Source organism: Equus przewalskii, chromosome 16 (genome assembly GCF_037783145.1).
Source record: "Equus przewalskii isolate Varuska chromosome 16, EquPr2, whole genome shotgun sequence".
Classification (NCBI taxonomy): domain Eukaryota; kingdom Metazoa; phylum Chordata; class Mammalia; order Perissodactyla; family Equidae; genus Equus; species Equus przewalskii.
The window spans coordinates 79,544,275-79,784,904 of record NC_091846.1 but is presented as its reverse complement, the minus strand read 5'-3'; the positions used below and the strand labels follow the sequence as shown (position 1 = coordinate 79,784,904).

General features: G+C 50.6%; 2 protein-coding genes and 1 long non-coding RNA gene across 17 annotated transcripts; 1 reads left to right on the top strand and 2 right to left on the bottom strand.

The window, feature by feature from the left end:
* Positions 1 to 2,113: 2,113 nt before the first annotated feature.
* ATP11A (ATPase phospholipid transporting 11A) lies at positions 2,114 to 156,904 on the bottom strand. 15 transcript variants are annotated; one of them, XR_011528278.1, is made up of 31 exons: positions 92,768 to 92,988; positions 85,975 to 86,097; positions 70,193 to 70,282; positions 69,311 to 69,391; positions 63,741 to 63,848; positions 59,884 to 60,012; positions 57,459 to 57,562; positions 56,919 to 56,969; positions 53,617 to 53,681; positions 52,889 to 52,970; positions 51,517 to 51,667; positions 49,553 to 49,750; positions 46,835 to 47,008; positions 45,476 to 45,639; positions 43,734 to 43,802; positions 41,981 to 42,054; positions 37,538 to 37,641; positions 29,748 to 29,929; positions 27,249 to 27,500; positions 25,884 to 26,058; positions 24,063 to 24,165; positions 23,676 to 23,821; positions 23,059 to 23,118; positions 22,152 to 22,279; positions 19,948 to 20,083; positions 14,781 to 14,846; positions 13,883 to 13,986; positions 11,588 to 11,753; positions 9,780 to 9,865; positions 7,347 to 7,457; positions 2,114 to 6,261 (listed from the first exon to the last, which is right to left on the bottom strand). XR_011528278.1 is itself a non-coding variant. In XM_070579297.1 (30 exons), the coding sequence occupies exons 1-30, from the start codon at positions 156,775 to 156,777 to the stop codon at positions 6,013 to 6,015; spliced, it is 3,597 nt and encodes a 1,198-aa protein (XP_070435398.1). In that variant the 5' UTR covers positions 156,778 to 156,904; the 3' UTR covers positions 2,114 to 6,012. The 15 variants fall into 15 exon arrangements, 13 of the variants coding, with proteins under 13 accessions (XP_070435398.1, XP_070435403.1, XP_070435406.1 ...); XR_011528277.1 differs by having other exon boundaries at positions 7,354 to 7,457; XM_070579297.1 differs by lacking the exons at positions 7,347 to 7,457; positions 9,780 to 9,865; positions 92,768 to 92,988 and adding exons at positions 19,480 to 19,503; positions 156,739 to 156,904.
* A 14,072-nt stretch (positions 156,905 to 170,976) lies between these two features.
* On the bottom strand, positions 170,977 to 176,610 carry LOC139076545 (uncharacterized). Its single transcript, XR_011528276.1, has 2 exons — positions 175,547 to 176,610; positions 170,977 to 172,207 (listed from the first exon to the last, which is right to left on the bottom strand). It is a non-coding gene; the product is annotated as an uncharacterized lncRNA (long non-coding RNA).
* A 49,228-nt stretch (positions 176,611 to 225,838) lies between these two features.
* On the top strand, positions 225,839 to 228,110 carry LOC139076369 (uncharacterized). Its single transcript, XM_070578541.1, has 3 exons — positions 225,839 to 225,859; positions 226,254 to 226,359; positions 226,987 to 228,110. The coding sequence occupies exons 1-3, from the start codon at positions 225,839 to 225,841 to the stop codon at positions 228,108 to 228,110; spliced, it is 1,251 nt and encodes a 416-aa protein (XP_070434642.1).
* Positions 228,111 to 240,630: the final 12,520 nt, after the last annotated feature.

Below are 240,630 nucleotides of genomic sequence, written 5' to 3'. Positions count from 1 at the left end.
CTAAGTCTTTAAAAAATTCTAGAGGTATTAAAACTGAGATTCTTAAGAGGACATGTTTCTTCTTCATGATCTCAAAAGTCTTCCCTCTCTTTGAATCTTGTAAGAATCAAGCGAACAGGAGCATTGATGGGTGAATTTTTTCAAACTATGATTTTGTGTAACTATTTTAAAGGATAATATATACTCATAATAATACATCCAGGAACCCATATTTCTCATTAAATTAGGACAGCGCCCGTCAGCAGGCCCCTTGGGTGCAAGGCCTGGCTGTTCTGTGGCTTCCCCAGGGTGTCGGGACTTCTCCCGGCAGCGACGGAAGGCTGAGAGACGGGCCTGGATAATGGGCTGTGGCGCCAGCTGTGAATTTCTCTGGGCACCGAGCAGTAAGCGTACACTCAAGATCCGCTGGCTGTGACCACGACAGCTGTCCGCTAATCGTGGGATCGGTGTCTTCAGTGCTACGAGATCTGATGCCGGGTTTCTCAGATTGGGCCTGTCAGGTTGATTAGGACTAATAAAGGTAACTCAACGATGAATTAGAAATTAGCTATCTAATTAAATGTTCCTGAACTATTCCAATAACTCCCAAATAATAAAAACATACAAAGGTAAGCATTTTCCCCAGGGGAGTTAATAGGATTATAACACGTTCGTGGTATCCCCTTAGTGCAAGAAAGGAACCGAGAAATTACGCGTTTCCGAGATTTTTCCTTGAGAGGAGGCTCACCTGTGTGTGGGTGTGGAGGCAGCTGGGACATGATGAAGTGGAACAAACGGTGCGTTCACATGGACACAGGTGGGTGGTGCTGGGAGCTGACACCTGCTGAGCCTCAAGCCAGGGAGCGATCGCTCGCTTCACGGAGGGCAGCGTGCCCGTCCCAGCTGCTCAGCTATCGTGACCACATGTTCAGGTCACCTGGGGCAGGTGTGGACACTGGATACCACCACCACACCAGGAACACTGGGACCCTGGATTCACGGTCCATTTCCCTCCTGTGGCGGCTGCAGCATTGTGTGTTGGCTCCTGGGGTTCGGTCTGTGACAGTCACCCACTCAGCACCTGCTACTCAGTGCTGGCTGCGTGCTTGCTTTGTGGTGTTCCAGGACCAGGAAGAAAGTCCCAAATTTAACACTGCAGTGACACCTGAGGCCTGACCCCATCCCCACCAGAGGTGGAGAGGCCCCTGTGGTGTCGATGCCCGAGCTGAGCATGGTCAGTCCTAGAGGGGACAGTGCTGACCCCGAAAAGTGATCCAGGGATCTTCAACTTGCCTCCATCCTTGTCACCCCAATCGAGTCAGAATCCCAAGAACTGGGACCTGGCATCAGGTTTTGTGGGGTTTTTTTAGGTTAGAGTTTTCAGACAAGACCAGGAGCTGGAGAGGAGGCAGTGGCCGGCGGGTGGGGAGGCAGATGGCCACCAGAGGGGGAGGTGTGGGCTTGGGGGTGCGGAGCAGCAGGCCCCCAGGAGCCAGGCGGGGCGCACAGAACTCGCTCCCTCTCCATCTTACCGGGGTTGGGTGTGACCAGCAGAGCCCAGGAGGCCCATGCAGGGCTTGGGGGCCTGGATTTGGACAAGAGGCGGGAGAGAAGAAGCTGGAGGAATCGCAATGGACGGCGGATGCTGGGTCCCTGAAACGTGGCTGCAGGCTGGGGTCTCGGGCAGGACAGTCAGAGGAACTGGGGGTGGGATGGACAGACGGTGAGGGACCCAAGGCTGAGTCTCCTCTGTGTTGGCCCTCACCCCACACCTGCGGCCTCGGGGTGCAGGGGCCTGGAGCCAGCAGGGCGAGAGGGGGGCAGAGCCTCCCCACCCACGACTCTCAGGGAAGCTGTTCCCACTGCACGTTCTCCACTTTATCCCAAACAGAAACGCAGCGTGGGAGCGTTTTACTCTCTCCCTTCCGTGAGCACAAATGTCAGTCCAACTTCTATGATTTTTTTACTTATAAAGAAACTAAACCAGACATTTTTTCTTCTTTATTGCAAGCAGATTCAAATCCCCTGCTTAGATAATCTGCAGAAAAGTCCAATATAACTAATATTGAGTCATTTACCTACAGAAATAAAAGTTAAAAAACGCATACAAAATAAACTTTACAGAAACGTAAGATTTGGTTTAACTCACAATTTAATATTTCAAAGCAGGTTAATGAATTATTATCAATTAAACATTGTTTAGAGGCTGATTTATGATCTTAAATTCACCTATGATATTCAATAATTTAAAAAATAAACTCCAGTATTTATGATGACAATGACTATAGATACCGTCATGTTAAACACACTTTTGAAGATTCTGCTTCATCACATCACATAATGAATGGACATTTTAAACGGCAATGCAGACACGTTATACTTCTAGGTCAGAGATAATATACGTGTATTAAAATTCTGTATATTTCGATAAGGTAAAAAATAAAGCTATATAAACTGATCTTTAAATTTTTTTCTGCAAAAGTAGAATCACACTTTAATAATACTTCCAATGCATCTTCATTAAAGCTTTGTTTATATACAATATCAGAATGATTCTTATCCCCAATTCACCTACTCGCTAGCTTAAAATAAAAAAAAAGAATGCAATTGCCAACTCACATTTTTCCTGTTTTTAAAGTTACGGATGGGAACCTTCCAAAGAAATGTGGAACGCAAGAAACTGCATACCAAGCTGTTATATTGAGTTGTCAAATAAATCATATTAATTTTGAGATAAAGTAGAAGTGGTTACATGAGGTTATTTCTAGTCAGTGCAAAACAGATGAACCTAGGGGTTTTAAAGAAAAAGGCCGGAAAACTCCCTTTAGGCTGCACTGGACATTTGGCTGACGCCCAACAAGTTGAGAATAGTTATAACAGCATACATGACATGTTTCAGTAAAGCTGCAGAATCTCTCCAGGCCAGCCTGTGGGTCTCTGACCCGGTCCCTGCAGAAGCTGCTCCTCTGGGAACTCCCGAGCGCAGGCCTCCACCCCCAGGGGCTCGCAGGGATACGCCCTCCTGGGTGTCAGTCTGTGTTCACCCTGTCGAGTCAAATGCCCAGGAATGGGTTGTCTGAGTTCTAACAGGAGTTGCCAAGAGAAGGACGGCTTCTTCCAGCTGCCGGGCAGAGGGCCCGCCCGATCCTGGATGCATTCGGAGGCCAGCTGCTGCTTTCGGCCACCTGTCCTGAGGGTGGAGCTGCGGGAGGTGTCAGTCGGGGGCTGGGCCTCCTGAAAAGCAGGTGCTCAGGCCAGGGCACCGCAGCCTGGCTCACTCAGCAGCCCCAACGCAAACCTGGGGCTGCCTGCAAAGTCTCCCGAGTACCACCAGGGCGCGTGCCATGCAGGGCCAAGGGCCCCATCTTGCGGGACGTTCCTCCAAGTGTCCCCTGAGAGAGGAGGCAGGGTGCTTGGGGCCCAGGGAACGTGCATGTGCGCACGCTGTGCGTGGCTGTGCGTGTGAGCTGGCACACATGCCCGCATGTGGTTGTGAGTGGCCACGGGGCTGAAAGCAGGAGAACGGGACGTGGCTGGGACCCCTGGTGCTTCACGGATGCCCTGCGGCTGTGGGCACGGAGGAGGGGCAGGAACCAAATGTTCGGACCGGGGTGGGGAGTTACGAGTCAATTCGTCACCACCTGCGTCACAAATAAGATTCTCAAAGCTAAGAAAAACGCTTAAAGTTGACGTTCTTTGCTTTAAGTTTAGTTAAATAAATACTAACTACTGTGAGGTGAAAGGTCGCATTAGGTCACACCTGAAACGTCATTTCAGGGGGTTCTTTGTCCCTCGTTTTATTTTCTATCTCACGCCCCGTGTTTATTTCAAATTATCAAGCACAGTCACTTAATTTCCCGAACAGTTTTTTTAGAAGACATTCTGGAGCGTGGAAGGGTTTAGTGACTTTCACAATGGACTGAATTCTCAGAGGTAAATGGTAACCGTCTCTAAACAGGTGGGAAGAGGACACTGAACCACCAAGCAAGAAGCTTCTATTTTAAGGCCAAAGGATGGAAATCAAAAACAAAACAAAAAGCAGACGAAATAGCAACGATCGGTGAAGAATATGCATAGCAAATTACCATGCCGTAAATACGCCTTTTGACTAATCACTGCCCCAGAAACACCAAGCGAACAGGCGCAGAGAATAAAATCAAATCTGAAAGTTCACATTCATCAGATATTGAGACATTCAGCCAAAACTCTCACCAGAATTTAAATATAAAGTGGCCAAAATTTCATCAACGTAAAAAATAAAAGCTTTAAAAACATACTTTAAAAATCAGATATGGTATGTTAACAAATAAACGAATAAAAGAGATATAAACAGCTATGAAAATACTTCAGTGCAAAGGCAATTTTAAGATTTCTAAAAAAATACATTACAAAGAATTTGTTAACTAAAGACACAGAGAACCCGCCCCGATGGGGATCACGTTTATACCCAGAGTAGCTTCTTAAAAACGGCTGTAAAAACGCACGTGCTGCTGTTTGCAGGGATGGCCAAGGGCGGCCACCACACAGAACATGGGACGTGAGTGACAGGAGGACAGGCGGGGATGGGCGGGCGGGAGAGGAGGACCCTCGGGACGGACACGGCTCCCTCCGGGTCTCCGTCTGACTCAGCCAGGCCTTCCTTCCCCTGGTCTTTGGTTTGGTGTTTATGCTTCACCCTAATTTATCCCAGCTACTCCGTGCTCACGGTTCCTACTGTCAATTCATCCCCTAGTTCAAACCAACATTTTACAGGGGAAACATTATATGATCAAATTGTGGAACCTGAACTTCCCAAATACCAGCACGAAGACGTGTGAAGCAGCCACGGTGCGCGCTCACGGCGCCCCAGAGGAGCAGGCCTGTGCCTGCTTCTCCGCTAGCTTCCGGGCGACGCTCTTCCAGAAAGGCATCGGCTGTAACGTGAATCTCAAACTGAAATGTCTTCTTGAAGGACCGTTAAGGCTACGTCAGAGAGGTGGCTTCCACAGAAACACCGGCACAGAGAGGGGACAGGAGCTCAGGACACAGCAGCCGCACACTGGTGTACCCACGCCGGGAAGAGTGGCCAAGCGGAGACCAACAGGAACCTCAGCACGAGGCGGCCGGGGCCGCAAGCACGGCCGACGCTACTGCTCACGGAACCTCAGCCCAGCTCCTCCCAGACCCACGTGGGCCTGAGAGAGATTCTGGAAGATGAGCACCGCCGCTGGAGGCCGCCTCTCAAGGAGGACCCCGAAAGGGAGTGACCGTCACAGCAGACGTCTGCCCTGGCACCCTCAGCCCCTGCCCCAAACCCGTGCAGTCACCACTTGCTCACAGCAGGGAGCTCATCCTTGGAGGCGGGGTCAGAGCCCGTCCCGGGAAGGCTTCCATGGACAGACTGACCGCTCCACAGGTGGGAACCTGCCTCCCTCCACCGACACGGTGGGGACAGGAAGGGAGGCCTGGGAACACTCGGCAACACCCCAGCACACACAGGCGACACCTCGGCAGGGACAGGACTCCAGTCAGACCCCAGCGCGGGGCTCGGCCAGGCTCTGCGCAGGGCTCTGGACAGAAGAAGCGGTGCGGTCTGTGACACGAGCGGGATGTGGACACATGAGGGCCAGCGTCTGGTCCGGCCAGTGCCAGCAGCAGCGTCGGAGGAGAGAGGGACGCAGAGGCAGGGCCCGTTTGTCCCACGAAGGGCGGGTCGCATCTGTGCTTCAAACGACGGTGGGTGCTGTGACCGCCTGCAGACGTCCTTCTTGGGTGACGGCCGTAGCGGGAGACGATAGAGCGTGGACACAAGACCCCAACACGGGCACAGAGGACCGCTGTGCACTCAGACAGACGTCCCAGGCCTGCACCGTCCTTTCTCCCCGCCCAGCTAAATGCCCGCAGGAAAACGTGCGAGGCCACCAGCCCTGCCAGAACCACTACTTGGCGTGGTCCTACTGCCAGCCCATGCTGCCATAGGTCCCCTCACCCCTCCTCCCTCCCTGGGGGCAGGGGACAGCACTCATGTGCACAACGCACGCACGCGTGTGGTTCTTAAAGGCTTGAACTGGTGAGAGTCCATCGGCCAGCCCCCTCGGGCCACGGCAGCTGGGTCCCCGGCTGGGACGGCGATGGCATTGGAGAGAGCAGCCATGGGGGGGGAACTGAGCACTCCCTGCTCTCCCAGCACGTCAGTGTCACCAGATTGGAGTAGGAGCCCGGCCAGTGGCCGAGGGGCTGAGCTCTGCAGAGAGGCAAGGGGGTGAGTTCTGGGAGGTGGTCCTGACGCCACACGCACATGTTCTGTCAGAGAACAGAAAACACAGTCAGTCCCGGGATTCTCCCTGAGACTCCCCCTAGACTGACTGATGCCCCACGGCCACTGCTGCCCTGGGAACTCCAGACTCAGCGCCCAGGGCTTGGACTCCCGTTCTAGGACACCGCTCAGCTGGCACCCACCCCTTCTGAACCACGACACGGGCGTGTCGACCGTGTTCTGGCTGCGAACGTCTCCCATTCTGGGTATCGAGGGAGCAACGTTCCATTGTCGGGGTAAATATGCAAGCTTCCACCCCAGAGGCCCTAGGGACTGAGCTCACGTCCTTTAACCTAACAGTGCTAGACCACCCCCGAGACCAGGGACACATCGTCCTGACGGCCAGTGCATGGTTATCTCTATGCACAGACGAACGCCGTCTGTGCACTTCTCATTAACAGTCCACAGAGGCCGGGGATACGGGCTGCACAGAGCTCACGTGAACAGGTGCGGGGGACGGGAGGAAGCCGGACGGAGAAATCTCGCTAAAGGAACAGCCGTGCCTGAGCACGCCTGCTTCTCGAGAGGTCAGAGGGCCCTGGACAGCGGGTCCCGCTCAGGCTGCGCTGTGGATGCGGCCGCGTCTCCTCGCCATGTCCACATTTTGGCTGATGGACAGCAATGGATCCACACCAGGCACCTGCCCGGCCCAAGCTCGATGCCAATCAGGCAACATTCTACTTTCTATTTCCAAATACGGTCTTTCCTGACGGGCCTTTCAGGTGAAGCTGTTTCCACCACCAACGACGAGGAAGGAGCTTTTACTGCACAGCAAACGCCGCGCGAGCGAGAGCACGACTGTGTGTGCAACACTCGCCCCGGCACACGGAAATGTGGCAGGACATGCGCACACGGACGTGTGGGTGTGCATGTGTGCAATACATAACCATATGCAGTCCAGTCACGCTCAGGCAGGCCACTTACCTGGGGCAGAAATATCTGTGTAAAAACATTTCTTTTTTGTCACCATGAACCTTTGTTATCAAAATGGCACAGCACAGCAAAACTTTGGAGGAAAAACAGACAGCCCGATGGGCTCACAGCACACCGGGGGGCCGCCTGCGGCACGGACCCGTTACCTATCCTGGGGCTAATCCCGCCTCGGCCGCGGCAAGAAGTCCCTCAGGAGTGGCCTGGCGGCGCTCGGAGCGGCGTCCACCGATGCTGTGAGTTTCTCGCTCTTCTGCAAGGCGAGGAGAAACACTGAGAGGCTGCTGCCTGGACCCCTGAGCACGGCTCCTGGCCCCAGCAAAGCCAGCCGCACAGCTGACACGGGCCAGCGCCCACCCGCGAGTGCAACCGGCCTGGCCCTGGCCCTCAGAGTGGGGAGCCTGTGCACGACTTGGGAATGGGGCCGGCAGGCTCTCAGGGCGGCTCCCTCCCAGGCTCCCGGAAAGAGTTGGCCCCAGGGCAGGGGGAGGGCAAGACCGGCGGGCAGGAGAGCGGGGCCCAGTGCGGCACTGTGGAGCCTCAGCATGGGCTGCAGCTGGAAGGGCCGCCTGATGGGGCTGTTCCCATGAGCACAGGAAGCGCTTCCAGAACCCTGAGGCTAAAATCCTGCCCCCCCTCACCTGCAAGCTTCCTGAGAGGCAATGAGCAGACAGCTGTGCTCCCCCAGAGCACCAAGGCCCCCAGGAGCAACTGTGCACCTGCCATCCCTGTGCCTTTGACCCTGTCCCTATGCACCTGCCCGTCCCTGTCCTTCTGGCTCCGTCCCTCTCTGTGCACCTGCTATCCCCGTGCCTCTTTCCCTCTGTCCCTGTGTGCCTGCTCATCTTTGTCCTGTCCCTCTCTGTGCCTGCCCGTCCCTGTCCTTCTGTCTCTCTCTCTGTGTGCCTGCCCGTCCTTGTCCCTCGGCCCCGTCTCCAGTCAAGTAGAAGTGTCCTGGCCTGAGCCTGGAACCCTGAAGGTTCGGGTGTCAGTGCTGCAGGCAACATGGCCAGCGTCTGAGCACTAAGATTTTCTAGTCAAGCTGCACTAGTTTCTCAGTAACAAGGAGAAGGGAACTTTAAGAGTTGTGAATTGCAGAACGTCGTCTGGCGAGGAAGAGGATGAACTAACCTAGTGATGGGGTTGTTGCCTTTGCAGGACAGAATCACATATAATTAAGTTATATGTAAAAATAAACATAGATAGGTACAGATAAATCTATAAATACATATATATATAAGCTGTATATATGTGCACATATACACACACGTATATGTATGAAACCTGGTGTCTGTGATGTTTTTCTTTTTCATAGACCAGATTGAAAGAAAAAACCATCCATTTGAAGTACAATACATTCCACATAAGGACGAGTCAAATGTTTGTTCCTCCAAAGTTTTGCAAAGTCCGCGTGGTTTTACAGCAACAAGAGTGCCCCCCCGTGCGTGCCAGGAGCGTGCTGGCTGCAGGGACCTGTGTGAAGGTGTGGGTGTGGCAATACCTGTGGGGTCACACCCTGTGGCCACGGACACCACACGGCGCTCAGGGACGCCCTGCTCCCAGCAGCCTGAGTCTCGCTTCTGCAGAGGTTCAGAAGCAAGGCAACTCTTAATAACCCGCATCCATAGTTACGTCTTTATTTTTAGCCCAGAGTTGCAGGATTTAATCAATTTCATAAGCACCTCCTGTGACTTACTGAAGTGTTCCTGATAATTTCATCCGAAATATTTTCAAGTATGTAAACAGTGAGATGAAATTACGTACTTTATTCTAACAAACTCTGATGGCACCAGATTAGAAAAACCTTGATTGCCAATAATTACTTGAACTTAAAAAATGTACCATCCTGTCAGTTAAAAAACGGTGTTTAAAATGTATAGAAGACGAACTGTTAGTAAAAGAAAAAACGCCTTTTTCTTGCTTTCGGCATTTTCCTATTAAGCAAGCTGCGCTGGTAAAACAGAAATGGCCACTACAGCTATTTACAGCAAAGTAGGCTTTTCTGACAACAAGCAGCTTTAAAAAAAAGTTAAAAGGGAATTTGGTAAAACATCTGACCCTAAACACGCCCCTCCCTGCTCCGTCCAGTTTGAGGGGCAGCCCTGGTCTGGCCTTTTCTGCAAAGCTCTGTGGCCTCCCTGTCCTTGTCTGCAGAAGGGGCGTGAGAGGCCGGTGCAAGGCCTCCCGTCTACCCGCCGCGGGCTGTGGAGAGAAGGCGGCACGGAGGAGGCCGCGGGGCTGAGCAAGAGCCACACCCACGCCTTCGCGTGTGGGACCCCCTGCACACCAGCAGGAGCCTAGTGGCCACGGCTGCACATACTCTGCAGCATCTGATGAAGATGGGCCGTGCTGGGCCTGGGACCGGATACTTCCAATGGACGCCGGAAGACAAACCCGGTTCAGGGCACTGAGAGAAGACACACGTGCATCTCAGGATGCAAGCTACCAACGTTTCCCGGAGCAGCGGTCGTGAGAACCGACAGGAGATGTAAACACCGGAGCCCTCGGAAATAAGTCAGCCCTCGGCTGTCCTGAGCCTAAATCCCAAACATGCAAAAAGACAGAGACGCATCACCTTGTCCGTCAGAAATTCAGACTGCTGGAAGTCTGAGAGAGCATAAAGATGGTGGACTGCTCGACAGAAAGGCACTGGTTCCTAGTCTGCCAGTCCAGGGTGGAGGGGCCATGCACGTCAGAGAAGGTGGCAGTGTTATTAGCAAAGAGCCGAGGACAAGGCACGAGGAAGGGAAGAGAGAAAGAAAAGGCGGTGAGTCTGGTTAAATGCCAACAACGCCTAGACCTCAGCGCTGTCCCTGTCGCGCTCAGTCCCCGGCAGGGCGGGCAGGACCACGGGCTGGACCTAACGTCTCCTCCCTCCCAGCAGGCCCCGCCAGGGAGAGCTCCTTCTGCACTCTCACGCCCTGGGTGCCTGCACTTCACCTCGGCTGCATGTCTCCCCCCGTCACAGGTGGCGGGTTTAAAGGCGATGACTTCAGATGGTCGGCAGTGAAATCGTGTGTGTGCTCTTTCACTAACCCGTGTGAGTTTCTGTCAGCACTGACTTGGCAAATGTGGGGACACAAAGGAGGGAGTCATTAGGATCTGGGGGCGCTGGGTTTGATTTTCTTAATGAGCATGTGAGTTCTCGCCAACCCACATACTGTTCAATGGCTGGGGCCGGTGGAGGTAGGGTGAAGGCTGTCCCCACGCCCACCCCACTCCAGGGGAGGGCTGCCTGTTCCATCCCCAACTCGGCTAAGGGCACTTGGGGACCAGACCAGGGGGCCATCTGGGTCCTCCCGAGTGGCTCAGCTGGTCCCAGGACTTATAAGTGTTGTCTTCTGTCTGAATCGTCCTTCCACCGCTCCACCCCCCCAGGCACCACCCTCTGTGCTCTACAGGCTGGCTGCGGCTTCCGCCCTCTCACCAGGCTCCCCCCTGGCTCCTCACTGCGGCTCTGCACCTCCATGGGCAAGTCTCAGGGCAGAGGGGTGAGGGGACAGGCGTGCCCTCCCTGAGGTCATGGGGGCCAGGGGATGGGGGCGTGCCCTCCCTGAGGTCATGGGGGCCAGGGGATGGGGGCGTGCCCTCCCTGAGGTCAGGGGAGCAAGGGGACGGGGGTGTGCCCTCCCTGAGGTCATGGGGGCCAGAGGACGGGGGCGTGCCCTCCCTGAGGTCTCCGGGGCGTGGGGGACGGGGGCGTGCCCTCCCAGAGGTCATGGGGGCCAGGGGACGGGGCTGTGCCCTCCCGAGGTCTCCGGGGCTTGGGGACGAGGGCGTGCCCTCCCAGAGGTCATGGGGGCCAGGGAACGGGGGTGTGCCCTCCCTGAGTTCAGGGGAGTGAGGGGATGGGAGCGTGCCTCCCCGAGAACCCTGGGAGGGCCAGAGTGGTTTCAGGAAGCTCCGAGTGACATCTCCTGGTATCCTACGCCAGGGTGAGAGCTTTGCATGTGTCACTTCTTTCCTGAATCCAGAATTCAGCTTGTCGGTCTCAGTTTGGGAGTGTGGAATATAAGCAGCCTCCCAGTTACCAGCATTTCCTCATATAAATGCTAAAGTTTAGAGCCAAATTCATCATCCCTAAAAATAATGCAATTTTACCTTCAAAGTAAGGATTACTTTAAAAAGCTTTTTTACATTCACACAAAATAAAGTGTCTTTTGTACTGGCTTAATCTTTCTTAATCTTTGTCTTCTTTCAGCCGACCAGCTGTTTAGGTCTAACATCACTTGTCTTGACTTCACCTTCGTTACTGTTTAAAACCACGTATTGTCGTGGGATTTGCTAGAATGCCTGGACTGGTCATATTTCCACACCCAGGCCCTCCGGGCTACCCTTCGTAACGATGACGTCCCACTCGCAACCCTGGGAGCGGCCGGGTACCTGGACCCTCTCGGTGGCGCTGGGCCACAGCTGCCGGCAAAGGACCTTCTTGAGAACGTCGGGGAGGAGGCTGACGGTGATGAGCAGGACGATGGCCAGCCAGGCAGGGCCGCTGGACAGCATCTGTATGAACACGTAGTACATCCTTTGATAATTGAGGAACGGCCTGGAGCGTCGAGAGAGAGAAGAAAACCAAGACAACAGCAGGTCAGAAGCCCTCAGAGCGCTGACACCCTGGTCTCTGCTTTCTCAGCGTGCAGGACGCGCATGCTGGGTCTGGCAGTTTCTGCTTTTGTCACCGACAGTCACTGGGCAAGCCATTCAGCTCCCTACTTCGAATTAATCATATAAACACCAGCATGCAGTGCTTCCCCATAAGGCTGGGGTGCTGTGAACAGGAAAGAGGACATGATTCCATGCAGTCACCCCAAAGGAAAGAAGCCCTGACGTTCACTTTCAGAACAGTACGAAAGACGTAAAAAGATTAAAAGAGGTGACATTTTTGTATCTCAGAATCACGACCTGATGAATGGCTATTGACAGGGAGCAGAGGCACGTGGGTTCTGATCAGCCGATCTAGTGAACTGCCTAAAGCTTATGCCACAAAACATGTAAAACTGTTCTATAAAAATACAGAGCATGAAATGACTTCCCTGCCGGGTGAATCTATACATCAAAGAAAATATCTGTACTGTTCAACTTGAGTTACAGTTTCACGATTCCTAAACCCCACGGCCCAGGAGCTGGTCAGAGACATCTTCAGGACGAAACCTTCCTCTCACACGCCACAGCTTTGGGACATCCACCCCGACCTCAGGGCTCCTGAGGAGCAGGCTTGTGGCAAACACAGGGAAAGCCCGTCTTGTGCTGTGCGTCCAGGTCTCAGAGCACAAGCAATGCACAGCTTTGGCCACTAGAGGCCAGCAATGGACCGAGAGGCTGGCGGCCAGCAGCAACTGCCAGCACCGCGGGGCAGTGACTGACCAGAGAGCCCTCCTCCCCAGCCTCAGGGGTCACCTACGCGTCCCAGGAGCTGTGCTCAGTACTGGACATGCAGAGTGGTGACGGCACGGCTTCGGGCCTCATGTCCAGCCAGGCCTGGGCCCAGGCCAGCACACCCAGTGGAAGGGGGCACTCCCTCCCAGGTCAGGGCCCCTGGGCCCTGCTCAGGAAACGCTCCGTCTTATGGGGAGGCGGGAACGTCAATAGGAGAATTATAGGAAAATGCGGTCTGTGCTGTGACAGAAGCAGGAACAAATGCTTAGGGCCCGAGGCGGAACTGCCTCGCCCGTGAGGTGTCCAGGGAAGCACCAAAGATGACGAACCACCAGGTTTTGAAGGAAGAACAAGAGCTCATCAGGTAGGCTCGCTGGACAGGACATTCTGGGCAGAAGCAACGTGCTTGTGAGGGTACCAGAACAGAAGCCGGATGCGGCCACTTTCCGGCCCTCGCAGACCTGGCCTTCTTGACTCGTTACTGCAAATCTCCAAGCCAGCTGTCCTGCTCGCCCTCCCCACGAGTTCACTTTCAGCGTGGCAGCTACAGTAGTCTTCTGAAAGAGCAGCAGACTCGCTGCTCCTCCGCCAAACCCTTGATGGCCTCCTACCGGCGCTGGGGTCGAGGTCCTCCGTGGCCGACAGGCCCAGTGCGGCCTGCCCCTGCTTACTTCTCCAGCTGGACCCAGGCCGCTCTCTGGTCAGGGGGGGACTTCCTCCCGCCTGCCAGGCCCTGCCTCAGGGCTTCTGCTCTGTGGCTCCCCTCCTTAGGGGCGGGGCTTTATCTGGAGTCAGACTGCCTTGGCCCGAGGCTGGACCCCCGCGAACCCACTATGTCCATCCTATCACTCCTATGTAGAGAACGTGGTGGTGGGGAGACTGAATGAGACGCAAGCCGGCAAACACAGAGCTTGCACCTCCTTGTGGGAAGCATTTAAGAAGTGTGACCTGCTCTTATGATGACGGTGATTTTTTCCCCAGGTTTCAGTTTCAAAATAACTTTTTTGAGAAGCCTTCTCTGACCTTCAATCTGAAACAGGTCCCTGGCTAGCCTCTTGGGTCTGTCCCCACTTGTCACAGCCTAATTACTTATTACCCAGCGCATCTCCCCACTGAGAAGGTGGGAGCAAAGGAGCAGGGACCACAGGCGCCTGGATCCCCTGCGGGCCCCCGGGCCCTGGCACAATGCCTCGCACGCAGGACTGAGGTTGTACAGAAGACGCCTTCTGAGCCCTTGATGAAAGATACGGCGGGACTACGAAGGCGATAACGACGACGGGAGACTTCTGGAACGCATACCAGACAATCCCTCCCCAGAGGAGGGAGAAAACAACATAGAAGAGCAGGGACCCCCAGAGGACGAAGTGGTTTATCCACGTCCAGTAGTGCGTGTCCAGCGCCAGCTGAAAGGAAGAAGACAGCGAGTCAGTGCCGTCACCGAGCCGTGTCAGTGTGAGCCCTGACGACCGCGAAAGCCAGCCGGAAAACGAGAAAACAAACTGCCACGTCTTAATTTTAGCCCAAATGCCGACGTGAGACCGTTTAGGAAAACCAAAACCTTCGACGTCCAGTGGAGAAAAAGAACGTGCGACGTCACAGCCTCTTAATCACAACACTCCAAGTGACTCTCGCCCAGGTCCCTGGGAAACGCACCTGGGATGCGCTTCTCTGTTTGGAGGACTCGGGGCAACAGCTCAGCCGGTTGGCTGTGTTACCACTGAGGAAAGGACTTCTGCAGTTTCTTTGTGTCCCCTTTTAAGACTCAGGTTGATAGCTTTTGGGACTTTCATAATGATATCCCATACAGAATTTGACTCGACTTGAAAAAGAGCTGAATTTCCCACAACACATTAATTTGCTTCAATTAAAGTATACTTTGACTATACTGGGGGTGAGGCTGCTGGCTATTTAAGAGAATTCTCATCTGAATCCTTTTATAAAGAAGAGGCTCATTCTTGCATTTTCCTCCTGAGTAATTCTGGCAGTTCACACACCCGATTGCCTGGTGCTGAGTCTGCTCTTGGCCCATTTAAACAGCGGGAGGACGGCCCCCGACAGTCTGGGAGCTCGCCCCGGCTGCGTGCTGGGTGTGGATTTGTAAATCGGGATGGATTTATAATTCAGTTCACAGACAGGAGGCCTCTCACGGCCGGGGCACCTGGGGCCGAAGGAGAAGCATCACCGAGCGAGAACGTACCTTCAGTGTGACCGTAAACATCATCACTGTGAACACCAGCGTCCCGAAGGTCCAGTTCCCAAATACCTGGGGGGAAGACAGTCCAAGGAGACTCTGGTTAACACGTATTTTTCCCCTTTCACACTCAAAACAAGAGTGAGAGAGAACACAGCTCTCTGTTCCTTGTGCCCACACCACAACCCCGAAGACACAGGGACCACAATCTGTTGCACCTGGGGGCGCACGAGACCCTGAGGTTCCTGGCATCATCTCTGGGGCCAGGCCAGGGATTGAGCGGGGCTCAGCGCCACCCTGCATGGACTGTGCTGTCGCCCTGGCGGGCCCCCGCGGGGCTCTCAGCAAACGTCAGTCCCCATGACACAAAGCGAGAGCACAGACGACGCCTGAGGCAGCTGTGACTGACAACACGCACGAGGCTGACTCTTCTCTTCGGCTTCGCGCAGGAGAGCCGTTCACCGATGAGCAGCTCCACGCCCCACGCACGGCCAAGAATAAATGCAGCCGCGTTCGCGTCCACGCTCTTTCGAACTCCCCTCCACCCCCGCCTGCTCTGAAGCAAAGCCAGAACATTGCCCTAGTGGGCGAGAGAGAAAACACCCACGTCACGAACGGGCAGCCTGAGAACGACGACCTCACAGCAAGGCGGTCACGGGAGAGGAAGAAGTGAAGACGGGACAGCTGCGCAGAGGCCCCAGCGGCCGGTGTGATGGCCAGAACCACAGACATGCCACAGCCCCAGGGAAGAGGACGCGGCCAGGGGAGACGACCACGAGCTCCGGGGCTCCGTTCCCTCTGAGGATGCGGCAGGACGCAGGGGCCGGCGTGTGGAGGAAGCACGAGGGAGGTCAGGAAACGACACGCTTCTCAACCGCAGACAAGGACACAGCAAGGAAACCCCTGTACTTGACGCTCCTTCTCTTGGGGACAAATCAGTCCCCTGGAATTCTGTTCCACAGAGTTAGTTTCCGCGAGATGCTACACTACCTGAGAATTGACCCGTTCCTGGTCTGTCGGATTCTGTGAACTATGCCTCTCAGGAAACGTTCCTTGGCTTCTTTAAAAGAAAATAAAGTTTTATTTCAGAAAGAATGAAAAAGCCCCCGTCCAGTAACACACATGGGCCTCAGCTGTAACTTCTACGGGTGGGCAGCACCGGGCACAACCATCTGGAGTCTGGAACCGGCAATTCTGGTCAGAGCCCCGGGCGACGCTGCCACATCGCTCTGCCTTCACCCGTCCTTTCGGGGAGCTGCTCCCGGCTCTCTGGTCAAGGCAACGTCTCTGAAAATGTCCTCTTCATCTCCCAAATCACTTTAAGGGAGCCCTCCGGCGAGTCGCTAATAGTTTATTAAAACTTTCTACTATTTCCATGGATCGTGGAAGTGACACCAATCCCCTCTCTCAAAGGGCTGTCCAGAGGGACGGTTTCTGTCCAAGTGGCATCAGTTCCCCACCCACCACGGAGCCCTGGTCTGACGGCCTCTTGGGACTGTCCTCTCCACCGAGAACGTGACTGACTTTCAGCCTCATTCAGGCCACGATGAGAACTCCGCGAGGGCTCTGGGGCCTCAGCTCCACTGGACCTGCGTTCACGGCCTCCCCTCACACTTGGCCCTCTCCTCTGAGCATCGCCATCTTGCAGGAGATCTTCCTGCTCACAGATGCCCTGAAACCCAGGCCCACTTAACTTTTAAAGGTAAAGATGCTCCTCCACAAACATAACTTGTGTTTCCTCAGAATCGGTCATGGCCACACCGACTCCCTTCCCTCGGGCGCTGGCCCCTCGCAGCTCCTGAGCCCGCGGCATGCTGTTCTCGCCGGCAGGCTGTGGCTCGTGTCTCAGCCGTCTCGACGCTTCCTACCTCCGTCACAACATGCTCCAAACTCCCACGTGTTCACCTAGGAACATCTTGCTGTGCGACTGTAATAAAATAATTACTGCCTTAGTATTCTCATCTGTGGCATCGAAATGAGAAACAACCATGGCTCGTGACGTCTGGGCAGAAAATGCTCCATAAGCGAACTTCTCTTTTAGAAATGTTATCAACGGTTCTCTTACTCCCTCAACGCTAATTAACGTGACTGTAAACATTCCCGTAGGATGCCTGCGGTCTTTAAAGGGAGGGGTCCTCCTGTACTGACCATCAACAGAACGGATCTAAACGGCCCCACCAGGAGATGCGACCTCGTTTGGAAGGGATGCTCTCAGAAAGTGATGATAATGTAACCACCAAACTGCCCGCTGCTCAGGAACCCAGGGTGCCACCAGGCACCCGAGGCAGCCCCTTGCCTTACTCCAGTTCTGCAGGTTTATCCAATTACTGCAGAATCGGCCTACGATGCCATTTCTAGTTTTGTGAGTGACCTAACACTCTTTTCCCCCAACGCAACTGAGAATCTGAGAATTGACAATCCCGAATGAGAAGGCTCATCCGGAGACACCGAGGCATGGCGTCACTCCAGCCTCCCGGGCCCCTGTCCACCTAGCGATCTGGAACACAAACGTCTGCCCTGGGCCCTCACGGCGCTGGCTCCAGGAAGGTCCCTTCTCTAGCTCTCATGACTCCGAGGCTTTAGTTTCTCCAGCGTCTACAGAGCATTACTGACCTGCAGCAGCTGTCGCTCTCAAGTGTGTAACGGTGGACAAACCCACAGGAAACACCTTATTTGGTCCCGACTGCCCTGTGTGCTGGTTCCTAACACCACCACGTGTCTCAGAGGCTTTTCATGGACAAGATGGACACTGCGTTGAATTTCTGTCCTGACAGGCCAGCAAGCACAGGGCGGGCTCGAGGCTCTCAGCCCAACAGCGGCCAGGCTCCCGAGGCATTTCCGAGCTGCCCTGGTGCAGGCCAGATTCTGTTTTCTCTGTCTTGGGCTCTCTTTCTGGCACTGTTTCAAGTTGAAATGAAAAGTGCTGTCCAGCACGGCTGAGCAAAGGCACGCGGCGGGAGGGTGGGGCACAGACGTGCAGCGCGGAAACAGCGCCCTAGAAGTCAGCTTTCAGTTGTGGGGTGCTCAGGAACAAGGAAGCAGGAGATGAACGAGGAGTTGGCAGAAATCCTCGGATCACGTGGAGGGGGCCGCAAAAACACCGCTGCACCCCCTGACCCAGGAGCACGGGGAGCGTCAGGATGGAAGACTGGTGGAGTCACCCGAGGGCGGCAGGGGTCTGAGCAGGTGCAGGACAGCCGCCCGAGCATCATGCGGGAGGTCACCCTGCACTCCCATTCCTGGGCGCCCGGGCCACGTGAGCCTTTTACGGGTGCTTTCCTGCTGGCACCAGTCTCCTCAGGGCGCTCCTCGAGCAGCACCGACCAGTTTACTGTGCAACACTGGGGTTAACGTAATGAAGCAGCAGCAGGGAATAGAACAAATACAACGATTTGCACCAAATGTCCCGGGTTTGAGTTCTATTAGCCGATGTTGTAGGAGTTATTGCATCTATCTGCACTTCAGTTTCCTTGACTTTAACACCATGAAAATGTCCAGCTAAAGGGCGATATAGTGAGAGGGGTAATGCTTGCAGAAGGAAACTGTGAATACTGTGCCGGTGACAGCACTTGTGACGGTGCCGACACGCAGCCATGGTCCTGGGCTTCCGGCTCGGGACAGAATCTGAGTCTTAGAAGACACATGTAGGAGCTTCCTTAAAGCCTGGCCCAGAGGGAATCTTACAGAAGATGCATAAGAATAAGACAGCCCTACATAACTATATTCATGGCCTGGCGGCACCCAGGAATTATCCCATCACAATCAACTAACACAAAGAATGAATTCTAGAAAAATGTAAAGTCTTTAGATGAAATAAAAGTTTTTAAAATTCTCAAGATCAATTTAGTAAAAATTGGTTTAGGTTATCATGAGAGATAACAGCCTCTTTTAGTAACCAGAAAAAAGAAACAAAGGGGGCCAGCCCCGTGGCCAAGTGGTTAAGTTCGCATGCTCCGCTTTGGTGGCCCAGGGTTTCGCTGGTTCGGATCCTGGGCGCGGACATGGCACCACTCATCAGCCCATGCTGAGGCAGCGTCCCACGTGCCACAACTAGAACCCACAACTAAAATATATAACTATGTACTGGGGGGCTTTGGGGAGAAAAAGCAGAGGAAAAAAAAAAGAAACAAAGGAATCAACGGGTAAACAAATTCCAGGGGACATGGAGCAAGACTTTGTGCTTCAATCCAACAGTGTGAGGGACACACAGAATGGGGAAAAGAGAGCCGTCTAGTCAAACAGGAAATGAAATCGATGTCTGTCCATAGCTGCCCTTCCTCCATGTCAACATAGGGTTTGTACGGCTGGTTAAATGCTGTGAGTTCAGGCAGGAACAATTCCGCCCCACATTGTCCACAGGTCCCCGGGGCAGCATGGGTTTGCCAATTCAGAGCAACGTCCCCCACAGGCCTCGCATGCCTGAGCATGCTGCCTCTCTTTTAGGCAAAGGGAAGTTCGAATATATCAAATTGATTTTGAAAACATCACTAACTCAACTGGCAATCCTGACAGAAATTCAGAGAGAAGACACCAAGTAGAAACGATGGGACTGCACACACACGTCTCTGACACGACTCGGGCTCCACAGCTGACCGCATTTCTACTGACACAGCACACGGAAGAGGTCACGTGTAAAAATATTTCGGGAAATATTTTATCTATAACACACTCCAACACATAAAGGACAAACCCACAGCTGTCTTACCATATGTGTGCTCGTGGTCATGATCTGAGGGTGGGAAGGGAAGCAAGTGGCAAAAAGAAAAAAGCAAGATACAAATAAAGCAACCCCCAGAAACGGTGGAACCAACCCGAGGGCCACCCGTCTACCAGGAAACTATCAATCTACTCATCGCAGAGCAAACAGACCCTTAGGATAGGTGCATGGGAAAAAACACTAGAATGCGTTAAATATGAAGTCAGGCCCCATATTAAGCGGGGTGACCCAACGGAACCCCAGACGAATGGGCAATAGGGAAACTAAGGTAAAAAATCCACCAGTCAGCAGAGCTCCGGGGGGCACGGCATGGACATCAGGGCTGGTAGAGAGACAGAGGGGTCCCCAGTATCAGGAGTCCCCAGGCTGAGCTGAGGGTCTGCACTGACCCACGATCGTCCCAGATCTGAGGCTTATTCCCAAGTGGCCAGGCTGCGAGACCCAGTTTGCACTAACCTGTCCGTTGCTGGTCACTGTAGTATTTTCAAACATGAAGTAAGCACCAAAGAAAAATACCAGAGCGTCGAACACGCCCAGCAAGGTCCAGTAGATGAACACGCGCCAGCGGAGCAGCGCGTTCTTGGCGACGTCTCTGTGAGGAGAGAAGGCGAGGGTGTCAGGACCACATTCCACAGGAACAGCCTCGCCTGGGGCCCGCCAGCCCCACCGCGCTCTGTGGGACCGTCCTCCTCCAGGAGGGGCTCCAAGTCACCAGAGAGTCCCGAGGTTGCACAGCGCACGTGCGGGCGGACAGGAGGACGAAGGCTCTGACAGGTGGCCCCCCGGGTGGGGTCACGGTTGGGGCTTCCGCTGATATCAGCTTAGCCAAGCTCCCAAAAGTGGGTCATGGAGAAACCCGGCCACTGCATAGGATTTGTGGTCCCCTCGCTTGGGGTCACCCTGCTCACGCAGCCTATCCACGTCTCTGCCTGACCCTGTCTACACCTGTTGTGGGGCTGGGCACATGCTCTGATCCCACAGCGCCTTCTAGGCGGATCCCGGGTGGGCTTCCCCTCACAGTTTACACCACCGGACGTGTCCCCAAGTCACCCGCTTCATGCCCTCTGGTTGCCTGCTCCACACGTGGTCACTTCAGCCGAGACCACTCCTGGTTGCACAAAGGCCTCGTGACAGCTCGTGGCACAAGGCCGTTACAACAGAAGCAGAGTGTCCAGCCACAATCAAGGCAGCAAACACACTGGACAGTGCAGAATCGCAATGGCAACGTCCCTGTGCGACACACAGGAACGACCAACGAGTCAGTCTGAGCTGCTGGCAGCAGAACGTTTCACTACACGTGGATGTTCCCAAACGACGTTTGTTTGGATATTTTCTCTCTCAAATTGGACTGTGATACACTATAGGCAGAGGGACGCCAAGCTCACGCCTCTGCCCGTGAAAGTAAGTGACACAGGACACAAGGCACGGGCTGGCATTCACCACTGACAACAGACTGCAGAGCTCAACCCGGCTGCACACTTGTGACACGACTCCTCACACCTGAGTTCAACAGGACACAACCTGCAGGAGTCCCTGTGGATGCGTGTCCACAGCAGTGTGTGTGCATCTGTTTACTTAGACTTGCTCCTGCATCGTTCCTCGATGTGACAAACTCCGACTTTGCCTTTTTAGTGCCCACAGTGATGACAATTTGGGCTCCAATGCCTCAAGATCCCATATAGAGGCTGACTATTCTGAGGCAGGCCGCGAGGCTGGCAGGGAGTCTTTGCGTGGGCACAGGAACCACACACACACGTATGCACATGTGCACACACATGCACACCAGCAAGGACTAGTCAAACTGGGGAAACGAGGGGGATGAGTGGTGGTGTCAGTGTCAGAACCTGGTGGGGACACTGTGCTGTGGCCCTCCAGGGTCCTCTGTCAGATGTCACCACCGGGGGCCTGGACAAAGCCTCCTGGAACCTCTCCATTATTTCTTACAACGACTCATGGGTCTGAAATTTCCTGAAAATAAGTTTAATTTAAAAAGAAACAAACAGCAGTAACACACAGAATCTGCCAGAGATCCTAGAGTGCAGTTCTAAAACAGCAGAAAAACATCTTTTCCTTATTATTAAAAAATACTTCTTGGCCCGGGGTTCGCCAGTTTGGATCCCACAGGTGCAGACATGGCACCGCTTGTCAAGCCACACTATGGCGGCATCCCACATAAAAAGTAGAGGAAGATGGTCACACATGTTAGCTCAGGGCCAATCTTCCTCAAAAAACAACAACAACAAAAATACTTCTTAGCAGAGAAGAGCACACTGAGATCAGATATGTTAACTTTTCTTTTCCTTGCTGAATACAAAATATTTGGACCTGAAAGGATAATTTAGGTCATAAATTCACCAAGGTCACAAGAGGATAGAAACTCTTATCCTCAGGTCTTTCTAACTATGAAAAAGCTCGGGAAAATACAAACTGGCTTAATATGTATATTTCAAATGCACCCTAAATCTTCCGTCTAAATTTGAGTGCAGTCACTTCAATTAGATTGTTTCCTGCTCGAAGAACCTCCTGTAGCAGCCAGTGCAGCAGGCGATCCTGGAAGTTTCTGGTTTTTAAACAAGTTGCCTGGGTGTTTATCTGAAGGACTCACTGAGCAGCTGCCCAGGAGTCTCTGTGCCCCACAGCAGTGCTGCTGAGGCTGGTACCTGTAGAGGGAGGGCTCCCTCTTGAGGGCCTCTGCGCCGACGTGCTGCTCCATCAGGCTGTACAGCAGGATGGGGAGGGAAGTGAAGCTGATGTTGTACAGGGTCAGGTAGGCCGTGTCGTACAGAGTCTGCAAGAAGGACACAGCCACGTGAAGACCAGCCTGTGCATCCTGACACACCTTTTTAACGCTTTGTTTAAATATGTACATTTTCTAATCTGCGAAGACCCACAAACATGAGAGCATTCTAAAATGCACACTGAGCCATCTTTGTACAGATACAGAAGGACCAGGACATTTTCAAAGCTTCATGATGTCAACCAGTCAGGATTAAAGTAACGGCCGGCAGAAGGCCCACCTGTGACCCCGGCTGGGCCACCGCAAACACGCAACAACAAAAAAGTTGCATAAAAGTTTGCAATTTTGATGACTGTCTTTAAGCTTCAATTTTCCCCAGTTCCGGTTCTTCAGATGAGGCATGTAGCCCACAGCCCATCCGAGCAGGACGGGAAAGCAGACAAATGACGGGACGGGGGCGCCCTGAGGAGCCCGTCTCTCCTCTCCTGCCAGAAGGCTGCCCTCGGCACACAGAATGTGCCAGACGCCGGTGGAGAGACTCCAGGGGAGGGGCCCGGATTCAGACTCAGTCCACTCAGGTCAGAAAGCCAACAGCTCTCCCAGCAGAGGCAAGTCCAGCACATGCCCCAATGGGTCAGCAGACGCCGGCCCCTGCACACCTGCACCTTCACCCGCCTGTGGACGGGCTGCTGAGGGGCAGTGAGGCCAAGGCACTGCTCCCTCACCTCCCTCGCTCCTGGCCTGTGTGGCCCTGCAGCCCACCGCCCAGCACCCCCCCAGGAAGGGAGATGAGGCTGAGGCGAGCTCTGACTTCAGACATTAGGACTCACCTGTTGTGAAAACCCACAGAAGAACTGGTATAAAAACTGAGGGAAAATGAAGCAGACATTCTGGAAGACAAGGCACAGGCTGGTTAGTTGCAGGGCATCCATCACTTACCGCAGAGCCCCTCAGAGGCTGCCCACAGGACACCGCTTCACCTGGGCAGGGCGACCCAGAAGACCTGGCTCTCCGGAAGAGCCGGCGTGGGCTTCGAACTCTTGTCCTATCTCAACGGCCCCTACAGGCGTACGTGACTGTGCTCTGGCCACTCTGAGCACAGAGAACGTAAAGGGCAACTTGTTCAAGAGAATGAGGAGGCAACGTAGGTATCAGGACAAACCGGAGCATCAAACTGCGTAGGGAACAAGGACTCCTTCCGAGGAGTCAGAAAGAGTGCCCCTTCCTCGATCACTTTACAGCTGGTGTCTTCCTACCACAAGGTTCCACATGAAATTCTGCGAATGTGAGAAAAGTGCCACAGGCCTCCCCGTCATGGGAACAGGATTAACGCCCCCTTTCTGACAGTTACCCCTGTTTTGACAGCAATCGCCCCCGGGGCATCGAGGCATTCTGACAAAGGAGTCATTCCATCTCGGAAACTGTGAGGAGAAGGCAGCCTCCCTACCTTATAAAAGAAGTATTGCACCAGCTCAGAGATCCTGATGTAATAGAAATGCCCGTGAACAAGCAGCATCTTCTTTAAGTGCTTGAATTTCGGGATTGCATAGTCACTGTTCCTGGCAGCCTGACGACCTTCCTTTCCGATGACGCCTGCGAGAAAGGAGCAGACGTGCTCTGCGAACCCTCCATCACGTGAAAACTTGAGACGCAAAATACAGTCAGAGCAGACCATTCCTGTCCATGCCCCAGCACGAACGCACCGCACCACGGATGGCGTCCTAAACGGGCCGTCTCCGTCCCAGGACCTCGCTCTGGCTGCCTCCCCTCCCGCCTGACTGAAGAGACAGGTCTGCTACCCAGATGTGCCGGGAGCCTGGCCAAGGAGCCTCACCGATGCCCACGTGGGCCTCCAGGATCATGCTGACGTCGTTCGCGCCGTCACCAATCGCTAAGGTAATAGGGTGCTCTTTTGAAAGTTTGATTAATTTAACAATCTGGAAAAGAAACAAGAGCAGAATTTAACACCTCTGCTATATTTCTGCTCGGGTTATTCACTAACTAGGCAGAAATAACAGAGGTGAAGCTAGTCCAGGAAAATGAAAAAGGATTTGCTCAGTGAATTCACTACACTCCGTCTATTTATCTGTGTGGGTTAAAGTGTTCTCATATTGAAAGCAAAACCAAACACAGCAAAAGGAGCTGAGGGCTGATGACAAGGGATGAGCTGAGAAAGGCTGCAGGTGAACTCGGAAGACAGACACGAAATACACGAAGGAGTCCTCAGCTGCTGCCACGCTCACATATTTACGCATACGGGGTAATACATTTGAATATATAGGGGAAAACGTGCACTGCGTTCTGATAGAGACTTTGCTAGTCCAAGCTATTTCTTATCAAGTATCTGTTTTTAAAAATAAGCTGTTCTCAATGCTATTTTAATTTTCAAATTTGTCACACGTGTAGAATCAAATCTGACAATTCAATCCAATGAATACTTTCCAAATTTTTAGTCCATTTTTCCATTTATGTGCTTAAGAGTAATGATTCTCAAGCTATAAGACTGAAAAGAGGAGGAAAAAATGTGTGGACTGCCTTCTTGTTTCAAGATGAGAGACGGAAGCACAGATTAATGTGTATAAAAGTTTGCAAAAGTCAGTTAAGAAGCTAAAAAAAGTAGCATAGAACACATGAAGATCAAACACAACACCCCCAGTTGCCATTCTGGACGTAATGACACAGGTTTCCACAGAATCGAACACCTGGGGTGGCGGGGGGCATGAAACCGTCTTCACCCCAAGGGGAGTGTGCGTGAACTCCCCAGTCTCAGCTCGTCTCTGCTGAGAATCACCGGCAAGATCCTGGGGTTACGTTTCAGTGACACAGTCACTAGCTGGGTTAGCGTGGCGCTCGTGCAAGGACGCTGAGAAGACCTCTGTGCGCGTCGTTTTCAGGTTTTACCTTGACCGCTGGGTCGGTCCGAGAGGCTATGGAATTCCGTCGTGAACAACGCCAGAGAGGTCCGTCTAGTGTACCTAAAACGTGGCCTAACTAAGTGGAAACTGCTGCAGGTTTACTGACACCAGAAGGACACGCACGTGCAGAGGTATTCCATAATGCTTTAGAAACATTTAAAGACGTACTTCAGGAGTGTGTCCACGCGAACAACGCGCATGGGCAGAACATGAATTTGGAGTCCGACAGACTGGAAGGCAAATTCTGACTGCCCTCATCCTTGTACACGAGTTATCCCCATTTGCTGCATCTTAGATTCTTCATTTGTAAAACTAGCATAACCTCCCTCACCTAAAAGGGTTATTCGGAGGGTCAAATGGGTTCATACCTGTGTCTGTAACTAGCACACAGTAGGTACTCAATAACGCCAGTGGACTTCCATCCGTCTGTGGGACAGATCCCTATAAATGACCGCATCTCTGCAATACGGTTTTATGTTACATGAGAGGTCAGACAGAGATCCCTCTCCTGGCATTTGCACCAAAAGGGTCATCCATTTCATGTAGTCACCTCTTAGCAATCACGACAAGCAAACAGGACCCATGTTTCCAATTTCTAACATTCTTGCTTCTATTTTAAAAAGATGGTACCCTGCTAGATTTCAAAAAAAAAAATCAGACATTGCAGGAACTAACGAATGGTGTTCAACGTTCACATACCCCCGATCACTACCTGATGACAAGGGACAGGGAGCACGGACCTGAGCCTTCTGCAGAGGCGCCATCCGGCAGCAGAGAACCGCACTGCAGTTCCGGCAGATTTCAAGAAAGAGTTCTCGGTAGTTGCTGGAGCTTCCATCTTCCTGGGGTTTCATTATTAAAGACAGCGCAGCTCCATCAATAATTAAACCGTAGTCGTGCATATCTGTTGAAAGGCTGTTAGATCATACAAATCAGAGAGATTACTCAGTAACTCAGTCCATAGATTTCAGAAGACCACATAATTTTTTTGGGGTATCTACAGACGCTACAATTCCACGATCAAGGGATTAAGAAACCAGTGTTTCTTGTTTTACTAGTATGGTCTTTACAGTACTGGATGCAACACCTTCGACTACATTTTAAAGTTGGGTTTTCATTCAACATTCTCCTTTCACTAAGGCAAGGCAAACACAGTTCTAACTGTGGCTTCGGGTGCAGGTTCCGGCATTTCTGAACAGAGGACAGAATCCATCTGGCAGCCTAAAGAGGTCAGTCTTTATTCCCCAACTCCTTGGACACACTGGCCAACCTCAGTCTTTATCTTTACAGCTAAATATCTCCTTGATATTCTGCCTGGATGATCTGAACGGGGAAGAGCATGGTCATAATATTGCTCTTTGCTGGGTTTCTAAACTACAGGGAACATTCCTAATGCCCTAAAGGAATTCTGCGGATCAGAGGAAGGGAAATATCTTTGCACCACTTATGAATAATTGAAAACTTGCAAACAGAGAGCTGCTTTTTCTTTAGCTACATTAACGAAAATCTAAAATGATTCAAATGAAATCTAATCTTAGATCATGCATCCAACACCAGCAAGGACAGCACTGATACAGTGTACCAGAATAAATTCCTGAATATTCCTGGAAAAACCAACTCTTAGGCATATGCTGTTTTGTCTTAGCAGATAAACAGCCATGCATTATTAATATTTCCCTCCCTGCTCTGGCAGATGCTCCAAGGAATCCACAATACAGCCCCCTGTGTATCTTAGAAGCAGATGAGAAGGATCCCCATTCACAATATTTTGTGACTCAATCAAGTCTTTTTGCATCCTTGAGCTGGCAGTTTGAAAATGAACACATGTACACATGCACATGCACATGCACACACACACATACAGGCACACACGCACCCCCTTATGCATACACACTCTTATGCAAAAAAGACATGTCCCAGTTGCTAAAAAGAACCAGCTCTGGTCACGACCCCCCTGCTCACTGTGACCACGCCGGCTGAGGCTGTTAGGATGCGGGAGGAAGAACCATGTGCCCAGCAAGGGGCTGAGGCTACCACCCTGTGAGCCGAGGTCGTGCCGGGGCTCTGAGAGCATCTTTGGCGAGGGGATGGAGGGTGCCACCTACCCCGAGAAGTTGTCCCTGGTTAAGCTCCCGTGGCAGCGCAGTACTGTCTTACTCAGCTCGAACAGGACGTCGTGCAAGCTCTGCTCCTCGAGCTTCTTGGTCGTCAGCTCCAGCAGCTGCGTGTTTCTGCGGAAGAGCTTGCAGGCGTAGCAGGTGGCCGCTGCCGTCTCCATCTTGTCTCCTGTGAGCACCCAGACCTTGATGCCGGCCTTCTGCAGTGCTTCGATGGTGTCGGCAGCCTTCTCCTGGAGCCTGGGGAGAGCAGAACGAAACGCAGCAGACGTCGGCACCGGCGCAGCAAATCAAAATATGGAACTGCAGAAGCAGTGTGATTGAAATACCTTCACCTCTCAAAAGCAAAAGGCACCGGGCCGCTGGCTCATGATCTTAGTGTCAAGTGCCCGAACCTGCGTTTAAAGTTATGCACTAACTTTTTACAACAAAACACTTGCCAACACCAAATACACAAACGCGGATAACACAGTAAGGAGTAAAACGGCTCCTCGTAAAATCGACGTCTGCCAAGCACGCGGTTTTCCGTCTGGTTGGGACTCGCTCCCTGGAGAGGATTTTAGGCCATTATGAGAAGGACCATGGCAAAAACAACAGCAAAGTCTGAACCAGAGAGAAATGGGATCTGGGACAGAGGAGGCTGGTAACATCCACTACCTTTCCTTTGGTGTAAACTGCTCTAATTTTCCCACCGCTCTGACTGGCGCCCAGGTACCTTGAAGGGATGCACAAGGCCGGGAACGCCAGCCGTGATCCTAACCGGCTCACTCGCCTGGCAGGCTCCCCACGGGTCAGAGGCCACGTGAAGCATTTCATGACATTTCATTTTTACAACCACCTCACGGGGTGAGGACTTCACCATCACCGCATTCTGTGTGTGCAAAACCCACCCTTGCAGAGGTTCCCCAACGTGTCTGAAGATGGACGGCTCTCCTGACACTGGTCAGGCCGTGTTGCTGCCCCAGGAAGCTGGGCATCAAAACTTTGCTTGCCTTATTTTGGGGCCTGCTCTTTTTTTCTTGATTTTAGAGTCTTTGCTTTCGGTAGGCGTGTGAAGTAACGTATCATGTGTCTGTCAAGCACTAACAAATGGAAGGGGTTCAGTGGGATTCTGGGGTAGACTTCCAAGGCGAAGTCTCGAGATCATACACTATCCTCGAGATAGACAAAAACCGCCTTTAATTTCATCATCTTTTTCGAAAAAGGAAACTGAGGCCCAGAGCAGTTTGCAAAGATGCTGACTGGGGATTTTAAAGAAATAATTTGTAATCAAGTGTCATCACTTCGAAGCCACTGGCCGCACAGGCTCACCCCTAGGTGTCTGCTCTCACCTTTCCGAGGGCCCAGCTCCCCGCGGGTCTGCTCCCACAGCCCGTGACGGGCCCTGCACATCGGCTCCCTCCACCCCCAAGAGCCACCGCCCGCCCCTTCCTTCCAGGACCGTCCCCCCCTTTCCCAGGCAACACCACCCTACAGAGCACTCTTCTCCTTCCTAACGCCCGGGGTCCCTCGGAAACCCGGCCCACACCCTGAAACCTGCCCTGTGCACAAGGCACGTACTTACCTTTACAGTGCCGTCCTATTCTGCACTGAATGAGGGGGACAGACTTAGAAAAAAACAAACCAAAACTTCTTCTGTTGCCAAAACTCTACTGAGATTGAGGACTCAGTGGGAGCTTGGTAAAGACACTGGGAAAACGGAGGTTTCGAGATAAGGATGTAAGTTCTGGACCGATGCAGACCTTAAAGACTTTCAAACTTTCCTGGAAATAAACTCTCCGTAAATCTCCTGACGTTTCCGCTTCACTCTTTTCAATTGGGGTATTTTATTTCTTTTCCGTTCCTTCAAAATAAACTGCAGTCTGTTGCTCTCGCTCTGCTCCCAGGACAACACAGTGGACAGATGGCCCCGTCCCAGTGCTGGAGCCCTAAGGAACTCCGGTCCTTGCCGTTGAACTAGGACGGATCAGGAGCTCCTCCTTTGGAGGTATTTGAAAATCTGTAGTTGGTAATCTTACCAGTTGTTATTATTATTAGTTTTCGCAATTTTCTACTTCATTATTTACAATTTCTTCAGTGAGTAATAAGTACATTGAGTGTATTAAGATCTAAAATGTTACATGTGTATTTGGAAAGAACCAATAACAAATTTAGGAGCAGAATTAGTTATTCACGCCATTCTAAAGAATAATTAAAAAAATAACTCTCTATCTTGACTACTGACAACACGATGTGAAAATGCTGATGATTTCTGGTTTCTCCCGGGACAGTGGGAACGTCCGCCCTCTCAGGCACGCAAGGTCGAGTGAGCATCACCCCGCCACGAGCGCCCTGCGGTCACCCCACGGACGCAGCCAGACAGCCTGTCTCCTCCTGACGCGCAAACACGTCCACATCAGGCAGGGCTGACATCCCCCCGAGGCAGCCCCACCTGCCTGCGGTCCCATCGCACTGTCTGTTCTAAAGTCAGTGCGGCGTCGACCTTACCGATCCTCAACGGCGGTGGCACCAAGCAGAATGAGGTCTTTCTCGATCTGTTCGTAGGCTTCTGCTAGCTTCTTCTCTCGGTCCTGCAGCGCCAGTTTGGCGGCCTGCAGCAGCGTACAGATGGCTTCATACTCCTCCTGGACGAGCCTCTTGTAGGCAACACACAGAGTCCGAAGGCCCTCCTGTGGGACACAGCGCAGGTTTAACGTGAATTCCAGCATCACCTGGCTTTCCGAGAGCTTTCTCAGTGTCTCCTCTAACTAGAACGGCTAACCAGAGAATTACACACCAACCACTCCTCAAAGGAGCTGGTCACTGACGACTCAGTTATTCACGGTCGTGTTAAATACAGATAATCATCATGGATGGCAAAATTTTCAAACTAGTAAACGTGGGAGCAAATTACACAAATCAGGGCCATCAAAAGACGAGACTTTGTTCCTTAATTGAGACAAGTGAAGAGTTAGGCTTTTTTAAGGATAATAACATGCAATTTTATGGGAAATATCAAGCGATATTTCCAAGGTAACAAGTTTTCCGTGGGGAGTCTGATCTTAGCACTCACTGAAGGAAATGTGCCAGGTTATTTATCAAACCTACTGGGTCCATGAGAGAGACATGAGAACCTCAGAATGACAAGTTCTTTACTGTGATCACAGCTCTGATGCCGCCACATGTGGAGCATGCGCACCCCAGCCCGCGAGGCACAGGGAAGCTGGACTCTCAGAGCCCGAAGGGGACGCACGCGGGGTACTTTCATCCCGTCAGTCAAAGCACCTTCCCACCAAGACGAGTGGAGCCATCACAAAGGTCTAGGGGACACCCAGGGAGGCCTCCCTTCTGTTTCCCCTGTTCCTTCAGCCCCGACTGACCCTAGAAAAGAACCACAGTCCCCTAAATAATCAGTCCAAATTCTCTGAGAATACTGGTTTTAAAGACTTTTAAAAAGATTTTTCATCATGAGTTCACATTCCCCATAACTCTCTGGGAACACTCCCCATTTCACACCATTTCTCCACATTTAGTGGAAGGACACAACCATGCAGGGTTTCCCGCTTCTCCTGTCCCTGGAGCTCTTCAGAGCCTGAAGGGAGAAAGGGACGTGGGAAGGGGTGGGACCAAAGAAGTGTTCTTTTGGAGTCCTACTCTCCAGGAACGTTCTGGAACCTTTACGCCCATCCTCCAGACGCTGCCCTGGTAAAGAGGAGCAAGCGAGAAACTCACTTGTCTCTGTCCAGGAAGGCAGGACAGTCCCGCCTGGAGCTGTGGACGCTCACAGAGCTGTGGCCCCACCACGCGCTCCCCAGGGCCCCTCCCAGCGCTGACGCTATGCGGGTGCTGACATAGCATCTCAGGCGTCTTGCTTCACCGAACACCTGGCATTAACTTTTGCTGGATAAGTAAGCTGCTGACATTCGGTGAAAGCCTACACGGTGATCAAGCTACAGATTAGAGACACGGACATGAACCGCAGAACAAATTCTCGGACTCTCCCTAAGAAATCATAAAATACACAGGGTCCATGACTTCATTCCCACGCCAGGCAAACTGCATGGCAAGAAAAAGGCTTACAGGAAAGAGAATTCAGAGCGGCCCCAGCACCCAGAGTGGCTGTGACTGGTGAGTGGGAGCTTTCAGAGATAATCAGAACCTTGACTTTAAAGGGAGACACGGGAGCGTGGAGTAGACACACTTTCCCCCGCTCCTCATCTAAGTACTACCGAAATCCTGGAGAGAGATACAAAACAACACTGACACACAATCACAGCCAGACAAAGGCACTACAAGCAAAGGAAATCACAGAACAATATCCCTTACGAAAATAGATGCAAAAATTCCCAAGGAGATATCAGCAAAAGGAATCCAACAGCACATTAAAAGGGCTACTCACCATGACCAAGTGGGATTTATCCCAGGAACGCAAGGGTGATTCAAGACACAAAATCAATGTAATGCACGACGTTATAACAGAATGAGGAAAAAACCCTCATGATCATCTCCACTGATGCAGAAAAAGCATCTGACAAAATCCAGCAGCTTTTCATGATAAAATCACTCAATAAACTAGGAATAGGAGGGGGCTTCCTCAACATGACAAAGGCCACGTACGACAAGCCCCCACCTGGGACACTCCGTGGTGGAGACCAAAAGCTCCCCTACAATCAGGAACAAGACAAGGCACCTGCTTTTGCCACTTCTATTCAACACAGCGCTGGAATTCCTAACCAGAGCAATCAGGCGAGAAAAAAAAAGGCATCCAAATTGGAAAAGAAGACGAGTAACATTATCTCTGTTTACAGATGATGGGATCTTACATGTAGAAAACCCTGAAGAGTCCACAAAAAAATTGTTGGAACTCATAGACGGATTCAGCACATGTGCGGGATGCAAAATTAACACATAATATCAGCTGTGTTTCTATACACTAACTATGAACAATCCAAAGAGGAAATTAAAAAAATTCCATTGACAACAGCATCAAAAAGAATAAAATACCTAGGAATAAATTAAACCAAGGAGGTGAAAGAGCAGAAGACTGAAAACTATAAAATGTGGCTGAAAGGAATTACAGAAGATCTAAGTAAACGGAAAGACACCGTGTGTTCACGGACTGGAAGGGTTAACACTCCTAAGACAACAGCATCTAGCCATCTAGCATCTACAGAGTCAATGCAACCCCTATCAGAATCCCATGGCGGTTTTTGCAGGAATGGAAAAACTCGAGCTAAAATTCATGGGAATCTCGAGGGATTGAGAACAGCCGACAGTCTGGTAAAAGAGCCAAGTTGGGGGACTCACCACTTCCTGATTTCGAAACTTGCTGGAAAGGGACAGTGAGCAAAACGAGACGGTCCTGGTGCAAAGACAGACACACAGAACAACGGGACAGAACTGACAGCCCAGAAATGAACCTTGCGTACATATACGGTCAAACGATTTTTGACAAGGATGTCAAGACCACTCAATGGGGAAAGAATGGTCTATTCAACAATGGCGCTGGGAAAGCTGGAGATCCACACGCACAAGAACGAGGGCGGACCTTACCTCACATCTTGTACAAAAATTAATGCTACAACTAGAAGGACCCACAACTAAAATATACAACTATATACTGGGGGGATTCAGGGAGGAAAAAAGCAGGAAAAAAAATTAACTCAAAATGGACCAAAGGCCTAAATACAAGAGCTAACACTAAAAATTCCTAGAAAAAAACATAGGGGCAAATCTATGACCTTGACAATAGTTTCTTAAATATGACACTAAAAGCAAAGGCAACCAACGAAAAAATAGATAAATTAGACTTGATTAAAACTGAAAACTTTTGTGCATCAAAGGAAACTATCAAGAGAGTGAAAAGACAACCCACAGAATGGGAGAAAATATTTGCAAATTATACATCTGATAAAATGTTAGTGTTCAGAAAATACAATGAACTCTTACAATTCAACGAGGAAAAAAATCTGATTAAAAAACTGGGCAAAGGACTTGGATAAGCGTTTCTGCAAAGAAGATCTATAAATGGTCAATAAGCACATGAAAAGAGGTTCAACACCCTTAGTCGTTGAAATGCAAATCGAAACCATAATGAGATACCACTTCACACCACTAGGATGGCTATAATAAAAAAATGAGAAATAACAAGTGTTGGTGAGAAATTGAAAAACTCATGCACAGCTGGTGGGAATGTAAAACGGGGCAGCCACTGTAGAAAATAGTCTGGCATTTCCTTAAAAAGTTAAACAAATTAGAATTACCCAGCACTTCCACTCCTAGGCACATAACCAAAGGAACTGAAAACAGGGACTCGAACATACACATGTACACTCAAGGGCATAGCAGCCTTACTCACAACAGCCAGAAGGTGGAAACAACCCAAGTGTCCATCAACAGATGAACGGATAAACAAAACGTGGCATATACACTATATTCAGACAATGGAATATCATTCAGTCATAAAACAGTGAAGTTCGGACACATGCTACAACGTGGAGGAGCCTTGAGGACATTATGATAAGTGAAGTAAGCCCGTCACAAAAGGACAAACATTATATGATTCCACGTAAATGAAATAGTCAGAATAGGCAAATTCATAGGGACAGAAGGTAGATTAGAGGTCACCAGGGGCTGGGTGGAGGGTGGAATGGGCAGTTTTTGCTTAATGGGTACAATTTCTGTTTGGGGTGATGAAAAATTTTGGAATCAGATAGTGGTGATGGTTGCGCAGCATTATCAATGTAATTAATGTCACCGAATTATACACCTGCAAACAGTTAAACGGCAAATTTTATATGTATTTTACCACAATAAAAAATGGATCATAGATTCAAATGTAAAACATAAAACTACAAACCCTTTAGAAGCAAATGTGGGCGACAATACTTGGTCCCTGGGGTCAGGGAGAGTCCTCAGATGTGACACCAAAAGCAGGTGCAGAAAGAAAAATCGACACAACACATGCGATCCAAATTAAAAACTTCACTCTGTGAAATACCCTTTAAGGGGATGACAACAGAAGCCACAACTGGGAGAAAATATTTGTGAATCACAAATATGAAAAAGGATTCATAAGAACTCTCAAAATTCAACCTAAGAATAAAACAAAAAAATGCCCCAAATAATCCAATTAGAAAATGGGCAAAAGGGGCCGGCCCAGTGGCACAGTGGTTAAGTGTGCATGTTCCGCTTCGCCAGCCCGGGGTTCGCCGGTTTGGATCCCGGGTGCGGACATGGCACTACTTGGCAAACCATCCTGTCCGACATATAAAGTGGAGGAAGATGGGCACGGATGTTAGCTCAGGGCCGGTCTTCCTCAGCAAAAAGAGGAGGACTGGTAGCAGATGTTAGCTCAGGGCTAGTCTCCCTTGAAAAAAAAAAAAAAAAGAAAATGGGCAAAAGACATGAAGAGACACTTTGCCCAACAGGACGCTCAGGTCGCGGAAAAACCGGCGAATACTCGCTGGACGGCGGTAGCCGTCAGCGAGGAACAGAGTGAAGCCGCAGTGGGGAAGTGCTACTCGGCTCTGCCGAGAGCTACTTAGAGCAGGGACGGCTCCACGGCGGCTGCTGTGGAGACAAAATAACGGAATATACAGAAATTTAGACCCACGTCAATTCCCGGGTTTTGATACTACACTTCAGGCACGTAGACGTGAGACAGTGGAGGAAGAGGAGAAAGCGCCCCCCGCACATCTCTGCAACTTCCTGGGACTCTGTAATTACTTCAGGGTAAAACGTTACACATGAGGCGGGCCCCACAGTGCCCAGTGCAGACCTGGAGAGCTTCCAGGGAGAGGTGTGGAGTTCCCAGGATGAGCATGAGACAGGTTGCAGAGTCCGCGACAGCCCCTCGAGTGTCTGCAGAGGACAGAGGGGCGTGTGTCTGAGGAGACTCCCAGAGGCCAGGAACAGCCATTAGGAAGGAGAAGGGGACAGTGCTGTCCCCAGGAGCCAGGCTGGAGACGCCGTGGTTTACAGGCATTCACTCCCCGGGCCTCGCCTCCGGACGAGGGCGGAACTGGCTCTGGACCCACCTGACACAACATAAAGCCATCAGCTAACAGGACATACTGCATCCTAGAACAAACCCACGGTCCACAGAAACACACGGATGCCCCACCTCCACAAGGCAGCGCCACGGGCTGGGTCTGCTGGGAGGCACCAGCATGCGGAGAGTCAGCACCCAAGATGAGGTTAACCAGCCAACCGACGCCGACCCGGAACCAACACCAACGACACATGAGCAGAGAAGGACACGACGGTTACTACACTGTGTTACATGTGTTCCAAACGCCAAGCAGAGGCACGAAGATACTAAAAAGACAGAACTTCTGGAGATGAAAACTCCAGCGTCTGAGACGGCAAAACCTGGGTGGGACGCTGGGTAACAAAAGATCAAATAAGAAAAGCTTAGTGAACCTGAAGACAGGACAAGAGAAACTGTCTACAACGAAACGGGAAGAAGAACTTGGAAAAAGGAAAGGCTTCAGCAAGCTGTGGAACACATTCAAGCACCCTAATCGACAGGTAACTGGAGTTCCTGAAGGCGGGGACAGAAAGAATATTTGCAGAAATAACGGCCAGAAGATTTCCAAACTTGATTAAAAAATCTATAAACCCACAGATCCAAGAAGCTCATGTGACCTGAGCAGAAGGAACACAAGCTCTCCACAGCGAGGCAGACAGAATCAGAAATCTGAGAAGCAGCCAGAAAAGGGAGATGTGCACACAGAGGAACAAGGATACAGAGAAGATGGGTGTTCTCAAGGAGAAAGGAAGTGTGTCCTCACAGACACCACACCAGTGTTCACAAGCTTTCTCTGCAACAGCCCCAAACTGGAAACAGGCCCCATGCCCACCGACAGGTGGCTTAGTAACCGTGTCCATCCACACAGTGGAACACCGCCCAGCCCCGCGTCCCTGCAACAGCGTGGGCGCGTTTCCAAGCACCTGTGTGGGGTGAAAGAATCCAGATAAAACCGTACGTATTTCATGCTTCCATCCGTGTAAAACTCTAGAAGGTGTGAAGTCATCGACAGTGATAGCAGAGAAGCAGCTCGGTGTGGGTGTGGGTGGGAGGGAGAGAGTCTCGGGGGCACGAGGACACCACTGGGGAGGTGGACACGCTCACCGTCCTGCTGGCGGTAACGTCTGCACGTGTGGATAACACATGTTGAGACGGATCTACTTGTGTACTGCACATACGTACGGTTTAACGTGTGCCAATGCAGCTTTGTAAAACAAAAGGCAGACGGATTGTAAAGTCACCATAAATAACACCACCCATGCTTCTCACTCTCGAGGGAACCTTTTCTCCTCCAGATACGTAAGGGGAAGACCCTCCAGCACGTGGAGGTGGGAGGTGTCGCTCTGGGTTCCCAGCAGACCACGGAGGCTCGCACTGTGGGGCTGATGCTGGCCGGAGAAAGGATGCAGGGTCCACACACCCGGCGAGTGTCAGCGTTCACAGCAGGTCTTCAAGATTCTCCCACTGGCAACCTTAACAAAGCCCTTCACGCCCTGCACAATGCCATTCACTACGGTTTTTTTTTTTTCCTGAGGAAGATTCGCCCTGAGCTAACACCTGTGCCCATCTTCCTCTATTTTGTATGTGAGTCATTGCCACAGCCTGGCCACTGACGGGTGGTGCAGGTCCACACCCAGGAACTGAACCCAGGCCGCCAAAGCGGGGCGCTCTGAACTTAACCCCTAGGCCACAGGGCCGGCCCCTCTAACAATTCTGCAGTGCGCAGAGGCAGAGGACAGGTCTAAATGAGCCACACATCACTGGCTGTGGGTTGGGGCTGGACAGGAGGAGGTGGCCCCGTGTCAGGGACGCATGGCCCTCCCACACCCCAGTGGTCCTCGGAGGGGAAGCTGGAGCGACGGGGCGAGCGCCCCGACGTGCTGACCAACTGAACAGTGTGGTGACATCCTGGAAGGGATGAGGTGACACGCTCCAGACGGAGACGTGGGAGGAACCAGACGGTGCAGCCGCCACAGAAGGCGTAGCACTGACCCCTGAGGCAAATCACCAGAACTCCCTCGGGAGAAAGATGGATCTTCTGCTGTACCTACCACAATTCAGACCCCCAAACCCCAACCAGCCAGCGCGGCCCCCGCGGGGAACACACGCCATGTCTGCTGACTGAATGCGCGAGGGTGGCGCCCAGAGAGCTCCACCTGCGAGGTCCAAGGGGGATTCCCAAGCTGTGCACGTGCCGCCCCTGCCGACCCCCACGCCACACGTGAGACCCCTCGGGCAGGAGGCTGTTCCTCCGCCCGCCACTCACCACGGCGTTGTGCTCCACTCTGTCCCGGATCTGGTCCACTTTGCCCTCTATCACTCGGGGGAATACCGAAGAATCTGCTCCTTTGCAAAACAGGTAAATTTCTCCTATAAAATGAGAAAACGTGATATTTAATTTAATCACAGTATGGGGAAGATGAAAATATTTTTCAAATTATGCTTTTATTAAAAAACGGAAACAGGGAAACCAGCGCCGAGACTGTCGTAAAGGAGATGTCGATGGACCAGGGAATACATAAAGTCAGGAAGAAATCAGACCTACAGGTTACCCCAAAGCCTCATTTTATTCCAACAACCCTAGAAATCTCATAGCAAAGTCAGGACCCAGGAGAAAACCGGCCCCGGGTGTCCTTCCTCCTGTCGCTCCTGCCTTCTCTCTGGTTAGGACATGAGTGAGGAATAAAACGACCTCGGGGCAGGCGGTGGGGGTTGGGGACAGAGGGTGAGGCCAACCCAAGGGGTAACAATTTGCTGAAGTCCTGGGGGGTGGACGTCCGGGTCATCCTTCGCAGTCACAGAGGAGCAGGAACAGCTGTTGTGCAGTTTTCCTGTGCCCACACCTCGAGTAGTGTCCCAATCACTTCCACATGTTTGTGCCGTAGATGCATGCTTCTCCCTCACGATGGAAAGACTTTCTCTTCCAGATAAGTAGGGAGAACTCTCTAGTCTATGACAAAAAGGACATTAAAGACATTGAAGGCGCCAGCACCAATCGGCAGCCCCTGGCTCACAGAGCCTCGCTCCTCTCTCAGGAGGAACCCTCTGGGGCTTGAGAAGGGACACTGCCACAGTGATGGTGACGTGCCTCATTCTCAATTTGTCTTCAGACAGACGGCTCGAGCGCAGGCTCCCTGGCCAGAGCAGATCCCTGGAAACCCTAGAAGCCAACGGCCCTCAGGACGTTTATCGGGGAAACCAAATCCAGAGGCAGCAGGAGCAGCAGGCGACTGTCCCACCACAGCCAGCTCCTCAGGGTGCGGCCAGCTGGGCGGGGCTGTGGGGCAGGCACACCCCTGGGGTGATGGAAGGTGAGACCCACCAGCTGGCCCACACGGGGACCCACGAGCTCAGCTCCAGCATCCGGAGCCTACCTTGGCTTATTTCCTTGATCCCAGAAAGAACTCACTCCTGTGATACACACACACGAAAACATTTAAAACACAGCACGATTTATGCTTACGGAAGTCCTGAAATTAAACCAAGGGTGACGTCAACCTAAAGCCAGAAAGGATGGTGTTGAGTACGTCTGTGTCACAAGCACATGGAGAGAATGGGGCCATGCTGAGCAGGAACCTACGAGAGCGGGGGTCCTAGCCCCGGGAGACACCCACACAGCTGTGCAGGCTTGTGCCCCAGCATTCTTGATCATGGACCAACCAGCCTGACATCAGAATCCACTCCCAACTACCAGACATAATTTCTAGCCAATGCTCGTACATCATCAGATATATCTAGTTTAGACCAAGAATTGTAGTCTAGACGACGTAACGATGCATTCTCGAACAATGATACGTTTTTTTCTAGGAAACTCATGATGACTCATGGTAATGGCTTGTGAATGCTTAAACTTCCCACTGTCCCGACCGGTTGATTCCTCTACATCCACTCTGGACGTGGGAGATGTTCAGCCTTAAACTTGGTCCAGGAGAGCTTTTGATGTAAAAATATCCAGAGTGTAAATTAAAATTTAATCTGCAGAGGACGAGAGCAGACAGTATTTGGCAGCGGCTTTAGATCTTGCTTTTCCAGTTTTGAACACAAGCAAGAAGTGACTGACCCAGAGTGATGCACACACACAGCCGACGTGCTCAGGACCAGGACCTACAGCAGCTCCCGAGTGACACGACGGCACCTGCAGCGGAGCACGCTGGGGATCAGGCCCAGGGCCCAGGGCTCCGCGCACTCTTCAGAAAGAGCCTCAGAAAGAAACCAGGTTGTTAGCCGGCTTCGGTGGGCACAGGCCTCCAGGCTCCCTGCCCTCCAGGCTGTAACGCCAGTGCAATCAGCGTCATCAGGGGACGCACTGCTACCGGGAGAACCACCCGTTAAATTAAACATTCAGACTGCTCTTAAAATTAACCGATGCAGCATCTGGCTCAGATGCCTCGGCAGTCTCCCCCCGTGAGCCTCCTCTCACCCTCAGAGCCGCCCTCAGAAATCCACAGACGTCTCCTCGTGGAAGGGACGTTCTGTTGGTGTGAACGCCTTGCACACAAATTCATGTGACCCAGCTCCTTTTCAAGCTCTGTCACACCCTTTCTGAGCAAATTGCAGTTGTTTATGAAGAGTCCACAGGAGGCACCCTGGTGGGGTTCGGGGGAACTGGCGCAGGGCTCCCGAGACCACAGTGTTGCTGCAGGCTCTGGAACTGTCTCGAAGCATGATTCGATGCCTCGACTTCACACTTGTCCAGGGGAAGAAATCAAGACAAAAAGCTCCATCATGGAAATTTCCACAGTTCAACGCTTTTTTCTGCATAACTCGGAACGGCTTAAACTCTCTCACGAGGAGAGCATGTCCTTGGGGCACAGTTGAGAAACCTTCTGGGCTTGGGCAAGTGTCAGTGCACCTGAACTTGTTCTCAAACATCACCAGTCACATGTGTCCCGGGTCCTGCTGATCCTAGTGTTAAAACCTCCATTTGCGTGTGCTACGGCAGCATTTATATCATGAATTGTTTCATGTCCCATGACACTCAGTTCAAGTCTCCTTACTGGAGGCCGCTTCTGCCTGCCACGGCTGAGAACCTGCTTGAGAGGAGCGGGCACCACGTAGACAAGAGACCCACTGACACTGCCACACGGCTCCCAGAGCAGCCGCTCATCATCCAGCATGTGGACTCGGCTTCCTGGAGAGTGACTCCCAGGGTGCTGCTGGACACCACGCCTTCAGCCACCGCATGATGTCTTCTGCCGGCTCAGAGGGAAATCAGGGATTCAGAGGAACGTCAGAACCTCCGTCTACGGGAATCCACAGGAAGCTGAGATCCTGCTGAAATGAAATTCTGCTCGCACAAGTGTGAGGACTCCAGCCGACAAAGTCCCCAGCACACCCTCAGACCTCTGGAGTCTGTTCAGTTCCAGGGTAGCGGCTGGTGTGGGTGCTCCCCAGGCCAGTTTCCAAAGCGAGAAACATAGCTTGGCATTGCCTAGATCTAAAAAACAGAAAAGAATAAGCTCCATGTCTTGAGGAGACACCACTTTGAAACTGTGTGAGTGAAGTGGATTCAGCAGGAGCCATGAGCACTCTCTGCAGAGCTGGTCCGAGTGCACTGAGAGGAGGGAAGGGTCTGCACGCAGGATGCTCAGGGTCCAGTCAGGGCAGAGCCCAGCAAAAGCTCATCCACCTGGGACACCAGGAGAGGCTTCCTAACCAGGTGGAAAGCCTCCCTCAGGTAGAGGCCTCCAGGTGGAAAGGCCCCCCCAGGTAGAGCCCTCCACGTGGAAAGGTCCCCAGGTAGAGGCCTCTAGGTGGAAAGGCCCCCAGGTAGAGGCCTCCAGGTAGAAAGGCCCCCAGGTAGAGGCCTCCAGGTGGAAAGGCCCCCAGGTAGAGGCCTCTAGGTGGAAAGGCCCCCAGGTAGAGGCCTCCAGGTGGAAAGGCCCCCAGGTAGAGGCCTCTAGGTGGAAAGGCCCCCAGGTAGAGGCCTCCAGGTGGAAAGTCCCCCAGGTAGAGGCCTCCAGGTGTAAAGGCCCCCCCAGGTAGAGCCCTCCACGTGGAAAGGTCCCCAGGTAGAGGCCTCTAGGTGGAAAGGCCCCCAAGTAGAGGCCTCCAGGTGGAAAGTCCTAGAGGCCTCCAGGTGGAAAGGTCCCCCCCCGCCCCCCAGGTAGAGGCCTCCAGGTGGAAGAGGCCTCCAGGTGAACCCCCGCCTCAGGTAGAGGCCTCCAGGTGGAAAAGGCCTATAGTGCAGCACATTAGGGGGTGGCCCTGGAATGGAAGCTGGGAAGGCAGCTCAGGGCTCAATGAAAAGAGCTGGGAGGAGCTGCTGCCTGACCCAGAACTTGAGCCCCAGGCCCAGAAGGGACAGCGAGCCCCCGAGGGTCTTCAGACGACAGACACGGGAGCAGGAGGAGTGAAAGGCAGAGCGCAGACGGAGACCCCGGGCAGCAGGCTGCTGTGTGTGATCATTATCGATACCAGGAGGGGACAGAGAGGCAGCCTGAAGACAGACTGCAGGACCCCTAGAGAGGGCACGAGCAAAGCTGACCTGCCACCAGCCTGCAGAGCTGGGGGAGAGCACGCCTGGGGGGCTGCAGGCTGTGTGGCCTGCGGGGCTGTGAGCAGTTAGGTGACAGCAGTGGGTGCATCCATGTTTTAAAAGAAAAAGAATAAACAGTTAAAGCCACAAAGCTGCTACACAGAATATAAGCATCACAATAAAACACAATCACAAGTAATTTAAGAAATCAAAAGGAAAAGAAATTCCTACCTGTAGCAGATTTTACAATTACACTCATTCTCCTCCTTACTGAGTCAAAACTCAAAATCTCCAGCAATTCAAACCTGAAAAAGAAATTAAAAATTGTTTTTGACATCCCTCTGGCTCCGTATGTCATGAAATCTGGGTAATTTCCAAGCTCTCACAGCAGAACGTCTGGGGTGGTCCTCTCTCCCCCATACACGGTCCTTCAAAGAATCAGGCCCATCCACCCGTCTCCCCTGGGGGCCGCTGCTGCCAAGTGGCCTTTCAAGGAGGACAGATCTGGATATGGGGTTTCCTTCACAGACACGACGGAAAAGTCTGGATTCACGTGATGCAGCCATTCTGCTCCTCGAGACCGGCACCAGTGTCCTGCAGGGACAGACGCAGGCCGAGGCCAGGCTCCCACCTCCTCCCCACCAGGACCTGCACCCAGACGCCCACCCACACGGCCAGCCCAGGTCCAGGTGCTCGGGAGTCTGTTCACCACACAAACACGTTTCTTATGTGCTGATTCCCTTCCCTCAATTCTGCTACACACAGACTCACAGGACCTATCAGAGCTTTTGCTCTCTGAGAACGAACCAGCGTCCTTTAAGTTGATAAAGATCATTTAAAAAGCAAAGAAAACTAATATTTAATCAGCCAGTGCAGTCTCACTATCAGAAGACTGATCATTTCTGTCTGGCATTTGAAACGCTGAAAACAGTCCTGCACCCCTGACACGACCTCTGAAAGCTCCTAGCACTAGAGACCCCAGCAGCAAGCTCAGGGGGCACAGGAGCTTCTGTGACCTCAGTGCCGGCTCACGTTCTGTAACAGGGCTCCCTACGAGGTCCTCGGCCGCGCCGCAAGGTGTGTTACAGTCTCAGGAGTGATCCCCCCGCGTTTTCAGTTGGAAACCTGAAGCCCACAGCAAAGGTCACTCTGCCCTCCCAGGGTGACCTCATGGCTCCCGAGAGGCCCCCGCATGGCAGGGAGCCCAGAGGACATCAATCGAGGACTCCACAGCCAGTTCTGGAGTCAAGGGTTCACCACTCCCACTATCCAGGAGCGTATTTTTCTTAGGAGGGAAATATTAAAATCCAGTTTTTCGGAGGCCATCACCACCAAATCTTACGCTCTTTCCCACCTGTCTTCACCTGTACCATTGCTGCACATTCCTGTTTATTTATAAAGGAGAGATGGACTGTCCGATCTCCCAGGTCAAAACTCAAGACAGGCGATTGTCTCTGGACCGGCAACTTCAGACAGAGGTTGTTTCTAAAAATTGAAAGCGTGTGGCCTGTAAAGGCAGGAAAGTGAAACCACGCAGCGTCCAGCTGGTGATCCCAGAGCATGCCTGCCGAGTCAGCCCGCTACGGGACACTGTGCTCTGGGAGCTGGGAGCTGTGCTCTGCAAACACAGGACACTGTGGCCACTCCACGGGAAGGCGTTTATGCTTCCCCGTCATGGTGAGTCACAGAGTGGCCTGGGAGGATGTCAGAATGTACTGGAAGCTTTGAGAACTCTTGCAGTAAAACCTGATTTTTGATGGCTTAACCCAAAACCTATCTGATGATGCAACACCATCCAAGCAGCTTCTCCTCCAACCGTCCAACTCTCAAATTCTCCAGATGCTCCGGTGACATTCTTGGGTTGTCACTGAAAAGGGGGAGCGAGTTCTGGGAGGACCACCGAGAATTTGGGTTTTCCCAATGAAAACACCCCGTAAAGACGCTTCTTTTATGACCATCACAGTGTAACGTACCCTGTGCTTACCTTTCAACGGTGTCCCTGTTTAATATCTCCATGTAATTGTCCTTCAGCCTCAGGTATGTAAACCCCAGTCTGCAAACGAGAAGTGAGTCCAGGGGTTAACCTGAAATTCTGATATCCCTCTTCCATAAAAAGTTTTTGCTTTACATTTTGCTAAAAGCTTTCTTTTTGAAAAAGAAATACTTTGGTAAAGCAGAGGTTGTAAACTGCATAATAAAATTAGGAAATTATAATAATACTGAATTTATTCACCATCTCAAAAAATTCTCCAAGAGCCAACAGAATTCCCGACTCACCCGCCTCCTGTGTGCTGCACCGTGAGGCGCGTTCTTACTACTAAGGGGCGGCCAGTCTGTGGACTAGCCCCATCTCCACCGACCCATTTTTACTCACTGGTCAGCGGGCTGTTTGGTAGATGTTACCGTGTCAGAATTGGAAGGACCTGCGAGGGTGTCACTCTCCAGACCGACCCTCATTTTACTGATGAGAAAACTACAGCTCAGAGCAGGCAGCCAATCAACAAACATCTGCAGAGCACAATCTGTGACGCCCCCCACCACCAGCACACCTGAGAGCTGCACACACGTCAGTACTGTGTGGCCTGGGTGGGAGTGCAAAGAGGAAGGGCATGGCTTCTGGAATCAGGGGCTTACGAGCCGGGCAATGGGAACATCACGCTAACATGTAGCCATGACAGTGTGGAGGCGCCAGGAGAGTGTGCGGACAGGTGCACACCTGACCCGGCAGGAGCTGGAGGCCAAGGACGGGCTTCTTGGAAGGTGAGTCTAAAGTGACGGGCACAACAGCCTGCCTACCCTCTGATATCTGCGACTGAACGTGTCTAACTTCTGAGCACGCGCTCCACACGCAGACATGCATCTAGCTCTGAGCATCCCACCCGTGCACATGTGGATCGGCACTCTTAACAAAGGTCCACCGCAATACAACTTACAGACCGGACCCCACTGTTCAAACTGCACGGGAGAAACACACTGGTTTAGTCAACAACAGAAACACTGCTCTAATCAGAGGACGGCAGCGGAGAGGGAAGATCAGTACCCTTAGTATCACATCAGGGTCGTACGCTGGGGGAACTGGAAAAACATTTCCCTGACCTGAAATTATGCCAGGAATCTGGAATGAAGCACATTTCCAGTGCTTGCCTAAAACGCCATGTCATGAAGCAGCAGGAACTGCCAAAGAAAAGATTGTGAAGGAGGGGGCAAGGGGCACAGAGTTAACATGACAGGACACGAGAGAGAAAAGGCAACAGGAAGGAACCCCAGCACCCAGCTGAATCCCTCCCCACGTCGTGTGACTTTAGGAAGGTTGCCTGACGTCTCTGGGCGTCATTTCCTTAGGATGGACGAGGAAGGCTTGTCCTAAGGGTGTGTAGGATTGTCCGCCTCTTTAAAAGCCTGTGATCATCTGGAACAGCCTCTAACTAACGCGGCCGAGGTTAAGAGGGAAAACTGCCCAATGAGACGGCGAGAGAGACCGGGCAGCTGAGCAGCCACTTCTCACGCCAACGGCAGGTTGTCCAGGACCCGCCTCCCAACGCGGAGGTGGAGGAAACACCGAGCACCGAGGCGGTGGCTGCTTAGCCCCCCTCAGCGAGCATCCGAGGCCAGGGCCCGACACAGGACTCTTCCAGTGAGAGCCCACGGCTGGGCTGAAAGGACCCTGAAACCAGACGGGCACACCCCTCGCATCCGAGACCAGAGTCGTCGCAGCCAAAGACGTACCTCTGGACACCTTCGACCAGGGCCACCTCGTCGGGCGAGGACGATATGTACACACAGGACTTTGCCGAGTCCGGTGACTTCCTGGGGCCGTCCACGTCATCATCGTCCTTCACCTGGATGGTGTGGCACAGACAGATGGCCCGGAAAAACAGCTCTTCTCGCTCCTATAAAAACGGGTCCAAACCCACATGTCTATGGTGTGAATAAACAGGAGGCAGTGAGCAATGGGGCAGGATGGGTGGCTTCCAGGGGTAGGAAGGTCTAGTCTTGCTTGGTGGTTGGGAAGTGCAGTGTAACCGCGGCTGTTCTTCGTGCCCGAGCATTTCCACAGTAATTACGGTCAAGACCAACGAGGTGAAGACTGAGAGGAAAGGACCGTCACAGGAGGAGAGCACGCCGGCCTGAGCCTCAGGGCAGCTGAGGCAGCACAGGGGCCGGGGGCCCAGCTCCCTTGAGCCTGGAGTCCCCTGGGATTCCCGAAGCCTCCCCGAGGCTGAGAAGGGCCGACAAGGGCTGGGCTCGCATCCCGAGTGCCAGGAGGAGGAGCTACGGCAGGTGTCAGGAGGGACCCCCCCGCTGAGTTCCCGGAGCAACGGCAGTTTCTGTACGGCAATCACCTGAAGCACACACGGCAGGGGTACGGTGCACCGGGTCAGGAAGGCTGTCACGGCACAGCCCACTAGGGCAGGCCATCCTTGGTCCCCTCTGGGACCCTGCACAGGACTCCACACTCACCAAGCTTTCTGGAATAGTCTCCCGGCTGGCCACTGGCAAGGGTCATGGCCTGCCCCGCCCCGATCATGGTGGAGATGTGGAGCCACGGCACTCAGGTGTGCACGTGTGTGTGCACCTGCATGTGTGTGCACATCTGTGTGTAAGTGTGCGTGCAGTGTGCGTCTGTGTACACACGTGAGGGTTGTGTGTGTGTTGGGTTGTGTGTGCACATGTGTACATGTATGCACATGTGGGTGTGGGGGCATGTGTCTGTGTGTATGTGTGTCTGTGTGCACACATGAGCACGGATGCCCACACGTGTATACGTGTGTGCTCAAGCATGGGTGTGTACACGAGTGTGAGCACATGCACACAGGGTGTGCGGGTCACTCTGCTCTCAGCCCATGTTTTCCCTGCCCCTCCATGTCTTCAAAGCTGTTCCTAATGCGGATGTGACTGGCCAGATTCCCAGGCGGGAGGCAGTGGCAGCTCACGGCTCCCCTCACTCAAGTGGCCGGAGGACTGTGTCTTTCTGGGACCCCAGGACAAGAGGTGGCACGGGTCTGTCTGGTGAATGGGACCTTGGACAGCGTGGCAGTGATGGCCGCTAGAAGGAACACGCCCGCTGGGAGAGCGGCCACCTACCCTGCCGCTGACGCCCGGGGAAGAGTCGATCATGTCGATGCCGGAGGCCTCGGGGAGGACCTGCCCGTTGCAGATGGCGTGCGGCACGTAGACCTGGCCCTCGATGCAGCACTCCTTGAACTCCATGTTGTTCTCCGTGAGCGTGCCCGTCTTGTCCGTGAAGACGTACTCCACCTGCGGACACAAGGAGCGCTGGGCGGTGCCGGCCCGGAGCCCGAGGGCCGTGTGGGAGGGAGAGGGTGCGCTCGGGACTCAGACCCCAGGGCTCCCTGTCTGAGCACCGACGCTTCCCTACGAGACGGACTTGTCTGCTTTCACCCAAAACACACTGCTCCGCCAGCCTGAATGAACTGTGAGCCTTCGGACCACCTGCCCTCCCCCTCTTCTGATGTCCCACCAGCGCCTGACTCGAGGTGGAGGGTGGCCCTTCCCCGTCCCGCTTCTCTGGATGCAAAGCACAAAGAACGCCACGTTCTCGTGGGTGGAAACGAAACGCTGGGCGGAGCCAGCCTTCCATTTGTTGGAAAGACAGAGATGGGGGGACAGTCCTGAACCTTATTCAACAAAAAAGTCAAGGACATAGAGAGGATGAACGCCTTCTCTAAGGTCTGGGAGGTCAAAACTCACACAGTCGTTTAAGGTTTAGGAGATGGAATTCAAACAAATAGAAGGACAAAACAAATTTCAGACAGGAAACTGTGAAAAGTATTAAAACAACACCTGGTTTTAAACCCTAAATTTAGATAAACTCAGGCTACGTACTCATCACGAGTAAGGAAAGGAGGAGGGGATTCTGGGACTCAGGGCACATGGTGAGGTGGCTGTCGGGGGGGCAAGCCTCCCCAGGTCAGAGACCCGCTGGCCCGGCGGGGAGTCCACGCTCCACACACCTTGTCTCCTGATCAGAGCCCCCAGCACACGTCTCCAGGACCAGAAAGGCGAGGCAGGTCTCCAGGACAACAAAGTGCACAGGTGCAGGAAGCAACGACAACAGAATGCTACAGTGAAACAGACTGCGTTCCACAGTCTGCCCTTTTCACTGAAGTCTCTCAGCAAAACATCCTTTTCTGTCTCAAATCCCACCGCAGAAAACACCTTTTCCTTGTGGGCTTGCTTCTAAGAAGCAAGTTTTAAGTATGCAGTAGTGCCCTGTTGAACTTTTTTTCAAGCAACCTGCCATCCAGACACTTGCAAGAAACTCCACTGAGCCTGTCCCCACACCTGGAAAATCAGTCACGCGAATGAAGTCCGAATTTGTGACTGCTCCCTGGGCAGGCGGCTCTGGGGTTTCATGTGAATGACACCTGGCTTTTTTCAAAGTGAGGATCAACAAAAATAGTGGATATTTCAGAAGGTTGCCTCCTGTGAAACAAGCCTTTCCACCAAGCTCGGAGCTCCTGTGTCACCAGGTAATTCCTAGACTTACCCCGCGTCAGATAAAGTGGCTGCACTGAACACCACTCGACATTTTTCTTGTTACAGAAAAAATTCTCTCCTCTACGGGTTTCTCAGAAATACACCACGTATTATGTTTGCAAAACATATGAAATATGCAGAGGTAAAAATACTCTAGTACTGAGCAGCCAGATTATGACGTGTGTGTTGCTGACTGAGACAGTACTGCACCACGTGGACGTGGACCATGCTGGAGGAATGCGCCGGAAGTAAAAACCAGTGAAATGTTATCTGTCAGTAACAAACATCCCTGCCCCGGGGGAGGAAGGCAGTTGGTCTATCAGACTCTAGGCCTCTGGCTACACACTGCTGCTCTGGGGTGATGGGGGGGTGGGTTCCAGCTTCGTCTAAAATGGCCCTGTTTACAAAATACTCCCCCAATTTGTTCCCGTTTTATTTTAAAGACGGATGGATCACTGTTTACCAAATGCCCTTTACTGCCACAGAGGCTGGGAGGGGGCTGGAACCCGGGTGGCGGGAAGGGTCTGGCCAGAGGCCCTAGGCGATCAGAGCCGGGTCTTTCCTGACACAGGGGCTGACATTTGGGGTCCACAGGGCTCTGCCTCTCATCCAGGTGACCCTGGGCCATGACTCCCACCGTGGCGGTTCCGTCAGAAACCCGGTGGGCGCCTCCCCTCCATGATCTTGTTCAATCTGCCCCACGCTCTGGCGAGGCAGGCATCGGTCACGACGTCCGTTTCACAGATTAAGAAGCTGGAGGTGCAGTGAGCCCCAGCCCCAGCCCCGGCCCCGAGCTGTGGGCGCAGACCAGGACTTCCCTGTAGGTGTTCTCACTCTGCAGTACACCGCGAGACTGACACTGAGGTCTCGCTCTGCTGTCTTTACATGAGGATAACTGGCTGTGAGAGCCGTGGAAACCAGGCATCGAAGCGGCAACGCCCAGGAACTGGCGCTCAATGAGGTCAGCTCACTTTGCCCTTCACCCCCACTCCCACCCTTAAAGCCCAGAACGAGCACATCAGGAAGGCCACGAGCGGCTCCCATCACAGCTACTGCACTGACTGTGCATGAGGTGTAAAGAGAAAAGCGCTACCAGTCCTCGCGCAAAGTTAAAACCGCTCTGCCGCCGTCTCTCACCAGGAGTGGTGACATCTCTGCACGAACTGAAACGGGAATGTTCTCATCCATCCAGACGGATGATTCGCCTGCACAAGGTGAATCACTCAGAACCCAGGAGTCTGGGAACATGAAACGGAAGGACCCGAACGCCACAAACCAGGAAGACGACCGAGGGATACCGACCTGTCCGAGCTCCTCGTTTAAATCCGAGGTGTTAACCACAGGCCCCTCCCCCGACTCCTCGTCAAACATCTCCTCGTCCCAGGTGATGAAGTAGGAGCCCAGGAACTTCTGCAGCTCCACCGTGACGTACATGGACACCGGGATGATGTAGTTGAAGAGGACCATGAAGGCCAGGAAGTCCGTGAAGGCCCTGAGGAACTGAGAGCGCGCATCAGCGCCTGCGGCCGCCCGCCCGCCCACCACCACGAGGGGGCACGCGCAATCTTCAAACACAAGCACTTCAGACCCAAGTAGACTTTACCCTGTGAGCCCTCCCAGCTGCCTCTGCTGCTCTGACACAGCGCCTCTTACTTGGTAATAACCTACAGATGCTGCAAAACATGTCTGAGGAAAAGGATTTCTCTGCACGGTTTTGTTCTCATCTCTGAGTCATTTAGTTTTGTGGGAGGCCCGTCTGAAAACAGGAGTGATGCAGGGACCCTGGTCTGGATTTGCACACCACCCTGCTCTGAACTCAGTGGGCCCTGCTCTGGATTTGCACACTGCCCCACTCTGGACTCAGTGGGCCCTGCTCTGGATTTGCATACTGCCCTGCTCTGGACTCAGTGGGCCCTGCTCTGGATTTGCACACTGCCCGACTCTGGACTCAGTGGATCTTGGTCTGGATTTGCACACTGCCCTGCTCTGGACTCAGTGCACCCTGGTCTGGATTTGCACACTGCCCTGCTCTGGACTCAGTGGACCCTGGTCTGGATTTGCACACTGCCCTGCTCTGGACTCAGTGGATCCTGGTCTGGATTTGCACACTGCCCCGCTCAGGACTCAGTGGATCTTGGTCTGGATTTGCATACCACCCTGCTCTGAACTCAGTGGGCCCTGCTCTGGATTTGCACACCGCCCTGCTCTGGACTCAGTGGATCCTGGTCTGGATTTGCACACTGCCCCACTCTGGACTCAGTGGATCTTGGTCTGGATTTGCACACTGCCCTGCTCTGGACTCAGTGCACCCTGGTCTGGATTTGCACACTGCCCTGCTCTGGACTCAGTGGACCCTGGTCTGGATTTGCACACTGCCCTGCTCTGGACTCAGTGGATCCTGGTCTGGATTTGCACACTGCCCCGCTCAGGACTCAGTGGATCTTGGTCTGGATTTGCATACCACCCTGCTCTGAACTCAGTGGGCCCTGCTCTGGATTTGCACACCGCCCTGCTCTGGACTCAGTGGATCCTGGTCTGGATTTGCACACTGCCCCACTCTGGACTCAGTGGATCTTGGTCTGGATTTGCACACTGCCCTGCTCTGGACTCAGTGGACCCTGCTCTGGATTTGCACACTGCCCTGCTCTGGACTCAGTGGATCCTGGTCTGGATTTGCACACTGTCCTGCTCTGAACTCAGTGGACTCTGGTCTGGATTTGCACGCCACCCTACTCTGGACTTGGAGGCTCAGCCAGAAAACTGTACTGTCTTAAGTACAGGACGGTCAGTCAAATTACTTTAACACACTGGTTTGGGAAAAAAACACTTTTGATAAACCTGAGCAACTGAGCTGCAATCCCCCTGAGGAAAAATGAAACCACTTCCTACCGTAATTTCCTACCATTGAGATTCTCCTATTTCCATATTTTTGCCTAAGACGGTGCCATTTATCTCATGATCATCGGTGAGCATTTATTGAGCACCCTCTAAGTACAGGACACCGCACTGGGTTCTGGAAACACGAAAAGCCTTTAAGGTGCTGTCCTTGTGAGTTTACTATGGGAACCCACAACTTCCCAGACTTGTGTGTGCAAACGCCCAAAGAAAGCTGGGGCTGCCTGTGTCCACAGCTACGGAGGCAGCTGACACTTTCCCTATCAATCAGTGCATCTGTTACGGAGATTCACTCAGCGTTCTCGCACCACATTTTCACAAAAACGGCCTACATGACACCTTCCATCGTATGAAAGCAATCACTCTCGTACCAGGTTCCTCTGTCTTTCCGATTCGGTTTTCTGGTTATACCACGGCTCATCTCGGAACGGCTCACTCTGCCAGACGTACTTCAGGACGGTATTTATCAGCGCTTTGCTGATGAGAATGCAGAGGTACACGATGAGGAAGGCATTCATTGATCTGAAACACAGGATGGCAGTGGTTACTCAGTTACTGCTCCCCGAAGACACCAGGGCAGACATCGCCTTTCCTGCAAAGGTCAAGGTGACCACGTTGTGAAGAAGCAGGTTAGAGACAACCCAGCAACAGGTTTCAAAGGACCCCTCCCCTCCAGAAAAGGACAGTGAAAACGAAAATGCTCGTTCACATCTGAGTCCACTCGGGTCACAGGCGTGTGACTCTAGAGGCCACCAGGGAAACAGCTAAGAGAAGGGAAAGCTTCGTAAACAGGAGAGGGAGCCGCTCACAACCAGGTCCCTGATGACGGCGTCTGCAGTCTAGGATTCTAGAACTTAAAGAACACCCCGAAGTCAATTTCTTCTACCATTAAGCATTAACCAATGAGTTCCAAATTTAGAGACTATGACTACGAAGGGGGGCGGGGGGTGGGGCGTGAACACTCCTCAGGACGCCCTCTGTGTAGGAAACACGCGGAACCCTTGGCCAGCATCTTAGCAGATCTGGGGAAGAAGGCCTGGCTTCCAGTGTCTATTTCTGAAAGCTCTGTGAACGTCGACATCTGGCATCAGGGCCCTCTTGCTTACTAAGAGCCGGATCTCCGTGTTCATATTCGATGTGGCCTCAGGCAGACAGGGACCCAGGACCAGGTTCTGAGATCAACTGACGAAGAACAGGTGGAGGACACCCCACCAGGCTCCCTCCAAATTCGTATGTGGCACACAGCTCTTTACTGAGTAACTGGTTACGGCTCGGTTCCCCACTGCAGGACGAGGATACACTTTAACAGGAGGCGGAGACGACAAAACTCCAGGCCACATTTTCCTACAAATCCAACTCTCTCCTTGACTTATCGTCACAAGGATTCTACATGAAGACTGCTCTCTCTGCTAATTCTCTCCTCGGTACAAGATGTGGTTCCAACAACCCCAAAGTTAAAGGTGACCCTGTTTTGACTTTTTAATGAGATGGTGACAGGCGTGATGGACACCTGATTTGGTACCTGCACCCGGGGGCGTCCACCCGAGGGAGCCTGTGGAGGTGTGGGCATTTACGTCCCCACAAAACAAGACCGTCGACCGAAACAGTCAGCTCTCCGCCTCTCTGGGCCCCGGCAACGAGCTGCTGACAAGGCCGAGGGAAGCACGTTCCTCTCTACAGAGCTCTGTGACAGCTCCGAGTCACAGATTTCCACGTACTTCCAACAGCGGTGCTGAAACTTACTTCTCCACAGCAGATCGCTTCTGGGATGTTGACTGGTAATTTAACGCCATCTTAGTTTCCATGCCCGTGTAAATCGCGACACCTACACAGTGGAAGAGCGAATGTTAGAACAGTAACACGGCTGTGTCTGCCTTGACATCGTGAGTTACGCACAGCTATGTTGAAAATGGAATGTGGGGCAGAACGAGTCCTATTTTAAACTTCGCCAGGCAAGCTAGCTGCTCACAAAAGGAGCCACATGACAGGATTCTTCAGACCAAAGACATACTTTTTTTTTTCCTGCAGAGAGAGCAATCTCTACTTATTTTTTTAAATTTCGGATTTTAATATATTGCATTTTCCAATAATGGGACATACACGGATACTTTTACGTTGTCTCACTTAACTAAAACATTAAAAATGACCCACCAGAAATGGAAGACACGAGCAAAGAAATGCAGCCATTAAAAGCATTTCCTGCAGAACGAAATCGTGTCCAAGGATCTAACTGCGAGTTTCTGAGTCAAGAACTGCAGGGGCTTCAGGAGCAGCACTCTCTTCAGACGCCACGCCCTAGAGACCGCGGTTTTCCATTGACACGGACTGTCCTGGGAGGCACAGTGACCGCTGCCCGCAGTCCACCCACCTCCGAGCACAGAGATGCGTCGACGGCACCACTGTGCACTTTAACTGCTCAGGTAACTTACTCTTGAAAGCTCCTGTCAATAATTCACTAATCAAACACTTACCAAAGATCTTCTCGGTGTTCTTCAGCGTGGCCCCTCTAAGCAGCAGGTTTTCTGATCCTAATGGCCTACAGAGACAGGGATGACGAGAGCAGGGAAGGCAAGATCAGAGGAAGGCACACCACAAGTGGAAAGTCAGCTCATCTGCCTAACAGACTTCATTTTAAGAGGACATCATTAAAATGAGGGTTTGCTTATGTTTGGATTATGAACATCAGCCCGGGTCCGAGCGCAGCATGTGGCCCTTGCCTGTGGGAGGACAGGAATGTGGCTCTGCTGGGAGCACTCTGAGGGTGCTGCTCAGCTGGCGCCTGCCATCCCCACACAGCACTGACACCTGTGCGGGATCTTGTCAGGCACGGGGATCTCGTCAGGCACGTGGGCTCCCAGCCCCACCCCAGACCTACTAACTGGATCTGAAGGTTGAAGAATGTTCCGCTAGCTTTCTCAAGGGCTGTGGGCCAACAAGTGGGGTCCCCACCCCAGTGCCATCAGCAGCACCTGGGGATGTGTCCAAAGTGTCACCCCCACAGACTGAACCAGGAGCCCTAGCTCCTAATAGGCCTAAGTCTGAGGACCGCTGGGCTGGAAGACCCCTAAACACACTGGGAAAGTGCAGGGTGGTGCCCGGGTCTCACGTGGCTTCAGCCATCGCTGCCACATCCGCAGGGAGACTCAGCACGTCTCATGTGACACAGGGTTTTAAGGATGAAGGCTCGGATGCTGTGCCTGCATTTAAACACTGGCAGTCAATGCCACAAAGCCCCTCTGAATGCAGTGGCCCTGTAAGCAAACAACCCACGCATCGCGACTTTGGGGGGAAACAGGCAACAACCAAGGAATTCAGAACCCACTCCCGTAAGCAGGAGGCCTGCCCCAAGCCCTGAGGCTCCACAGGGAGCAGCGACCACAGCTCTGCCGTCGGGGTCACGCGCAGGGCTCCCTCTGCTGGGGGAGTAATGACTTTTTCTCGTTTCCGGAGTAAAAGAGAGAAGAGAGGCGGAATTCAGCTTTACAGGTTTTGCTATTGACAGTGATCTCGTGATTTTCTCTGGAGGGTAAAGGGAAAGAACTGAAAGTATTTGCTGAAGTTTGCTTTTTACTTTGTCGGTGTATTTAAATTTCCTTTACCATGGGATGTGGAGAACCCACTGAATGTTCTAAGCTTATAGTGCCGTCGGTGTATTTCGCTGACACAGCTCAGGACTGCACGCAGCTGGAGACGAGAAAGAGGGGAGAGCCTGGCACATGCCCGACCTGACACGTCGGTCCCGGGGCTGTCCGGGGCTCTCAACATTCATCCCTCAGCCTGTCAGCCACCAAAGACGGGTGCCCGGGGCTGTACCTTGCTGTCTGCTCGTGTTATGTGTACTGTCAGCCTCTATTAGCAAAAATTCACAATAACTCACGTCGAACGTGTTTACGAAAACAAACGGCTCTTTAAAAAGCATCTCTGGGAAATCTAAAAATAATTTACTTAAAAAAGTCCTTTGCTCCTAGTTTGGACGGGAGGAAGGGGAAATGTCACTCTGCCTGGGCAAGAACGTGGGCATATAATTCAGAACTCTCCATACTACCAATTTATAAACATCTTCACATATCCAAATATTAAAAGTCTGCTGAAGGGTATAAATACTTAAAAAGCTAAACTAGAATTGCTATCAAAATACGAAATATATTAGTAACTATCTTCCCAGATGCTCGGCATTAAACTTCTTATAAATATAAGGCATGGGAATCCCGTAGTGTTTACTGTTGCAGCTTCATCTACGAGCAACACGAATAAATCTAGACCTACTTACTCATTCAAACACACATTCACCCTCACAAGACACAGAAATACAGGTTATTTCTCCAAAACAATTAGGAATTCCGTGTAGACTGGTACGTACTTAGGAGAGACCAGGGCAAGGCCTCCACAAATTCTGAAAAGCACCCACTCACCTGCCGATGGATAATGATGATAAAAACATGCTCAGAAGTGCACAAGTGTTTCCTCAAAACAAATGATTTGGGGAGCGTGACTAGGAGATGAACCCAGCGACTCAGATTCACTGACTACTTATTTTGCAGTAATTTCCCACTCAGTTTATTTCTACTTCTGGGCGAATGTTTTCCACAATACACAAGGTAATGCCAGGATATCGGCAACCTGGAGACTTCTCAAATGGAAGAAAAGCAATTCCTCTAACAGCGGGGTTTCTGGAAAAGGAGCAACTTCAAAACCTACTCAAAGTTGATTTCCTACAGAGCAGACCTTGACTACCTAGGCAGCTGAAACTGAGAAGCACTAGGACCCTGAGACAATGTCCAGATAAAATGTCACGGGCCTGGGCAGTGGACACAGCACAGACCAAGAGCTGTGGCCGGGACAGTGGTATCACCCTGGTCCTGAGCCCTGGCTGTTCTGGACACCGCTACCTCATGGCCTCAGAGTCGGACATCTGATGGGGTGCTGATCCTTGTCAGCGTTCCGCGGTGTGACGTCCTGAGACCACTATGATGACACAGGCAAGCACACCCACCTGCCACCCACACCAGTCACAGCTGATCCGCCGGTCATAGGTTCCTCCATCCCCACGTGACGGAGGCCGTGAGCAGCCCTGGCGAGGCACATCCCCTTAAATATGGGTGCAGTCTAGAGCCAAAGATGTGCCCCAGCCGCGATTCTTTTTTTTTTTTTAAAGATTTTATTTTTTCCTTTTTCTCCCCAAAGCCCCCCTGTACATAGTTGTATATTCTTTGTTGTGGGTCCTTCTGGTTGTGGCATGTGGGACGCTGCTTCAGCATGGTTTGACGAGCAGTGCCATGTCCGCGCCCAAGATTCGAACCAACGAAACACTGGGCCGCCTGCAGCGGAGCATAAGAACCCAACCACTCGGCCACGGGGCCAGCCCCCAGCCGCGATTCTGAGCAGACACACACACACTCCAATAAAACGGCTCCAGGTCAGAAAGCTTTCAACTTCACAGCTGAAGACGTATGAGTCTATAAATTATGAAGGGGCCTTTCTAAGGGAGGAAAGAGCACGCTCTGCTTTGCTCTGGAACTGTCAGATGAGCTCCTGACGTTCCCCCGTGAGAAGATGCTCCACAGACTCGTGAGAGAACATTTTCCACGAGCATCCCTAGTTTGTTAACACGTACGGCCGCATCCACAAGAGAAACCGGGGAAGAGACTGGAACCGCCGGGGACTTTGGTAAAGCAGAATTCTACCTTCAACATCCAATAGAGCAGCACCAAGGAAAAACTCTTATCAGAAAAGAATTCACTTCAACAACAGAGATGAAAACCGCGGGTCTCACCTCACCACGGAGTCATTCTGTTCGTGGTAAACTTTTATGCGGCCCACAAACCTGCAACAGAGAAGTCAGGTTACAAACAGGCAGCAGTACAGCGGGAGGGGAGACAGCAAGTGACAGTCCCACACGCCCGCCTCCCTGACCCTGGGACAGAAGTGCGCTGTGAGCTGGGATCCCTCACTTGCCAGCACGCTGGTGCGCAGCCAAACCTACCTTCCCCCCTCTCCCTACTTGACTCTCTGTTCTTACGAGCCTGTGACTTAACTGGTTGTCCTTAACATCCCTTCCTCAGAATACAGACAAGATTCTTTCTTCATTAAATTTAGTTCCATTAAGACACTTCAGATATGTGTATTAACAGCTTTGGATTTGGACGTTGCTGGACTACGAAAACACCAAAGTATTGCATTTTTGACTCGCTCTTAATTTGCAAGAGGTGATTCACATTCTCTTTCCAAACCACCATCGGTGCACTCTAGGTGGAGAGCAAGAACCGTGTTTGGGGATCAGGGGACACCGGTGGGGACCCCAAACCCGGCTTACTTGTAGAGGTCGGGCTGGGGCTGCTCACACTCGATGGTCGCGTGGAGGCGGTCAATGTCTTCTTCAGTGTGGAACCCCTTTGTGTCTTGAACGGCATAATGAGTCTAGAAATGGAACGTGAAATGTGAATTCACAACCAAAATGACCAACAAACCGAGCCGCTGGGGCCTCCAACCCTCGGGCAGCAAGGTGTTTAACTTTTTGTGCATGTCAATAAGCCCAATTACAAAGTCTGGCCACGCTGTGAGAGGAGACATCTAATAAAGAGTTTGCAAATGTTTAAGTTACAGAACTACAGGGTCCCAGTGTTAGCCCTTAGCTCTCAGGTGCCAGAAAATTCTTCCATCTTACCCAGCGTCCTCGACTTAAAATGAGTAGGACAGACAGCAATGCTGGGAATGCTTCTCCAAAACTGGACACTTCGATTTATCTGTCATAGTGGTGGCTACCGACCAGGAAACAATCTCAGCAGCTAATATGCTCCTTTCTGTTTCCATAACGCTGTTGCTTACACGGAGCCAGCACAGCATCACAAACTGCGCCTCTCGCTGCCCTGGGACTGTAAGCGTCTGCATGATCTCATGGGCCTCAACCGGGGGGCCCCAAACTTGACTGTGCCTCGGCCCCCCTGGAGGGCTTGCAGGCCCTGACCCCCGACCCCAACTCTGAGAGTTTCTGACACTGTGGGTGTCGGGTGAGGCCCGAGAAGTTTGTTTCTAACGTGATCCCGGGTGACACCATGCTGCTGGCCTGCGACCCTGTTTTGAGAACGGGGGCCCAGACAGCGTCAGTGAGCACGAACAGGCGGACCGGCCTTGGGGGAGAGAGGAGAGAAAGACACGTGCGTGAGGGCCCGGACAAGAGAGAAGGCAGCACTCAGTCTCCCCTGTGTCTCCAGGAATCAAGTCCTGGACAACGAGGGTGATGACTCAAACCAACAGGAGACACGACCACAGCAGCATCTACACATCTGGGGGCACTCGTCACGTATCCAGCACTTCGGGAAACTTCCTAATTATATCCCCACAAGGGCCCCTGCAAGACAGCTTTGTCCCCATCTTACGGATGAAAAGACTCCAGAGAGGTCAAAAAGGCCACCCAGGGTCACAAGGGCAGCAGATGCAGCCAGCGTAGGATCCCATGCCCCATTCTGCTTTTAAGGAAAGGGCTCAGATGGCTCCAGCTCCCCAAGCTGCACCCAGTGCACAGAAGTGCACAGAGAGCCCTCTATTAAGATGCACAAACACACAAAAGGGGCATGTGGCACATGGGTTCTAGCATCTGCCAGCTCTGGACTAGGGCGACTGCTGCTAAATTCATCTCCAGAAAGTGACACACCTGGAGATGGCCTACAGCACCTGGTCACTAGTGACACTGGGACGTGCTGGAGAAGAGACATCCCCTCGGTGGAACGGGGCGCGGAGGGCAGCCCACTGCCAACAGCCAGGGCGTGCATGGCTCCTGGGTGCCAGGGGGATGGGAACACGACCTCCTCTGGTTCCAGAGCCAGCGGCAGTCATCGCTCGAATCACTCAGGGATTTCCAGTCCTAGGATTACTGCTGCTTGCAACTGATTGTGCCAGAACCTGGTTAACTCTCTGGGGATGTGCTACGTGGAAATGCGGAAGTAAATGCCGGAAAAAACCCATGATTTTATACAATGATATCATGAATTATCCATAAAAGATCAGCATATCCTTTAGGGTTTTGCAAAGAAAATATCTCTTTCTCCTTGTAGAAATTGCCTACATCCATAGCTACTGTTTAAGCACCATTTCAGAGCTGCACTGTGTGAGCTGATGCCTTAGAAATGGCTGGATCCAGTGAGCCAGGCTCAATTTCATAAACTCCTCAGAAGCTCCTAGATTTTTTAAATAATGAAAACCTTAAAATTAATAGTGCTATGTTCTATTCTTTTATGACTGTTAATTAAAAATTGATAGCACCAGCTGCCAGTACAGAATTCCACACTGAATGTACGAAATTACAATTTCAGAAAATCCCTATTAAGCTATTTTAACAAAAAACACTTATGGGAGTAACAGTGAGGCAAAATCTAGGCTCCTGTGTGACTTTTCACATAATTTCAGGCCAGTAAAGACACTGATTCTGACCAGTAAAATGAAAACTTTCAAAATTCCAGCAGCCCATTTGTTGCATCCTTAGCCTGGCTCCTCTGCTAGATGACAACTAAGTAAGTAACACGGAGCCACTTCTGTTAACCCGAGACGGCTGGTTGTTACAGACACCGAGGGTGGAAAGAAAAAGCGGAAAAGAGAGAGAAAGACGCAAAAGGGAGGAAACAATGGCAGCATGAGTCCCGGGGAACCACTGAGAACACGGGTGTCAGACACAACGTGGTTCTGGCCTCACGCCTGGGGACAGAAGGAGGCCCAGACGGGGTACCCAGCGAGAGGCACGTTACTTTGTGACTCGATTCTCCGTCCAGGCTGGCGGTTGTCACGTGGCAGGTCCCGTCTCCGCGGCTGCTGGAGAGGAAGATCAAGTCACAGGGGAAGGTGTCGTCCTCCTTGACCATGACGATGTCCCCGACCTGCAGGACAGACACAGACATTAAGGAACCTGCCTCTGTGGGTGGCTGCAGGGCGCGGGGGTTTCTTTTCCCCGACAGTATCTTCTCCCTGCCTGTAGACACCATTACGGTGTTTATTTGCAGGAAGATACACGGATGCTAATGCAACTAGAGAAAGATCATTTCCCAGGCATTCTGCCCAAATCAAGGAAAGACCAGATGAGGCTTCAATGCCAGTTTTAGATCCGGGAAGGTTCAAAGTCCATTGTGATAGAGTATTTCGCAATGGAAACATGGATGAACACCTGTAACAGGACTCTCCGTGATTCAGCCCAAGCAGGCAAGTTCAAGCGTTTGCTAGCGTGTCCGAGTGGGACCATTCCTGCAGGAAGGTGCTCACCTACAACTAGGTGTGCTACAAACCAGGCGTGAGCGTTCTAAGAGCCGGCTGAACTACAGGACCAAGACACTGTCCAGATCACGTGAGCAGGACCAAGAAGAAAGCAGAAGTGGTGATCACACCACAAAAACTGAAGTGAAAATGAGCCACAGAACGTTTCCACACGGATTTTTAAATAAGACATAATCATCAGTTTTGGTATCATCACCAAGGTAGGCATCTGAATGACCGCCCAGAGAGGCCCTTTGTCTCTGACTGTGACCTTGGACTGTGTAACTGGAAGGCACTGACCATCCAGACGCACAGATCGGGGTGTCCAGCTAGTGGGTTCCAAATCCTTCCAACTGCTCAGACGGTCTTGCTGCTGCACACGGGATGCTCCCAGAATCGGGTCATCATCAAGCTCCATCTAAACTACAAGTGGGGTTGCCTGTCATGCCACATGTGGTCCCGGCTCACAAGTGTCTGAGAACTTAAGACTGGAGGGCTACTCTCTCTCCCCAAGTAGAATACGGGTTTAGTGAAATTCCTACCGAATCCTAGAAAGGACTTTTGTAGACATAGATGAGCTTATTCCAAAATTTATGCGGACAGGCGCAGGCCTAGAGTGGCTACGACAACTGGAGTAGGAAGAATGAGGCGGAGGAGTCGCTGCCGGTGTGAAAGCTCGCTGTGCAGCTGCGCAATCAGGACAGCGGTGGCCTCGGCGCAGGACTGACACAGAGACCAGGGGACAGAGAACCCAGAAACAGACCCACAGACACGCTTAGCTGACTTCCGACAAAGGTGCAAAGCAACTCAGTGGAGGAGAGACAGCCTTCCCACCAACAATGCCCGAGCCACTGGGCAGTAAAGGCCAAAAAAGGAACTCTGACCTAAACCTCTCACTTTATACAAAAACTAACTCAAAATGGATCATGAGGTTAGACACAAAACGTGAAAGTATAAAACTTTTAGAAAAAATCAGGAGAAAACGTTTAGGCTCCAGGGTTAGGCAGAGAGGTCTTAATGTTGACACTAAAAGTGTGACCCGTGAAAGGAAAAATCAATAAATTGGACTTCATCAAAATTAACAAGTTTACTTTTAGAAATACCCCATTAAAGTATTTCTGATAAAGGATTAATATTTATTTATTATTTTTTCTTGTGAGGAAGATTGGCCCTGAGCTAACATCTGTGCCCATCTTCCTCTATTTTATGTGGGACGCCACTCCAGTGTGGCTTGACGAGCAGTACAAGGTCAATGCCTGGGATCCGAACCTGCAAACCCCGGGCTGCCAGAGCACAGCATGTGAACTTAACCATTACGCCACCAGGCTGGCCTCATGGGACTAATATTTAGAATATGTGAACTCTCAAAATTCAACAGTAAAAAGCCCTCAAATAATCCAACTAGAAAATGGGTAAAAACATGGTTTTTTTTCAGCAAAAAGGATGCACAGATGGTAAATGAGTACATGGAAAGATGTTCAATATAGCCACTGGGGAAATGCACATTAAACCAGACTGAGACACTGGAAAGACTGAAATAACAAACAGTGCCAACACTCAGTGCTGGCGAGGATGTGGAGCCACTGGACCACTCATACATCGCTGGAGGGACGCAAAATGGTACAGACGCTCTGGGAAACGGTCTGGCAGTTCTAACACTAAAAATGGATTCACTATATGATCCAGCAACTAACTCTTGAGTTTTTATGCCAGAGAAATGGAAATCACATTCACACAAAAACTTGTACACAAACATTCACAGCAGTTTTATCCAAAATAGTCCCCAAATGGAAAATATCTAAAGGTCCTTCAACTTGTGAATGTAAGTGCACCGTGGTCCAGCCCACATCACAGACTCAGCAATGAGAGAAAGGCGCCACTGAGGCTCACAGCTGGGGTGAATCTCACGGGAATTAGGCTGAGCAAAAAGAGTCAGTTCCCAAAGTTACACGCTGCATGACTCCATTTATATAATGACATTCTTGAAATGACAAAATCTTAGAGATGGACCAATTAAAGAGTTTCCTTTTCTGCTAGCCTTGAGCACCCTCTGAAGGTCTGGGTCCTTATGGCCCAGGAGAGCCGATGCCCAGTGTCGTAGGGACAGCCTGAGCTTTCTTCCTTGTCTCAGAGTCAACTGAGAATCATCTCAGTTAGAACAGATGGATACATGGCAGGCATTTCCCATAGGAGATCAATGCATTAACAATTCAATTTTCTGCTGGTAGACACTGTCTTGGTCTGTTTTTAAGGAAAGAGATCATTATTAAAAGTATGGAAGACTTTGCAAAGGAAATGTAGTCATTAAAGGAAACTGCATTTAGGGCCTGGGGTCTGAGGAGCCTGTTAGCACATGCTCGGGGTCCCCACCACCGCCCCCACGAAGGTGAGGCCCATCCTCCCAGGCCCTCACCTCTGACCCCATCACTGCTGGGAAAACACAGCCAATCGAGGCCGAGTGAGCGGAAGCTCAGAGATACTAAAACATCTGGACAGTAAAATGTATAAAACAAAGAAAACGTGGTTTAAAACTTGAAGATACATACAGTAGTGTGTTTAATACATGAACATATACCCCCGTCGGTAACGTCCTGACGGCCCCGCACGGTTTCTGGCCGGGAGAGCAGCCCAGAGGGACGGGGAGCTGCCAGGGAGCGGGTAGGCAGGGCGGCTGCGCAGGAGCAGGAGGATGCGGGGCTCCACCCCGAGGCTCCCAGCCGAACGTCGCTCCAGGACAAACCTCAAAAATCACACTCGTCGTTTGTGCACAGACAGGCCTTCCTAGAGAGCCGTGCAGGTTTTGAGACTACCCACTTAGAGAATTCAGACACATTTAAACGTGTTGTGATACATCTAACACTTTAATGGAAAAAAGAAATTAAAATGCAAACTTCAGTGAGGTTTCCGTCCCAATTTTTTCATAAATTTCCAACTAGTGGAGTTTACATTAATAGGATTTGCCTTGATCTAAGACAAATGTAGTGAAAACATTCCAGAGTGTTCTGTCTTGACCGGTTAGTATGACCTCACACCCTGGGACACCGGTGGAGGCGCCGATGTGGGGGGCGAGGAGGACTCCCCTGTACCTTCTGCTCGCTTCTGCTGTGAGCTTGACCCTGCTCTAAAAAATAAACTTTATTAAAACTTTAAAAATAAACAGATAAAAGCAAACAGTTTTTAAAAGACAGAGGGAGGAGCTTGCCTGAAGTGAGAAGTATGTGGGGAAGAGGATGGGCCTAAGCTCAACTAAAAAAAACAATTTCAGACTGAGGTTTTGCCAAAGAAAACAGACGCGCCCGGCCGCTCTGTGGCTCCTGAGCTGCTGCTGGCTGCAGGCGGCGAGCCCCCGGACACTCACCCGCAGCTTCCGGCTCTGCTTCCGCACCAGCTTGCCGTGCTGGATGAAGTGCACGGGGCACTGGTTCATGGCGTTGTCCGCTTTGTGGCGAAGCCAGTCTTCATAGCCCTAGAAGAAGGGAAGGCCGTGTCTCAGGTGCGGGAGCCGGCATGCCACTCAGGGGCCTTGCTCCCGGCCGCTCCTCCTGGATGTCACCACGACGGGTGCCAACTGCAGGTCCAGCGCAGCAGCTTCAACTACTGGACAAGCGTGGCCCCAGGACACCAGAGTCTCCTAGTGCTGGTCCTCCCACTGACACCCCACGGGCAAATCCTAGAGCTTCCTCCTCGTACGGACCCTAGATCTTCCACTTCTTCAGGTCCCAGCCCCCCTGTGGCCAAGGCCCCCCTTCCCGGGCCTCCAGGAGGCCGCCCTCCCTGTGTTCTCATCCCCGGAATGAACAGCCTGACCAGCCCTGCGCCCACAGGGAGCCCCGACTCCACTCCATCTCACGGGGCTTCCTAAACCCTCTCTCCTGTGGGGACACATGTGGAATGGCCACTCTTGAGTCCACCGTGGTGTCTAAGCCAGGCTGCTCACTGCCAGGGCCATGGCCTGGGGTCCCTGAGGGGCCAGGCCCTGCTCATGGCCCGAGGACTGGGGTGGAGGGGGTGGGGGGCTCCTGGCCCCCTTCCTCCAGGCTCAGGCCCTCGCTGACCCAGAGAGCATGTCAGAGAGGCCTCCACCACCAGCACCACGCTGCCCCCACAGTGCATGCATGCATACACATATGCGTGCATATATGTTTGCACGTGTCTTCTTAGTGTCTGCCTCCCTCACCAGAATGTCTCCTGTTCCATATTATCCTCTCCAGGGCCTAGAAAAAGGCTCAGTATGTGACAGACGCTCAATAATATTGCAGAATAAATGAATAAAGGAAATGTGCAATGCAGGAAATTAGAAAAGAAAATACTTTCTAACGACCAGCCTGGACGTGTTCCACCCAGTGTCCCTGGACCTGCTGCCTGGCTTTTTCCTCTTCTTCTGAAACCTGGCGCAGGAGGATGTTTCATTTTTGAAAACAAAATCAAGACATAAATAAAAAAGCAAAAAGAATTTTTCAAAATTAGTTATTTTTTATATTACAAAAAATTGTATGTTCTGTGGACAAAATGTAGAAAATCAATAAATCATCTCCTAAGAAACTAAAGAAATCCTAATCCTATTTCTCAGTAAAAATCACTGCTAATATATAAATACAATTATATATAACCATCGTTCTAGCCCGTGGAGGCATCTTTTTCCATAGAGGACCACACTGCACACACTATCCCACCTCGTACCCTCCATACACCTTGGACAGTTCTCCATGGCAGTTTGGGTTGCTTTAAATTTTTGTAGTTATCAATATACTTTGCTAAACATCTTTACAACTACATGTTTGTGCATGTCCACCACATATTCTTAGTATAGATTCCTAAAGATAAAATGTCTGAGCCAAACATGAGCAAGACTTTAACATGAACTGTCCGAAAGTCCTCAAGAAACTCGGCGCCAATGACCTTTCCACCAGCTGCCGTAAGCGTTCTACCTTGGAAGGCACAAGCCCGCCGGCAGACAGCTGCTGAGTGTCTCTCATTGTCCGGCAGCCGAGAGCCAGCACACCCAGCAAACCACCTGGTCCGCCCTGCGACACCACGGAAGCCTCACCGTCTCCACACACGTGTGCTTTCTAGTGATTGTAACAAACACAGGAAATTACTGCCAACAGCTGCTCCTATGTGGACGCAGACACGGGCTCGGGCGCTGGAAAAGCAGACCGACCTCATTCTCACAACTAAATCCTCTTGCTCTCAAATAGGCACAAATACAGACATTCAAATTCTTCCCCAGATACAAGAAACCACCCACTTCTGGCCCACGAGTTTGGTGCAGAATTCTGAAAGAAGTGACACTAGGAGGTGGGGCATAGAGGTTTTCTCCAGCAACCAACACGCCTTTTGAGCCATGTTTCACGGATGTGGAAGTGAGTTTGGGTTCAGGATGATGAATCTGTCTTCTCTGGGTTATTTCCCAGCACATGAAAGGGACAACCAGGTGCCCGACAGCCATCTGCATGTCCAGAGGTGGCCACACAGAACACACACCGCCACACAGAGGCAACACAGTGGGTCCCGTCACAAGGCCCCTGAGCCCACTGTGGGGAGGCCGGCTCTACACGATGCGGCAGCCGCAGGGGCAGCAGGCACAGTGCGCGTCTTCCCCTCAGCTGCCCCAATCTCTCTGCACTGGAGTCTCCTCGAATGGGAGACAGACCAGCAAACCCAAGTGACAGCACCTCCCACTTTCGGAAGCTAACTGGTGCCCAGGGAGGGAGGGCCGAGCAGGAGGGATTTTCTCCGGCTGTGATCATCACAGAGGGACCCCGGGTGTCCGATAGCTTTTCCAGACATTTCTCCCAAATTGTTAAAATACTCTCTTTCTAGGGAACTTAGGAAACTGGAAGGAAGCAGAGAGCAGATGGTCCCTGGGTTTGTCAAACCCGTATTTAACAGCAACTGTGTGCTTGAAATGAACAGCGTTGTCCCTATTGTTGTGGTTCTCAGGATTTGTGGGAAAGACAGTCGCGTCGCTGTGCGAGATTCGTGGCACCAGTGAGGTGCAGCACCCAGTCCTGGGGTGCGGGAGGACTCAGAGGAGCAGAGGCCTTGCAGCTGGTCTCAGGGGATGCTGAGTGTTTGCCCCGAAAGGCAGAGATGATAACGTGGAGAAATGCAAGAGGTGGCAGGAGCGACGGGGTTGGGGAGCTGGGAAGGGGCCAGCCTGGTGCTGGGGGTGTGGACGCAAGCGGAAAGCCAGGCAGGGTGGGGAGCGGGGCCACCCGAAGGCTCTGTGTCTGCCCAGGCTCGCTGCAGGACAGAGGCGGCCAGATGTCAGACGCCGCTTAGGGCCAGGCGAGGAGAGGAGCACCCAGGAGCCAGCCAGGCAACGGGCTCCACGGAAGGGGCCTCTCTGAGCTGAGAGAGGAAGGGAATGGATGCCCAGCACGAGCGCTGAGGTCACTGGGGAAGGCAGGACGGAGGGCAGTTAAGTCTTGAGGTGTATGAGATGGTGGGTGGAGACGTCCAGAAGCGGCTGGCGATGGGCAGGAGAGGGAAAGCGACGAGTGGACGGAACACGAGGCAGGTGGAGGGAGCAAGGAGCGAGGTCTCCCCCAAGAGCCAGGGCTTGGTCAGAGGACGGGGGGGTGGCCACGTGGAGGAGACAGAGGACCTGGCAAAGGTGGAGGCAGGAAAGCTGAAGGTCAGAGTGTGGAACAGCAGTCTCGGCAGGTCTCAGAGCTCTGGACACGGTGACCTCACTCGGTCCTCTCCACAAATGCTTTGTGGCCCTGAGGGGTCACAGCTGGGCCGAGGGCGAACCTGGGCTGGGAGGGGGCAGTGCTGGGCCCAGGCCGGCCTCAGGCTCACAACCCACTGCCCTGTTTTCCACCACACACACAGCGGGGTGCCCACAACCTCGATGAAGGACATTTGGGTTGTGCCTAGTTTTCTACTACAAAGACGGCTGCACGGAACATCCCAGGACACATGGCCTGATCTCTGCAGTCCACTCTAAGACGCACTCACAACATGCACCAAACGCACAGCCTGCGCACTGTCTATACCAAGGGCCCCTGGTGTTCACGCCCTCAACTTTATCAGATGTCCCCAGACCTTTCTCCAACAGGGTCCACCACGCTCCCGTTGCAGCGCGTGGATGCACGTGTCCCCACGTTCTCATGCCCACTGGGTCTTCAGACTTTTACATTTAAAAGCCAATTTAACAGGTATGAAGTAAAACCACATTGTTGTTCAAATCTGCATTTCCAGACTACTGGTGAGTGGAAAATAAAAGCCAAATTAACACGAAGCAATCCTTAAATGCTCCTCACAGTTCTGTGTTAAAAGAATACCAGTCCGGACGTTCTCGCAGGGAAGTCCAGACAGACCAGCAGGAGGAAGCCTGCAGGCACCCACACCCACTGGCGGAAAGGCAGACCTGTGGCCCTATTCCATGTCCCCATGTCAAGTAAATCCCTCTGCGAGATGTCACCATTACCACTGTCACCCAGTGGCTGCGTTTGCACCATGTTTCACATAAAATATATGTTTTAGTGTTTTTATTTTTTAGTTAAAGACTAACACCAGGAAAGCGTGGCTTTGTCAGCAAGAATTTGACCATCAAGATTTAACTAGAAGCTGTCACTCTGCACATTATCCAGATGTCTCAAACGAAAGACTGACGTATCAACATGGAGATGCAAACATCAACGGGTTCAGAAGTTTGCAGCAGAAAAGGGACTCGCATGGACAGCATCCTTACAACTCGCGGGTAAAAAGACAACCCAACTTCTAAACGGGCAAAGGACTTGAAGCCATCTCTCTCAGGAAGATACACAAATGGCCAATAAGCACAAGAAAGATGCTGAATATCATCAGTGACTGATGAAATGCAAATCAAAACCCAAAGAGACACTTCACAGCCACCTGGATGACTGCAAAAAAATGATAGGCACAAGTGTTAGCGAGGACGTGGCGAAACCGTGACCTCACACACCGCCAGCGGGAACGTGGAATGGTGCAGCCACTCTGGAAAACACTCTGGCAGCTCCTCAAAACATGAGAGCAATTCTACTCCCACAGCAGGACCCAGTAGAACTGAGAACCTCCATCCACACAGAACCCGTATGTGAACGTTCATAACAGCCTTATCCACAACAGCCGAAAAGGAGAAGTGTCCCAACGTCCGTCAGCTGATGAACGGATAAACATGTGGCCCGACCACATGACGGAATATTACTCACCCTTAAAAAGGAGAGAAGCACTGACACACGCTACCATGTGGACCAAGCTTGAAAACATTACACTACATGAAATAAGCTGGACATAAAAGGTCACGTCGTGTATGCTTCTATTAATGTGAAATGTCCGGAACAGGCAAATGTGCAGACAGAAAGTAGACAGGCGGTGGCCAGGGGCTGGGGACGGGGAAATGGGGAATGTCTCTCATGGGTGTGGGGTTTCTTTCTGAGGCGATGGAAATTTTCCGGACTAGATAGTGGTGCTGGCTGAAGCACTAAACTGGCTAAGTGGGTGGAGGAAGTAACTGAGACCATTCTTACATTAGTCACTGGCTTTAGTCATCAGTTCCAGAAAGAACACTGAGCGAGTCAGGAGTTGGCATGCTCTATTACAAAGCCACATCCCAGACCCTCTGTGGGTAGCAGGTCCTTGTGGTTAAGACAATCCAGAACACACACAACTGAAGCAATTCATCTACGATCAGATACCACCTCCTGCCGATTCAGGACGTGAAAACCGTGGTATCCTCCTCAAACTCAAAGGGCACCTATCTGGCCACTGCTTACACCAGCGCTCCATTTTAACTCAACCATCTAGCTAAAACACTTAGAAAAATGCTTAGTTAAATTTTGCTTAGTTAAATTTTCTATGAAAGAGCTAAAAGGAACCAGATTGCTCTGGCTAAAAGGCAACGTCATATAAGAAGGTCAGGTACGACTTTCCCCCTTTTGTCCCCAGGATTCTCACCTGTTTGACAGCTGTGACGGTAATGACAAAGAACAGTGGAAGTCCACTCGTCACGGGACTTGTGGGCGTGTCAATAATCAACTGCAATTAAAAGAGAATCATAGAACCATTTCCAAAAACACACATTAGTGGCTTTAGACTGACGGGCCGGCCCTGTGACACCATCACCCAAGGCCTGCTTCCACTTATTTTAAATCACTTTACTGTCACCCACTAGAGACAAATTAGATGAGAAGTAAATCATCCAATTTCCTATATAACCGAGGGCGGGTTCTTTAATTAAGGGATGTGTTTAAGGAAGCCACGTTAGCCACGGCAAAGGCACAGGTCTGATTCCAGGGAACATTGTCATTCAATTTAAATTATTCAGCTCCTGATGCCACCCTTTAGATTATTTGGATAATTTAACATTGGGGGAACTTTAAAAGTCCCTCAACTATATTTTGTATGATTGCGAAAAATGAGACTATTCTTAACACACCGACCTATTGTTCTCTAATTCACACCTCACCGTGGTTCTCTCTTTTTACTCTCTCTCTCAACGTTTTCTTTGGAGCATCCACGTGTGCTCAGGAAGCGGCTAAGTGTAACAATGCTCAGCGTGGCTGGTGAACTTCTCCTAAAGATCAGGAAGCTCCTGACCCCCTGCAGGACGGGAAGGTGACAGAGGTGGCCAGGACCAACGTGAGAGCAGAGTGCTCGTGTGTGGGCGAGCTCACGGCCTCTGAACCGACACGATGTCCTTGAGGAAGGTGAGCGAAGGGACAGCAGTCAGGGGCACCAAGTCCTCACTCCTCCTTCCTAGCAAACCCAGTCACCTGAGGACAGAAGCTCACACACCTAGATTCACATTTGAGGCGACAGAAAGACAACTGGTCTTACCTGGACCAGAAATATGATGAGAAAATAAAAGTTGGCTATTCTTCTGAATTGTTCAAATAGGTTCTTAGGTATGAAGTTCCAAAATGTGTACTGTAGAAAAGAGAAAAAACAAGGTGTCATTTTGATCACATTTCCCTTTTTTCAGGTTACCCCGCCTCGTGATAAATGGCACCAGATTGCAAAGTGCAAAATGTTTAGTTTTAGATACAAAATTCACAATTCAAAATTTAGAGTGTTTGTACACATTTTATCTATTTGCTGACCAAAAGAACAAAGTGTTAACACAGAATCTGTTCTCTGAAAGCAGCATATGGAAATGGCCTGTTTCCAGACAATTCAGGCAACACAAAGCAGCTTAACAATAGTTTTACTGCCGAAAGTCTTTCATAAAATATAAACTCTAATTGTTAACTCAAAACATACACGTTTAGCATTTTTCCTTGACTGCAGTTTTTGGTAAGCTCTCTCTGCCATTAGGGTGAGACTAGATGGTGACAGAGAGCTAAAATACCAGTCACCATTACCGGGTGGTCCTGCCGCAGCCTGGAGGCGGTGCCACGCAGCGGGTTCCGCCAGCACCACCGGGTGCCCTTCCCCCGCCTGGAGGGAACGGAGAGGCAGCAGGGCGGGGAGTCCTGGCCCCACTCATGCTCCGACCTCTCATTTTGCCTCAGGAGAAGAGCTTCCTTAAGTTTTGTGTTGACAACAACGTCATTAACCCACAGTGAACACGCAGCTTGGAAGCTGTTTTTAAAGTTCCACTGGACCAGTTTTTGCCTTTTGGTGACGACAGTCTACGGAAGAGCGAGAAGATGCTCAGCCCACTGCACGGCCCGCTCGAGCTCTGGGCATCTGAACGGGACCACGTCAGCTCCCGGCGGGGCGCTGGCCCCAAACGCCTAGACGTCAGTCATCAAACTCCACCAACAGCTCCTTTAACGCCAAGGTCTCAAACATGAGCTCTTGAAAATGTAATGTAACCACTAAGGCCGGCATGGCCCCAAACCATCCAGCGTGTCCCGAATGCGGTTTCCACACACACTTCACAGTACATCCAGGGTTTCAAAGAAAAGCGTCTTTGCCTTAAGTTTGGATTGCTTAGAGAGATATAGGGAACTCCCATTTTCTGTTCTAATTTACATTACAAGGCAATTCTACCTTTCGTGATGAAGTTCATTAATGAGGGTGAAAACAAAGGAGTGGTCCCCCGCCCCCTATTTTTAATTCCCTTCTCAGGGTGGCCCCAGTGAACAGGGCCCGAGCAACTCCAAGAGGGTGTCTGCAGGTTATGAAAAGAAATTAATTTTCCAGGTCCTCCCAAGCCCGCCCCACCCAGCCCCCGAACACCCTTATCTTCCATGTATCGTTTTGACACCAGTCCTTCACAGGATGGGGTGTTTCACAATTATTTTCCCTCAGTCAGTGGCTTGTCTTTCAATTCGCTTAACAGTGTCTTTTGCAGAGAAGAACTTTTTAATCTTAATTCAAGTCCAACTTATCAATTTTACCTTTCATGGTTAGTGTTTGTGGTACTGGATCCAAAAACTCACTGCAAACCCAAGGTCACCTAGATTTCTCCTATGCGATCCAGAGGGCTTTCATAGTCGTGTTTTTTACACTGATAAACCAATGGCAGCAACAGGATATTCTGGAGTGTATGAGGAAGCCCTGGGGTGTAAGCCTAATTCGGCTTGACCCTGTTTTTCCAAAGGGCCTGAGTGGCTGTTGAGCATGCATTGTGTATCTGCTTTAAACATTTCCTATGGCAAGAACAAATGGCCTTGAGATAAAGGTGCAACTTCGCCCCACACTGGCATTTCCTTAAGGATAAGCATCTCTCCCTAGGCTAGGAACTGATTGCTGTGCTCACCTATGACCACCCAGCTCACCTGTGACCACCCAGCTCGAGACAACAGACCTGCCACTCTGCTGTGTCCACCGAGACAGCAGACCTACCTGCTGTTTCATCAATCGCTGTGCCGACAGAGCAGTCTCGCGACTGTTGTAAAAGGGACATTTCAATCATATGTGAAACATCCTGTTTGGGGTATATAAGCACTCTGTACACCCCACTTCTTTGGTGCCCTTCCTGGGGAAGGGAGGCCCCGGGCTCTATGGTCCTCACATTCGGCTCAGAATAAACTCACCCCCATTTTGATTTATAGATTGGTTACGGATTATTTGTGTTGACAACATTTAGGTCTGTGATTGATCCATTCTGAATTAATTTTGAGAAAAGTGCAAATCCGTGTCTAGACTCCTTCTTTTGCACGTGGATGTCCAGCTGTCCAGCAGCATCTGTTGAAGGCTATCTTTGCTCCCTGGGATCGCCTGTGCTCCTCTGTCAAAGATCAGCTGACTATTCCTGCGGGGGTCTACTTCAGGGCCCTCTCTTCTGTTCCAGTGATCTCTCCGTCTCTTCTTCCACCAATACCACACTGTCTTGATTAGTGTAGGTTTAGAGCAAATCCTGAAGTCTGGTAGTGTTAGTCCTCCAACTTTCTCCTTCTCCTTCAATACTGAGTTGGCCATTCTGAGTCTTTCGTTTCTCCATATAAACTTTAGAATCAGTTTGTCGACATCCACAAAATAACTCGCTGGATTTTGATTGGGATTGTGTTCAATCTGGAGATTAAGTTGGGAAGAACCGACATCTTAACAACACTGAGTCTTCCTATCTAAGAACACGGAATATCTCTCCATTTCTTAAATCTTAGAGTTCTTTCATCAAAGTTTTGTAGTTTTCCTCATATAGATCCTGTACATATTCTGTTGGATTCATACTTAAGGATGTATGTATGCATCCTTTTCCTTTTTTTGTGCTAATATAAATAGTGCTTAATTTTGAATTCCAATTGTTCACTGCTGGCATATAGGAACACAGTTGACTTTTACACCCTGCAACCTTGCTATAATAGCTTTAAGTTCCACACGGTTTTTGTCGATTCTTTGGGATTTTCTATAGAGACCATCAGCCACTGTAAACAAAGACAGTTTTATTTCTTCCTTCGCAATCTGTGTATCTTTCATTCCCTTTCCTTCTCTTTTTGGATTAGCTAGGACTTCTAGTAAGATGCTGAACAGAAATGGTGAGAGGGGCCCTTTGCCTTGTTCTCAATCTTAGGGTGAAAGCACCTAGTTTTTCACCATTAAGAATGATATTAGCTGTGGGGTTTTTGTAGATACTCTTTATCAAGTTGAGGAATTCTTCTCTACTGCTAGTTAGCTGAAAGTTTTTATCATGAAATGGGTGTTGGACTTTGTTAAACGCACACTAGGTTTTCTCCATTTGAGTGCAACCAAACTAAGAACCAAAAAGCAGGTGTCCTGGACAGAAATGTAGCCAAAGAAACTGAGAGAGAGTAGAGAACACACAGCCAGATCTTCTGTACTCTGGTTTCTCAATCAGAAAAAAACAAAAAACCCCAACCCTGACTGCCAGTGAAAGTATAGGCACTTTCTTCCTTAAAAATAAAAAAAAGAAATCTGAATTCTTAATTTGCTACCCCTACCGCAGAACAATTTGGCTACTTTATGGGATTCTGGAAATATTTACTCTTTATTATACCACAGAAACATGGACTTTGGAGTCAAACCCCAACTAAACCCTGGTCCTGACATTCAAAAATCCAGTAAACTTCAGTAAATTATGTAGCGACTGAGTTCTAGTTTCCTTCTCTATAAAATGAGTATAAGAGATGTGCCTTGAAGGAAACGAGGTGAGGATCGAAGTTCTGGCTCAAATGGTGCTCAGAAAATATTCTACAAGTTGAACAAACAGAACAAACGCAATCAGTCTCTTTAAATTTTTAAGAAGATATATATTTTCTTTTAAATGGAACCTAACGGAAAAGTCACTTATTTTCCATTAACTTTTAAAAGGAAATACTAAAGAAAAATAAAAGTTATGATGTAATCACGGCATTTATGTCTCATTTTCGTGTTTCTGTGACTAACCTAGGACAACCTTTTCTTCTTCACACAATTCCTTTCTAAGAGATACTGACCCCAAAATGAAATCATCTTTAAGGTCCCCCATTATGAAACCAACCTTATTCCCCGGCACCCAGGCCAACACACTTACTACGTTAGAGAATGAAAGCACTTCGGCTAGCACCCGTGAGACATCACTCAGCAGCAAAGTCACGTTAATGGAAAAGGTCCGACTTGAACCTCCACCTTCCATCTGCTGAAATCATTACAGAAGGAAAGTACACGCTGTTTAGGATTTGCTTCAACATGACCTTGGGGAAGAAAACAGAGGCACAGACGAAACCAGTCTGGGCAAGTGTTGACAACTGCTGACAGCGGGTGACAAGTGCATCAAGATTTATGGTACTACTCTCTTTATTTTTGTATATTTTTGAAAGTTTCCATAAAATAAAATAAAACATGACCGTCTGCAATCCTTCCAAACCTGAAGTTTTAATAACCCCAGGGCGTGACGTGGATGTGTGGTCTGGTTCTATTTTAGAGTTATTATTTCAGGACTCTGTTTCAACCTCCCAAATTCTAGTCTACCAGGGAACCGGCACAGATTTGGAACTTAAAACCACTTAAATGATTACTTTATTGCAATCGCGCGCAGAGGGCTCATGCTGCAGTGTAGACCTAGTCATGCTCTGTAATTTCCATATTTTACAGAACACATTACTGTAATGAGCTATTACTGCTGACCATCAATGAGATCAAAAAGAGGGTTATTAATTCCTGATGGTGTATGATAAGAAAAATGAAAACTCAATGAGATAATTTAAACATTCGTGACGGTACTGATAAGTCAGTGCCATACAGATAACATAAAATTAAATGAACATTTTATTACACTTATAAGAGCTGGCAAACCAGCAATGGTGGGCCAGTTGTACATTTTTCATCTTTGTTAAATTGTAACAGTCTAAACATTTGCTTAGACACGTGGGCCACAGTATAATGTAAGCCTCTGACCTATATTCAGGAGTCATGTGCCCTCTTCTGATCAGCAGAACAGCACTTATTCCTGGAAATCCCTGGTATCGAGAGACAAGCAGGGCATGAACCAGGTTTTTCTGCTATAAGGAAGCTGTGAAACCTGAGTGGCTCAGAGCATCCCTCTTTACTGTAACAGACATTTGAAGAATGTTGAAATGTACAAGACGATTACTGTTCCTGCCATTCCTTCCACATCATAAAAAACTTCACACCCGAAGTCTCTGCCTACGCGCGGTATGTGGTCGGGAGACGAGACGAGAGCCTCTGAGCTCGGCTCTGCCCACACGCTTCTCCTCTGTGCAAGTCACCTCTGGTTCCGTGTCACTCGTGGGGAGTGCGGCCCATGACGAAGAAGCAGGTCCCACCTGGTCTACCTTTAGTCACGTGGTGAAAAGCAAACTCTAAGAGCTAAGCCCCGGGGCTGTCCTTCTTCACTAGCTGCCAGAAAGTAAAACCAGAGCGTCTGGACACCACCCGGGGCCTGGCTCTCACGTACCTGAAAACGGTCCAGCACCAAGCTGAGCAAGGCAGCCCTAAAGACACACTGCAGGGCGGCCACGGACTTCCGGGGAAGGCAATCAGCTCCACCGCGCTGGGCTTTCTCTTCCATTTATGAGTGGACGAAGGGGATGTAAAAATAGAAAATTACACCCCAATTCTGGATTACCGATGTTAGGAAATGGGTGAGAATCACGGGCTCGTAAGAGGTGGCGCTGGCAGTGCAGAGGGAGTGCTGGTCTCAGGCTCAGACATGTGGCTCTGGGCGGCTCATCGATCTTGTTCTGAGGCTCGGTGTCTTTGGGAATGAGCCGGGTGTAGCGAGTCCTGTCAGCCTCAGAGGGTTGTGAGAGAGCTCAGATGATGTGACCAACATAGACCACCGCCTGTACTACTACTGGTAGAGGTAATTTGACCTTCTCACTTATCAAAGGTAACTCAGCTTTCTCGAAGGTATGGAGTGACCACATCGGCTGAGTCTAATATTCACTTTTGTGGCGTCCTGAGCTCAGAGCTGGAAGCCACAGGAATTTTGTGCCCAAAAGTACAATCCTGTGAAATTGATGAAGGAGTGCTCCAGTGTTCTCAAGTCTAGGATCTGCCCACACGGGGAGCTCAAGCAGCCATACGGTCAGTGCTGCACGTGGTCAGTAGCCAAGGCCAGACACTGCCCAATGTGTCCTAAAAGGAGACGGAGCTCAGATCAATCACTCATCACCAACAGCGGTGATGAAGCGGACAGAAGTTCAACATAAGCGGATCGGCCTCTTCACCCCCAGAGTCACGCTCACGTGACAGATATCTCGAAACCCTCTGATTCAATAAAACCAAACTTACTGAGTAGGGGCTTCTGTGCACTTAAGAAGTCTTAGCTGACAGTCTTTTCTTTTAAGGCAGAAATAAAAGTTTTCTTCCCAAGAAAACAGGATACGTTACCACAAACATATTCTCCAAACTTGTTTACAAACTTATGTTTTACAAATTAAACTGTATTTTTCACACATCCTGAGCTGTTTCTAAAGGAAAACGACTACGTGCTCTAGAGTCCACATCACTGATCTAAATCAGGGCCACTGTCCCCCCGGCCTGGCTCAGAGGCTAAGTCCTCGTCTTTCTGAGGGCCCTCCTGTAACGAATGCCACCAGCAAGGCAGGTTGTGTAATGTTTCCTAAAATTAGACACCATCATCTACGTGGGACTGGCAGTGAGCCGCAGATCCTGCCTCTCTGAGGACCGAAGATCCCTGCACAAACACGGAATTCCAGGCTGGGCTGTGACGCAAGCTGCTCAACTCTGGCCTCTTCCGGGTGGACTCAGCCTGACCCACGTCCTGAAAAGATGCCGACTTTATTCTGTTACTGCTTCCTCCTGCACAGCCTCGTGTGATGACGGGGCTTTCGAAAAGACCCCCAGGAACCTGCAAGTCTGTCAAAACCCATCCTCGCAACCTCCCCTGCGCAGCGTTTCCTTTGTCAAGAGCCCAGCCGCTCCAGTTCATCCAGGGCAGCTGGGCACAGGAAGGTGCCACCGCGGGGAGAGGCCAGATGGAGGTCTGTGGAGCGAGGAGGTGGGACAAGGCATCTCAAACGCATCGCTGCTACTGGCTGTGGGACGCTTTGAAAATATAAAAATAAACTGGCTCTGAAACTTGAATCAGATAACAAAGGGTCAGGAATGGGATCTAGAAATCACTGCTTTCTGTTATCTCCCCCACAACATTGACAGGGGCTTTTATGATAAATAAAGCACTCTCAGCTTCCACCTATATTCTCCTATTCCATATTCCAATGCATCGAGAGGGCCCTTCACGGCTCCATCGACCAGGGGCTTGGGTTTCAGGTTTCCTCTCACAGCTCTTTAGAGAACTTCCCACGTCAACCAGAAGGAACTGGGGCTGGGACTTTCAAGGCCCAAGCTTTATCCCTGCAGGGAGATGCCAGCTGCCAGGGATTTGTATCAGAGGCCGAGGTGCCTCTGACAAACGTCCCACCAGACCAGACCGGGCAGTGTGGGGCGGTTTCATGTCCCATGGCCTGTATCCCGGACTCCTGACAGGCCCACACGTGGCACAACATCTTAATGTTGATCAGTGCCCTTCCTGTTTCTTGATGCATCTGGATGCACAAGAGCAGATTTTTAAGAAACATATTTGAGGTTATTTCTTTTTTGGGCACACTAGTGGATTAGCAGAGTGCGCATCTGCATAGAAATCATCTTTAGTGAGCTCTACATGAGACCGTGTGAAATGTATACATGTCACTACTGGGAAGACCTGTTTTTTTTAAAGATTGGCCCTGAGCTAACACCTGTTGCCAATCTTCTTTTTGTTTCTTCTTTTCCCCACAGCCCCCCAGTACATAGTTGTATAATCTAGCTGTGAGTGCCTCTTCCTGTGCTACGTGGGACATGGCCTGTGAGCAGTGCCATGTCCACACCCAGGATCCGAACCAGCAAAACCCTGGGCCACCCAAGCGGAATGCACAAACTTAACCACTCGGCCACGGGGCCAGAACCAATGGATCTGCTTTTGGATACGAAGTTCCTCCTGTTTATTTCTCCCTCCAGCAATCATCTCTGGGCAGCCACGGACTATGTCTATTTGGCTGGGATTTTGTTTACAAGCCATTTACTTACCATATTGTGTTTCTGAAGATTAAAGCTATTATTATTATTTTACACTGCATTTTCGAAATGAAAGAATTCCATTAAAAAATAACTGCCTTGAAGGAGAGAAGATCCAAGATGGCTGTGTGAGTAGTCTTCTTTGTCTGTCCCCCTTCGAATCTACAACTAATTGGACATTCACCGCTTAACTAAGGATATCCATATAGCATCTCAGGACGCCTGAGAGACCCACGCTGCTATACATCGGAAGGCGGACGGACTTCCCTCCGGGAGGAGGTGGAGATAGGTGAAAACTCTCCGACCCCGACCCCGAACAGCCTAGTACCTTCAAGCAGCTTTCTTTCAGTGGATGCCCCCAGAACATCGACACACACCTAGGGCAGGAGGGAGAGCACACCAGAGGAGCGACGGTGGAAACAGGTGACCAGAGCCCTACCTAAGCCCCCCGCAATTACACCTAAGCCCAGAGGGAAGCTCCAGAGTTACACACCTGAGTCCGCAGGGAGAGTCTCTGCCCGCCATTGGCTGGAAGGCCCCTCCTAGCATCCACGGCGCCAGGAGGGTCCCGGAGAGAATCCCAGATGGCGCGGCGGCCCACCAGCTGCCGCTGCCGGCCCCACTGACTGCCGGACGGGGCTCGGGACTACCGGAGATCTCCTGGGAGAGGACTGGGGCTGGGTGGAGCTCCAGCGGCCGTTTCCGCGGCCCAGGAGGGAAGCTCCAGAGTTCCGCCCGGGCAGCAGGCAAAGTCTCTGTCTGCCATTAGCGGAGAGGCCCCGCCCAGCATCAACAACGCCAGGAGGGTCCCGGAGAGAATCCCAAACGGCGTGGCGGACCACCAGCTGCCACTGCCGGACCCAGTGACTGCCGCTATTGCGGCTTGGGGCTCAGGGCTACCGGAGATCTCCTGGGAGAGGACTGGGGCTGGGTGGAATTCCAGCAACCCGGCTCCGTGGCCCAGGGGGAAATTCTACAGTCTCACAGCAGCCTCAGCGAAAGCCTCTGCACAGCACTAGTAGAGAACCCCCGCCCGGCAACCACAAGGCTGGAAGACCCTGGGACAAAAGTGGCATAGGTAGGTGAGCTAACCCCAGACTGTAGAAGATGCCCATGGCTCTGCTGTGACCCATAGTGGACAATGAGATTTTTGTGGATGCCGACAGTGACGGAGCTGCAAATATAAGTGATCCTGCCCCTGGCCGCTGGGAAAGCCCATAACACCGCTGTCATACCTAAGGAGGGAGCACGTCTAGGTGGGCTGCAACAGTAGGCACCAGCAGCCTGAAGCCCCCTTGTGACTGCCCCCACAGCTGAAGAGGGAACCCACAGGACTACTGTGACTACGAGGAGGGGCCCAGGCCCAGTTAGCAACAGCTGATAGGGTTCCTGGTTGGAGCAGTATAAACAGCTGTTCCCCCACCACACCAGTAGAAAGAAGTCGAAGCAGTAACTAAGCTCTATCTCTATGTGGAGGCACAAATCTACACCATCAAGCAATATGAAAAAATATATTAAATCTCCAGTACAGAAGGAAAATGACAAATACACAGAAAACAGTCCCAAAGACAATGAAATATATAACCTAAATGACGATGACTTCAAAACAGCCATCATTAAAAAACTCAATGAGTTAAAAGAGAATTCAGATAGACACCTACGAGTTCGGAGCTATGTCACAAAAGAGTTTGATACTATAAAGAAGAACCAAACAGAAATACTGGAAATGAAGAACACAATAGAGGAGATTAAGAAAAACCTAGACGCAATGAACAGTAGGGCCGATAATATGGAGGACAGAATTAGCAATTTGGAAGATAGGAATATAGAAATGCTGCAGGCAGAGGAGGAGAGAGAACTAAGACTAAAAAGAAATGAAGAAACTCTCCGAGAATTATCAGACACAATTAGGAGATGCAGAGTAAGGATTATAGGTATACCAGAGGGAGAAGAGAAGGAGAAAGGGGCAGAAAGCCTGTTCAAAGAAATAATGGCTGAGAACTTCCCAAACCTGGTGAGAGAGATGGATCTTCAGGTGACAGAAGCCAATAGATCTCTAAACTTTATCAATGCAAGAAGACCAACCCCACGGCATATAGTAGTGAAGCTAGCAAAAGTCAACGACAAGGAGAAAATACTAAGGACAGCCAGGCAGAAGAAATTAACCTACAAAGGAAGCCCCCTCAGGCTATCAGCAGATTTCTCAGCAGAAACTTTACAGGCTAGAAGAGAGTGGAATGATATATTCAAAAATCTGAAGGACAAAAACCGACAGCCGAGAATTCTCTACCCAGCGAAAATATCCTTCAAATATGATGGAGAAATAAAAACTTTCCCAGATAAACAAAAATTAAGGGAGTTCATTGCCACAAAACCTCCTCTTCAAGAAATGCTCAGGAAAACCCTCATACCTGAAAAATCAAAAAAAGGAAAGGGGCTACAAAACCAAGAGCAAAGGAGATAGGTAGAAGGACAACAACAGAGAGTAGTAGCTCTCCAACAGAACAGATTAAACCATGGGACGAGAAACAAAGGAAATTGAAGAAAACCGGAAAACAAGACATAAAATGGCAGCAGTAGGCTCCCACATTTCAATAATCACTCTAAATGTAAATGGATTGAACTCTCCAATCAAAAGACACAGAGTGGCAGGATGGATCAAAGAACAAGACCCAACAATATGCTGCCTCCAGGAAACACACCTCAGCCCCAAAGACAAACACAGACTCAGAGTGAAGGGATGGAAGACAATACTCCAAGCTAATAATGAACAAAAGAAAGCAGGTGTCGCTATACTAATATCAGACAAGGTAGACTTCAAAGCAAATCAGGTAAAGAAAGACAAAGAGGGACAGTATATAATGATAAAAGGGACTCTCCACCAAGAAGACATAACACTTATAAATATATACGCACCCAACACAGGAGCACCAAAATTTGTAAAGCAACTCTTAATAGAACTAAAAGAAGACATCAACAACAATACAATAATAGTAAGGGACCTCAACACCCCATTAACACCAATGGACAGAACATCCAGACAGAAAATCAACAAGGAAATAATAGAATTAAATGAAAAATTAGACCAGATGGACTTAATAGATATATATAGAACACTTCATACAAAAACAGCAGGTTACACATTCTTCTCAAGTGCACATGGAACATTCTCAAGGATAGACCATATTTTGGGAAACAAAGCAAGCATCAATAAATACAAGAGAGTTGAAATAATATCAAGCATCTTTTCTGATCATAATGCTATGAAACTAGAAATCAACTACAAGAATAAAGCAGAGAAAGGTGCAAAAATGAGGAGACTAAACAACATGCTTCTGAACAAACAATGGATTATTGAAGAAATTAAAGAAGAAATCAAATATTATCTGGAGACAAATGAAAATGAGAACACAACATACCAAATCATTTGGGATCCAGCAAAAGCAGTCCTAAGAGGGAAATTCATTGCAATACAGGCTCACCTCACTAAACAAGAAAAAGCTCACATAAGCAACCTCAAACGACACCTAACAGAATTAGAAAAAGAAGAACAAAGCCCAGAGTGAGTAGAAGGAGGGAAATAATAAAAATAAGAGCAGAAATAAACGATATTGAAACAAAAAAGACAGTAGAAAGGATCAATGAAACAAAGAGTTGGTTCTTCAAAAAAATTAACAAAATCGACAAACCCTTAGCCAGACTCACCAAGAAAAGAAGAGAGAAATCTCAAATAAATAAAATTAGGAATGAGAGAAGAGAAATCACAACAGATACCAATGAAATACAAGGGATCATAAGAGAATACTATGAAAAACTATATGCCAACAAATTGAACAACCTAGAAGAAATGGACAAATTCCTAGACTCCTACAACCTCCCAAAACTGAATCAGGAAGAAACGGAGAATCTGAATAGGCCAATCACAAGTAAAGAAATAGAAACAGTAATCAAAAACCTCCCCCAAAATAAGAGTCCAGGACCAGACGGCTTCTCTGGAGAATTCTACCAAACATTCAAAGAAGATTTAATACCTATCCTTCTCAAACTATTCCAGAAAATTGAGGAAGATGGAGCACTCCCTAACACATTCTATGAAGCCAACATCACTCTGATCCCCAAACCTGACAAGGACAACACAAAGAAGGAAAACTACAGGCTGATATCACTGATGAACATAGATGGAAAAATCCTGAACAAAATTCTGGCAAACCGAATACAGCAATACATCAACAAGATTATACACCATGATCAAGTGGGATTTATACCAGGGATACAGGGATGGTTCAACTTCCACAAGTCAATCAACGTGATACACTACATTAACAAAATGAGAAACAAAAACCACAGGATCATCTCAATAGATGCAGAGGAAGCATTCGACAAAATCCAACATCCATTTATGATAAAAATCCTCAATAAAATGGGTATAGAAGGAAAGTACCTCAACATAATAAAGGCCATATATGACAGACCCACAGCCAACATCATACTCAATGGACAAAAACTGAAAGCCATCCCTCTGAGGACAGGAACAAGACAAGGGTGCCCACTTTCACCACTCCTATTCAACATAGTACTGGAGGTGTTGGACAGAGCAATTCGGCAGGAAAAAGAAATAAAAGGAATCCAAATAGGTAATGAAGAAGTAAAACTCTCGCTGTTTGCATGAGACAACATGATCTTATATATAGAAAACCCCAAAGAATCCATAGAAAAACTACTAGAAACAATCAACAACTACAGCAAAGTAGCAGGGTATAAAATCAACATACATAAATCAGTAGCATTTCTATAGACTAACGATGAACTAACAGAAAAAGAACTCAAGAACTCAATCCCATTCATAATCGCAACGAAAAGAATAAAATACCTTGGGATAAACTTAACCAAGGAAGTGAAAGATTTATACAACGAAAACTACAAGACTTTCTTGAAAGAAATTGACGACGACATAAAGAGATGGAAAGACATTCCATGCACATGGATTGGAAGAATAAACATAGTTAAAATGTCCACACTACCTAAAGCAATCTACAGATTCAACGCTATCTCAATCAGAATCCCAAGGACATTCTTTACAGAAATTGAACAAAGATTCCTAAAATTCATATGGGGCAACAAAAGACCCCGAATTGCTAAAGCAATCCTGAGCAAGAAAAACAAAGCTAGAGGCATCACAATCCCCGATTTCAAAACATACTACAAAGCTACAGTGATCAAAATGCATGGTACTGGTACAAAACAGGTGCACAGATCAATGGAACAAAATTGAAAGCCCAGAGATAAAACCACACATCTATGGACAGCTAATCTTCAACAAAGGAGCAGAGGGCTTACAATGGAGAAAAGAAAGTCTCTTCAACAAATGGTGCTGGGAAAACTGGACAGCCACATACAAAAGATTGAAAATTGACCATTCTTTTTCACCACACACCAAAATAAACTCAAAATGGATCAAAGACCTAAAGATTAGGCCGGAAACAATAAGTCTTCTAGAAGAGAATATAGGCAGTACACTCTTTGACATCAGTTTCAAAAGAATCTTTTCGGACACTATAACACCTCAGTTGAGGGAAACAATAAAGAAAGAATAAACAAATGGGACTTCATCAGACTAAAGAGCTTCTTCAAGGCAAGGGAAAACAGGATTGAAACAAAAAAACAGCCCACTAATTGGGAAAAAATATTTACAAGCCACTTATCCGACAAAGAGTTAATCTCCATAATATACAAAGAACTCACACTGCTTAACAACAAAAAAGCAAACAACCTGATCAAAAAATGGGCAGAGGACATGAACAGACATTTCTCAAAAGAAGATATGAATATGGCCAATAGACACATGAAAAGATGTTCATCATCGCTAATCATCAGGGAAATGCAAATCAAAACTACACTAAGATATCACCTTACACCCGTTAGATTGGCAAAAACATCCAAAACCAAGAGCGACAAATGTTGGAGAGGTTGTGGAGAAAAAGGAACCCTCATACACTGTTGGTGGGAATGCAAACTGATACAGCCACTATGGAAAACAGTATGGAGATTTCTCAAAAAGTTAAAAATAGAAATACCCTATGACCCAGCCATCCCATTACTGGGTATCTATCCTAAGAACCTGAAATCAGAAATCCCAAGAGTCCCTTGCACCCCTATGTTCATCGCAGCATTATTTACAATAGCCAAGACGTGGAACCAACCTAAGTGCCCAGCAACTGATGATTGGGTAAAGAAGATATGATATATATATATATATATATATATATATACAATGGAATACTACTCAGCCATAAAAAGGACAAAATTGGCCCATTCGCAGCAACGTGGATGGACCTCGAGGGTATTATGTTAAGCGAAATAAGCCAGTCAGAGAAAGATGAACTCTATATGACTCCACTCATAGGTGGAAGTTAACATATTGACAAGGAGATCTGATCGGTGGTTACCAGGGAAAAGGGGGGGTGGGGGGAGGGCACAAAGGGGGAAGAGGTGTACCCACAACATGACTAACAATAATGTACAACTGAAATCTCACAAGGTTGTAATCTATCATAATCTTAATAAAAAAAAAAATAACTGCCTTGAAAAGCAAAGCTGCTCAGTTCTCCAGGCTTCTTAACAAACATGGGGCACTCTGCTAGCTCACAGAAGAATTAAGCAGGTCTACCCCTTGGTCTACACATCTGAGACACCCACGTGTGGACGAAGCAGCTCTACCCCTCGGTCTACACATCTGAGACACCCACGTGTACATGAAGCAGCTCTACCCCTCGGTCTACACATCTATGACACTATGTGTAGATTAAGTAGGTCAACCAAACAATTTACACATTCAGGGCATCCATATGTGGATTAAGTAGGTCAACCACATGGTCTACACACCCAGCACACCCGTGTGTGGACTACGGAGGCCTACCACAGGGTCTACACATCCTGTACATCCACATTTGGATGAAGCAGGTCTGTCACAGATCTACACATCCAGTGCACCCAGGCATGTGTGCGTGCCTCAGGGACCCGTGCGTGCACACATCTAAAGACAAAGTTCTCCATAATCCGGAGAGCCACCCTTTACCTTCTTTGTTCAAAGCCAGCTGCTAAATTCTCCACCCGCTTCTCAAGAGCCCTTTACGGGTTACTCTCTCAATGTGTAAAGGACGTCTCTGCATCCCCACTTTCCAGTCAACGAAAACAAGGCACTCTATTTAAATGATGACATTCTAATCACATTTCTTCCACTGCACCGACTGCACCTGACAGACTCTGACATGTGTTCTGTGCCTCCGTTTACAAGGTGGCTGCACACACATCCTTTCAGGGTGGCACCCAGCATCATCTCCGTTTCACAGACGAGGAAACTGGCCTGGGGGGCGTGCATGACTGGCACATGGCCAGACAGCATTAGTAACTGGTAGTGGCAGGGACTTCAAATTTGACACTACACGCACGATATAATTAAAAGAGAAGTGAAGGAAATGTGCTGTGACATCTTGGCAAGTCTTAACAGTGTTTGGGGACAGATGCCCAGAAGAATGACGAGTGCACGAGCCCCGTGTGAAACCGCAGCCCCCGGCTGGCAGTGGACAGCAGCTGAAGAGCAGCTCCAGGAGCAGGACTGGCAACTGAGGTCAGAAAGTTCTAGCGCAAGGAGTTCCGTCAGGAAATTAACAGACAGACAGAGGCCAAGTTACCTTGGAGGAGACTATCCTGTTGTCCGGGTACTTCTGCAGAATGTAGGCCTCAGCACCAGGCGGAGGCTCCTTGTGTCCCACGTAGATGGTCCGATTGTCCACCCAGTTCTCTTCTCCAGCACACTGCGGGAAACAGGGCAGTGTTAGCACAGGTGCCTCAGACTCTGGGGCTGAAAGTCCATCCCCGAAGTCTGGCTTCCACGCTTATCCACAGTAACAGAAACCTGTGCCAGAGACTGAGGACACCGCACAGGGCCCGGGGATGGGCTGGGCACCACCTGCCAAAGCTAGAGCCGCCACATCTTACTCAGCCCTCGGGGGCCAATTCTTCAAATTCCTGCCCTGCTCTTCAAGGAAACAGTCTGAGCAGACCATCTGCACTCCCAGAGGGAGCCCAGGGGGAGCCTTTAGAAGCTGTCAGTGGAAATAACACAGGGGGGCTCATTTCGAAGCAGAATGCTACAGCGAAATCTTAAGGCTTCCAAAACAGAAAGGATACAGACGGTTAGAAATTTGGGGAAAGGTCTTTAATGAAAGAAGAGCATAAACTACGAGTTCAGAACAGAAAGAACTATTGAGCCATTTCCAGTATCTCTACCAAAGGCCTTCCTGGAAAGAGATGCAGCTCTGACTCATCTTTGGATGCTCAGTGTCATGCGCACGAGCCGTGAAGTGAACATGCCCTGACCAGAAGAGTCTTTCCTTGCCCTGCGGTCAGCTCAAGGTCAGGCACAGCATCCTTTCTCAGCAGACCCACCAGCATCTAACATTACTAACCAGCACGTGGCCCGGGCCCCAGAGAGCAGCAGTCCCAGCACGTGGCCTGAGCCCCCATAGCAGCAGTGCCTGCACGGGGCCTGAGCCCCCATAGCAGCAGTCCCAGCACGGGGCCTGAGCCCCCAGAGCAGCAGTCCCTGCACGAGGCCTGAGCCCCCCAGAACAGCAGTGCCTGCACGGGGCCTGAGCCCCCAGAGCAGCAGTCCCAGCACGGGGCCTGAGCCCCCCAGAACAGCAGTCCCAGCACGGGGCCTGAGCCCCCAGAGCAGCAGTCCCTGCACGAGGCCTGAGCCCCCCAGAACAGCAGTCCCAGCACGGGGCCTGAGCCCCCAGAGCAGCAGTCCCTGCACGAGGCCTGAGCCCCCCAGAACAGCAGTCCCTGCAAGGGGCCTGAGCCCCCAGAGCAGCAGTCCCAGCACATGGCTTGGGCCCCACCCCCCAACCAGCAGCACGGCATGGGGTCCACGCCCCACATCTGACCCTTCTGAAGGAACTCTGAAGACATCAGCCTCTCTGGGTACGACTAACAGTGCTGGAGAAGGGACAAACGCAGAGGCATCGCAGTCACAGATCCGGCTCAGGTGTTGATGCTGAACTGCAGCCTCCTTACCCCTGGGCAGTGAGAGCATGTCGCCCAGAGATGGAGGAAGAACTGAGCAGCGAAACAAAGCCCACGACCGTGTGCCGGCCACAGAGGATGCGTCTCCCCCGACACCGTGCCCACCTTTGTGGCTCCAGGGCCTCCGTCCTTGAAGCCCACGGGGCATCGCGGGCAGCGCAGCACTATGAGCTGGGCAGCACCTTCTCTTTCTTTCTGCTGACACCATCGTCCTCACTCACCCATCACCTTCTCGGGGATGAGAAGTCCTCCCACGTGTGTCTCCGGCACAGTGTCCACGTGGCTGCATGTCTGCACACATCCCTGGCAAACCCACCTACACTTCCCGTGGCGGGGCCAGCCCATGGAGACTGACGGTGAGGACCCCATTCGTGTTCAGAGATGCTCAGCAGGGACAGGAAATGGCACAGGATCCCTGGGACAGAACAGGCACAGCTGCCACCTGCCAGCGCTACACCCAAGTGGGGCGCTTCTTCCATGGCACGACCTGGGGACGTGTCTCCCTCCGAGGAGCCTGTGGCTCTCAGTCACAAGGCGACACCAAGGCCAGGCCACCCGTCCCTGGCAGGCGCGAGCTGCTACCCCCCACCATCCGCAGAGCTGCATCCCGCCCCACAGCGGCCTCCCCTCCCGCCTTTCCACTTTGGGTGAGACGGCCTGTCAAGGATGTGGATTTAGAAAACTGCTCAAGAGCTTCCGCAGTACCTCTCTGGATAGGAAAGTTAAGAAGACAGCAGGAGTCCTGACTTCCTTTTATTTCTCAGAAGAAAGCCAAAAGCATGCTTCTCATTCTGTGGATTCAGGACTTTACATTAAAAAAGAATACATAAAAATGAACTCAAAAAGGAAAGAAAACCATACAAATAGAACTTTCAATACAAAAAACGAAAACCCTGAAAACCCTTCTGCTAAACTTCAAAGACAGCAGCGGGCTCTGAGCGCTGGTGCCGACTCTGGAAGCCGGCGTCTTCCCACGAGCCACGCGGTGGGGCCCCTCCAGGGCAGGCGGTGCTTCCCGGCCACTGCCAGCCAGGACCGACCCCGGTCTCCAGGGAGACGAGCCCGAATGGATTTTATTAAGGCCCATTCATGCTCTCGACGCCATCTAGGAGGCCAGCACTGGGCTTAATGTGATTATTTAACACCGCAGAAATAACTCAACAGCGCAGCGCCACTTCGGCTGGCACAAGTCAGAACTCGACTCCGGCCTGGGGGACGAGGTCGGACACAATGCGCACCAGCACTCGCCTCACCACCACTGCGAAGTCTTTCCGGGGACGAAGCAGGTGCGCGCTCGGGAAGCTGAACCCTGCACGGGAAGCCATCTCTCAAAGTGCTGACCCCAGTGAGTTGTCCCCTGCGGGTCAAGAACAGAAGGAGGCCCCCGGGAGCGGCTCCACGGCTCTCGGCCTTCCATGAACAGCCACGGCTCGCTGGCCTGAAACGGCCTGATGAAGCCACGTCTCCAGCGACTCTGCTCACTGCTTCGTCAGCGTCACCAAGCTCAAAGGCGACACGGAGGAATCACACTGTCTGAGGTCATGGTTACCAGGGATCTGGCACATCTTACACGGACGGGCCTGATCTGGCTCTGGGTTCGGATGAGCCCACGGCGAGCTGTGCCTGCCGTTCTCTGCAGAAATGTTAGCTGCTAAGAAGCCAAAAGGACAGGTTCAACAGGCGTAGAGAATACAATGAATCGGACACTCTGGAGAACGCCTGCTAGACCCACCGTGTTTACAACGACGCCTGCGCAGTCATGCATGCGCCCTGCTGCAGACTGGCTGTGCAGCTTGGACGAGCAAGCCGACACTTCTGTGTCAAATTCAGTCAGGAGTCACGCAAAGGGACTAGGTTAGAAAAGCCTTACGACCCTCCCAGCTCTAAGACTCTGGTTCTCTGGTCACCAAGCAGAGAAAGCAGACTTGTGAGCCCGGTTATGCAATTTCTTAACCCAGCCAGTCTTGAAGCAAGTGTCAGCCACACAGTCCACTGTCAAACTGTGGTGCAGGTGAAAAGGAAGCTATGCCCCACGGAGCTCTAGGAGCAAGACGCAAGTCGTCACACGTCTCCAAGGGCAGGAAGTGGAGCCAGCTGCCTGTCTTTCCAGGTACTCGTCCTAGACAGGATGCTGACACTGCCTAGCAAGCTCTCTGTGCCTCATGCCCTCAGAACCTGAGGATGGCCAGAGACGTCCATCAGCAGAGCACGAGGCTGAACCAGGCCCTGAATGGCCCTCCTCAGCCAGCAGCCTCCATAACGCTCACTGTGACCCAACGGTCAGACCAGGTCAAGTAGGCTGGAAGGCTGGCACCAAGCAGCCACCTAAAGCTCGAACCCAGACTGTGAGAGTGGAGCTGAGCACTTGAGTGCCTCTAAGATGCAACTTTTCCCAACGACACTCCGAGCTGTTCCCAGAGGGGTGGTGGAGGGGTCCCACTGAACAGTGACCACCCAAACGGCTCTCGGCTGGTGAGGAACACACAAACGCTGGGGCTGCTCCCACGCGGCAAGCTCCCAAACTATCAGACTGAACACGTTCAGAGCAGGGAAGATAAGAACCCAAGGAGTCTGTCTTCTTGTTTTTACACAGATGACATTGTCACGTGCAGAAACAAGGCGGAACACCAGAAGAACCATGGCTGATGGGGAAAAACGTCACGTCAGCGAGACTGGCAGAGAGTGCGGTCCAGGCGGGCACCATCTTCCATGCAGAGGCCCCAGGAAGAATGTGAGTCTGAGAAGACAACCACAGACAAGGAGGCCTCCTGCCACAGGGAGCGAGACCAGGGACAGGAGGCAGGCCCCACACAGGCTGGGGGCTCAGCTCTCGTAACCCCTGGGGTGTCCTCAAATAGACAAGGATCACTAGGAATGCCGTCACCGTATCTACACACACGTAAGATGACTCAGTAGTTCTGTCTTAATGAGCTGGGAGTAAAAACTACCACTTCTGTTCCACAGTGTAGAAAACACCACACACAAATAGGATCATTGTGCTAACATACGCAATATATATTCCTGACAAATCCGAAAAGACATGGGCTGATGGTATAGTTTATTTTAGTGGATTATATGTTACTAATGAATTCTTAAAATTGTGTGGATTGGCTCCTCCTGGACACCGCGTGGAAGTGGAATCATGCAGACTGTGGCCTCTGCGTCTGGCTTCTTTCGCTGACATATGTTTTCAAGGTTCACCCATGTTGTAGTGTGAGTCCTTTCTATGGCTGAATAGTGCTCCATCGCATGGACAGACCACACCTTGTGTAAATGGATTCTTTTACATAGAAATGGTGCTTAAACCCAGAGCTGATGTGACATTTATCGACAGACAGCCTAGGTTAACACAGCAAACTCTCCTTTCTCTACTCTGACCTTGATGAAGCAATCAAACTAAAATGGTCAGAATTACTGAAAAACCTAATGCCCAGTCAGCTCAGATCACTAAAAAAAAAACTCAGACGCGCAGTTACTTAACAGAGTGCAGAGATGCTCAACATGACTAGCTGGTGGAGACATGCAAATCAAAACCACAAGGAGACACCACTTCCCCCGACCCAGGATGGCTATAGTAACACATGTTGGGGAGGATGTGGAGAAATCAGAACCCTCACACATTGCTGGTGGGAATGCAAAATGGTGCAGCTGCTTTAGAAAAGAGTTTGGTGGTTCCTCAAAAAGTTAAGCACAGAAACACCGTACGACCCAGCAATTCCACTCCTAGGAATATACTCAAGAGAAATGCACATCCGTGCACAGAGAAACACGTACTGTTCACCACAGTGTTACTCGTAACAGCCAAAAGGTGGGAACAACCTAAAAGTCTATTGACTGACGATGGACAGACAAGGTGTAGTCTGTCCATGCGATGGAGCACTATTCAGCCATAGAAAGGACTCACGCTACAACATGGGTGAACCTTGAAAACATATGTCAGCGAAAGAAGCCAGACGCAGAGGCCACAGTCTGCATGATTCCACTTCCACGCGGTGTCCAGGAGGGGCCAATCCACACAGACAGTGTCCGCCGGCACAGCGAGTGACTGCTGATGGTTTCTTTTTGGGGCGATGAAAACGTTCGGGATTGGAGTGTAGGGACGGCTGCACAACTCTGTGAATACATTCCACTTGAACCCAATGAACGGCACACTTTAAAAGAGTGAACTTAATGGTGTGTGAGTTATACCTCCACAAAAATATTATAAATATCTTCACTTAAACGAAAGGTATCTGCAGTTTTCACGCACATGAGCGATCACTCATTCTAGGAACACAGTGGGTGATGTTTGCAGCAGAAGGTCATATAAGTCACCTGGACCCCGTTAGACAACTCCTCTCATTTCAGCCTGCTCTGGTTCAGTTACTCCAGCACTTTCCTTCTTTCATTTTTCAGAGGGGAAAGTCATTCTTAAGCATCTGAACTGCTTCCCCTTTTCAGTCTTCCACGTAATTTGTAGAAACTTAAGCACAAAGCTCTTCCTGAAATCTTTCAGGAAGTGAAAAACCCACCAGGGGACATGACCAGGTGGGATCCCATACCAAAGACCTCACGTCCATCCTAAACAGTTCTTATCTTTTCATCCACAAGCAAAAGATAAACTACCTCAGGGATAAAGGGGGAGGTGTGGTTGGCTCATCAGTGGCTTTTAGTCTCACTCTGAAAACATGAGGCTCCGATAGGGCCCTATTAACACCTCCCACCTCTCAGAGCCAGATGGAAGGACGGGGCTGCCAGGGACTCTGGACCATCTCGTTTCACAGAATGAGCTCGTGGAACCGGTCCCGCCACAGCTCACACTGCTAATCAGAGGCGCAACTAGGTCGATGCTGGGTCTCCTCAGGCCCCGGGGGAGCTCTCTATCCACGTCGCCACCTGCTCACCTGCTAGAAACATACATTTTTGCAAAAGGTGTGTGTGTGATGCTAAATATGCCAGTTTCATTTCCATGATTCACACATAAGACTATAAAAGAGAAAACAGAAAGGAGCGCCAAAGGAATGGGGAAGCAGGAAGACGGACCCCAGAGAGCCTTGCAGGCAACAGCTCTGGGACACGGCTCTGTCCTGCTGTCCTGCTCTCTGGCTGGGCCAGTGGAGGAGCCAGGAGAGAGCCTCCTGGAACAGCGCCCGTCTGAAGCTGGAGGAGAACGGCGGGCGGGTAAGGGCTGAGGTGAGGCGGCGGAAAGCCATGTGAAGAGTGAAAGATGCAGTCCCCACCATAGAAGGGTCAAGCAGGAGGATGACGCCCTCTTCCAGGTCCCCTCTCCAAACCACTGTGCTCAGGACACGCCCAGGAACACATGGCAGCCGCCTTTCAGGAGAAGGGAGGGGTCTGAGAAAGGACAGCTGCAGGTCCATAAACAGGGGCCCTGGACAAAGCATCACCGTGAGTCACCTGGCCACAGCATCCGGGGTCCCTCATGGCTCCTTCTCTTAATTCTCTTCCACCTCCGGGCCCGACCCACCGCTGTTCTTCTGATGGGATGGCGCTCGTGTTTGGCGGCTGAGGGAGCATTTGGGGGACACAGGGGTGACGCCCTGAGACCCCGGGTCCCTCTTCTCGGGCGCTCCGTTTCTCACGCTCTGTGGCCCAGCGCTCCGGGAGTGCAGAAGTGTCCATTAAACATTGATTCCTGCTCCCCGGACCTTGGCGCAGGGCTCCAAGTTGCTCAGCCTCCAAGTCACTTGACCGATTAGCTCTCTGTAAACAGACTGTGGAAGAACCTCCCACTTGACCAAGACTGACGCCAAACCAAGACCCACCACGGAGGCCTGGCTCATGACACGAAAACACCGTCAACCATCCATCAGCACAACGGCTTATTGGGGTTCAGTGTCAATCAGCTTTTCAAAAATCGCTAGCTGATAACTAGTCTAGACAACCATGTGACCTTGCCCACCAGTGACCACAAAGCACTAAGAGGAGCGGGGCAGTGATTCCGAGAGACAGTCTGAGCCAGCGCACTAAGGACTCCGCTGTGGTTAAGTGCTTAATCCCATGGACGAAGGAAGCACCCAGACGGCTCTGTACTCTTACTCCCTCCTCAGCACGAGAGGGACCAAGGGATGTGCATGAGGTGCTGAGAAAAGGCCAATGAGGCCGCCTTACAGACACACAGAACAGCTTTCAGCACGAAGCCCGTGGAAGCAAAGGACGACCCAGATATGAAGAAAGGGCCCTTCACGCAGAGCACTCGGGAGTGGGCACCTCCACGTCCAGGCCCAAAGGCAGCAGGGCAGGATGCCTGGGGGCGAGGGGAGCAGAGCTTCCCGGGGGGCTGGGAATCTATCTGGCTCTCTAGCAGGTCCCAAGCGGGAATGGGAACAAAATATGGTGGTTGGTGACTAACACGACCTTTCTGGGCTGGTGGCTGCAGTGGTGTGGGTCAGAGCTCCGAGGTGGGACCTGGTCTGGCCCTTATGCCTCACCACTGAGGGCCCTATGCCTCTCCAAATACTTTCATTCACGGGGGGAATGACCTTTAAACCTTCCGAGCTAATTCAAACATACAGAAAACTACCAAGTATAGAAATGAACTATCCAGATTTAATGAATGTTCACATTTTTGTCATATTTGCAGCCAATGAATTTTTTCAGAAATAAATTAAAAACAGATTTTTAATAAGCTTTTTGAAAGTATTCACCTCCTCCTTCTTTTTAAAGTTTTCGGCAGTGTGTGAGCAGAGGGAGAAGAACACCGTCTGCCTAATCCTAGGGGCAGGGCCGTCTCCAGTGACGTCTAGTTCCTAAGAGAACAAAGGTGCTCGGGGCTGAGCCAGCAAACACCGCTTCAGACTTCCAGGAGCAGCTCCCTGCTCCTCCTCAAACCTGCTTCTGCGCCAATCAGTGGAAAGCACACCTGTTGGAACCACACACTGGAAAGTGCTGTCTCTTGCCAGCATCCACTGGGGAGGTGGAGGAGGGAAAACCATGCTCCGTGGAGACCTCCACAGAGATCCACCGGCTGCTCGGGCAGCACGCCCTCTGCCAGGTCTCTGAGCCACCTGACAACTCTGTCGGGCAGGGTGCCGGGACAAAGTCCTTACGGACGAGTCAAGTCTGTCCCACAAGCAGATGCTCCACGGGCGCCTCTCCCTGGTACAAACGCCAGCCCCATGATATTTGCACGCTTGTTTCAACCTGGCTTTACTCCATATAGATTCGCGCTGTTCCGACTTTTCCTTTGACTCGGTTACAACATCTGGTTCCCTCACTATGAGTAAAATAAAATCTTAAACGTGTTTGTTTACACCAACACGAGAGCCATGGTTCTACCTTTTCTGAAAATTACCTTTTAATGGGGAGAGAATATTCCATACTTTGGAACCCTGACGCTCAGTGAAGCTGGATACGGTCCTGGGGTTTGAATAATCCGATTTAGGCCTGGCCTGAAGCTTCCAGAGACTCTCTGGTGCAGCCCATATGATCAGGACGAGGAATGTTCCAGAAAACATCAAAACCAGAACCATTTCAACAGCTGACTTATCACCTAGCCAAACCAAAGAAACTATAAGAAAAAAGCAAAACAAAAAGGATACAATTTGGCATTTTTCTTTCTTTTTTTTTAAAGATTGGCACCTGAGCTAACAACTGTTGCCAATCTTTTTTTTTTTTTCCTTTCTGCTTTTTCTCCCCAAATCCCCCCAGTATATAGTTGTATATTTCAGTTGTGGGCACGTGGGATGCCACCTCAGCGTGGCCTGATGAGTGGTGCCATGTCCGCACCCAGGATTCGAACCAGCGAAACCCTGGGCCACCACAGCAGAGCACACGAACTTAACCACTCGGCCACGGGGCTGGCCCCACGGCATCTTTCTAATAAATGTTATGGCTTCCCTTCTTCACTGCCCCTGGATCTCAGGTCGACGATACAAGCTTTGTGCCTGGTTCATCCACAGGCTCCCCCGTCGGTCACAGGCACAGTGAGAGGGTCCCACAGGGCTCACCTCCACCTGGCAGCTGCTGAGGTCACACCTGCCCCGGGTATTCACAGCTCCAGGCCCTTCTCAGGAAACGGGAGCCGACCTCGCCTGGCCTCGCCTCCCTTCCTAACGCACGGCCACAGGAAAGAGCGACAAAGCCTCTGCTTCTGGGATGGCAAATGCTTTCATCTCTAGACTTCCCAAACCGGAATTAACTTCCTACTTTGGGTGTGTCGGTTCTTTCTCCTCTGGGGCCGGAATCCGCAGCGTGACTGTAAAACCTCACGCGAACTGCGGGCAGTTCCTGCCTCCAGCAACTCTGCTCCAAGTCCCAGAAAGTGGATTTAATCACAGGGCACAGCCAGCCCCTCAGAGAAAAGTGTGCCAAGAAGGAAGCAAACCCAGCTCTGACACGCACGCTGACCGCAGGAAGGACGCAGCGGGGAAGGGATGCAGGCCAGGCTCTGTTCAACACGGCAGGACAACCACCAAAAAAAGCCCCTTTCTCGCCTCCCCTCTTTCTGTGATTGGAGTGTGCAGACACCGCTCGCTTCCTCCACCAGCCTCAAACCTCAGGTGTTCAAACACTCGGAACAACTGAGATGCCCCCATAAAGCCAGACGAAGACAAGCCTCAGGGGCTTCCTCTCCCACCGACAGAGGCTAAAGAATGGGGCAGCTTTAAACACGAGCCCCGCCACATGCACCCCTCTTCTAGACAAAGCATCGCGAAGAGCAAACAGTTCCAACGGGATCCTAACACAATCACGTGTCACACAGACCTATTTCCCCCATGAACGAAATGCAGGGACGTCACAGAAGCCCGGGGCAGGAGGGGGCCCATGGTCCACGCGGTGCCAACTACATGTTTCAGAGCGGAAATCTCGGAGCAGACCTGGCCGTAAGCTGTCTGGAGTCAGCTCACTTCCGCCATGGCCTGGGTCCGGCCATCAGGGCTCTTTGATGCCACCTAGAAGGGGAGTTAACCCATTTCATTCAGCAATGGGGTGATCTTACGTATTTCTCACCTCTGAGCGTGGATCATGGGTGTGCGTCCTTCAAGGTCAATAGCACAATAATAACATTGAAAAACAATACGCCACCAACAAGGAGTTTTTCCATATACGTCTCCATTTCATAACAATTCTCCAGGAATTAAAAAATGAAGGCTCAGAGGCTCAGTGACCTGCCCGAGGGCACTCAGCACACAAGTCAAGGACCGGGCCTTGAAGCAAGCTGTGGGCTGAGAAACTGAGGCACACAGAAAGTTCAGTTAGGTCTCTAACCCAAAGTCAGGCAGATGCGTCCTGAGAGGACGGTCGGATCTTCTCCGGTTCCTGACTCCCAGGCACACACGGGGATGTGCATGCCGGGTACCCCCCTCAAACGAAGAGCAGAGCTCTCACAGCGCTCAGATCCCGGCCCCCGAGTCTCCTGCCGCTCTGCAGTTCATGAAACGGAAGGAGACGGGCGGCTGCTTATAACTCTGGCCTCGCACGCCAGTCACGCTCTTCTTGGACTTGGCAGAGCTGATGCTGTTTGGCTGTCTGACAGACAGAGGGTCGAGACAAGAAAAAGTTTAAACAAAGAGAAAAGAACATTCACTTAGACCTTGCCCAGAAATCCAGAGGTTTTCAAACTCTTTGGGGTAAGCAATACATCTCGGCACATTTTAAATCAATCCTGATCAGCACACACACGTCAACACAGAAGAGAAACCCGCTTAGACGCTGCTCTCTCACACCTGCTCTGAACTCGCACCGCTCACTGAGCTGCGACCTGAGGTTTGAAAAAGACCACTCACATCACTGCTGTGCCCTTTGGGGGTTGGGTTTTTTGTGAGATGGGTGTAGATGACCACATGTCTGCAATCCTAGATCAGGATGTCAGCCTCCCTAAGGGTCCTTGACTGAAATAATTTCTGGAATAGGATCAAATTTCTCCCAAAGTATCATCACCTCCCACTTCTCCAAACTACGATGCACAGAGAGACAAGACAGCTCTCTTTGTAATGGCATCACTTGGGGACAGTCGTGGTCTCTCAAATCTGAGCCTCGAGGCACAAGAAGCCTGGATTAAGACTCCTGACTTCTGGGGCCGGTCATGTGGCCAAGTGGTTAAGTTCGCGTGCTCTGCTTCAGTGGCCCAGGGTTTCACTGGTTTGGATCCTGGGTGCAGACATGGCACCGCTCATCAGGCCATGCTGAGGTGGCATGCCACATGCCACAACTAGAAGGACCCACAAGTAAAAAATATACAACTATGTACTGGGGCAATTCGGGGGGGGGGGAAGGATTGGCAAGAGTTGTTAGCTCGGGTGCTAATCTTTAAAAAAAAAAAAAGACTTCTGACTTCTAAGTTTACAACAGACCACAGAGGACACCTTGCAGGTGCCAGCAGTTTTTAAAGTAAAGGAGAATCCTAGCGCCAGAGCCCAGTGAAATCGGCTTTCATGAAAGTTCTGTTGAGCAAGGAATCCCGTGGGCACTGCTGTGCGGGCAGTGCCCGGAAGCCCGCAGCCCTCAGTCTTGGACACGCTACATCCTCTCTAGGGGCTGGGGGCTCTAGGTCTCTGAAGAGAGCAGCAGGAGAAATGACCGGACGAGGACTGCCTTTGAGAGTCTGCTTTTCCTCGTGCTCTCATGCATCTAACCTACAACGAGGAAAATTAGTTATATCTTCCCAAGAGACGTTATTAACACTCTTTATAAATCTCTGTATTTCAAGGGTATTCACACCTTGCTACTGAGCCGGACAAACCACAGATAATATGTCCAAACTACAAATGCAAAGTTATTTCAAGTATTTAATTTTAAGCCTATAAACTGTCAAAATAAATAAACCTACTGACCCGTTTCTCTCAGCGATGGTGCCCTAGACCAAGCAGGAATGTCAATGGGTCATTCCCATCCTGTCGGCTCTGACACGTACACAGGTAAGAAAGTTCACCATCGGGGGGCAGAGAAGGAACTTCAGAGGACAGACATCTGACATGCGCTCAGCCAGCTCCCCTTCCCGTTCGCGGAGACCCACACGATGCAGGATACTCTGCTGAGAGCTATGGAGGAGAAGGGTGCACGTCCCCTGCTCTGCTGGGCATCTCTCTTCAGGGAGGGAAAGAGGAGCTGAACCAGGAAAGAAACGGGGTGATCTGTGGAGGCTGGTATGGCACCGATGGGGGAAAATGCGCTGAACTGGAGAACTTGTAAACATCTTGAACCCCCCAGACTCCAGCACTGGCCCTGAACCCCTAGCTGACTTTGAAAAACCTCTCTGTGGCTGTGATGTCTTCCAGTGCCCCCTCCACCTGGGCCCCTGAAACCTCCCTCTCGCCCCCGGGCAATAAGACCTCCCCTGGGGAGCACGGCCAGGGTGGAGGAGAGAAGGCTGTGGGATCTGCACAAGCCCCTAAAGGGGGCACAGCTCCACCCCAGCACGTCACCTACAGAAGAGGACTTCGCCGTGCAAGTGTATCTAACGTGGGCTGCTGTGACCCGGAGGGCTGTGTGGACATGAACAACTCACGCCCACCGCAGGCTGAACACAGGTGACAATGCCCAAGAAGGACTAGTTAACCCACAGTGCTGTGTGCCCCTCTCCGGGCCTTCCAAGGACCCCGAGTGGACCAGCAGGTCTGCAGGGAGCTAACCTACAAAGCACCACAGTCACCAGGAGCTCGGAGCACACCTTCACCCGTTTGTTCACGGGAGCAGGAGGGAGTGACCAGAACTTGCTGGTCACCTGCTCCAAGCAGGCAAGGAGCCAGTGGACCGTACAGGGCTCCAGACACAAAGACTGCATGGGAGGAGGCAGGCACCACACAGCGGGCTCAGTCAACAAAGGCATGAGGTCCAAGGTACACACACCAACTGTCTTCTCTGCCTCAGATGAAGCTGTAAGTAGATCGAGGCGGTGCTGCAGTCGGAGGCCCGCCGTGCAACTTGTGGGAGACCCGTTGCTTAGGGCCAACTCCAGAGGGCAGCGAAGCGGATTACAGTCCGCAGCTCTATTCTGGGGGGAGGGGCATGGTGCATAGCCCCCCACCTCCTCAGAACCAGGGAGGCAATGAGAAAGTGTGCCGACACGCTCCCAGGGGAACAGGGAGGAGAGGAAGGGGAACTCGAAGGGCACTGCACAGACCTCCGTGTTCCTGGGGATCACAAGAGGTTCCGCCAAGACGCAGGTGAACGTGGGTCAAGCCTTTGCCTGCGGGGCCCCCAAGGCTACGTGAGAGGCCCTCGGGGTTTCCCTAGAGAAATACTTGCAAATCATGTACCCAGTAAGGGACTGTCACCACTCAGATAAATAAGAAGAGCCTGAATAGACATTTCTCCAAAGACCTACACACGGCCAACAGCATGTGCAAAGACGCTCAAAATCAACACCCATCGGCAGATGCAAATCGAACTCTGGCCAAGTGGAAGAAGCCAGCCACACAGATACTATGTGACTCCGTTCATACAACACGTCCAGAACAGGCAAATCCAGACACCAGCAGTAGGCTTGTGGCTGCCAGGGCTGGTGGGGGAGTGATGGCTAACGGGACGGGTTTCCTTGGGATGATGAAAATGTTTCAAGATTAGATTACGGTGATGGTTCCATAATTTGCTAAATGTACTAAACCCACTGAATGTACTCTTTAAACAGGTGGGTTTCATGATATATAAGTTATATCTCAACAAAGCTTTGGTTGGCCGTCTCTGCACAGGTGCATGGGGACCCAGGCACGGCTCCCCACCTGCTTCGGCGTCAGGACGGCTGCCCTCCTCCCACGCAGCACAGCGCCCCCACACCTTGCTGAGCTCCTTCCACCCTCCTGCCCTCTCACCAGTGAGGCACAGGATTTACCAGAACGCAGGATTCTCTCCATTTCAAGGAAAACGAATAACATTTTCAAGGTTCAGTCTTTAATATTTAGCATTTCCTAATGGATATAGAGTTGAATCCAATGTGTTTCCAAAGGACTCTGCGTAACAACAGTTAGAAACTCGGAAAGAAGAGGTTACGCCTGAAGGACGGGGGACACACAGCTGGAGCAGTCACCACACCCCACGCCCTGGACGTGAACCACAGAAAATTCTCGCTTCCTGGCCTATGCAGTGGCCACCAATTGCTTCAGACGCAAGCACCACGCTCCCGCCGATCTGCAGAGCTGGGCAGTCAGGAGGAGCGAGCGGGACCTCTGGACGTCTCCGGTGCATTCTCCCCACTCTGCCAGCCAGGAAGGACAATCCACTCCAAATTCAGAATTCAACCAGAAAACGGCTGAATTACCGAAAGCGACCAAGTTTCAGCAGAGGCTCTGCCATTGCCTTTACCAGGATGCGGCTCAGGCTGCTCGGCGTTAACATCAGGAAGCAGACAAGGACGACGGAGGTTTTTAAAAATAATGCTGAAAATCAGTTTGAGCCAGTGTTAGTCACCTAATGGAAGTTTTGAATTTCAGCTGAAACAGACAAAACCCATTAGCTGATTACACTGTGGGCCCGGAACACGGCTCGTGATCCAGCCTCAAATGAGCAGATCGGTCTTGTAGTGCTGGTTCCTCCTAACGATCATCCTTCACGTTGACAGGGATCCGATGACAAGGCAATGCCGGTTCTGGAGTCTGTTTATAGCTCTAAAAGGCAACATTTCCTGTCTGCCAGGTAAGAAGATAATAGAGGGCTCCGGTGTTTCTAATGACAGCCACTGTTCTGGCTCACGTTTCACAAGCAGTGCCAGCATTCTCCCCTTGAAGACGACAGGGGTGCCGGCTCCTCACCCCCCCAGCTGCGTCCCACATGGCTGTCTGTGCCCAGGTGGTCTTCACTCCTGCTTTCGTGAGCCTCACTCATGTGCGATAATTAAAATAACGCTCCCCAAGTGGAACATCCGTGTTTAAAGTGTGCGACGAGAACCAAGTCCTTTGTCGTGAGCAAGGTCTGGACCTCAAGGCTCTGTGGCCTCCACACGAGGCAGAAACGCAGGTGACCCCCTTCTGTTCTCAGTGGACCAGAGCCCTTGGCATCCACTGGGGCAGTGCACTCTCCCAGACTAACCCGGGGTATTTACGAGGCTCGCAGTGGCATTTTTCTGCCATGAACATAGTTTTAAGCACAAAATCATTTGGAGCACAAGAGCACCAGCGATGGTCCACCTCATTTGGAAACACCGACCACCGGCAGCACGTGAAACACCAGCTGACCTAAACCGCAATTTACTGAGTCCAGAATGGAAATGAAAACATAAATTCTGACCACAGAGGACCTTTAGCCTACGCTGGACTCGCCGAATCCCGACAGGTCGCAGAAGTAGAACGAGACCCTGCGCTTCAGCACAGTTCCCGTGGGAGCGTGCAGAGGTTGGAGCAACTGCAGAGACGGGGAGCTGCCGGGACGAGCAAGCCCTGAAAACCGGCTCCGGAGCCCCCGGGAGACGCAACAGGAGCAAAAACATGCCGATGTCGTCCAACTCACCCTCCATGTCTGACAAAAGTAAGTTTCCAGACGAGGCGGCGTCTGAAGAAGCCTCCATGTTCACTACACCACGGGTCTAACCTGACGTGGGAAAAACACGTGGACATGGCAGGGACGTGACCAAAAGGACCAGGCTGCCATCTGGTTTCCCACTGTGGCTCTGAGTGACTCCCTAAATGCACTTCATGCCTGCATTTGCAGAAATGGAGACATCCCCGCCTCCACCACGGGGTTATCAGGAGCTTCCCAGTAAACGCGTGCAGGCAAATCACCTGTCTCCCCCCACTTGTGTGCTATGGGGCTCAGCTCACCCAGGAAACCAGGGGCCGGGGGATTCAGCATCCCTGCCTGAAGGAGGGGTGGTACCGAGCCCAGGCCCAGAGACGGATGCAGGGCCTCGGGAGGGGTCTCTGTGAGGGGAGTTCCCAAGTCAGAAGTCAGAGAACCGGGCGCCCATCAGTGAGAGTCAACAACTGCAATCTTAGGGGGAGCAGACAGATGGGCCAAAGTGAGTGACCAGGTGGCCAAACGAGAGCATTCTAAGAGGGGAGCCGAGGGTCACAAGTCTCGGGAGGCCTCTAGGAAGAGCCACGAGCCTAGGTATCAGAAGGAGAGCCCAGCTCCCTGCCCCAGAGATCAGACAGAATGCAGCTCGGCCTGGGCCACAGAGGAAAGCGTAACGTGGAGGCTGCGATGACCAACTCCAGCCCCCTCAGCAAGGACGCAGGCCACTGCTGCCCGGCGCCATGAGCTCTTCCCCCCGAGAGAAAAAGCAGGGAATCGTGAGTCACCAATGAAACAACTAGTGTCCTTCTGTGAGCCAGAGGCCAAGGGACCCCAGGGCCCACCACACAGTGCCTGGGCCCCTCAGAGCTTCGGAAGGGTAGACGGAGGTTGGAGGCCCACTGTCCCTGTGCTGGCGCCGTTTATGAAGAACGGGGATGCATGGGAAGATTCGGAAGACCAGGTACACAGGGGAGTGGGGTGGGCAGGCTGTCGGGGCCCCATCCCGCTCCTACACCTGCCCCGACCAGCCAGCCTCACGCAAAGCTGTTCTGCTCCTCTCCAGACACCCCCAGGACACACCACTCGCTATGACAGAAGTGCACCCCGGTGTGTCCCCGGCTGTTACAATTGCACCCCGCCTCAGCAGCTTCTCGCTGGTACAAGGTGGATGAAGACACTGGAACACCGACAATCTCAAGAAATTTCGCCCAAGCACAGGGCTCAGCAGAAAACACTGCAAGCAGGAGAGCGGACAAAGATCCCTGAGCAGGAGAGACGCTCCAAGAACCAGGCTCCTGACCCCCAGCTCTTCATAAGGTGATAGACACACTTACCCGCGAGGCTGCCAGCAAACTGCGTGACGCCTCCATTTCCTTCCCACCACTGAGTCTCCCCTCCTAGGGGTGAATTAGCCAGAAAACTAAGCAGACACCCAATTCGCAAACAAAAACACATTGAAATGCATGTAGGCTTTTAACAGCTGAAATTATATACCTTCAAGTGCACCGCGGGCGTGTTTTCTAAATATTGAATATCTACCCGATGAAGTCAATGCAGGACGGAGTCAGGAGTCACAGCGTGCGGTTCAGGGAAAAGGCCGACAAACCGGGTAACAACAGACACAGAGCAGCCTCGGAACCTGCGGCTCAGCTGGCGGGCGGCAGTCTGGAGCAGGCTGCCTGAAAGCCGGCACGAACCTCTGGAACCCGGACGCGAAGATTCTGAAAGGGGAGATAACCGCATTGGCACATGAGGCCATCCCCGCGTCACCCAGCCCCACAGAGGTCTGTGCCTCGGGGCTGGGAAGGGGACCTCAGACCTGTGGCTGTGCCGACAGATGCAGAAACCAGGGGTGAGGGCAGAGCAGTGGCTGGAGGGGGTCCCCACGTTGTCCGACTGTGGCCCCCATTGTGGGGCTGTGTGGGCGGGCCGGCCAAGGCCAAAGTGAAGGGAAGGACAGCGATGAGGGGGGCGGATGGGGCAGAGAGGGGCAGTCCCAAAGAGCAAACCGGTGCCTGGACACCCTTCGGAAGAAAGGACAGACTCAGAACACAACCCCCGAGGCCAGGGGCCACCCCAAAGCCACCAGAGCAGAAGGGGCTGGCAGTCGGGCAAAATCCTGCCAGAGTCAAGGTTCATTTTATTAACATATGAAAAGAGCCTGTGAAACATTTCCAGGCTGAGAATTCCCTGGGTTTCTAACGGATACTAACAGAAGACAAATGCTCTGTGCTCAGGACCGTGTTTGGTCGCTGCCCCAGGTGGGGGCTCCGGCCCCTTGTCCCCACGCTCAGCTACTCTCCACGCCAGGCGCCTGGGGGCGGATCTGGCACTGGGTGCTCCTCATTTTGCATCTTACCACCCCCGGCTGTCCTTCTGCCATCAAACTTCCCTCCTAAGAAACAAACAACCGGGAGTCTGAACTGACCACCCATCCCAGGACAGGAGAGGCCCCGCCCTGCGGGCACCCAGGAGCAGGTTTCATGCTGTCACTCTGTCTCTGCCCCCCGTCACCACAGTCCCATGGAAATGAAGAGTCTGAGCCACCAGCTTCATCTCCATGCCCGGCGCACGGCCCAGCTCTCAGCTCCACCGAGATGGGGCGGGACGCCCCTTGAGGTGCACGAGGACAGACGCTGTCACAGGGTCCAGAAGGACAGGCAGACGCACAGAGGGCTGTGCAACATGACCAAACCCTCCCTGAGCACAAGACGGTAAAGAGGCTCAACGTGAGGTCCCAGGTGACCCTCGGCCCAGCACCCCTCGTCCTCACGCGTCCTCCACGAAGGGACCCATTTAGCCTGATGCTGGCCAATGAAGGACACTTCTGTGACCAACCCTCGCCAGGGTGCGCGATGTATCCGCCGGCCCCAGCCAGGGGAGCAGGAAGGCGTCCTCAGCACAGCAGGTGAGCCGCGAGCCCAGGAATCCAGACGCGAGTGCTGAGAGCTGGCTCCCCGTGCCAACGCCACACCTGACCCTCAACTGAGACACGGCTGCCTCTGTTACCTCCTGCGCCACAGCCCCAAACTGAGCTCACAAGATCCCAGCATCAGCAGTGTCACCACTGTCATCGCCGACCAAGTCACTGAAGAGGGCGCCAGCTTTTTATTACCAGATAGGATTAAGGAGCAAACATCTTCAGGGCAAGAGACGAGGGCCAGCTGTGCGCACGTTCTTAACGGCTAATTACACGAAGACATCAGAACCGTGACTTCTGAGCTGGGACGGAGCAGACGCAGACACGGCAGGAACCTGGGGGTTTGCCATCAGCTCCCCATTTCGCAGCTCAGGCTGGCCATCCCCAGCCACCCCTCTAGACTCTGCCGACCCCGCCACACTCCCGTCAGCTGGGTCGTTTCCTTCACGAGTCGGTGGAATTATCCCCACGAGGATCATTTGCTCAGGCGATTACCACCGTGCCCCTCGCCCCAGGAGCTCGTGGGGCGGGAACCATCTCCTTTAGCCACCACGCGATACCCCACACCTCCCACAATGCCTGGTGCGCAGGAAGCACCAGCAAGTCCTCGCTGAATAAACAGATCAGTGAGAGAAGCAGCAAGGAAGGTGGGGGAGCTGTGCCTGCGGCCAGGCCATCGCCACAGAAGACACAGCTCAGGCCTCGGTGAGGAAACGCACATTTAAAAGTCCTCCCCCAAACCCTAAATGGTGGAGTGTCTGGAATTTGACAGCCAAGGAACAAAGGCTCGGCGAGTCCAGTGAAACCATGTCCCTGCCGGGCCCTCCAGGGGGGAGGGTAGCGCCCGATATGCCCCCTTCCTGACGGGTGCTCACAACGAAAGGCCCTCAGCTCCCTCAGAGCACACGGCCCACTCCGGAGACCAGCGTGTCCTCAGGACACCAGAACTAAACGTTTCTGCCAGGGTTTGAAGTTCACTTAAGGAACGTCAGTACTTTCCTCTTCTTTCTTCAGGCCACCCCTTGATCCTGACTGTGTCATGAAACACTCTCAGAGACAGACTCGTCAGACAAAGGCGAGGAGGCCAAACCACGCGGGGTGATGGGAGGAATGCAGAGCAGAGCAGACAGTGGCCCCGGGCAGGCTCTCTCCCCGCCAGGCTGAGGCCAGCCTGCACAGGAGACCAGAAGGGTCAGGGGGAGAAGCTTCAAGAACACGAAGCCGCAGGTTTGAAGGAGGTACAGTCAGCCACCGACACACCCTCTGTGGGAGGCGGGGCTACGATGTCACCTCACCGAGAGGCCTAAAGGGCGCAGGTGACACAGGGCACTGCCCGCCGCTCCTCAGGGACTTCTGATGGCTCCGATAGGCCCGTGGAGGCAGCTGTGTGGCCGGCAAAAGACGACAAACGCAAAACAGAACGGCTCCCAGGCCTGAGCTCTGACAGCCTGCTGGGCCGGGACGAGGATGCGAGCCAGCGTCTGGGCCAGCACTGTCTGGCGATGCTCTCGCAGCAAACGGGGACCACCTCGTTCCTGGTCAGCTGCTCCACAGGGACACCAGCAGCAGCAGAAGGAGTCGTTACGGATGCTGGTGGTCCATGAGCTGACGCAGCAGCATCCTCGCAACCGGCCTCCCACAGTGCGTCTCCTCAGCAGGTCCCAACTCGCCTAGAGGAGATTCTCTAGGACGCGGATGAGAGGCAGGACATGGAGGGAAGGTCACCTGAGCAGGGGGTCCTGCTGTGGGTCCCAGGCCCGCTGCTGGGTCTCCCTACAGGGCCCCGCTCCCAGAACGCCGCCTGAGGGACAGCGGGTTAGACGGGGCTTGCGGGTCTGCTGCCTTCTCTTGGGCGAAGCCGCCGGGACCCAAGTGTCCCACACAGGCCTCCCGCCCGTAGGACTAGAACACGCACAATGCACAGGAACGGGGCGGGAAACAGGCCAGCGCCCGGCTGCAGCAAGGGGCCCCTGCCCACCGCTCTCTCCTGGGCCCCCGCGCGCAGCCTCCATGGGGAGCAGGGGGCATGCACTGCCTGGCCAGCCTCCTGCCCAGGCCCCCCACGTGCTAAGTGACCCAAGGCCAGGGTGAAGCATGTCTCTCTCCTGACGGAGGCCGACCCTGACCCTCAGCGTGGCTCTGGAGCTACAGCCCTGCTGGATGCCCTCAGACCCACTTTAATAAGACCCGTGGCTGGGGTGGGGCTGGCCCGCGTTCTGAAGGAAAAGGGGCGAGCCACGGCCCGGCACTGGATCACCTCCTGGATAAAAGGGGGGCACAGGCAGCGAGGCCGGGCAGAGCTGTGCTGTCGTGAGGAGTGGCCGGCAAGGGTGGGTGTGGCAGTGGGACCACTGGTGGGCCAAGGCCTGTCTTTGGAGGGCGGCCAGGGTGGGCGTGCTTGTCTCCCCACGCACCCAGGCTCGCATCCCCCGCCCCATCATCCAGGCCTCAACCTCTCCGCGAGGCGCTGTGTTGCAGGGCGGGAGGACGCGGCCCAGGCCGGCATGGGTCAGCCACTGAAGGCTCGGGGGGGGTGGGGAGAGCGGCACCCATCGGACATGCCCCCCTCCTCCCCTCGGCTCTCAGGTGGGCAAAGAGAAGACGAGTCTTCGGAGCGTGTGTCTTCCAGGTCTCCACGGTGAGTCGCTGCAGCGAGACCCAACAATCAGAGCCCCGGGCATCGTCCTGGCTGCTGACGCACGTCCTGGCAGTTTCCTAACCGAGGTTTTGGCTGCAACGTGCCAGGTCGCACATCCTGGCGAGTGCCGTTCACTCCATCAGGAGCACCTGCAGCAGCCTCAGGGCCCAGCACGGAGCCCCCCGCCAAGAGAGGCTACCACTCCCTTGCGGGTGAAGCCACAAATGGGCCCCGGCGGTGGCATTCCACACCAGTGCAGAGGCTGGCCTGGACCAGGACAGTGATAAAATCACCGATCTTGCACAATAAACAGCAGGCTGTAAAGATGCCATATGAAAATGCCTCTGGGACCCACCCTCATCAGCAGGTCCTTTAACGTGACCTAAATTCTTCATGTTTCCACCCCGTTTGCACCAACCTCCCTGGCCCCGAACATACACACAAGCATGTGAGGGAACATACAAACCCCTGAATCACAGGGACTTCAGCCACACAGCCTGGGGGCTTAGGGTGTCACACAGCCTCCAGGGCCGTTCCTTCAATGCTTGTCCCTGGGGTGGGTTATCAGCCAACACACGAGTCAAGCTGCTCAGAGAGGCCCCGTCTGGGGCCGGCCAGGTGGCAGGAGGGGCAGAGAGTGTGCCCACCTGTGCTGCAGCATGGTCCAGGGCAGAGCTCTCCCTGCGTCCGGCTCTGCTCATCCCAGGGAGCACTTCTCCACCCTGCAGACCTGTCACCCCCTTCCCTTAACAAACACTTCCTAATATCCCGCCCCTATCAGGCTCATGAGGAATAAGCCCTAACCCTTCCAATGACTTCTACAAACCACCATGAAGCCGTTTCTAAAGGAAAGACGGAAGCGACACAAGTTATGATGATCACACATGCATTTCAGCCTGTAGGGCACCGGCACGGCTCCACCTGCAACTTCAAGAGTGACGTCACCAGGAATGCACAGCTACGACCACACCCCAGGCCTTCGTCATGTACAACCGCACACTGATACCCTGGGCCTGCGTCAGGGACAACCGCACACTGACACCCCGGGTCTGCGTCAGGTACAACCACACACTGACACCCTGGGTCTGTGTTATGTACAACTGCACACTGACACACGGGTCTGCATCAGGTACAACCACACACTGATACCCCAGGTCTGCATCACGTACAACCTCACACTGACACCCTGGGTCTGTGTTGGGTACAACCATACACTGATACCCCAGGCCTGTGTCACGTACAACCGCACACTGACACCCTGGGGCTGTGTCACGTACAACCGCACACTGACACCCTGGGGCTGTGTCACATACAACCACACACTGACACCCCGGGTCTGCATCAGGTACAACCACACACTGATACCCCAGGTCTGCGTCACGTACAACCTCACACTGACACCCTGGGTCTGCATCAGGTACAACCACACACTGATACCCCGGGTCTGGGTCACGTACAACCGCACACTGACACCCAGGCCTGTGTTGGGTACAACCAAGCATGATACTCCTGCCTTTATGGGGTCTGACACCATGTACTACATGTTATGTGATTTTCCAGAATAGTTTCAAGTCCTGGTAGAGTTCCAAAGAAAATAAAACCTCCCACAATTTATGTCACAGCTGATGTCTTGAAACATTCCTGGGATCTGCTTTAATCAGATGTGGTAAATCATGCAGAACCAGAAACGACTGTTGTGAGGGAAGTTCTTCTATCACAGACCCCTAGAAACAGGAGGCACACGACGCAGGGAGCACCAGGGCTGGTCAGGAGGTGGAGGGGGCAAGGGGAACGCGGGCAGGAGCCTTCCCGTGGTTTGTGGGAAAGAACGGGAGAGGCTGGGTGAGCGGGCTTACAACTGGCCAGTTTCAGTGGCTGTGGGTTTAGGGGTTGTCCTGGTTGTCTGGTACCTGGCTCCGGGAGACAAGGGCAGGGGACAGTGGCCCTGAGGGTGAGAGACGATACAGGAGGCGGTGGGGGCAGGGACCCTGCATGGATTGGTTTGCATGTGGAAGGCCTGTGTACCATCTCCGGGAAAAGCTAGCCCCGGGGGGACCATCCCTCCAGGGTCAGTAAGTCCCCAGATATCGAGGCATCAGAACCCAGAAAATAAAAAGCACCGTTGATACAGCTGTGTTTCCAGAACCTTCAATGCACTAAAGGTCCTTGAACACAACTTTGTGCTTACACGTGAAGTGGAGCTGGCACTGGGCTCAGCTAACTATAAATATGGGATAATTTTCATTATATGAGCCTGTCCCACAACTGCAGGATGTCAAACCTCCGTGTCCTGCCCCCTTATTGCCAAGAGCACCCCCAATTGCTGTGACAACCAAATTCCCCCTAATTCCTGAACTTCCCAGGCAGGGCGGTCCTACTCCCCTTGAGAGCAGGGGCAGCGCACATGTGCCCTGGCTGACCAGCGTTCCTGCTGTGTGCTCCCTCCTTCTGACTCTGCAGGGATCCCAGCAAACAGTGACAGAGGCCAGCGGGAAGCAGTGCTGGGTTTCAGCCCTAGGGGGTTTCACACCAGGACACCCTGCAAAGGCAGTGGGGGGTGCACCCCAGGGCGTCCCTATGGGATACGGTCCTCACAGAGCCAGCAGACGGGGGCCATGGACGCTCCCCTCTGATGCACGTGCCTGAGAGTACATGCAGTGCTCCGGTCTGAAGAGGAAATGGGCTGGACATCTGTATGTGAATTCACATTTGTTGACAGCTATCGAAACATACTCTAACATTAGGAAATGTTTTAACTAAGATAGCAAATGTAAGCTCAAGATTAGAATCATGCCCAAAGCAGAGAGTTTTCTGCTGTTGTTTCTAATAAATATCAGCAGATGTTAAAATCTGGATGTGCTACCATCCTGGGAACTTAGGAACGGGAGCGGCGTTGCTGGCAAGAAGAAACCAGTGTAACAGGCGTCTCTGAGAGACTGGCGCCGTGGGCCTGATGGCAGGCTGTTCAAATCCGTACCTGGTGGTCCAGACCCTCAGCAGAGCAGAACAGGAGCCAAAGCAGGGGTGTTTGCGTCCAAACGCTTCACAGCCCAGAGACGTGACGTGATGTTTGAAGACCGCAGGATTCACTGGCAGAGCCGGGCTGCACCCAGGTCTGTGGATAGGTGCGCAGTGGTTTTCATGGTACGGCTTCTTCATTTAACTTAGAACTCCCCTGCGGGAGTGGTGGGCTGCGTCGCCTAATTTTTGGCATCTCCCTTACAATGATAAGAATGGTTTCTTTCAACAACACACATCTTAGATTTAAAAGCACATAAGACTCTGCCGAGATAATCTTTCTGCTGTGTGCCGGATGCTTTTTGGAATTAGAGGCATAAAATGGAACAAACTGAACAGTGTTTTCGTTCTTCTCTCTTAAGAAGCTACCAAAGTGGGGACTCGACAGGGACTGGGGACCGTCACCTCCTTTCTAACTCCCAGCTGGAGAAGACGGGGTTGCGCAGTTAAGAACCCACCCTCCCCTCCTGCGTGGAAGGGGAGCCCAGCCGTGATGTAACCGGACACCGAAGTGGAAAAAGTCAGGGCAGGGACGGAGCAGGAGCTGTGTGGACGTGGGTCAGGCCTTGGACGGTGTTACAGCCTCGGCAAGAGGAGGAGGGAGGGAGGGAGGGAAGGCGAGCTCTAGGCAGAGCCCTGTGAGTCACATTCACGTCCTGGACGCAACCGCACGCCAGCTGTCTTCAGCCTGCAAGTTCTGTGACACCAAGAGCATTCGTAAACAAACCCTTTCTGCTGCTGACATTCTGAGTTGTATGATCTGAACCATGTTATTCCACGGAATCCGCCGTCTGAGTATAAACGGATGTGAGGAACGTTTGCGGACAAGGACACAGAAGTCAGTCAGGCCAACCGCTCCTGACACTCTGCTGGTGTTACACGCCCCAAAAGATCCCGAGTGGGGCTTCTCCCATCTTCAGGAAACACAATCACTGGAGAACGTGCGGAAAGGTTTCCTCATAACCCCCTCTGAACTACCGACAGGGAGTGAAGAAACACCCCCAGATCAACCTGCCCAGAAGCGAGCGCAGATCTGTCTGCAGTCGGCTCGGACGGAGACCAGACAGGGCAGCTTCCCGCATTCCAACCGATGACGACCTTCACATCAACTCACAACCTCAGAATCTGCCCTTCAGCTTCAGCAGCAGCCAGAGGAGAATTCCAAGGGGCGAGGGCAGTGATCCGCACCTCCGCTGGGATTTATAAATCCCAAAACAGAAGCAACAGGAAGAGCCGTGAGGGGTTTCCACGCATTTCATTTCTACGGTAATGTACTTTTTCTTTAATGAAGTACCCAGGAGTGGACGGTGACCTAGCATGTCCTGCCATCCCAAGTCGGCAACGTTAACACTTTATGACATCTGACTCGGCGTCTGTGGAGAACTGGAACGTCACAGACAAGCTGCGGGCCCCAATTTTCCCTCCTCAGCCCCTCCCTTCGCTTATTGGCCAAATGGGTTAAACTCTCGTGAATCGTGAGCCTCGTGTCACTTCCCCTTTTTTGTTGGGTTTTCTCTTCCCCAGAGATTCACAGAAGTTCTCACGGGGACAGACACTGCTGATCTAGGAGGCAGAGACCTCCCTGTCAGTCACTTCTCTTAATTCTCACACTCTTCACAGAGAAGTTGCACACTGTGATGTAAATTTACCAATCTTTCCACAAACTCTTCTTGTTCCTTGATATTCTTAAAGGAAATGTTGTCTGACTTCAGCTCCGAGGTGACAGGAATTTGATGGCTGACTGTGGACATGAAGACCCTGTCACCTAACGTGACAGACGAAGGAACGGAATCCAGGGTCTGAGGCCCAGACCGTGCCCCCGGGCCGCCAGAGCCAGGGCTGAGGGTCAGGCGTACCATCCCAGCTGCTCAGGCCCCAAGCGGGAACAGACTGCAGGGAGTCGAGCCGAGGATGAATAAGTTACTAGGGGAGAAGAAAAAACTTTCCTACTGGTAGCTGTCGTGACCTTGATTAGATTAAACTCTGTGATAACAGGATCATATTTAATGCTGGTTTCTATCCTCTGTCAGGGTCAGAAACTCAAATACCCGCAGGGCCAGGCAGTCCCTGAGGGAGGGGGCAGGTGTGTCCCACTGTGCAGCCGCTCCAGGGGAGGCAGGAATATGGGCTCCCACCCCCGCTGCAGGGCCCAGGCCGAGCCAAGGAGCTTCAAGGCTTTTTGGAAAACACAACTAAAACATGCCAGGACATCTGGCCTGTGGGCCACACCTGGCTCATGAGCCAGACGTTTGTCCAACGTGTGCAAAGGCACGGCACCATCCCAGCTCCGGTAACCACTAAAAAGACCTGTGGGATCAACGAATGTAACGTTTAATACATAAAAGCTTAACTGTCATCCTTCCCAGGCCACTGTATTTTCAATCTCCGCTTGATTTAATCAGATTCATATCAGAGCAATAAATATTTATTGGCAGTGCTGTGGACACCGCGGTCATCACTATCTTAAACAAACACGACTCAGTGCCCTGGAACTCCCAGTCTCTGAGTGAGGAGGAGGACCCGTTGCAGCTCTGAACGTGTATTTAACGTCTGCGTGAACTGGCTGGAAAAAATGAGGCAAGTAGGTTTGCACTGAGAGACAGTGTTTGCGAAAAGGAATATTGACACAGCACTTAACCTCAGTGCACGACGGCACTGATACCACCCAGGAGCTGCGGCAGCCCGGACTGACCCCGGCCCGCAGCAGGTTCCTCCACTGCCCTGGGGCTTCTGCGGTTAGCGTCTGCTGTCCCCACGTGGCCCCGCGCGCATGGGCCTCCATCCCTGTCTGCTCTCGCTGAGCAACCTGCTCTGACATCGCTCTCACGAGTTCTAGGGAATGAGAGAAAACTAGGAGTGACTTCTGTTCCACCTCGCGGGCCGCGCACGTGGAGGAGGCTGAGAGGAACAGGTTCTGGGCATAAAACGTCCAAGGGACCCGGCTCAGAAGGACACACTGCTCCTCAACAGAGTGACACCTCTGTGTTTCTCTCCCTTTAACCCCTCGAGCAGCTCAGGTCACTGTAGCTCTTACTGAGCTGACGACGACAGGAATCAGGACAGACATGGACCGAACAAGCGCTTGTTTCCGCTGTAAGCATTTCTTTAAGTGAAACGCAACTCACGTGAAAAATGCGTAACTTGTAACCAAGCAGGTTGCTGTAGCTCTGAGAGAACCATCTACACAAGGGTTTTTTGTCAACTGACATGCGATTATTTGAGTAAGAATTTCCCATTTCAGAATGGACGCCATTCTGTCTGCTTGACAACATAGGAAGAAGATGAAGTAATTCTATAAAAAAATAAAATAAAAGTTCACAGAACAGCCTCCAAAACCCGTCCAGATAGCCTTGGAAGCGTCTTTACCACAGCAAACAACAGATAAAGAACACTCATCTCTGACCTTTGCATCAACAAATGACGGTAAATGTGCAGAGCCCGTTCAGGACAACAGAATTTCACGGGCGTGTGAGTTCAACGACCTGCAACAAAGCGAGAAGCCAGAGTCTGCTGGCTCGCAGCCCCGTGTTCCCCGCATCAAGCAGCCGGGGGCACACGCTCACGGTGACGGAGGTCAAGAGCGGCCGCTGGAGCAGGTTTCTCGGCCTGGGGGCTGCAAGACCCAGGCCGACTGCTCACTGTGCTGGGCCCTGTGTGCTGCAGGCCGCATAGCCACACCCTCCCATCCCCCACACGATGCCAACAGCTCCCCCTCAATGCCCCCAGGCATTCAACTGTCCCGGGGGTGGGGATGTCAGGACAGAATCCCTCCCAGCTGAGAACCTCCACGTGGGAGACAGACCCGACCACAGACGCCAGCAAGGGGGAGACGACTCAGCGGGGTGGGGAGGGGTGGGCTGGGCTGGGGGTGGACGAGCAGGCGCCCTGAGGGAGGCCCCACAAGAGGGCTCCCTCCACCAAGCGGTGGCAGTGCTGGCCCCGTCCACCTGGACGAGGGCCCCCCTTCTTCACAAACCAACCTCACAGCGCTAAGTCTGGTCTAGATGTGACACTGGTGGGATGCGGCTGCCTCAGAAAGGAAACCATGCGCGGGGGGTGGGAGCGGGTGCTGCCAGGTACTGGCCTCTGCCCTTCACCCTGAGCGCCGACACTCAGGCGGCTGCTCGTCCTGGGGAAGCCCCTTGACTGAACCCCAATGAGCAGCTCTTCCCAGAGACGCGGCCCAGAGCTCCAAAATGGAGTCACAGCTCTGACACGAGGCTCTGCGCCCCCCACACAATTACCCAGCGAGGAGAACATCTTCTAAAGGACGTCTAATTTACATACACTAAAATTAGAGTCTCAACCGTTCCAATACATTCTTGTCATCAATTCAGGTCTCAAGTCCATCGGGAGAAGCAGACGTCCTGCACAGGGAGACACCACTTCACACCCACTAGGAGCCGACAGCAAAAACACGCGTGGGGAGGATGGGGAGAAAACGGAACCCTCACACGTCAACAGTGGGGATGCAGAAGGGACAGCTGCTTTGAAAATCAGTTTGGTAGATCCTAAAAAGTTAACACAGAACATAACTGACAAGAGTTACCACACAACCCAGCACTTCCATGCCTACACACCCCCCCAAACTGAACTACATGTCCACACAAAAACCTGTACACGAGTGTTCACAGCCCAGATCTTCAGAGCAGTCAGAGTGGGAGCCTCTCAAATACCCACCCACTGAGGACGGCTAAACACAGCGTGGTCCATCAGTACAACGGAACGTTACTCAGCCATAAAAAAGGGCTGCAGCGCTGACACAGCCACAGCGTGGATGAACCTTGAACAATGATGCTGAGGGAAGGAAGCCAGACACCAAGAGCCACACAGTGTAGGAGTCCACTTACAGGGAATGTCCAGAAGAGGTAAATCCACACAGACAGAAACCAGACCAGCGGTGGCCCAGGGCTGGGGGGAGGGAGCAACAGGGAGTGACTGCTAACGGGTGTGGGCTTCTTTTTGGGGTGATGAAAATGTTCTAAAACTAGATAGCGCGGACTTTTGCACAGCTCTGTGAATATCCTAAACAACAGTGACTGTACACTTTAGAGGGTGAACGTATGGCATGTGAATTTAATCTCAATAAGGCTGTTATTTTTATATATTAAAAGAGAAGTGGGCGTATACTACAAATTCTGGAACGGAAATGAAAACCCATTCTTGCTTTCTGTAGTCTACCCTAATTCAACACATATGTAAACCTCTCACGGTATCCTTCGGAGTCGGTGGAATTCCTGAACATTCTGGCACAAGGGAGGGTGCCAACACCACCGACGCTCCCGGACGCTGGAACAGTGGTGTCGCCGCCTCCCAAAGGACGGACAGGAAGTGTCCCCACTCACCCAGGGGGCCAGCTCCAAGGACACCTGCTCCGAAGGCCGCCCTCACCCTCATCTCTCGCTGGCCCCTCTCCTCTCCTCTTGACAGCGTCCTTTATCTGCTGCTGCCCGCTACTCAACCACCCTCTCATCTTTCCTACGAGACTTTTAACTCCTTGAGGCAGCACCTGGCTCTGATTCTTTCTGGAACAAATCCTCGGTCCACCTCAGGGCCTTACACACAAGGAGGAGGAAACAAAAGGCGTGAAAGAATGAATGGCACGTTGCCACCTTCACGAGAAAGAGAAGAACTGGGCGCTATGTTTACTCAAGGAAGTGACAAAGCGGAAACATTACTCAGTGTTTAAACAGCACTGAATGAATGAACTTGTTCAGTGGTTCTGCTTTACACGTTAGCTGATAACTTCTGATGCTCCAGATAAGGGGTCAGCCTCATTTGAGAATCTGCAGGGAAAAGGACACCGAGAACTCCAGGTTCAACTATCCCCTGGAAATCCCAAGGCCCATTTCTTCACTGCCTGCTGCATCCGAGTCGGTTTCTTTTATGAGGAACGTGACCCAACAGGAGGAGCCATTCCGAGACGACACCCGCGACATCATACAACGCACCACAAGCAGCTCTTGGGGTGGTTCCTGGATTTCACAGAGGGGGAGCTGGCGTGACAGATTTCAGAAAAGTGAGAATGTGTCTTGATCAACGCATTTCCCATCAAGTATCCCTCATGCAGACAGCAAAGGCTGAAACCGAGCTGAAATCTACGGAATGTGCCTCCGCGTCTGTCCAGCTCTGATGGGAACCCACGAGGAGCGTGGGGCTGGCTGCTGGAGACCCCAGAGCCCCGCTCCGCTGGGAAAGTTTACCAGCCAGTTCTCTGGGAAAATCGCTAGTTTCCAGCTGGTGCCTAGCGACCCCGACCCGGAGCAAGAGAGATGTGCACCGGATGCAGCAGACGCCCGCGGGGCACGCTGATGGCAAAACCAGTAAAACAACTAGGAAGCAACAAGTTTTGAGGCTTTACTAGCTCTGTTTTTCACATAACTTATTTAAGTAGAAGTTTGCACAATGCACTCTTTAATAATGGCTCCTAGGACCCCTGAGCATGGGCACAGGCCGGCCCGCACCCCACTGGCCCTTTCCCGTGTTGGGGGCACAGGACGCAGGGCTGAGTGTAAGGAGGGGGGACAGGCGCATGGCCTTGCCCGGCTCCGTCTGGGGACCTTTGGCTTTTTTCTGATTCAATCAATATCCTTCTGCAAGACTCTAAAAGAACAGCCGATTTTTGGAAACACCAAACGAAAAAGTGAAAGGATAGAGCAATCAGCCTTGATCTGAATAAACCGCCCCATTTTCACAATTCCTGTGAAGGTAATGAAAACATAGAAAGTTGAAAACAGTGATAGTGACACACTCGGAAAACAAGCAGATTAAACAAAGCCTCTCCTAGAAAAGCGGCACAAAACGACTCAGGAACCTTCCACCTTGTTGACTCTGAAAATGAAAGCACCCAATGTTTGCTCGCCAGACTCAGGGCATGAAGACCAGAAAACACACTGCCTTTGTCCTGGCTCTTCCCCCATGGGGCTTCCTCTCCCCTGCTCTCCGAGACGGCAACAGTGGTGGGATGCTGGCGGCCTCGGTGCCACAGCTGTGTGGTGCCGTCTCTAACACTGACAGTAATTCCAGTGACACCCTTCTATCTTTTGCCCGAACAAACTGACAAATACGGCCTTCAGCAAGGTATCGTGCATACAGCAGGTGCTCACGCGGCTGTGGAATAAATCCACATAAAGCTAATGCTTGAACTATGATCATTTGATAAACAATTCCACTATCATAGTAATTTAGACTAGTGAATTACCAGGTGTCAGAGCTGCTTAAATAAACAATTCCTATGTTTTAACTTCCATGTTCCCCCTAAAAGACATCCAGGTCTTATTCGTGGCCCATGTCCTCAACATGTTTGAAAACCCTCCATCTGCCGACAACTAGACCTAGCAAGGGGCCACAGTCAGGCGGATGTCCTCAGACTGTCACCCCTTCCTTGTTCCATAAGAAACTTCTGGCTGTGCCTCGCAAAGAACCTGGTACTCGGACAAGCATCGATTTTGGGATGTCTTATGTGAGCTGCCCTAGGGAGAAGCCCACGTGGCAGCAGCCGTGAGGACCCGAGGCCACCACGGCCTCCCGGGTGAGCTTGAAGGGACGCTCCTATGAGGCGTCGGGAGCGACCTGGAGCCAGAGTGCCCAGCTCACCTGAGCCCGGTTCCTGACCCAGAAACGGAGATACGCACCAGAGTGGCACTGAGGTTGTGTAATTCGTTAGTCAGCAAAGATAAGAGACAGCCGATAACAGATCGCTGATACCCACATGCATGGAGGGCATAAAACCCACCCTCCTTGGAGGCCCCGAACTGGTGTGATCCAGGTGAAAGTGCCCTCAGAGTGGCCCCGGAGATGAAGCCGTGCCCACTCATCCTGAGGGGCGTGGGGCCACGAGGGGCAGCGGGATTCCTACTTGGAATGGCTCAAAGGCCCAATGCAGGGTGCACGCGACTCCTGGGTATAGGAGCCACACAGCAGCCACACACGTGGGCGATGCAGCCACTTCCAGCTCAGGTTTAAGAACAGACTGAAATCTACAACAACAACGGCTGCGTTTTGAGTGCCTCATGGGCAGCTGAAACTTGAAGCCCCACCTTTGTAACAACCCTGGAGGGCAGGTACTTCTTGTTCCTATTACAGACAAGAACCTGAGGTCAGAGCGGACATGGAAACACCCCACAGGCCACTCAGGGAGCCGCTCACCTGTAAGCGCCTACGTGGACAACCTCCACGGGGCCATGGATGAGAGGAGAGAACGGTCCCTTGTGGGCGGAAAGATGAGACTGTTCCAAACCGGGGCAGAGAGGCCAGGATGGGCTGTGCGATGGGAGCAGAGGGAGCTGAAATCCAGCGACTTTGACCAGTAAAGCACAGGTGGCAAACTGTGGAAAGCAGTTTTGGTACAGTCCACGAACTAAGAATGGTTTTTAAGTTTTTAAATGGTTGGAAAAAACCAAAAGGAAAATAACTATTCATAACGTGACAATTATACGAAAGTAACATGTCACTGTCCATAATCAAGCTCGATGGCAGACGGTGGCCCTCACGTTTGTGGGTTGTCATGGCCACGCTCGCGGCAGGACCGCGTACAGCAGCTGTGACAGACCACGTGGCTCGTGAGGCCTGAAATATTTACCATCCAGCCCCTGACTGAAGTTTGCCGACCCTGCCGACAGGACAGACGTGGTGAGGAAGCATGAGCACGGACAACGTTTCTCAAAGCTACAATGATCCCAACTGGTCAATTCTGGGTCTGAGCCCCACTCCAGGCCCACTGCATGGACTCTCTGGGTGGACCCTGGCACCTGCATTTAAACATGCATCCTGGGTGATTCTGGCAAAGTCTGAGATATACTGGTATGGGATCTCCAGACGGAGAAAAACCCAAACGTGTGACAACCCTGTGTTGGCGAGGCAGGTGGGGAATAGGCAACCTCACTCGTTGCTGGTGATAACGCAAAACAGTAAAAACATAGACACATTTCTCCCCTTCTCAGAAATCCCACTTCTAAAAATCTATCCCAAGATATGCTCACAAAAATACAACTGGTGTGTTCAGAGGGTCAGGAACTGCAGGGGTATTGGGACAGGAGACTGGAGACCAATATCCTTAAACTGAGGACTAGCCAGATAAACAGCAGACGTTATCCAGCGGTGAAAAGAAGCGTGGACGCCGTCCACACAGCACACCGACCCGGAGTGAACGGGGAGGTGCTGGGGAAAGGGCGGTGACGGTCTCACCGTGTGCTACTGTTTGTGCAAAAGAGGAAATGTGGATAGAGATTTGGGGACGACAACCAGGAAATCTGAATATGGTGTGAATGTCAGATAATGTTCCAGAACTGCTGTTACTTTGTTAGGGGTGATAACAGCACGACACTTATGTTACAAAAACGTTCTTGTCAGTTAGAGATGCGTACTGACATATTTACAGGCGAAATGACCCAGCACGCTGGATTTGTACACCAGCAGAAAGAAAAAAGCCACCTCGCAGAGCGCGGATGAAACAAGATGCGTCATAAGTTAACTATTGTTGAAGTTGGGTTAGACGGGGTTCACTATGCTAGTATTTTTATTTTTATGTATGTTTGAAAATGTCTATAATAAAAAGTTGAAATACAGAGACTATAATAAACATCTATATACCTACTATTTAACTTAAGAAATAAATCATTAAATGGAATGGAAACCCATGTGTAACGGGTCAAACTGGGTCCCCCAAAAAGACATGTTGAAATCCAAACCCCCAGGACCTCAGGATGTGACCGTATTTGGGAACAGGGTCTTTGCAGAAGTGACCAGTTACGATCAGGTCACGCTGGATTACGGCAGGCCCTAAATCCAATACGACCGGGGTCTTCACAAGAGAAAAGAGAAGGAGACCTGGACTTTTTAAATAAATGTTATTCAAAATGCTGCCAAAGAAGGGAGGGGACGTGATCAGGAACGACCCCCGGGAGCTGTCACGGCATTGGTGATTACTTATTAAGCCAGATGGTTGTGTTATCATCATTCTTAAACTGTATGTGTACACTACACATCCTCTTGTGTATGCATGCTATATTTTATAATAAATTGTTTAGAATCCCTTCCCCCTAAAATGCTAAAAAATAAAAGTTTCCATTTTTTAAAAAAGCATGTCATCAGAAATAGAAGGCTGGGGCCAAGGGTGACAAATTCCAACGTGCTCTCAACTTTGACGCTGTGGGTTGAACTACAGAGAGGAGCTGGATGGACTACAGACGGCGTCCCACGCGGCATGCCCCGGGAGCGCACGGAGGCTGGGACGCCGGCCCACCCCCCAACCCAGGGCACTGTACAAATATCGTCAGTACACATTCAGTGATGCAAAAGAGGTCGGGAGGCTCTGCAGGAGGCACACGGACTGTGTGGCTCACAAACTCAAGGTGCTAAAGAGACACGAGCAGAATCCTGAAGCTCCTCTAGCAATCAGAGCTGACCACAGACTGAAATTTCAACGGTGCAAATACTACAGATGCTAACCTATGAGCAGCATTTGTTGCCTGATTATATGGTTTTAGAATATTTTTTACACTATACCTCTAGCTGACTAGCTGACCGCACAACTGCTTATTCAGATTAACAAAAATAAGCATAAATTCTCGTAATTTTAAAATTGCATTCATACTTATTACTTCTCAGAATAAATATGTCTCCTACATGATCATCGAAATTAAAAGGTAATAAAGACCCATCTTGGTTTGGGAGTCCTATAATGGCTTCTAGCCTCCACCTATGAATGTTTCATAAATTTATGTGATCCTTTCGATTTTGTCTCATCCTTTCTCTTTGCACACAGTCCCACATTATTTTTTTAATTTCCAAAAAGCTACAAAGGATCTGTGAAATGTGCACATAATGCACTCTCTAAGAAAAGCATTGTTGCTTTGAAAGACTGCCAAGAAAACTATTTTGCCTTTGCAGGATCTTGGCATAACCAGCCCACATGCTGAGTGGAGTGAATCCTTGCCAGTCAACGGCACGGCGCTCCAGGAGGCCGCATCAGTGTCTGCCACAGTCCACCAGGACCCGGCACAGAGGCCTCTCTGCCATCCCCTCCTCACTGCCTACTTTTCTGCCCGGCCCCTAATCAGGGACTGGGGGTGAAGATCTCTTGCACCTGACCAATCTCCCTCAAGGATCCATTTATTCCAGGCTTTAAATACCACTTGTAAGGGAACCTGCCCCACACCCACACCCTGGCCCGGACCAAACCTGAGCACCTGTTTGTGGACATCTCCCTGTCCACACGCGCAATGGTGACTGCACTTTCTACGGTCAACCCGTCCACCCCCGCCGCCAGCCTCTGGACACAGGTGAATCTCAGGGCACACAGCCACAACCGAAGATCAGACCCATTACTTGTGTGCTGCCTTTACATCCAATCGTGGTTTTCAACCCTGGCAGCACACTGCTGTCACTTAGGAAGCTTCTGGAAAATATTACCAATGCAACTCAACAGCAAAAACACAAATAACCCAATTAAAACATGGGCAAAGGACTTGAATAGACATTTCGACAAAGAAGATACACAAACGGCCAATAAGCCCATGAAAAGATGCTCAACATCACTAATCATTAGGGGAATGCAACCAAAACTACAAACCTCACACCCATTAGGATGGATGCTCTCCGAAAAACGGGAAACAACAAGTGTCTGCGAGGATGTGGAGAAATCAGAATTCTTGTGTTGGGAATGTAAAATGGTGGAGCTGCTGTGGAAAACAGCACAGAGGTTCCCCAAAAACAAACAGAAATACCCCAGGATCCAGCAATTCCACGGCTGGGCACGCACCCAAAGAACTGGCCGCCAGGATCTGAACGAGGTATTCGTACAGCCACGTGTACAGCAGCGGCACTCACAACAGCCAAGACCTGGAAACCAAGTGTCCACCGATAGGTGGAGAGAGAAACAGAATGTGGTCCACCCATGCCATGGAATGTCCTTCAGCCTTAAAAGGAAGGGAATTCTGACACCTGCTCCAATGTGGACGAACCTCGGGGACATTACGCTGAGTGAAATAAGCCAGACACACTGACATGAGGTCCCTGCAGGAGTCCCATTCACAGAGACAGTAGACGGCGGTGCCCGGGGCCGCAGGAGGGCTGGAGAGCCAGTGTTGAACAGGAGAGCGCGTCAGTGGGGAAGGAGAAGAAGTGCCAAAATCTGCCGCACAAGAAAGTGACTACAGTTAACACCACTCAACGGCACACTTAAAATGGTTAAGATGGTGAATTTTATGCTATGTGTTCTTTACCACAATTCAAAAAAGTTTTTTAAATGAAACAGTGTGTGGGCCCTGCCTCTCAGAGCTTCTAATTTGACCAGAGTGGGGCCTGGGTATCTTTTTTTTTTGTCCAAAGCTTCTCATATGATCTTAATGTATAGCCATAACTAGGAGCATCTATAAACTATAAACTAAAATAAAAAACATCCCTTTAACTAAAGGATATGTATTTACTGGGTATTCTTCACCCTCTGCACATGGAGTACACAGCAGGTGCTCAGGGCTTACCAAACATCCATGTGACAACTCACTGAGGAAAAGACAGTGATTATCTGAGCAAGATAACTAAATATAGTTTAAAACGCTGGCTTAATCATAATTTAATTCTTTAATTCTGTTGCCAATTTATCCCAAGACCAGCATGTCTTCTGCCGTCCAGTGCCCCACTCCCCCGTGGGTCCAGGGACAATGCTGATCCGTCACCACGTGCCGGGCACTGTTACGGGCATGCCCCAACATCATATCAACAATTATGAGACGGATATTCTTATTATTTTCATTTCATAGTTGAGGAAACGAGGCCTGGACACTGAACTGGAGTCCCGTGACCAAAACGCTTTAACTGGGGGCCACAGAACATTCTCAAGAATCAGGAAAGTTTGAGAGACGTCAGCCAGAGCCGGGGCTACGGGGACGCCATCACTGCTTTCTTTCCTTTCCTCTTCAGTGAAGGGGGACAAAACGAACATGCTGAATGTAGTGAACATGCTCTGCAATCAGAGCCTGTGTCCAGACCAAGGGTGGCCACACTCCTGGGGACACGGCCGACGGCCCACACCCGCGGGTGCCTGGTTCTGGAGGATGACAGAATAAGATGCCGTCACAGAGAGCTGAGGCGTCCCAGGACCTCGCCGGCCAGAAGCTTGCTCATTTTAAAGACTTTTCCTTTGGTCTCCACCTCAGCTAAAGCCGACTCTACAAGCTAAGATTCACCCTCAGCGATTCCGCAGCACGGACGTGTCCCTCAGAGGGAGCGTGACGCGCTGGCACACGCAGAACACAGCCCTGCGTTCTCCACAGTCATAGTGTGAATGATACACACTTAAGACGGTGCCTGGTGTCCCCTGCACGTGGACAGCCACATCTCTAACCACAGCTGAGCTGGGAGGGACACGCCGCACGGCACCGCACACACCAGGACGACCCCAATTCGGCCCGTGAAAACGTGGGCAGAAATGCAATCCTGGCAAAAGCAGAACGTCTTCACTCTCGAGACGACAGGCGAATGCAGTTCAGTGGCCTTCATAACGCAGCAGGGCGCTGACCGAGGGAGGGTCGGGTGGCATGGGCTGTAAACGATTAACCAGTCAAACGCGAGCACTTTCACACGAGAAGTAATCCGGGGTCACTAGACGGAGAGAATCCAAGGTCCCTACGTCTGAGATGGACTGGACAGAAAACATCCCAGCGACGCCAGTCAGAGGAGCGCATTATCAGTCAACGCAGAGAAACACTCAAACCACAGCCTCCCGGATCCTCCCAATCAGGTGGAAGCACAGAGACACTTCCTGGGTCTCCCACGCACTTTATGTCAACTGACAAACGGCCAGAGAGGGAGGCTTTCCTTATGAGAAAGAGGCGAGCAGCACAATTCACTCCGTTTGCAGCTAAGGCGCAGTTTTAGCAGAGTTATGACAAAACAACCACTTTCAGCACCAGTAGAAATATTTTTAAAAAATGGAATTTGGCTTCACCCGCAACTTGCATGATTGGCACCACCACAACCCAGCGCTCCGCAAACATACCACCCCTTTCTCTCTCAGACGCCTGGCCAGGGGCCTTGGCAAATCCCCCAAATCAAAATAAACGCTCTGGATGACTGACGGCCCTCTTTTTAAACTCCAGGGGGGCAGGCTGAGACCCCAGGGGTCACAACTACTCATTTTTTTCCTTAAATGACACAAGTCAGCTTAAACGTATGTCCATAGACTCCTCAGCCAGAAGGAACCCTGGCATCCGCCTGGAAGTCGGGCTCTGGGACCATCCCCGGGGCCTCCTTCGGCCTGTTCCATTTTCTCACGATGCTCGTCTTACACAGCTCTTACACAGCGCTGAAAGCGGACAGTCAGTTTCACGAGACAGACATCCCAGGACATCCACGCCCTTCACTCCGACAGGCAAACAGCAAAAGGCCGAGCGTGTCATGACCCCTGGCCTGTTGGTGTCACTGGGCTCCGGAGGGGCCAGAGCAGGCTCGGGAGTGGGCTTCTCCAAAGGTCCCTGAGCATCTGTGCAGACGTCAGCAACCTCTCTGCTCCACACCACGCTACCTAAGCTTGAAATCTCATTAGCTTATCTTAGGCATCAGACTGCCAGGCAATTCTTGAGTTTCTTTCCTCTCCCAGGACACACGGTAAGGATTTGAAAAATGCGTGTTCCACAAATAGGAAGCCAGGACATCCTCAAGGGTCTTTTAGATTCTTAGGTTGAAAAGATGCACTCGAGCCCCTGAGACACAGCTACCCGGAGGGGGCACGTCGTGACAGCAGCGTCACACGTGGAATATGCCATCGAAATAAAACGGTGAGTCTGGCAGCTTATGAAAAAGGAAGTTGTTATCCACGCCCCCCACCCCCATGGGTAACTGGCATAAATAAGAGGCTTCACATAATTATAATTAGCATCATTTTTACACAATCAAGCAAATTTTAAGTCTTTCCTTCTCTCATTTTTGGTTCTCCAGCATCTAAAATTAGTGCGAACACAGTCTTCCCCAAGACCGGCAAACTCTAACTGGACACGGCCACTGCCGCAGACCCGAGCACGGGCACCTCTGATGACCTGGTGCTAACACCTCAAAACTCCCACCGTCCCTGCCCGAGGCCTGTCCCCAAAGGAGCGTCCCACGAAGGAGCTCCTCCTTCACGTGGTCCCCGGTCCGAGCGTTACTCAGTGCCGAAGCCAGCGTGCAGACACACCTTGACGCGGGAGGCCACACCGGAACACCGTCATTGGCATAATGCGCCTGTGCCCATCCACGGAACTCTGACGTCGATGCCACAGTGACAGCTGACAGCAACCTCTGAGGGGGCCTGCACGTGTTTCAGAAACCTCCCCCACCCTGACACCGTCTCCACCAGGCAGGAGTGTCCGTCTTTGCTTTCAGGGTCAGGCTGCTCTCTGAGCAGCGAGTCCACCCTGCGCCCTGTTCCCAGGACAGCGGAGAGCGACTCCACAGGGAGGGGGCATCTTCACCTCGTCTCCCCTGGACCCAGAACCGTCGCTGGGACAAGAGGCTCAAGATTGAACTGTCAGAGGTCACCCCCAGCTTCTGAGGCAGCCTCACCCTTCCCAGACGCCGAGCGCTGTCCAGGGCAGACAGAGGAAACACGCAAAGGAAGCCACAGACACCACGGCCTGGACGCAAAGTTGGCCCAGAGCCAGGCAGCGAATCCCGGGGAGGCGACGACAAAGGGGCCAGGCTCCCACTGCTCTCTGAGGGTGCCGCCCAGCTGGACACTCCATGACGGGAACGGCAGAGGCGGCACAGGGCTGTGCTGGCTGGGAGTGAGGGACCACAGCTGCGTGACCCCCCAAAACTGTAAATCCTGTGGACACACAGCTGTTTGTTCTGGCTTTATATTCTTAAAAACACTGACCTAAACAAAGCGACAAAATCCCATGTAAAAATTGTTCAAATCAGTACCACCTTTCCCTCATTTGGTTCTCAAAAACTACAAACTCCAGAAAACACAAACTTAAAAATGCAAGGAAATCCAGTGTTGATAAACTGAGCTTCATCCTCAGTAGCGCCCAGCGCACCACGGTGCAGGCAGCGGGCAGGGGCTTTACTCCAGGACACGCCAGGGGACCCACAGGCGGTGCCTCACTGATGGAGAGCCCGTCCTTTGCAAACAGCGCTGCCTGCGCTCCAAGCAGCACAGACACGGGAACTGAGGTCACGCTGTGTGACACGTGGGACGCAGAGACAGGTGGTGACAATGGGAACCCAGTCACGCTGGCAAGTAACTTCCCAGGGAAGCAGGCCTTGTTGGCAAGACGTACAAACCCATTTCCTCTCTGTGGAAGCCTTTTTCTGGAGCCCAGGGCTACGACTCATTTCAACAGCTCCCTGGACGCCACAGCCACACAAAGCATAGAGTATCTTTGCCTTCACTCTACAGATATTTCTGGGAAAGCCAGAGACAACTCAGGAAAGGCTCCTCTTAAAGGTATTTTCATCTGATATTATTCAAGCTGAAACTTATTGTAGTGAACTCACACACAAAGTTGAATTTTCATGATAAAAAATAAAATTTGCTCCTAAAATCCCAAAAGCATTGCCTTTTAAATGAGGGAACCCTGGGGGTAACAATTCAGTTGCATGCTTGCTAATCATATGGCACTGTTCTAAGCATTCCACACGTATTAACCACTCGACTCGCACACCAACTTTGTGAGGTTTTTTTCTTATCATTACTCTATTCTTAAAAGATAAACTGAGGCATATTAAAAGCTGTAAGAGTCCATTTGTGCAAATATCAGGCCCCACAGCCCTTCCCGCCAACTGTGCTGCCAGAGACACAAAAGCTGCTATTTGTCGTCACTTTGTTTTCAAATTATTCTTATGAAGATAAAATTACAGAAAGTCTGATAGGAAAGGCAAACAACCCACAACACTATACTAATATACATTTTCATTTTTGCATATTCCCTGTGTCCTTGACCACATTCATACGTGATATAAAGGCAATTTTGCATCCTAGTTTTTCAATGCTATCATTTTAGAATAGTAAATAGGGTTAAAGGTTAAAAATACCAAAGGCAGCAGTTCTATGTTGAAATACATGGTTTTTATAGTAGGTTTTTTTTGGCTGAGGAAGATTAGCCCTGAGCGAACATCTGTGCCAATCTTCCTCCACTTCATATGTGGGCCACTGCCACAGCACAGCTGACGAATGGTATAGACCCATGCCTGGGATCCAAACCTGTGAACCCCGGGCTACCAAAGTGGAGTGTGCCGAACTTAAACCACCACACCACGGGGCCGGCCCCATGAGTAGGTTTTATCGCTTCAGTTTCCAGCTCTAGTCTCATCTCCGTCCCACTGCTGCAGATTCAGAGCAGCGTGGGCTCACCTGCTAACCCTGAGCCTCCCATCTCACACAGCTGGGAAGCCTTGGATCTGTAAATGGTGAAACCCAGGGGGAATGTGATAAACCCTAAGAATTCTTCTCTGCAACTACCCACAGTGAATGTCATATTATTTCAATTCTAAAACTCCCCTCCTTTGGATTCTCCAAGAAAACGAAGCATTATTTAGCAAAAAGGTCTAAAGTTAAATATAAACCACACTCTCCTGGAAATTTCTGAGGACACGTTTTTTTATTGGAGGGGCACACACCTCACAATTTTTCCTGAGACGTGTCATGGGGGAGGCTGGGCTTTAAAACGATGACAATCTTTGTCACAGCTGGAACAGCCTTGAAAACCCTGGAAGGCATTAGGACCTCCCTCCAGCTGCCAACCCAGTGGGGCATCTTGGAGGAATGCAGCAGATGCGCCCTCGCCCTCGGGGCCTCCTTCCCTGCCCCAGGCCCTCGAGGGGAGCGCCAGCCCCGGGGCACAGCCAGCAGCCACCACGCTGGCCACTGACTTCAAAGCAGTCAGTGCCTCTCCGGCTCCAGCGGACGTGCTCAGTGCTCCTGTCACACGCTCCTCCTGCACCTGGAACCTCCTCCCAGGACAAGGCCAGGCCTTCTCCCCACCCTCCCCGTCATCTGTGAAGACTTTCTGACCATCAGCGGCAGCAGGTGGCAACGGCCCCCCATCCCCCTGCACCGTTCTCGTGTTCAATCACCCCTTGTTGATTCACGATGAAAATGCCGCCCAAGTTTGCCCAAAACTCAGTGAACTGAGGACTAAATGCCTTTTCCCGTTCCACTGACGACACGACCGGAACTATCGCCTCCTGAGAGGGCGCGGTGGAGAGCCACCCTGAAGAGCTACAAGAAATGTCGAGGGCTCTGAATCAGCCCAGCTCCAGGAGAAGTGGAAACGGCTGACAGCGAGCCGGCCCCTCTGGGCCTTGCTCAGCAGCCTCGAATGGCCCATCTCAGGCTACGAGGAAGGCTCTAGAAGGTCCTACCGGAGCAGCATCTCCAAGCCCCACGGTGAGCCCAGTCATGGAGAGCATACTCAGGAGCATGCTGACCCCCATGCAGAACCAACACACGCACCTAGAGCTCTCACTTCAGCCCTGCGGGGACTGCTTCCACAGACCCCTGTGGTCATTCTCAATACCAACCAGTGTGATCTTCTAGCAACATAGGTCCCCCATGTTTCTAAAACCTCCCGACCTCACTGTCCATGGCCCTCCCTGCAGTCACTGCTCCCATCTCAGGGCCTTTGCACGTGCTGTTCCTCACCCAGACCACCCTCCCTCAGACATGCACAGGGCCCCCTCCGTGGGGCCAGACATCCAGACATCCGTGGGGCCTGGAGACGCTGCTCCGGTAGGACCTTCTAGAGCCTTCCTCGTAGCCTGAGATGGGCCATTCGAGGCTGCTGAGCAAGGCCCAGAGGGGCCGGCTCGCTGTCAGCCGTTTCCACTTCTCCTGGAGCTGGGCTGATTCAGAGCCCTCGACATTTCTTGTAGCTCTTCAGGCTGGCTCTCCACCGTGTCTCCACCACACCCTCTCAGGAGGCGACAGTACCGGTCGCTTTACACCCACACCAGCTCAGCGAGGCCAGCCCTCACCACTCTGTTTAAAACTGGGAGCCCCCCACCCCAGAAGCCCGTCATTCCCAGCTCCCATCCCCCGTGGGGTTTCTCCATAATACTGATCACCACAAATTACAGGATATTTCAGTGAACATTCCATTGAACAGTAACTTACATACAAAATGTGCTGGTCCCAGGTGTGCAGCCCAGCCTTCACCTGGGTACCCAGATTCGGTCAAGAAACAGAACATCCCTTCTGCCCCAAGGGGCCCCTCCCACTATCCCAGCCTCTCCCGGGAGGGATCAGCATCCCGACCCCAGCGCAGGACCATCGCTCACCGGCTCACAGATGCAGACCCAGCAGGAGCTCCGCCTGCGGCCCTGGCTGATGACCACTCTGGGCTCACTTACGGGCGGATCTGGGAACCAGCTGAGAAAAGCTCTTAGAAGCACAATTACCATCAGGCGGTTGCTCCAGCAGCAGCGGGCACCCCTCTCCCTGCGGGCGGGCGGTGCCCTGGCCCCTCTGTCCCTGAGGCCTGGCATTTCATCTCCTGGAGACAGAGGCAGATGACTGCTCCCACCAGAGACGCCTTCTTCTCTTTCTGTCTTTTCAGGGCCGCATGGGACCCGAGGCACCAACTGCATTTACAGCAAAGCTCCCTTGGTGCAGAGGTGGGCAGGGCAGTCCTAGGACAGCTCCCGGCCCTCCCCCCGCACCAGTGCCAACAAGAGCTGCGGGGGGCATGGGGCTGGCCCCGCGGCCGAGTGGTTAAGTTCGCGCGCTCTGCTGCAGGCGGCCCAGTGTTTCGTTGGTTCGAATCCTGGGTACAGACATGGCACTACTCATCAAACCACGCTGGGGCAGCATCCCACATGCCACAACTAGGAGGACCTACAATGAAGAATATATAACTATGTACGGGGGGCTGTGGGGATAAAAAGGAAAAAAATAAAATCTTAAAAAAAAAAAAAAGAGCTGCGGGGGGCAGAGGGGTGCCTGTCTCCCTGCCTCCCTCACTCTAGACCTTGTCTTCCTCACCAGCACAACCACCTGAGACACACGGCCCACCTCACACCTCGCAGACTCCAGTAACCAAAAGACCATGCTGGGGGATGCCGTCCCCAGGCGCTCTCCACAGACGGAGGCTCCAAGTTCTGGAAGATCTCTGGGGACCGGCAACTCACAGCCACAGGCTGCAACCGCACACTCCTCCGGGGGTGGGGGGAGGGGGGCCTCTGTTTTGCCTGTGTGATACTGTGACTTATAATAATATATGTTTGGTCTTCATCCTTTCCCGGCACGGAGCTCCTAAATCCCTTGGGATTTCCTAAGGGGTGAGAGCCACAAAGGTGTCCTTTGTTACGTTAATGAGGTGAATTTGGACCCCCACCTAAGGATCAGGGCTGGCTGCCAGGATGACCAATGGTCGGATTGGAGGGCTGGAACTTTCCGTTGGTTCAATCACCAATGGCCAATGGTTTAATCAGTTATGTCTAGTAATGAAGCCTCCATAAAACCCAAAGGACAGGCCTAGAGAGGCTGGGCGGGCGTGAACACGTGCCGATGCGAGGAGAGCAGCGCCCTTTCCCACGGACGGTGCCCTGTGCATCTCTTCCGTCCGCTGTTCCCGAGTTATAGTCCTTTAAAACAGACCAGTAATCTAGGAAGGAAGCTGTGTCTCTGAGTTCTGTGAGCTGCTCCAGCAGCAGATTAATAAACCCCAGGAGGGGACACGGGAGCCTGCGGTGTACCGCGCTGGTCAGAAGCCCCCGTCACATCCCGGACTTGCAGCTCTTGTCTGAAGCGGGTGGTGCCGTCTGGCGGGACGGAGCCCTTAACCTGCGGGGTCTGACGCTGTCTCCAGTGTATACCCGGGGTCAGCACTGAGTCGACTTCTCGGACACCCTGCTGTTGTCAAGAACTGCCTGGATGTGTGGGGAAACCCACCCCCCAGGGGAACTGGGTCCAGAACCTTATTTACCTTTGTCTAAGCTATTTTGTGACTACATCACTGCATTCTGAATTTACGCAGAGAGAACCACCACCTGCACTTGGTCTTTAGGGTCATTAAACACCCACTCAGCACTTCCTATATGCAAATTATTCTGAGGCACCTAGGTAAACTGAGGCCTGTGTCTACAGCTGGAAACCCAGGCTGCTGCGTGGGGGTACGTGAGTGGGGGTGCCGAGTAAGAAATTAAAACCTAAAAGTGGACTTCAGGGAGACGAAGGAGGCAGTGGAGGCCAGGAAGGAGGGGACAAGAAACCTTCACAGGGTCTCGTCTCCTCCCCAGGAGCCTCTTGCCAGCTCCTCCGTGTTCCAGAAGCATCCTGGACTCGTCTTGACCACAAAAGGCCACACGTACAGGGATCATGGAGGTTCCTGTCTGCCCGGCCCAGGCCTGGCTGCCATCCCGGGAGCTCCCTGAGGGGCAGGGGTCCAGGTCTTCTGTAACAGGCGCCGGGTTGAAGCAGGCGTGGGGTTCAAATTCTCCACCAGGAACAGCACGGCCACGGCCCAGTAGGAAGGGGCATTGAAGGGTCAACAGTGGACCGAAGGACCATCTGCGGGACTCGGGCCAGGCCCGGAGGCTATGCCCCAGTGCAGAGCAGAAGCGGGTGCCAGCCTGGAGAGGGCAGCGGGGAACAGGGCAGGGCACAGATGGCCACAGAAAGTGGCATGGGGTAAAGGAAAGCAAGCAAGTTCTGGAAAGCAACACTCGATGCAGATTCTGGCTCTGGTCTCCGTCCGGTTCCCGGCACAGAGCTTCAAAAGCCCTTGGAATTTCCTGTGTGGCAGGAGGGCATCTGGTCCTTCACCCCGAGCCCCTTTCGATCACACCTCTCAGGGGTGGGGAGGGCTCAGTTTCGGGGAGGGGCTGGCCCACCCTGATCACAGGGCTGGGACTCTCACCCCATCCCCCTGGGGAGGGCAGGAGGCTGCGCCCAGCCATGTGGCCAGTGCCGTGCTGAGACCCCAGAGAGAAGCGTGGGGAGCTTCCTGGTGGTGGGCAGACGCATCAAGCGCCGGGAGGGTGGCGGGGAGAGGGCAGGGAGCCTGCACCCCTGCAGGACCCCCCTCCTGGCATCGCTTCCACTTGGCTGGTGCTGAGCTGTGTCCTTTATAACAAAACTGTGCTTCCAGTGAGTTCTGGGTGTTGTCTGGTAAATGATCAAACCTGGGAGGGCTGTGGGAAGCCTGAATTCATAGTTGGTCGGTCAGACGCACCGGCGGCCCCGGGACTCACGGCTGGCGTCCACAGTGGGGACAGTCCTGTGGACTGAGCCCTAACCTGCGGGGTGGGTCAGCACCAACTCTGGGTACCCAGCGTCAGAAGTGAATTGATCTGCAGGACACCCGCGCGTGTCAGGAACCAGTGACAGAACAGGCTGCACCTGCTCTGACACCAGAAGCACGACTTCGCAGGCGCTGCCAATCCTGGGAGCCTCATCCTCCTCAACTGAGGATTGAGGTCCCACCAGCTGGACCCTGACAGGCTTTTCACTATATCAAATGACAGACCCCCTAAAGGCTAAGGTGGCACATGTAAATGTGGTTCCCTCAGGATCAAAGGAACCCGGCAGCCCCCATCAGGTGGGCAGCCCAGAGGCTCCTGGTCCTCCACGCTCCGGGGCCCGGCCATCTGGAGGAGGGAACCAGGCGTGTGTCCGAATCCATCAACCCAGACGTCAGCTCCAGACTTGTGGGTCAAAGGTCCCAGGGCACTTGGGTTAAAACGACCCCACCTCCCCCACTACACATGGCGGGACGTGCGCCCGGCCCCTCGTCACGTCTCAGGGTCTGGGGCAGGGACAGGCAGGCCCCTCTCCGGCTGCTCCACACTCTCAACCGCCCTCCGTTCCAGTGTCTAACCTTGACTCCTCCCTCTGCTTACATTAACCTAAAAGTTTGGGGGGTCTGGAGACAAGGGAGGGAGGAGGTGGACCTGAGGGCGCGTACCAGATGTCCACTTTATGTCCTCCGGCCATGGCTGACCGTGGGACTCATCGTGGCCACCTCTGCCCCCCCGCCACTCTGCCGTCGTGTGAGGCCCCCTCCCTCTGCCCCCCAGCCCCCGAGGCCCTCGTGCTCAGGGCACACTCTTCTCTGACTTGTCCAAGAACACGGGAAACTGATGTTATGTTTGTAAACAGTGACTGTGGCGGTGGCCCCGGGCGGGAGGCCAGCCTGGTCTCAGCTTGATCACCATGCGAAGCCCTCACTCCAGTGGGTCCAAAGGCACAGGTGAGGAGGTCTGTGTCCTCAGCCCTCAAGGTCGGCTCTATCCAGCCTTGCCCTCTGCCGTTTTCCCTCACGGTGGTTTTAAATGTGTTTCTAGGCTGTTCTGGGGGGACCTCTTTATCAGATTGATGGGGCTATGGTTAGCAACAGCGCGCAGGAAGTGCCCGGAGGACCAACAGGAGCAGGACCCAGCTCAACCACAGCCGGTCTCCACTGTGGGCGGGACAGCTGCCACCGTCCACTGAGCGTCCGCTTCTCAGTCAGAACAGTGATGACGTTCTGTGCTGGGAACTCATTTTAACTCATTTTAGCGGTAAAAGCTTTATTCTTTTTTCTGATTGCAAAAGCAATACATGATCAGTATTAAACTTTGAGCACAAGCAGAAAAACAAAGATGAGATAACAACCACCCATAATCTTGACATCCAGAGATAATCACTAACATTTTTGTGTATAATTTTCCAGATTTTTTTCTATGCGTATATTCACGTGACTCCATAAAAAGGCACATATACTAAAAATGGGACCATATTACAGCTACTGTTTGCAATATGCTCTTCTCACCCAACACAGTATAAGCTTCCTTCCACATCAATAAATCTAAATCTGCACCATCTCTCTAAAGGACCACGTGGCACTCCCCTGCATGAACTCTCAGTTGCGTATTCAGTCAAATCCCTGTGAGAGATCTGAGGTGCTGGCCTGGCTGGAGGAAACAGTGCTGCAAGGCACATGTTAATACGGTCCTCTTTGTGCACTGGGCCCATGATTTCCCGAGGTTAATTCCTAGAAATGGAATGGAAATATTTACTTTGCACCAACGATACCATTTTTTTTGATTAAGGAAATGGGATTATTCCTACAGCCTACACGTTAATCTTAAATGGTAATAGTGTTTCAAAACAAAGTAATAAAAAGAAAAATTTATAAGAAAATAAAAGGTAGTCTTTTTATATTTATTTGCTTTTACGCTGCCTCGCTGAAACAGTTGACACACCTGCGGCAGATCATAAAATTACCTGGCCGTGCGTCGGAAGGACAGGCTCAGGCCGGGGCCCCTCCGACCATCTGCCAAGACGGCATTCAACAACACTCAAAGATCACAGGCATCAGTTCCAACAGCTAGGCTGTCGATCCATCCACCGCCCCCTCTTTTTCTGTTAGAACCAATGCCGCCGTTTTAAGCCTTGCTCATCTCTTAATATTCTGCTCAAGACCAGCCTCTGATCCACTCGCTGCTGACTGCTGAGGGCTGACTCCACACCCAAGAACAGGGTCCCCGCAATCCCGGAGAAGGACGGTTCTAAGACACTGCACAGGGCAGGTGGCTCACAACCCACAGTGCTGACCCCCCATCTCCCGGCTCCCCAAAGTCCACCACACACAAGGACGAGGGCGGACCCCACGAAAGGCAGCTCTCACACCCGTGGCATTTCAGACGACACTGGCAGATCTCTTCTCTGTTAGGATGTACGCGGAACGTGGAAAGTTACAAAATTGTTAACTGCAAACATTCGTTTTTGGTCGGCTAAAAAATAAAACTTCATGAGCACAAACAAAAAGCAGAATGAACAGTGTTAGTGGAAAATAAACTTAAAATTGTTGGAGCTTCAAAAACCTCCAGATGACTTCATTAGTATTTACACTGCTTTTACACCTCTTTCCGAAACTAAAGCAACAAGGGCTACCTGCAGAAAAGGCGAAAATGAAGACAAGCAAAGAGAATCTCGCGCAGAACCGGGCAGGAACAACCGAGCCCTGGAGGGAGGTCGAGGCAGCCACTTTTAACACGTGATAGGTTTCCAGGTCTCCACCACCATCATTTGACGAATTCGGTACTGTCAGGCCTCTGGGGAATGAGTCAGGACTGCCATCACAAGCAGTGCAGAGAAGCCGAAAACGAACAAACAAAACCCAAAACTGTCACCTTACCAGTAGCGTCTGTAACGTACGTAAAGGTTGCACGACCAGATGCACCAAAATCACGAACGTTCACCACAAGAGTAATTGTGGAGTTCTTGTTCTCAACCCAGGAAGGTTTGTCAAAATGCTGATTTCTAAAAACTGCGTCTTCCAGACTCCCACGTCCCTTCTGGTCAGGGGTGGACCTGATGAGGCAGGAGGCACTGTGTGACCTGAGACCGTGCCACCCTTGGGTCACAATGAGCATTCTGAAATAAAAGTAGCCCGACAGGTCGGAAGTGATTCAGGAGAAAAACCGTCACTTCAGCTTTGAACTGCGCATGCAATTATCTCACCAGCCTTTTATGATGGAAAAATGGGACCACGTTTTGCAATTAGTCTGATCATTCCGTTCTTTATACTTGAAAAAATTTCTGCCCCAAGTAGAGGACGTTCTGCTCGTGCTTCTCATTTCTCACGTACGTAGAATTCCCAGCACAAAGTCTCCACTTCCTCGTTCTGAGAACACGCCCACAGCCCCCTGGGCTCCAAAGCCCAGCAGGACCACCGGGTTTGCTTGTCCGCAGACCCTGTGAGCCGAGAAAGCACACGGCGCCAGCCGCCCAGCTCCCAGTGTCCTCCGAACTCTGCTGATTCCGTCACTTCACTTTTAACACGTGTGCAGCTTGCTCAGAGGCAGACAGACAGAGGTCTGGATGTGGAACAGGGAGCAGCATCCCCACCAGCACCTCCAAAGGGACCGGCCCACCGCTTGGGGTTTCACTGAGCTCTCGACTGCTGCCGGGGGCTGGCAGCTCTCCTCCCGCCCACAGAACGGGAACCCTCGGCTCCCCCGCCCGCACCTCCTGCGGCCTTCCCCAGCTGCCCACAGCCCTCCAGGCACCCTGACCACACGACCTGAGCTGGTGCTGGGTTCAGAGCACATCAGCAGCAGGCAGGCTCTGGCCTCACCTGACAATGCCCCGGTGCCGGCACCTGCTCTGTCCCCCAGAAGGCAGAGCTGGCGCCTGCTCAGTGACCCAGGAAGGAGGGCAGGCGGGAGCGACTCAGGAGGCACCAGCGCGCCCGGAGCAGCAGCACGGCTGCCCCAAACGTCAATCAACACAGGAAAACCACCACAAACGTCTTCTCTGGCTGAGACGAGAATGTCCCCGATTGGCTCTTCGTGGCTCCCATGGGACCCCGGAACCCAGAGGATGCTCCCTAAGGAGTAAGAAATGAGGTCTGGAAAAGGCAGAGATCAGGCTCAGCAGGAGGAAGAAGAGAAAGGGGGGGGAGGGAGCAGGAGGGCCCAAGAACACACAGCAGAAGGGGAGGCAGGCTCCCTAGGGGTCTGAGCTGTGGTGGCGGGAAAGCGGGGTTGTTATGAGGGCCACATGCACCCACTTAGGAACACCTTCTGTGGGCGCACAGTTCAGCTCTGCAGAGCAACGCACAGGACCCACGGGGGGCAGGGTGAGGTCTGGAAACGTCTGACACGCCCAGGCCCTGTGCTGTGCTAATTCAGGCGGGGCCAGGCACAGGGAGCGGCCCTTGCTGGCCCTGCCACGTGACACTGCAGGGATGGTGGGCGGCTCACAGCACCTCGGGGAGGCTGGAGAACCAGGCTCAGAACACAAAGGCCAGGGGAATCCTGGCGAGAATGTGTCCCCAGTCTCTGCATCATCTCCCCAACATTCACAGTCCAAATGAGCAGCTCATGAGCCTCCCCCCAGGACTCATCCTGCTCCAGGGCTGCCACACTGGCCCACATCCCGCTGTGTCCTCCAGCCAGGTTATTTCAGCATGAATGAAGGGACAGGCATGGTATTTCTAAGGCAAAGACATGGCGGGCGGACACCTCCCTCCCCAACCCTCCGAGGCCCACAAGCCATGTGGAGACGGGGCCCTCAGTCTCCAGTCCCACGGGGCACCCGCCCACATCACTCAGGAACATTCACAAAGCAGCAGAGGACCGGGTACAAATTCCTGCGAGCACGGCAGCCACGCCCGGGCTGAAGGGACCAGATTAAGGTCGCATCTGGAGAAAGATTAATCCGTAGAGAACTCCCAGAGATTTTAATCAAGTGTAGGAAGAGCAGATGGGCCGTGCTGTGGCAAGGAGCCGGGCCCAGGTGTGGAGGGAACATGGCCGGCACCCTTTACAAAGCTGAAGACACATGGGCCCAAATTCACCAAGTTCGTGCCTCTTTCATAGACTCAGAAATGAGCCAACGCTTCTTCTGGAGCAGTCTAGGGAAACCTGAGGGCACCAGTCCTTTCAGAAGGTTTTGGGTCCATAAAAATTGCTGCAGGACACAACCCAAGTGTCCACTGATGATGAATAAACAAAGTGTGTGAAATACAAATAATCACTCAGCTTTTAAAAAGAAGGAAATCCTGACACGTGCTACCACGTGGATGAACCCTGAGGACATCATGTTAAGTGTAAAGAGCCAGTCACGAGGGACAAACACTGTGAGATCCACTTACATGAGATACGTCGAGTCGTCACACTCTTAGAGACAGAAAGTAGAAGGGCGGCTGCCAGGGGCTTGCGGGGTGGTTAATGGGGGCAGAGATTCAGTTCTGCAGGATGATGAGTTCCAGCAACGCATGGTGGTGACGGTTGTACAATGGTGTGAATGTTCTTGTGCCATTCATTTTTATACCATAAAATGGCTAAGACGATAAATTTTGTTTTGCATATTTTACGACAATAAAAAAAATGTGATGCCTAATTATCTCACTGTCTGCCAGAAACCTGGGGACAGACAGCCCTGGGTGTTCTTGCCACCCTCGGTCAGGAGCACTTCACCTTCCTGTTCTTCTGTCTGTGTCAGTCTCATCACACACAACACCTGTGTTACAGAAGTGTATAAAACAAGCACAGATGTGGGGCTATAGAAGCCACGTGCCCAAATGGGGAGCCAGCCCCCTCCTGCTCCTTCCTGTCTCTCCCGCCCTGCTTAGAGCTGGGGGGCCGGGAGCGGGGGCCTGGGGGCCCTCGGGGCTGCCCCAACCGTCAATCAACACAGGAAAACCACCACAAACGTCGTCATCTCTGGCTGAGATGAGAATGTGCCCGGCTGGCTCTCTGTGGTTCCCACGGGACCCCGGAACCCAGACGATGCTCCCTAAGGAGCGGGAGATGAGGTCTGGAAAAGGCAGAGATCAGGCTCGGCAGGAGGAAGAAGAGAGAGTGGGGGGAGGGAGCAGGAGGGCCCGAGAACACACAGCGGAAGGGGAGGCAGGGAACCACCAGGCTCACTCCCTCTTCCTCTGCCATCAGTTCTCCATCAGCATGGCGGGCGTCCTCTTTCCTCAGCGGGGCACACACACTGAGACCTGGTTTCATTTCAGCCTTGTCAACACTTAGCTGTCGGCAAAAGATTAAGTGGCCAGAAGGTGATCTTCCCACAAACTAACAGGGAAGGAAATTTCCATTCCGCCTGAAACGACTGGAGCCTCAGAAGCCACCACAGCATTAAACAGGAACGAAAACCCACGGAGACCTCCTTCTAAAAGATGGGCACAAGGACACTGACCGAATACTACAAAACTGTCGTTTACGCGGTACACGATTTCTTTTATTTGAATATGCTCAACAATACGAATATTTATATCCACAGGGACCATGAAAATTTTTTAAAAATCACTTCATTTCATAAATATTCACACAGCTTTGTGAACTCTGTGTCATACGGTACTATGCAGAATACTAAAACAGACGAATTTATAAGTACTATACGTCCACTGAAATTCAACTTGACTTGTTTTAAAATTTCGAGCCTCTCTCACATTAGCCAAATGTATCAGAAAACCATCGGCTTCTGACAGCGTTAGGACGCCAAGACACTAAACCCCGCTGTGCGCTCAGCACCAAGTCCCCCAGGACTCAATAATGGACCCCTCTTTGTTATTTTGTCCTACGGACAGAAGGACAGGCAGGAGTGGGCACTGTCTGGCCAGAACTGGCCCTCGGCCTGATTTCACTCCAGCCACAGAGCCGCACGTTGGAAATGGGTGTTTGGCCTCTGTTTGGGGCACTAGCCTGGTCCATGAAAGGGGGCACCAAGGAGAAGAGGCGTTGGGGGCAGGGACCCCCAGTGAACCGGCAGCAGCATTTCCAGCGATAAAGAAAGGCTCTGCTCCGGGCCTGTCCCTGGTCTCGCTCTCTCCCCCACCCGACTCTACCGCCAGACTGTGGATCCTGGCTGAGCTTCCCGACAAAGGTTTGCGTAACAGCGACCGACGAACGGAAAAGATCTGCCCTGGAGACAGGCCAGCCTCTGCCCCACTAGCCCGCGTGCGACCTGGGGCTGGCGGCCTACACATTCTGGACTCCCTCTCACTGTCCCTCAGTTGGGGGTTTAAATGACACCACCTACACAGAAAGGCTGCAGGAAACCAGCCCTCACACCCTGATACCTGGGTAAGCAGAACTGTGAAAAGAGCACTTCATCCATGGGGGGTGGGGGTGCTTAATTAAATTGTCTTCATCTGTGGGGCCACTACACTGTTCACTTCTGGGGAGCTACTGGCCAAATTTTATGGGGAGCAGAAACCAGCGGCAGTATTTTCAAGGCGTACACAGCACTCAGCACTCTTCTTCAGGGGAAGAAGAACAAAAAGGCCCCTGGAAACAAACACGGAGAAGAGGCACGGGGCAGCTCGCTTCGGTTTTTACGCTAATCAGGAAGAGGTCTTGCATCTCATGCAGGGCCAGCGTTAGTGGTCAGACGTCCGAGCACCGTCCAGCCCTCTGGCCCCCAGACGCTCGGCTGCGCTGGGCTGAGGAGCCTCAGCTCCTCTCGGACATCGGTTAAGGCTTCTCCCCTCCACCCTCCCTCACCTGCGCTCCAGACCGGAGTCCGCGGACGCTCCTCCGGTGACACTCAGAGGCGGAGGGAGCAGGAGGGGCTGCGGCTAGGGACCCAAGTGAGGCCTGACCTCGCGCCTTCATCCGGGCATCTCCTGGTTCCTGGGGGTCTGCTCCAGCGAATTCCAGCCTGGGCTGCTGGAAAGCCGCGACCGCCAGCTGCATCCAGAGAAACACCAGGGTCGCGTCCGAGCCAGGCCAGCGGGTTTCCTCCCTGCTCCTGCTTTCTGTCCCAGCGGGTGGAGCTGACAGTCAACGTGAGCTCGCTTCTTTCCCTCTGAGTTTTATTTTGAACCAATCAGTAACTGAGGACAGTTTTCCCTTGACTACTTCAAAACACTTATTTTTTTTTTTTTAAAGATTTTATTTTTTTTTTTCCTTTTTCTCCCCAAAGCCCCCCGGTACATAGTTGTATATTCTTCGTTGTGGGTCCTTCTAGTTGTGGCATGTGGGACGCCGCCTCAGCGTGGTTTGATGAGCAGTGCCATGTCCACGCCCAGGATTCGAACCACCAAAACACTGGGCCGCCTGCTGCATAGCGCGTGAACTTGACCACTCGGCCATGGGGCCAGCCCCCAAAACACTTTTTTAAACGACAAACTTTTCCCGTGAATGTGAAATTCTAACTACAGCACAACTGGAGAGGAGAGAGGCTCAGGCGTAGGGAGACCTGCCCTCCTGACTCGGTGTCAGCGTCCCTAGACAGGCTGCCTGGGGAGGTGGCCCTGCGAGGGTCACCAGAGGGGAGAGCGGTGCCCACAGACAGCTAGCACAGGGTGGGGGTCCCACCCACTGGGCCCCAACCCCAGCCTCCTGCCCCGTACCGCGGGCCTGTGGCACTCGGCCTGGAGGGCAGGACCAGGGTCTGGGCAGCTGGAGGGAAAACGGACGGGTCACCAAGCATCAGCCCAGGGCTGGGCACCAAGTCAGAGCCCTGGCACTCTGCATCACCTGCCATTTGTGCTCTCGGGCCGAAGTGGCACGCAAGGACTGGACACCTTTTGGGTCCCTTCTCCTTCCCCCAAATACAAAACGTGCCGTGACCCCCCTCTAATTTCACTAGCCATGAGTGACCTCTGACCCCAGCACTTGGAGAACCGAGTCCCTGTTTCAAACAATGTGGATGCCTCAGCGCTCCTGGAGGAGCAGCGTGACAGCGCCCCAGCCTCACGTGCTCCTCCGCCCAGCAAGTCCTCCCGGCTGCCCTCGGCCTGGTCACTGTCCCCTGCAGCCCAGGCTCCCTTCACCGTCACCATCAGGGACCCTTACCCGGTGTGCAGGAAGACGGGACGGACGAGATGGCGGAGGTGCAGGAGGGCACGTGCCCCCATCCCCCAGGGAACGAGGGACAGCACATAGCTGTGACTTGTCCTGTCGTGTTCTCTAAAATCACTTTTGTTATTTTCAGTATTTGCCCCAAAATGGAACCACCCTTCTTCCCGTGGCCCGTACTGGCCACCTGGGAGCCACCTCCCTCCATGGCCCTTTCATTACACATTTCACATGTGGCTGCTCCTACCCACACAGAGAACCCCAAATGCAAATCCGAGGCGTCAGAGCCGCACGCTCTAAGGCCAGGAAGCGACCACAGGCCCAGGGAGGCCATGCAGCCCACCAGACACAGGGCCCGGGCCTCGGGCTGCCCTCCCGCGGGACCCTCTCCTACCACCGCACAGGGCCTGCCCTCCGGTGCCCTTATGGTCGCAGCTGGAGCAACAAGGGGATGGGAACGGCTCCCGCGGCCTGGAAACCTCTTCTGACAGCGGTGGGTCAGGAGAGGAAGCAGCCCGTGCCCGTCTTCTGGCCCTGCCTGGCCTGTGTTCGTCCCGCCACACCGGAGAAGGTCACGCTTACATCCATGCACCGTGGGGGGGATGGCCACGCATCCACAGGTGGCACCCAGCACCGTTCTGAACAAACGCTAGAACAACCGTGCGTGTAGGAATGACGCTGTGAAGTGAGGAGATCAGTACACGAGTCATGCAGTGTGGACGGCCGGCTCACGCTGCACAGTTACACTTGGTCTTTCCGTCTGGAGGCCACGCGCTGGCCCTGAAGATGGATTTCATGATCATCTATTCAAGAACGCACTTTTCCTGAAGGGCCCACAGATGAGCCCCTACACGTCTGCCAAGAAAAAGCCTGAAAAGTCTTTGTAAAAGTGTACTGATACCGACTTAAAGCTGGTCAGCCCTTTACACGGATGGACGTGCAGATGCTCTCCACGAGCCAAGCAATTCCACGTCTTCACATCCCCGATTCCTGGCTCACAGGGCCAGCGCAGCGCCCGGGGGACGGGACGTGTGCTGTCTGGGGGAGCAGTCAGCACGGCCTCCAGCGGGCAGCTTGGCCAGGACGGGCAGAGAGGCCTGGCCACGGCTCCACGTGACCCACGGCGACGGAGCACTTGCCACAGAGCTCCCCGGGGGCGGCCGTGACATCTGACTTCTGCCCAGTCAGACCCCTCTCCCTCCCATGCACATGACAGATCCTAGTGAACTCTGCCCCCTGACCTCCCTGCTAGGGTCTGCTCTCAGAGCAGCCGGGGCCTAGGTCAAGACAGGACCCAGACCACTCTCTTCCCCAGCCCAGCTGGTTAAAACAATAAAACAAAACAGAATCAGATACACACGTGATCCCAACTTCTGGATGCAAACCCCCTCGATGAGTTCACAACTTGGGAGGAGACAAGTCGAGGCTGAAATGACTAGAGGCGTGTGACATGTCTGTGGGCGGGGGGGGGGGGGGGGTGGGACGGAGCGGAAGGAGCGGTGCCCTGTGCTGCCTGGGGAGAGGGCCTCAGCCCAGGGAGGAACTGAGAGGCCTCTGCAGGTGACGCCCTCAGGCACAGGATCCTGAATTTCCACCCGTAATAAACTGATAAGAACCCACGTCATCCCCTTTATTAATGAACTAAAACTGTGAGGGTGCTAAGGAAAGCCGTTAAGGCTGTTTTTTAAGTTTTACTTTTCTGTCAACTCGGAAGATTACCTGCCAAACAGGGCGTCTAGCCAACTCACAGCTACAACGGCGGCTGCAAATGAGCCAAACTATTTAAGAGATATAATCGCTCAATTTCACAATTATGAGTCTCGTTAATAAATCAAGTTCTAATTAGGAGACTTGTTGCTTTCAAAACCACACCATTCTCTGAAAGCAACAGAGCAACTGATGAAATCAAAGAATTATTTCAATTTAAGAACGAAAACCTCATATCCCCTGGAGTAGAAATAACAGGAAATCGCTTCTCACAGAACCAACAATTTTACAGAAAACCATCCTCAAATGTGATTTTAAATTCAATTAATCTATTTCTTAATAACTTTTTAAATAGTAAAAGAATAAATGTTATAGATTAAGTGAAAATAGAAAACTTATTCAAACCAGTCAATTAGCAGAATGCTGTTTCCAGAAGAAAATTTCACATAAAATGCTTTAATTCCTATTTCTTATAAATGCACTTAGGAGAAAGCCACATAACTTCATAACGTCATTAAGCAAATATCACTTTGAGCTGGATTATTTGAATGTACTGCCAAATACACGTAACTTTCATGATATTGTCTCTTATTAAAGAATTACTTGCGCCAAGACAAGTATCAGATTTTCTTCTCTGGAACAATCATCACAATTCTTTTTCTCTCAGACAATCACATTTTAACCGAAACATGAAGCTCAAATGAATCCTCACATTCAAGTATTCAACTTTTAATAAAACTTACCATCACCAATTATTTAAAAGAAAAAAAACCCTCCTACCTGGGTACATTTTCCATTAAAATTTAATTAATGCTTGGGTTTGAATAAGTCTTCTCATGACCCTGCTCAGGTCTTTTTCACTTATTAAAAAAAATGCGTTTCAAAGAAAGCAAGATACACAATATCAAATGTAGAATATACTACGTGAAATTGCCCAGAAGCCAGTTTCTGCTCAGGATGATGAAAAAGTTTTGGAAATGGATAGTGGTGGGAACTGCACAACAGTGTGACTGTACTTACCGAAAAATGGTAAAAAGGATAAATTTTATGTTATGTATGTTTTACCACAACAAAAAAAAAGGTGCCCAAAAACCAACCCATTGTACTTTCATTCAATAAATCAGTACACCTTCCTAATCTGAAAGATCATCCAGATTTCTCTATTATGTAACATTTTCCTCCTTTGGCCATGTAATTTCGAAACAAATTTAAAACTTTATAAAGAAGCAACACAAATAATATACTTTTTGTTTTTTTTGAGGAAGATTGGCCCTGAGCTAACATCCACTGCCAAAATCCTCCCCTTTTTGCTGAGGAAGACTGGCCCTGAGCTAAGATCTGTGCCCATCTTCCTCTATTTTATATGTGGGACGCCTGCCACAGCATGGCTTGATGAGTGGTGTGTAGGTCCACGCCCAGGATCCACACCGGGGAAACCCAGGCCACCGAAGCACAGCACACTTAACTGCTGTGCCACCGGGCCGGCCCCCATATTCCATATTTTAAGCAATGAAATTTGAGAGGCAGCCACATGCTCCTATTAAACAAAATGTAAGTCGCATGTCACCCTGTTCACACGTACATGCCCCTGCCCCGTGGCCCCTCCACCTCAGGCCCTGTGTGGCCCAGCCCTCAGGCTTCCCCTGCCTGGAACCATGCTCCCCGGCCCCAGGACCACGCTCCTGTCCCCTTCCGAGGGAGGCCGTCCCGACCTCCTCCACCACCCCACGGGCAGCCCACCTCACTCTGTCCACAGCGGTTCTGACACTCGCATGCCACGTGCTCCCTTACTTTCTACCATCTACCACAAAAATTTTGTCTCCAGGACAGCCGCACGTCTGAGCATCCTGCTCCCCACTGACTCCCAGCGCACACGGCAGGTGCTGGAGAACACTCCATGAACATCAAACGCCGAGCGCCTGGAGCGCACCGAGTCACCACGTGGTGGGTTCGCCCTGACGCGAGGGCCTCAGTGCCAGGAGCTCACATATCTTATTCCCATTTTACATCAGAGAGATGGTGACATGATTCAACGTAGAAACGAGGACTAAGAGAGACTCTGCCCAGGTGACGATCGCCCGGCCTTCTTCATGTGCACGTGGCTTTCAGTCACGTCAATGTTGGTTGTTGCTGAAAAAACGCATGTAAACGGAGTACTTCACAGTTCCCTACTATTTTAATGGTCGATCTAGACTTGTCTCAATCTAAACTACCACCTCCACATACTTTCTAAAGAGGAAAGGTAATTGAAACTATTCCACGTGCACACAATTTATCAGATGACTGAGAGTGACAGATAAATCTGGGTCTGAAGCGCCCTGAAATCACAGAGCTTCCACACCAACGACCGTGCCATGATTTCATCACCCCACTTGGGGGTGTGGGCAACCTCTGAGACCTCCTTGAAAAGTCACACCAAAATCCAGATGACATTCTAATGGCAGAACCTCATCGTCCCTAATCCTTTGCTGAAAATAGGCTGGAGGAAATCCTCTTTTCTCTGGAGGAGGGGATTATGTAACACCCCAGGGAGCAGCCGCCACCGCCCCTCCGTCCCGGGCAGTCATGGGGGCCGTCCAGGGAGGAAGGTGGGGCACTCAGGCCACCCCTGTGCTCGGAGCAGGTAGGAGGGGGAGGGCGCCACCCGCCAACTCAGACTCACATCCCCCAAAACACGAAGTTGAGGTCTTCAGCAAGTGGGTCCCTCGGCTTCGGGGTCTCATTTGCAGAGACAGTTCAGACAGGACAACGCTGTGGGCTGGAGAACTCCGCTGGGTCCTGTGGCTTTAAACAGCGTCACAAGCATGTACGGCTTCTCTCTAAGGCCGGAACCTCTTAGCCTTGTACCTTTAGTCAAAGTGAGTCAAGTTCTTTCAACAATCATCAGAGACCACACTCCTCACCGAAAGATGAGTACCGCTTTAGGATCACTATGAGAGTCGCTTACGACAGTGTAAGGAAACATTTAAGGAAAGATAATGAGGCCGTGATTACAAAAGAACCTAACACGGAAAGGTAGCAGTTGGTCCTGAACTTCCGGACGGCCACAAAAATCCACCACAGACGCATGGGTGTCAGAGTCTGACATACCACGTGTGGCTCCACTCTGCAGAGAGCTGCAGAGATGACAAAGTGCCCCTATTAGTCCAACCAGTATTTCAGGTTCAACTTCCAACTGTCACTTTCCAAACATGCCAGAGGTAACACGTCCCCCAGCACAGGGGTGGGCTGACCGAGCAGGAAGTCGCTAAAAGCAATTCCATTTACCAGACCAGGACCATCACGCCGCAGCCTCCAGTTTACTGAGCAGACACGGCCAATCCAGTGAGGTGGCGAATACCACGACATCTGTCTCGTCAACAAGCCAGACGCTGCGTATTTGGATTATAATACAAAACCCAAAACAATACCAACCACCGGCCTCCCGCCAGCCTTCCGCAGGGGGAAAAAGCAGCAAAGAGAAACAGAAACACACAAAACCTTAGATGCGATCAAACCACGGAAACCGTAGTCTGTCGACTCTAGTCAGGGCCTGATCACCTACGGCTGAACCACAATTTTAAAAAATAACCCATTCCCACTAAATATTTATCTGAGTCTTTCCAGATTTTGTGGAACATTCCTCTATTTATTTAATACAAGGGTAAGCAAAAAATGTGCTTTTTCAAACTGCCCTCCTTGATGTTCCCCACCTGTGTGAACACTTACAACCTAGGGAGGGCCTACTTTAAGAGGGCACTGCTACGGATGCAACTGTGTCCCCCAAATTCATATGCTGAAGCCCCAGCCCTCAACGTGACTGTATCTAGAGAGAGGGATTGAGAGGTAATTAAGGCTAAATGAAGTCATATGGTGAGATCCTATCTGACAGGATTGGTAGCCTTAGGACAGGAGGGGGAGAGAGGAATCACCTGCCTTCTCTCTCCACACGCTTGGAGGGAAGGCCACGTGAGGACGCAGCGGGAAGGCGGCCGTCTGCAAGCCAGGATGGGGGTCCTCACCAGAACCCGACCCTGCCCGCACCCTGATCTCAGCTTCCAGCCTCCAGAACTGTCAGAAACAAAGGTCTGTTGTTTAAGCTGCCTGTCTGCGGTGTCTGGTTACCGCCACTAAGACATACGCATACACAGCACCTGTCTCAGCTTTATATTTTAGATGCCAGTGCTGAGAAAAACAAACGTTCACGTTTACAGACTCCGCAACAAGCATCTTACAGAACGTCATCATAAACAGGACACACCAATTTTCATCAGGAGAAGGAGTCCTTCCTCAGCCACATTCTTAGCATCTATTTCCTCAATAATCAAACATGCATGTTAACATGGTGACCATTTCAGACACTTGCTGGCTGGTAACCTCAACCAGTAAGAGCCAAGAAAAGGCATGAAGAAAGACGACCACGGAAAAATCAACGTAAACGGCACACAGTCAGCCCACAGTACCAGGTTCTTACAGGAAAGCCCCTCACGCCTGCAGCCCCGCCCGCTCACTCCACTCCACATGCCCCCACAGCCCAGCTCCCTCCTCCCACACCCACGTGGACAGAGGACAGAGCTGGATGAGGCTGCCCGCAAGCGAGACACCAGAGGAGCAACTGGAAGCACGCAGAGGCCCTCCTCGTGGCCCTTGGTCACAGGCTGTGTCACATAAAGAATTTGTAAGAACGAGATGAAAAGGGGAGTTTTCATAACAAAGAGTTTTTACACCTTCACAGGCATGCAGTGTGCTCATTATCATAGATGATCGCACGGCTGTGTCAACAGTGTCCCACCAGTCCCTGTGTGCTGAACAGCGCATGAGGGGCCCTGAAAGAGATGACAGGTTCCAAAAGCAGGTAGCGTTTGAGGGAGAGGGGACTTTAACCAAATCGCAACGTGGTCACCTCAGTGGAGGGACGTGCTGGCTCTGCTCTGCCTCTCTGGGGCTACAGAGGGGTTGAAGCTTTATTTTTATAGGGAAAAAATGAACTCGTTGACCCTCTGCTCTATCCCAGATTCTGCTCGGGCCCTTCCTTCAACGTCTCTGTAATTCTCACCATCCCACAGCGTCAAAGGGAAGAAGATCGGTTTTCCCCTGCATTCTACGACCTTCCATCTCCAAATCAAAACCAAACACAGCTTTACGACCAAACCCAATGCCATCCAACACCAGCAGGGACCAGCACGTGCGACAGTGAACGATGAGCAGGGAAACGTATTCACACACAGGCACCAAGAAAACAACATGTCTGCAGTTTCCCAGCGTGAAAGCAGAAGGCCCGGGCGACAACGGGACAGAGGCCCAAGGAGAGGTCGAGGAAATGATGGTGATGAGCTCTAAGCCCCGGGAGTTCACATCGCAGGGTGCCAACGACGTGGCCTCCAGCTCACCACTGGTCCACAGACTCTGCCTCCGCGTCCCCCTGCAAGGCTACGGCAGCATGCAGACCGGCTGCTCCTCACACAGCTGCCCTAACCCCAACCTCAGGAGGGGAAAGCGGGCCCATGCAGCACATGTGGGGGTACAGTCACCGACCATAGAAAAGGGACCTTAATGCTGTGATCAGCCTGGTGAGCTGGGAGTGAACAGGATGCTCGTGACTATTATCCACGAACAACAGCATAAACCGGGGCTGAGTGGGCAAGCAGCACACGATCACCCTCGGCCCTGATAAACCCTGCACAGGACGCAAACCCCAGTGGACAGGACGAGGGTCAGTCCCCCGCCCCTGACTGCTTGTGCAGAGTGGCCACAGCGCTGCTTCACAGGGTTGCTGCAAAGATTAAGGGAGAGGCGATGCGTGAACCCTCGGCAAGAACCCAGCAGGACCAACGCCCATGGACCACAGACCCCTGCTGCCCCTGAAACGGCACCGAGATTCCCAGGCTGCTCCGGGAGGTGCCTGCAGCACAGGGACCACCGTCTCCCATGGCGGCCCCTCTCTTTGCTCCTTCCTTGGGGGCTGGGAGGCAGGGGACGAGGAGACCAAGGACAGAGATGCCATATTTGCCAGGCTACGTGTCCTTCCTGTCTCTGTTGAACAGGTGATTTCCTGGCCTTCGGCCAAAGAGCCTTTTTTACAGGTAACAAATCTCATGAAATTCTTTTCTTGTCTTCTAAACCAGGAAAAATGATCTTATTTTCATTCCCTTTCTGAGCTGGAAAAAACTGCCTCTGTCACATGAGATACACAAGAAATCAACAGCCCTCCTGAGACATCTCTCCAGCCCTTTGTGACATGCAGACCATTTTCACGTACGTTAGTTCATTGGGTCCTCACCGCCCAGGGAAGCGGAGACAACAAATCCATCAGTGTCATTTTACAGCTGCCCCTGGGGGTGAAGTGAACGGACCGGAGCAGAGCCTGGTCAGCAGCCGGGCTGAGTCCAGGAGGCGGCTGGGCCCAACCTGGACCCCAGCAGGCACGACCCTCAGATCCGGCCCAGTTAGCTCTGGCTCCACCACCCACAGAATCCAAGAAACAGGAGCGGGTCACAAGACAGCAGAAGTAAAATGAGCAGATGTCAGAACACTTCTCGCCAGTGGGAGCCTATCTTTGTCAACGCTTTTTACATGCAAAACACACAAAATGGACGTGCGAATCTCTCAAGATCTCTGCGGGGCTGACTCTGACACCAAAGAACTCCTGGCACAACGAGGTCTCCCAGGAAAAAGGGACTAATTCTATGGATTCAACTGAAAGCTTGTAGTGTGCCTCCCAGGAAGGGCTTTGCTTCTGAAACCCTCAAAAGATAAAATGAAAACCACAGAAAAACGGGAAACCTTCCGCCGACAGACAATCCGGAGGGCAGGAGGCGGTTCCTTGAACACAGAGCAAGAACGTGGACACACTCGTCCGCGTCGGCTTTCTCCCTAGAGAAGGACCCATTCGACTGAGTCACGAGGGATGGAAAACTCAGGAAAGGTGACCGCACGTAAGTGTGAACATGTTACTAAGAAACCCCTCGTTGTGAACACACAAGCACAAGACTTCCGTTCACGGACAATGAGTTCCTTCCCACTCCACTTAAAAATGTGGACAGAGTATCTCAAGGACTGACGTGAAGGGGCAGCCGATGATTGCCGTGCCAAGGAGCTCACATGTTCGGTCTGGCTCAGCCCAGGTGACAGAGGGGAGAGCTGACGGGAAACCAAGGGCTCTGGCTCTCAGTCGACGCTGCGGCTCTGTCCTGCCCCGGCACCTGCGGGCCCCCTTCCCAGGACCAACAGCAGAGGACAGGACCCCTCGGCTCGGGCTCCTGCACCCACAGTCACGTCCACGCCAAACAAGCAGGCGCAGCAGCCACAGAAGCACAGGCAGGCGGGGCTCACAGGGTCCTTGAAAGACAACCTGACAGTCTGCTTTAGGCTCCTGAGTGTCCACCAAACCGGACAGCCTGTATCCTTCCAGGGTGGGGTCACACGCTCAGACAGCAGAGCTGGCCGGCGGCTTAGGTGCAGGACCCAGGATGCTGCAGACAGCGCTCAACGCTCCATAAAGGGGCGCTCGCCCCTGCAGCAGTGGGCCAGGGGAAGCACCCAGAGTGGCTGTGACACGTACCAGTTCTGAAAAAGTGGGGAAATCTGGACATTTACGTGCCCTCAGCTTTATTTAAATGTTGGCAAGAAATTCAAATAGATTTGAAGGTGCGGGGTGGCCAATGCAACCACATGAGAAGGCCAGCTTCCCGCCTGTGTTCTCGGACGAGGGTTCTCAACCCCAACAAGGGCAGGCACTCCTCTGAGAATCTAACCAAGGCTGGGAGGCCCCGCCCTGCAGACAGACAGACAGCGTGTACGCAGACAGACAGCGTGTACGCAGACAGACAGCGTGTACGCAGACAGCGCTGCACGCTGTCCCGAGGGAGCTTGGCCTGTGCGGGACCAGCCAAGAATACTTGTTCTCAACCAGGCTCTGGGAGAGCAGCGCTCTGGCTGTCTCTCCTTTCCAGGCCCCTGGGCCTAAGGACCGGATGCAAGAAAAGAGGAAACATCCCAGGGACCCCAGTTGTCAGAGGATGAGAAAAGAGCGAGCGAGCATCAGAGCCCAGGGAAATACTTCACACAGAAACTCGAAAGCTGCGAACTAAGTCAGGTCACCCAGGGGAGCAGAGGGGACAACAAGCTGCGACTCTGTGCCAGGGGGACCTGACTTCCTCCACGTTAGTGTCGATGAAGTGAGGGAGTTGGACCAGATGCCTTTCCCATCCAGTCCCACATGTTCATGACTCTGTGAAATGTGCCCAGGAAAGAGAACCCAAAAGTTTGAAGGAATGGTAAACACGATTTTCAAAGACTGTCACACATCCCTCAAGTCCTGGAAGGACCACAAGGTTTCCTCCAGAAGCGTCCAACGGCAACTTCTTCACGGTCCTGAGTGACAACAACGCTAAGAGGCGTACAGATGTTTAGGAGTGCCAACTTGCACCAGGAACCGTTCCAGGCGTACGGGGAGACGCTGGGACACAGAAGGGACTGTGGTATCCACGGACACAGGGAAGGCATTCGGGGTCTCCTCCCAGGTAGTGAGTTGATGGAGACAGGAAAGGGCACCAGCATCCAGCCCCAGGAGTGACCCGAGAAGAGGCCGCTGATGGCCACTGCACGGCCTTTCTCTCGGCCTGGGCCAACCTGCCCGACCCCCGCATGGCCCATCCTCACCCCTCCCAGCCGTGCACCTGTGAGACCTGCCTCCCCCCGCCCGAAGGTAAGACAGGGACTCGGCGTCTTCCTCCTGTCGGGCTCCCAGGCGCTCGCTGAGCGCATGCTGTGAGCATATACAGTCCTGAGGGCCGTGGGGTCCAGTACGGGGGCAGAAAGGTGACAGCTGGCGGGGACCACCTCAGAGGTGACGGAGACAGATGAGAGCGCCACCTGAGTGAGATACAGATGTGACAGGAGGAAACAGGTGTCAGGCACATCATAGATATTTAGCTGTGAAGGAGACAGAAGTGGGTAACAGCAGGAGGGCAGTGTGGGGTCAAGACAGTTCTTTAAAAAGGGGCAGTCTGAAGAGTTGACTGCATGCCCCGGGGACGAGATGAAGTCACCCTAAAGAGAGAGACCTGAGGATTTAGGAGGAAGAGGGAAGGGGGAGCCCCACAGCACAAGCCTTTATCGGAACGGGGTCCCTGCTCTAAACCAGAAGAGGCAAGAGCATAAAGGGGAGGGCTGGCGGGGGGCGTGGGTGCCCTGTCTGGTGACTGCTGCTCTCTGTGACGTAGGAGGAGAGGTCACCTGCCCCTGTGAAGAGGCAGCGGTGGCTTGAGAGCCCTTGAGACGTGCAGGCTGCTGAGCAGCACTAAACCCACGCTTCAGACAAGACCGAGGACCCACCTATGCAAACCCCGCATGCACCCAAGGCTCCCAGGACCCACCAAGGAGGCGCGATAACCAGCTCCGTTTCAAGATGAGGAAACCCAGCTGGAAGTCGGTGGCCAGCGCCCCCAGGGCCTCACGGTCAGAGGCCAAGGCCGGGTCTGAACCCGAGTCTGTGGGACTCTGAGGCTGAACTTCTGACCTCTGTGATCTATTTTCTTTTTCTCAGACACCAGCATCCAGATAAAAGCAAAAACAATCCTTGTTCAATCTTGTTGAATTTCTAGTGCTGTAAGAATTGCTTTCCATTGATTTTCACTGCAAATAAATAGCATTTTTGCCTGCATTTAACTTAGTTTAAAAAGCATTTACAAGTCTGGGACGTGGGGATCCAACCTTCTTATTAATCCTGTTTCCATTGGAACATGTGGTCCAGGCACCAAGGAACAATGTGGACTCAGGTTTCGGAGCCCCGCAGTCTGTAAAGAGGACTTGTGGTGTGGTCCAGCAGCCAGGTACGCTCCTCAGTGGATTCAGGCAGGGTTAGCCAACTGCACACTGAGGCCGGTGTTCTCATGCCTAGAAATTTAACGACTGTGGCAAAACCCAGTAATACACACTCCTTTTCCCCCTGTTATTAAGTTTACCCTCTGGCATGAAAGAAAACCATCTCAAGATCCCTTGTTCCTAATAAGTAGAAGTGAAACAGGGTTCTGAAGAACAATGGAAGGAGTTTAAGGTAATAGCTAGAACATAAAGGCTAAATTATACATCTAAGCAGACGGGCCAGGTAAACTTGCGCGTAAACTCTTTACGAGGCCACCCCGCAGCCCTGCTCCCCCCTGCTGGAGCCAGACCAGCGATCAGTCTTGGGGAACATGTCCGGGGATCCCCTCCTTCAAACCCTGAAGGTTTTGGAGGTTAAAGCTCCTAGGGTGTAGAGTCCAGGGGCTGGACAACAGGAGGGCTCCACGGCACCAGCTGAGGCTGGACCAGCAAAGGCAAGGCCAAGACAAGGCAGCATCTTAATGTTTTTAAAACAAAGACTGGAAGAATTGAGTCAAACGAATAAATCCGCCTTTCACAAACAGGACCTCACAGGTGGACGTCCATGTTCATGTCACAAACCAATGAAAAATAAACAAAAGCAGACACACGTTCGTGCACATAAACGGTTGAAGTTTCTAGAAGGTTCAGAGCGCTCTAATACAGCCATGCTTAAAGCTCTCCGGGGACCAAAAAGATCTATTTTCCCCTTATAAAGATAATCCTAATGTAACTAACAGTTTGTTCAAAAACAAGTATCTCCTGTCAGCAAGGGAAACCTTCAGATTTTCAGAAGTCTGGTACCTTAAAATGTAAGACATCCTGGACAGCAAAACCTATCCTGGCCTGGGATGCTCACCGGTAAATTCTTTTTACAGCCAAGCGTGGCCTGCAGACTTTCAGCTCGGCCTGCAGGATTTAGCACGCCTTGCTTTCAAGTTTCTGAAATCCCACCTGAGCCCCAAGCACTGCTCGACAGCAGGGCGCCCGTTTCTCTCTCAACCTCACCTGAGGGCGCTGCCGGCCGCGAAAGGCAGGCGGTCAAGCACCAGCATGGCTGGCTCTCAGGCCATCCTGGCCAGGGACGACATTATGTTAACAGTGAGCGGTGGCCAACAGCACTTCCCGGGGCCAGGCACCCTTTGAGCTCTTGACCTGCACTAACTCATTTAATCCTCACAATAACAACCTATCAAATGGGTAGGGCTGCTCTTCTCTGAGAGTCGAGGCAGAGAAAAGGCTGGGCAACCTCCCCAAGGTCAACCAGCGAAAAGGAACGCAGGGCCGGTTCAGGCGGGGGGCGGGTACCCGCAGGCCGGGCACCCGCAGGCCGGGCTCACGAGCTGCCCGGCACCTGTAGAGTCTGCAGGGCGCCCGTGGGCTACCCTGCTTTCTCTCAGAATTTAAACTACCCGACTCTAGGTTTCTGACCTCGCATCTCTAAAAAAGAGCTAACACTAGCTCTCCGTCCACTTCCTTAAAAAAAAAATCTTCTTAAGTAGATCAAACCACCTTACAATACACAAACCACCTCACGGAACACACGCATTGTGCCATGTGTAAATACAAAATACCTCTGCACGGCTTACGTCCATCCTAACCTCCAAACCAGTAACACATGCTTCCGAGTACACGCGGCCTAACCCCGAACAGAATCCTCTCATTCACTTGCCTAGCCTATCTTCTAGAATTAACCCAGAATAAAACACCCATGGCAATGTTTTCCAAGGACTTCTTTATCTTTTGGCAACCCTCATGCATCAGAGGGCGCTGAAAAGTATTCCTTGTCCTAGAAATTCTGACTATGTGAACACTAGAAGGGGACGGGCTATGAAGTCATTGGCTCATTTTTATAAAATAAGTCACAGAGGGAAACCACGAGGAAATATAAACATTCAATCCTAGATTCTTTTTTTTTTCTGCTAGCAAAAGGAAATATAATTTGGTCCTACGTACTAAGATAACCAAATTACAAGAAAACAGAGCATGACTGTTTCTGGAAAAAGTCAAATTAGTTTAACAGCATAAACATGAGTTTAACATCACAGAAACAAACGGTTTTCTTTGTGACTATAGTGAAGCAGCCAAATGCTCAGACTGAGAAAAAAAAGATGCAGAATGAGAAAAACAGAAATAATAATAGTATCCTATAACTTGCATTCCAGGGACACTGCCAAATAAGGCATATGCTGGAAAGTTCACTAAAGAATATTTACCTCTTAGGTTTGAGAGCAAATCTGATTTCATAAGTCTAATAACATAGCAAAAGGGAATTTAAAAATGTAAACTACATTGACATTTACATAGAATGATGTAACATAAAACGGCAGAAGGCCTGGAGTAAGTAAAGGAGTAAAAGACAGCACGAATACGGACATGCGTCTGCCCAGCCCCCAGAATGAGAGTAAGAAATGGAAAGTCAGACCCAGGAGCAGGAGCCTGCGGGTCGGAGGGAGAGGGAAGCCAGCCGGCCACTCTTCCTTTCCCATGGAAACAGATGGCAAGTTACTTCTCACAATTCAACCCTCCTTTCTATCACTGAGTGTCAGAGTTGGAAGAGAACAGAAATTAACTCCAAAAACAGCGAGCACTTTTTAAGTAAAGTCTAGCTCCACCCGCCCTTGTCCACTGTCCCTTTCCGGGAACCGAGGCAGGGCCCGGCCTCCCTGGTGACACAGCTGAGAACAGAAGGCCCCTGCCCCACACAGCATTTGTCGTGCATACCTGGCCTACTGTCACTGCGATTGGGTTTTCCAGAACTTATTACCCTAGAGAAACAAAGGTGTCACCTGACGTTTCCCACTGAGGCTAGAATAGGGACTCTGGGGGTTCCGGAACCGGTGGTCCCCACACACACCAGAATCAGAGTTCCCTCCACCGAAGTGTAAGGCAGGATGACCTCCCAGGGGACAGCTCCCCGGACTCCCGAGTCTTCTGGGGGGTGGACGCGTTCAGGGAAAGGCACCGATTTGGGTTCCCCTGGGGGAACACTTCCATCTTGCCCAAGGGCTCCTCCTCCAGGAAAACTCACAAACGTGGAAGGCCGCATAAGGCAGCCCCCAGACCGGGAAAACCAGGGCCCCGTCATCCCGCCCTCCCCGGTGCGAGACCTCAGCGCGTGCACCTGGCAGCCCCGTGACCCACGGCCGTGCGCGGCGGGGACAAGGCGCCTCTCGTTGGAGACGGTGGCCGGCCGGCGCTCCGACGGTCTCTCTGCACACACCCCCTTCCACACCCGGCGCCCGCAGCCCCGGTCCGCGGTCACGCACACCGACGCCCCCGGCCCCCCACCACCCCGCCTGATCCGACTGGTCACTTTCAGGAAGAAGGGACTCCAAACTTCACTCCTTCACCCCCGGGGCTGTGACAGACAGATAAGCCAAGTCGCCGCCTCTCCTGCAGAAGTAACCGTCCCGGGGTCGGTCCGCGCGCAGCGCCACCGAGGCCGGCCCCGCGCGCGGACAGCTCCATCCCCGCCGGCCCCGGGGCGGGTGCCCCCGCGCTCCGCTCGTCCCCCGGCGGCGGCGCCCCAGGCCCGCGGGGCCCCGGCTGGCGGCGCCGTCGGGTGCCCCGGCCCCGTCCCCGCGCGGTCCCCGTCCCGTCCCGCCCCGTCCCCGGCCGGCGGGCACTCACGTATCTGCGCACCAGCGTCCGCACGAGGCTGCAGTCCATGGCTCCTCCGGCCGCGCCCGCCGCGCTCAGCGCCCCCGCGCCCGGCTCGGCGCGCCCATGCGCCCGGGACGCTCACGGCCGGGGCGCGCCGGGCGGTGCGGGGGGCGGCCGCGGGCCCTCCGCGCTCATGCCCGCCCGGCCGCGGCGGCCGGGGCGAGGGGGCCGCTCGGCCCAGGGGACGGCGGGCGGCGGGCGGCGGACGGCGGGCGGCGGGCTGCGGGCCGGAGCGCCGACCCCTCTGCTGCGCCCTGCGCTCTGCTCGCCGCTCCTGCGCGCGGCTCTGCTCGCCTCTCCTCTGCTCGCCGCCCGCCCGCTCGCTCAGCCCTCCTCCGCCGCCCGGGCCGGCGCGCACGTCACCGGCGCCAGCGAGCATGCGCCGGCCCCGCCGCGCCCGGCTCCCCGCCCGCGCCCCGCGCCCGCCCCCCCGCCGGGGCGGGAGAGGAGGGACCCCGGGCGTGGCGGGGCGGGGGCGGCTCCCTGTTGCTGGTGCCTCCCGGGAGGGGGCTGTGCGCCCCGCGTGGGGGGCCGGGGGCTGCGCGCCTTGCGGGAGCCTCGGCCGGCGTCCTGGGCCCCCGCGGCCGGGCCCCAAACTTCTGTGTCCCCAGAAGGCCCGACGGCGGCCCAAGGGCGCGGGGCGGGGCGCGGGGCGTGGGGGGCCGGCCCTGCTGCTCTCAGGGGAGTGGGGCGCAGCTGTGCCTCGGGGGGCGGCCAGGGGTCCTCTGCGCTGGGGCGAGGCGAGCACAGGCTCCCCGACCTGGGGTCCTTGCTCCTTTCTGAACCCCGCCCGCTCCCTAGCTTGGCCTCCTGGCCCTCAGGCTCTAGATCGGGGACAGTCGCAGACACCTGTGATCCGGCGGGGGCGAGGGGTCGAAATGGGCCTTGAACCTGTCACACCAGCCGCCGGCCCCGGCCGGGCTGGGCCAGCTCCCGCGGCCGCCGGGAGGTCAAGCCCGGGGACGGAGCCCCCGGCTCGCGGCCCCCAGGTCCCGGGCACGCGCTCGGTGCTGCTGGCTCCGAAGCAGACAGGAGTGTGCCATCACGCAGACACCACGGGTTCAACCCCGGGGAATGCTTCTGTTTTCCCAACGGCGAAACATACTCTTCACCAGCTCCCCGGTCAGGCTCTGGTGAATGATGTGCTTGTTTCCCACTTCTCGCTGCCACAGGTCAGCACCTGCGAGACCGGAGAGGCATGACAGCACCTCTGGTGGCCCCCGGGGCACTGCCCTGACCCTGGGAGGAGTGCAACTGCCTGCGAATGTTGCCCTGACTCGTTGTGGACGAGAAGTGGAATTGACACTTTTTGGAGTAGACACGATGACTAGAAAGGAGCACTAGTGAATGGCAATAGTGTCTAAACCACCCAGATTCTAAACTACTTTTCCTCAGTAAAACGCTCCAGTTTTTGGTCAACCAACTCACTGATTCTCCACTTCCCACCCGAATCTACTCCCTGCCTTCTGTGTCCTGCTCTGTGCCCAGGAGGCCAGCGGTGGTCCTCCGTGCATCTTCACCAACACGGGCACCAGCTGCAGGCTGCAGACCCAGGCCGGAGGCTGGGGGTCTTCCCTCCTCTTGGTCCTGGCCTCACCCTGCACCTGGCAGTATGTGTGTCCCTCTGTGACGAGTGCTTGTCGGGCTTCCTTGTCCATTGCATTAACTCGTGTCAGGCTCCAGGAGCTACAGTCCCCGCTCCCAGGCCTTTTAAGGCCTGGCTGTGGCGTCCACCTCAGGCTAATGCTGGTCCCTGGGTAAGAGCACTCTCTGATGGGCCATCGAACCATGACCACACTACAGCAAATGGTCCCTCCATCACAATCGCTTTCACATCTCCTCCCAGGAGTGCCTTCTGCTTCCTGCCAGGACCCTGACTGCGAGAGCCCGATTTTGACTAGCCTTCTACCTTGAAAGATGTCACATTGGGATGGGGGCCAGCAAGGGTCCCACCAGGATAGAGGCTGCATGTCTTTCAAGAGTGTCTGTTTTGTTCAATGGCAAATGATAAGTTCATATTGTAGCAGATGCTGGTCTCCAGGACAGCGCCTGTGCCCTCTGTCCTCGCTGGCAGAAACCCACCTTGGTGCAGGTTCCACTCTCTACGTGGTGAGGGGTAAACTGGTTCATGCAAGCTAATCTTGGTAATTCCATTCTTCTTTCCCATGATTGGTTCAAAACAAGCTCAAGCCAATGAATCCTGCTGTTGGGACACATTTCCTCACTCTTAAAAAGGGACATAAAGAGGAAAAGCCCCTCGTTTCCTGCTGGATGTTGTGTCTGGATTTGATGTCTGGTGCTTTGCAGTCTTTTTGTATCCATGACAGGAGGTAGCCTGAGGAACATCCTCACACTGGGGGAGGTGGCGTGGAAAGATGGGGAAAGTGTGGGTCCCTGATGGCACCACTGGGCCATTAGCCAGTCCTGCCACAGCCCTAACTTGGAATTTCTTGTTATGAGAGATAATAAATATCCTTCGTGAGTTGGATTTTCTGTTGTTAGTGCCTGACAGTGTCTTAACTTTGAACCTATGGAAACAAACCAGTTAAGACTCTCTACGAAAGTAGCAGAAAGTCCAACTCACCCTGTGAATCAGTTGCTTATTTCTGTGTAATAAACCACCACAAACTGGGGATCTTAAACAACAACGAGTTGTCATTTCTGAAGACTCTGTGATTGGCAGGACAGTTCTTCTGTTCCACCTGGCGTTGGCTGGGGTTGTTCGTGCATCTGAATTCTTTGGGGGCTCGGCTGGGCCTGGAAGTTTCAGATGGCTTCAGTCACATGTCTCGGGTCTCAGCTGGGCGGGTGGAGAGCTGGGAGCAGGCTGGCCCCTCTCTCTCCACACAGTCTCCCATCATTTAGTGGCCTAGACTCAGCTGCTTTACGTGGCGACTGGATCCCAAGAAGGTCAAAGTGGACACCGTATAGCCCTAAAAGCCTGGGCTGGGAAGTCCCGGAACATCGCTCTGCCACCCTCTACTGGGGAGAGCAAGTTCCCAGGCCAGCCCAGGTTCAAGAGGAGGGGGCAGAACAGACTTCACTTCTTGGCGGAGGGACCCTTGTACATAAAGGGTGGGAGGACCTGTGAGCGGCCATCTCTGGAAATAACCTACCGTAGGCAGACTTCAACAACAAGGCCTGTGCCAGCAGTATCTCAGCAAGTTCAGACAGAAATGGCTGTGGAAACTCCAGGGTCTCCTCGTTTCTTAGAGTCTTCCCTCTGATTGGGTCAGGAAGGCCTGTGCCCAGTCCCGGCCAGTCAGTCGCTTGAATGCTGGAAGGCCATCAGACGACTGGCTTAGCTCCGGGGTAAGTGCGAGTCCCTGACTAGCCCCCTCCCCCGCGAAGCAGCCGATCTTAATCAGCATCAGGGCCTCAGGCCCTACCCCTGACCCACTAACAGTGTGGCTGCTTCACCGCGGTACACTGGTGTGATGGATGAGGGGGTGGCAGCAGGGAGGAGGCAAACGCCAAGACTGAAACTGTGGGCGTGCAGCTGGATGTTCAGGCTGGACCCACACCCACAGCCGCGCACAGACTCACCAAGACCTGCCCTCCGTTCCTCCCCTCTGCCTTGGAGGGGATGAGGACGGAAACCAGGAATCTTGGATTCTTTGACTCCTAATGAAAAGGACTTTGGGAAATATGGGGGGGGGGGCACAAAAAAGTGGGGCCTTCCTATAAAGACAGTTCAAAACAGTTGTTGTCACTGAGGCCTCAAATGGCAGACCTGAAGCCAACACTGATTACTGAAAATAGGGAGGGGGAAGTGTGAGTTAATAACATGCTTCCTTTCCAGGCGAGAGAGAAAGCAAACACATACCACAGGGGTCTTGGCCTCCCCAGGTGAGCAGCCTCGCTCCTCCAAGCTGCTGGAACATTCTGTACACACCTCTTCTGGCTCACTGTTTCCACAGGTCCAGAATTATGTCAGTGCCGTCTTCTCGTGCATTCGTCCTAGAATTCTTCAGTGGCAGAAACTCTCCTGTGCCTCCCGTGGGCGACCGTCACCTCCCTCATCCCTTTTGTCTGGCATCTTCTACCTCACCTGTTGTTTGCCTTGCAGAATCCTGCCCATCCTTTGTAGTCACACCTGTGGTCATCTTCCCCCGCATCTTCCTCCATCCCTCTCAGTTATCATTAGTCACTCCCTCCCCGGCACTCTTAATGGCACCACTTAGTACGGCTTAGTTACTTGTCCAAAACAGTATTTCTAAGCCCTGGTCGTCAATCAAAATCACCTCTGGAGACTTCTTTGGAAACTGGTGACTCCCCAGGCCCCCTCCCTCCAGCGCAGACATCTGGATTCAGTTGGTCAGGTGTGGGGTCCCAGCGTCAGCATGGTTTAAAAGCTCCCAGAGGTGGCAAGTTTAAGACCAGCTAGTCTAACGTCGGTGCCCCTTCTGGAGTGTGAGCTGTGGAGGACGACCTCAATTATTGATCTCTTTTTACTCCCCAGGGCATAGCACGGGCCCTTGTGGCTGAGAGGTGCTCGGTGAATGGTGAACGAATTGCGTGTGCCGAAACTGCTCTTTCAACCACTGAGCTTTACTGGAGTCGAATAAAGGGAGGGGTAAAGTTTACGCACGTGGGGAGAGAAAAAGTGTGTAGTCAGAGCAGTGGATCCCGAGTGGATGCCTGTGACCCTGAGGAATGCCGTGGGGTGTGACAGAGCCATCTTACTCCACCTCGCTCTGCCGGTCCATTTCTCCTGGAATGTGGTGATGAAACGTTGGCTCCCCACCCCTGGGAGGACCTTGTGGGACGGTGACGCTGAGTTCCTTTTGAAAGTCTAGTTTAACTTGGTCACTACACTGGTATCAAAAAGTGGAATGTTACATCTTGTTATCATTCTTAATCCAGAACGTGTGAATCGTATGAGTTTTTGCCAATCTCAAAGAATTAGCAAGATTTAGTCTTCCAGACGATGTTGGTGTGAGCCCAACCGTGACACTTCCACCATGCCCGGGACTCCTGGTCACGCATGGGTTCCCTTGGCAGGTCTCTATTTGCCATTTTAATAGCCATCCTCAGAGGCCATGCCTTCTTCGAGACTTTCGTCTCCTCTGTCATGCTGAGCCCTGTTCCCTGGAAGGTTCTTCCCTCAGGAGTGCAGACGGTCAGGAGCGAGTCCCAGAATGATGGCAATCACTGCGCTCACACAGAGGGGCCCCATTCCCCCTCCCAGTGGGGACCATGCTTGTCCCAAAGGAGCCTGATAGGGGCACGTTCTCCTTCTCAGCTCCTCGTTTTCTCTGAGTTATTTTTCGGTGAGAATACATGAAAGGAAAATATGCTAAGAGTTCTTTTCTCTTTCCTCATTTATTTTTTACACTTCTGTCCCCTTTGTCTTTTTTTTTCTTCTTCTTTTTTTTCTCTAAAGAGATTGATTACTTTAATTCCAGTTATCTTTCAGGAAAAAAAAGCTAAGTTCTGTGGCGCTTAAAATTACCGATAAAGTCATGAAAGGAATTTGTTGTTCTCATTTATTTGAACGGAAACTTTAAAATATTGTTCCTCTCCAACACAGTAAAGAAAACCGTAGGGTGTCTGAAGGAGGGGTTGAGCAGTAACGAGAAATGCAGTGTTATTCGAGGTAACTTGTGCCTCTGTTCCACGAAGTCCCTGTGACATCACAGAACGTCATGTTACTGCGTGTTCTGTTTGTGGACGCGTCTTAGAAAAATGCTTTCTCTTGTCCCTTTGTTTTTGTAAACAGGAAGATAAAATGGTTTCCCTTAAAGTATCATCTATTGGGGCTGCCCTGTGGCAGAGTTGTTAAGTTCGGCGCACTCTGCTTTGGCGGCCCAGGTTCGCAGGTTTGGATCCCAGGCTCAGACCTATGCTAGTCATCAGCCATGCTGTGGCAGTGACCCACATATAAAGAAAAAAGAGGAAGATGGACACAGATGTTAGCTCAGGGCTAATCTTCCTCAGCAAAATATATATATATATACACATATAAAATTTATATATCATAATTTACAAGAATATTTTATCAGTTTTAACTAGCAATGATTTAATTCTAATCAAAGAGCCAAAAAATTTAATGTTTTTGAAAACACTGTGCTAAGTGAAATAAGTTAGACACAAAAGGACAGATACCGTGTAATTCCATTGATACGAGGGACCTGGAAGTGTCCCAGTCATAGAGGCAGATAGAAAGGTAGTTACCCAGATGTGGGGCGTGGGGTGTAGTTAGTGTTAGTGGGTGCAGGGGTTCAGTTTGGGCAGATGGAGAGAGTTCGCCCGCAGTCCTGGGAGATGCTGCTAGGCAGGGCTGGGGTGGAGAAGGCCCCAGGATGAAGGAGCGAGGGGGCTTGGGTGCTGGCCCATCATGGGAGAGGCCCACCCCGGGTCCAGCTTCCTCATACACCAAACAGCGAAGCTGGGCCAGTGCCAGTGCTTCTGAAGGTCAGAGACACGAAGTGTGCCACGTGGTTGGCTCCCCAGCTTAGGGGAGGTGGTCAGGTGCATCAAGGACCAGAAAGGACGTGCTAAATGTCATCATTTGTATAATTTGACACACACTAGATGCTCAGCGAGTGTTCACTCTCTTTGCTCTCTACCTGTCCCCTCCAGCGGATTCTTGTTCTCCTGCTCACTGTGTCCAGTACGGGGACCCTACGTGACCCTCCTCCCCTGTGAGGCTCCAGAGGTTTCTGTAGCAGAGGTTTCTGTAACTCGGAGCCCTGCCCTGCCCTGCCTCACAGCCTTAACACATGCCCCGTTTACCACCACTGTCGCACTGGGTCACTCCTCCTGTGACTTTATGCTGTCGCTTCACCTGGCTGACTGGGCATGCCCTCCTCAGAGTGTCTACCACGGTGGACCTCACTGCGGACCTGCGTGGAAGAAGCTCAGGCGTGTGCATCTTTGGAAGGCTGACCCCTGGCCACGAGCCACTGCCCTGAACAAAACCAAGACACCTCTGGTCAGCGAATCCTAACAAGGTCCCAGAAGGCAGCGAGGCTCAGGGCTGTCCGGGAGTGTCCTCGACCCTCGGCTCAGCTCCCAAACAGACCATCTGAGGCGGCTGCGTTAGACCAGTCTTCGGTGGGGATGCCGTTGGCATGGATCGGAAGCAGCATTCCAATTGGGAGTGGAAGAAAGGCAAAGAGTGCTTGCTTTTCTTCTGTGGACTCCTGCAGAGGTGCGTCAACAGTGACACCGCAACCTCCCCTCGGCTCCCAAACCTTTTCTGCAGAGGTGACCAGCTCCAGCTCTTTCCTTCTTCCTCCTTTCTTGCTCCCATGTTTCTGAATAATGTGCTTATAATGTAATTCTTACAATTTTAGACATCATCAATCGACGACTTAGTGGAGAAGATGAAGTATTCACCTTTTTTCGACTCCTACACACGCCTCCCTCACCGCTACGATCCCCACAGAGTTAGCACGAGTCTTCGTTGACAGTATCCATGTATTAGCACTATCATCTTATTAGGATCGAGTACTGGTGCACGCGCTCCATGCCACCTCTGGGCTGTGCTGTGTGTTTTGACACATTTCCTTTCTCGGACAACTTTGTTTCTTGAAAGTAACCGTTGGGTCCTTTTTAATTTTCTTGGTTTTCTATATATTCACCACCAATTCACAGCCAGCTCCAACAAAGCTGTAAGCTCCTCTCATTGGGAGCAAACCCATCAGTGTTTGTTGGCTCCATTTTTTCCCTGGAGACGCCCCTCCTGTAACTGTCTGATGTCCTGCCCCATCCCGCATCAGTGACTTTCTGAGCTTGTTGTCTGTGCTTGTCCTCGGGCTTCACTTCACCAGCGTCTAGGGCATCACTTCCACCTCGCTCATGATCCGTTATTTCCTGGATCCCGAGATGCCTCCTTTCTTGACCGATTTCTTTATTTGGGTGGAACACATTCTCCAGTAGCTTCCTGGGAGGAGGTACATGGAATGTAAATGTTTAAAAAAACGCCTTTTTTCTGACGTTCTACTGGAGGGATAATTTGGCTGGGTCCATAGTCATAGGTAGGAAATACTTGTCTTAGAAATGTTAAAGGTAGAAGATGGTGGTGACGTGGTTTTCAATCTTTCCACATCGCAGCATTAAAGCAGAGCAATTAGACACCAAACCAAAGCCCACAAGCCACATTTACACCAAACTGGCTGATAAGGTGTCCCTGCGAACCCCAGAGTACAAGGGTATATGAGCAGGTGTTACCAAGAGATGGGCTCGTGGTCCCCCATCGGTATTGGCATTTTGCGACCAGCACGTGGAAAATTCTTAAAATGATTTCTTACTCAGGGAATCTCATTTTAACTAAAAAACCTCATTACAAATAACAAGTGTATTTGTTTAAACCAGTGACATTCCACTATAAATTATTTTCTAAAAACTGTCTCCCATTTTTTAATCTAAACTATAAATGGAGAGAAGTTTACCAATTTGGGGTAGAAATGATGGATGTCTGGGCTAACATGGCAGGCGGTGCTAAGGTCACGGTGCTCCTGCTGGTGAGACATCGCTTACGAAAAGCCTGAAGAGTCTGTGCTGGGGTGTTTTTTGCCATCTTGCTCGGAAACCTTCAGAAAATGAGCCATCGTGCAAACGTCTCCAGCCAGGCCTCTAGCATCCCCAGCAAACCCTGTTGCAGTCTGGGAACCTGGACGTGACTTCAGACTCTGAAGATAAAAATAAATTCTTTTTGCCCCTGACTGGTAAAATTAGAAACTTAATTAAAATGTCATCAAGTGCAGCCACAAATTCCACATACCCAATTTGAATGTTATTAATAATAAGAACTTAGCACTTGCATTAGTTTCCGTCTTCAAAGCCCTTTACAAACACCAATTTTTTTCCACCTCTTCGGGGGAACGTTTGCTAAGCAGGAAAGTTAAAACCATGGAGGAGGAACGTTCAGGTTGTCTGAGATTGTGGTGAGGACACTGTGTTACCTGCTAGGGCACACGCAGTCTCTGGGGCACCCTTACCAGAGATCCCGTCTTCTACTATTTCAAATGTGACAGGAGATTTGGGGTCTGCTCTCGAGTCGGCAGGGGTGCTGAACAAGCTTCTTTGCCACCTGTTTAGGCTCTGATTTCCCACTGTTCAGAATTCCATGTAAATTAAGAATGGAAAAATAAAAAAACTTAACTTCTTGTTGTTTTTATTCTCGAGGATTCAGAAACTACACGACGACAGACAAGAGCCAGATGAAGCTTCGAACCGCTGGTCCGCGATGGAGAGAGCTCAGCCCCTCTGAGGTTTCCTGAACTCACAGTGACAGAAGTGGAGTGTCTCTCTCTACCCTCTTCCTCCTGGTTTCCCACCGCCCTCTCTCCCCATCCCCACCCCAATCCACGTGTCAATGCCTGTGCCCAAGGCGCCCTGGAGAGCTGGGGCATGGGGTGAAAGGGCCGCACTCAACGTCGTCCGCAATGTCTGGAGGGACAGGAGGCTCCCTTTGTTTGTCCTGATATCTGCTGCACAGGAATCGATCGGCCCAGACGTCCTAATGACAGGTGGGGGGACACTAAGAGCTCTGCGCTCTCTGCTCCAGCGGGGCGCTAAGTGGCTGCTTAGGGCCTATTTTTAAACCCTGTTATTTGTTACAATGCTATTATGGAATAATTTTACTTTTGTGAATTTTACTATAAAGAATCTGATCTGTTACCCAATTTATGGTCACTATGTTAACAATTAAATATTAATTAGATCTGATTGTTTTTTATTGAATGAAACCTAAACTGGTTTTTGGTTGGAAACCAGATGGAGATCTGGTTTTCACAGCTTCTCGTAATCAGCCTGATCCCGGCCTTTCACTAGATTTTCTCCATTTCTCCGACATTGCTCTTTCATCCCCTGGAACATTCCTCTTCCTCCTGTGTGCTGGGCAGGCCTCGTTTGGCCTTTAAGCTCATGCTGGAGTGCTCCCCTCCATTAGGTATTGGCTGCTTTCTCTGGTATTTCTGGGAGAAGAATCCTAAGATGGATCCCAAGACTCCCACCACCCCCAATCCCGTGCTGTACTCTGGATAATCCTTCCACTCCGGTGGGAAAGAATTTGGCAGATGTAATTAAGGTCCCTTATCAGTTGGCTTTGAGTTAGTCAAAAGGAGACTTTCCTGGGCCTGGATGAAACACAAGAGAAGCCAGAGAGATTCAAAGCAGCAGAGGTGTGGTCCTGTGGCCTTGAAGGAGCAAACGTCCATGTTGTGCGGAGGGCCACAGGGCAGGCGGCCCCAACAACTGAGAACAGCAAGACACAGGGACCTCAGTCCCTCAGCTGCAAGGAACTGAATTCTGGCAACAACCAGTGAGCTCAGAAGGCAGCCTGGAACCTCAGATGGGAACACAGCCCCAGCCAGCCACTTGATGTCAGCCTCATAAGACCCTCAGTGGAGGACGCCCCTGCGACGCTTCCTGACCCTGGAAACTGTGAGATAACAAGTCTGTGTTGTTTCTAGCACCTGAGTTTGTGGTTGTGTGTTATGCTCAGTCAGAACCATTGGGTTGCATGCCCCTCTCGTGCTGCTTCTGGGAGTTCCTTCAGTGAAGGACGTCGCTGCCCTCTTCGCAGCAGTGGCACCTGCACACATTTGGGCCGCAACGAAGGACCTGCTGGCAGGGTCTCCTGGTGTCTTCCACACCCCCTGCTCCTTCTGTCTGTCGCGCTTCCCCCTACCTTCCCAGGCTCGGCTCAGAGGCTCCTTAGAGAGCCCGCTGAGGGCACGTTGGCCGGTTTAGGGCCATGTGGCATTTATAGTGAGCACCGCCTGCTTCCTACCAGCCCTCCTTTCCCTCTTGGAGCATCTCACTGTGCGGGGTCCTGGGTGAAGGAGAGCTCCCAGCACTCTGTGGGGGAAGAGGTTGCTCTTTACTTCTCTCCCTCCACGGCCTGGTGTGGGCAGGCACGAGCTACAGCGGACGGAGCTTAATGGGGTCCCCCCATAGGTGATGACGGAGAGGGAACTTCTTCTCTGCTCTCTGGTACCCCTCTGGGTGGTGTTCGACCGTCACTCCTGACTTCTGTCCTTGAACAAGCGACCCAAAGGCAAAGGGAGTGTGTGCAGATGGGACTCCACAGCAGAAGCGCCCAGCCCAGGCTGCCGGTGGGGTGCCCACCCACGGTCCTGCTCCCAGCCTGCATGGTAATTTTCTGAGCCTGTTTTCCAAGCCTGGCCTTAAAGCCTCCTCCAGTTCTGTGATCCCTGTGTCCTTCCAGGGAATTCCCTTTTTCTGGTAAGATAGTGCGATTCCCACCAAGAGCCTGGTGGAGTCACCCTCCCAGTTCTGCTGGCCGTCACTGAGTGTCTCTCGGTGAAACATCTACAGCTTTCAGAGGGTGAACAGTGAATCCGGAGCTGGACTGTTGGGTTCCAACCCTGGGTCTGTTACTCACTAACTTCGAGAGCTTGGAAGGCTGCACACGTTCTCTGGGACTGGTCTGTCACGTGGGGGATGATGACAATCCCTGCCTGATGGATTATCACAGCATTCACAAATTAACTTAGGTACAGCTCCTGAAGCTGTGCCAGTGTGTTTGCTATTATTTCATCCTATGCTGCTTGACTGTGGACAACGTTATTTCATATATTATTTGGGCTTTCCAAACTGAGTGGTAAGGTCCCTCACATAAGAGGCTCTTCTTCGTTTCTGTTCCCCTCAGAGCACCAAACACAGAGGGAACGCGTGCCGTGGTGGGGACCTGTGACCACAGGTACTTCCCCAACCGCAAGATCGCACCTGCCCATGGACCACGAAGCCTTACCAGGGTGGCCTTGGACAATGCTGCCCACGTGACAGTGCTCTCTGCACTCATACCTTCTTTCAGAGACGGCTCTGGATTCTGACCATTCCCACCTGCACGTGTGTTTATTCATCCAGCAGGGAGTTGACTGAAGCCGAGTCATCCCACCCCACCTCCTTCCCACCCCACTGGTCCTCTCCACACACAGGTCATCTCTCAAAGCCGCCGGGCGATAGTTTCCACTCCTCCTCACAACACAGGGTGGCTTGGACTCGGTCTTATAACTTTCCCATTTGACCTTGAGAAGGTGGGACTTAATCTAATAAGATTACATTTAGGGGCAACGCTTGCCAGTTAAGATAGCAGGAGAGAAATTCAAAATATTTAACAACCAGAATGGCATCAGCAAGGACAGCAGCTATAATCACCCCATCAGATGGGCCAGGGTGTACAGAGTGTCAGCTCTGAATAGAGTACTTGCAGCCAGAACAGAACAAGCAAATTAAGGGATTGTAAATGACTAAATCTGATCTTAAGGTAATAAATAAATAAAATGGTGAAATGGGTACTTTGAAAAACAAAAGATTGGCGACATGACCAAAGAACGGAATGGAATGCGATGGCATGGGGTGGGATGGGGTGGGAGGGAAGAGGAGAGGAAAGGAGGGAGGGACAGGGGAGGGGAGGGGTCATCCACAGCCAGCATGCAACTGAGGCTGCATGAAATGGGTTATAATTCTGATGTCTTTTCCTGTCATCCAACTTATTTGGGATACAAACAAATACCAATGCATTATTAACAAAGTGGAAGCCCACATAAAGCACAGATGGCTAGATATGTTAAGAACTACATGCATTAATCATGAACCATTTCTAATCTTCTGGTGCTTGCTCACATGATGACAGTACAAGTTTTTCTGTTTTCTGGTGAGTTTACTGACAAATTTACTGTAACTGAAGTGAAGCTTCAGTGAGGATTTCTGAGACGGAACTCTTAAATTCAAACCAATTTAATAAAATACATAGAACGAATGAGGATGCTTTTATTTTAGGGTTATGTTAAGTGTCCCAATAAGCTTCTTTTTGTAAGGGACCAATTTAATAAATAAGTACAAAAATTATGCAATGATACAAAAAAGGAACTAATGATAGCTCTACTTGAATGGAATTCTACCTTGATAAAGCTGTGAAATGATCAGAAAGATGAAGCCTATAGAGCATACTGAATAAAGATGATAAGCAGATGGATCATAAACCAAAGAAATAAATTCGAGTATCTAAATTTGATGAACTTTATAAAGATGCTGAGAAGCTATTGAAAAAACTGTAAAATTTCGACTTCTTATCTTATAAAGTCTAAAGCAATGATTGACCAGGAGTTGTTAAATAGCAACATTAATTTGTATGTGCATTCATCCATTCTCACATCTACTCACTCAACCACTATGTACGTAGCACCTGTAAGCTCCCGGCGCCGTGCCGCGGTCTGGGGCTGGCGTGAGGTCAGGAGACCTGGTGCTCATCAAGCCTGCAGTCCACTCGGGGAGGTAAACCACAATCACCTAATCTTCAAAACTAACGTACGCAAAAGCCTGGGTTAAAGACTTGAAAGGAAGGCGACAGAGTCCCCATGTCAACCCAGCCCCGTGTCACCCTGAGGACAGTGACATGCGAGCCGAGATCCTAAAGAGTAATGCAGTTAATTACAGCTTAATCAGGTAAAAAGGAGGGAGAGCGGATTTATGAATCACTCATATTTCATAAGGAAAAATGATGTGGAAAAAAGTAGAAATAGACATACAAATGCGTTTGTTGTAGATTTGAACTATGGGGCTCTTCTTGATTAATAAAACAAAATGACAAATATTTCACAGATATCTTGTGGCAGACTCGGAGTAAAGGAGAAGTAGTAGATTTGTGTAAATTGTCTAATAGCTTTAGACGATGAAACTAATGATGAAACTAACTACGAAGCTCACTTGAGGCTAAGTTGCTTCAAAAGGAACAAGAAAAAGGAGACCTTTTCAAATTTCCTTTTTCTCTCTTTTATTTATAAATATCTGAAATTTCTGGGAAGTTATTGCTTTTTTAAAAAATATCTCTTCCAATGTTAATGACAGTTAAAATTTTTTTAAAAAAATCTTTATTATACAAAATTTTAAACATATATGAAATTAGAGAAAAAACATACCCATCAGCCAGCTTCAGTAATTATCAATTCATGTTCAGTCTTCTTCGGTTCATGCCTGCACCCACCCCACCGTGGTACAGATTATTCTTAAGAAATTTCAAGCATAGAGGTAATCTTGCTTCTTCCTTTTCAGTGTGGATACCTTTCCTTTCTTTTTTGGGTGGGGGCTAATTGCTAGAACCTCTGCTACATGTTGAACAGAAGTGGTGAGAGTGGACACCTTCATCTGTTCCTGATCTTAGAGGGAGAGCATTCAGACTTTTACCAGCAGGTACAGCCGTGAGTTTTCACAGACACCTTTATCAGGTTGAAGACGTTCCATTTTATCCCTAGTTTGTTGAGTGGTTTTTTTTTTTTTTCATGAAAATGTGTTGGATTTTGTCAAATAGTTTTTCTGTGTCTATTGAGATGACTGTAGGGTTTTGTCTTTTATTCTACTAAAGTGATGTATTCCACTGATTGATTTTTGCATGTTCAACCATCCTTGCCTTCTGGGGGTAAATCTCACTTGGTCATGGTGTCTAATCGTTTGTATATGTTGCTGAATTTGGTTTGCTAGTATTTTGTTGAGGTTTCTTGCATTTATATTCTTGAAGGTCATTAGTCTGTAGTTTTCTTTTCCTGTGATCGCAGTCTTAGCAGTTTTAGTGTCAGGGTAATATTTCCTCATAGGATGAGTTAGGAAGTGTCTCTCCTCTTCTTTTTTTGAGGGGGGGCAGGGGGAAGAGTTTGTGAATGCTTGGTGTTAATTCTTCCTTAAAAGTTTGGTAGAATTCACCAGTAAAGCCATCTGAGCCTGGGCTTTTCTTTGTAGAAAAAGTTTAAATTACTAATTAAACCTTTTTAGTTGTTATAAATCTTTTCAGATTTTCTACTACTTCTGGAGTCATTTTCAGTAGTTTCTGTTTTTCTAGGAATTTGTCCATTTCAGCTAAGCTATCTAATTTGTTGGCATAGAGATCCACTTTCTATTGACTTCTTATTTTCACAAAGTGTGAAGGCAAGGTGGCTTCATAATTCCTGAGAGCAGCTGCCTGCATTCGTCTTTCTTTCTCTCATCAGGACCTTCTTTCCTTTGCCCTCGGTGTCTCCAACCTGCTCAGTCTGAGCTCTGCTCTCAGCATCTTCCCCAGAGCAGAGATTTGCTCTGGAAGGGCACTTCTCGACAGTTCATAGGATTCACACCTGCTCCTTCAAGTTTTTGCTGTGGTCACATTGCAGCCGCCTGAAAACTGGAATCCATAGACCCCATCGCAGTTTGGGCTTCTGCTCTGTTTGTCTTGCTGTGCCTCTTGGTTATTAGGACCCACGGCCACTTTAGGACTGGTCTCAAGGCCATCAGGTATCCCACTGCCTTCCCTCCATGGTTTGAAACACAGATAACAATACTATGTGTGTTTTCTAGTTGTTGCTAATGTATTCTCACCTACTCACATTTCGAGGGTTATAGAAAAACCTTGTCATGTGGTCTTGTTGTAGATGTTGTCTGTGGGTTTGGGGGGCCAATTATTTAAGTTCTTTGAGCCTCAGCTTCCTTCCTGTAAAATAGGATAATACATAAAAATAAGGCAGCTGTAAAAGATGCCTTGCATGTGAAATGCATTTTATAAATATTGTTTCACTAACTTCTCCTTTAATGTGGAAATACTGTAGCCCAAACATTGCATATTTAAACTCTCTACTTAATTTATAAGTTAAATTAGTATTAAGGTATTTTTGAATAAACTGAAAAGATGTATAGGTACAAATTAAGTTTAAAATGTAAAAATACTAATAAAATTAGGAAAATGCAGAACACTAAACATCACATACTTTACTAGCTAGCATGTGGCGGTGTTCCTGGTATAATCTGAGACAACATTAAGTAAATATATCTGCTTAATTTTAGAGTACAAAAGGTAGAGATCAAATTTTAAATTGGAGCTGTAAATATTTAACTCAGACAAATTATCCATTAGTTTTTTAATCATAAAAATAAATCAATTAAACTTGTATTACATAAGCTAGTGATAATTTTTCTCCGGTAAGTTTTGTTTATATCGACTGCCTGACTGGCTATGATAAATTGTCCTAATAGTTTCTTAAAGAACCAAAAATCACGTTTAAATCCTTGTTATGATGGTATTGCTCAAACCTGATTTGGGGTGTCCCGTAACCTTAAGCTTCAAAAAGGCGTATGTGTTGTTATTGCTTCAAAGGTGTTCGTTTGTTGGTTGAGAAAATCATAAAGAATAACTAAACCAATACACTAATAGCTAAACAAATGTTACCTAAACTCGTGCACAAAACAACAGGCAATCTTAATTAGAATAAAGGAAGAAAATAAGCATTTTTCCTTGGTCAATTTTCTTGAAATAATGAGAAAGTTTTCATAGTCTCAATACAACAATAGCTGGCCGTGCTCAAAGAAGGTGAGTTAATCTCCTCTATAGTGTATTCTTTTAAAAAAAAAAAAAATCATTAAATGCACTAAACAGAGACCAAAGGAGGACATTATATAGCTCACACCAGTGGCTCTCAACTGAGGCTTATTCTGTCCCCTGAAGACATTTGGCGATACCTGCAGATACTTTCGATGGTCACGCCTGGGCAGGGGGGTGGTTAGCTACTGGCGTCTCGTGGGAAGAGGCCGGGGAGCCTACTAAATGTCCTATGGTGCACAGGACGGCCCCACAGCAATGAATCACCTGGTCTGAAATGTCGATAGCACTGAGGTTGAGAAACCTTGGCTTCCAGTGATGTCCTGGGTGTGGATGGACTCACGGATCCAGATCAGATGTCAGAATGATTTACTTTCCTGTAGCATGCCCATTTTAGAGGCCAGATAGCAGCCTCAAACAAAATTATGGTGGAGGCGGCATTTGTAACATTGCCAAGATTCGCAGACACTATTGGCGCTTATCACGGGGATTTTGTCGTGTTCAAGTCTAGAATTGCATTGAACCAGCTTTAAGGAAACTAAGAGAGGTTGAATTTTTTTTAAAGAATTATTTTAAAGTTCACCTCATTGTTCCCATGCCACTGGACAAAAAAAGAAATGAAATAAGTTTTGCTTGAGGGTCATTGGCAAAACTCAATATGGAGCGCATTCTGACTCATAAGAAAGAACTTTCTGGTAGGCAAAGCAGACCCACTGGAATAGGCTACCCAGCAGGTCTTGAGCTCTTTCCCACCAGAAACGTTCAAGCGCAGGATGGACAACTGTGCAGGGATGTTGCAGAGGCCGTGCCAGGCTAGAGGGAGAGTTGATTATAGGACCTTTATGGCTTCTTCCAACTTTGATGTTCTTGACTTTAGAGTTGAATTAGGCTGGCAATAAGGCTGCTTGGGGAAGTACTTCCACGAGGCTCTGAAAACTACAATGAGCATTTGTGGAGCTCCCCACCGTTTCCGCAGCACCGTCCTGGACTTCACTTCACGTGAGAGTCTGAAGCTATCAGTGCTCTACTTGCGTCCATAGCAGACAGAAGCCGTGGAAGAGGACGTGGAAGAGGAAAAAGAAGCCATGAATAGAAGAGAAGGAGATGAGGAGCGATGGCAGTATGGGTGGGCACGGACATGGAAAGGAGCAGAAGCCAGTGGAGCCCAACTCTTGTAGCTTAAGTCTCCATCTTTTCTATAAGCTTGTTTATTTAGAAACATACATTCTAAAAATTTGAGTCATATATGAACTGATCAAAGTATATATTAACAATTTCATAGCTCTGCTATTCTGAGTCACAAATAACAAGACGGAGAAATTTTTATTTACGAAAATTCTTCTTCAGAAGAATATGTTTTCATATAGACAAGGAGAACTGATCGGTGGTTACCAGGGGAAAGGGGGTGGTGGGGGGAGGGCACAAAGGGTGAAGAGGTGTACCTACAACATGACTACCAATAATGTACAACTGTAATTTCACAAGGTTGTTAACTATCATAATCTTAATAAAAAAAAAGAATAAGAATATGTTTTCAGAACAAATACTTAGGTAAGTTGCTAGAGGCAGTGTACCCACACAAGCAAAGATGACTGCATGGGGAAAGGATAGGGACTAACTTTGCTCCTAAGAGACACACTGGTCACTCCACTCAGCACAGAACATCGTTTACTTCTGTTATGAGGGACAGTACAAAATCTGGGACAAGATAAGGAGCTCTATTTTCTTAACTAACAAAGCATTTCCAACAGGGATCATCAAGGTTCCTTCCATTGGCAGCAGGAAGAAAGGAACTTCTCGGTGAGCCCCAGGAAAGGAGGTGCTGCCGCGTGAGTATCCACTGCAAAGGGTCCCCTAGGATCCTGTGAAATCACAGCTTCGGATTCCATGGGTGTGGGTGGGCCTGAGATTCTGCAGTCCCAGAACGTTCTGGCTGCTGTTGCTCCTGGCACGGATGGCACTTTGAGGAACAAAGTCCAAGTTGCTTCTTAGGGGAATGAAGTGCAGAGACTCCTTTTCATGGCACTTTTTGTTAACCTTAACCAACTGATTTTTCCCACAGCCTTTTTCAGTTGAGGAGAAAGAAGTGAGGGATGCAAGGGAGGGGGCTCTGTGGTTGGCGATGCCTTCTACAGATGCGGAAATTGAAATCAACAGACACGTATTCATTTCCCCCTTTCGGTGGGTGGCTGACCATGCAGGCCCCGTGTGCTGTGGGCTGTGCAGCGTCCATCCAGGGGAACATGGTCAAGAGGTGAAGGTCGTTAACAGCAATCTGGACTTCATGGGCACTTCCCGAAGAATCCATCACAACTCTACAGTTCTTACATTCCCTTCCTCTGTGCCTCTCACTGCTCTCTGGGCATCTTTCTCCGTCCTAAGTCGGCGCTCGCCACCAAAACGACACCCAAGCCGCCCGGCCCCGGCCTCCTTGCCAGTGTCCCAACCTCCTCTTACCTGGACGTCCTCACCTGGGGAGGCGAGTCTTCTCCATGGAGGCAGTGGTGTCCCTGGGTGTGTCTTGGAACTTCGTGGGGTGTTTTTGGTTGTCCTGGTGACTGAGGCAGCCAGTGATGCTGGGTGTCATTTAGGCGTCTTTCATGTCGTCACACATCAGGGGTCTTTAATGATGTTCATACAGTGAAGGGCCTCCTTCTAATCATCCGAGTCTAGAACCTAATTCACTTTACGGACAAACCTGAAGTATTCGTGTGGGGTTTTAATACAAACTGTGCGCTGGCTCTTCAAGCTCCCGCGTCTGCCTGGACCCCGGTTTTGCTATTTTTCTCTACTTCTTGCACAGTATCACCTCTGAACTTCCTTCTTAAAACTCAAAACAAATACATTAATCTAAGAGAGCGTCTGACTACTCTATCATGTTCTCTACCACGATCGTGCCTGAGAACTTACCGACTTAAACATGTGTCATTTTGTGACAAATTACTCTTGGTTTCTCCTTTATATCTTGCTGAGTGCTAATTGGGGCACTACATAGATTTTTCAACAGTTGTGAGGGAGGGAGGTCAGACCCCGCGTGAGTTTCGTTTGAGGATAGTGACGGTGGCGTTGGAGTTGCGGGTTGGCCTGGAGGGCTGAGGATGCTGTCCTGGCATCCCTGCCTGCTCCCGTTTTCCTCTGCGGGTCTCAGAGCCTGCTGAGAAGGTCCATGACCGGGCAGGGGCTCCGGGACAGGGTGGGGGGTGGGGTGGCCAGGGACGAGAAGGGAGACAGAAAGTGTGAGCACGTCAACATGTTTTCTCTTATCCCTGTCACACGTGTGTGTAGTCACCGTTAGACCAAAATATCCGGCAAATACCATATCATAGTCTCTCTTATTTCCAGGTGTAAAATGTATTGTCTCAGACTAGAGACTGTAGTCCATGTAGGGTCCCAATATGTCTGTATTTCTGCTCTATGCTCCCTCCCTCCCTCTCTCTCTTTTTTCTTTCTAATACGGACGCAAGTATCAAATTTCCACTTTATTTGAGGCAACCAGCTCCACGTAATTTCCGTCAAGCCACCTGAAAAAAACCATTAACTGAGAGGAGAAGAAAGCCTGAAAGCTTGTCCCTTTTAACTTTAAACCAAAGTTAAAAAACTACAAACTGAAAAACTAGACACACTGACATTTGCAAATGTAACTTCCTAAGCTCCTGGCCTGCGCCATAAATTATTTAACCCGTGAAACTAAACCGTCACACGGAAGCCTGGGGCCCTGGTCAGACAGCGCAGGGAAGTCAGCGGAGAAGCTGTGTCAGGGTTTGCACCCGGCTGACGCACATTCCAAGCGGCACTTAGCACTATAAATACCCCCAACGCCAGCAGGGTTTGGGGCGGCCCCTTCCAGGCTCGTGGTGTGAGTCTTGATGGATAGGTGACGACTGGAGGTTGCCAGCTGCACCCCCACCCCCGACCCCACCGTCGGCGGGGTGGCCCAACAGGGCGTGTGGAGGAGGGAACTGCAGTTGGCGACATTGCCTTCAAGTCGGCCAGACTTCGTCCAGGGCCACCGTGCTGTGGTGTGAAGGTGCCGAGGTCGGAACTCTGGACCCTGGGTGGCCAGCTCGTCCTGGCACCCCAGGACTTTCCCGGGTTAGCATGGAAAGTCCATCCCCCCAGAAACCCCTCGATTTGGAGCAAGTCGGGGTGCGGGTCGCCCTGTTCCTCTAAGTCACCAGCAGTCTGCCCCCTTTGAAAGCTAAGGCCTGTCCCCTGCCCCCTTCCCCACCACCCCACTGCAGCGTTCCCTTAAAAAGAAGCATCTCCCCATCAAAGTCATGTCTCTGGCCTTTGTCACCTACCACCTTGGAGGGCTGGATGCTGCGAGGACCTGGGGTCTCTGGCCCAGGACAGGATTCGGGAGGCCGGGCAGCAGGGTGCCGGCGTGGGTGTGAGGGTTGTGGGGGCGTGGGGGGCTACAAGGGCCAGTGAGGTCGGGGCAGAGACTGAGCACTCAATCCCGTCACCATGAGAAGGCCCACAGTCCACGTAGCCTGTCACCCCTCTGCTGTCCTCTCCTGTCCTGACGGGGCTTCTGTACTGAGAGGGTTCCTGCAGGGGTCGGATGAAACCATGTGGAAAGCGCTGATGGCGATGCTCGCACACGACGGGGGCTCCGTAAATTCCGTCCAAAACGTCCCGGCTCTCGTTTCAGCTGAGCCCAGAAAAGGCTGCAGCGTCCTGCGCACCCAGCCCACCCTCACCCAGGGCCGGCCTCCAGGCAGAAATGCATTTGCTGTTCCCGACCTTGACATAAAACGTGCGCGTCTGGGGAGAACTGACGGGGAGATCATCTCCTGCGTTCTCCTGTCTGTGAGGACCTACATCTGTCAGATTTGTGAGTAAGCCCCACCACGACTTCAGGGAGGAGGGAGTGCCTGTCCTCCGGGGCCTGTGGTCACTAAACATGGATTGGCCGCCATTGAACAGGTGACCCTCCCCCAGCTGCTCCACCCTCGGGAGCCGCGCCACAGCTGGTGTTGGCAGAAGCGGAGAGTATAACTCTGCGTCACCGCAGCTCCAGCAGGCAGAAGCGTCCCACTGTTCCCAGAATGAATCGACAAACGCGCGATTCACGAGAGTGGCGCTGCCCCAGGACGGCGCTCTGCAGGGAAACAAAGGGCTTATTTCCCCAGACGGTGATTCTCGTGTCTTTTCGAGGATAATTTACTACAACTAGTGTAGAAAACCTCTTTTTGATTTCAGGAAAATGTTTAAAATAAATCTATTGATTTTTTTCTGAGGGTTGGAACAACACAGGGTTCTGCCCTCTCTTCTCAAGGTTGAACCTTGAGTGCGATAAGCACACCTTACATCCCCACCGGGCCTGTCAGGTTCTCGAGTGTGAGTTTTTGTTACTAAGTTCTCTCATATGAGCAACCTGAAACAACCCCGCAGGTCCGGCTCAGGACTCTCTCCATTTTGTGCTGGGGAGAAGAGAGGCCCAGAGAGGTCAGTCGGCATGACTAGGTCCACACAGCAGGGCCAGAGCCCAGTCGTGTCCAGCCTGCCCCGGCCCCAGCCCGGCCCCACTGGGGCTCTCTATCACCCTGATCAACCGAGGGTTGGCTTCCGGCGGGCGGGCACAGGGGAAGGCGTCCGAAGGTCCACCCCACTCGCAGGCAGCCGCCCGAGCCCATCAGAGGGCAGCTCTTGAATGGAGGGCCTGCATCCTGGCCTCGACTGCCGAGTGGACTGTCGCAAACCACTTACACTCTTGAGTTTCCCAGTCGACGTGAGAATATTGGTATAACCCACAGGGTGACTGCGAGAAACGTCTGAGGAGATGGAGTAGAAATATCTGCCTGACGTTACACAGGGCTCACCAACGGGTCTGGGAACAGGCTCCTGTTTCACGCTCAGAGAAAGGCAGTAAATCTCTGTAAACGACCCTAGCCAGTGGCGCTGTGGGATCACTTCAGCTCTAGGGTGCCGGTGATCCACAAATAAAGCTGCTTCAGTGAAAAGGGGACACAGACGGAAGCGGACATTACATTCTGCTCTCAGAGCCTCCTGTTTTCACAAATTGACTACCGGAGTTTTTTCATTTTTCTCATAGAAACTCAGATGGAAAACTGTTCAGTTGCACTTGGTCGCTAATTATGACACCTGATTCAGTTTGGCCATATTCTTCTCTATGTTAGTGAAAAAAATCCCTTCTATCCTGGAAAGTTTGGAAGCGAGACTCACATAGATTCTTGAGCTGGCTTGTTCTGTGCACAACCCTGGACACCTCCCGTGGCTGCCGGGCCAACGTGGCAGAGAGGACTGAGGTCTGCTCTTCCGCCTCAGCAGAGGCAAGTTATTTGAGGCCTTTTGCGGCTCTTTTCTTCCTTCCTCTTCTAAGAACCGAGCACATTTCCCTGAGATTGCAAAAACCACCCAAGAACAAGACGAGGGGAAACGACAGAAGCAATTCCTCCCATCAGGTGAAAGCAAGGATGCCACCAAGAGAGAATTCACTATCATCTTACACGTGGGGACGTGAGAGACCTGAGCAGAATCCTAAAGGCCCGGAGTGAAGTGCAGAGCAGAGCGAAGGATGTGCTCTCAGGGCGACCCCATCAGAGTCCCCAGGCCTGACAACAGCGTCAGTTGTTAGAGTAACTATTCACTTAACGTGTGTCCCCCGCTGCTGATGTGGGAGGGCTGGCAGGCTCAGGGTCACAGCCTGGAGTCCTGAGGGAGGCACTTCCTCCCACGGGCTCTGTGCGCACCGCCTTGGCCATGCCAAGGCCGGGCTACCTGGCTGCCACAGCGAGGACACGTGGGGCCCCATGTGCTCCCCGCGCCTCTTCTGCGTGTCGTCTGCCTGTCCCAGGGGCTGACCCCGGAGCCTCCTGAGACCCAGATGGACTCTGCCTCCTGGAGCTCAGGCTCAGTGGCTCCTGGCTGCGACTGAGGCCAACACAGGGGCCTTGGGCACTCCTTCCAGAAAGACCCTGCTGCACAGAAGAGCTGCGTGCGCTGGTCAGGCTCCCGCCCGCCCCTCTCGAAGGCCGCAGGGGTGCAGAGCGGGGGGCTTCCCTTCACAGAGGCGCCCGCACCCACCCAGGCAGCCGTGCAATGAAGGGAGGGACCGGCCCTCGTCGCGCTTGGCCGCCCCTTCCACCTGTCACTCCTCCTCCTGCCAGGAGGCTCTGCCCCAGGGCCCGGGCGAGGCTGCGCGTGTGCGGTTTGAGGAGCCCAGGAAGAGGCTTCAGGGAAGTGAACGTATTGAAGCTGAGAGCTGAGGTGATTCGAGGGCACGGGAGGTGGAGAGTCCCTCCCCTAAAGAGGAGACCCTCAGGGAGGTGGACTCTGACGACCTTTTTTGGGAGAGACCCGACGCATGTGGAAGCCGCTCGCACACGGAGGAGTCTGTGGGTCCCTGTCCTGCCAGCACGCGCTCACCCCGGGCTGCAGGCGCCCACCAAGCCTATGAGGGACCCTGCAGGGGGACCGGCTGTGACCTGCTTAGGGGCCAAGACAGGGTGACAAACGCCCAGGACGCCTCTGCGTGGCCACTCTGCCTGGAAGTCACGCCGCCCTGGAGCTCCTCCCTCCCCCAGTTCGTGCTCCCTCTCACCCTCGTCCTCATCAGCGGGGCTGGGGGACAGGACGCTTTGGGGCTGTCTTCACGGAAGAGATCCTGGAAAATATTTACTGACTCGTTTTTTATTATGAGATGCATTCATGCTTTTAAAAATGAAAATAGCACAGAAAGATGTAAAGGGAAAATTGAAGTCTCCTCCTTTTCTTGCCTCCCCCAAAGCCCGAAACCCCTAACCCACTCCCTGGGTGTGCGTATGCATGTGCACACGTGCACGTGTGTGTGCGTGCATCTGTGTCTGCGTTCCTTCTGTCTCTGTAATATTCCGTAACCTGCTTTTTCACTTCGTAAAATGTCTTAGACAATTTTCTGTCAGTGCGGGCAGCTCTGCATCCTCCTTTTCTGAATGGCTGTGTTGAATTTTATCCCATAGCCGTGTCACATTTCCTTCTCCCGTCTTCTAGTCATACATGTTCATATTGTGTTTGTTTTTTGTTATTACAAGAAAATGCCAGCCTGAACCTTTATTACTGTCTGTGACCGTTGTCTGAGTGTTAAGTCTTAAGTGGAATCTCCAGGTTAAGACTGTGCATCATCAATTTGATCCATATCGTCAAGTTTCTCCCCAGAAGATTGTACCAATTTACATCCTCACCAGCAGCGTTCGAGAACAGCCCCGTTTCTGGTCACAGGCGCTCAAATGCTGGATGGCTCCTCTGGTAGGTGTGAAATGCTATTTAGTCATTATGTTGATTGATACGTCTGGAAGTCACCGTGAAGTGGATCAGCTGGCCGTTTTCTTTCTTTCTTTCTGAATTGCGTCTTCAGTTCTGCTGCTGCTCTTCCTCTTCTGTAAACTTCCTCATATCAGTGACAAGCCTTTTGTCATATGTGCTGCGAACATTTTGACACTTGTCTTTCTCCTTCGAGTGTTCTTTTTTCTTACTGCTCAGAAGTGTTAAGTTTCTATAATCAAATTTACCAATCTTTTTCCTTTGTGACTTTTGGTTTTTCTGTCATCCTTGAAAATGTCTTCCCCAGTTCAGAATGAGGTCCCCTTGTTTTCTTCTAACGTTTTAATGGTTCCATTTTACAGTTTCTCCCCATCCTGTATTTGGCTGGCTGGCTGGAGCGGCGGGGGCCACAGCGCCCCGGCCCCACTGCCACCAGTGGTCGGCCCAAGACCGCTTACTGAACACCCAAGTGGCTCTTCACTGCTCTGAAATGGTGCTTCTGTCACACACTAACCAAACACATACTTCTGGGATTATTTCCAGACTCTTTTTTTCTGTTCCAACGACCTGTCTGCCTTCGCCCACATCAGCATCCGCTTCCTCTAAGCACCGTGACTTTATTCTTGTCTTGATAACTCCGATTGATGGCAGAGCTCTCTTCTGACAAACTGCCCGAGGTCGCCGTCACTGACTTCTGTGTTGCTTTAAAGGGATTCACGTCTCTGTGCAGATTTCAAATCACGATCACACCAACCATTGCTTTGGCAGTGCGGCAGAGTGAGCTGCTAAGGAGATAAGTCAGGGAAGGGGCCGGAAATAAAATTGTTGGGGATGATCAGATGAGTGCATCTGGTCCTTGGTCTCGCCACGCTGTTCACAACGACCCAGGAGGACACCCCTCCAGGGGGGCGTGGCCGGCGGGGTAGCAAACTGGAGGGCAGACACAGACTTCCATCTTGTGGATCTTTTTTTAAAAAGCATTTTTATCGAGATATAATTCACATGCCATGAAGCTCCATAATTTAAAGTATACAATTCAATGGTCTTCACATGTTCGTAGAGTTGTGCAGCCATTGCCACAAAGTTTAGAACATTTTCATGACCCGAAAACAAAACACATACCCATTAGCAGTCACTCTCCTTTCCCAAACTCCACCCCCCACCTCCATCTCCCCAGCCCCTCAGACTCAGGAAATCACTGATTTACTTTCTATCTCTGTGGATTTGCCTATTCTGGACACTTATTTATTTATTTATTTATTTATTTTTGGCGAGGAAGATTGGCCCTGAGCTAACATCTGTGTCAGTCTGCCTCTATTTTGTGTGTGGGATGCCTCCACAGCGCAGCTTGATGAGTGGTGTGTAGGGCCGCACCCAGGATCAGAACCTGCAAACCCTGGGTCGCTGAAGCTGAGCGCACGAGCTTAGCCACTATGCCACCGGGCTGGCCTGTGTTCTGGACATTTCATATAAATGGAATCATACAGTATGTGGTCTTTTGTGACTCGTTTCTTTCATGTAGCACAATGTTTTCAAGATTCGCCCACATTGTAGCATGTGTCAGAACTTCATTCCTTTTTATGGCTGAATCATATTCCATGTTATGATTAAGCCACAGTTTATTTACCCATTCATCAGTTGATGGACATTTGAGTTGTTTCCACTTTTTGGATATTATGAATAATATTTTTATAAACGTTATTGCACGGGTTTTTGTGTGGACATATGTTTTCGTTTCTCTCGGACATATACCCAGGAGTGGAGTCGCTGGATCGTAGGGTAACCGTGTGCTTAAACTTTTGAGGAACCATGAGACTGTTTTCCAAAGAGGGTGCACTGCCTCCCGTTCCCACCAGTGACGTAGGAGGGTTCCAAATTCCCCACACGCGCCCACACCTGTCATTATCTATCTATCTTATTATATCCGTCCTAGCGGGTGGGAAGTGGTATCTCATTGTGGTTTGATTTCGACTTCCCTGACGGCTAACGATATTGAGCATCTTTGCATGTCATTTGTATATCTCCTTCGGAGAAATGTCTCATCAAATCCATTTCCTTCTTAAATACGGATTGTCTTTTTATTATTGAACTGTAAGAGCTCTTTGTATATTCCAGATGCAATTTTCTCATCAGACACCTGATTTGCAAATATTTCCTCCCATTCTATGGGCTGTCACTGCTTTCTTAATGGCATCATTTGCAATACATAGTTTTTAGTTTTGATGAAATCCAATTCCTCTGTGTTTTCATTGGCTGTTGAAGCTTGTGCTGTCATCTCTGAAGAGCCATTGCCTGAGTTCATATTTTAGCTCCTGAAAGGTCAGAGGGCAGAGATGGTGTCTGTCTTGTTCTCTACCCCTAAACTTAGCAGTGCCTAGCACATAGTCTCTTCTCAAAAAATGTTTGTTGAATGAATACAGTGCAGTGGAATCTGTGTGCCCTGGAGCCCATCTCTGGACACAGAATCTCCCCCCGATGACCCCTCCCTGCTCGGCATCGAGGTTGGGGAGACTCTCCTCCTGGGTGCCTCCGCCACACTTACGCTGCCATGCTTCTCGCAAAGATGACAGTTTGGTAGGCCGGCCGTAAGTTAAAACATTGCTGACTGCTGACCCCTGACCCAGAGGGTGTGACACCCATGGGCCTGAGCCAGCGCTGACCCCAGGCACCATGTATTATGCTGAACTATGTGAAATTGATGTGGATTAAGGCTGCCCCAGCTAGAGAAGCCCAAGGTGACCTGGCCTACATGCCGAACTATATGACCCGGTGGATTTTTTTATGGTATGAATTAGGGCTGCCCCAGGGAGAGAAGCCCAGGGCATCCTCACCTACATGCCGATCTATGTGACCAGATTCGTATCTAAAGTTATATGACCGCACAATAACCAGACGCCATCTGCACTGAAATCATTTAATGACTTTGTACATCATCTTTTCTTTTTCCAGTAAAAATAAGTCACATACCTATGCCTTATAAAATTAGCCCTAACCCTCAACTCAGGGCAGCAGCAGGAGCTCTGACTGCCCATGGGTCCTGTCCCCATGCTATTCCACACTATTCTCTAAATAAAAGAGCACCACTGCCAGATCTTGAGAGTCCAAGAAATCTTTCTTTCGACTCCTCGGCTCACCGACCCCGCATCAAAATCACCACAATTTCACCGATTTTACCTATAAAAATGACAGTTGCATATAGTTCTACATAAAAAATTTGAATTGGGTTCAACCTAAGAAAACTAAAGTGAATTTAACCACAACCTGTGTTTGGAACCTGCTGAACGCCACTCCCCTCCTCCTTCACTGTTCCACCTGCTTTTCTCTTTCCTCTCTTCCCCTCCATCAAGGCAGGCGGCCTGGTCCGCAGCTCTCTGCGCCTGCTTTGCAAAGACGCTGGGTCTCATTGGCGCACAGCTCCTTCCTCCTTCCACCCCAGACGGAGCAAAACGGGCCTGACGGGCAGGATGTGCTGGCCCACCACCCTCCTTTTCCTCCCTCTCTGGCATTCGGATCTCACTCTCTCCTTTGCGTTGTCACTCATCGTCCAATTCTAGGCCCCATTCTCTCCTTCCAGGTGATCGAGGACTGAGGGTCCGTGGGAGCGGCTCAGACCCGCCGGGGGCCGCGACGGTGGCAGGAGCAGCTGGTCTCTGTCCCGTGTCCGTCTCATGGAGACAAGGAGGAGCTGAGCGGTCGTGTTTCCCACTTCAGGCCAGATGCTTTGCAGGCTGGAGGCAGAGTCTTGCTCACAGGGGCTCCCAAATTCCCTTTCGTCCTGAGAGAACCGGCGATCTTTAACATCTGAAGCAGAACCTCTTCAGCCTGCCGGACTCTTAAAAGTTCCCTGACCATTTCTTACAGGGGAACTACCGCACAGTTGCAGGAGACCCTCGGGGCCCTGAGCACCCGGGCCAGGCAGGGACCAAGGACGAGAGGGCGTTTCATGCACAGCAAACCAACGTCGCTAAGTGGAGCTCTATATAAACAAAGATGCTTTTTCTACATACACCAAACAACTGAGAAGAGGAATTTTTCCTGGTCACTTTTTTCTTAAGTGCTTGTAATGCTTTGTTGTCAGTGTAGGTCTTGAGTACTCAGGTGATTTGGAGTTTTTCCCTCCCTCTTTATTTCACTAAATTTACTTTCTCATTTTCTAAGTCAAACCTGATAAGCATCTTGGATAGTGTGTGATACATTATTCATAAAGAACTGGTCGAAGTAAGAAAATTTAAGTTAGCCGCTTTCTTTAGAAATTCTACTTAGAGTACACAATTTGTGGTCTAAGCGTTGGTGAGTTCCATCCGTGAATAAGACTTGAATATCAAGGAGGGTATTTTGCAGCCATTTTCATATTCATTTTTGCTCTTCTGATCCTCTTTTCATAATAGCTGCGTTTTCCTCAGATTCTTTCTAAGGTCCGAGATTTCAGGAGGACGGTAAAGCTTTGCATTGAAGAGCCTGCCTGATAATAAACTGCAGAGGTTGATGTCTTGAAATTGGAGGTCATTGAAGGTATGGAATGATAAAATGCCAATCATTGTTCTTCTAAGTGCTCTCGAGGCCTTATCTGCTTGCCAAGGGTTAAATCAGGATTTCGAAAAATGCTGTGTGGCCAGTTACACTGAGTTCTGGAAAGCTCCAAGCATTTGATGACACTGAAGTCTCAGGGCCTTGCAGCGGATGGAGCTGGGGTTAAGAAGACTGGGCCTGCCACCCAGCCCACCGCCCCCCAGATCCCGGGCTTGGAGGTTGCTCTCGTGTGTGTCACCGTGTTGCTGGGTTTCTACTTTTCTTGCTATAAAATGGGAATATTAACTCACATTCCTCCTTCAAGGGTAACGCATTCCTTCTTATTCACTCTGAGGTGCCTTATGCTCTCATCACAGGTACTTTGGGGAGTTATTGTAATTGTCTTTGAGTTCTACCCTGAATTGTTCTTTGAATTTCAAAGCTTTTGGAAACACCTTCTGATTTCTTTGTCTGGCGTAAGGCTCTGGCTTTGCCCAGAGAAGATCTGTGTTGGCAACGCAGAGCAGCGTTCGCCGGCTTGGTCTTCTCTGATGTGGGGTCGGTGAGCCGAGTCGTCGAAAGAAAGATTTCTTGGACTCTCAAGATCTGGCAGTAGTGCTCTTTTATTTAGAGAATAGTATGGAATAGCATGGGGACAGGACCCATGGGCAGTTAGAGCTGCTGATGCTGCTGCATGGGGACAAGACCCATGGGCAGTCAGAGCTCCTGCTGCTGCCCTGAGTTGAGAGTTACGGCTAATTTTATAAGGCATGGGTACGTGACTTATTTTTACTGGAAAAAGAAAAAATGATGTACAAAGTCATTAAATGATTTCAGTGCAGATGGGGTCTGGTTACTGTGCGGTCATATAACTTTAGATACGAATCTGGCCATATAGATCGGCATGTAGGTGAGGATGCCCTGGGCTTCTCTCCCTGGGGCAGCCCTAATTCATACCATAAAAAAATCCACCGGGTCATATAGTTTGGCACGTAGGCCAGGTCACCTTGGGCTTCTCTAGCTGGGGCAGCCTTAATCCACATCATTCTCCACTGCCGAGCTCTGAACCATCGCTGGCCACCTCCACCCCAAACAAGCAGGAAAACAACCACAAATGTGGGGAGTGCCACTGTCCAGCACGTGACTCAGGAGGGGAAACGAAGGCGGAGCCAGCAGCAGAGGGAGAAGGCGTCCACTCCACATAGACAGTGCCAGTCCTCAGCCGGTTCCACACGCCGTGGGGAAGACGTGGCCTTGCTGTGTCTCTCTGTGTAAATGATGTTTCCCTGTGTCTGATGCTGGCTGCTCCAGATCTAGTTACAACCCTTCCTCCTATAGGTGGGCAAACTGAGGCCCAGGGAGGGTGCGCCCGTGGGACTCAGTCAAGGGCACGAGGCAAGATCGTGGAAGAGCTTTGGTAGTCTAGAAAGTCTGACCTGATGATATCATGAAGAAGACTTTTTCTCAGCCTTAGTATTCCACCCTGGACATTTTTGTGTGTTTGCTTGTTTTTTGTTAGTTTAAATATTTCCATGATCTTGGGATGGGATGGGGTGTGGGGCTGAGACCACCAAGGCATAGTCCTGGAGCACAATGGATGCTCACAAGGTGTCGGTGGGACTTTCTTTGGCTGAAGATGAGCACAGAGGTAACTTATTCCCAACGATGGACAGAGAAGTAGGTGCCTCAGATAAGACTTTGTCAGGGGTGAGCAAAAGGAGGGAGGCACTGACGAACAGAACACAACTGCTCAAAAGAAATTATGTTGAACTTCTGCTGCGTGATGAGAAACGCGATTCTCACCCCATGAAGTCTTCTTTCAGAACATTTCTCACTGATGAGCACGATGTTGGTTCTGTTCACGGGGGAAGGTGAGGGGCAAATGGCTGGGTGTGGCCTCAAGGTGGGCACGGGGTGAGAACAGGGCAACTCTGTGCAACCTCCTGCAGCCCTAGACATTTCTCATCTCACTGGTGAGGCGCATGACGTGCCCGAGGGAAAGGACCACCACGAGTTTTTCAGTAGCAGCTGGGAGGGGTCCATGGTGGTGGCCTAACCCTCCATGTTCCCGAGGGAAGTAAGGATTCCTGGACCACACAGCCTGAGGCGGAGGCCGGCTGCTCAGAGGGCCCTCCTCGCCCTCATCTCCAGGGACTTCTGGCAGTTCTGTAACAAAATGTAGGGATTCATGGCCTTTGTGGCTGAAAGCACACTCCCCTAACTTTAGACCAGGCAACGCTCGGACACGGCGGGAAAGCCCAGCGTGCTCACACGTCGTGTTACTCTTCAGTCACAGAGCATGGAAGTGCCACCAGAGTACTAAGATAATCCAGCATGTCTCACAGGGGCACCTACTGACCCGGCACAGAGCAGGAGGCGGCACTGACTCGTCCCAGAGGCACACGGTGAGGGGCCACATGGGTACCTTGTCAGCATCGTGCTTCCCTGGGTGCCCAGGGCTAACGCCCCTGGGTCGGTGCTGGAGAAGTATTTATGCAATAGACGAATGAATGCATGGAAACATGAAATGTGGCTTTCCGCTGTCTCCTGGCCTGATGTATGCTATACTCAGTATTCCACTTGCGTAAACACCAAAGTCCCAGGTAATGCAGGGAAGTCAAATTTGAATATCTATGTTACTTAAATCCTGAAACTCAGGAATTTGGAGAAGCAGATCAAGACCTGCAGGCAGGGTGCCTGGTGGTCTTCCTCATCACCTGACCTGGCCGCAGGGTAGGGCCTGCATGCCTGGCCCCTCATTCCTTTCAGGTCCTAGGGGTCATCTCCACTCAGCATCACCCTCACTTTAGACACCGGGTGCCTGAGATCCTCTCCCACCCTGGATTAGTCTGATCAGCTGAGATCAGCTGGGAGCAGCGCTGTCAGCTCCACCTGGCTCCCAGCACCTCTGTTGACTGTTGAATCCCAGTGAGATCCGCAGCTGGGTGTCTGCTGGTCTCTCCTCCTGAGGTGGGAACTGGCCTCAGGGGAGTGTGTTTACGGTAACCGAAGCAGGAAAAGGACACCAACCCTTCTCTGCTGACCAGTGATGGAATGAGGAAGTCCACCATCTCTTTGTAGATGTTGAGAAAAACAAAACAAAACACAAAAACACTGAAGGAATAATCCAGAGCTCTTCCTGTTGGCAAATCCTTTACTCAAGATTATTTTCACCGGCTTAGCTCCTAATTCGTAACTTGATCAGGACTTCTAAGAATTAGGTGAGACACCGAGAAGCAGAGCCTGCCTCTGCCTCGCTCAGGAGCTCAGGGCTGTGACCTGTCGGGGTGTGCACATGTGCACGGTGTGGCTCTTTCCTCGGGTTTGAACGCAAACTCCAAGAGCGCTCACTGTGACGTCCCGGGTGGATGTGCGACACAGGTCACAGATCCTAAAAGGCTGAAGCATGGAGAGGAGACCAGCATTTCTGGTTCACAGCACTCGTGGGGCTATGTGAACGAGCTGTGGGACCCAGCGTTGTGACAGAAATGGCCTCAGAGCCGAGTGCCCTTCCTTCTAACTGTGTTCAAAACACAGATCAGGCTGAAGCAGGTCAAAAGTCAGCCACGACCCAGAATTCACCAGGATCTTTTGGGTGTTCATTCAGTGCTCTTGCAATGCTTGAAGGGGCCATTTATTTGACTCTCTCTAGAGTGACCCTGGGATATTCACCCTGTTGAGGGGGAAACAACCTTGGTCCCTTTTTGCCTTCAGAGGAGGTGAGCAGGCCAGCCCCGGTGGCCTAGTGGTTAAGTTTGGCGCGTTCCACTTTGGTGGCCCGGGTTCAGTTCTGAGTATGGACCTACACCTCTTTGCTGGCCACCATGCTGTGCTGGTGGCCCACATACTAAAAAAAGTAGAGGAATATTGGCACAGGTGTTAGCTTAGGGCAAATCTTCCTCAGAAAAAAAAAAAAGAGGAGTGAGAGTGAGAGCTCCTGCCTTGGTTGGAATGGAGTAGAGGCAGAAAAGGCCAGTTCTCTTCATTTTTCCCACACTCACACACTGCATAGAATTTGAAACACCAGACAACAGCTTTTGAGCTGCAGCCCCTTCTCAATTGTTTGCAGTGCTGAGGAATAAACAGAAGGACATTCAAAAAGCGAGGTGAGTGAATTAATTATTAAACAGCCTCGAAGAATCAATACAATACTGCTGGTGTGTTTCCTTGTAGGTATTTCTGGAATTTGCTTCAATATTTAATTCAACCCCAACCTGTAGGTCATTAGGAAATGCGTATTCCAGGCAACACAAGATGCAGCTCGCACCGTGTGGTCACACTGCAGATGGACTGAAGTCGGGATGCGGGTTCTGAGTCCGGCAGCTCTGGTTTTGAGGACCTGCCCTTGAAGGGACGGTTAAGAGACCTTCTCACACGCTCAATTCTTTTCTGCTTTTTAAAGAAACTTAAGTGGGGTTACTTCATTTGCAAATTCTTCTTAAATTAATCATTTGCCAAAGAGAATGATGCGATGGGGTCTTTGTTGAAGATTATAGGAGGTGGAATAATTCATATCAAAGTGCCTGTCGTGTGTCCTTGTTCTGAGCATGCCAACAATGAGACCAAAACAAGGAGAAAAAGCTTTTCTGTTTTTGGTGTCCCTGATGACCGGAGGCAGAACCCTGCCTGGGACACGTGGCTGCTTTTGTGCGAGGGCAATTTTTACCTGGCCTAAAAAAACAAAAACCCCACACATTTAACTTTCATCCTTTTGAGAGTTATTGAACCATCTTGTTGGATGGTTGGATGAATTTGCCTCCTGCCGGGCCCAGAACCCTCCTCAGCAGAGGACGGCAGCACACGGACCGGCAGATGAGGGGAGTCCGTTGTGAGCTCTACTTGGAAATAAGAAGTTGTGGTTTTATGTTTTGACATGGTCGTTTTTGACATGATTGCTCAGAAGAGCAGCATCAAAATGTGTTTGTTTGCTTCCAGACACGCACGTCAAAGTGGCCTCCCCAGGCCTTGCTCTTTGATCCCGGGAGGCCCTCCTTCCACATCCCGTCCTCTCTGTGGGTCATTGTTTCTACACTTTCACCCTTTGAGATTTCCCCCTCTGGTCTGAGCCGTTCTCCTGCTTCCAGAAAGGACAACCCTTACCAGCCTGGAGCTCCTCCTGCATCAGCCTCCCAGGGCTGCCATAACAGAGCACCGCAGACGGGTGGCTTAGCCAACAGAAGGGGATTCTCCCACAGTTCTGGAGGCGGACGTCCCAGATCAAGGCGTCGGCAGGACCACGCTCCCTCGGGAGGCTCTGGGGGAGGGTCCTTCCTCCTCTCCTCCAGCTGGTGGGGGCCAGCAGTCCTGACCTGTGGAGGCATCATTCCCATGTCCACCTCCATCGTCACTGCATGGCCTCTTCCCTTTGTGCGTGTGTGTGTGTGTGTGTGCGCGTGTGCGTGTGTGTGTCTCTGTGTTCAAATTCTCCTCTTCTTATAAGGACACCAGTCATAGTGGATTAGGACTCACCCTGACCCATTTGTGGCCTCATCTTAGCTGTGAACATCTGCAAAGACCCAGATAAGGCCACATTCACAGGTTCTGGCTGGACGTGACTTGGGGGATACCATCCAACGTGTCTGACAGCCAGAGGTCTGTGATGGGTTCCTGAGGCAGGACGTGGTCAGGGCCGGGGACACTGCGTAGGGAGGCAAAGGACCCCTGGAGCGTTCTCAGGGCATGGCCCCAGTCCTGTGGTTTGGGGAGACTGTGACAGGGTGGCAGGGGCCCAGAAAAGAAATGTTGTCTGATCCACTTCCATCTTGGATGATGCTTCCCAACCGCCCTACTTTAATGTGTTAATAAAAGGCAAAAACACATAGTGTATTCGATACTATATTACAGTGTATTCGATGAAGCACACAGTAACATTCAAGTAACTTACTAAATTTCCAAGTAAATGCAGAAATTTCTGTTTCTAGTTCTGAAACAGGATACATGAAGGAGGCACTAAGTACTTTTGATAAAATCCAATCAAATTTCAAGAGTAGCTTATTTTTAGCTGTGATGGAGACGCTGTGGAAAAGACTCGACTCAGGAAGTGATTGACCAGTCACTGAGAGTCTTGAGATTGGAGTTCATGTGAATTGTTTTTCCTTTTCTAGTTGTTTTGAGCGTCTAGAGGCCAAAAATAGTGAGAAAGCAGAATCAATATTGTAAAATGAGCTACAAACAAAAGAGAAAATATCTCTTTTATAAAAGGTAGAAATGTTACGGGAATATTCTTTTCTGCTGGAAAGTAAAATTGGCGTTGAGTTTATGGGTGTTGTGGTTGTGTCTCCGGCCAGATTGGTAGCTGGTTCGCAAACGTGGTACCAAAGGCCACGGCGGGTCAGCTCTCCGCAACTGCAGTGAACACACTTTAGTGGGACAATTGAGGTCTTGCTTGTTTCAATAAGAGGAAAACACACCCTAAAGAAAACTGGAGGGATAGCTTGGGTTTCAGCTTCTGGAAACAGGAAAATTAATTAATAAACCATGTTTCTATTGATCCACCATTTGCTATTTGTAAATCTTACCTGAATTTCCTCATGAAGAGGAAGGAGAAAAATATTCAAATATTAAAAAATAAACATAAAACATCCTCTTTTATCCAATCCTAGAAAGTAAAATGAACAGGTTATTCCAAGTTTACAGGAAATACAGGATATGGAGACAAAGCGTAAGAGAAGAGAATAATCAGACGAATCTAGAATGTGGGGTATTCTACCAGAAAACTGGCCTGTTAGGTAAATAAAGGAAGGAGAATGTTTTGGGAGACTGTTCTAGATTGAAAGAGACAAAAGAGACATAAAGACAAAATGTAATGTGTGAATCTTGGCTGGGTTCTATAATAAGAGGCATTAGGACTGAATACTAGGTGATAGGAAGGAATCCTGTGTGTGATGGGAGTATTTGACCGTGTGGGAGGACAGCATTACTTTTGAGAGACACGCGCTGAGGGTGTCCGGGGTGGACTGCCACGATGTCTGTATGAAACGAATCAACACACACAAAAAGATAATGCAAATAGTTAAGTCTAGGAAATGGGTTATTTTTTTCAAACTTGCTCTAAGTTTGAAACTATTCATGATGAAGAAACAATATGACAAAGAATGATAGTAGCGGGTGACTTGGTCATGAGGCTGGCCCTCCGTTTCCTCTGTGCAGATCTCCTGGGAATGCCCACACCCTGATGGTTGTTCTGTGGGCGGGCGTGGAATCATCCGCTATGCGGCCGTCTGGGGCTGCAAGTAAGCCCTGGTATGGCTATAGTGAACAGCGGTGCCAACATCATCCAGGGATGGTACTCAGGCCTGTTGGGACAATCTCCTTTGTAAGTTTGCTCCTTCATCTTGCATCCTGTGAAATGACATTGTACAACTCTGGTCCTTCCTGGGAAAAGCTGGTTTGGAGACGGGTGCTTTGGAACAGGGACGGGAGTCCTGCAGCGTCTCGATTTCCTGCTAATGATAGCTAACACTCACTCGGTGCTTCCCGCGTGCCAGGCCCTAAGCACTTTGCATGCATTCACTTCCCCACAATGTTACGCTGGCAGGTCCGCGTAGAGTCACATCTTACAGATGAGGGAGAGGCAGAGATTGACTTGCCCGCGATCACACAACTAAAATGCAGGAGAACCTTGCTGCAAAGGGAGAGCACGGATGTCTGCAGTTGATTTTGAAATACGTAAATAACAAGATGAGCTGATGAGCAGAGGCCTGGACAGATGGACAGACGTATAAAAAACGCTAGTTGCACGGAATCTAGGCGGTGGGTATACGAGCGTTCAATGAACACTTCAGTCAGATTTTCTGAGTTTAAAATTTTTCATAGCAAATGTCAAGGGGAAATATTTAAAAGTGGCAGAACTGAGATTCAAACCAGGGCAGCCCTGCTCCAGGCTCCAGGTTTTTGGCCACCACGTGCCGCTGCCTCTCCCTCAGGAGTCGGACTCCAGAAGCTTAAGGATTTGACCACATTCTTGCTGCAAAAGTGTCCTAGGACTCGATGGAACCTAACAAACGATCTGGTCAGCCCTCCCCTGCGAGATGGGGCTCCAGGAGAGGGTGAGTCGCTCGAGGTCTGTGGAAGGGTGAGGACCCGTCCCCAGCTTCCCTCTTCTTGCTCTGCCCACCACTCCAGGGTGCCACGTCTCCTCATCGGAGCAGCTGAGCAGCACGACGCGTGGTCCTGTTCACCGTCTGCGTACTGTGGACACAGAACAGGCCTTCTTCCCGGCAGCCGGCGTCTCACCACTGCGCTGTCCTTCCTTTGATGCCTCACAGACTGTGCACTTGGCAGTTCCCGGATCAGAATGCCATCCTTCACCTTCATTCGTGCCGTACGCTCCTCTCCGAGTGCACGGTTTATTGAGCTGCACAGGAAACTTTTACCCTTGAGTTTAAACATCTTCTGGTTTCACTTCTATTTTTAATAGCTTGGATTCATAGAGCACTTTCCTTCGATGAGGTCAGGCACTCCACAGACGTTATCTAATGAATCTTCCCAGACTGGTGGGTGACGGGTATTGTTAACCAGAAGCCACAGAGGAGAAACAACAACCTGGAAGGACTTGATGACGTGTCCATGATCGCTGGGTAAATGAAGCAGAAGAGAGCTGGCCATCACACCTGAAATAGAATCTTTATCTTCCGATCCCCCTTTTAGGGGCCTGAGAAGCGGAAACTTGCATTTGGCACAAGGGAGGGATGTCGAAGCAGAAAATTGCAGCCTTCAGTCCCAGAAGGGACGACGGAGAACTTCTGCTGCAATTTCCTCCTTGTGCTGATGGCGAAGATTAGAGAAGACTTGCCCAGGGTCACAAAGCTTGCTCATGGCAAATCCTCCAGCAAGGTCCTGGGTCGCATGGGTTTTGAAATTCCACTTTTCGATGGTTCATATTTAATTTTCTATTAAGGGATATCAAGCTATACACATAACTCCTTGCTCTGGAATCACGTAAGCCTTTCTCAGCCCAGGACAATTCTGCCTTTTGAGGAAATTAACTTGGAAGATTCATCTCAAGCCTAGAGACTTACAAAGGCCTGTAAATTTACATTCCTTTTCTGAGTACGTTGCCACAGACAGCACACACTCTGCAGGAAGAAATGAGCTGTGCAGAAGGATCCTGCCTGAACGGTCAGATCCCAAGAATGTCATCGACATGCAGAGCGCAATTAGGGGCCGCTTCAACCTCACACGTCAGCAGGACGTGACGGGCTGATTTGGGCCAGTGACATGGAGCAGGTCTGGTGCAGGCTCAGATCTGCCACCAGGTGCCTTATAATTCAGTCCCGGAGTCCAGGAGCAGGGCCACGTGTCCTCCCCAGCATATGCCCAGGGCTCAGGGAACATTGTGGGAGCAAGGAACCACAGTTCTGTGTTGTTTCTGGGCTCGCTCGGCCCCTTCGGCACTTCAGGCAGCCACCCAAAGAAGCCAGGTGGTTTGCTTTTGTAGGAGTTCTCTTAGTGCTGCATATGGGTCTACCCGGCCACCCAGCTAAGTTCAGGGAAGCCTAGACTGCAGACTTGAAGGATGTCTTTGGTTTCTGCAGTATAAGACATTGCTACCATAGGTGTTTATGTAAAAGAAATTCTACCATATGGCACTGGTTCCCCATCCCTTTAAACCAGTGTTCCCCATAATATTTTCTCATTTCGTCTTTCATGTATTATCTCAGTAAGGAAGATTTTTTTGGTCAAGCTTTATTCCATTATTTGTCTATCCATCTATCAATTTAATTAATTAGTTATCTACCTCTGTCTGTCTACTTAACCATATTCAGGTGTACAAACTGGATTGACCAAAATCCTTGGTCCATAGCACACTTCCATCATTGGCCAATGGATGGTGGGTGAGTTACTAGTTAAGTTATTTTTGACAATGTAGTAAGCACCCATAAACCTACCACGCCAAACAAAAGCTAGGACTTTGACAATAAGTACCTTTAACTGTATAATTCCACCTTGTCCCATGCCCCCATTCCATCCTCCTTCCGCTTCCCACCGCAGGTAACCACCATCCTAAATCTCGTGGTTTTGCATCCATATGCATCCTGAAAAGCATACGTGTGAGTGGAGCTGTTTTTAACATCATAAAAATGGTACTGCACTTTCTGTAGGATTTCTAGACTGACTTCTTCACATTGCACTGCTGTTTCACCACGTTGCTGTGTCTTGCTGTGGCTCATTCCTTTTGACTGCTGTATAATAGCCTGTTGTACGACTGTAGTGTCAAGAACTGGGAAGTGACGGAGCCATTTCTCGACTTGCAAGCTAACGCGTTCGCCCTCCAGTTTCACGGATGCTGGTGGGAGGCAGAGACTCCTGCGCCAGGGACAAAGGACGTTACTACTCACAGAGCAGGCAGAGCAGGCCGCACGGGCATCAGCATGATTGTGTGGGTTCCCCTCGTCCTGAAGCCACACTGGGTGACAAAGACGGGCCCAGGCGGGGCCTGCACACTGTGGGGGCTTTACAGAGAGGATCCCTGAGCTGCGGGAACTTGGATCTTCTGTAACACGTGGTAAGCATGCCGACCCCCTGCTCCAGAGGGAGACACCATCCCTGCCTTTCAAGGCTGTTAGCTCTACAGACATTCCGGAAAAGATAGCAGGAATTGTCTCCCAACTCACAGCGCAGACCGTTCAAGCTTTCAAACGTTGCTAATGGAATAGAAACACCTTTAAGAAAGGAAACGCACTAAGCTTTATCAACCCATTCATATCTCAAAAGAAATTAATTTGTCTGATTTTTACCACCTTGAGAGGTAAATGAGCTAAGCTTTAAAATAGGGGACAGACGGGGGAGGACTGTGGGTCCCGAGTCACCGGATACGGAGGGGAGAGGTTGCTGCAAGGGGAAATGCGCTCTGCTGCACCTGAGGTTTGCCTATCGGGCAGTTTTATCCTGGGATGACCACGGCCGTGTAGCTAGTGGGTGGATGCCACCCGCCTACAAGGCGGTAGCATCGGGTAGCAATTAATTGATCAGATTGCATTTTTATGCTGTGCTGACTCAGCAGCAAAGTCGGGACCGCCGGGAGGGAGCACAGCTCTAGGAAGGTGTGTGCTCGGGACTGCCCAGTGGTGCAGGCCCTGCTGACCTTGAGCTAAGGCGCCCCGAGCTTTCAGGACTCCCCCCCTTTCCCCCACAAATTCTCCCTCCCTTAACAGCGCACTTCATTTCTGGGGTGGCTGAAGAGGTGGACACATCAGGAGTGCCTCCTGGGAAGAGTCTGAACGTTTATATCCCGGGCACAGTGGTTCTCAATCTTGGCCGCACCCTTGAACTAACAAAGCCCCGGGCCAGGCTGTGGCCAGACCAACATGGCAGAATCTCTGCGTGGGACCGTGTCGGTACCCTTTCCAAGCCATCCAGCATGTCCCGCTGCGGGGTCAAAGTGGAGAGCCACTGCCCCAGGACCTTGCACGGGCTGGGTCAAACCTGGGGCTTCACTGAACTGGTGCTAATTGAATTGAACAGACGCTTCTGCCCCAAACCGCTGCCAGACGAAGATCCAGAACCGTGCTCTTCAACCTGGCTTCCCAGCAGTTGCCTGGCAGCTTGAGAAAACACCAGTGCCAGGGCCGCAGCCCAAGGGACGGACTCTGAAGACCTGGTGGTAGACTCCTGGCCGGCCGAGGTTTGCTCTGAAAGCTCCCAGCTGAGAACCACGGCCCCAGGGGACAGAAACGGAGCCTCAGGCTCCTGTTTGCTCAGAGGGTCAGCCTCAGGGTCCCCACAGGAACACAGTGAGGGTCAGGGCAGCAGACGAGCCAGTCATCTGGTCCACCTCGCTCTCCGTGGCTCCTCCAAGGCTTCCACTGAAGGGGGAGTTACCTCGAGGGCTCGCCTCTCTTCCCTGTGTCGAATGAAACGTTTCCAGCTCCTCCTGAACTCTCCCGGTTTCCAGAGCAAGATGTCCTTCCCCTTGAGCTGGCAGCAGAAGCCCCCGCAGCAGAGGTGGCCGGGGAGTCGGAAGCGTGCGCTGCCTCAAGGGGACTAGGATTTAGCCAGCTCCCCAGAGAGTCATCCCTGGGCCCTGCGGTTTCTCTGATTCCAGGGCAGGAAGAGCGAGGCCGGGGCCTCAGCCCCATCTCTCCCCTCCTCCCCAGCCTCCTGCTCTCGGGCCTCCTACCCCGTCGTCCCAGGCCCCGGGCTTTCCCGCAGCGTCTCGCTGGGTCTCTGTTGCCAGGTGATGGAGCAAGGCTCCGGGCAGCCCTAGACGCAGGCTAAATGCTGGGGCTGCTCCTTCAGCCTTCTCCCATTCCCACTGTCTTCTGCAAGCATGATGTTTCTCCCTGGAACACGTGGTGTGGATGGAGAGGAGGCCCCTACACTGGGCTCAGTGAAAGAAATACATCACAGTTCTGGCCCACGTAAACCTGTGTGCCCCGAGCCTCAGCCAAGAAGAGCTCCTGTCTCCCGAGAGACGGTCTCAGGGAGGATGGGGCCTTGTGGGGATGGAGGGCCTTGCTGAGTCCTTGTCATCAAAAGCCCCAAACCATTTGCCTTTGGCCTCCCGGTGCCCCCTGGGAGCAAACTGGGAACCATGAGTGGGATCTGATAGAGCTCAGAAAACTGGGAGATGACGTTTATTGCGTGCCTGCCCAGGGCCCCACAGGCTCCTGCGAAGGTGGAAGGTGACACTCACTTAGTGAGTATAGACAGTGGGCCGGGTGGGGTGGTCCAGGCCACTGGGTGCATCGCATCTGCTCTGCCATCAGCTCACTGGATGTGTCTGTGTTCCCGGTTTTCTCCTCTGTAACAGGAGAATTAGTAATATGCATGCTCTGCAGGATTGTTGTAAGACCTACATGAGTGGGAATGTGTCCTGCACAAGGAGAACCCTGAATGAGCCTTAGCTGGTCCCACGCCCGCTCTCCAGGGGAGGGACCTGGGCGCTGAGGAAGCCACGCGCTCGGTCCCATAGCCGGGGAGTGCACAGCCCTCCACTGCCTCGTCCCTCTGTGTACGCGCTGCGGGGGCCTGGCTTCTAGAGCCGGAGATGGGAAGACCTGTGAGGGTCTGTGGGCACCGCACCCCGCCCCCGAGCCGAGATGCTGGGCTGCAGCTGAACGCCTTCTGACAGAGACAGCTGCCTTTTCCTCACGCACCACCACAAGCTTAGAATAAAGAGGGAAACCCAGTTCTTCTAATTCTGGATTGGCAACTTAGTTAAGTTGTGAGACTAATTGACAAACTGTGAGCGCTGGCTTGACGAGACAGCTAGCAGAGCGCCGCAGAACGGAAACAAAGGCCCTCCAGTGAGGGAGACAGAGAAGAACCAGCGGGGAAGGACGGTAATTTAGACGCTAAATCAAGGAAAACACGAGATCCGGTCTTTGAAAGAGATGTTGATTTTTTTCCATCAGAAAAACGTAAGGGCAGAATATAATTTGGAAGCCGTCCTAAGGGAATAATCAGTAACAGCTAGATCGATTCTCATTTTAAACATGTGTCTTAAACATTCTTTTATTTTCGAAAGTTCGCTCATGTTCTATTGTCGTCATTCTGATGCTTCCAGGGCTTTCCATTTTTCCATTGAAGATTTCCAAACTCTGGAGTAACTGGATTTAGCCCAGAGTTCAGATAACTTGAAATTACTTAAATGTCACCTGAACAACTGGTTTTGGATGTTTTTATCTGGGACATCGCCCGCAGTTCTGTCTGGCCCCTTCTAATAAGCCCAGGAGTGGTGTCTGAATTTCGAGCATCATCGTCAGTGGCTGCAGGACACAGAGAACACAGGACGGTGGCATGGAGCAGTCCAGCCCTTGCTCATCTGTGGACCCTCGACTGTCAGGAGCGACATTGTGCAGCTGCCCCCTCCGGGCCTGGGGTGGGGTTTGGTGTCCCTGAAGTCCTTTTTCTCTTCCTTGTACCCCTGTTCTTCCAGGGCAGAAAAGGAAGGCCATAGAGAGGCTGTCCAGGGCTCGTGATGAGCCCCTCTGTCTGTAGGCGTCGGCCCAGCTGTGTACAGAACAGAGAGAACTTGCAGAAATTCAGGAAGGAATGAGGAGGGGGTGGGCAAGAGCTGTTGATGCCCTAGGTTCTGCCTTGCTGGAGAGAGCGGGTGGCCCCTCAGCCCGTGTGCATCCCACCCCAAAACCTCTGCGGATTTGTGATGGCGGCTCTCCCTTTCCTGCCAGATGGTAGCGCCAACGCCATAGACACCTCCTTATTGTCATGAAAGCAGCTGCTCCTGTCCAGGCCCTCAAAGGCAGAGAAAGGCTGGGAATGGTCCAGAATAAAGGAAAAAACCAACAGCAGCGTATGACCCTAGAATAGATCCTGTACTGGTGGGAAAAGTAGGATGAAGGACACTATGGGGTCAGTGATAAAACTGGTGTTCGGCAGTAGATTAGATAAAAATATTGTGTCGATGTTAAATGTCCTGAAATTGACGGCTACTCTGTGGTGATGTCAGAGAATATCCTTAGTCTGAGGCAGAACACGGAGAAATATTTAGAGATGAATTCAAGTCTTTAGAGGCCATGGTGTGTGCAACTTACTCTCCAATGGTTCTGGGGAAGATGTGTGTATGTTTATACTCGATTATAGACAGATAGGAGGGAGAGAGAAAATCCAAAGCCAGAGCGAATGGGCACAGTGCTAAAAAGGCGGATCTGGGCAAAGGTCCCAGGGGTCTTCTTTGTGTCATTCTCACAAATCCTGTCAGCTCGCAAGTTTTCCAAATAAAATTTAAGATCTCTGGACTGAATTGTAACATCTCTGTGAGGAACCTCTCTAAGACCCCCGCACACAGCATCTTCTCTCTCATTTTTTCCCTCCAGGTGTCATTTCTCATATGTGACAAGGGCGTGGGTTTCATGATTCTGTTTTACTTGCAAAGTTGGTTTGAGAAGGTAGCAGTTACACAGATAAAGCAAGAATGTGGCATATTTTCCTCCACTGGGTGACAGTTCAGTCTTTGTCGAGGGGTCTTTCATAATTTTCTAAGTGACTTGGCTGAGGGAATTAGATATGAACTTATTGGAACTAATGGCTAATACTTCGCAGAACAGTCCGTGACAGTCGGAACTGAAGACCAGCAGCAGACAAGGTAGAAATGTGCTCTTAGTGTCTTTAGGGACAATGATGACAAATAGGCGATCAATGAGGGCCCAGAGCAGGGTCCACCACAGGGGTACTGCTGGGGTCTCAGGCCAGTGCAGAGTTGACCTCTGGCATCCCGAGTGTCCACTTGAAGCTGATGACCCCCCACCCCCACCCCATAGAAGGCCACTGGTGTGGCAGTGGGGTCACTGGTTTATCTCCTGAGGCTCAGTTCAGATGATCCAGGAGCTCTGACAAAACGCTGATGCCCAGGCTGCACCCTGGACCAATCCACCAGAACCGAGGTCACTGGGCTTCCAGCCCAGCTCACACCTCGGACCGAGCCAGGCCCGACTGGAACCTTTCTGGCTAGATGTTGCTCCGCTCGCCAGGACGTCCACGTTCTGACTCCCAGCAGCAGGACCTGTCCTGGTCTCGGCCGACTGCCTGGCTGTCTCAGCTGGTTCCCAGCCCAAAACTTTCAGGGTCATTTTTGTGGGAGAAGTTTATCTGGAAGTGTGACTCCTGGGGGCAGGATGCAGGACAGGGGAGTGAGGTGAGAAGGACGGAGAGCCTAGCCAAGGACAGGTGGTCCCACTGCTACTTGTGTAAGAACTGGCTGCCCACCCCGCTGGGTCCTCTGGAGAAGCCGTGTGAAGTGCATCTCAAAAGTACGGCCCGGGGGAGAATGGGGAAGCCCCATCTGATCCCCTCTCATCCCGGCCGAGAGGGGCTTCATCCTCCACACTTGGGGTCTCGCAGGCAGGGGTGCTGAGCAAATGCCCACAAGCCGCGCAGGCCACGGCATCAGAGGAGCCAGGCAGGACGAGAGAAGCACAAAGCCCAGGCGGACACTCGCTTCTCCCCCATGGACACAGCCTGAGAAGCACCGGTCACTGTGGCAGTGGCTGGCGGCAGGGGAGCCCCGGGGAATCATGGTGTTTCTGACCCCAGCCCCACCTAGACCACCACTGCCTGGGGCCTCCGATCCCCCTAGTCTGCTCTCCTTCTCGCCAGGGCTCGTTTCCATGACTGAGCTTGTTTTGAAGCAATGCTGTGTCAGAGCCAGGACACAAGACTCCCTGGTGGGCCCTCGGTGGGACCAGCGCACTGTCCCTTGCCTGACCCCAGACCCCCTTCCTGCTTCCTCTCGCTGCCCGCTCTCTGCCTGGCCTCTGGTGCCAGAGGGCGGACTCCGGGGCCCTGGACCCCCGTGCTCAGTTCCAGCTCAACCCGGGCTCCCAGGAGACTGTGTCTCCTTCCTCCTTGTCCCCCTCAGTGATTGTCCACGCCACACAGCCCAGGCCCAGCTCTCCCTGACCAGCTGACCACCCCCTCCCTCTTCTCTCAACGTTTACTTGTTCACTGTCTGTCTGCCTGCTTGAGCGAGGCCCAGGAGCCGTTGGCGTGTGTTGTACTGTGTGGTGGTGTATCGCATCCCATCGAGTTGTACTGTATAGTGTACTGTGTTGCTGACCATCCGTGAAGCAGCTGGCGTAGTTCCGACACGTTCTGGAAGTCGAATACGTGGAACAAATGAAGAAACTGCACCTTTGTTCATTGTTGCCCCGGCCTCCCAGGACCACAGGGTTTTCTTTTTGCACTGCTTTCCCTCTTCCTCGCTCCCTATTGAAATAATACTGCAAACTCCACTTTCGACATGAAATTCTATCTCCAGCGTCCATGGTGTTCTTCCCTCTTCTGAACGGCTGTAATGTCTCTTGTGTTTCACGTGTGTGGCCTTTACAGGCACTCCAGTGGCTGTGACTTGAGGGCATCCTGTTTTCAATCCAAACACACAACAGTAAGCATTCCATCTTTTCTAACTAAATACCCCTCGATCTCACTAGCCTAAGTGGACGGATAGATGCAGCAAGGACTCAAATTTGCTCCTTCAACAGTTTCCACATCCACTTCATATATGTCCCTTCCACATAATTCTCCCTCCACATAATTCTCCCTCCAGATGACTCCCCTTCCACATGACTCCCTTCCACATAATTCTCCTTCCACATGACCCCCTTCCACGTGGCTCCCTTCCACATAATTCTCCTTCCACATGACTCTCTTCCACATAATTCTCCTTCCACATGACTCCCTTCCATGTGACTCCCTTCCACATAATTCTCCTTCCACATGACTCCCTTCCACGTGACTCCCTTCCACATAGTTCTCCCTCCATATGACTCCCTTCCACATGACTCCCTTCCACATAATTCTCCTTCCACATGACTCCCTTCCACATAGTTCTCCTTCCGCATGACTCCCTTCCACATAGTTCTCCTTCCACATGACTCCCTTCCACATGACTCCCTTCCACATAATTCTCCTTCCACATGACTCTCTTCCACATAATTCTCCTTCCACGTGACTCCCTTCCACATGACTCCCTTCCACATAGTTCTCCTTCCACATGACTCCCTTCCACATAGTTCTCCTTCCACATGACTCCCTTCCATGTGGCTCCCTTCCACATAATTCTCCTTCCACATGACTCCCTTCCACGTGGCTCCCTTCCACATAATTCTCCTTCCACATGACTCCCTTCCACGTGACTCCCTTCCACATAATTCTCCTTCCACATGACTCCCTTCCACGTGACTCCCTTCCACATAGTTCTCCTTCCACATGACTCCCTTCCACATAGTTCTCCTTCCACATGACTCCCTTCCACGTGACTCCCTTCCACATAATTCTCCCTCCACATGACTTCCTTCCACATGACTTCGTTCCAAATAACTCCCCTACCACATAATTATCCTTCCACTTGATTTCCTTCCACATGACTCTCTTCCACATGACTCTCTTCCATGTGACTCCCTTCCACATGACTCCCTTCCACGTGACTCCCTTCCACATAATTCTCCCTCCACATGACTCCCTTCCACATAACCCCCTTCCACATAATTCTCTCTCCACATGACTTCCTTCCACTTGACTCCCTTCCACATAATTCTCCCTCCACATGACTCCCTTCCACATAACCCCCTTCCACATAATTCTCTCTCCACATGACTTCCTTCCATATGACTCCCTTCCACACAATTCTCCTTCCACATGACTTCCTTCCACGTGACTCCCTTCCACAGAGCTGTGAGGTTCCCCAGCCTCCGTGTAAATCAGAGGTGCAGATAGTTACTAAGCAGGAAAGTGGGAGGAAGGAAAGTGTTGTCCAGCTTCATCCACCTCATGCGCGTGTGTGAGCTGCAAAGCCAGGGACTGGTCCTCGAAGACAGTGCTCTTGTCTTGGTCAGCTTGGGCTACCATAGCACGATGCCACAGACTGGGTAGATTAAACCACGCACAGTTATCGTCTCAGTTCTGGAGGCTGGAAGTCCAAGACCAAGGTGTTGGCAGAGTTGCTTTCTCCTGAGGCCTTTCTCCTCGCCTTGCAGCCGCTGCCTTCCTGCTTCATCCTCGCAGGGCGCTTCTTCTGTGCGCATCCCTAGTGTCTCTTCCTCTTCTTATAAGGACACCAGTCCTGTAGGATTAGGGCCCACCCGTATGACATCATTTACTCTTGGTTACCTCCAAAGGCCCCATCTCCAAATATAGTCACATCAGGGTTAGCACTTTAGCAGATGAATTTGCAGGGGACACAGTTCCACCCAAAGTGGCTCTTAGCAGACACTTCTCCCTGGTTGACGCTGAACTGACAGCTGCTGGGGCCTTTGCTAATTACCACAGGGCAACACTCAACGGCAGAGCTGAGCCTGTGTTCCTGTTTTGGCCTCTGAGGAACAGCGTCCAGCCATCCTGGGAACAGGTGCTTGTGTTGCTGGCGCATGCCCAGGAAGCTTTTCCACTCAGGCCAGGCCCCTTGGGGCTGTGGTTTGGGGCCATGCACGATGGAGCCTCAGAACGCAGTGTAAGCTCTGGAAACAGGATGAAACAGGAGGTCTCCCGCATGCATTGCCGTCTTTAAACTCCAGACTTTATTTGAATTTCACCAGTTTTTTTACAATCGTCTTTTTTCTATTCCACAGTCCCATGCAGGGTACGACACTGCATTTAGTCGTCCTATTTCTTTAGTGTTCTCTGGCATATGACAATCCCTTAGTCTTTTTCGTCTTTCATGACCTCAGCAGTTTTGAGGCGTGCTGATCACACATTTTGAAGGATGTCTCTCATTTTGAATTGTCTGATATTTTACTCATAAGTAGACTGGGGTTATGGGTCTTGGGGAAGAATGCCACAAAGGCGGAAGTGCCCTTCTGTTACCTTGTATCATGGGACACCTAATGTCACATGACGTCCTGGGACGTGGACCTTCCTCACTTGGTTATGTTGGTGTCTGAAGAATTCTCCCCTGTGAAGCTGCTGCCTTTCCCTTTCCAGACTATTCTTCGAAAGTGGGTCACTAAGTTCAGCTCGCACTCCTGCAGGGGAGTGTCTACACAATCGTCTGCACTCTTCTGTAAGGAAGAGCCATCTCGTCTCCCTTTCTTTGTTGTGTGATCGTTTATTACACAGGTGTGGACCCATGATGGTCCCACACCGCGTTATTTGTTTCTCAGATCACTCCAGTTTTGGCCACTGACGTTGTTTCAAGTTGGCTCCTGTGTCGCTTTCACAGCCCCCATCCTCTTTTTTTTTGGAGCAGTTCCTTATTTTTGGGTACTATAAGATCCTCATCTTGTATTTTTTCCTGCCCCAACTTGGAGAATCAGTCATTTCTCTAAGGAGGCCTTGTTCCTTTTATTGGAGAATGAGATTAGAAACCACGATCTGGGCTCTGGGGTGTCATTGCTCCCAGGTCCTCTCAGCTGAGAGAGCGTAGGGAGGAAGACATTTCCTCTACCCGCTCTGAGTTATTCTGGTCAGAGAACAAATTAAATTTACATGAGAGAATAACAGGAGAAAATTAAACAAAGCTTTATAACATGTATACATGGGAGAGGCTCAGGCAAACTGAGCAACTCACCATACTGGCTGAAGCCACCCCCTTAAATATCATCTTCAGCTAATGACAAAGGAGGATGTTGGGGGTCGGGGGAGTCAGTTACGGGAGGTTACCACACAAGTACAGTAAACAAGAGTCAGGTTACTATGCAGATTTAAGTCCTGGCCTTCCGCATTGATAAGAGTTTCTAGAGGTAAGGTCATCCCCCCTTCTTCCTGGTGCAGAGAAGGAGACACCTTTACAGACAGAGATTTCCTTTACAACGTAAGTGTCTCTTACTTAGAAAGGGTAACTTCTGCTTTTCAGAGTTTCTTTCCTGTCTGCAGTTTTTAAAAGTAACCAGCCCAAAATAATCCTTATGCCAAAGAGGCATATCTTGGGGTGGCCAATTCCAGTCCCCGACAAGAGCAGGGCTATGGGTGTGTGCTGACCCATATATACACACACTCTCTGTAGTTGTGTCCTTATCTGCCCATCTACACATGAAACTGGCAAACAGCCATTGGTGATTAGGTAGCCAGTTACTAAAGTTTTTTCCTTTTTGCAATTACTGATCATAGCTTTTAGCTGTTCCCCTGCCCATTGTTAACTGGCTGCTTAGGCAATACACTCTCTGACTCCCACTGGGCTCCTATAGATGACATCTTCCTGGAGCCTGGGTCACCATGGGAATGGGTGTGTGAGCTGTTTTTCAGGAACTAGAACTCCTTATCCACCCGAGGCTGGCTGAGACCACCAACTCATCAACTGGCCTGCACAGATGTCCGATAGGCGACATTTTGACGTCAAGAGGCTAAAAACTCCACCCTCAGATCATGCTCACGCCGCCATTTTGTGAGCATGCGTCCTATGAAGAGGCATGAAGTCTGACTGCGCTTGTGCGGATTATCAATTACCTCACCTCTCCTCGCCTCAATCACCTCTCTCCACATCTCAGAACACCCTGCCCCCATCCCATAAATATCTCTGAGTCTCTATTTTGGGGGAGGCAGATTTGAGACTCATGCTCGCGCTTCCTCACATGGCTGCCTTGTGATTAACACCCTCTCTCTGCTGCCGTCTTGTCTGGGTGTTTGGTTTTCCGGGCAACGGGCAAAAGCGAACCTGGGCTTGGTAACGCACACAGGTTAAGCTAAGCGTGAGCATTGCTGTTTGTGACTCACCCAGAACCATGCGGAGCGTTGCAGCTGCTCCTTCCTATTGATCTGTAACTTCCCTCTCCAACAGCGAGCAGCCTGGCTCCCACCATCCCCCACCCACTTTCAGCTGGAGTTACACGTGGAGCGGTTTTGGAATTGTTAACACATCCTCTGTGAGAACAAACTTACCAACTAGAGTGCAGTGGTTTAAAAAAATAATAATAATTAAATTTTTTTTATTGCAGTGATAAATAAATGGCAAGCCATAGGATATATTGGAGTGTATGAGGAAGCCATTCGGTGTAAAACTAACTCGGACTAACCTTGTTTTTCCAAAAAGGGCTGACGTGGCCGTTGAGCATGCATTGTGTATCTGCTTTAAGCATCGGCTATCTTGCACAGACAAGAAAAAATGCCCTTAAGATAAAGGTGCAACTTCTCCCACATTGGCATTTTCTTAAGGATAAGCATCTCTCCCTAGGCTAGGAATTGACTGCTGACCTGCTGCACTCACCTGTGAGCACCCAGCTCACCTGTGACCACCCAGCTCGAGACAGCAGACCTGCCACCTGCTGTGTCCATCAATGGCTGTGGTGCTGACAGGGCAGTCCCGTGACTATTGCAAAAGGGACATTCTAATCACATGTGATCCGTGCTCTCTGAGGGTATATAATCACTCTGCACACCCCACTTCTTTGGAGTGCTCCTTCCCTTTGTGGAAGGACTCTCCCAGGCTACGTGGTCCTCAGATACGGCTCATAATAAACTCACCCCAATTTTGATCTATAGGTTAGTTATCGGTTACCTGTGTCAACAGCAGTAACATTGGTTTATAGCATTCTATAAATTTCGGGTGTACATCATTATACCTCGATTTCTGTGTAGATAGAACACAGCGTGAATGTGCTGTTCCTTTTGTCTTTAGCTTTACAGTTTCCAGAAGAAACAGTCTTCCAAAGCTTTTTGGTCAGCTCCTTCCCCCACAGTCTGCATGGGCGGTCGTTTCATTTTTAATACGGTTAGATTCATTTCTGACAGCCTGCATTCCAGCCGGGGGCCCTGAAGTCCTGGCTAAGACTCCCCGTGGGTTTGCACATCCTTGTGGTGGTCAGGCTGCGAGTTTCCGGAGTACGTGGAGCTCTTGCCTCGGTACTTCAGTTACGTTCTCTACAACTCTCAAAGTCGGCGGGACAAGGTGTCAGGGCTTTCATTTTACACATGGTGTCTGGAAGTGGAATCAGCAGGCCCAGTGTCACTCAGGAAGGAGACACCAGAGCTGGGGTTTGGACCCAGTCCTTCTGCTCTTCCTGAATGCCGTCCTGTGTCATCCTTCATGTGTGTGATGGCCCACGACAACATGAAAGACACATGTACAATGCAGGATTTGTGACATGTGCATTGCACAGGTGTGCCAACTGTCCTTTCTTGGGAAGAACATCTTTTTCCTTTTCCCTTTCCTGATATTTGGGGTTAAATGAACTTTCTATGATAGATTGATGATAAAAGTAAATTACAGTACTTTTAAATGTCACTTTTGGCAAAATAAATAATTGGCAACTCTATGTTGATCTCCCCAGATTATTTCACGTTAACTATCCACGTGATCCAGCAATCGGGAATCCTTGCGCTCTGTTATGCTGCCTCAGCCAGCTGTCCACGCATGGGGAAATTCCTCAGAGAGATGAGACCCCGGAGTCGAATGGGGGTGCCTGCCAGCTCCGTGTGATGCTGTGATGTGAAATGAGACATACACACTTGGTCTTCGCCCCTGCTCCCGGCACAGAGCTTCTAAAGCCTTTGGAATTTCCTAAGCAGTGAACAAGAAAGGTGTCTTCTGTTATTCATAACAGGTCCCTTCAACTATTCCTGAGTTCATGCCATTAGATGATTTGGTGGCTGGTTGCCAGGGGAACCAGCCCTGTGATGAGTGGGTTGGAACTTTCAGTCCCCCCAACACACACACCTCTGGGGAGGGGAGAAGGCTGGAGGACGGCGAATGATTTCATCAGGCATGCCTGTGATGGAGCCTCCCCAAAAGCCGGAAAGGATGGGGTTTGCAGAGCTTCTGGGAGGGCCTCGAAGCTCGGCGTCCTTTCCCCGTATCGTGTCCTGTGCGTCTCTTCCGCCTGGTCGTTCCCGAGTTACATCCTTTTATAATAAACCTGTGATCTAGTAAGTAAAATGTTTTCCTGAGTTCTGTGAGCCGCTCTAGCAAATTAATTGAACCCCAGGAGAGGGTTGTGGGAACCTCTGATTTATAGCCGGGGTGAGAGGCACGGGGGCAACCTGGGCTTTCGACTCGTGTCTGAAGTGTGTGGGGGAGCCAGTCTTGTGGGACTGAGCCCTCTATCTGTGGCGTCTGACGCTGTCTCCAGGTAGATAGTGTCAGGACTGAATTAAATTGTGGGACCCGTCTGACCCAGATGGTGTCAGAGCACCTGAGAACTGCTTGGTGTGGGGCAGCCTTCTGATGTGGGCTCGGCGAGCTGAAGAGTCAAAAGAAAGATTTCTCAGACTCTCCATCTGGTAGCAGTGCTCCTTTATTCGGAGAATAGCATGGGGACGGAACTCATAGGCAGTAAGAGCTGTAGTGTGTTGAGGGTTAGAGCTAAATCTATAAGGCATAGGTATGTGAGTTATTTCTTTACAAGACAAAGGAAAGATCATGAAAAAAATCATTAAAATGGTATCAGTGCAGGTGGGGTCTGGTTATTGGGTGGTCTTATAACTTCAGATAAGAATCAGATCAGATTAAGTCAGGATGTCCTATGCTTCCTGGAGGAGGAGGATGTAGATCGGTACGTAGGGCAGGTCACCTTGGGCTTCTCTCCCTGGGGCAGCCTTGATCCACATCACCTTCCACCCACACACACATCTGGTGAGCAGCAGTGTCAGCAAAGCACAAAGCCGGAGAGACACACACAGAGGTGTGTTCACCCTCTGTCGCCATCATGGACACGTCTCCATCTGGGAAATATGAGCAATCTTCCACACAAATCTCTTTGGTTCAAGAACAATTTTATTATTTTTTAAGTTTTAAACTTTTTTTTCTTGCCTGACTTATGCTTGTTTATTTCTTCTTCTGTGTCTTATGCTGCCGGCCACCTGGCATTTGCGGGCCCCCTGAATTCCTCCCATCCCCAAAGCCAAGTTGCCAGTCTTTCCCACTGACGCCCCCATGGACACCTAACTGGCAGATGCTTCTTCATCGGTAACCTCCGAGCGCATCCTCAGGCCCCGAGCATCCTGCCCCTCCCAGAACTGTTTGTAAGCCCAGTACCGAATCATCAGTCACAGAAGGTTCAGACAGCAGCCAAAGGGCATGTTTGCGGAGCACCTGCCCTGGCTGGCACTGTGAGGACACCGTCTATTGATGGATAGATAGATCTTCTCCTATCTGTCTGGTAGCTACCAGAGCTCAGAGAGCACCAACACTCTTGCACGCCTTACCCAGGGCAGGTGAGAACCAGGATTCCCGACTCGCTGCCCCGGACGCTCTCCACTGTGCCCTGCCTCGGGCTCGTTTCTTTTCGGGGGACATCTGGTTTGGGGGCCCGGACTATTTCTTCGAAAGGCTTACCTCTGTGAGGGTGACATATTGGCTGTCCCCGGACACACCCTTCCTGCTTCCGCCACCCCAACTGTATCTTTTTCACCTTAAGCAAGGGAGGCAGTTTCTCCAGTCTTCTAGAAAGTGGGCAGGGCAGGGCAGGGGTTGGGGTTAATTCTAGGCTCAGAGGAGGTCTGATGCCAAAAGGGACACCTACTGCAACCTTCCCCACAACCCAAAACCGGGAACAGGGCGGCCACCTGATGACTGCGTCTTGGCCCCTCAGGGCCTTTAGAAGATGGAGCTGTGGCCCTGGCTGCCACAGGAAGTCTTTCTCCTCCCCTCAGCTCGGGGCGCTACAGTTGCAGCTCAGAGAAGGAGGAATTCAGGGCGACTCGCACAGTAAAAGGCAAGCTGGTCCTGGGGCCATGGAGACCGGTCTCAGACCCCGCCCTCAACCCGGGACAGCTCTTTAACCTCTTGTGACTGAGGGGGTACAAAGGTGGTGGCTTCGGCTGCCAGCTTTCTCAGGCCGGTGGTCGGACATGATCAAAATGAACACGCTCCAGCGCGAGTCTCTGCGTTCGCTGCAAAGCCCTGAAGAGTGCTTTGGAGCGTTGTCTGCACTTTGAGCAATTCTCATTCCCAGTGAATGAAATGTAGATCGGTGCTTCCACATACAGGAACTGTTCCGTGATGAGGCTTATCTGATCAATCAATAATAAATACCTGGCTCCTAGGGGAGGGGAACTATGCTTACAGGTGCAGTTAAAAACCAAGGCGCAGTGCAGGCTGATAAACATCTCTTTATCTCCCACCTATTGCTTTTGTTTGTCTGGTCTTGGGCTATTATTCCCCAAACAACAGTTCCATATCATCTGTTTTGGGAATTTTCCGATGCCAAAGGCAGTTGCCCCAACCCAGAATTTCACGAACAGTTATTCATGCTTCCTCCCTTTTAGCCTCTAATGTTTCCAGTTATCTTTTCTTTCCCCCAACACAAGAAAAATGGGATTGGTTGTTTGCTTTTAAGTTATTACTTGGTAGTTTCCACACAGCAGTTCACGCCCTCTCTCTCCATGGCCTGCGCTTTTAGGTAATGACTCTCCTGCATATTATCTTTGCAACTTTGGGAAAGTGGGAAAATAACTCGATTTGAATTCCTCATGATAAATGTTCCCCTAAGATTTTAAGAAATGTTCCTTCTAATGCAGGTTGATAGCAAAAATCCCTTAAACATGAATGTTTAAATTATGCCCCCAAATCCATACTATTAAAGCAGTTTTCTTACTGATGAGTTCGTTACCAAAAATTAGTTCAAGGGGTAAGTTAATGTAAGCCTTTATCTTCACTGGAGCCAGTGACATTTCACTATAATACTTTTTTTCATAAAATTATCTTGATCACACAAATCAACAACACCAGCGTGGTCAGGAAGTCCTGCTGCCTCCAGAAGAGGCTTGAGAGCCAGAGGTGCCTGGCTCTGCGCTGTGACAGGCGCTCCTGGCTGGGGAAACGGGGGGCTTACCGAGAGAAGAGACCCAGTGAGCCGGTGAGAAACAGCATCCACGGGAGGCACAGGTGCTCGCCCGCAGGGCCCCCACCTTCCCCGGCAGACACCACAGGCAAGACGGAGGGGACAGTGTCGGCCAGCGCCTCAGGTGCACCAAGTTTCCTTCATGGCCATAAATAATTTCCTTCCTTTCCTGAAAAAGCTCTTGTGGCCACATAAAAGGTGACATACTTAAATCAATGAATAGGAAATTCTTATTGTGTTGAAAAATTCTGAAAATATAACATCCGTACCAGGTATTTTAGAATAAGTTCTCTTCCCCACCCCCCTCCACTTACAGTGGCCCGAGATCTTACTTCTTCATGAAACGCTTGAAGCTTAGATTCCTAAGAAGAAGGAATATTCTCCTCTGTGCATTCACTCATTCATCCCACACTTATCGAGTGTCCACCGCGTCCCGGACGCTGTCCCAGGTCTGCCCGTCCGTCTACGAGGCGTGAGGGGTAGTGAGCCACAGACACAGCTGGGTTCTGAGAGCAGGGAAGGCCACTGAGAGGCCACCATGAAGCGGAGATAGTGGTCCCATCAGAGAAGTGGGAAAACTGAGACAAAGGCGCGATTCCCAAGGCCCGTCGTTTCGGGCAGACACAGTCTTTAAAAGGATTGGCAGCAGTTAGCTCAGGGCTGGTCTTCCTCACAAAAAAAAAAGATAAGCAGCATCAACTATAATATTATTTGGTGAGAAAAGGAGAAATCACAAGAAAAAAAGTAAAAAAAAAAAAAAACACAAGTGATCCCAGGCATCAGAGGTATAATCTACAGAGCTATCCATTTATTGATAGATTTCTTCACTCAATTCCACAGCAGGTAAAAAAAAAAAACAGCAAAACATACAATTTCCCAGGGATATCATCCATACATGGTAGGCCCGCTTTACTTTAACTCTCGATCCTCCACTCCGCTCTCGGCAAGTCCATGCATTCCTAGCCATCATTTCACATGGGCTGTGGGAAAATAACTGTGGCTAACAAATATGCAGCCCCTTGGTGGGTCACCCGGTGTTCTGGCACCGACCCCAGCACTGGCAGGGCAGGAAACTGTGATCATGTATATTAACCTGCCAGCTGTTTCCCGTCGGTGTCACAAGACGTTTGTGCTCGGTGAGTGATCAGGGCTTAGGATGTGGTCCTCCCCTTTTCATAGTCAAGAAATATAACACAACTGGTTCATGCTAAGCTGGTAACCTCTCACCCTAACCTGGAGCTGGGTTTGCAGGCCAGAATCTGGGTGCTGATTTCCGCGGAAGCTGTGCCCGGGGCGGTGCAGGACGTGCCTGGAGCCCGGTGGGCGGGTGGGGCTGGCTTCCCTCGGTGTTTCCAAGATGTCCTGGTTAGCCTAGGGAATTTCCCTTTACCTACGTGGGCACGTTTTTTCCTCTAAAGAACCAGGCTTGGTCATCTAGAATAAGAGAGCCCTTACTTGGACGGTGCTGAATAGACATCGGTAATTTTCTAGCACTCCGTGTTCCAGATGGAACACTAAGCCTGTCACTGCTCTTCCTCCCGAGCTACTAGACTCTGTAACATCAGGCAGGATGTGTAGACTCAAAACCAGGCACCTCTGCCTGGGACAGTCAGACAAGAGTCCCCGGGCTGCACTGATTCGTTCTGGCTCAGGGTGAATCTTACTGGACCTCAGGGATCAGGAGGAAGAGAAAAAGACAGAAAAGACGAGGGATGGGAAACACGGTCTTAGCTTCAGGACTGGCCCTGGAGGCCACGTTAGCTCCAAACTCAGGCTGTTTGTAGGCATTCAGGCTGAGTCTGGGCGTGAGCTCGACCTGCCCCAGGGGTGGCAGGGCCAGGAGCCATATTGGAAGGAAGGCGTCCTTGAGGGAAGACGGTGGGGCCCGTGACTGCCCAAGTGTGACAGAGGGGCTGCCCTCTGCAGCGCGCCTGACTCCCTGCCTCTCCCTCCTGCAGCCGGAGAAGAGAGCGCTGGTGGGCAGGCAGCATCCGTCTGGATGGAGCTGGGGGGAGTGACCTTGGCTTTGTGAAGAAAACCATTGGGTACATAAGGAAGACAACTTTCCAAGTCGTTTCCTCACCATGCTGATGGAGCGAGCGAGAGGCAGACGGGCCCAGGGTCAGACCTCAGCCGGCCACCCACGGGATATCCCAGCTCAGGCAGCCCCTTAGCAAGCTGAGGCTTAGTTTCTCCAGATGCAAATTGGAAATCGGATGCGGACCTCACAGGTGATGTGAGGATGGGAAATAACACGTGTTGAGCATCCAGCACCGTCTGCAGAACACAGCAGGTGCGCCATAAATGACGGTGGTGTGGAGCTGCTTCTCGTGGAAGATGGACGGAGGAAGAACGTGGAGAGCATCACAGGCAGCATCTTCACCGGAGCCCTTTTGTGAGTACAATGTTAGACTGTTGTTTAAATATTTTTATCTCTGGGAAACTTTTCATGATTTTCTGTCTTATTTACCCTCTTTGACTAATAATAACAGTGATCACAACAGTGGAGTGCCCACCCCGTGATGGATGTGGACACCTTGCATCATTTTGTTGGATTTAATTCTCACAACAACCTCGTCAGCTAAAAGCTATTGTCATTCCAGTGTGCAGGTGAGGCGAGTGGAGCAGATTCCTCATCTGTGCGTATTTGTCCTTTCTACCTTCTCCCTCTCAAAGGTTCACAAGACTCGTCATTAAATCCTCAGCTAGGCATCGATTTTCTGGGAAGGATTTTTTGAACGAGCCAAACTAGTAGCACCTTCCTCTCGGCACAGCTGATGGCGCCCTGTGCACACTGGGGACACAGCTACCCTGACATTCAGGAGCTGTGTGTCGCCTTGCCTGGCTTGTGAATGCCTTGAGGACAGACACTGACGTTTACTTCTTTTTGGATTCCTGGCACCGGCACAGTGCCCCGCCCATCGTGGGTACTAAATAAACCTTTCGAATGAATGGATGGATGAACTGGGGCCTAGCAATGGAGGTGGAAAGGAAAGGGTGGGTTTGGAGGAAGAACGGATAAATCTGGAGACAAGGAGGGGTAAGGAGGAGTCAAAGATGAGCCCAGGGTTTCTGGGCTGAGCGACAGGAAGGACAAAGGTACAAACTCAGGAAGGCGGATGGGAGAGATGATGAGGCTGCTTTGCAGACAGGTGTGGTTTGAGGTTAAGGGAAGCATCTGAAGTATTCTGGGCCAGGCAGATGAAATCGGAACCCGCTGTACTGCTGTGGTCAACAAAACGGTCACAAAATATTGCTGTGCCTCATCGGGAAGGATGTTGGAGACAGAGCAGAAAATATCATCCTACCAATTTCTGCACCTGAAAATCTATATCTTCTTTTGGTTGCCAAACTTCAGAAATAAATAATAAAACAAGGAAAAGCCCAGAAACCAATTAATCTTCTCAAGCACACGGAGATTTTCATAAAAACACTGATGGGGGAAAATGTTTTACTTTTCAGTTTGAAAATGAATAAAAGCTATCTCTTAGGAAAATGTAATGATTAATAGATTAAGCAAACTCTTGTTGGCCTAATTCCAGAACAGGAAGAGTGGAGAGCATGCCTGAGGCCTGTAAATACTTTAGTTCAATATGAAGGAGTCTGATAAAAAAAATGCGCGCGTATACACACAGAATTCACGCTATGCGGTGACTCCATGGCGCACTTTCACACCCATTGTGAAACTGAGTGCTCACAAGCTCTGTGTGACACGAGCATTCCCGTCTCAATGTTCCCCAGGGTAGATGGCGTCCTAGCGGATTGAGTTGCATTAGTCACCACATAGTGGCAGGTGGGACTTACGAAATGAAATAAATGTCACTGGACACATCCAGCAGTAAAGCATTTAAAATTCGTGAACTTCGAGAGATAGATGAGAACCTCAACACTTCAAACATTTATATATATAAAATACAATATAAATGTAAACTATTTTGTTACTTTTTCTCGAACTTGAGAAATATATGGATCTCACTTGAAAGAAAAAAATTCTGTGGCTCCACAGTTTCAACAAAGTACATTTTGATTATGCTATTACTTAGATATGTATGGGTATAAAATTATGTATAAGCTCCTTATATTTATAGCAAATTAAGTAAGACAAACCTAGAGAGTGAATAAAGTCCTAATTAACAACATTTCTTCATAATAGAAGAGTTGTTTTGGTTTATCTAAAAATACTGATAAATTTGCATGTTTTGTGCATTGCTGGCCCAACTAATTCCTTTGATTGTGAGCATAATACACCATCATTGAGTCATTGTGAATATATTTCTATTTTTCCCCAACAAATCCATTGAACCACTGATTCATTATTTAGATGAGCTAATCATTTAATAATGTATCCTTAAAACACAACACTGAAAAATAAAAATAACAGCTTTTATGAATATTGGTACAAGCAAAAAAAAGTCCACACAAGACGTCTACTTGCAAAATGAATGTTACAGAAACCAAGTTGCAGTTTTCTAAACTTTCGCTATTCCTGCCTATTGATGACATAAAATAAGTCAATTCTCTATCAAATTCCTGTGAAACCATATTCCATGGAGTGACCATGAATCTTTCGGCCTTTCCTGTGGTTTATTGCTTTTATAAATTAGTTTTATCTCTATTCTGTTTTGGTTATCCCTCAGCATTTGAGGAGTTATATCATTTGTCATAGCATCAGGAACTAAAATGACCAAGTCTTACTGTAGGAAAATGTCTTTCTATAGCAAAAATAAGTTTTGACTTTCAACTTGTCCAAGGTTTTAACACAAACACGATGAGAATGGGATCATCATTGTTTTAAAGTTAGTACAGCCAGGCCTGAGGTAGAGAGACACGCTTAGCCCACATGAGCAGGCAGCACCGTCTGTGGGATGGTCCCTGCCGTGTACCTGACCGTGAGCACAGTTACGATGCAGAGGGTGCCGGGCTCCAGCATCGCTCGTGTCTAAGGTGTCGGTTCAGATGGTCCCCGCGTGCCGGGTGCTTTCAGATTAACGTCGAAAAGAAGCACATCACGCAATAGAATTCTTGGACCCTGGAAGACAGCACCGTCCCTCTCATCCATCTACCCAGAACATTCACAAAGGATTTAGAGAACCCTATTGGAATGGAGCCACAGTTCCAAGAATGGTCTGTAATTCCCAAGCAGGAAGGCACCGATTTCCACTGTGGACTTGAGCCAGACGGCCAGGCTGGACCCTCTCCCATTGTCTGACCACTCGGCTTCTCGTGCTTCAGTTACCTCGTCTTTAAGATGGGTGTGATAACAGTGCTCACCTCACAGGGCTGTTGTGAGGATTAATTAAGCTAATGTCTGTAAAGCACTTAGAACTACGCCTGGTCCAGACAACATGTCTAGTCATTATGCATTCTCTAAATATGAGAGTCTTTATTCTTTACTTTTTAGGGATAAAGAATACAGAATCATTGATGAAAATACGTTCCCTAAAATGGCTCATAAAAATACAGAATGACAGAGAGCCATATTCATTTTATTGTTACAATATAGTTCCATTAGTCTCAGCTGTTTTATAAAGCAGCCAGTCCAATAACTATAAACCCTGAAGGTTTAGGAAAATCAAAGCCTAACAGTGCAGACGTGCCCAGAAGGACAATCCCAGCATTCATTTTATGGCATGTCCATGGGCTGCCAGCAGCATCAAAAGGAATCTTTGGAAGGATAACAGTAGAAATTGTTAGAATTTGTCACCACCCTGTGACATGAAACTCTAGACTTGAGGACACACAGTTCATGCAGATTAGTAATTCACCCGGGATCAGACAACTAGAAATTAGTGGACCAAAACTTTAAAGGACCACACGTCTGGCTCCAAGCCCCTGCTCATTCACGACCAAGCTGCCTCGGAGACCAAGGAGTGGGAGGGACAGCCAGCGGGCTTGGTCCAGGGGCCAGGGCCTCTTGTCTCGGTTGCGGAGGCCAGCTGGAGCCTCTGGGGCAGCTGTGCAGGGCCCCCAGGAGGGCGCACGGGGAAGTGCCTGGAGCTCTGAGGGAGTCCACCCACGCGCTCTGTGCTGAGCTGGATTTCTCATGATGCCTAGTGAACTTGGGGTGGGAACTCAGTCATTTCTTCTTGGCTGGTTCACATCTCAGTAGGGACACAATGAGCAGAGAGGTTGCAACAAGCCCAGTTTGTCATGAGGGTAAAGAGGAGCATTGTTTTTGGGGATGAACTCATTGAGCCATGCTCACCAAGGATTCCATGCTGACCAGCTCTGTCCTGCCACAAGATGGTCCTTTTGCACTTGTCGTGGGAGAGCGCCTGTCATGGGCTGTCTCCGTTGTGGAAGGTGGGGTCCTGGGATGGTTGTGTCTGGAGAAGGCAGCAATAGGCAGCTGAGTGAAGTCCTCAGGGCTGCATCTTCACTGGGGAACGGGGGGCTGCGGAGTGTTTCTAGACTTGAGGCTTGCCTTCTCCATTTCCCAGCCCTGAGCTCGTGCACATGGAGTCGGAGGGTCTGATCTTGTATCAGAGTCTGGGCTCCCAGGGGCACCTCCACTGCCACCTGGCCAGGCTGGGTCTTCTGCTCATTGCTTCTCCTCCCTCTGCCTCCTACTTTAGGAAGGGTCATGGAAGTCCGGCAGTAAGGGGCAGGTACCCCAGGTCTCTGTGTTTCTGCCTGAATCTTGAGGCCTGAGAGAGGGGCAGGCATTGGAGCAGGAGTGGTGTGCATCCATTCAGTTCTGTGCACCTTCTGATGAAGACAACCAAGGCGGCTGGAATCCAGCCAATTGACATCAACTCCTGGCCACTGGGTTTGATACAGCCACCTCGCCCAGACGGAGGGAGAGAGCGCTCTGCCCCTTGACTTAGCACAGGATAAGGGAAAATAAACACATGGATTCAGGTTACAGTTGGGGAGAAGTTTCCTGGCAGAAACGATTCTTCAAGACGGGCTTGACGTATCCAGGTGGCACGAAGGAGATGTTCAGGTAAGAAGTGATGGCTGGGGAAGGATGTGGAATCACCTGCTCTGAAGGACTTTGAAGATAGGATTCATCTCCCCCTGTCTGGGGTGGGTTAAACAGGTCCTTCTGAAGGAAGAGAATGAATAGGAGCGATCGTCAGGTCCTTCCCAGCCCTCGATTCTGCAGGATTCTGCAGTTTCTCCACCTCTTGAACTAGAGGAAGGTGCAACTCTGAACGCGTTTTGGAAAACTGAAAAGTCTGCACGGGCCTTGCCAGGTCTCGTATGTGCCCTGTTTGCATACGTGGTGGGAGGTCATCCAGATGACAGAAAATGCTCCGCACTTGGTCTCTTATAAACACCAGTCTGTGGTACAGTGAGCACAGGAAGACGCCGCAGGTCATTCAAAGAGCTAACGATAAATGCGACACTTCCGCACACTCTAGGACCAGACCATAAGTCCACTCCAGAAATGCCAGCAGAGGTTCCAGACACTACACCGCAGGCACAGGGGAAGCGACAGGAATACTGAGGGAAGACCAATGCAGTGGTCACTTCGTAGAAAAGAGTTGACCAGAAAGATGGAGTTTTCAGTTTGAAAGTAGGAAGGCTTCACAGGCAGGGCCAAATTCTGTAAAATCATGAAGACCGGAGGTAGAGGGAACAGACTGAGTGCTAAACCCAGAATCCCAGAATTTGGGGGAAACTTACTTTAATTCGGAAGAAGCAAATTTACTACTTTTCAAAGAAGGCATTTGGTTTTCACAATAAGTAAGTTCTTGGAAACCCCTTTTCCTATAATTAGCAACAGGAAGATTTAAAAAGCTTAAATAAGTTGGTGAGCGAGACACAAAATACCATGAAGGAAGGTGAGCATTTTTAACCATCACGTCGGCGGTGAGAACGATGGCACCACCCACAATGCCCTGTTCTATGTGTTGTCGTGAGAACGTGAGCCCTGGCCGCAGGACCTTTGGTCTCCGCCACAACCTCGCAGAGATGGGCTGCCTCCATAGCCAAGGAAGCTGGATGCATTTAAGGCATGTCGAGGCCCTTGTCAGTTTGGAGAAACAGCCATGTTCAAGTTATTGGTTTTATGCCAAACAGATGAATGTCACGCCTCACTTATTTTATTTCACGAGGCCAAAATTCAGAGGGAAAGTGCCTTTTCTCGGCCCGCTAAAGTGCTTAAGTGTGCTTTGGCCCTTCCTCCAAATATTTATGATTCACGAATGGTCTTTCCCTAAGTGCCTTTTGAGTCATATTTAATCAGCATTCATTTATTTATTCATAGCAAACACTTATTGAATGGCAATGCATTGATATGGGGACACAGATATTAATAAAACGTGGCCTCTGTCCCCCAGGAGCTCACAGTCAAGTGGATAAATCACACGACAGGTGGGGTGGGCTCTGCAGAGGGTGCTCAGCCCAGCCCTGCCCAGCACCGGCCGTTCCTGGGCCCCTGGACCCCTTCCTGAGGTTGATGGAAGAAGGAAGCATTGAAGGAGGCAAAAGGGATGCTGAACCGGTTTCATGGAACCGGGAGAGAATGGTGTTCCCGAGACCAAGAAAAGAGAGTTTTCAGAGTGGCCGTGGCCCAGTCTGGGGAGAGCTCCAGTTGGATGAGAACTCAACACAGGCTTCTGATCTGGGCAACTGGGATCCTGGTGACCTGGACAATGCCAGCAGAGTGGCTATCTGAAGGGATGAGGGCAGGATGGGAGCTGGGAAAGTATCGCCCACGTGGACGTCTCCCTTATGAGGCTTGCCAGCGAGGTTTGTCCGTTGGAGTGAGTGCTACAACTCAATTACTCAGCATCTTAGCGTCACAAAAACACTTTGCGTTTATTGCACTGTGTGCTCATCACAGCCCTGAGGTAGACCAGTTTCCATGGAGGTGGTCCAACATATAAAAGAGTGCTGAGTTTTAATAAAAGATGGCTAGCTATCATTTTAGTTGCATTTTGCGTTTGTTTTCCTGGTTAAAGATCAGTGACCTGCCCAAACATTTAAGGGCGAGCTGGTACCATGTTTCAGATTTGCTTCGCGGCATCGTGGGGAAGGTCGTGGGCCGTAAAGGGAGGGTGGGGAGAGCACACCCTGGGGCCAGGGAGGGGATGGGTGTGTCAGTGCTACAGGGCTCAGGGGTGACATGTGGGGACACTGCACAGCTGGTGCATGTAGACAAGAGCATGCAGACTCTTCTTCAGTGAAAGACGAGTCGGAGGCCAGAAGGAAGAGTCAAACCTGGAGGCAGGCAAGAGCAAAGCCCACGAGGAGAAGCAGCGAGAGCTGGAGAGCTGGGCTGGGCCGGCTCTGGGCTCCCCCAGGAGTGAGCCCCGGCTGCACGTTAAAATCACTTGGGGAGATTTTAAAAACATCCGTCCTGGCCCAACCCCCAGGAAGCCTGAAGGTATTTGAAAGAAGTCTCCGGGCGGTTGTGCAGCCGGGACCGAGAACCACGGGTGGAGGTGTTGGCCGGCACCTTTCTCTGTGACAGCTGTGAGGATACTTTATGTAAAGCATCCAGCGCTTAGTAGGCACACGATAAATTTCGGTTTCCTCTCCGTCTCTTTTACCTCCTCCTACATTATTTAAATATATGACAATGGCTTTTCTTTTCAACCATCTCCTATACATCCTACAAGCCTCGGAAGAAGTGTGTCCTTGATTACAGTGTTGTGACCTATGAGATCACTGCAAAAGAAAACCATTTTTTTAACCATCATTTTATTTATTTTGCCAAAGTTGCACTTTTGAGTGTACTGTTGGCAAGGACCACAGCATCATTTTTAAGCATTATCGCATAGTCGACATTGGCATTGTGGAAACCTGGTATAAAACACTCTTTCTATCCTGCTTTGATATTGATTTAATATCAGAGGACCATTTTCTCTTCATCTCAACCAGAGGCTAAAAGGAACTCGAAGTGGATAGGAAGGACGCCTCCTGAGGGAGGTATTTATCTAACCTAAAAGAAAAGACAACTTTCTTCTTTCATTTGAAATATCTTGTTGCATTTTTTATATATAGAACGGAGCATGTAACTCTGCGTTAGGAGACAGCAGGGCTCTAAATGATAAAAATAAATCTGAAGGACACATTTTGCCTATTTAATTTATATGTATCTTTCATTTTTTCCAGTTTTATTGTGATATAATTGATAAATAGCATTGTGTAAGTTTAAGGTGTACAATGTGATGATTTGATATACGTATATACAGTGAAATGATTACCACATTAAAACTAATTAGCACCTCCTTCACCTCACATAGTTACCATTTTTTGTGTATGTGTGGCAGGAACATTTAAGAGCTACTGTCTTAGCAAATTTCAAGTACACAATACAGTGTTGTTAACTATAAGCACTCTGCCATACGTCAGATCTCCAGAACTTCATCTTATAACTGGAAATTTATGCCCTTTGACCAACACCTCCCCATTTCCCCCACGCTCCAGGCCCTGGGAATCACCCATTGACTCTCTGTTTCTGTGAGTTCAATTTTTTTTAGATTCCACAAATAAGTGAGATCACACAATATTTGTCTTTCTCTGACTTATTTCACTTAGCATAATGACCTCAAGGTTCTATCCATGTTGTCGCAAATGGCAGGATTTCCTTCTTTCTCATCGCTGAATAATATTCCATTGTGTGTGTGTATATATATGTATACCACATCTTCTTTGTCCATTCATCCACTGATGGACACTTAGCTTGTTTCCATGTCTTGGCTGTTGTGAATAATGCTGCAGGAACATGGAGGTGCAATGTCTCTTTCAGATAGCGATTTCATTTCCACTGGATATATTCCCAGGAGGGGGATTGCTGGATCATATGGCAGTTCTATTTTTAATTTTTGGGGGAACCTCCATACTGTTTCCCATAGTGGCTGCACCAATGTACATTCCCGCCCACGGTGCAGAGGGTTCCCTTCTCTCCACATTCTCATCAACACTTATTTGTTGTCTTTTCGATAACAGCCACCTAAGAGGTGTGAGGTGATATCTCCTTGTGGTTTTGATTTGTATTTCCCTGATGATTAGTGATGTTGAACATCTTCTCATGTACCTGTTGGCCATTTGTATGTCTTCTTTGGAAAAATGTCTATTCAAGTCCTTTGCTCATTTTTAAATGTCTTTGTTTGTTTGTTTGTTTTACTACTGAGTTGTATGAGTTCTTTATATATTTTGGATATTATTTGGTTATAATTCTTCACAAAATCTTCCCTGCTCTGCTGTTTTCTAGAGGCAATTGTGTAATTCTTCTTTAAATGTTTGGAGAAATTTTTCAGTGAAAATGTCTGGATATGGATATTTCTTTTTCAGGAGCTTTCAATTGCAAGTTCAATTTTTTAAAAAAGGTTGCATATCTATTTATCTATTTCATCATGGTTGAATTTTGGTAGTTCGTGGTTTTTGAGGAATTGGTCTATTTCTTCTAATTTGTCATGTGTGAGTGTAAGTTGTTCATGGTGTTCTATTTTTATCCTTTAACAACCACAGTATCTCTAGATATATTTGCTGTTTTATACCTGATATTGGTAATTTGTGTATTCTATTTATCTTTCTTAACCTAGAGATTTATCAATTTTGTGGATCTTTTCAAAGAACTAACTGCCTCTGTGTTTCATCAATTTTCTCTATGCCTTTTTCTGTTGTATTGATTTCTGCCTTTATCATTATTATTTCCTTCATTTTTCTTCCTTTGGGTTTATTTTGGCTTTCTTTTTCTAGTTTCTTGAGTTGGGAACTTATATTAATGATTTGAAACTTTTCTTCTTTCCGCTGTAAGCATTTTATAGCTATAAGTTTCCTGTGAGCACTGCTTTAGCCGCATCTCACAAATTTTGATATACTTTATGTTAATCTTCACACAATTTTATGTATTTTCAAAATTTCTTTTGAGACTTCCTCTTTGGCTCACGGATTATTAAGAAGCATGTTGTTTAGTTTCCACGTGTTGGAGATTTTCCTGTTACTTCTAGTTTAATTCCACTATGGTCAGAGAACATACTCTGTATAATTTCAATTCTATTAAATTTGTGACCTAGGTTATTGTTTATGTTGGTGATTGAAAGTAGTGGTGCTTGAAAAGAATGTATATTCTGCTGTTGCTGGGTGCGGTGTTCTGGAAATACTAGTCAGGTTCTGTGGTTGATCATGTTATTTAGTTCTTGTATGTCCTTACTGATTCTCTGTCTAGGAGTTCCATTTCATCGAGTAAGTCATTGAAGTCACCAATGATAATTTTGGATTTGGCAATTTATCTTTTTAGCTCTACCAGTTTTTGCTTTGTGTATCTTGAAGCTCTGTTTTTTTTGTGTCTGCATGTTTAGCATTATATATATTCTTGGTTGATTAATCTTTTTATCATTATGTCATGTCCCTTCATCCTTGGTAACTTTCTTTGTTCTGAAATCTACTTTATCTGACATTAATAGAGCCATTTCTGCTTTTCTAAAATAAATGTTTGCATGATATATCTTTTTCCACCCTATTCTTCCAGTCTACCTGTGTCGTTATATTTGAAGTGAGTTTCTTATAGACAGCATATAACTGAGTCATGTTTTTCCTTCACTCTGATGATCTCTGTATTTAGGCCACTTACATTTAAGGTCATTATTCATATACTAGGGCTTTAGTCTGTTTGCTCCTCTGTTTCTCGTTTCTTTCTTTCTCTTTACTTGCTTTGGGTCACTTGAATATTTTTTAGTATATCACTTTGTAAAGTTTTCTTAGTGGTTGCTTTAGCTGTTCCAGCATATGTTATAAATTATCACAGGCTCCTGACATTCGAGTCCTGAGATCTTGCTTCTGTTTTGCCCTTTTACCCCTCTTTACTCACTTCCTCCTGGCCTCCATGGTTTCAGATAAGAAAGCCATTGGCGTTAAAGTCGGTGTTCCTTTGTAGGTTATGCATAATTTCTCTCTAGTTGTTTGCAAGCTTTTTATTAGTCTTTTGTTTTAAGAGGTTTTATTACCTCTTAATAAAGCGGGTCTTGGAGAGGATTATTCGGAGTTTATCCTGATTGATGGTCACTTAGCTTCTTGAATCTGTAGGTTTATGTCTTTTGTCAAATTTGGGTAATTTTCAGCTGTAAGTTCTTTTTTTAGCCCCACACTCTTTATCCTTCCCTCATAGGACTCTCATGATATGGATGTTAGATCTTTTGTTATTGTCCCACAAGACCCCGAGGCTCTGTTCATTTTTTTCAGTCTGTTTTCTTTGTGTTGTCCAGATCGTGTGACTGTGATTGTTCAGTTCTCCAGCTCAGTGGCTCTAGCCACTGTCATCTCCACTCTACTACTGAGCTCATTCAGTATATTTTCACTTCTGTCATTCATATTCTGTTATTCATATCCTATAAGTTCCACTTGGTCCTTTTTTATAACTTCTATTTCTTTGTTGAGATTTTCTATTTTTTCATTTCTTTCAACAGAGTTCACAATTGTTTGTTGAAGCATTTTTATTATGGTTGCTATATAAAACTTGTCAGACAACTTTATTATCTGATTTATTTTGATGTTTATGTCAGTTTACTGTCTTTTCTTATCAAGTTGTGTTTTTCCCGCTTCTTGTTATGACAAGTGATTTTCACTTGTATCCTGTGCACTTCAGATATTGTGTTAGAAGACTCTCGGTCCTGTGCAGGTGTCTTATTTCATCAGGCAGTTGCTCTGGGTATGTTTAGCCTGTAGGGCCTGGCCTACTTTTGTGAGCTGTGATTCCAATGACTATTTAGTTTTTGGGTGCTTTCAATGCCATTCTGGTAGTCTTCATATTTCAGCAAGGTTCAAAACTTTTATAAGCATGCATTCACTTTGTAATTAGAAAAAAGAAAACTCATCATGGACATTATTTTATACCCCGTGTGTTAGCATGGAAGACACCAAGATCCAGGTAAACGTCAGAGTCAAAGAAATGACCGAGAGTCACGGCAGGAGAAGAAGGAGCACGTGAGTGGTTCTGGGATCGGGGGAGGAGGCAGGCAGCCTGACTTAATCCCAGGGGGCAACAGTTTGCTGTGTGAGGCTCCTTGTGGCCACTGGGTTAAGATGTGCCCATCTCAAGGATGCTCTCCAGCTTCTGAGAGGTGTTTGCCCATTGGCCAGACTTAGATTCAAATTTAGGACTCCAGGCTCTGAAGCTGGAAGTAATTACTCTTTGAGAAAGTAAGATGTAAGACCATACAATCTTAATTAAGTAACTAATTAGTGAATTTTACATGTTGAAGACATGGTTATAGAAACTGTACCTTATCTATGTGATCTCACTTGCGACTCACATGTTCCAGGTGGACGCCAAAGCTCTGCTGTGGTGCGCCAGTGGACTGCGCATAACGCAGGTCAAGTCACCTCTGCTGCTGAACCAGAGTCGACAGACCAGGCCCCTGCTCACCGGTGACTACATTTGCAATAACTGTATATATTTAGGCCTTTTGCTGCTTTTCAATTTATTTTTGATTAATTTTTAAAACATCAAATAATATGATATCCACATATGTGTAATGATAAATTAGGTTTCATTTTTAAATAGATTCAGATAGATAAAATGAATCTCTCTATTGGTCTTTTTAATGTAATTTTGAAAAAATTCAAATGTTGAAATCTACCAATAGACATTCCATAACCTCTTTTATGGATATGATTTTCAAATGGTTTTTAGGTATTATTTAAACATTAATGTGTTGAATCCTCTCAAAATCTTGCAAGGGAAATATGTTCTTTCTATTTTAAGGCTTAGAAAACTGAAGCTCGAAGAAACACCTTGGTCAGAGTCACACAGCTTGGTGGTAGGATTTGAACCCAAGACTTTCTGAAGAAGGTTGCAACACACTTTGCTGCCTTCACCTTCTCTTACTGATGGCGGAGTGGAACAGTCTTACAAGCATGCTGAAAATGAGAGAGACTGTTCCAATAATAGGCTTTTCCAGTAAGGCAAAGATGTGGACCAGAATAGAAGAGATCTATTTGTAGAACTACGAGAACCCTATTAACGATATAATGCTTGCTAGATTTATTCTCTAGAGCCAGCTGGCAGGATTAGGCTGCAGTTCCCACGTCTCAGGCTCGCAGTTCAGCCGCTCTGGCCGGCAGAGGGCAGCACTAGGCTAGCAAACGGCCGCGGGACTAGCACTGTGGCGCGCACCGCCGGCCCGCCCTCCCGCTCCCCCGCGCGCACCGCCGGCCCGCCCTCCCGCCCTCCCGCTCCCCCGCGCGCACCCCCGGCCCGCCCTCCCGCCGCGCACCCCCGGCCCGCCCTCCCGCTCCCCCGCGCGCACCGCCGGCCCTCCCTCCCGCCCTCCCGCTCCCCCGCGCGCACCCCCGGCCCGCCCTCCCGCTCCCCCGCGCGCACCGCCGGCCTCCCCTCCCGCTCCCTCGCGCCACCCCCGGCCCGCCTCCCGCTCCCCCGCGCGCTCCGCCCGCCTCCCCTCCCGCTTCCCCGCGCGCTACCCCCGGCCCGCCTCCCGCTCCCCCGCGCGTACCGCTGGCCTCCCCTCCCGCTCCCTCGCGCCACCCCCGGCCCGCCTCCCGCTCCCCCGCGCGCTCCGCCCGCCTCCCCTCCCGCTTCCCCGCGCGTACCCCCGGCCCGCCTCCCGCTCCCCCGCGCGTACCGCCGGCCTCCCCTCCCGCTCCCTCGCGCCACCCCCGGCCCGCCTCCCGCTCCCCCGCGCGTACCGCTGGCCTCCCCTCCCGCTTCCCCGCGCGTACCCCCGGCCCGCCCTCCCGCTCCCCAGCGCGCACCCCCGGCCTCCCCTCCCGCTCCCCCGCGCGCACCCCCGGCCCGCCCTCCCGCTCCCCCGCGCGCACCGCCGGCCCGCCCTCCCGCTCCCCCCGCGCGTACCCCCGGCCCGCCCTCCCGCTCCCCCGCGCGCACCGCCGGCCCGCCCTCCCGCTCCCCCGCGCGCACCGCCGGCCTCCCCTCCCGCTCCCCCGCGCGCACCCCCGGCCTCGCCCTCCCGCTCCCCCCGCGCGTACCCCCGGCCCGCCCTCCCGCTCCCCCGCGCGCACCGCCGGCCCGCCCTCCCGCTCCCCCGCGCGCACCGCCGGCCTCCCCTCCCGCTTCCCCCGCGCGCACCCCTGGCCGGCCCTCCTGCTCCCCCGCGTGCAGCCTGTCGCAGGCCCGTGAGCGCCTGGCGGCCTTGCGCTAAGTCGTGGAGGGCCTAGTGGGCTCCAGGCAGAGGAGGGGAGTCCTGTCCGGTCCTCTGCGTGTTTACAGAAGGGAGAAAAGAGTTGAGAAAATTCTGAACCAAATACACCTTTTCTGAAGTGCCTCTTCCACCCAGTGAGCCTGTCGGTAATTGGGAGTGTTGTTTTTTTCTGCACTGAGTGCTATCTTCAAAAATATTTCTGACTGTATGTCCTGCGGCAAGAATTCCAAATAATTTCCTGGAAGCTAGATAAAGAATTAGAAAGAACCTTAAATTTCCATGCAACACACCAGGGACTTTTCGAAAGGAAACAGTGCTCACGGGGAAGAAAAAAATAGTATGCTACTTTAAAAAAAATACAGAAATAGCAGCTTTGTGATATGGTGGAAGCCAACGGGTAAAGATTTTTTATATATAATTTTATATTGTTTTTATCCCCTAACTTTTAAATAAAATGTTAAAATAAAAAGTATTAATGCATTTTATAGGCCATTTTTATTCAAATAGAGATTTTAAAATTAAATTCCAATTGGTAACTTAAATTTCTATTACAAAGTTACTGTTAGGTGGTGAGCTAGTGAGCTGTAGCAGACAGCACATCCACACACGGAAAAGCCGTCAATTCTAGTCTCTGGCCCTTTACTACTGTGTGACCTCAGGCAAAGCACTCAACTTCTCTGAGCCTCAGTCTCCTTATTTCTAAGATAGAGATCATAATACCTGCATCAGGGAGGTTTCGTGAGAAAAATTGTCTCGTCTCTAACTCTTTGTTGAGAGTATAAACGTAATCAAAGGTGGATGCTCAGTGTTATTAACAAGAGTTTAGTTTGTGTAACTTTTTTCAGTATAGTTATCCTCACAGTGCACGTGCCAGCTGCTGCACTGACTAGGAAGCCACAATTTTGAGTGTGTTCGCGCCTTTGAGATGCTCATACAGGTGGCTGCCAGCAGAGCCAGGGTCTCAGGCTCTGTCTTCTGGCTCCAAATCCTGTTCCTTTCTGCTTCACGGTGCTGCCTAGTTGGATTTGTGAGTGGCTATGTGAACGTATAAAGACTCGAATTGTTCCCAAACCATTCTGACTTTTAATGCAGTTGGCTCATGGAGAATTTCATCTGCTAGGAAATATTTTCGATAGACTTAGAGCGCTTGTCCACTCCAAATTCATGTCTTTACAAAGGGACTTTGGCCAAGGGTTTGGGTCCAAAGCTATCTTTAGAATGTCTTCAGTGTTCTTTATATATAATGCAGAAAAATTTGAAAACAACCTGGATGTCCAGGACCATGAAGAGGGACGTTAACCACATAAATTGTGATATATCCATAGCACAGAATATCATGCAGCCACTAATAGGATTTAACCTATTTGATGACATAGAAAAATAGGAGATATAACATTGAGTGAAGTGGGGGTGACAAATAGAAATGGCAAGCAATAGCATATATTGGAGTACATAAGGAAGCCGTTTTGTGTAAACCTAATTCGGCCTGACCTTGTTTTTCCAAAAGGGCCTGACTGTGGCCGTTGAGCGTGCATTGTATATCTGCTTTAGACATTCCCCATGGCAAGAACAAAGGCCCTTGAGATAAAGGTGCAACTTCCCTCCCCCTCCCAACGTTGGCATCTCCTTAAGGATTAAGCATCTTTCCTTAGGCTAGGAACTGATTGGTGCGCTCACCTGTGACCACCCAGCTCGAGACAACAGACTTGCTTCCTGCTACGCCCTCTGAGATAGCAGACCCACTACCTGCTGTGCACAGGGCAATCTTGTGACTATTGTAAGAGGGACATTCCAATCATATGTGAAACATGCTCTTTGAGGGTATATAACTACTCTGTATACCCCTGCTTCTTTGGAGTGCTCCGTTCCTTTGTGGAAGGACTCTCCCGGGCCATGGTCCTCACATTCTAGCTCAGAATAAACTCTCCCAAATTTTCATTTACAGATTGGTTATGGATTATTTTCATTGACGGGGGTTACAAATAGTATGTAGTACTATCTTATGTACATGTGTACACACACAGCCAGAGGAAAAAGACGGGTGTGTGGATACTAAGATGTGAATGGTGGCTATCTCTATGGGTTCGATTATGTCTGATTTTTATCCTCTAGGTATTTTTTGTGGTTTCTCAATTTTTCAATGCACATTTTTCATCTTGGGAGCAGAAATTTTTTTCCCAAGAATTGTGTGTATATAATAATATTGCCAATAAAATCAAAATAATTTCACAGGTGACTATATGAAGACAGTTTCCCAAACTGAAAGATGCCAAAAGAAAACCTTAGAAGTATGAAAAGATGCATGAGTTGAAAAGAAAAGGCCATAATGCCAAGATGCTAAGGAAATGGAGTGAAACCTAATCGGACCTAGTAGAAATTAGAGCAAAGCATTTGACTTTGATTGGGTGGTTTTCTCACAGGAAAATGGTGAATCCTATTAGTTTATCACTAAAATGCTTTTTGGAATTGTGGAGATAGAGCGTAAGCAGTGACCTTTTTGTCTGGAAACCTGCTCTAGGATCCCAGAGAGAAAATCTAATCTGAAGAGAGAAGGTGGACATTTACAGTCCAAAAAGCCAGTTGCAGAGTCCACCTGGAGCAGTGCGAGGGAAACAAAATCCCAGCCTGGCAAGGACATGCCCCTCCCTGTGCTTCCCTCCTCCTCAGGGCTCTGCTCTCTGGTCTTTCTGCATGTTACCTTTGACCCCATGCCATAAACCAAAGATAAAAAAGGTAAGTGTGATAAATCTGTGGATGCTAATAACGTTTAGGATTGTTACACTGAATTCTTAATAGCTTCTGAGTTTAAAAACAAAGCAAAACAAATCTACCAAATGTAAAGAATTAGTAATTAAATAAAATTATCAGGAGAGAACAAAGACTTATCCAGTTTTAGGGGGAGTACATTCTGGAACAACCCACTCATAAGACAAAGACAGCCTTGGAAATGGCAGAGAGCGCACAGCGGTTCTGGGCGTCCGCCTCTGGGGTCGCTGCTGCAGAAGCCCGCACCGGAGCAGTGCTGTGGGGTCAGACTTTACCGGGCGTGATCCGTTTCGTTCTTTCAACAAGAATCTGAAATTAATAAAATACCACAGCTTTTCTGTTTTTCATATCAGAAATCAGGCTGGAGCAAGTTAAACGATTTGCCCTCGCAGGCGGCAGAGCCACAAATGAGCCCCGCCGTTCATTGTAGGGTTCTTCCTGTGCTTCATTAGGTCTGCTGCTTTTAAACTGTAAATTGGGTTTGCACGTAATGACTTTAGATGCAGACCTTGCCTTGGGAATATCTACATGGTGGTTTTATATTTACGTTATACACTGAATGTGAGTGGTTGTGAGGAAGTGTGTAAGCCTGTAGTTTGGGTATACTGAAGAGCTAACGTGTCAAACACAACATGGGGGATTTCCTTGGTTCTGATTCTGGATCTCATATTATACGGACTCACCTTGTCTATTCCAGCTGTATCTGTAAAAACACGTTCAAGGTGATTTGATGTAAAATGAACAGCAGCAGTGATTGTGCGTGAGTGGTCACGAGTCCCTCCACTTGTTTTCTGAGGCTCATCAGATATAAAGCCGTGACAAAGAAAAATGTGTTTCTCTACTATGCAGGGATGAACTGAATTCTGCTGCCGCCAAGGCAATTTATAGCAGATATTTATAGAAATAAATGAGCCATCCAGTCATTCATGTGCTTCAGATCAATCACTGAGCACAGAGCTCAGTGCAAAGGAACGAGTGACATTCAAATGCTGGAGACCTGGGCCGGCCACACGGCTCCTGGAAGAGCTCACGGCTCCTGGAAGAGCTCGCGGCTGAAGGTTTTTCCTTATCGCCACATTATTAACTGGGGTGAAGTATTTGTTCAAGCAAAAGGGGAATAAGCACTCTAATCATCCGGAAAACCAATTAACTTCTTTTTTTCCAACGCCTTATCAGATTTCTCCTTGGCAGTTCTCGAATTCCACAGCACTAAAAGGCTGAAGACATGGGGACTGCTTATCAACATAAATTAAGCAATCACGAATGTCTGAATGAGAGGTGCTGTTGTGGTGCCGAGAGGCACCCGCCTCGGGGTCTTGTGGCCTGCATCTGAAGCCTGGGCCTCCCCCAGCTGTGACCTCGGACAGGTGATTTATAACTCAGATTGCAGTTTCTGCTTCTGTAAAAGGGGGTGAACAGGACTGACCTTGTGATGCTGTGAGGATTAGGGACACAAATATACTGCTCTTGACACAAAGAGCAGTACGAGGCCGCTCTCACAGCTGACATGAAGTAGCGATGACATACAAGGTGGGGGGGGGGGTGGCCTAATGGAAGTGTGTGACCCTCAACTTTGAGGACACAGCATTCCCTGCAGATGTGGCCCCAAGGGGCCTGGCAGTCATGAGTTGGGACAGAGGTGGTCTGGGTCCCAGAAGCTAAAGACTCATTGGTCACATGGTTGTCCTGCTGTGGAAATCAACGTTTGGGGGCAAGCCCAGGCCAGTGAGAGGCTTCCACAAAGAAACAAGTCCCGAGAGGAGAGGCCGCCTAGACCCCTTCCTGGGCCTGGGGACGGCAGGCGAAGGTGGAGGTTGTGGGGGGGCCTACACAGGAGGGCAGCCCAACCATCACCTTCAGCCTGACCTGATACGTGTTGCCCTGTCCCTAATCTTCGAGGTAGGTCGACTCTTCCAAATAGAGCCAACTGTGAAGGTGAAGTTCATGGTGAATGGGAAATATGAGGGGGAAGAAGATAAGAGAAGGATTGAAAGAGTAGTCATAGAATTTTGTACCCAAACAAGGATGTTTCATCACCATTATGAAAATTCATCTGCATTCTTTCTTTGTAGTGTTTTAAAATTGATTTAAAATTCTTTTAGAATCAAAGAAGCAACATTGCAGTTGAACACCATGCTGAGAAACTTAATGTGCTTCAAAAACGGCAAATGCAGCCCCCAGTAACAAGGTAAAGGAACAGGGCTAACAGCAATTCTAGATAAGAGGGGGCAGCGGCTCTGCTTGCTAACCTGGGGACAGAGGCAAAAGCAGTGCGCAGTGCTGGAGGCGTTTATGGTGAAGCCTTGTCAAAGGTCAACTGTCACAAGTCAACACCAATTTTACGAGAGTATAAGAAGGAACGCTACACGCACTAAACAGAATGACAGAAAGGACAGTGGCTCAAAAGACTTCTTGATTCCTAAAGTAATTCATCCATCTACTTAGAATGGTTAAATGACATAGTCCTGAAATATATGAGTTTTCAAAGCCTAATTGGAGTTTCTTTCTGTTGATCTGATGTCAGAACAATAAATCATTATGAACTCAAAGAAGAAAAGTGAATGTTAATTTATAAGTGAATTGTAGTTTGAAAGATTGTTCACTGGTTTTAGTCGATCAATCATTAGAAGATCTTTATAACAAGTGAGTTGGGTCCTGATAACCTCACTAATCATAAAGCTTCCAGTTTAGGCAGCTTGAAAGCATTTTTTCCTGCAACAAAAAATGTGACATGAAAGATAGAATATAAAGGAATTTTAAGCCTCGCCCATATCAAGGAGAAGGGAGACAGACCTGCCCTGGTCTTGTGAGGAGCAGTGTAGTCACCCAGAGATGAAGGGATTATGAAGAGCTGGATGTGGATGCTGTTGACGTGGTGTCATACCCTTACAACCTTGCCTCAGATGAAGGGGCCCATTTTACAGAAAAAATGAGACAGGGGTGCATGAACGCAGAACTCGTTGTCTCCCCACAGTGTCCCATCACCCGGAAGCACTGGATTAAGGTGAACTATGGACTTCAGTAGATAATAAGGTGCCCATATTGGTTCACTAATGTAACAAATATACCACACTAATGAGGATGTTAATAAGAGGGGAAACTGCACACCAGGGGCACATGGGCATATGGGACTTTCTTACTGTCTACCCAATTTTTCTATAAACCTAAAATGGTACTAAAAAACCATAAAGTCTATTAATTGTATTTTAACAACTCATCATGATGAGCGAATGTCAAAGGAGCCAAGTGAAAGAGCTTCAAAGAGTCAAGACTGGAACAATCTGACCAAAAAAGTAGGTAAAAAGTAGTATTGGATTAGAGCCCACAGTATAAAATAAATATCCATGAGTACGTACTGACACAAATAAATTATTGAGTAAATTAGTAAATAGGGGAGAATGAACAACTCTCCCATGCAGAAGAATCCCGAATAATTTGCGAAGATGTTCCACTTCAGGAAGTGGAGCAGACTACCCGCTCCGTACACCCGGCTGCAGAGTGACGCTTTCCAAAGATCGCGGTGTAGAAAGGAAGAGAAAAGAATAACTATATTTTGGAGAAACCTGAGAAATGCTAACTGAGGCCAGGCGGTGAAGGTCAACACCAACAGCGAGAGGTCGTGTGGACAGAGTGCAGCCTCTATATGAGTAATTAAAACTGTACTTAGTGAACTTAGGGTGTTTATATTCCACGTAATTTGTGAGATATTTTGGCTTAAACATATTTTAACGTGTTTCTTCTTGTCTTTCCTGTTCGATGTTCATTTTTATTTCTTTTTTTTTGATGAGTGAAAATTTTTTATTATTCTGTAGTCTACTCCTTATTAGTTTGGTAATCATCAATATTTTTACTCTTCATTTAGTGGTTTCCCTAGAAATCGCAACAAGTGTCCTTGACTTGTTAAAGTCTAATATAAAGTAGTACATTTGCCTCTTTCCAGGACATTTTAAAGACATCGGAACATTAATTCCATTTATCACCTTCTTTATTTAGAGGTATTTTTGTTATGTATTTTAACTTTATGTATTTTAAAACTAAAAGCACGACTGTTTGTTACAATCAGTATTCATTCGTGCCCACCTTGACTCACCGATGCTTTGTTGTTGGTTTCTCCTCACAGTCCCAGCCTTTCATCACCCATCATGCTCCTTGGCCTGAACAATATGCTTCAGTGTTTCATTTTCTATGGATCTGAGGATGGTGAGTCTTCTCATTTTCGTTTTTCTAAAAATGTATTTCCCTTTCTCTTAAGAATGTATTTTGGCCCAGTAGAGAATTCTAGATTTGCAGTTATTTCCTTTCAGCACTATAGAAATAGAATCCCATTTTCATCTGCTTCTATCTTTTTCTGCTGAGACACTGGTGCTCAGGCTACGTAATGCTCCTCGGAAGGTGATCTCTCTCCTTTTCTCTGGCTGGGATGGTTTTCTCTTTGTCTTTGGTTTCTGGCATTTTGCCGAGACTTGCCTTCTGGGTTCCCATTATACGAATGCTAGACTTTTTACTGCATCCTGTGTATTTTACGCTCTTTCTCAGATTTCAAATCCTTCTCTCTCAGTGTGCTTTGCCTGTTTTCTTCTACCTTGACTTCATTAATTACCTTTTCAGTCGTATCTAAGCTGCTGGTAGGCCCACTCATTGACTTTTCATTTCAATCATATTTTTCAATTCTAGAGTTTCCACTGGTTTCTTTTTATTCTCTATATTTTTGGGGAAAACTTCTCATCTTTTCTTTGATTTCCCTTGAACATCTTGTTCATTATACTTTATCTGCAATGCCTGTACATGTGCTTCTATTTTCCATTGTTTCTCTTGGTTTTCTATAACCCTGAGTTTGTCCCTCTGAACGGCTGGTGAATTTTTCTTGTGTGAATGACTCTCTACAAGGGGAGAGTATCGACTTTTTCATTGCGGAGCGTGAGGGTGGCTTTAGCTCCTCAGTAGACGCCTTCCCAGGTTCAGGCAGTTCCCTCCATTCCTGCTTCAGTCACAGGTGATTATCAGAAACGGATGCTGGATTTTGTCAAAGGGTCTGCATCAATAGGGACGATCCTACAGCTTTTCTTTTTCAGTCTATTGATATTTTTAACTGCAGTGATTGACTTTTCAAATGTTGAACCAGCCTTACGTTCCCAGGTATATCAGTCTGCTCTCAGGCTCTTATTATAAAATACCTCAGACTGGGGGGCTTAAACAATGGAATTTTCTTGTCTCGCAGCTCAGGAGGCTGGAAGTCCAAGACCAAGGTGCAGCAGGGTTGGTTTCTGGTGAGGGCCCTCTTCCTGGCTTGAGATGGTCGCCTTGTTGCTGTGTCCATGTATTGCCTTTCCTCCATGGGCAGGGACAGAGTGAAAGAGGGAAAGGGAGAGCTCTCTGGTGTCTCTTCTTACAAGGGCATCAGTCCTATTGGATTAGGACCTCACCCTCTTGACATCATTTAACCTAAATTACCTCCCGAAAGGCCCTGTCTCCAAATATAGTCACTTAGGAGGTTAGACCTTCAACATAAGAATTTCAGGGGATGCAATTCAGTCCTTAACACTGGGATTAAGCTCACTTGTTCACATGTGCTATTATTTTTACAAATTATTGGATTTGATTGGTTAAAATTTTGTTCAGAATTTTGGCATCTATGTTAAGAGGGATGTTGAAGAGTAATTTTCTTTTTTTGTAATATCTTTTTCAGATTTTCATATCAGGGTAATTCTGCCCTCATGGGATGAACTGGGGAGTATTCTCTCATCTTCAGTTTTCTGGAAGAGTTTATATAGAATTGATATTATTTCTTCTATTAACATTAGAAAGAGTTCACCAGAGAAGAGTCACCTGGGCCTGTGGTTTTCTTTGTTGGAATGTGTTTTTTCCTTAACTTCAATGTATTTAATAGATATAGGATTACTCAAGCTATCTGTTTCTTAAGCGAATTTCAGTAGTTTGTGTCTTTCAGGGGGTTGGGATGTTTAATCTAAGTTGTCAAATTTGTCGGCATGCTTTTGCTCATAGTACTCATTTTCATCCTTTTAGTATTTGCAGACCCTGTGGTGATGTTACCTCTCTCATCGTTGTTTCTGGTAACTTAGATCTTTTTTCTTCTGACCAGTCTGACTAGGGGTTTACATTATAAAAATTCTCAAACAACCAGCTTTGATTTAATTTATTTTCTCATAAATGTCCCGTTTCATTGCTTTCTGCTCTGGTCTTGCAGTTTTCTTCCTGCTTACCTTGGGCTTCATTTGTTCTTCACTTCCTAATATTTTACGCTAGAAGCCGAGGTCATTGTCTTGGGATCTTTCTTCTTTTCTAATCCAGGCAGACCTCATTTTAGTGTACTTCACAGACGTTGCGTTTTTTACGAAGTGGAGGATTGTGGCAACCCTGCCTGGAGCAGGTCTATTGGGGCCATTTTTCCAACAGCATTTGCTCACTTTATGTCTCTGTGTCACATTTTGGTAATTCTCGAAATGTTTCAAACTTTTTCATTATTATTATATTTGTTGTGTTGATCTGTGATCAGTGATCTTTGATGTTATTATTGTATTTATTTTTGGGTGCCATGACCCACGTCCATATAAGATGGTGAACTTAATCCATAAACCTTGTGTATTCTGACTGGCCACTGACCAGCGAGTCCCCCCTCTCTCTCTCTCCTCGGGCCTCCCTATTCCCTGAGACACAACTATATTGAAATTAGGCCAATTAATAATGCCACAATGGCCTCTAAGTGCTCAAGTGAAAGGGAGAGTCACGCATCTCTTACTTTAAATCAAAAGCTGGAAATGACTAGGCTTAGTGAGGAAGGCGTGTTGAAAGCTGAGATAGGCCAAAAGCTAGGCCTCTGGTGCCAAACAGTTAGCCAAATTATGAATGCAAAGGAAGAGTTCTTGAAGGAAATTGAAAGTGCTACTCCAGTGAACACACGAATGAGAAGAAAGTGAAACAGCCTTATTGCTGATATGGAGAAGGTTTTAGTGGTCTGGATAGAAGATCAAACCAGAACATTGCCTTGGGCCAAAGCCTTGTCTTGAGCAAGGCCTCCGAACTCTCTTCCATCCTGTGAAGGCTGAGAGGGGAGGAAGCTGCAGAAGAAAAGTCTGAAGCTAGCAGAGGTTGGTTCATGAAGTTTAAGGGAAGAAGCATTTCCATAACGTAAAAGTGTGATTGCAGCAGCAAGTTCTCCAGAAGCTCTGGCTGAGACCATTAAAGAGGGTGGCTACACCAAACGACAGATTTTCAATGTAGGTGAAGCGGCCTCACGCTGGAAGAAGACGCCATCTAGGACTTTCATAGCTAGAGAGGAGAAGTCAACACCTGGCTTCAGAGCTTCAGAGGACAGGCCGACTCTCTCGTTAGGGGCTAATGTACCTGGTGACTTTAAGTTGAAGCCAGTGCTCATTGACCATTCTGAAAAATCCTAGGGTCCTTAAGAATTATGCTAAATCTACTTTGCCCATGCTCTATAAATGGAACAACAAAGCCTGAATGAGAGCACATCTGTTTACAACATGGTTTACTGAATATTTTAGGCCCACTGTTGAGATGTACTGCTCAGAAAAAAAGAATTCTTTCAAAATATGACTGCTTGTTGACAACGCACCTGGTCACCTGAGAGCTCTGATGGAGATGTGCGAGATTAATGTTGTTTTCATGCCCGCTAACACCATGTCCATTCTGTGGCCCACGGATCAAGGAGTCATTTTGACTTTCAAGTCTTATTATTTAAGAAATACATTTTGTAGGGGCTGGCCCCGTGGCCGAGTGGTTAAGTTCGCGCGCTCCACTGCAGGCGGCCCAGTGTTTTGTTGGTTCGAATCCTGGGCGTGGACATGACACTGCTCATCAAACCATGCTGAGGCGGTGTCCCACATACCACAACTAGAAGGACCCACAACGAAGAATATACAACTATGTACCGGGGGGGCTTTGGGGAGAAAAAGGAAAAAATAAAATCTTTAAAAAAAAAAAAAAAAGAAATACATTTTGTAAGGCTATAGCTGCCATAAATATTGATTCCTCTGATGGATCTGGGCAAAATAAATTGAAAACCTTCTGGAAAGGATTCACCATTCTAGATGCCATTAAGAACATTTGTGATTCATGGGAAAGAGGTCAAAATATCCACATTAACAGGAGTTTGGAGGAATTTGATTTGAACCCTCATGGATGACTTTCAGGGGTTCAAGATTTCAGTGGAGGAAGTAGCTGCAGGTGTGGTGGAAATAGAACGAGAACTAGAATTAGAAGTGGAGCCTGAATTGTTACCATGTCTGACTAAACTTCAGTGGATGAGGAGTTGCTTCTTAAGGATGAGTAAAAAAAGTGGTTTCTTGAGATGGAATCTACTCCTGGTAAAGATGCTGTGAAGCTTGCTGAAATGACAACAAAGGGGGTGCCGGCCCGGTGGCACAGTGGTTAATTTCACACGTTCCACTTCTTGGTGGCCCGGGGCTCGCCAGTTCGGATCCTGGGTGCAGACATGGCACCACTTGGCACACCATGCTGTGGCATGCGTCCCACATATAAAGTAGAGGAAGATGGGCACAGATGTTAGCTCAGGGCCAGTCTTCCTCAGCAAAAAGAGGAGGATTGGCAGCAGTTAGCTCCGGGATAATCTTCCTCAAAAAAAAAATATGACAACAAAGGATTTGGAATATGACATAAACTTAGTTGACAAGGCAGTGGCAGAGTTCAAGAGGGTTGACTCCAATTTTGAAAGAAGTTCTACTGTGGTTAAAATGCTATCAAATAGCAACACATGCTGCAGAGAAATCGTTCGGGAAAGGAGAAGTCAATTGATGTGGCAAACTTCACTGCTGTCGTATTTTAAGGAATGGTCACGGCCACCATAACCTTCAGCAACCACCACCCTGCTCAGTCAGCAGCCATCAACATCGAGGCAAGACCCTCCACCAGCAAAAAGATTATGACTCATTGGTGGCCCAGATGATGGTTAGTACTTTTTAGCAATAAAGTATTTTTTAATTAACATGTGCACATTGTTTAGACATAATGTTATTGCACACTTAATTGACTATAGTATAGTGTAAGCATAACTTTTTTTTTCCCCTTTGGTGAGGAAGATTGGCCTTGAGCTAAAATCTGTGCCAATCTTTCTCTATTTTGTATGTGGGACGCTGCCACAGCATGGCTTGATGAGCTGTGTGTAGGTCCGTGCCCAGGATCCAGGCCTGTGAACCCCGGGCCACCAAAGTGGAGTGTGTGAACTTAACCACTACGCCACTGGGCTGGCCCAAGCATAACTTTTACATGCGCTGAGAAACCAAAAGCTTTGTATGACTCACTTTATTGTGATCTTCACAGGCTCTCCGAGGTACACCTGTATACAAGTTTAATACTGTAAATGTCCCTCCAGGTCCTGCTGTGGGTGCATCCTACACATTGCGATCTCTTGCATTTTCATTTTTATTGATTTCTAGATTGCTTCTAATTTCTCTTTTGATTTTTCTACTGCAACTTATGCATTACTTGTTTCTTTTTCATCTTTTGGACATATTTACAATCACTGCTTCCAAATCTTTTTCTGCTAAATCCAACATTTGGGCTTATTCAGCATGGGTCACACTTTCTGTTTCTTTGCAACTTCTGTAGAATTTTTTTGTAGAAAACTAGAAATTTTCGATAGCATGTTATAACAACTCTGAATTCTGAGGGTGTGTGCATGTGTGTGTATGTATGTGTGTGTGTATAGGATTGTGTGTGTGTAATTTGCCTGGACTTATGCTGTGGAATTCGTCTC

Excerpts from the sequence above, each read along its gene's own strand:
- ATP11A (XM_070579294.1), bottom strand. The coding sequence starts at position 92,887 with ATGCTCCCTCAGCCGCCAAACACGAGCGCCATCCCATCAGAAGAACAG. Across the intron at positions 60,013-63,740 it reads AGCAGAGCCGGAAGCTGCGG|GTCGGGGACATCGTCATGGT; the intron begins GTGAGTGTCCGG and ends TCTGTCCTGCAG. Across the intron at positions 45,640-46,834 it reads CCCCGGGCGTCAGCGGCAGG|GAGCGAGAAGAGCTGTTTTT; the intron begins GTAGGTGGCCGC and ends CCGTTTTTATAG.
- LOC139076369 (XM_070578541.1), top strand. The coding sequence starts at position 225,839 with ATGGAAGACACCAAGATCCAG. Across the intron at positions 225,860-226,253 it reads TGGAAGACACCAAGATCCAG|GTGGACGCCAAAGCTCTGCT; the intron begins GTAAACGTCAGA and ends CACATGTTCCAG. Across the intron at positions 226,360-226,986 it reads GACCAGGCCCCTGCTCACCG|AGCCAGCTGGCAGGATTAGG; the intron begins GTGACTACATTT and ends TTTATTCTCTAG.